The sequence below is a fragment of the Lissotriton helveticus genome, chromosome 9 (assembly GCF_964261635.1).
Source record: "Lissotriton helveticus chromosome 9, aLisHel1.1, whole genome shotgun sequence".
Lineage (NCBI taxonomy): Eukaryota > Metazoa > Chordata > Amphibia > Caudata > Salamandridae > Lissotriton > Lissotriton helveticus.
In genome coordinates, this window is record NC_136070.1 from 57,064,942 (window position 1) to 57,272,027 (window position 207,086).

Here is a 207,086-nt window from a genome sequence, read left to right on the forward strand (position 1 = left end):
ATGTAAATACGTTTGCAACATACCTGAAACATGTTTATAACAATATACATAATGTTTTCCTGGGTATCGCTTCTTTAGTTTCTGCAATAGGCAGCTGGACTGCTCACGCAGTGAGTGTTTACACGATTAACAAGCGATGCGTGCTCTGTGCTGGGGGAGGTGGATGGCCATTAAAGGAAGGGGGTGGAGAGGAGCCTGTGAGGCCTTGCAGCGGAGATCAAAGGAAGGGTGGGAGGGACATTGGCGAGCGGGGGGGGGGTGAGGGGGTGTGCTGCCTGGTGAGCTGAATGCGTGTTGCAGCAGGCAAATGTCATCTGTGCACAATGCGCGTGGTTGTGCTCACATGTACTGTACCTAATCAGCACAAAATATTGTGAAAAGAAAATTTTAGTTTTTACACATCACAAGTATTTTGACACTTATCAATTTGTACTTAGGTCGGAACGGGCTGAAAGTGACAAATATTTCGAACAGAGGTGTGGAACGTGGAAGTGACACGTTTACATTGCTTGCGATGTCTGTAATTTGAGTTGCTTTGAACTATTTACAGCGCTTAGGGCGGCATGGGTTTGTAAAAGAGTTCTACATTAAAAAAAACGTACTATGAGTACAGGAGTTTTGGTAGCAGAAACTGAATCTAAACACAAAACAAACAGTAAACGCCATGGCACAAACCAGGAAACAGCGAAGCCCAAAATTATCCTAAACAAGCCAGGACTATTGGCTTTGTCAATGGTTGTTCATTACATAAAGGTAAATAAGCAGCAACTGTGGCTTCGTTCTGACATGATGAGACTGTGAAGTTGCATCAAAGGCAGTGATGGGGCCGCTGCTGCAGAGTTAAGGTGTTTTTTTCACCATGATTGTGAGGGCAAAAAGGGAGAGCACGATAGGGAACCGTGCTCAGCACCGGCAGGACCTGGCACACTTAAAGCTGCATCCCGGGCTGAAATTAGGCTATGTGAAAAGAGAATTGTATAAACCTGCAATACAAGAAGCTGCCACCATAACATCCGCCACAAAGGAAGCCGAGGAAACTGAAACAGGAGGTAAACGACGAAGTACCCGAAGGAAAACTGCTGCTTTAATGTTCTGAAATGCAAACGGGGCTCGAGGCTACTGGCAACAAGAATATATATGGAGATTAAAAAAAAGTAAAAGGTGATAATGCGGGAATGATGGGAGGAGTAAGAGGGTGGGAGAACAAGACGTTAAGCAAGAGACCGCTAGAGAGGAAACGAGAGATGAACAATTGTGAGAGGTCGGAGAGGAGTGAGGGGGGTAGGGGCAGATGAAAGGAAAGAAAAGAAATAAGATAAAAGCTGAAAGCAGATAGTGGGGGGGCTATTGGCTTTGTCAATGGTTGTTAGTTACATAAAGGTAAATAAGCAGCAACTGTGATGAGACTGTGAAGTTGCATCAAAGGCAATGAAGGTGGTGCTGCTGCAGAGTTAAGGTGTTTTTTCACCCTGATTGTGAGGGCAAAAAGGGAGAGCCCGATAGGGAACTGTGCTCAGCACCGGCAGGACACGGCACACTTAAAGCCCTGCATCCCGGGCTGAAAATCGGCTATGTGAAAAGCGATTTGTATAAACCTGCAAAACAAGAAGCTGCCACCATAACATCCGCTACCATGACATCCGCCACAAAGGAAGCCGAGGAAACTGAAATAGGAGGTAAACAACAAAGTACCTGAAGGAAAAATGCTGCTTTAATATTCTGAAATTCTAACGGGGCTCGAGGCTACTGGCAACAAGAATATATATGGAGATAATAAAAAAAAGAGTAGAAGGTGTTAATGTGGGAACGATGGGAGGAGTAAGAGGGTGAGAGAACAAGACGTGAAGCAAGAGTCCGCTAGAGAGGAAACGAGAAATGGTCAATTGAGAGAGGTCGGAGAGGAGTGAGGGGGGGTAGGGCAGGTGAAAGGGAAGAAAAGAAACAAGCTCTGGTATTGCGCGGAGGGGGGCGGGGGAGCGCATTCCTTTGAAGTCTGATGGGGGGGCAGGGGAGCGGCTTGCTTTGAAGTCGCAGACAAATGGTGTATGGAGTACGATGTGCGATGTGGCTGGTGATGTGCACGCGCCTGGCTCACATGAACTGTGTCTAATCTGCAGCTTGGGGAGACTTTTCGGAAGCCTTACTAGAATCTCGCCGAACAATGCTTACGCATTGCTTCAGCGAGACCTAAAAAGGAGTCCTTGACTGTCTTTGGGAGAAACCAAAACTGTAGGGAAATTTTTACCATATGGGAATTGCCGAATACGGTCAACCACTAGTAATCAATACTCCTAAAACGTAATTGCACACCCTAAAAGCAAAACAGTTGCTCAAAATACACAATGGGTATATACAAACTACGCCCACACTTTTAGTTGAGTTGACTAATTTTTGTATATCTTTCTCAAAGCTAAATGCAAAATATATTTTTAAACGTTAAAGACATTACCACACACATGTATTAGAAGGTTGCTCGGGAGAAAGGGGGGAAGGGAGGCGCTCGTGCTGGAGAAGGTGGAGTGAAAATCACAGCATTTAGAGTTTGTAAATTGTTAATTGTTACTTATTCCAAGAAAAAACTGGTGTGATAGAAAATCAGTACAGTCTAGCCTGTCCACAAAATGTATTCAAAATACATTTTATACTTGTTCTGTAAGTGCATGAATGCAACATCCGATTGTGAAGAAGGATATGGTACAGGCCCTTTTGCTGGGGGGAATTGCGTAGTTTCAACCCGACTTGTGCTTAGAGGGTTGCTTGTAACCTCTGCATGCGGGTCTTCTTCAGGACAGAAGGGGAGCAACCTAGGCAAGGTGCCAATGAATAGCCTCTCAGGTTAATTCCAAAGTGCCCTGGTGCCAAGGAAATTATCCCCAAGAGGGTAGTAAGTCTGCAAGGTTGCAGTAGAGCGTACTGAAGAAACCAACTCAATTGATGTCCTCAGGGTGTATACACTCAGCTGGGATGTATAAGACACAGTTATGTCATGAATTCCATGATCCTGTGCAAGTCAAGACACTCCGCGCCTCATAGGAGCTGCTCTGTCAAGTTCTAATGTCTTTACTGTTTAAATATGTTTTGCATTTATCTTTGAGAAATATATGAAAAATTAGTCAACTCAACTAAAAGTGTGGGCGTAGTTTGTAAATATACTGTGTATTTTGAGAAACTGTTTTACTTTTAGAGTGTGCAATTACGTTTTAGGAGTTTTGCATTTATCTTTGAGAAATATATGAAAAATTAGTCAACTCAACTAAAAGTGTGGGCGTAGTTTGTAAATACACTGTGTATTTTGAGAAACTGTTTTACTTTTAGAGTGTGCAATTACGTTTTAGGAGTATTGATTACTAGTGGTTGGCCGAAATCGGCAACCCCCATATGGTAAAAATGTTCCTCCAGTTTTGGGTTCCCCCAAAGACAGTCAAGGACCACTTTTTAGGTCGACCTCAGCCAATGCGCTTTCGCATTGCAGATGTCGATCTATTGTAGCTGAAACAAAGTCTTTGAACCAAGCTCGGATTACATGCAGTTCATGTGCCCGTGCACGCGCTTCAGACCTGCCACAGCAATGCCGAGAGCTTCACACTTCAAAGGTTCCCTCCCACCCTTCAGACTTCAGGCATTCAAGCGTGAATTTTCCCCAGCACGCGCTTGGCCAGCTTTAATTACCCCAACATTCCTCCCTCGTGTTTCTTGTTTATTACTTCAATATGGTGATTTCTGTTTGACGGGAATGCTTTGCCTACTGTTTAGTTTCTCTTGTCTGAGGTTTCCTGGGCTATGACGCATTTCGCTACCCATAGTACTATGTATGGCTGCTGTTGTGAAAAGCGTTGGCCGCCTCACCGTGGCCAGCGGCGACCGAACAAGACGAACACGCTTTTTTCCAAGTTATTCTGCTGTAATATTATGCAGCGAGGGGGGATTGCTTACCCCTGCAGCCGCTGTCTAGGTCAAGGCATCGTTCTGCAGACAGTGCCATTTTACAGAAAATCATGAATGAACGAAAACAAACGTGCTCTCCCTTGCAATGAGTTTCTGAGCACAATTTTTCTTCATTGTGTGAAGATGTTTAAAAAATATATATATATCTACCGGCATTGTCTGAGAAAATATGAGTGTCGATTTTGGTTTTTAAATAATGAATCGCATGAGTGCTTATTTAATGGATTAAATACAATTGATAGGAAAGGGTCTGCCTATTTACTTTACACAGAGAAGCATACTCCTACTTCGAAGAACAGACGAGCCTTGTAGAAAACTTTACAACATCGGATACTTGTGCCTGTTACGAGAAGAGACCGATCAGTTTTGTGACCATTTGAGGGTCTGGATTTCTCTCGCCATCTTTATCAGGGAGAGAGGAGGGGAGGTCCTCCTTCTAATTCACCAGCTGTATTCTTCCTCCACACATGCGCACGCACACGTCTGCATCCCCCAGGTCAGAGCTGCTGCAGACGCTGACATCACTGCCTAGCAAACCCTTCGCATGAATGAAAACAACGTGTTCGAACCGCTTCTCACTGATGCTGTCTGCATGCTGCTTTCTCCTTTCACCGCGATTCAATACACGATTTACTGGATTTTTGGGTTCATTTTATAAAAGAAAAGTCCCATGTAGCACAAGAACTCAGCACCACAACAGCACCACTCAGCACCACCACAGCACCACTCAGCACCACCCCAGCATCACTCAGCGCAACCCCAGCACCACTCAGCACCACCACAGCACCACTCAGCGCCACCAGAGCACCACTCAGCGCCACCTCAGCATCACTCAGCGCCACCCCAGCACCACTCAGCGCCACCCCAGCATCACTCAGCACCGCCACAGCAACACTCAGCACCCCCACGGCATCACTCAGCACCACCACTGCACCACTCAGCACCACCACGGCACCACTCAGCACCACCACAGCACCACTCAGCGCCACCCCAGCATCACTCAGCGCCACCTCAGTATGACTCAGCACCACCACAGCACCACTCAGCATCACCACATCATCACTCAGCACCACCACAGCATCACTCAGCGCCACCACATTATCACTCAGCACCACCACATTATCACTCAGCACCACCTCAGCATCACTCAGCACCACCACAGCATCACTCAGCACCACCACAGCATCACTCAGCACCACTACAGCATCACTCAGCACCACTACAGCATCACTCATGACCACCACAGCACCACTCAGCGCTACCCCAGCATTACTCAGCACCACCACATTATCACTCAGCACCACCACATTATCACTCAGCACCACCACAGCACCACTCAGTATCATCACTCAGCACTACTCCAGCATCACTCAGCACCACCACATTATCACTCAGCGCCTCCCCAGCATCACTCAGTGCCACCACAGCACCACTCAGCACCACCACAGCACCACCACAGCACCACTCAGCACCACCACAGCACCACTCAGCACCACCACAGCATCACTCAGCATCACTCAGCGCCACCCCAGCACCACTCAGCATCACCACGTCATCACTCAGCGCTACCCCAGCATCCCTCAGCACCACCACAGCACCACTCAGCACCACAAGCGCACCACCACAGCATCACTCAGCATCACCACAGCACCACTCAGCACCACCACAGCATCACTCAGCACCACCACAGCATCACTCAGCACCACCACAGCACCACTCAGCACCACCACAGCATCACTCTGGAACACTACAGCATCACTCTGGAACACCACAGCATCACTATGCGCTACCACAGCATTATTATGCGCTATCACAGCATTATTATGCGCCACCACAGCATTATTATGCGCCACCACAGCATCACTCAGGGCCTCCACAGCATCACTCAGGGCCTCCACAGCATCACTCAGGGCCTTCACAACATCACTCAGCACCACCACAGCATGACTCAGCACCACCACAGCATCACTCAGCACCACTATAGCATCACTCAGCACCACCACAGCACCACTCAGCGCTACCCCAGCATTACTCAGCACCACCACATTATCACTCAGCACCACCACATTATCGCTCAGCACCACCACAGCACCACTCAGTATCACCACATCATCACTCAGCACTACTCCAGCATCACTCAGCACCACCACATTATCACTCAGCGCCTCCCCAGCGTCACTCAGTGCCACCACAGCACCACTCAGCACCACCACAGCACCACTCAGCACCACCACAGCATCACTCAGCACCACCACAGCATCACTCAGCATCACTCAGCGCCACCCCAGCACCACTCAGCATCACCACGTCATCACTCAGCGCTACCCCAGCATCCCTCAGCACCACCACAGCACCACTCAGCACCACCACAGCACCACTCAGCACCACCACAGCATCACTCAGCATCACCACAGCACCACTCAGCACCACCACAGCATCACTCAGCACCACCACAGCATCACTCAGCACCACCACAGCATCACTCAGCACCACCACAGCACCACTCAGCACCACCACAGCATCACTCAGCGCCACCCCAGCATCACTCAGCGCCACCCCAGCATCACTCAGCGCCACCCCAGCATCACTCAGCGCCACCCCAGCATCACTCAGCACCACCACAGCATACCACAGCATCACTCAGCATCACCACAGCATCACTCAGCACCACCACAGCACCACTCAGCACCACCACAGCATCACTCTGGAACACCACAGCATCATTCTGGAACACCACAGCATCATTCTGGAACACCACAGCATCACTATGCGCTACCACAGCATTATTATGCGCTACCACAGCATTATTATGCGCTACCACAGCATTATTATGCGCCACAACAGCATTATTATGCGCCACCACAGCATCACTCAGGGCCTCCACAGCATCACTCAGGGCCTCCACAGCATCACTCAGGGCCTTCACAGCATCACCCAGGGACTCCACAGCATCACTCAGGGCCTCCACAGCATCACTCAGGGCCTCCACAGCATCACTCAGAGCCTCCACAGCATCACTCACGGCCTACACAGCATCACTCACGGCCTACACAGCATCACTCACGGCCTACACAGCATCACTCACGGCCTCCTCCGCATCACTCACGGCCTCCTCAGCATCACTCACGGCCTCCTCAGCATCACTCAGGGCCTCCTCAGCATCACTCAGGGGCACCACAACATCACTATGCGCTACCACAGCATCACTATACGCCACAGCATCACTCGTCGCCACCACAACATCACTCCGCGCCATCACAGCATCAATCTGTGCAACCATTCAACAACTGGTTTAAATATGTTCTCTCAATGTTTCAAGCTTTATTACAAAGGTCACAAAAAAAGTTAATATTTCACTTCTGTTCTTGCATTTTCGTCACAATAAAATACACTGAACATAATCTTCACAAAAGTTATTTACAAAAGATTAAGCTATTGCCATTATAAATTACAATCACTTTTATTTAAGTATTAATTAATTTAAAAAATTAAAAGCCATTGTTATTTGTAATATCAATACATCTAAGTCACGTAAATACAAAACATGTTGCATTACAAATGCTATAGGTGTGACATTTACGAAAGTTATAACTATTGGCATTGTAAATGACAAAGCTATTAATTTAGCTATTTTCAAAACCAACACATAAATAAAAAAAATGTCATTTACAAGACCAATAGCTCAAACTTTCCTAATGCGAGCCCTATTGCATTGCAAATGCTTGTTTTCATATTATAATTCTTTCAATCAGGCCGGTTGCCTTTCAACACATAATCAGGCCGTTTGCAACCAGAAAAAAAAAAATGTTGACGCATCAAACCCCATTTGCGATTCGGTAACCTATTACCGAATCTCAGATAGGGTTTATGATTCAGTGATAGGAAGGGGCGTGTTTGAGGTGTCCCTTTCTAATACCGAATCGCAGCGGTATCGAAGAATGTTATGCGACCGAAATACTGTCTCAAAACATTCAGATTTTACCACCGACTTCAAGTTGGTGGTAACACTTCGCAAATGGGAAGGGACCCCTTCCTCTTTGTGAATGGTAGTATAAACATTTTTTCAGAGCAGGCAGTGGTCTCAAGGACCACTCCCAACTCTTATATACATGAAAACTTTTCTTTTCATTTTTTACTTGAAATGTATCCCCTTTTCCTTTAAGAAAAACGCGTTGCATTAAAAAAAAATGCTTTATTGTAAAGCAATCACAGACATGGTGTTCTGCTGACCCAGCAGGCCACCATACCTGTGCTGTTAGCGATTCCCAATGGGGCGCAAATTGCAACCTACCTCATGAATATGAATGAGAAGGAGTAGTTTCTGTCCTGTAACTCCAGTTCTGTAGTAGGGGTATCTCTGTTATAGTCATAATCTAGTGAATAGTCCCTCCCATGTGCGTGGACCCCGGAGCAATCAAAAATAATCTCTTACAGTGTCGAAAAAATGCAGAACTGCACAGACACTTAAGAGAGAATTTAAAGACAGATAATGCAGCCTATAAAGGCTACACTGTCCAGTACTTCAACTAGAAATTCCCCCACAAAATCCACAAAACAGCAAAGCCTGTACAGATTTCCCTTGCTTTAACAGCAAACACCCTCTGGAATGATAGAGAGGAGAACCTGGACAGACAAGCCCCATAGGCTGCCATTATGTGGCTCAGAATAGGATACTGTGCCTTTAAGAGAACCTTCCAGAACTTCACAGTATCCCAGAATGCACTGCAGGTCCCAGTTACTTTCAGTTCTTTTTGAAGGCGTAACACGCCAGACCTGTAGCATTCCTTACATGAATAACTCTCTCCACCGGGGAGGAGGGCGGGCGCTTATGACTATAACAGAGATACCCCTACTACAGAACTGGAGTTACAGGACAGAAACTACTCCTTCTGTAGTAGGGGATCTCTGTGTATAGTCATAATCTAGTGAATAGAATGGCAAGCCCATCCCCACACCAAGCGGCGGTGGAGAAAAGAGAAATAACACCACTATTGTGCGAACAGATTTCGCAGCGAAGCCTGCCCAACCTGAGCGTCTGCCCTGGCATCAGTGTCCAGGCAGTAATGCTTAGCAAAGGTATGGACCGACTTCCAAGTGGCCGCCTTGCAGATCTCTGCAATGGGAACATTACGAAGCAAAGCCGTCGTGGCAGCTTTGCCCCTGGTGGAATGAGCCTTAGGTTTGCCCCCTAAGGTCTTATTAGCTTTGTAGTAACACAATTGTATGCAGGACACAATCCACCTCGAGATGGACTGTTTAGAGGTAGCAAGACCCATCCTGACTGATCCATAATTAATAAACAATTGGTCTGACCTACGAATATCTTTGGTTTTATCCAGATAAAATTTCAACACCCTCCTAACATCCAGGGAATGTAAAGACCTTTCCGCTGGAGATGAAGGATTCCGAAAAAACATAGGCAAAGTTATAGTCTGGTTGACATGAAAATCAGAAATAACCTTGGGAAGAAATTTAGGGTGAGTACGCATAACAACCTTAGCAGCATGAAATACAGTATAAGGTTCTTGGCAACACAACGCCTGAATTTCACTCACCCTGCGGGCCGATGTAATGGCCACGAGGAAAGCCGCCTTCCAGGACAGGTGCTGAACGAAGCCTTATGAATAGGTTCAAAAGGCTCCTTCATCAATCTGGACAGCACCACATTCAATTCCCATGAAGGCGAAGGAAGCCTGACAGGAGGGAATACTTTCTTCAAGCCATCCAAAAAATCTTTGATCACAGGGATCTGGAAGAAGGAAGTCTGTGAAGGGCATTTCCTGTAGGCAGTCAAAGCAGCCAGATGAACCTTAATGGAATGGACATTAAGGCCAGACTGCACCAGATGTAGTAGATATGGAAGGATGACATCCTCCTTGCAAGTCGTAGGGTCATAGTTCTTGTACTTGCACCAGATGCAAAACCTCTTCCACTTGTAAGCATAAGAAGTCCTAGTGGAAGGTCGCTTAGCCTCCTTCAGTATGTCCATGCAATCCTCTGGGAGATTCAGATGGCCATATTGCACTATCTCAGGAGCCATGCCGCCAAACTCAAAGACGAGAGGTTGGGGTGCAACATCCGCCCCCCGAACTTCGTGAGGAAGGAGAGACCGGTGAAGCAGGTCCGTGAGCCACCACTGCCTGGGCCATTCCGGGGCAATCAGTATCATCCGCGTCCTGGACTGGGACAGCTTGATGAGAACCGTCGGAATCAGGGGAATGGGTGGAAAAGCGTACAGAAAGCTGTTCGACCAGTTGATCCATAACGCATTCCCCAGCGTCCCCGGCTGGTAGTACCTGGAGGCGAAGTCTCGGCATTTGCTGTTTTCGGCGGTGGCGAACAGATCTACGTCTGGAGTTCCCCACCTTGCGAAGACTTCTCCTAGTACTTCGTCGTTTATGACCCATTCGTGGTTCTCCTGAATCAGTCTGCTCAGTTCGTCTGCCTGAACATTCTGCACACCTGGCAGATGGGTGGCCGTTATCGTCAGTCCTCGGGCCAGAAGCCAGTGCCAGAGCGCCTGCGCCTCCTGCGACAGAGTGCGGGATCTCGAGCCCCCCTGCTTGTTGAGGTAATACATCATGGTCGTATTGTCCGTCTGTACAAGCAGAGAGTTGGTCTGGAAGGACGGGTGAAAAGCCTTCAGCGCCAAGTGAACAGCTCGGAGTTCCAGGAAATTGATGTGGTACGTGGACTCCGTCGGGGACCACGTCCCTTGAATCTGTAAGTCTCCGGAGTGCGCTCCCCATCCCTGGAGAGAAGCATCCGTCACGATAGTCTGTGTGGGAATGTCCTTGTGGAAGGGAACCCCTCTCAGGAGATTCTCCACTGAACACCACCACTTCAGAGACTGAAGAGCATGCAGAGACAGTCGTATCTCGTCGTCCCAAGATCCTCTCCTCTGGTCACACTGATCCTCCAAGCACTCCTGCAGCGGTCTCATGTGCAGTCGCGCATGTGGCGTCAGGAAGATGCAAGAGGCCATCGATCCCAGTAGAGAAGACACCTTCCACACTGTCGTAGATGGAGTGGTCATGAGAGCCTGAGCCTTCCGAAGGAGTGATAATCGTCGCTCCTCCGAAGGAGACACGCTTGCTGACAGCATATTGATGGAGGCTCCCAAGTACTGAATGCACTGGACCGGAGTCGGGACAGACTTGGACATGTTGATGTGCAACCCCAGCTTGTTCAAGAGAACGCACGTCTTCTGGAAGTGCGCTTGAGCTTCCGAGAAGGAGGAGGCCTTGATCAACCAGTCATCCAGGTACGGGTAGACAAACACCTTGTTCTTCCACAGGTGTGCCGCTACCACCGCCATGCACTTCGAGAAAGTCCTGGGCGCAGACTTCAGCCCGAACGGAAGTACCGTGTACTGATAGTGATTGGTGCCGACTTGAAATCGCAGGAACTTCCTGTGTTTGTGTGCAATGGGCACATGGAAGTATGCATCCTGTAGGTCTATGGCACACAGCCAGTCTCCCTGTTGCAACTGAGGATAAATCTGATGCAACGACAGCATGCGAAACTTTTCTCTGCGAATCCACTTGTTTGCCTGACGCAAGTCTAGAATGGGCCTGAACTCGTTCTTGTCCTTCTTGCGGACCAGAAAGAACCGGGAGTACAGACCTCTTCCTCTTTGAGACAGAGGTAAGACTTCTATCGCCCTTTTCCTTAACAGGATATCGGCCTCCGCCTGGAGCTCGCGCAGCTGATACTGCGAGCTGACCGGAGGAATAGATGGAGGAGGGCTGGTGAACCGAAGACTGTATCCATTGCAAACAATATTCAGCACCCACTTGTCCTGAGTAATTTTTCTCCACTCTGCCAGAAAAAATTGAACGCTTCCCCCCACCGGAGCGGGTAACGGATGAAGGGGAAGTAACCGCTCAGGGTCGAGACCCGGCCGGGCCTTTGTTCACGGTAGAGGACTGCTGTCCACCTCTACCCCTCTGGCGTTTTTGAAAGGGTCTCCGGAACTGCTGCTGTTGTTGTTGCTGCTGTTGTCCCGAAGATTGTCCTCGTCCTTTCCCCTGCGAACCGAACCGTCGTTGGAACGGGCGGTAGGGCTTCTTGTCTTTGGGCTTCTCCAGGCCCACGGCCGTCAGGGTCTCAGCCTCAGCCTTCATGCGGGCCATTTCATCGTCGGCATGTTTTCCGAATAGTGTTTCACCGGAAAAAGGCAGATTGGCCACCCGCTGCTGCGCCTCAGGCTTGAGTGACGTAAGTCTGAGCCAAGCGTGGCGGCGCTGGTTGACCCCGTGACAGTAACCATGTGCCGCCAACAGCGAGATATCCGCAGCGGCGCTGATGGCCTGGTTCGAAACCAGCATCCCTTCCTTAACAATTTCTTGGAAGTCCTCCCTCCTGTCGCGTGGCAGAAGGTCCGCAAACTGTTCCAGGGAATCCCACAGCGCATGGCCGTACCGCCCCAGCAATGCCGAATCGCTGGAGGCCTTCATAGTAGTGGAAGAAGTCCCACAAGCCTTCCTTCCAGCCGAATCAATCCAGCGGCTTTCTTTATCCGGCGGCACGGTGGAGGACGGGGAGGTAGAATGCAACTTCCTGGCCGCCGTCACTATCACGGAATCGGGCACTGGGTCCATTCGCAGGAAGGCCGGGTCCGAATCCGGTGCCCTGTACTTCTTCAGAAGTCGGGAGGGAGCAGCCTTCACCACCGCAGGCGTAAAGAACAGCTCCTCCGCAGGTTCGACCAGTCCTGGCACCAATGGCAGCAGAGGGCGAGACAGGTGCTTCTTGTGAAGAGTCTCGAATATCACGGACGTCGTAGGTGTAGGAGCCGTCACCGTGATACCCAACTTCGCAGCCCCCCTCAGGAGAACCTCCTGGAATGTGCTGATGTTGTCTACCGGAGACACCCTAGTCTCCGGGGAGTCCGATAAGGTAGGTGAATAGGAGCGAGTCCTAGAGGAGTCCGTACGGGACCTCGATCTTCGCCTCCTATGGCGATGCCTAGAGGACCTGTGTCTACTCCTTGATCTTCCTCTCCGTCCGGAGCGCGACCGTGATCTCCTAGGTCTGGGACGCTCTGCCGGCTACCCCGGGGCGGGCGTCTTGGGCTTGGACGGGACCTGAGGCTTAGGAGTCCCTTTGGGAGGGGTCGGAAGCCTGGGCAACGAGACCGACCTCGGTGGAACCGGGGGCGGCTTTTCTGGCACATGAGGCCACGGCACCGGTGGAAGTGGAGGCAGAGGAGGTAACGGAGGAGGGGTCGGAGCCCTTGGAGGGAGACCCCTCGGCAACGGAGGGGGGGGGTGTAACAGTCTTCTTAGGAGTATACACCTCGGAGTACACCGATCCCGGTGACCTGCCTTCCTTTCCAGATCCGGACTGTGGAGAGCCCCCCACAGCATCAGGCCTCTCACCATGATTCCTCGACGTCGAAGAATGGTGACCAGACGGCGAGCGTAGGCCCCTCGACGTCGATCGCCTCTTCGGCGTCGACCGTCTTCCATGCCTCGGCGTCGACCGCCTTCCATGCCTCGACGTCGATCTCGTCAGCCTTGACGACGACCTCTTGCGCCTCGACGGCGACCTCGACCACATCGACGGCGACATCTTCCGCCTCGACGGCGATCTCTTCCGCCTCGACGGCGGCCTCGACGATGAGGATCCCCTCGACGACGATCACTTCCTCTTCGTCGACGGCGGACGGCGAGCGCCGACGCCGGGCCCGTCGACGCCGATCACACGACGTCTACGCCGACGATGACGACGACGAAACCGTCAAAGGATTCGACGGCGGCCTGTGTAACTCCCTCGACGTGGACCGTCGACGTTTCCTCGACCCAGAGCCCTGGGGAGATGGGGAACAGGCCGTGGTCATCCCTCTCGACGTCGTGGTCAGTGCCACCGACCCAGACGGAGAATGGGGACGTTTGCTGGTCTTCCTGCCCCTGGGGAGCCCCCCAGAGGCCTCAGCATGGGCAGAAGAAGCCCCTCCAGACCCACCTTGCGCCTTCAGCCTTCTTTCCTCGAGGCCCTGAAGCCTGATCTTCTGTCTTTCCTTCAGGGTCCTGCCAGAGAAGCCTTGACAAATCCCACACTCCTCAGGGGTGTGGGAAGAGGAAAGGCAGAGGATACACACCTCATGGGAGTCTGATTTTGCCTTCTTCCTGGAGCACTCCGGGCATTTGTCAAATAATGCAGGCATATTTGACATCAAAAAGGAGCAAAAACCAAGAAGAACAGCACAAAAGTACTTTAGAAGCACTCAAATCGAAATTATAGTGAAAAAACACCAATAAACCCTTGGAAAGGGAGAGCTCAATGCTCCAGGGTCCTGCTTGCAGGAGCCGGAAAAAAGAACTGAAAGTAACTGGGACCTGCAGTGCATTCTGGGATACTGTGAAGTTCTGGAAGGTTCTCTTAAAGGCACAGTATCCTATTCTGAGCCACATAATGGCAGCCTATGGGGCTTGTCTGTCCAGGTTCTCCTCTCTATCATTCCAGAGGGTGTTTGCTGTTAAAGCAAGGGAAATCTGTACAGGCTTTGCTGTTTTGTGGATTTTGTGGTGGAATTTCTAGTTGAAGTACTGGACAGTGTAGCCTTTATAGGCTGCATTATCTGTCTTTAAATTCTCTCTTAAGTGTCTGTGCAGTTCTGCATTTTTTCGACACTGTAAGATTATTTTTGATTGCTCCGGGGTCCACGCACATGGGCGGGACTATTCACTAGATTATGACTATACACAGAGATCCCCTACTACAGAAAGGTCTATTGAGACCCCATTCGGAATCGCTATTTGTACACCACCGTTTACAATTTCCTAATTGCAAAACGCAAAACTTAGCAATTAGGAAATCGCAACAGGATTGTACGTACATCTGGCTCAGAGTCTCTCTAAAATAACTGTTTGCTACTAAGCACAAAAAGGGGACAGCAGAACGGAAGCAACTTTGGCTCTGACGGAATGAGCAAATAAACCTTCTGGACGCTGCTTTTTTGCCACTCGCTTTATGCAGAGAACAAGGAACAATGCACAATCCATCGGGAAATGATCTGCTTTTGCACTGTCTTTCTCTACTTTGTCCCAGAGAATTACACAAAGAGGTGATCTTCCATCTGCTGTCTTTTGGTGCGATCAATATAAAAACTTAGTGCTCTCTTGGAGTACGAATGATGGAGTCTCTCTTCCTCCTTAGAAGGATGTGGTGGAGCAAAGAATGTTGGAAGAGTGATAACCTGCCCGACATGAAATGCAGTGACCAGTTTTAGTAGAAAGGAAGCTCAGATGCTCATATCAGCTTATCTGGGACAAATGTTTTATAAGGTGAGTTGACAGAGAGACCCTGCAGCTCATATACATGCCTCACTGATATTATGGCGAGGAGAAACACCATTTTAATGGACAACTGTGTAGCAGCTGAAAGAGGGTGGATATAAAAAGAAAACAAGAACTAAGCTCACTTCCCACTGTGGCATCACAAAGGGTTTTTGGGGGGAAGAAGTGTTGCAAATCTTTGAACAATCTCATCATATCAGGGGGCTGATTCAGCAACTCCAACAAATAGCTCTTGATGGTTCTTAGCACAAGTCCTTGCTGGGTCAAAGACAGACCAAACAACGTTACTTAAGACAATCTGGCTTGCAACAGATTTACAATGACAGGCATACACCAGTTTTGTACAGAGATGCCTCACCACCAAGAAGGCATCAACAGTCTCAGGAAGAAGGTAAAATGCAGTTAAATGCAACACTTTGCATCTCCATGATTGGAGATTGAGCAGCAGCAATCAACTACTGCTGCTCTGTCTCCAAGTATGGCGATGCAGATTGTGCAGGCCTGGGTGCAACACCCTACCCTGCTGCTGTGGCAGAAGATCCTTCTGAAGGGGCAACTTTATTGGAGGAATGACGGTCAGGCCCAGCAGTTTCAACACTCCCCTGGCGCAATCCAGTACCACTAGCATGACTTGGGCCCAGTCCTTCCTGATGTTCTTCAGAACTTGAGGTAGTAGAGGCAGTGGTGGGAAGGCGTACAGGAGTCCTGGGCTGCATTCCAGGTAGAATCTATGCCCGAGGGAGAGCCTCTTTGTGAACTCGAACTCGCAAAAGTGCTGACATTGAGCCTTCTCATCGGTGGCAAAAGATTTAGGAGGCGAAGGAGTCAGGTGTGACTTCAGCATGTTATTAGTACATGCCAGAATTAACCGCTTCCATGCGTCGGATAGCCCCCGGCCATGTGATGTCACGGTGGGTGTGTGCGGAGGACGGCCAGGAGCCGTCCGAACCACGCACGCGTCGAATTCTTCAGCACAGCGGGAGAATCCCGGCCGCAGCGAAGCAGTTAAGTGGTTCGCCATTGTCTGGAGGTGGTTGATGGCTGCTTGGGTCAAGCCCGCCTTTAAAAGCAAGTTGTTGAGGTAGGGGGAAGAACAATAGTTACTTACCTGTAATCTGTGGTTCTCCAGTATTGGTGTCTTTCATAGATTCACATGCCTGAATCATTCCCCGTCGTCGGAGTAGGAGTCCCACGGTATATAAAAAAGCAGTAATAAGCCATTTGTACATAGCAAATAACAGTTACAATAAACCAGGAAGTGAAGTAGCCTCAGCTACCAATGAAAAAACTTCCACATTAGTGACCATCCAAGTCATTATGTTAGACCAAACTGCAGCCAATCAGGCCACAGCTCCCACCTAGGTATTCTCCCCAGAGACCCAGGCTGTCAGATTTTTGTAGCACTGGAGTGTACCAGAGTATATACAGCTATATCATAACAGTCTGGGTGAGACTCTGAGGGGAGGTGGGTGGGTGCATGTGAATCTATGAAAGACACCAATACTGGAGAACCACAGATTACAGGTAAGTAACTATTGTTCTTCTCCATTATTTGGGGTGTCTTTCATAGATTCACATGCCTGAATCCGAGTAGTTAGCAGTAATACAATATCTCGCTCTTATACGCCAAAACATAGTTATCATGCATAAACAGAAAGCAATGCAACATCATAAGAAAGCGTAAAGAGTGGAAAGGAGGTGGGAGAGAACACCAGAGGCTCACCTTACTGAAACAGATTTCGCAGGACTGCTCTCCCCACCGAGGCATCGGTGTCGCTTGAAGAATCCAGACAGTAATGCCTCGTGAATGTGTGCCTGCTGGACCATGTTGCTGCTCTGCAAATATGCGGGAGAGGCACACCAGCAAATAACGCAGTTGAAGAGGAGACTGCTCTTGTAGAATGGGCTCTAGGTAAGGTCTGTAAGGGTTTACCTGCTTGTTGATGGCATAACCCTATCGTGGATGAGACCCACCTGGCGATAGTCTGTTTTGAAACAGCACACCCTTGTCTTGGTCTGCCATATGCCACAAATAGCTGATCCGTCTTCCTGATGGCAGCTGTTCTTGAAAGATAAAATTTAAGGCATCTCTTAATGTCTAATGTGTGTAAAGTCCACTCAGCTGGTGACTGCGGATTGGGAAAAAATGTCTTAAGTATCACAGGCTCATTGAGATGAAAATCCGATGGTACTTTGGGCATGTACTTCGGGTTGGTGCGTAGTATCACAGAGTCAGGTGTGAATTGCAAGAATGGTGGCTTAATGGTGAATGCTTGCATGTCACTCACTCGTCTGGCTGATGTTAGTGCCAGCAGCAATGCAACCTTCCAAGTGATGAACTTGAGATCGACCTTATGAATAGGCTCAAAGGGATGGCGAAGAAGCTGTGCTAGGACTATATTTAAATGCCAAGATGGAGGTGGCCGGCGTACAGGTGGAAACATACGAAATAAGCCTTTAAAGAATTGTTGTATTATCCTTGAGGAGTATAGAGAAGTCTTACCGTCCTGACGGTATCGTGATATGGCGGCCAAGAACACTTTAAGTGTTGAGTGTGCCAAACCTGATTTAGCGAGCTGCAAAAAGAAGGGTAATATCGCTTCTGGCTTCGCAGTCATTGGATGCAAATTCATAGTTTGGCACCAAACACAGAAACGTTTCCACTTTAGTTTGTAAGTTTTGTTTGTGGAAGGCGCCCTAGCATTGGCCAGGACTTCCTGACAGTCTTGTGGAATGTTCAAGTGCGCAAACTCGTGGTGTTGAGGAGCCAAGCCGATAATTTCAGAGATTGAGGGTCTGGATGAAACACCTTGCCTTCTTGGATTGTTAGAAGGTGTGGAATTCTGGGCAGTTGAATTGGCTCGCATTCTGATAGAAGGAGAAGCTGCGTGAACCAATATTGTCGTGGCCACCGTGGAGCAATCAGGATAAGTCGACACGGTTGCTTTCTCATTTTCTTGATGACCTTGGGTATGAGCGGAATTGGCGGGAAGGCGTAGGCAAAGATCCGTTCCCAATTGAGTGAGAGAGCGTCCCCGCAAGAGTCCCTGTGGGGAATCCAGCTCGCAAAGTGAGTACATTTCTTGTTCTGATAAGTTGCAAACAGGTCCAGATCGGGGAGACCCCATCTCTGGAAGATCCGATCCAGCGCCGGCTGATGCAGTTCCCATTCGTGAGTGCTGTTCTTGGATCTGCTCAGCGAATCTGCCAATACATTGGCTACTCCCGGAACATGCACCGCTGACAAGTTGATGTCGTGATCCAGAGCCCAAGTCCAGATCTCTTGAGCCTGTTGAGACAACCGGGCTGATCTTGTGCCCCCCTGCTTGTTCAGGTAATGCATGCTCGTTGTGTTGTCTGTTCGAATCAACACTGTGGAGCCTTGTAGGATTGCCAGAAAGGATTTTAGGGCGAGGAAAATGGCTCGTAACTCCAGCAGATTGATGTGCCATTTCTTCTGTTGAGCGTCCCATTTGCCGCTGATCGTCATCCCTTGAAGGTGAGCGCCCCAACCTTCTAGGGAGGCATCCGTGGTCAAGATGAACCTTGGGACTTCTGCGAGGAAGGCACAGCCGATTTGTAGGTTGCGTGCCTGACTCCACCACAGGATTGTGTCCTTCATTCGAGGCGTCAGTGTAATGAGATCCTCGAAGGACCCCGATACCTGCACCCATTGGTGACTGAGTTCCTCTTGTAATGGTCTCATCCTCAGACGACAGTTTGGAGTGAGAGGGATGCACGAAGAGATCATCCCTAGGAAAGATTTGAATCTCCGAACAGAAACGTACTCTTTTCTGAGGAGTGTGGTTGCCATCGTTCTGATCTTTTGCTGCCTTTCGTTTGAAATGAAGACCTGGGCGAGCTTGGAATCCAGTGTTGCTCCTAAGAAGGACTTTCTTTGAGATGGAATTAGATCTGACTTCTCGAAGTTCACTGAAAACCCCAGGTTTTGAAAGAGGCAAAGGCATTTTTGGACATGGTCGTTTGCTGTGGCGTAGGAATTGGCCTTGATAAGGCAATCGTCCAGATAAGGGTATATTTGAATTCCCTGCAATCGTAGGTGCGCCGCTACGGGTGCTAGCATTTTCGTGAATACTCTCGGGGCTGAACGTAGTCCAAAGGGAAGCACCTTGAATTGGAAATCCCTGCCAGCCACTCTGAACCTTAGGAACTTCCTGTGTCTGGGGAAGATAGGGACGTGGAAGTAGGCATCCTGAAGGTCGAGTGTTGCCAAGTGGTCCCCTTCTGCCAAAAACTGTAGGATCTCCTGGAGTGTTAACATTCTGAACGTCAATTTTTTGATGAATTTGTTCAGGGCACGCAAATCGAGGATTGGGCGCCATTCCCCTGATTTTTTGCGTATTAAGAAAAAACGAGAGTAGAAACCTGTCCCTCTCTGGTGTCGAGGTACTCTCTCGATTGCCCCTTTTCGAATCATGGAATTGATTTGGATGAAGAGTTCCTTGAGATGTGCTGGGGGCGGCCCTTTTGGAGGAGAATTTGGAGGGGTTTTTACAAATTCTAAAATGTGTCCCTTGGATACCACATCCAGCACCCATTTGTCTGTAGTAATCTTGGACCATTTTGAGTAATGTTGGGATATTCTTCCTCCAATTTGTTTTTGGCGGGGACACTTTGGCGGCAGGAAGTGAACTTCACTTCTTGTTGGTGTTATCTCTTCCACGATATGTTGGTTTTCCTCGGGGCTGTGTGTAAGAGTTACGTCTTTGGCCATAAGGCTGTTGCTTATATGGCTGGTACCTCTGTGTGTTTTGAGAAGAGGTGTAGTTACGCTGTTGGTAATATCCTCCCCTATTGGAGAAATTTCCCCTTCCTCTTGCGCCACGAAAGGAAGATTTACGAAACTGCAGAGTGCCCAAAGATCGTGCAGTTTCAGTATCCTTTTTGATGGCCTGCAAAGCTTCATCCACGTGCGAGCCGAATAGGAACTCGCCATCATAAGGCATATTTAAGACCTTGGACTGTACTTCATGTCTAAAAGATGTAGATTTCAACCATCCCTCTCTCCGAAGGACTGCGGCTCCTGCCAATTGTCTGAAGCCTGTAGCTGCTACATCCACTGCGGCGTCAATGATCTCTGACGATGCACACTCCCCTTCTTGTAGAATTTTGATCGCCTCAGACCGGTCCGGTTCAGGCAGTTTCTTAATATAAGGCGAAATGTCAGACCACATTTGCCTATCGTATCGGCCAAGAATCGCCATAGAATTAGCAACCCTGACTGTGGTTGCTGCAATCGTGGAGACTTTTTTGCCAATGGTATCGAGTCGTCTTCCGTCTCTATCTGTAGGCGTGGAGATTTGAGATGATGGGTTTTTCGCCCTTTTTTGAGCTGCTTGTGCAATGACTGAGTCTGTCTTGGCCTGTCCAATCAGGCAAGCCGGTGAAGAAGCAGGCGCTCTGTATTTTTTATCCACTCGTGGCAAAACTGGAGGTAAAGAGTTTGGAGTGGCCATGATCTTTAGACCTTCTTTCCAAATAAACTCTATGATCGGTATCGACCAGCTCTGTCTTTGGGAGAGATTCTTGAAATCATACAGGAAACAATCATCCTGTTTTGTCTCCATGGTAATGAGAAATCGTTTGGTAGCGTTATCCATAATTCTATGGAAATTTGCAATATCCACCGGTGGTGATTCAGCCTTCGGCTGTTCATCTGGAGCAGGGGAGTCAGCCTGATAATCTTCATACTCCGACGAATCCGAGTCATCCAATTCTCCTTCTTCATGAGCCTCCTCTTCAGAGTTGTCGTCCACCGGTTGAGTAGATGGTACCGGCATGGATGGGGCATGTACCGATTCTTCCCTGTTAGGAGGGACTGAATGCGGAGTACCTCTAGGCGGGGGGGGAAGTGATGTGTGATTCGCCTGATTCCGAGGGCGGAAATCGTTGATAATAATCATCCAGCATGGACATCAAATTTCTAAATAATTCCATGGGCATTTGCGTCCCTGACGGGGGTGCAGGATCCAACCCTGTGTGTTGCGTCACCTGCTCCTCTTCCTCTTGTTCCTTAACGTGTATGAGCAAGTCAGATGGACTTGTAGCCGCCGGAAACAAGTCTCCCCCAGAGTCCTCGTCGGAATCCAAAAGCCTGTCTGGCATCGTGAGTGGTGACATACATGCAGACTGTGATGGGCGTTGTAAAATCGCCGCAGTGGTGGCTGGAGAAGGCAACGATATGGTGCTGCTCTTTGCAGACCATACTTGAAGATCTGTGCAAGTTGACAGTTTTGGCGTCATTGGATTCCCTTGGGCCACCGAGAAGTCCTGTGGCATTGACTTTGCTGTGAGGGACGAACTCGCCGTCGTCGACGACTGTGGCTGGAGAGGTCTCGTCGACGATCCATTTTTCGATGTCGACGACGTCGTCGTCGTCGTCGACGGAACAACTTTCGTCGTCGACGGAACATTTTTCTCCGTCGACGGGGCCGTCGACGGCGTTATCTTCTTCGTCGACGAGGCCGTCGTCGACGACGACTTCGTCGACGGGGCCGTCGACGGTGTCTTCTTCGTCGACGGTTGGATCGTCGACGGAGTCTTCCTCGTCGACGATGAGTCCGTCGACGGGTGCTTCGGCGACGGTGAAGCCGTCGACGGCAAGGCTTTCTTCGTCGACGGTAGTGTCGTCGTCGACGGGATGGGATTTTTCGACGCTGAGGAGGGCTTTGTCGACGGAGGCTCGTCGACGGTAGGTGAAATTTTCTTCGTCGACGAGATGGGACGAATTTGAACATGCACATAAGTAGGTGAGGACACCGAGGACACCACCAAAGAGGGTTTTGGTGAGGAGTAGGTCACAGTAGAAGTCACTGTAGTGGCAGTCTGACAGGAAACCGGCAGAGAAGGTGCTGCCTTGGTTGTAGGCCTCTGAGGTGACAATAAAGGGACAGTCTTTTTAATGACAGGCTGTTTGACAGATTTTTGACAGGCTTTCTTCACCTTAGAAGTTGAAGGTTCCTCAGCAGCGTGCTGGGCCTGTTTCGCCACCTTAGCCTTAGGGGTAGTTACTGTACCCTCAGCCATTCTCTTCCTAGATCCCATAGAAGACATAGAGGCCAAACTTCCTACCTCAGAGAGTGGCAAGTCCTTGTCCTTATTCCGTTGTATCCATAGTAGGAGGCGACCCTCTCTGTCCCTGAGGGTTTTAGTTGGAAAAGTGCGACAAATCTTGCATTCCTTAGCCTGATGGTCTGGATACAAGCAGTAAATGCAAAGAGAATGAGGGTCTTCCTTGAAGAGCCTTGCCTTGCCACAAGAGTCACAAGCCCTGAAAAGGGACTTAGATGTGGACATGTTGGAAAGAAGAAACTTTCAAAATTTCAAAGTAGAAGAAGAAAAACTGAGCAGAGCTCAGAGAGACTCCCTATCACACGACGTGCGGTAAAAAATCTGACAGCCTGGGTCTCTGGGGAGAATACCTAGGTGGGAGCTGTGGCCTGATTGGATGCAGTTTGGTCTAACATAATGACTTGGATGGTCACTAATGTGGAAGTTTTTTCATTGGTAGCTGAGGCTACTTCACTTCCTGGTTTATTGTAACTGTTATTTGCTATGTACAAATGGCTTATTACTGCTTTTTTATATACCGTGGGACTCCTACTCCGACGACGGGGAATGATTCAGGCATGTGAATCTATGAAAGACACCCCAAATACTGGAGAAGGCAGGTACCACAAACCTCTCAAAGTGTGCTGCAACCATAGCCATCACTTTTGTGAACACCAGAGGGTCATTGGTGAGGCCAAAAGAGAGCACTGCAAACTGCGAAAGGTCTTGGCCCTCTGTGCACCGAAGGTTGCACCTGTGGGCCTGCAGGCAGGGATATGAAATTATGCATCCTGAAATCCAGTCTTAGGGGTCTATGGCAGACACGTATCTGAGCAAGCGCAAGAATCTTGAATTCGTCCTTCCACACGAAGGCGTTTAAAGGGCAGAGGTCTAAATTAGGATGAAGGCCTCTGTTCTTCGGCATAAGGAAGTAGTGGGAGTGACACCCAGTTACTACTTTCAAGGCTGGAACACTTGCTATAGCCCCTTTAGACAAAAGAAACTGCACTTACTTCTGCAAATCAGACAGGTGGCCTCTGTCAACAGGTCTGATGGGGGTTGAATGTGCAGTAGGGTGGAGAGGACGGGAGGGCATAGCCTCAATGTACAGTTTGGAGGACCCACATTTCTGAAGTGATGGCTTGCCACCCTAGGAGGAAATATCAGATTCTGCCTTCAACAGGTTAGCTGTGGGTCGGCATGGATAACTAAAGTGGTTTTGTGGATGCGGGAGGGGCAGATAATGAGCTGCATGTTGTCCTGCTGTCCTGGGCATTGTCTTTGCAAACCTTGGCCTCAGCCATTAAAGGGCTGAAAAGTATGCTGGGTCGGTAGAGGTGGCTGGTGCTGGTGAACCCGAAAACCCTGACCATCGCTATGGAGGTGATGAAATTGCTGGTGGAATTGTCAGGTGGGGGCAGAAAGACCCAAGGAACATGCTGTGCCCCTGCTCTTCAAAGGCTGAATCCACTTCATCACCCAATATGTAGGCTGTACGGTTTTAGGTTTAAACCTATATTAACTGATAAAATCCCAATGAAAGAGAAATAGCCCTCACCTGTGAAAACATATAAACACTAAAAAAACACCTTCACAACCACAAACTAAATGCCATTCAAAGAAAGGAAAAAGAGAGTGACGGTCATTTTTTTTTCTTCCTGAAGGGCCCAATACAATGTAACTTTGTTATACAAGCTAGCAATAAGAACGGCTGGGTTAACATTATTCTGCTTGAGTTTTGTTGTTTAGGGATGCCCCTCAAATATTGTTTCTTCTTCCTTTTTCTTTTGTTTTGTGGTCTTTGGTCTAAAGATGCAGGGTTTAGAAGCATGTTTTAGGTCTTGTTTAATTGTTTTATAAACTGTAGAGAATCAGGAAATATCAAAAGCATATTTGATATTTTGGCTACGTTTGAATCTTTTACTGATAGGTAAAATGGCTGGTTTCATAAGAATCGTCCCTAATTTGTGTCATCACATTTACCCACAGAGAATGGGTAAAACCCTTAATACATCAGCCCCTAGTTTCTAGTGAGTCAGTATTGATAGTGGGCGAATTGGCAACACTTCAGGCTTTAAACATTCAATGCAAGGTATAGTGACAAGTTTATGTGAAAAGAGCGAAATCGCCAATCATCTGGGATAGTGGCAAAAACATGACACCAGACCTTTGGAAAACATGGAACACAGTGTCACTTGGAATGCTCTGCAAAAAAGGTTCTTTCCACGTTCAACAAAGATTGGAGTGATATTGTTTGTATTTGCAGTGATTCAGCTACGTATATAAAAAAGTTGTGAGATGACCTGTCAAAATTGACACCTGAGCTGAAGTGCTTCTCTGTAAGACATCTTTGCCACTTGTTAGATGGTATTCTGAAGGCATCTTTATAATCTTCAGGGCTAATGAAGAATGCTATTCACTTTTTATTCCATTCTGGTGCACTGTTTTCTTATGAACATGAACTCAAATGCAAATATTTCTAATTTCATGCTTTGTGTGGCATCAAAGAAAGAGTCATCCCAACGGTTTCCCTTAGCTGATGGTTCTCAGTCCAAGGGACTATGAATGCTTTATTACCCACGTGGCAACCATTTACAGAATTTTTGCACAGTGAGGATGCCAAAGGCAAGAAGTGTGAGGATCTTTGGTCGCATATTGATAGTGATGTGAAAAAAGGTACATTCTACTGCATTCTTTACAGGAAAACATAACTGCTGTAGTGGACATGATAAAAAAACTAGAGTCTGAAAACACCCTTGTCTGCCATTTGTTCAGCATAATTGGTGTAGATGTGAAACATCTCATTGAGAGTAGGATGGGAGACACCATTAGTAACTTTGGTACTGCAACATGTTCCATGTTAGAGTGATTGCCTTTTGGTAAGCAAAGCAATGTTGAAGAGCAATTCAGGAACTTTTATTTTACAATGTATGAGAAATAGCTTGCAATGATGCATAGAAATGTCCCTTCACCAACCATGGCATTTGAAGTCAATGAAACCTCACTGTGGCATTCTGTCCACGTTCTAGATCCCTTCCATAAAGGGGAACCTCCTCTGTAGTTTAAAAAGTGCTGCTTCATTTTTGTCCGCTTCAATAACTCTGAGGGCATAAGCTCCCAGCTCAATACAAATGTTGCAGAACCTGCCCTGAGAATCGCAATCTTCAAGTACACCAGTATTGGCATGGAAAGCTATGTCAGTGGCCAGAGTTAACAAACTGTGTACTGGCTGTTTTGGTGTTGCCCGTCTTAAGTGCCAATGTTGAGAGAGCCTTTTCACAGAAGTTTACATGGGAAGGAAAGAGCGAGCGCACATGACCAAAGACTCACTGAAGAAGCATTGTTTGGTGTACCCCAATAAGTTTAATTTTCAAAAATCTAATTGGACCTCATATACACTATACGTATACTGTCTATATACCATGCGCTATCAGTGAAGAAAGCAAGCAATAATAAAAGCAAAACATTCCATAAACACCGGAAAAACACTGTTCTGTTTTTAATGGCGCAAAAATGTGTAACTACGGCCAACCACTGTTTTTTTAAGATATTGAAATCACTTGAAAACATTGGGAAAAAAAACACCAGTATTGACCAAAAATAGAAACTGAAAACAGGAAAGCCTAATTATATGGCATGTCCATTAGGAATGCACAGACATCCCCCGGACTAGCCAATAGACAGCAACCAGCCATGGTGCTGAAGTGCCACATTTGTACCCATCAACAAACCTAGGTAGTCAATCATGTCCAAGCCAGAGACGATCACAATTTATGCTGCATCACGGCCCATCCTTGATAGCATGGGTTAAAGACACCTGAGGTCGCCTGGAACTGCCAGTTAAACTTGAGCCACAGTGTCCCATAGAACATGGGAGTAGGACCTTAGAGGAAAGCTGGCATTTACTGGGTGAAAAAGCAAGGCTTGTGGAGGAAAAAAATATACTTGCCAAATGTTTCTATTCCCTTTGACTCACAATCGGCTGGAGTGGTAGGGAAGGTGCCGGGATTAACTTTACTGGTAGACACCAAACCTTCTAGCGTAGAATATTGGGTAAGAAAAGCTGGGTTGCCTAGTGCTGGATCAGGGCATTGATCAACCTGCCTATAAAACGTTGGTCTTAAAAATAATTTTGCCTAAGTACCCAAGAGGCAATGGCAATAGAGGTCCGGTGGGGCATAGAAAGGCTGGAATACCTCTCAAGGAACATTAATCTTCACCTCCATAGTTAGAAGCTGTAGGTCTAATACTTCTGCCACCCTCCACACAACAAGAGCAAGGGAGGCTTTTTTGTTCAGTAGCAGGATCAGGAGGAGACACAAGGCCTCCTGGAGAAGTATCCAGGCCACTGGCATTTTGAAGTTCTTCATACCAGTTTTCCTCATCAAATTGGGGGATATAATCAACCCCTTAATCAAAATTGTCATTGCCTGAGTAAGTGCAGGAAATATAGTGCAACGTTTGGGCCCTACTGCATGATAATGGCAAAGGAAGGAGTGCCTGAGTTTCTGGAGGAAGCCGGGCATGGCCTCAGTGGCTTCTGCTTGGAATCGGGCAGCACCATAAGCTAAAAATCCTACCCTGGTGTCAGCGGTATTGAAGTAAAAGGAACAGGTGCAGAGGGTCTGAAGTCGGCACCGGAGCAGAAGCAACACACTATGGAGGTTCAAGAAGTACAGACACCACCGAGGGCAGACCTGCTGGTAGTAGTCCGACTGGAGGCCCTTGTGTCTACTTTGGCCCAAAGGCACACCAGAAGGAACCAGTAAAATGATGAAAATGTGTGTAGTGTGGCATCCCTGAAGGCCTCTTCTTGCTGCTACATTGCCAATGGATCTGGAAATTTGGGGTACATTGGGACCAGACTCGGGGTCTGCTCCGATGGAGATCGGGACAGAGATCAGGAGGCATATTGATGCTCTCACGCACTCTCTGGAGTTCAAGAGTGGCACAAAAAGGCTAGTTCCCACTTGGAATGTTCCTGCTTCTTCTTTCACTAACCTGAAAACTTCGACAAGTATCTGTAGAAGTTACAACTTAGGGAATAGGAACAGGTCGTTCCCTTTGACCACAATCTGTTGTGGAGTCTACCGATATTTGGCAACTTAGAGTTTCGCCTTGCATTGCCTTATGGCCTTTGGATTCCTCTGGGCCAAGGCATTTGCAGATCCTGGAGTCGTGCTCTGACCCAAGGAGCCATTGGCATACCTTCATGGGGGTCTCCCACAGATATTTGTTTGCAACTGCCAGGTTTGTAGTCTGTCATTTTGTGAGGAGATATGCTTTTCTTGCACTATGACAAAAAAGAGAAAATTGGAAGAAAAAAAGATCGGTCAGAGACAAGAAAGACTTGTCTCATGCATTTCCTCTGAAAATGTTTGCTCGGTCACAATGGAACTTAATACTTCTAATCACAGATTCCTGACGTTTTCAATAGATACCAAATAAGTACTATCCAACGGTGATGAGTCTGTGGAGTGGACATTACACCAGGAAGTCTCGCAGAACCAAGCGGGCTAAATGTCCTTCCCTGCAGACCTGAGAGTTGATACAGCAATGCATTGTGAAGATGTGGATGATGCCCATGTAGCTGCTTTGCAGATGTCCAACACTGGAAAGACTCTAACCAAGGTCGTAGTACAGCGTTTTTCCAGGTTTAACGGGCCCGAAGGCCATTAGGAGGCTTTTTGGGCAAAGCATAGAACAGCTTGACATACAGGGCAATCCACCTTGAAATGCTTTGTTCGCCCGAAGTGTGGCTGGGTATGCTCAGATGTGAGTCCCTTGCTCACTTGGCCAGTGGATTCAAGATAGCCTGGCTGATGAGGATTATGAATCCGAAACCGGTCCCAGGATGCTTGTTTCCGGTACAGGGAAGACATGGCTTGGCAATTCGGGCTGGACTGTTCCCATGAGGCACAGGGTCAGACTGATTTGCATATGGCCATGTCTGAACTGGGGTGGCTGAGTGAGCTAAAGAATGGTGATGGATTAAACCCAGATCAGTTGACTGGGGGCGAGTGTTTGATTTGCTCAGACGCTCCGTCCATCATCCCCTTTTGTATCGCTTTGTTCGCCCTAAGTGTGGCAGGGTATGCTCAGACGTGAGTCCCTTGCTCACTTGGCCAGTGGATTCAAGATAGCCTGGCTGATGAGGATTATGAATCCGAAACCGGTCCCAGGAAGCTTGTTTCCGGTCCAGGGAAGTCATGGCTTGGCAGTTCGGGCTGGACTGTTCCCATGAGGCACAGGGTCAGACTGATTTGCATATGGCCATGTCTGAACTGGGGTGGCTGAGTGAGCTAAAGAACGGTGATGGATTAAACCCAGATCAGTTGACTGGGGGTGAGTGTTTGATTTGCTCAGACGCTCCGTCCATCATCCCCTTTAGTATCGCTTTGCATTTAGACAGTCCTTCGAGTGCAGCGGGTGGCACTTGTACGTAGCTCCGCCATGACTTCCAGAAGCATGGAAGGCCGCCATGCAGTCCAGTAGAACTACTTTGCACGGAGAAGCAATTGCTAAAAGGTATCTAGATCTAGTCTGGCATCCGGGGGTATACAAAAGGTGAGGGGTCTGAAGTTAGAAGAATCATTCAGGCTACACAGAGGTGCCACAGACCAACATTCACCATCTTTGGTGGTAGATCAAATCTTCTCAGTTGTTCCAATCAATCTCCATGCATGGTGGTGTAGATTGTGAAGTGTTGGTGGAAAACTATGCCTAGTTGTTGATACAGCATATGCTCCCAAAGTTGACCAAGGGGAGGACAGATACTCTGTTTCAGGAGTTAGGAGTACCACACTCTATAACCCAGTGCGGGTCTTCGCTCAGTCCAACCTGTCTGTCTTCGGGACCTGATGGATCAATGCCAGGGTTGGGAAGACAGAGGCAGCTGGAATGTCATAAAAGGAGAAACGAGTTTTCTAGGGAACCTCAAGGAGAACTCTAGGGTGCAGAAGGCTATATAGGGAATAATTTCAGAGGTAGTGAGCGGATATACTCAGAGACAGCCATGAAAATTCCAAACAGGTTGCTGAGCAGGCTCCAAGGACTTCTTCTTACGATAGGCAAGAAACCCTTAAATATTTTCAGATTTTCCAGTACTCTGGGTGGAATTGGCAAGCAGGACAAAGCAGCCCCATAAACTGACCTGTAGCTCCACTCTCCTTGAAGCGCTCCAGCTCTCAATTTGCTGTCTCAACACATAGAATGTCCTTTTCGACTTCGTGTCTGGTGGAGCAGTAGAGAAAGCGTTAAGGTTGCTCTTGCTTACACAGGCCCACACAAGACAAGGGTGCTGTGTCAGAAAGGTAAGCTCACTTTTTTGGTTTTTTTTTTTTTAGTAGTAGTAAATGTTATTGTTTGATCAATTAAAACCTTAACAATATGTAAGACATGTAAAAAGTTCACTTTACATCAATTAGAAACTCATAAAATGTCATACATGGTTAATTAAAATCATTAGTCGAGATTCTTGTCCATTTGCACTGCCAGAGTTCCACCCCTGTTAACAATCTGGATTTTTTCCTTTTTTTTCAAACGTTATCACCTTTGGAGTCGCTTTTTTAAAAATCAGTCTGCCTCACTGGCAGGGCCAAGCAGGCTTTGGACCAGGTCACCTTGAGGTACTTGGTTTAAGTTTTATTAAATGGTAGCAGGAACTCTAAAGTAGATGGCCCAAGTTGTAAATTGTCTGTCAACAGATTAGCTTCAGTTTTGACTGTAGATCCAGCACTTCTATGTACCACCACCACAAAATAAGAGTTTTCTTCTGTTGGGGTCCCTAAGGAAAACTGAACTCTGTTTTCAGGCAAAGTGTCTAAGCCACTGGCACTCTGTAAATCCAGATGCAGGCCACCATCAGTGTATTGAGAGGTGAGCAAATCATCTGCCTCTTCATACTCATTTTGGTGGTTGGGGATAAACCTTGAACAGCATCGGAGTCTGAGTCCAGATGACCTTCATCCTCCTATAATACTGGCTCCGGTCCAAGGGGACAGAGAGTTATCGCAGAGTGGGTTCATGGCTTGGTTATACAGTAGAGCACAAAATCAATTGTGGAGGGAGAAGGAAGGCGTGATCCATTTAGCTTCCTTAATTTTAATCACTAATCATAGTGTGTGAGAGCCCTAATTACTCTCCAACACACGCCAACAAACGTTTTAAAACCAACTCGAATCCAGACCCAATAAAGACAAACATCTGGCTGTACGAGTATTTTTATTGACATACCCCGCACATCACTGATCACTACTGTTTTAACCAGGGGTAAACCTCCGGCTGGAGGATGCATAACTACTAACCCTATAATTATGCAAACACGTGACTAAGTAGCGGAGAACCAAGATATACCGCTCCAACGTAAGATCAGACACATGCATGAGGGTTTTTAATTTGCGACAAATCGGTTCGCGACCTGCATACCCAGGTTATGCAGGACAAGTGATCTTTCCCCACCTGATTTTGTTATACAGTAGAGCATTCACAGTGTGCTGCTACTTACCACGCAATCTTTTAGTAAAGTCTTTAAAGATTTTTCCCCATTGGTCATATGGACTTTTTTTGGTTGGCTTGAAACGCTGTAAGGCTGAAGACATCAGCAATACATTACTGACTTGTGAAGCAAATGTGACTCCACAGTAAGGACCAGGAATCCCAATTATTTATTAATGGATTCATTTTAGGATAGTAATTATTCCAGTAAATAAGCAGAATATTAAAATAAGTTCAAAAGATACAACAATACAGCTGGCAAGTTATCTCAGTAAATGTACTGTAATAAGCTGAGGTACAGAATAGTAACAGCCACAGCAATTCAGAAACAAAGTATAGTAAATAGGTGTACCATGAAGAAACTTCCCTTCCCTCTTATAAACATAGATTGACTACAGGGTCATCTAACTAGGGTGTCTAGCTAGGGAGCTTAGAAGGCGTCAGCATCATATAGACTTCTATAGAAGTCTTAGAAAAAGGGAATGTGAGGCATGTTAGCAAGGCGGGCGATATGAAATTATTGCCGCATTTGCGGCCGTTTTCGGCCGAAATGCAGCGATAATTTCATCGCCCTATTAGCAAGCTGTCGCTAACATCAGTTAGCGTCAGCTTTTAGGCGATAGCGAGCGGTTTGGGGCCCGCTTTGCATGTCAGCGATATTTATCGCTAATGACATGCAAAGTGGGCGTACCCAACCGGTTACCAAAGTAGAATACCTCCCCCCGGTGGTGGAGCTGTATAATGGCTCAAACCAGAAAGTCCTGTGGGACTCTGCATGCGAAGGGCCATCTCACTGGACCTAGCTATCCAGGTAGTAATTTTTTGTGAACATATGGAGCCTGGTACATATCCAGAATTTGCAAACCGTGCTTCAGCATAGTGGTCGCAGCCTTCACTCTGGTAGAATGAGCATGCAAGCAATTTAGAGGCTGCTTCTTGGCTAGCCTACAGTAGATCTTAATGCATAACAATTCATCTGCGTATGGTCCTCTTTTGCATGTATATAACTTTCTTAGTCTTACAGAAACTGATGAAATGTTGGTTGTCTTGTACGGGGGAAGTGGAGCACACTGCCTCTCAGAACAGCACATTCCACCCCATTGCATTCTAGAAAATGCTGTATTATTACTTCCAAGTTGTTGTCGTTTTTCACTAAAGTTGGTGCAGGCAATGCTGTTATCTCTGGACACTTGTTTCTTGGTTAAGCTGTTCATCAGTAGACAGCAGATGTAATAGAGAGCAGAGAAAAGTCACCTGGGGTTGCTGAAATACTGTTCACGTCTTTACAGGTCACAGTACCACTCCAGAGGCACATTGGTGCATCCCAGGTGAGCTCATCAGGTATTTGGCTCAAGTTAGCCTTTGAAACAACGGGGGGAGCACACTGCCTCTCATCCCAGCACAGTTCACCCCATTGCATTCTGATAAATGCAGTATCCTTACCTATAAGTTGCTCTCTTGAGCCAGCAAGTTGACAAACTTTTGGAGATGCACCTGTGCGCCAGTGAAAGGTACTGAGACCCGAGAGGACTGCGGCAGCTTTCTCAGCAACACCTGATGTAATTCGTATTTTTTTTATCTCTACTGATGACGGATAAAATCCAGAAACATGTGATTTACAGCACTATCTACACCAACTCTGGTGAACATCTACAGCTAATATTCAAGTAAGTGGAAACATTGTACTGCATTTACCATAATGCTAAGGGGCGAAGTGTGCTGTGATGTGAGCCAGTGGGCTGCCATCCCCTTCTGTCTTGTCAGTACTCCCTGATTAGCTAAGCACTCTTAGTTTTGAGGCGATGAAGCTTGCTCTCCTTCTTGGAGGGATTAAATGGAGTATAGAAAGCAGGCAAGAGGTGGATTGCCCTATGTGGAAAGGCATGACTACTTTGGGCACAAATGCCGCTTTAGCCGGAGGACCAATTTATTCGGAAAGTAGGATGTGTATGATGGAACTACTGATAACGCCTGGAGGTCACTCATGATTGGTTGATGTTATAGTGATTAGGTATTGATTGAAAAAAGAAGGGGGTCCGCTGCACTCCGGGGTACAACAAGTAATACTGGGTATACCAGGAAGGTTAAATCTCTTAGGGTGATCAGGATGCTGCCTTTACTGTCCGAGAAAGGCAGAAAGATGAATGATAAATGCGAAACCTTGTAGGCACAAGGTGGATAACCTGAGCACTCCTGTGTGCTAATAAAGCAAACTGTATCAAAAATGTAATGTGATAATTCAAAGTTTTATTCACTTTGTATCAATCATTTAGGTTGATTTGTAGTTGCGATTTTGTAGTTCAAAAAATCTCCATGTAAAGGAAATAAGTTCTCATAACATAATAGTATCCAAGGGTTCCAAAGATTCCAAAAGTGACATCATGTACATAGTTCAAATCCCCAATGCATTTCGAGCAGCATGCTCTTCGTCAGGGGGTTAGATTTGTACTGCAAACAAGTAGAAAAAAGTATATGAGTCAGGAGCCAAGTGTTTTTGAAAACAGAAAAAATAGTGAAATCCGAAGTTAAAGCCCATACTAATGATAAGAGTGTCAGACATGGGATAGTCAGTCCAGAGAATAGAAGTGATTGATGACATTAGAAATATAAAAACAAATTAGTCACTCGTGTGTAGTTAGATGGTGAAACTTAATGGTGTCAGAAGACGCCAGTGAAAGTATAACCTGGACGTGAATCGAAGTACGTAGTCCGTAAACACCAAGGAATACACCCGGAGTATTCAAATTAGTCACTCGTGTGTAGTTAGATGGTGAAACTTAATGGTGTGAGAAGACGCCAGTGAAAGTATAACCTGGACGTGAATCGAAGTACGTAGTCCGTAAACACCAAGGAATACACCCGGAGTATTCAAATTAGTCACTCGTGTGTAGTTAGATGGTGAAACTTAATGGTGTGAGAAGACGCCAGTGAAAGTATAACCTGGACGTGAATCGAAGTACGTAGTCCGTAAACACCAAGGAATACACCCGGAGTATTCCGGGTGTATTCCTTGGTGTTTACGGACTACGTACTTCGATTCACGTCCAGGTTATACTTTCACTGGCGTCTTCTCACACCATTAAGTTTCACCATCTAACTACACACGAGTGACTAATTTGTTTTTATATTTCTAATGTCATCAATCACTTCTATTCTCTGGACTGACTATCCCATGTCTGACACTCTTATCATTAGTATGGGCTTTAACTTCGGATTTCACTATTTTTTCTGTTTTCAAAAACACTCGGCTCCTGACTCATATACTTTTTTCTACTTGTTTGCAGTACAAATCTAACCCCTTGACGAAGAGCATGCTGCTCGAAATGCATTGGGGATTTGAACTATGTACATGATGTCACTTTTGGAATCTTTGGAACCCTTGGATACTATTATGTTATGAGAACTTATTTCCTTTACATGGAGATTTTTTGAACTACAAAATCGCAACTACAAATCAACCTAAATGATTGATACAAAGTGAATAAAACTTTGAATTATCACATTACATTTTTGATACAGTTTGCTTTATTAGCACACAGGAGTGCTCAGGTTATCCACCTTGTGCCTACAAGGTTTCGCATTTATCATAGTGATTAGGTATGCCATTTTGATTGTAGGCAAGCAAAGAGGACAAGTGTGCATCGGTTCGAAAGCAGTGCATATTCGATACAGGAGTACCAAATTAAGGTGCCACAGTGGTATCTCAAATGGTGTTGGAGGGAAACCTGTGGATGAGTCCATTCAGAAAACGCATCACAACAGGTAACTTGAAAAGGGATGGCTGATGGGGTAAAAGTGAGCAGGCCTAAAGGTAGCCTTTAACTGCTGCCACTGCAAAGTCTTGCTGTGCAAAAGACAGACAAAATAAGAGATCATCTGATAACTGTACATTCAGAGGTTGGATATATGTTGAAGATCACCAGACACCAGATTCCTGGGTAAACAGATTTGGTAGATGGATGCCTGGCTGCCAGGAAGACACAAATCACTTTAGGAAGAAGGTTGAAAGCCGTCAACTGTCAGCATTCTATTTCCACACAGAGAGGTGTACTTTGTGCAGGCTCGGGAGGAAGATTCAACCCTGCTGCTGTGACAGAGGTCCTCCCAAAAGGGCAGCCAAATCAGAGAGCATGTGCTCATGGCCAGAATTTCCAGGTACCACACTCTCCTCGCCCAGTACGGGCCTAAGGATTACTTCAGCCTTCCTAATCTTTTCAGCACTCTGGGCAGGAGTGGAAGGGGTACCCCGATGCTGACGGAAGGAATCTCTGAGGGATAACTGCCTTGGGAACTTCAGCACGAAAACATTTGGAAACTGCATGTTTTCTGCGGTGGTGTGGGCGTAGTTGGCAGAGTATTACTACGCGGAATTCCACTTCATGAATTCAGATTCCTCCACTTCACTTTGTTGACTCCCAATTAATAAAACAGAAACCTCATATACTTATGATAAAATTACAAGTATTTCTGTCTTTACATGCTAAAATGCATATAGTTATCTCACAAAAGTGAAAATTTAGCAAGTTGCAGTTCCACTAGTCGTTACTAGGTGTCCCTCACGAGTCAAATGCAAAAGCAATGAAAGACTTTCATGAAGCTGCATTTCCACTAGTCGTTACTAGATGTCCCTCATGAGTCAAATGCAAAAGCATTGACCTGCAGCTTGATGTAATAATTTCAATGCTTTTGCATTTGACTCGCGAGGGACACCTAGTAACGACTAGTTGAACTGCAGCTCTTTGTAGAATTATTTTGATATTGGATACTATAATATTCACTGCCCACTGCTAATCTTGTCCCATACTGATTTGCAGAGCCCTTGGTTGGGATTGTATTTGTGCCCATAGATGTGATTGGGGTGGTCCTAAGAGGATGGAACCACCTCTGAATCATTCAGCATGATATACTCTTTGTGTTCAAGGCATCTGCTTGGTCCTCTCCCCTAGGTTAGAGGGGACCCCAAAATCTTCACCTCTCTCATTGCCTGATACTTTTCATCTCCAAAGTTCACTTTTGTGAATTGGTTAAATGCATTCTAGCATGTGAAATTGCTTTATCAAAGTATTTGTGGGTGCGGTTTAGTACCTGCCACCACCACGTGGAGAAACAGTTGCCTGAATTCCGTGGTTGTAATGGAATGCATAATTTAACAAATCGAGGCAAGGTTCTCCCAATTAATGGAAAATGTCCTGTGCCACCTCCAAATGTAATTGTCATTCATGATTCACTAGGCACCGCCAGTTGAGTCTCTCCACCCTGGTGCTTAAAGATTCTGCTCCATGGTACCCACTTCCATTCCTTCTCTGTTATAAACAGCCCCAGGCTCTTTTTCACCAGCATCTGTGATCAGATCGCAAGTTACACATTTCAAAACTGTTACTTTGGGGCCAGTTACAAACAGTTCCTCAAATGCACTAATCCTTTTTTGCAATCCTCACTCCATAGAAAAAGTACGCCTTTATTTAACATTTCTCTGCAGCTGATTTGATAACAATTATAGTATTAGCATGTCTTTTTTGCTTTTGTGTATAACCCTTTATCAGAAATTACATGATCCAAGTAGCTGATTTCAGTGTTAGCAAAAATGCACTCTATGGCCTTTAAAGTTAAACCACTCTAACACAGTATTTTAAGTACAGATCTAAACTGTCGAGATGGTGATCTAAATTGATATCACATACCAGGATGCCATCCTGGGGAAAAACGGCACTCCATGGATACCATCAAATAGGTTGGACCATGATGCACTGGAATACTGATGCAGCAGAACATAAGCCAATAGCTTGCTATTGACTCAGAAGATTCCAAAAGGCATAATAACACTCACCATTTATAATATTAGGTAATGGAGACCTGGCCGCAACCTACCCTTTGTTTAACACTCTAAGCTCAATACAAAATCTTATATCCCCATTTGGTTGGTGCGCCTCCACAACTAGAGCTAACTGCTCAGCGAACACTACTGGTTCAAATATTTCTTCATGAGAAAGTCTCTCAATTTCCATCTTGACAGCACAACAAAGAGCGCACCTCACCTTATTACAGACTACAATACAATTTTTCTTTAAATTGGTGAAGTGTACATAATGCATGAAGCAGACTTTCTTCTCAGAAAAGGCCATAGGAAGTTTTTTATGAGTATGCTTTCCACATCACTGACCGTAAACTTGCACCAGAGGAGTGGCGTTGGGATTGAGGGTCACTTCCAAATAATGTTTTGATGCGGTCAACTCAATAAAAGTATCCTCACCCAAGAGAACAATAATTTTCTGTCTTATATCCTTTTGAATTCAATGACAGTATCAAAATAACCTCTTAACTCAACTTGGTTTGCACAGGTGGTTGCACAGCCTTACATCAGGTACTGTAAGCATTACCACACCTTTAAACAAATCGTGCACCCAAATCAACATTTTTACCTCTATGCTATTCAGAATAACATTTCTAATGGGATGTACACAATCACCACTGTTCACACCTTTCAGTTATTTTTAACCACATTCACAATGTAACACTTTTTCACTGTAGCAATGTATTTAGCTTTGCGCAATTCACAGTGCAAGCAAGGAAGTGCTCAAATTGCTTGGTTGTGGCAATTACTACTAAAAATTCAGATCCTGTTTGAGACAATTCTTAACCATCCCCTATCATTCATCTGCATTATCATGAATTGTTCACAAATTCTTTCCTCTTTTCTGTCACCAAACTGGTGGAAGTTAGTTTCAGAGGAGCGGTGACATACACCTTAACTGTTGAGTTGTCCTATTTGACATGCACACCAAAGTAGTACCTTTCAAGAACAGTTGAAAGTTTTGGCAGGCAATGTCTGTCCAATTTCCTAATATAAATTTCACATTCATTTAAATTTGTATTGACATAGTCGACAAACTCATATTGGAAACCCAGCTCATTTCCGAAAACAACCTATATTGCTCCTGATCCAAGAACAAGTAACCTTCTTCAACAATTGGCTTTCGAATTGTTGGCAAATACTTTTTTCCACGTAGGCCATTTTAAAAGAGGCTTCCCTCAAAAAAGGCAAGAAAAATTGGTGGAGTTATATTCTGCATAATTAACATTGAGACATAACATTTATTTTTAAACTTTAAAGTAAGCAGTAACAACTGTCCAAAATAATACAGTGGTTGTAACATCAGTATCTAAAATTGTACCCAAACACTGTTGAAAGCAAATGTAAGGTTCATTTACCAATTTGGCATGCAGTACATCAAAAAATGCCTCCAGGTGGCAAAAAGTTGAAACAAATGTGATGACAGAACGTGATGTGCTAGAACTGATAGCGATTACCAATTGTATTCTATTTGTCAGGATAAAAACATTTCTAATCGTCATAACGTAGCATCTCTGCTCATCACAGACGGATCTGCAGGGCACAGGGGGTCTACATATGGCATTCAATTTGGTAATCAACACCTGTTGACATGATAAGCAGAGTTGCTACTTTATAAAGATACATTAAGAGCCTCAGTTGTTCTCCCTTTTATGATTGTACAATTAAGAAAAATTGGCTGTGAATGAACTTTAAAGGTGCTATTTGATATCAATTTTAATGCGATATTATTTTAGAAAATAGGATTGAAGCCATATTTATTTTTCTAAACTTCTGTGGTGTTTTTGGTCTATAATATTTTGGTGGAATTTGAGTGAATGTAGAGTGGAGTTTGAGCGTGTGTGAAGTTTAATCTTAGGGGAAACCCTTTTGATTTTCCATGTAGTGGAACCCGGTCCCCTAGGGGTGAGGGGTCTCTCTCCCTTGTTTTATCTTGAAGAGAGTTCTAACCACTGCCGGAGTCGACACTTCCTCCTCCGGTGCTCATTCTTTGACTTTGCATAGTTAGGTAATCTGTCTTTCATGTTTATTGTAGAATGCTGTGGGTGGTGTTCTGAATTCGAGGACAGTTAATTGTATCTGGAGGAGATTGGTTGGAGAGATGGAGGAAAGAAGGGGCACTGCTTTCTCTCCTGTACTGGGCTGTTGGCAATGAAGGGTCTTACTTGCTGGGCTAGCTTTGTGTGGAAAGTTACTAGAAACTTTGGCAATAAGCTAGCCAAAAGCCTCTAGGACCCTTGCTTTTCAGGATGGATAAAAGGCGAAGCAAACTTTGAGAGAAGTTCACCCGCTCGAGAGGTATCGTCACTCCTTTTCTCTTCGCCTTCACAGAGTTACGGTGGAGTTAATTTAACTTCAAGAGGTACTACCAGTCAGCAAAAGTTGGGAGTGAACACACAGACTGGATTTCAACTTGGAATGTTCACAGCAGTGTTGGCAGCTGGACTTCATGCGTTTCAAGCACTAAGGACTCTGGTTATTGGTACACGTCCTATGTGGAGACGTCACTCTGTACGGTTACTGTGTGAAAAGTGGATTATTAGTTGGGGTGGCTGTGAGGCCTCATCAAGCAATAATGTTGATAATCCCGATCAAAACCAGTTCGGTTTCTTTAAATCAGACCATAGCCTAGTCCTGTGTAGCTGTGGCTAGGGCTGAACTGGACACCAAAACCAGCCCTGGGAAAGTGCTCAGGTGGCCCCCCAGGGGGTTGGGGTGCAGCCTAGCTGTTTGCCATGGCCTGTTTCGGTCGATTTCATTACAGCGGCCGACATTGCGGCTATGTTGCAAAACGGCCCTGTAACCAAATCGGCCCAAAGTTCCCAAACCCGCCCCCCCAACCGTGGCAGGCCACCTAGGAAATGCCCGGTGCCCGCTACGCCCAGTCTGGCCCTGGCTGTGGCACAGATGCAGTCAGGATTAACTCAAATGAAAACAAGTGTAAAGCATTTATCAGTACCATAATGGTTAATAAGTATGAAACACAACACAATATAATCCCACGCCATTTTGGTGTCTTTAATTAGACACCAAAATGGCATAATTAAAATCAAGAGAACTGAAGTTATGATTTTTGCAAGATTTTCATAAAAGACTGCTTTTCACTCAGTGGTAGTCTATAGACTATAAGACTCAAACACGAGGGTCCAGGACAGTTACAGTATCAGACCACTGTAATGGAAGTCTGAGTTGGAAGTGGGTGCCAGCTTGGTCCCGGTCAAGATTTTGACTTTGCACTTAGAAACTTTTCTGGTTCTTATTCTCATCGAAGGCGAGGTCCTCTGCAGCTGGGGTTCACCGTCCCGGATCAGACCAGTACAGCAGTCCAATGAAAGCCTTGGCTCTCAACGGCATCCGAGCTACTCACAAACCAGCAAGTAGCGGTAATCGATGAGCCTCAGGCTATGTGTTAAAAAACCATTACCTTTGGCTCACAAGTTGCAGTCCTGTGGCGAGAGAGTACAATCTACCACTAGCCAAGGGTCCAGGACTTGAGAAAGACCTCCCGAGGCTAGGACTCAATTTCTCAGCTACGCCAGTGGAGTCCAGGTCAGATGGACACTTTGCAGGTGCTGCACTTGTTTAGCATTTATGTCCCTGAAGCTTAAATGGAGGCTAGACAACTAGTCCTTGGAGTCTGCGCACTGGTCCTTTGCAAGAGTGGTTGGAGGTCCAACCCTTAATGGCTCTCGCCACGGGTTCAATGGAAGAAGCCCTTATCTTTCTGAAATCCTGTTGTGATGCAGTAAGTGCAGTCACTGGTGGTGCAGCCTTCTTTCTGGTGTCCACAGGTTCAGTCCTTCTGGTTTTTCCAAGAAAGCCAGTGTTCTGAGGCTGGAGGCCAGGGGTGCCACTCATGGCGGGGAGAAAACTCACTAGCCAATGGGGCAAAAATTAACATGGGGCAACGCTACCTACTTTTACATAATTTCCTGTGTGTTGGGAACATACAAACACACACTGCATCACTCTGCCCAAATCTAAGATGTTGGGACCCGTTTTCCCCAGGATAGAGCCATAGGCACAACCCGGAGGTGTGTCCATTATATTGAGGCATGCTCCTGGAACACCAGTTCTGCAATGCCCCTACCCACCCCCCTCTAGAGGAAATGCCAACCTATCTACACAAAGGAACAGGCAAGCTAAGGAGTGATTCACATTTGCCTCCAGATAGTGGTGGGTCATTTGAACCAGGGCCATCTGTGGCACGTCCCCGGAGCCATTCTGGAAGATGGTTATACTTTCAGCAGACCTTTGTTCCCCTTCCTAGGAGAGCTTTACACCTCTTAGCAGGAGGGCAGGAGGCTGTCTGGGGTGAACTGCACAGTTAATCAGAAGTAGATACTAGACCTTTGGGGCAGAAAAGGGTGACTTTCTAAAGTCACCTTTGCATTTAATGTTACATTAAACCTGGCTTAGTGTTGAAGTCGAATTTAATGTATCAAAGAAGTCACTTTGGTGGTCCCAAATAGAAGTTAGCATTTAAAGCAGGCCTAGTGAAACTCCACATTAGCCAGTAGGGCTACCGACCTTCCTATAGTAAAAACTACTATTTAGAGTTTTTACTGTCAGGACATGTGAGGTTAAAGAGGAATACATACTTCTATTTAATATTTAGTGCCCTGCCTTGTGGGTAATAAGGCTTTTCCTAGGAGTGACTTGTACATATTAACAAGCATTTGCAATGCAATAGGTCTCGCCTTAGGAAGGTTTGAGCTATTGGTATTGTAAATTAATTTTTTTTTATTTGTGTGTTGGTTTTGAAAATAGCGAAATTAATAGCTTTGTCATTTACAGTGCCAATACTTTTAACTTTCGCAAATGTGACACCCATAGCATTTGTAATGCAATATGTGTTGTATTTACATGACTTAGATGTATTGATATTACAAATACCAATTGCTTTAATTTATTTTAAAATAATTAATACTTAAAAAAAAGGTATTGTAATTTATAATGGCAATAGCTTAAACTTTTGTGAAGATTATGTTCAGTGTATTTTATTGTGACAAAAATCCAAGAACAGAAGTGAAATATTAACATCTTTTTGTGAGATTTGTAATAAAGCTTGAAACATTGAGAGAACATATTTGAACCAGTTGTTGTTGATTGGTTGCACAGATTGATGCTGTGGTAGCGACGAGTGATGCTGTGGCGTTGAGTGATGCTCTGGTAGCGCATAGTGATGTTGTGGTGCCCCTGAGTGATGCTGAGTGATGCTGTGGTGGTGCGATAGAGTGTAATTATGTGGCGTGTAACTATGTGGCACTGAGTGGCACTGTGTGGAGTGTATGTTGTATTCAGTAGAGTGTAATTGTGTGGCATGTAATTATGTGGTACTGAGTGGTATTGTTTGGAGTGTATGTTGCATTGAGTGCATTGTAATTATGTAGCATATAATTATGTGGCACGGAGTGGTGGAGTGTGTGTTGCATTCAGTAGAGAGTAATTATGTGGCGTGTAATTATGTGGCACTGAGTGGTATTTGGAGTGTATGTTGCATTGAATGCAGTGTAATTATGTGGCGTGTAACTATGTGGCACTGAGTGGTATTTGGAGAGTATGTTGCATTGAGTGCAGTGTAATTATGTGGCAATGAGCGGTATTTGGAGTGTATGTTGCATTGAATGCAGTGTAATTATGTGGCGTGTAACTATGTGGCACTGAGTGGTATTTGGAGAGTATGTTGCATTGAGTGCAGTGTAATTATGTGGCAATGAGCGGTATTTGGAGTGTATGTTGCATTGAGTGCAGTGTAATTATGTGGCGTGTAATTATGTGGCACCGAGTGGTATTTGGAGTGTATGTTGGATTGAGTGCAGTGTAATTATGTGGCACTGAGTGGTATTTGGAGTGTATGTTGCGTTGAGCGCAGTGTAAATATGTAGCATATAATTATGTGGAATTGAGTGGTATTGTCTGGGGTGTATGTTGTATTCAGTTGAGTAATTATATGGCATGTAATTATGTGGCACTGAGTTGTATTGTTTGGAGTGTATGCTACATTGAGTGCAGTGTAATTATGTAGCATATAATTATGGGGCACTGAGTGGTATTGTGTGGAGTGTGTTACATTCAGTAGAGTGTATTTATGTGGCGTCTAATTATGTGGCAATGAGTGGTATTTGGAGTGTATGTTGCATTGAATGCAGTGTAATTATGTGGCGTGTAACTATGTGGCACTGAGTGGTATTTGGAGTGTATGTTGCATTGAGCGCAGTGTAATTATGTAGCATATAATTATGTGGCACTGAGTGGTATTATGAGGAGTGTATGTTGTATTCAGTAAAGTGCAATTGTGTGGCGTGTAATTATGTGGCACTGAGTGGTATTGTTCGGAGTGTATGTTGCATTGAAATTATGTAGCATATAATTATGTGGCACTGAGTGGTATTGTGTGGACTGTGTGTTGCATTCAGTAGAGTGTAATTATGTGGTGTGTAATCATGTAGCACTGAGTGGTATTTGGAGTGTATGTTGCGTTAAGCGCAGTGTAATTATGTAGCATATAATTATGTGGCATTGTGTGGAGTGTATGTTGTATTCAGTAGAGTGTAATTGTGTGTGAGGGTGCAGTGTGTGTGTGAGGGCGCAGTATGTGAGGGCGCAGTGTGTGACTGCGCAGTGTGTGTGAGGGCGCAGTGTGTGTGAGGGCGCAGTGTGTGTGAGGGCGCAGTGTGTGTGAGGGCGCAGTGTGTGTGAGGGCGCAGTGTGTGTGAGGGCGCAGTGTGTGTGAGGGCGCAGAGTGTGTGAGGGCGCAGAGTGTGTGAGGGCGCAGAGTGTGTGAGGGCGCAGAGTGTGTGAGGGCGCAGAGTGTGTGAGGGCGCAGAGTGTGTGAGGGCGCAGAGTGTGTGTGTGAGGGCGCAGAGTGTGTGTGTGAGGGCGCAGAGTGTGTGTGTGAGGGCGCAGAGTGTGTGTGTGAGGGCGCAGAGTGTGTGTGAGGGCGCAGAGTGTGTGTGAGGGTGCAGTGTGAGGGTTCAGTGTGTGTGGTCTAAAGTAGGTTGAGGGCACAGTGTGTGTGTCCTAAAGTAGTGTGAGGGCACAGTGTCTGTGTCCTAAAGTAGTGTGAGGGCGCAGTGTGTGTGGCCTAAAGTACTGTGAGGGCGCAGTGTGTGTGGCCTAAAGTACTGTGAGGGCGCAGTGTGTGTGGCCTAAAGTAGTGTATGGGCTCAGTGTGTCGGGCCTAAAGTAGTGTGAGGGCGCAGTGTGTGTGGCCTAAAGTAGTGTGAGGGCGCAGTGTGTGTGGCCTAAAGTAGTGTGAGGGCGCAGTGTGTGTGGCCTAAAGTAGTGTGAGGGTGCAGTGTGTGTGGTGGTGCTGACGTGGTCTAAACATAGTGATATAATCCAAACACACAAAGTTTTCACTCAAATATATACAAACTCCAGCAGTACAAAATCAATATTGTAATCAAATCAAACATCCCGTAGGTAGATGCGGCGGCCGGCCAGTAATCCGGGTCACAAATAGAGAAAAGAGGGATTGTGACAAGCGGAGGATAAAACCTAATGAGTGACTTGGTGAAGGCACTGTCCCGCATGCGTATGTTGGTAGATATCAACATATGAAAATACCAGCCTCTCTAAAGGGAAAAGGAAGCCGAGTACCATTAAACATGAAAATGCGAAAAACTGGCTAAAAGTGGAGAAAATGGAGATGGCGGAACATTACCCGTATGGTAGTGAGGCAATACACTTTGTGGTTGAGGCCAAAAACGTGTCAGAATTGGCCTCCGTATCTAAAGTGAAAAGATGGTGAAAGATGAAGCAAAAGCAGTGTAAAGTCTCAGGTGAACTGAACCGGAGAACGAGTGGTACCTGCTTAGGAGTGAAATGGAGGACGTGGAGAAAACCTGTCATCCATGCAATCATGTTGGGAGGGGAAAAAGAATGCTGGCGCTGGCAGAGGCCTACCTTAATGATGCTTCCTCAGGGTCAGAAGGGGGCAGAGAGGAGCCTGTGAGAACTCGCGGCGTAGATCAAAAGAAGGGTAAGAGGGACATTGGCGAGTGAGCATATGGGGGGTGAGGGGGTGTGCAGCCTGGTTAGCTGAATGCGTGTGGCGGCGGAGCGTGCGCACAAAGTGTCTGGTGGCAAATGGAAGCTGTGCACAATGCGCGTGGTTGTGCTCACATGCACTGTAGCCGATCCGCACTTTGGGGGCACTTTTGAAAGCCCTTACTTTAATCTCACCAAAGCACCCCTATCGGGATGGCTTCAGCGAGACCTAAAAAGGAAGGGTTTCACCTGTCAAAAGCGTTTATTTTGCCATGTTGGGTTGGCAGTTGAGAAGATGCCCAACTAGGCTGCAGTGACAGACGTAGACGGATGTTATCATCTGGTCACTGTAGTGGTGGTGCAATAAGTGCTGCAGTCCACTAACTTTAACTTATTAGCCCTGGGCACATTTTGTACCATATACTAGGGACTTATAGGTAAGTTAAATATGCCAATTAAGGATCAGTCAATTGCACATGCACATTTGAGTGTCAGAGCACAGGCAATGGAGCCTGCTCAGAAGGACCGAGTGCACTTCAGAGTAAAAAAACCAGCAGCACATGACGATCCCATTTGTACTATATTTGATTACTGGGGCGTTATTATTACCATTCCTTTATTTTGGGTTGTTGTTCTATTAGACTAAAGCTTGCGTCGTATGTCACCCAATACACTTTTCCAATATGACGCCCATCTTTTTAGGAATAGGTTTTAAATTTTTACTCGTTATCTGGAGTGGTCTTTCTGTGTATACTTATTACATGGGTAACTGATATATGGTAAGGATATGCATTTGAATTGTATAATCATTCTTGTTTAAAAAGTTAGACGGTTGTTTCTCGTGGGTGGCTATCTTAGAATTGTCCACTCTTCGACATTCTAAGATGACGTGACCCAGATATGTCTGTCACGTGACTTAGGCAGGGTTTACACTTTTAGTCTATAACTCTTTGCAGGTGTCATCACTTCAGGAAAGGTGCATACTGTGCATCTTGTGGGTGCTCGGCTCATTTTGATTTTTTTTAACAGGACACCACCATATACTTTTGGAGAAAGATAGCCTGTAAATCTAAAGGTACATGCTTTTGCTCTTGTTTAGGATTTTTTAATTACCTTATTGTTAAATCACTTTTCTACTTCTTATACTAAGTCTTTTGACAACTACTGCTGCGTCATTTTGTTTAGTTTTGCGTGACTTGGATATATTTCGCTTAATTTCGACTATCTTGAATGCATGGTCTTCGCATCCATCTATATATACTCCATGATGGCGCATTCTGATTAGAAAATGCACTGCATTATACATCATTGGTTTTGATATTGAAAGTGTTGTTTAACTCAACAGGCACTCATAAGAACTGTATCTTTTTAACACCAACACATGTGTTCTTGAGAATTTTACGTTGCTAAGTCGAAGAAAAATTCATGCATTGCTCTTTTACAATCAGTGCATTGCGTTTATATAAACGATGCTTCAAAAGCGATATTGCATTATGAATGTATCTATTCATACTATTTACACTCCAAGATGGTGCCACCTGATTAGAAAATACCTTGTATTATACATTATCGGTCTTGATATTGCAAGTGTTGTGTAATTCGACAACAGGCAGCAAGAACTGTATCTTTTTATCATTAACACGTGTTTTTGAGACCTATCAAGCACCTAATGTTGCGGAGTAGAAGAAAAATGATGCATAGCTCCTTTATTATAATCTATGCATTGCTCTTTTTACAAATGATGCGCTTAAAGCATTATTGCATTATAAATCCAACGGTCAAATAATATAACACCAACTTTGCAAACTATACCCCTGTTGATGAACACATGCAAGGAGTATAGCCGAGACTGAATTATGTGTTTAAGGGTGTTACTTAAGGGATTTTTGTGTTTTTTTTTTTCACAGATTTGTCTTTTGATTGATCTTAACGCTTACATAAGATCTACATTCCACAGAACATATGATACATATGACTTGTTTATCAGGGTATGGTAGAATAATTAAATAATGCAACATTCTTCAATGTTCCGGGTTTCCTGTTGTATCCTATTACTAACTTCGGTTACTTCTGCTTCGACTTATGATATGACTCAGTTTGGATCATTTTTCTCTTTCATAGTAATAGTGATAATTTTTGCATATTGAATTTGTACTCTATAACAAATGTGTTTAGGACTAATCTCTGCTCTTTCCTCCCTTCTAGAGTTCCTAATACAATGTATTAAATTGTGCTTAATTTGTTTCGGTGGGTTGTGTACCACCTTCTTGGGACGCATGTACATCACGTCCCAGGTCCACCGCACCTTGCTCTAATCAGAACATTGTAGCCACAACACATTGTAACGACTGGGGCTGGATTTCTTAAATCTGACCTTCCTCTTTGTGTTTCTGTGCACGCCATTAGTGTCTGCCGCCTTTTTAATGATTTGATTACACATCGCAATATTAGCTGACGGAGAAGGTCTCGAAGGATAGGTGTTGACTGCCTCTACCGGGGAATCTGTTTCAAGGTGTTGCCATTGAAACTTGTGGAATTCAAGAGCTTTCTGACCCCATGTAGGTTTGTTCTTCCTCAAAAAATAATGCTTCTTCCTGTTCCTCCTGAGGTTCGGGGGTCAAGGGAGGCCAGGTATTCTACTTTTTTTCTCGAGTCGTAGAGTTTTTAGGTGGTATTTTAAACTTTGATGCTTTAGTCAAAATCTTCCTTTCTTTGTAAAATATTTGCCATCTCGGCTTCGAGCCTCATTTACTTTTCACTTTCCGAACTTCGGCCTTTGAGGTTAAAGACTCTTTTGTGAATGGTACCAACGGCGGGCCATGCCTTTCAGATTTTTACCGCTCTTGCTTAGATGTTGATGAGTCTTTTCCTTGACCGTCTTTCGACGTCTTGGATCTTTTGAGGGTCTTTCTTGCTATGCAATCCTTTTAGAAAGATGCTACCAAAAGTTTAGCTCAGGACGCGGCTGCGGTTGACGAATACTAGAATGCCGAGACTCCATTTGAGTGTTTTTTGAGACTCATCTAGTGTTTTCTAGGACGATGGCTCTTACCTCTCTAGAAGACTTCTTTTTGCTCACCACCACTTGGACGTCACTCTCGGTCTCGCATCCTGGGCCTTCTAAGACATTGTCCTCTTCTTCGCTTTAGAGGTCAGGATCTCAAAGTGATGGTGCTGCAGTTTGGCCCTGCAGGTCTGTGGGATGAACACCGAACACATGTTGCAGTACTCACTTCGGTGATCTACCGGTAGGCAGAGGTTGCAGACTGGATGTTGGTACTTCTGGGCAAACTTGTGATGGCAGTTCTGGCAGAACATAAACAGTTTTTTTTTTCCATCACAATGCACAAGAAGCCCTCTGCACTTGCATAGTTACCCGGTCGTTAATGAGGTAGTCCATTACCCGGTCGTTGATGAGGTAGTCCATTCCCCTCTCAACGCTCTCCGGTACCTTGATCCAATGTCCACTTGATTCTCCTGATATTTCTGTTTTTTTCACCAATTCTTTCCTCCAAAAGTTGGAACTTATTCCGTAATGATCCAGACCCAATAGCGGAAAAAAGAATCTGAAGATGGCGACCAAAGGTGGGAGCTTCCAGAGGAAGCGCATCGACGCCACAAGGGGACACCAAATGGAAGGTCGTCAGCGCCCACCAACAGAAAGAAAAAAAAGTAGTAGGAAAAAATACAACAATTACGGACCCAACAATTAAATGGCAGAATAATTCACAGCATGTGAATCAAGAAAAGATTCACGCTGCAAAACTGGTACCCACCCAAACGCCCTCCGATAGATAGCAACCACTCCAGTCATTTTCCTAACACAAATAGGGCACTTGTAAGGCCAAAGGGGAGCATGCTCTTTGCCAGCCTTGAACCAGAGACAGCATCTGTAAAACTGCAAGTATGTGTCCTGCAGGCCCAAGGCTACCATCCACTCACCCAGATGTGCAGCAGACAGAACTAGGGTCAATGTGAGCATTTTGAATCTGCCCATCCCGGGGAAGGTATTATGTGGGCAAAGATCTAAAATAAAAGTAAGTCCTCCATCCTTCTTAGGTACAAGGAAATCGCAGAAATAACAATCCTTTCCTATTTCAGAGTACAGAACCCTCTTCAAGGACCCTTTGGACAATAGTGCTCACCCATCTTGTTGTGAGATGGCACAGTGCCCCTCTGAGAGCATTTCTGATGTGGAAGGAAACTGTGGTGGGATGTAAATTAATAAAAGGGCATTGAACTGCTGGACGATATGGAGGGCCCATCTGTCTGATGTGAAAGATGGTCACCCTGGCAGGCAGTGTTGGATCCTGCCTACCACAGTGCAGTTGTGCACCGCTAAAGGGAAACTAAAGCAGCTTGGATGCTGTTGACGCACGGAGGGGAGACTGAAAGATTGAAGCCACAGGTGACCCACATGCTGCCGGCCTGATTCCCATCTATTGAGGAACTGGGATGACTGCAGTGGAGGCAGAGGATTTTGTTATGGCCTTACGCAAATTCTCTGGAGCAGGCCGAAATAGGCAGACACTCATGGGGAGACTGTCTGGCAGGGGTCAAGAGGCCAAAAGAACACCCCATGGCCCAACTTTTCTTTAACACATTCTAAGGCGAAATCGGTTTTTCGTTGAATATGAAAAATCCATCTAAAGGGCATCACCTGAAAAAACGAGTGGATCACATTCACATATGGCGGAGCATCCTGAATAAATGGTCTGTGCCATGGAGATTTCTAATATTTCGGGAGCGGTGGCAATCTGTCGCTGGCTTTGTCCCAGAGTGCATGCATACATCGACTTAAGAGGCAAGCCATGTTGACCAACCTCACCTTGCTGTTAGTGGCTTGGGCAACCAAACCCCGAGGAGTAAGAGATGTTGGGTAAGAAAAATCAGGGTCACTAGGCACCATTCTAAAGCATATGGCTACCTGCCTGCCCACTGTTGGGTAAGAGCAAGGCTTCGACCAAGTGCCACTCCATCTGCTGTAGTCATACACTTTTGAGTCCACGACTCCTTCGCTGAATGTGTTGTTGGCTTGATGTCATGTCTCTAAGGTATTACAAAGGCATGTTTCCGCAAAGATCTGATCGTAATGCTGCGTGTCAGGGAATATCGTCAGCCAACCGCGCTGTGCCTGCGTTCTAATGGGTTTGAGTGGATGCCAGTCGCGGCAGTGTTTGTTCTGTATCACTCGCAGTCACATCTGTATCGTGATCTGTATCTCTGTGCGAAAATCTATCAGGATGTTATCCAAGCTGGTGCCAATGGTTGCTTGTGCAGTTCTAGCGCGTCTTCCCAGTGGAGTGCGATGCTTTCTGCCTGCACCCACCATAGGACTCAATGATACCAGGCCTGTGCCACTGGGGGAAATTGGGCGATTTCCAGCAACGAGCAAGTAATCTCTCAGCTACTATAAGGCCAAGATCTATGTACCCAGATGTTGCCTTTTTTTTCTTCGATATGTGGTATAGCCCCAATATGAACACCTCCCATGTCCCAGTTAACTGCCGTTCCGTGCATTGAGCCAGTTTCCAGGTGACCTCCCACCAATATGTTTGAATGGTTGTGCATGATCCAGATTTCCCGAGGTTTATGCCCCATGTCGTTACTTCAAATCTTTGCAGATCCAAGTTAGGACTGTTTTAACATTTATCCACGGATTACTGGTGGACCGTGTGTATGCCAAAACAATATTTTGTTTTTAAAGATTGCACTTCCTACAAGGCTTTTGGTGACGTTGATGTATTGTAGTGACCGTTGGTCATAAACAAGCTCGAAAAGGACACAATATCTGGTCCAGATACACTTACCCGAAGGTAGTGATGATCTGGAGTACTTGTGGTTATTATTGATTGCATATGCCCAAGACACAGACTGTTTTTACAACTGGGACCTTAATTGATTTTCCTGAAGAAGGTGTTGGCCAAAAAAATGCCCACCGAAACGATGCCTTATGGAGAAAACTACGTAAAATTTGTGGGGACAACTGCTATGGATAGGAATATTTGAAAGATTACTTACAGTTGATTGATTCCTGTGGTTTTCTTCAGTAAAAAGGAAATTATTTTTCCTTTCTATTTTGTTCCCAACATTTAGATCCAATAATTAATTATTTTGTGTGCGTTTTTTAATGATAATCAGTTTGTCTGCATGCTTTTTTAATTACATTGAGTAATCTAGGTCTAGGATGGTTTATGAATTTTATTGTGATGCATACGACTATTTTTATTTATGAATACATTTTTATATATATATTTTAGATTTGCCTGATTTGATCACATCCTCTAAGTCCACTGTCATCCTATTGATGTAAGGCTGTTTGTGTGTAAATGGTATGGTAAGTCTGAATTACCTCAAAGGGGGCTTTTTGTCTGACTCATGTCCACAACATATCCAGGAGGTCAGCTCCTCGTTCGCTACATCTGGCACATTTCACATCTGTACGAGTAAAGTACTTATTTATTTCTACCGGCGTGAGGTATGCTCTGTGTATTATGTAGAATTAAATGAACCAGAACCACATGTTGCGGGGAATCCGTGTGTGGCCTTCAAGTATGTGGCCCCATTCACGGTCTGAGGTAGGTCTCCGGAGATCCGCGTCCCAGTGGGCGCGCAACGAGAGCAGTGCCGGCACCGTATGGATTCCAAGCGACTCCGCTAACCATTTGGTGAGATGTCGACCAGCGCCCAACTCATGGAAGCATTGTATAGTTAGGTGTGTGGTGGGCTCCTGCACCACGTCGCCTCACTGTGCGCCAAGCGTGCGAGTCACAGCGGCGTGAAGGAACTGGCCCCGTATTTACAACAAGGGGTGGTGAGGGGCAGAGTCTCTGAATTAAGCAGAATACTCTCACCCAGTCAAGAGATCTGGGCTAGATCCAACACCGTTTTTTAGCTCATTGCACCATCCCAGTTTCAGAACCTGGCTGTATGCAAATTAGTCTGTCCCTGGCCCAGTGCATCATGGGAACAGGGCAGACCAGACTACAAAAGCCAATTCTTACACTGGGAAGGAAACAAGCTTCCGGGGACCGGTTTCTGGCATTACAGCCGTCTTCGACCCGGCTTGCTTGAATCCTGATGGTGCAATGAGCAAGGGACTCATGTCTGAGTATACCCTTCCACGCTTAGGGTGGACAAAAATATTTACAACAAGGGGTGGTGAGGGACAGAGTCTCTGAATTAAGCAGAATACTCTCACCCAGTCAAGAGATCAGGGCTAGATCCAACACCGTTTTTTAGCTCATTGCACCATCCCAGTTTCAGAACCTGGCTGTATGCAAATTAGTCTGTCCCTGGCCCAGTGCATCATGGGAACAGGGCAGACCAGACTACAAAAGCCAATTCTTACACTGGGAAGGAAACAAGCTTCCGGGGACCGGTTACTGGCATTACAGCCGTCTTCGGCCCGGCTTGCTTGAATCCTGATGGTGCAATGAGCACCAACTGGCCCCGTGGCAAACCAGAGCTCGCTGCGAGATCCACGAAGGGGACGAGCCGCCCATCCGTGTATAGATCCCCCAATGTTAGGGTGCCCACATCGTCCGACTGCATGAGCTCCGCGCTAGCCACTGCCCGTCTTCGGAAGGTGCCCAATATTAGTAAAGATGGTGCTTACGGTATGAGCTGATGGGTGAGGCGAAGGCAGCGGTGATAACATTGATAGGCCACTCTAAGAAGTAACTGCGTGGGTGGGCTTCCTGACCTGTTTGGGTGAAAAAGTGCCACTGAGTCTGTGTGTACCCAGGTTCCCACGTCGCCGTATCTCCGAGGTTCCGCGCACTGAGCCAGTGTGCCGCCCACTGGAGCTGCGCCGCCAGATAATGTTCCAAATTAGGTAGCGACAGGCCACCATGGGCGGCCGAGGGGTATATTTTAACTATTGCCACTCTGCTACGTGATGCATGCCAGATGAACTACTGTATGCGACTCCAAGTCTCTAAACAGTGGAGGTCTAATGTGCAGTGTAAATTTGTGAAGTGGTAAAGTAAGCGTGGCAAGACCACCATTTTTATTAACGCAATCCTGCTCATGACAGTTAATGGCAGGGTTTTCCTGAAGGAGCTATGGATCATCTTCATATGCATAAGGACTCACTCTTCGTATGCCTTGGAGTCATGCCCACAGCACAAACACCAAAGGGACAGTTCATGCAGGTCGATTACCAACATCTGTTTTCTACAGTATAGGCATAGCTTGAACCCTGTAGTTTGGAGATAGGCATCATTCCCTTGCAAACTGGATTTAGATTTGAAAATAGTCAAACAGTCGCCAAAAGAGGGCACAGAGCACCAGTTCAGAGTTCAAATGAGCCGAAAGGAACTGACATCAGTGCACAGCGGTGGCACATATGCAGCTCCGCTCCATCACTTCCAGGTGACTGAAGCCAACGCAAAGACGTGTTGCAGCACGCAGGATCACTGCTATGAAAAGTTTCCAGATTCAGTCGGAACCGGGAGAATATTTCAAAGAAGAGGAATCTGCAGTTAGAAGTATCCATCAGAAAATTCCCATTTGCAACCAGATTTTGGAACCTATAACATGAGTCCCTGAGTAACCTCAAAAGAAAAAGTCGTTCACAAACCAGGCTCCAGGCCTTCATACCATTTAACACCGTTTAACCACACCCAAGGCATATGCCACATACCTACACAGATTCAAAAGAAATGCACAAAATAACAGATGAGTGTGTGGGTTTAGTTATGAGTAAATGGGATTTGGTGTGGAGGAGTGCTGGGGGAGGTGTGTACCAATTTCCTGTCAACACATTTGTTAGTTAAAATTGCTCAGATCACATCTAGCTTCTTTTGGGAAAGACTACACGGAGACTCTACGGATCTGTAGAAGCAGTACATACTAGAATACCTTAAAAGGGGGCTGGTTTTGCTAGAACTGGACAGAGAGGAGTTTATTAAAGGGAAGACGGGCGCTCCTCAGCTACGATCTTGTCCTCAATTAGGTTGGACTTCATAACACAAGGAATAATGGCGGGGGGGGGGGGAAGGGGGTGACATTGGGAGGCTTGGTGCCAATTAGCACACTATCAAAATCAGGAGGGTTGAGTGGGTAAATATTATAGAACTGAATTAAATCACCAGCTAATGGCATAGTAGATCCCATTTTAGAATTTCATGTGTGGCACACTTGCATGTCAGAACCAGTTTGGAAGGAGGATGCCTTCCATCCTTGATTGACTCCCTGCTTGCTCGCCAGACCAATTAGGGAAGGATGCTGCTACCGCTGCCTGAATCTTTGCTATATAGGGTCAGAATTCAAAAACAGCGGTTTAGGATAATATGGTCCACAAGTCTGTATGAAACAATCCTGTTGAGGGCAGCTGCCTTAAAAAACGGGGAAACAAGTTAAAGGACAAACTAAAGTCCAGATAATTGGTGTCTTGTTGGGCGAAGACGGCACTAGTTGTGGTAAGGGCCTTGCAAGTTAATTTCAAGAAGTCTGGAAACTGTGATGCCAGTCCAGTTGCAGCGATCATGAAATAATCTTCAAGAACTAAATTTAGCTTTAAAACTTCATTTTGCAGACCACTTACCTAATTTGCAGGATAAAAGAAGCATTTTATTTAACAAAAATTACAAACAGACCTGCTTTAAGCAGTATCATCTGGCTGGCCAAGGCACCAGCTCAGATGGCTGCATCATCACATCCCACTTGGAGCTTTTCATTTCCCGTAAAAATGGATCACTGGAGTCACATGAAGATTATCTTGGAGCCTACTCTGACGACACCTTGGACTTTGACCCACTATATATTTTTAGTAACTATGTCTAGAATGAACATCTTCATTCTACCCAATACATCTAATCCACCAAATGCTTAACAAAGGCTTTCAAATTGAGCTTATCTTTCTACAGAGACTTTGTACACGAAGATCAGCATGTTCAATGGGCTCCCATCTGGCACATGAATCCAACGTGGAACCCCTACATGGATCCGACCTCCAGGTTGGCCTTGCTTGACTTTCTTAAACCATCAGATTAGATATATTGATGATTAAAGCAAAGAGAAAAAGTCTCTCCAATCCCAACCCCCAACTGCAACAAGCTCTCTGCACCCTTTACTTATCCACTTGAAATGTGTGGGTCTCACCTAGACCCCTGGAGGGTACTGGCATTTAACATGGACACTTTTCTGCATATTTGGGTTCTATTAAATGGACGGAGGAGGTCAATCAATTTGGTACCTGTGTTAACTGGTTCACAAGCAGTTGCAAGGTACTTACTGTTGTCAGGACATACTCCTGCCATCTCTAAATTAAGTAGCAAGAAATGTATGGTTTTGGTCAGTAAGGCTGAGTTGGTAGGCCTGAGAGCAGTTTGTGTTTAAAGAGCAAAAGTTATTGGGAGTTGCTAAGTCTAGTTCTTCTTTCCCAAACAGGCATGAGCCTTTTTGTAGAGTATGTTCTTGGTCTGAACCTCCACATTAAAGGTAGCGTCTAACCCACTCTGGCAACTTTTGAACTAATAATCACATTAATGTGCTTGATGGCTGTATAAGCAAACGAGGCCAAGCAGCTAACCTTATAAGAGGTTTTCTCGTCTTCTGCAACTAAAGGGAAAGGCCCTTGAGGCTTGTCCTCAGAAAACCTACTAGTGTAGTTATTTCCCCCAGTCCCCAAGAAGGTAACAGACAAACATTGGACTGCCACTACGAATCCTCATCTACTTCCAACGGGCATGGCATCAAAGGGGGTCATAATAACGAAGATGGCTCCAATCAGCTGCCTGACAGGATAGATGTTAGGGGCACGTACAAAGTTGGAATGGTCAGCACCCTGGCACCATCTAAAGACAGGCAAACCTTTTTTTGAGTAAAACACACCATATGAGGAATTTGTTGGCTGACCCAGCAATTCTTTGTCACTTTTTGGTTGAAAGACCCTCCTTAGCCAATGGCACTTAAGTTAAGCATAGTGGATGAATTCTTATAGGACATCTTAAATGTTTTTTTTGGGGGGGGGGGTTTGGGGAGAGGGGTTTCTTATAGTCACCGGTGTAGCACCAAAGAATGTAAGGAACGAGTGGTTTGCTGTGGGATTTCACTGCTCCAAGAGATGCAAGTAATTGGTGTTTGGCCAAATCTCACATTTACTCTAATAAATTATGCAGTGAAAAACGAAGACTGCTCTGGGGAATGGGGCCACACATCTCCACCTTCCCAAATGTATTTTCTTCTCAGTGCACACCGAGTGTTTGACAAATAAGGCTAATGACCTACAGTGTTATCGCTCTGTCCAGCAAGACAGTTTGGCAAAGATTACCCCATCCACACTGCTCCTTCAATTACCCCTACCTTGAGTCTTCCTCTCCTAGTCCTGGTCCATTGTTTTCAACTCTACCACCTCCCTCTGTGAGCGGAGGTCATCCTAAGGCATCATTAAGTAAATGTCATAAGAAACTGGACCAAAAAAAAAAATAGGGCAAAGACATCCTAGAAAGTCAGTCGCACCGGCTGATAGCTGCCAATAAATGTTCATTGCAGAGCAGCACATTGCATGCTAATACAAGATTCCTTTTTTTTGTTGTTTTTTTTTTTATTAAATTCCGAAATTATGTGGCAAATACTTGACAGAACAGGAGCTCTTATCCACACACTCTGCAACATGAAACAAATATATTAACATTTCACTAAAGGGGAGGATCTAACAAACCCACACCACTTGACAGAGCGGCAAGCAGATAGGATGCAGTGTATTGCATTAATTAGTGAAAAAACATGCCATTCTATAAAAAAGAATCTGGTTCTGTAGAAACACAACTGAGCCCAAAGTAACCAAAAAAGGAACATCATTAATGTTACCACCTGCCGTGAAAGACTTCTGAACACTGAACACACACTGCAAATTGGGGAAGGAGGAATAGGGCATGGGTGTTGGAGGTGGGTGGAGGGTGGGGGGGTCAGAAACTGAAAAGGCTCTAGTACAATAAGAACACTTACATCACGGCTGAAGACTCTGGTAAAGAAAAACAAATCAAATGGATCAATGAAATGTAAATCTATCCTACGGCAAGGTAAACCTCCCCCTTCTCAGAAGAGAGTCCATGAAGAAACACTGCCCTCCCAATCCATAGGGCAGAGGAAATGATAACCGGGGAGTCAGACGCTCGTTAACCGCGCAGACAATTGACTCTGGTGTAGAGGCTTACCTGTAACGGGCCCGGCCCATTGGTATGGCCCAACGAGAGGGATTCTCCGTTATAGGCTTAAAGGAACAAGGACACAAAAACGTAGCGATCCACTGGGCAAAAAGTGGTGAAGGCTTAGCTGGGAGTAGTACATTTGCACATTGTCTTGATAGCTTAAAATATGGATAATCAGGAGAGACAACAAGATTTCTAGCACTAAAAGTCACATTTAGGTGTGGTATAACAGTTATCAATGAGGTGAAAAACCAAAGTATGAAAATATGCGGATACTTTATTTTTTTTTGGTTTACATGACGGATTTAATTTGAAATGCTGACCGCTCTTCAGATTGTCACAATTTATAGCCAAGTAAACTGTGATGCTACTGTGATATTCCTCATGATAAACCAATCATACACCCACATTCTAACACTTGCAAAACTCGTATGTAAAAATAATAAAATTTAACAATTAAAGCACACAGACCAAAATAACTGATCCATACATGCAAATAAAGATACCTCACTAACAAAGGGCTACATTTCTCAGCTGAATATGCCAAAGTGTTTAAACATCAGTCCATCTCAGAATAAAAGTTCGTAGCTGCCCATTAGCTTGACTGTGCAGGCAGTCAGCCCTCTTATTCAATCACCATCAACCCTTTTATTCAATCACCATCAACCCTCATAATTCAATCACCATCCAGCCTCTTATTCAATCACCACATTTCCCGCAATGCTATTGCAATCAAAGTTTTTCACCTGTAGCAAGACTGATTCTTGCTAGAAATCACTAGTGAATAAATACGTAATATTTACACAGAAAAAGAAACCATCAAATCATTAACAAGCATGCAATCTAAAAATCATAAGACGATTCAAGAGTTTAAGACATCATCCAACAGCCATGTACAAACTGTAAACATCTGCCCTGTGAGAGTAATTCTTTTCGTTTTACATTCGGTTTCAGTTTCAATGGTCCCATTGCAAATAAATTTAGAAAAAATATATATATAAAAACGCAGTTCCCACTTTAAGACAAATATTGCAAAACAAAAAAAAAAAACTACTTCATGAACAAAAGGAGCCACACTGATGTACATAACAGATTGACCCTTGTGAAAAGCTGAAAATTCCTTTCACATACGCAGCATGACATCAACCAAGAACAACATTTATTGTTCAGAACAAAAAAGTGTTGGCACACACGCGCACTACTGCCTCAATTAGCATCTCCATGTAACCGCACAATTGATTACTTCAAATAGGAAGCAATACCCGCTGAGGTACAAATCAACCACACAGTCTCGCAGCAGCGAGTGACGGTCAATCATGGTGGTCGAAAGCCAAGTGATTGCATAATCTTGCCAGGTTCACAAGAGTCTAGTAGCTCAGCCTGACAGGTATTCAGCTTTTCATTTGGCACAACAATTAGTAACCCACAAAGGGATGGGCAGCTCATGAATCCAGATGACCATCCAACCTCAAAGCAGTTCGCATGACATGCCAAGAACTGGGGAGTATCGCGAAATCTTATTTCACCAGAAATCAAACTGCACACACGCCAGTCAAACGTATAATATAATCTTGCACCTGGTAACCATTTCACAAAGGATTGAAACAAGTAGTTCACGCTACAAATCCATCCTTTGTGATAAATAACGTGCATTACTACCTTGCTCAACAGGTACTTAAATGTTTTATACAGTATATATAGACATCAGAAGCCTTCTTACAACATTTGAAGTAGGTAGTCACCTAAAGTATGAAACCCAAGTTACCTTGCCCACTATGCACAAATGTGGGTGAATTAAATGCAAGGGGAGGTAGAGGTACAGTAACCGCGTCATTAGGTTCGACAAGAACACCAACCCACAGATTCATGAGCGGGGTTCACAATCAATAAATTAAATATTCAAGTCTAGTTGCTCATTTAGGTTGACACTTGATTTAGAATAGCAAGTTATTTCTACTTTTGTACCGTTTATTTTTTGGAATATTCGGATTTAAAAAAAATAAAATATTTAAAAGTAAAACAGTTTTTGCAGAGTGATCCTATTTTATATGTACATACTGCACAGTAAAAAGATTGGAGGGCCTAAAAAAGAAACCAGTTCGCAAATGTGCAGTTGCTCACAACTCCAGAGGCCTTGAAGTAGGAAGCAATTGGGCCTTGATGATTGGATTCTTTGGGGAGCCTTTGTACCGGCCCTTCTCCTTCCCAGAAAGTTTACGAGCCAGACCAGTATCTGGAGCTGGTGCAGCAGCTTTGCATGCCCTTGGTTTCTTGTCCAATGTATCTCTTCCAGCTGCTTTTGCAGTATCCTGATTTGTTAAATCTTCCAACACAGACTTGGATTGGGTGACAAGCCCGACCTTAGGCTTGCAAACGCGATGAGTTCTCAACAAAGTATCGGCTCCTGGCTTGGAGGTCGCTTTGGAATCAGATGTCGGAGAGATGGCACTTGTACTTCTTTGCACAAGACAAGCAGGTGCTGGCCGTACTCTTGCAGCTACAGGGCATGGCTTGGATGGAGCAGAATTCATTGCTAATTCAGCCACACGGGAAAAGAAATTATGGTCACAACTGGACGATTTATGCAAAGTTGCACCAAGGGTGCTAGATTTTACCAATATGCTTGAAGACTCCTGTTTTTTAATCTCAGAAAGTGAGTTAATTCGGCGAACAGACTGACGGACAGGTGTGCGCTGGAACTGGAGCGGGGATTTCACCTTTTTAGATTGGTTATCATCCAACGAGAGCTTGTTGAACCGTTGTATGTGATCTGAAACCCTCACACTTTTAGATACTACTAAAGACTTGGAAACCGCTTCACTGGAAGCCACTGTTACCTGGCATAGTTTGGCAAGGTGTGTATCCTCTGACTCGTGTACACTAGGTGGAGAGTTCAGGGGTATTGCAACCACAGCAACATCAGATACCATAACATTTTTGTCCAATGTACACCATGACGAACGTACACCATTATTCGCATCATCATGAACGTCAGGCTGCAGGAAAGCAGTTGCTTCGATTATTCTTTCACTCGCTTGATCTTCTGATGACGGACCCTGGCAAGGAGTCGTCACTGGTGATGGTTCATTGCTACTCTTTAACGAAGGACTCTTTAGCGTCTCTTCTGCGACACATTTTTCCATTTCAGGATCTGACTTTACAGAAACACCATTTTCCTTCACAACACTCGAGTTGTTTTCCTGACCTGGATTGTCAGGACGGGAGGTGTTATGGTCAACATGTCCAGTTACACCTGTAATGTGCAGGATGGTTTGCAATACAGTGGTACCCGCTCCAACGCCAGCCTCAGCAAGAGTCTCAGTTGCCCTTTCTTCCTTGTCCAATGAAGATCGAGAATTCATGATGAGGCCATGAAGATCACTCCCAGATTCTGAAAAGGCCTTCTTGATCATTACCAATGTTTTTTCTGCAATGTGCTTCTCCTCCCCACCGAGCGGGGACTCCATCAGCATTTGGTCAGATTTACAACTTACAGGTCCAAGTCTAGACTCACATGGGAAAGCAGGAGGCTTTCCTATAACCAACAAGGGCTCCGAATAAAAATTAGCAGGGTTGAGAATTCCCATACCAGGAGTCCCTTCGTTATCACTGAGAGGGGGTTTAGACTGACCAGGTCCAGTCCACGACATCCGGTAATTCGTGCTATCTGAACATTTTGGAGTCAGTAGGTTTTCTTCTGATTTGCAGATCATTTTTGCACCTTAAAGACAGTAAAAACTAGATTAGTCATTTGGTACCATCATCATTTTAGACATTTCAACACAGCTTGGGTCCTGATATTTATATACAAAAATTAATTGGCAAAATAGAGCTAAAGAGGCCCTAATGAAAACAAGGTGTCAATAGTGGCTTCATCACACAACTTGGAGACATGAAATTCACAACTTAAGGCCCTACCCAACCATACAGTGAAGCCATGCCATAATACCGAAGAATCTTTGGAACAACTTCTTTGGAACAACTTTTTATTTTAACAGTGTAGGATGCTGGCTCTATATCGTGTACTAAAACAAAGTACACTGTGTAGAGTCCAGGGCTACCCGGATTGCTACAGAGGCAAAAGTAGATAATACTAACGCTCTATTTGTGGTAGTATGGGCCTTATCAGAGGATAGTGCTAAGCATTTCTTGTACCCCGAGGCAATAAACAGTAAACCTGAGACCAATTTACAAATTTATATAACTTTTCAAACCAAGAACTTCTCTCTACAATTAGTACTTTTAAAGATATGAATTTTCTAGTTCGCAAAATAAATCATTTTTGTGTGCAATTATGCCTCATTGTAGTCAATGGAAGAAAATCGAAAAATGCATATAAAAATCAAACAGTTGGATTTCAAGGTTCACCTTCAGGATTTAAGTAATCCAATGCTCCACCAGCGGATTGTCGGGAGCGTCCTGGATTTGGCCAGCAGCAGGGTTCTGAGGTCGTTGGTAACTGGTTCACTACGAAGAGGGGGGCCACTTTCAAACACACTGCACAAAGGGACTTAAAGGTAAGCACAAGGGGTCCCACTCGAGGGAGCATGTTGCAAGGGCCTCAGTATCACAGGAGTACAGCTGGATCGTAATTACCAAAGCCGGTCGGGCACAGCGCAGATAGGTCACCAGAGGGCAGATGTATGACATTACAACGCATGCTTTTACATCGCATGCTTTTACAACGCGGTTTTTACAACGCGGTTTTTACAACGCATACCATTACAACGCATAGTGCTTTTAGGCGCTGGATAGTGAATAGTTTAATTAACTATTCCAACTCCAGTCCCCGTGGATAGTAGAGAAGGTGTTGGATAGTACATTAAACATTAACTATCCTAAAGCGACCCCCAGCGCAATGCGTTGTAATGGTTTGCGTTGTAAAAGTTGCGTTGTAAAGGCACTGCGTGGTAAAAGTTGCGTGTAAAGGTTGTTTACCCCCGAGGGCGCATGTCAAGATATCCTTGAGGTCAGGTGCAAAGTGGATCTCGGGGGTCTCCACAGGTGCTTGCTTCCTGGGCAGCTGGACACATTTGATCCTCCAGAGCGGGTGTACCACTTAGTTTTGGTGCTGTGTCTGAGTCACCAGGGAGCAGCAATTCAGTAAAACCGGATTCTGCGGTTCGTTGCCAGCAGCTGCAGGGAAGGGGAGGGGTAACCCCACTCCAAGGGAATTCTTTGGAGATTTGTTGAAAGCTGGAGGGGCTCCAGGGTTCATGGAGGCTTCCTAGTTGCAGTACAAGACAACACACCACAATTGTAGAGTCCTTAAGGCAAGAGGCAGGGTTGGCGCCAAAATTCTGCCGCAGGGTTCCAGTTCTTGGGTCAGCAGTCCGTATCGACTTTGTGTCAGTAAAATCTAAGTTCAGGGATGCCACCTAAATACTAGGAGTGTTAAAGGGGGTGACAGGTAGTAGCCAATGGGCCACCTAGTACAGCCTCAAAGTAACCACCTCCTGTGGGAAAGCCCCGCCTCCCCAGGTAGAAGGGAACGGTGTTGGGGATGGGCGGCAGGACTAACCCGGGGCCCCTGAGAGAGAGCAGCCTCCCCGGCACGTAGCAGCACGTCAGAGCGAGGCCTGTCCCCCGGGGAGCTAGCAGACCGAGAGAGAAGCCGAGCCCACGAGTTAGAGCTAGCTAAGCTAAAATTTGAAGGGGAGTTAAAATTAGCAGAAAGGAAGTTAGCTATAGAAGAATTGAGGTTGCAAGGGGAGTTGGAAGAAAAAAAGTTGCAGCTCGAGCATGAGGGCAGGAAACTCCAGTTAGAGCACGAACTGAGCTCGAGCTAAAGGCTAGGAGTGAGGAAACCGGGCCCCCGGGGAACAGAGGAGCCCCTCCCCCTGTAGAAGCCAAGGTACACATATCCAAAGACATAGTCAAGGAATATTATGGTAATGCTGACATTCAACAGTGGTTTAAAGCCTATGAGGTACCGATGAACTCCCACTGGGTCCTGAAAAGGATTGGGGGGCCGGGCTGTGGGGGCGATTCCTGAGCGAGGGGAGGGATACCTTGCTAGAACTACCCTCCACGGTACTGAATTCCTACAGCCACATGAAGGAGGCCCTGTTAGCTAGGTATGGGCTCACCCCAGAGATGTACAGGCAGCGATTCAGGGATTGCAAAAAGCTCCCTGGTACCACCTGGGTAGAATATGTCAACTTTTACATTAGAGCCTTGGAAGGTTGGATCAAGGGCAGCAAGGTCACCCCTTTCGAAGAGTTATTTGATCTGATAGCCTGGGAGCACCTCCTGGACAGCAAGCTTACTAACCCCAGAAGGCTTGCTGTGGAGGCAGACCGCTGGGTGAGTTTCCGGGTACCCAGGGGCCCCGTGGGTGACTATGCCAAAAATCAGAAGGGTCCCCGACAGCAAGGGGGGAGGTAAGGTAAGCCGCAGGAGTTCCCGCCAGGGCCCCAACGTAGCCCCCAAGGGAACCAGCAGCCCGGATCACAGTCTCCCCCCGTAACGAGTCCTGGGGCGCCCCCAGGCAGACCAGGGCTAAGGAACACCATATCTTGTTACAAATGCAAAAAAAACCAGGCCACTATGCCAGTGAAGGAGTAGTTTCTGTCCTGTAACTCCAGTTCTGTAGTAGGGGTATCTCTGTTATAGTCATAATCTAGTGAATAGTCCCGCCCATGTGCGTGGACCCCGGAGCAATCAAAAATAATCTCTTACAGTGTCGAAAAATGCAGAAATGCACAGACACTTAATAGAGAATTTAAAGACAGATAATGCAGCCTAGAAGGCTACACTGTCCAGTACTTCAACTAGAAATTCCACCATAAAAATCCACAAAACAGCAAAGCCTGTACAGATTTCCCTTGCTTTCACAGCAAAATCCCTCAGGAATGATAGAGAGAAGAGCCTGGACAGACAAGCCCCATAGGCTGCCATTATGTGGCTCAGAATAGGATACTGTGCCTTTAAGAGAACTTTCCAGAACTTCACAGTATCCCAGAATGCCTTGCAGGTCCCAGTTACTTTCAGTTCTTTTTGAAGGCGTAACACGCCAGACCTGTAGCATTCCTTACACGAAAAACTCTCTCCACCGGGGAGGAGGGCGGGCGCTTACGACTATAACAGAGATACCCCTACTATAGAACTGGAGTTACAGGACAGAAACTACTCCTTCTGTAGTAGGGGATCTCTGTGTATAGTCATAATCTAGTGAATAGAATGGCAAGCCCATCCCCACACCAAGCGGCGGTGGAGAAAGAAGAAATAACGCCACTATTGTGCGAACAAATTCCGCAGCGAAGCCTGCCCAACCTGAGCGTCTGCCCTGGCATCAGCGTCCAGGCAGTAATGCTTAGCAAAGGTATGGACCGACTTCCAAGTGGCCGCCTTGCAGATCTCTGCAATGGGAACATTACGAAGCATAGCGGTCGTGGCAGCTTTGCCCCTGGTGGAACGAGCCTTAGGTTTGCCCCCTAAGGTCTTATTAGCTTTGTAGTAACACAATTGTATGCAGGACACAATCCACCTCGAGATGGACTGTTTAGAGGTAGCAAGACCTGTCCCGACCGATCCATAATTGATGAACAATTGGTCTGACCTACGAATATCTTTGGTTTTATCCAGATAAAATTTCAGCACCCTCCTAACGTCCAGGGAATGCAAAGACCTTTCCGCTGGAGATGAAGGATTCTGAAAGAACGTAGGCAAAGTTATAGTCTGGTTGATATGAAAATCAGAAACAACCTTGGGAAGAAACTTAGGGTGAGTACGCATAACAACCTTAGCAGCATGAAATACAGTATAAGGTTCTTGGCAACACAATGCCTGAATTTCACTCACCCTGCGGGCCGATGTAATGGCCACAAGGAACGCCGCCTTCCAGGACAGGTGCTGCAATGAAGCCTTATGAATCGGTTCAAAAGGTTCCTTCATCAATCTGGACAGCACCACATTCAAGTCCCAAGAAGGCGAAGGAAGCCTGACAGGAGGGAACACTTTCTTCAAGCCTTCCAAAAAATCATTGATCACAGGGATCTGGAAAAAGGAAGTCTGTGAAGGGCATTTCCTGTAGGCAGTCAAAGCAGCCAGATGAACCTTAATGGAATGGACATTAAGGCCAGACTGCGCCAGATGTAGCAGATATGGAAGGATGACATCCTCCTTGCATGTCGTAGGATCATAGTTCTTAGACTTGCACCAGATACAAAACCTCTTCCACTTGTAAGCATAAGAAGTCCTAGAGGAAGGTCGCTTAGCCTCCTTCAGTATGTCCATACAATCCTCTGGGAGATTCAGATGGCCATATTGCACTATCTCAGGAGCCATGCCGCCAAACTCAAAGACGAGAGGTTGGGGTGCACCATCCGCCCCCCCCCCCGAACTTCGTGAGAAGGTCCGGCCTGCACAGCAGCTTCATGTGAGGAAGGAGGGACCGGTGAAGCAGGTCCGTGAACCACCACTGTCTGGGCCATTCCGGGGCAATCAGAATCATCCTCGCCCTGGATTGGGACAGCTTGATGAGAACCGTAGGAATCAGGGGAATGGGTGGAAAAGCGTACAGAAAGCTGTTCGACCAGTTGATCCATAACGCGTTCCCCAGCGTCCCCGGCTGGTAGTACCTGGAGGCGAAGCCTCGGTATTTGCTGTTTTCGGCGGTGGCGAACAGATCTACGTCTGGAGTTCCCCATCTTGCGAAGACTTCTCCTAGTACTTAGTCGTTTATGACCCATTCGTGGTTTTCCTGAATCAGTCTGCTCAGTTCGTCTGCCTGAACATTCTGCACACCTGGCAGTGCCAGATCTCCTGCGAGAGAGTGCGGGATCTCGAGCCCCCCTGCTTGTTGAGGTAATACATCGTGGTCGTATTGTCCGTCTGTACAAGCAGAGAGTTGGTCTGAAAGGACGGATGAAAAGCCTTCAGTGCCAAGTGAACAGCTCTGAGTTCCAGGAAATTGATGTGGTACGTGGACTCCGTCGGGGACCACGTCCCTTGAATCTGTAGGTCTCCGGAGTGCGCTCCCCAGCCCTGGAGAGAAGCATCCGTCACGATAGTCTGTGTGGGAATGTCCTTGTGGAAGGGAACCCCTCTGAGGAGATTCTCCGCTGAACACCACCACTTCAGAGACTGAAGAGCATGTAGAGACAGTCGTATTTTGTCGTCCCAAGACCCTCTCCTCTGGTCCCACTGATCCTCCAAGCACTCCTGCAGCGGTCTCATGTGCAGCCGCGCATGTGGCGTCAGGAAGATGCAAGAGGCCATCGAACCCAGCAGCGAAGACACCGTCCTCACTGTCGTAGATGGAGTGGACATGAGAGCCTGAGCCTTCCGAAGGAGTGATAAACGTCGCTCTTCCGAAGGAGACACGCTTGCTGACAGCGTATTGATGGAGGCTCCCAAGTACTGGATGCACTGGACCGGAGTCGGGACAGACTTGGACATGTTGATGTGCAACCCCAGCTTGTTCAAGAGAACGCACGTCTTCTGGAAGTGTGCTTGAGCTTCCGAGAAGGAGGCCTTGATCAACCAATCGTCCAGGTACGGGTAGACAAACACCTTGTTCTTCCTCAGGTGTGCCGCTACCACTGCCATGCACTTCGAGAATGTCCTGGGCGCAGACTTCAGCCCAAATGGAAGCACCGTGTACTGATAGTGATTGGTGCCGACTTGAAATCGCAGAAACTTCCTGTGTTTGCATGCAATGGGCACATGGAAGTATGCATCCTGTAGGTCTATGGCACACATCCAATCTCCCCGTTGCAACTGAGGGTAGATCTGATGCAACGACAGCATGCAAAACTTTTCTCTGCGAATCCACTGGTTTGCCTGATGCAAGTCCAGAATGGGCCTGAACTCGTTCTCGTCTAACCCCGTGACGGTTTCTTCGTCGTTGTCTTCGACGTCGAGTGATCGGCGTCGACGGGTCCGGCGTCGGCGCTCGCCGTCGAGGCGACACCGCGGATCGCCGTCGAGGGGCAGAACATCGTCGTCGAGACCGCCGTCGAAGCGGAAGAGATCGCCGGCGAGACAGAAGCGTTCGCCGTAGGGGAAGAGGTCGCCGTCGAGGAAGAGGTCGCCGTCGAGGCGGAAGAGGTCGCCGTCGAAGCGGTCGAGGTCGACGTCGAGACATACGAAGTCCAACCAGCCCTGAAGATGATGCCCGTGGCCCTACCGGCGAGCAGATTGCAGAGCTGGGGGACCTCCCTGGATTGGCCCAGTGGTGACAAGAGGGTGGACCTTCCCAGGAAGAGTTCCGCCAGGAACAGACCACCTGCCCCACCCTCCTAGGCGTGCGGCAGCAGGCCGCCGCACAGGCGGATGGCGACCAGTCCGAGTCCCACTGGATCTACTGGGAGAATGGTCTCCTTACAGCGAACCGAAGTCAGCTGAGCTAGGGTAGGTCTGGGTGCTGGTGGTATCCCTATGCTTCAGAGACTTCCTACTGGGCCTGGCTCATGACGTGCCTCTAGCTGGACACTTGGGACAAGATAAAACCTACCACCGGCTGGTCACCCATTTCTATTGGCTCAGGATGCGCCAAAACGTAGCGACCCACTGCCAGTCCTGCCAGGCCAGTGGGAAGAGTGGGGTAAGGCGCAAGGCCCCCCCTCCAGCCCTTTCCGGTGGTCCGTACCCCCTTTGAGCGGGTGGGAATCGATATTGTGGGACCTCTGGACCCCCGGACCGCCATGGGCCACAGATTCATCCTGGTGGACCATGCCACCAGGTACCCCAAGGCCACCCCCCTCCGAACAGTGACGGCCCCCGTGGTGGGGCGGGCCCTCATGGGAATTCAATAATAAATTAATTAAATAAATAAATAAATAAATAAATTAATTCTCCCGGGTGGGATTCTCCCGGGAGGTGGTGATCGACAGGGGGACCAACTTCATTTCCAAATACATGAAGTCCCTGTGGAAGGATTGTGGGGTGACTTACAAATCACCACCCCGTACCACCCCCAAGGCAATAGTCTGGTTGAGAGGTTCAACCGGACCCTCAAGGAAATGATCATGGGCCTCGAGGAGCCCCTGAGGCTTACTTACGTGAGACATCCTCCTACCCTGCCTCTTGTTCGCGTACCGGGAAGTCCCCCATAAGTCCCTGGGGTTCAGCCCTTTTGAACTACTCTATGGTCACCCCGTCCGAGGACCGCTCAGCCTAGTCAAAGAGTGCTGGGAGTAAGCCCCCCAAAACCCTCCCCAGGATGTATTCCGATACATCCTGGCCCTAAGGAATTAGACTCGGAAATTCAGGGAACTCGCGGAGGCCAACCTTGAGGCTAGCAAGGAAGCAATGAAACGCTGGTATGACCAGAATGCCACTCTGGTAGAGTTTCAGCCTGGTCAGCAGGTGTGGGCGATGGCCCCGGTGAAACCTTGCGCCCTCCAGGACAAATGGACCGGTCCCTTCAAGGTAGTGGAGCGCAAGAGCCAGGTCACCTACCTGGTAGATGTCCAGTCCCCAAGGTACCCTTTAAGGGTCCTCCACGTGAACCGCCTCAAACCCCACTTCGAGCGGTCTGAGGTGAGCATGCTCCTAGCCACCGATGATGGAGCGGAAGAGGTGACCAAGCTCCTACCCGATCTCCTGTGTGCTAAGGACAAGGATGGCTCCATGGAGGGAGTGATTCTCTCCCCCTCCCTGACCCCTGAACAGCACAAAGACTGTCGCCAGCTATTGAGACAGTTCTCGGACCCATTTTCCCTGGTCCGCAGTGTCACCGATTGCTGTCTCCACGATGTAGACACTGGGGACAGCACCCCTGTGCAGCACAAAGCCTACCGTGTCCCAGACAGAGTCCTGTCCTGCATTAAGGAGGAAGTCTCCAAAATGCTTGCCCTGGGGGTAGTGGAGTCCTCTGACAGTCCGTGTGCCAGCCCAGTAGTCCTGGTCCCAAAAAGCGACCGCCCCAGGTACCACTCCAGAACTAAGGTTCTGCGTGGATTACTGTTGACTCAATGAAGTCACGCAAACGAAACAAAAGGGGGTGGTCACGCGAACGGATGCACACCCCATTCCCCGGGCAGACAAACTCATTGACCGTCTGTGGGCGGCATATTACCTCAGCACTTTCGACCTGACCTCAGGATACTGGCAGATTGCCCTCCCCGAAGGAGCAAAATAGATACGCCTTCTCCACCCCCGATGGGCACTACCAATTCCGGGTGATGCCCTTCGGGATGAAGAACGCCCCGGCCACCTTCCAGAGATTGGTCAACCTGGTACTGGCAGGGCTGGAAGAATTCAGCGTCTCGTACCTGGATGACATTGCAGTGTTCAGCACCGACTGGGGAGAACACTTGCGACACCTCTGGGAGGTGTTGTTGGCCCTGCGCCGGGCCAGGCTCACCATCAAGACCAGTAAGTGCCAGATTGGGCAAGGGTCAGTGGTCTACCTCGGGCACCAGGTAGGGAGCGGCCAGGTGGCGCCCCTCCAACCCAAGATAGACGCCATCCTGGCTTGGGAACCCCCCACGACCCAGTCCGTAGTGAGGGCCTTCCCCGGCCTCACCGGTTACTACCGGAGATTCATCAAGGGGTATGGCAGCATGGTGGGGCCCCTGACATAATTGACCTCTAAGAAACAGACTAAGAAGGTGCACTGGACCTCCACCTGTCAGAAGGCTTTTGATGCCTTGAAGACAGCCATGTGCACCGCCCCAGTACTCCCGGCCCCTGACTACTCCCAGTAGTTTGTTGTCCAGACCGACGCCTCCGAGCATGGCATAGGGGCAGTTCAATCCCAGCTAAATGAGGAGGGCCAAGACCAGCCAGTCGCCTTCATTAGTAGGAGATTACTACCAAGGGAGCAAAGGTGGAGCACCATTTATTTATTTATTTATTTTTGAGATTTGTAAAGCGCGAACGAATGCCCATGGGCGTCCTGGCGCTGAAAACTCGACTCATGACTCTTCTGATGTAATTCCTGAGGGGTTTACTGGGTAAACAGCCAGGTCTTTAAACCTTTGCGAAAGGAGTAAAGAGAGTGGCTTAATCTAATTGAAAGCGGAAGTGAATTCCAGAGTCTGGCTGCCGTGACTGAGAGGCGCTGTCACCCCAGGAAACAGTCTTAGTGCGGGGAACAATTAATTGGTGCAAGGTCACAGATCTCAATTGCCTTGACGGAAGATATGGTATAAACTGGTTTCTAAGAAACTGCGGGCCTAAATTATGCAATGCTTTGAAAACCAGGCAGAGTGTTTTGAATTTTATTCGATTTTTAATTGGTAACCAGTGATAATTCCGGATGGTTTGGGCAATAGGCTTGAATTTGGGAGTTTTGGATAGTAATCTTGCCGCAGCGTTTTGTACTGATTGCATTTTGTTGACGACCCAGACTGGAGCATTGGCAAAAAGGCCATTGCAGTAGTCGAGTGATGAAAGTACGAGTGTGCTGACCAGAGTTTTGCCTCCACTCTCAGGTAAAAACAGCATGATTTTTTTTAATGAGTTTTAGCTTATGAAAAGCTGTTGCCGCTGTCTGATTAGCATGCGCGGAAAAGTTGAGATGTTCATCAAACACAACTCCCAAATTCCTAACCTTCGAGACAGGATTGGGTAGGGTTCCAAACGATGAACGCCACTAAACGGATGACCAGCGTGGGGAGTGTTTCCCAAAGATGACCACCTCGGTCTTCTCTGAGTTAAGTTTAAGGCAGCTGGAGGACACCCAGTCTCCAATTGCTTGCATACCATCCTGGAAGCGCTTCGCCACCTCTTCTCCGTCGTTGTAAATGGCGAGGACTAGTTGGGTGTCATCCGCATAGGAGGTAAGGCCCATCCCATATTGTTTGATGACTCTAGCTAGGTCCATCGAGAGGAAGGCCTTTATGGTGGTTTGGGCCCTGAAGAAACGGAGGCCCTACCTGTTCGGAACTCACTTCCGGGTCCAAACCGACCACCGGCCCCTCAGGTGGTTAATGCAGATGACGGGAGAGAATCCCAAGCTGTTGCGGTGGTCCATTTCCCTCCAGGGGATGGACTTCACCGTCGAACACCGCCCGGGTACTGACCACGCCAATGCGGATGGTCTATCCAGGTTTTTCCACCTCAGTGAGGAGAACTCCCAAGGGGATGGAGTAGTTTCTGTCCTGTAACTCTAGTTCTGTAGTAGGGGTATCTCTGTTATAGTCATAATCTAGTGAATAGTCCCGCCCATGTGCGAGGACCCCGGCAATCAAAAATAATCTCTTAAATTGTCAGAAAATTGCAGAACTGCAAAGACACTTAAGAGAGAATTTAAAGACAAATAATGCAGCCTATATCCACAGGCTACACTGTCCAGTACTTCAACTAGAAATTCCACCAAAAATCCACAAACAGCAAAGCCTGTCCAGATTTCCCTTGCTTTAACCCGTTGCATGCTGATGACGGAACCGCTCCGTCATCAGCTGCGGGTGCGCTGTGCTGATGACGGAGCGGTTCCGTCATGGCCCGACCGGCACGCCTGCGCGGCGCGAATTCCGCGCCTGCGCTGAGCGTTCTATTGAGCGGGGCGGGCCATGACGGAACCGCTCCGTCACAAGCACAGCGCAACCGACGCTGGTGACTGAGCAGTTCAGTCACCAGCATGCACCCGCCGTATTTCCGCCCCGCACCCTTAGCACTGCGGCGGAATAGCCGCCGCAGTGAAGGGGTTAACAGTAAAAAAAAAACTCTGGAATGATAGAGAGGAAGGCATGGACAGACAAGCCCCATAGGCTGCCATTATGTGGCTTAAATAGGATACTGTGCCTTTAAGAGAACTTTCCAGAACTTCTCCCAGTATCCCAGAATGCACAGCAGGTCCCTCTTACTTTCAGTTCTTTTTGAAGGCGTAACACCCCAGACCTGTAGCATTCCTTTCATAACCATCTCTCTCCACCGGGGAGGCGGGAGGGCGCTTATGACTATAACAGAGATACCCCTACTATAGAACTGGAGTTACAGGACAGAAACTACTCCTTCTGTAGTAGGGGATCTCTGTGTATAGTCATAATCTAGTGAATAGAATGGAAAGCCCATCCCCACACCAAAGCGGCGGTGGAGAAAAGAGAAATAACACCACTACTGTGCGAACAGATTTCGCAGCGAAGCCTGCCCAACCCGAGCCTCTGCCCTGGCATCAGTGTCCAGGCAGTAATGCTTAGCAAAGGTATGGACCGACTTCCAAGTGGCCGCCTTGCGGATTTCTGCAATTGGAACATTACGGAGCAGAGCGGTCGTGGAAGCTTTGCCCCTGGTGGAATGAGCCTTAGGTTTACATCCTAAGGTCTTATTAGCTTTTTGGTAACACAATTGTATGCAGGACACAATCCACCTAGAGATAGACTGCTTAGAGGTCGCAAGACCCGTCCTGACCGATCCATAATTGATCAACAATTGGTCTGACCTACGAATATCCTTGGTTTTATCCAGATAAAATTTCAACACCCTACTAACATCCAGGGAATGCAACGACCTTTCCGCTGGAGATGTAGGATTCTGAAAAAACATAGGCAAAGTTATGGTCTGGTTGACATGAAAATCAGAAATAACCTTGGGAAGAAATTTAGGGTGAGTACGCATAACAACCTTAGCAGCATGAAATACAGTATAAGGTTCTTGGCAACACAACGCCTGAATTTCACTCACCCTGCGAGCCGGTGTAATGGCCACGAGGAACGCCGCCTTCCAGGACAGGTGCTGCAACGAAGCCTTATGAATAGGTTCAAAAGGCTCCTTCATCAATCTGGACAGCACCACATTCAATTCCCATGAAGGCGAAGGAAGCCTGACAGGAGGGAACACTTTCTTCAAGCCTTCCAGAAAATCTTTAATCACAGGGATCTGGAAAAAGGAAAGAGGGCATTTCCTGTAGGCAGTCAATGCAGCGAGATGAACCTTAATGGAATGGACATTGAGGCCAGACTGCGCCAACTGTAGAAGACATCTTCCTTACATGTCGTCGGATCATAGTTCTTGGACTTGCACCAGATACAAAATCTCTTCCACTTGTATGCATAAGAAGTCCTAGTGGAAGGTCTCTTAGACTCCTCAGTATGTCGTATATCTGCAGGGAGATTCAAATGGCCATATTGCACTCTCTCAGGAGCCATGCCGCCAAACTCAAACACGAGAGGTTGGGGTGCAACATCTGCCCCCCGATGTTCGTGAGAAGGTCCGGCCTGCACGGCAGCCGCATGTGATGAAGGAGAGACCGGTGAAGCAGGTCCGTGAACCACCACTGTCTGGGCCATTCCGGGGCAATTAGTATCATCCGCGCCCTGGACTGGGACAGATTGATGAGAACCGTCGGAATAAGGGGAATGGGTGGAAAAGCGTACATAAAGCTGTTCGACCAGTTGATCCGTAACGCATTCCCCAGCGTCCCCGGCTGGTAGTACCTGGAGGCGAAGTCTCGGCATTTGCTGTTTTCGGCAGTGGCGAACAGATCTACGTCTGGAGTCCCCATCTTGCGAAGACTTCTCCTAGTACTTCGTCGTTTATGACCCATTCGTGGTTATCCTGAATCAGTCTGCTCAGTGCGTCTGCCTGAACATTCTGCACACCAGGTAGATGGGTAGCTGTTATCGTTAGTCCTCTGGCCAGAAGCCAGTGCCAGATCGCCTGTGATTCCTGCGACATTGTGTGCGATCGAGCCTCCCTGCTTGTTGAGGTAATACATCGTGGTCGTATTGTCTGTCTGTACAAGTAGGAAGTTGGTCTGGAAGGACGGAAGAAAGTCCTTCAGCGCCAAGTGAACAGCTCTGAGTTCCAGGAAATTGATGTGGTACGTGGACTCCGTCTGTGACCACGTCCCCTGAATCTGTAAGTCTCCGGAGTGCGCCCCCCCCCAACCGTGGAGAGACGCATCCGTCACAATAGTCTGAGTGGGAATCTCCTTGTGGAATGGAACCCCTCTCAGGAGATTCTCCACCGAACACCACCACTTCAGAGACTGAAGAGCCTGCAGAGACAGTCGTATCCTGTCGTCCCAAGATCCTTTCCTCTGATCCCACTGGTCCTCCAAGCACTCTTGCAACGGTCTCATGTGCAGTCGTGCATGAGGCGTTCGGAAGATACATGAGGCCATCGATCCCAGTAGAGAAGACACCGTCCTCACTGTTGTAGATGGAGTGGTCATAAGAGCCTGAGCCTTCCGAAGCAGTGATAATCGTCGCTCCTCCGAAGGAGACACGCTTGCTGACAGCGTATTGATGGAGGCTCCCAAGTACTGTATGCACTGGACTGGAGTCGGGACCGACTTGGACATGTTGATGTGCAACCCCAGCTTGTTCAGTAGAACGCACGTCTTCTGGAAGTGAGCTTGCGCTTCCAAGAAGGAGGAGGCCTTGATCAACCAATCGTCCAGGTACGGGTAGACAAACACCTTGTTCTTTCTCAGGTGCGCTGCTACCACCTCCATGCACTTTGAGAATGTTCTCTGCGCAGACTTCAGTCCGAATGGCAGTACTGTGTATTGATAATGATTGGCGCCGACTTGGAATCGCAGGAACTTCCTGTGTTTGCGTGCAATGGGCACATGGAAGTATGCATCCTGGAGGTCTATGGCACACAGCCAGTGTCCCCGTTGCAGCTGAGGATAAATCTGATGCAACGACAGCATGCGAAACTTTTCTCTGCGAATCCACTTGTTTGCTGGTCGCAAATCCAGAATGGGCCTGAACTCGTTCTTGTCCTTTTTTCGAACCAGAAAGAACCGGGAGTACAGACCTCTTCCTCTTTGAGACCAAGGTACGTCTTCTATCGCCCTTTTCCTTAACAGGATATCTGCCTCCGCCTGGAGCTCGTGCAGCTGAAACTGCGAGCTGACCGGCGGGATTGATGGAGGCGGGCTGGTGAACCGAAGACTGTATCCATTGCAAACAATATTCAGCATCCACTTGTCCTGAGTAATTTTTCCCCACTCTGCCAGAAAAGATTGAATGCTTCCCCTCACCGGAGTGGGTAACAGTTGCAGGGGAAGTAAGCGCTCAGGGCCTAGACCCGGCCTGGCCTTTAGTCGCTGTTACAGACTGGTGGCCGCCTCTACCTCTCTGGCGCTTCTGCAACGGTCTTCTGAACTGCTGCTGTTGTCTTGAAGACTGGCCACGCCCCCTGCCTTGGCCACCGAACCGCCGTTGGAACGGGCGGTACGACTTCTTGGTCTCCTTGGGTTTTTCCAAACCCACCGCCGTGAGTGTTTCGGCCTCCGCCTTCATGCGGGCCATTTCATCATCCGCGTGTTTTCCGAATAGGGTTTCGCCAGAGAATGGTAGATTGGCAACCCTTTGTTGTGCGTCCGGTTTTAGTGACGTGTGGCGGAGCCAGGCGTGTCTTTGCTGGTTAATCCCATGGCAGAAACCACGCGCCGCCAGCAGGGAAGTGTCGGCTGCAGCACTGATGACCTGATTTGCCACCAACATCCCCTCATTCAACACCTCTTGGAAGTCTTCTCGCTTGTCACGCGGCAGATGTTCCACAAACTGTTGTAGGGATTCCCAGAGGGCTCGGTCATACCGTCCCAACAAGGCCGTGGCACTAGCGGCCTTCATGGAAGTCGCTGACGTCCCACAAACGTTTCTCCCAGACGAATCCAGCCACCTAGATTCCTTATCTGGCGGAACTGTGGAGGATGGAGTGGTGTCATGCTGTTTACGAGCTACCGTCACAATCACCGAATCTGGAGGGGGCTCCACCCTTAGAAAGGCCGGATCCGAGTCCGGGGCCCGGTATTTTTTCTGCAGTCTCGAGGGTACAGCCGGGGTGAGAAAAAGGTCCATGGCCGGTTCTTCCAGGCCCGGTACCAGTGGTAGTAACGGCCGAGACAAATGTTTCTGGTGCAGCGTCTCGAAGATCACCGATGTCTTGGGCGTGGGCACCGTCAAAGCAATGCCCAACTTCGCTGCACCTCGTAAAAGTATGTCCTGGAAAGACACCAGATCATCAATTGGTGAAACCCTCGTTTCTGGCGAATCCGATAAGGTCGGAGAACAGTCCCTGGTCCCTGAAGACCTTGTCCGGGAACGAGACCTGTGCCTCCTGTGGCGCCGTCTCGACCGTGTGGATGACCTGTTGCGCGATCGTTCCCTCCTCCTGGAACGGGAGCGCGATCTCCCAGTACGTGGGCGCACCACCGGTTTCCGTGGAGGCGTCTTCCGTGGCCTATCCTGGGGTTTAGGTTTTGGAGTCCCCTTAGGCGGTGTAGTAAGCGGAGGCAGTGACACCGATCTCGGTGGTGGGACAGGAGGTACCTCCGGCCGAGGAGTGGGCCCATGAGGTGGGACCGGTGGCGGAGGTGGTTGCCCCGCAGGAGGAAGTGGAGGTAGCGGCGGATTGGTGGGAGGAGCCTCCTTAGGTAGAGGAGAAGGAGTGTTAGGACGAGGTGGTGTATAGACCACCGAGTACACCGAGCCCGGTGACTTCTTCGGGAGAGGAGACTGCGACCCAGACCCTCCAGTATGTGAGCGACGCCTCCGGCGTCCTTCACCAGATCCAGCGTGACTTTTTGCGCCAGAATCCCTTCTGCGCCGCTTAGGGGAGGGGGAAATCCTCGGGCCGCCGATCTCTTTCTGCTCAACGTCGAGCGCCGTTTTCAGGCGTCGAACGTCGACCCCTCGACTCTGGCGTCGAACGCAGTCTCCTCGACGTCGAGTGCTTCCTCGATGTCGACCGTCGCCACCTCGACTACGAACGGTCAGTCCTCGACGACGAGCGTCTACTTTTCCTCCACGTCGACCATTTTCTCGACGGCGACGTCGCTTCGACGGCGAGAGCCGGTTGCCTGTCGGTCCTTCTTCGACGTCGATGGCTCGACGCCGACGTTGACGAAGATGCCGTCGGCGGTGACTTAGACGGCGGCCTACCCAGGCCTCTCGACGTCGACCGTCTACGCTGTCTCGACCTGGAGCCCCGGGGAGAAGGGGAACACACCGTCGTCATCCCTCTCGACGTCGCCGATGCGATAGACGTCGACGGAGACCAGGATCTTTTGCTGGGCTTCCTGCCTCTGGGGAGCCCCCCAGAGGCATCAGCAGGGGCAGAGGGAGCCTTCCCAGCCTGCCCAGACCCACCTGCAGTCGCCTCTCTTCCAGGCCTTGAAGCCTAATCTTCAGCCTTTCCCTCAGGGTCCTTGTAGAAAAGCTCTGGCAGATGTCACAATCTTCAGGGACATGTGCTTCAGGGAGGCAGAGTATGCAGACGTCGTGTGGATCAGTCTTGGCCTTCTTCCTTCCACATGCTGGGCACTTGTCGAAGAGAGCAGGCATTTTAGAGCCCTAAAACGCCTGAACAAATACACAGAAGTGAAGGGAAACACCAAGTACACAATTGAAAACACTTTTAAAGCTAAAAGTGCACAAAAATCCAATAAACCCTTGAAAAAGGGAGAGCTCAATGCACCAGGGTCCTGTAAACAGGAGCCGGAAAAAAGAACTGAAAGTAAGAGGGACCTGCTGTTCATTCTGGGATACTGGGAAAAGTTCTGTTAAAGGCACAGTATCCTATTTAAGCCACATAATGGCAGCCTAAGGGGCTTGTCTGTCCATGCCTTCCTCTCTATCATTCCAGAGGGTTTTTTTGCTGTTAAAGCAAGGGAAATCTGGACAGGATTTGCTGTTTGTGGATTTTTGGTGGAATTTCTAGTTGAAGTACTGGACAGTGTAGCCTGTGGATATAGGCTGCATTATTGGTCTTTAAATTCTCTCTTGAGTGTCTTTGCAGTTCTGCAATTTTCTGACAATTTAAGAGATTATTTTTGATTGCCGGGGTCCTCGCACATGGGCGGGACTATTCACTAGATTATGACTATACACAGAGATCCCCTACTACAGAAGAGTAGTTCTCCATGCCTTTCAGCTGGGGGGGGGGGGAGGGGAGGGGGCGTGTGCTAGACCTGGCCTCCTTGGTGTGGGCCTTCTTACATCCAGGGCCCCACCCGTCACCACCCTGTCAGTAGAATGGGGCAGAGGAGTTTAGATCGCACCTCCTGCGCCTGGAATGGCCCCGCTCTCTGCCGGGCGGCTGAAAAGCCCCACCTCAAGACTTCAAAGGATTCGAGTGCCAGAAGGCCGGAAGCGCCGACAATGAGCCCAAGGCCCCAAGAAGCCGCCTGGGAGGGCTCAAACTTGAAAGGAAAAATAGAGATATAACTGGAACCGCCTCGGGAGAGGAGTTTGTTGAATCCTGGGAGAAGAGGGCCCTGCTGACGTGGTCGCGGCCTATCCTGCTGGAAGAAGAACGTCGCAACCTGACCAAAACTCGCTGAGCCCTGCTGACTAGATCGCGGCTCTCCTGACCCTAAGGGACGCTTCGCTTTCCCCATTCTTGAGCCTGCTGACGTGGTCGCGGCTCTCTTACCCTGTGCGGACGCTTTGCTCACCCCGACTCGAGCCCTGCTGACTTAGTCGTGGCTCGAGCCTTGCACCGCTCCTGGATAATACGCCCCGTACTTGGGAGCGCTCGAAGACCAGCCGCGCCCAAGAGTACGCCACGCACCTGGAGGGTACGCACCGTGCTTGGGAGCGCTCGAGGACCAGCCGCGCTGAAGAGTACGCCTCGCACCTGGAGGGTACACACCGGGCTTGGGAGCGCTCGAGGACCAGCCGCGCTCAAAGGTACGCACCGCACCTGGGGCAGTATGCACCGTACTTGTGGGACGAGGGCGAGCCCGCCGCACTAGAAGTACGAGCCGCACCGTGCGTCCGCCGTCCCTGTGGTGCACCCCGAACTAACGGTGCTCAAAAGTGTAAGCCGTGCCCAGAACTCGTTGTGAGTAAGACCAAAGGGGACAAACTGTGCGCGGAGGTACGAGCTGTCTGCGAACCCACCACGCCGGAACCCCTGTGTATCCCGCGACTCGAGGATTGTGAGTCGTACGCCTGATACACCCACATCGCAGCCCTTCGGTAACCCGCGGCTCGTGGATTGAGAGCCGTACGCCGAATACGCTGCAGCCAAGACCCATGCCAAGAGTGCTAACCCCCCACGGCTCCCCAGAGCCCGCCTGGACTAGAGACTATTCCCTCCGGGGAGGCTGTGAGTATCTCGAACATTCCCCCGAAGTCCCCGGATCGGCCCCCCCTGTTTTATAGCTACCCCCCACCTTAGCGTAGCCTTGGTCCCGAACAGGATTGTGTATCGTAATATTGACCTGGCGAGAATTGCTTTATAAAGAACGTGTTCTGCAACTGATAAACTAGTATGGTGTCAATTTGTAATGTGGCAGAGTCTCAAGGTACACGACCATAATGCTTAATCCTCCCGCGGGGAGGGCCTGACTCCAGTGCTCGGTAACACTCCTGGAGGAGGTGGGTCCCGGGGTGGCCAAAAGTAACTACCTCTGTCCCCCTCGCGACCTTCCCCCTCTAACAATTGATGATGCACTTCAACTACTTGATCGTAACGAAGCATGTCTCCTCATCCTATTAGATCTCTCCTCAGCGTTCGACACGGTCAAACACGAACACTTGATAGATCTGTTGAAACACAGAATGGGTCTTTCAGGACCCGTACTAGACTGGTTCACCTCCTTTCTGCAAAACCAGACTCAAAAATTCAAGATTAACACCATACTGTCCAAACCAGTTCCTGTTACGCTAGGAGTCCCACAAGGTTCCTCATTATCCTCTACACTCTTCAACCTCTTCATGGAACCACTCACCGATCTTTTACAAACATCCAACGTGCAATTCCACATGTATGCAGACGATACCAAACTCTACCTCAAGATCAATACCTTGGACAATATTACTTTGCTCAACAATACTCTTAAGACCACCCAAACATGGCTGGCAGTGAATCACCTCAAACTGAATGCCTTAAAAACTGAATTCCTCCTCATTGCTCCTCCCGCCAAAGTCCCCACTATGCACAATTTGATAAAACACCTTACAGCACTCCATGTTCAGCCAACCATTGTGTAACTCGGCGAAATCACTGGGTATAACCTTGGACTGTAACCTCAATATGCAGAAGCACATCAGTAATGCAACAAAGGGAGCAAACTTTCAGATCAATACACTAAGGAAGCTTAAGCCCTTCCTACCTCCAAACGACTTCAATACCGACCGGTCTTGCACCTTATCTGACTTGCCCTTCTATCTGTGATTGTCTATGCTGCCAATCTCTATGGTCCTGTTTATCCTTAATGTTTGTTCTGCCCTTTGATCATTTATCAAGTTTTTTTTATTTTATTCTTACGGTCCTGCTTATTTTTATTGTTTTGATATGCCTATACACATTTATTGTAAAGCGCTCTGATACCCTTAAGGGTCTTGTTCGTGCTATATAAACCTTTCAAAAAAATTAATAAATATGTCTCCTGCAGCCAGCAGCCCCCAAGCACCCACAGGACCAGCCCTGCCTTCCCAAACCAGGCTTTGTCTCCTGTGAGTACCGGATTGGCTCAACCAGACTCTGGCTCCAGCCAAATCCACGCGTCTGCACCACTCTGCACCCAATGCACAAAGCCTAAGTTCGAGCAGCCCAACACCATGATTAGTACTCCCCGGCGATCCTGACCTGGGATCTGGTGATCCCTGACCTACCTAAAGTCTCCAACTGACGCCTGCAGCCCCTTTCTGGAGGATCTTCAATCCCCCCCACTCCCTCCAACCAGAGCCGGTAAGAAGAGCTAGACTCCAAAAGACACCCCTGCACCCAACATCCTGTGGCCTTGGGTGGCCCAAAAGAAGGTGTGCTGGTATCCGAAGACATCCCAACTTAACTCTCCAACCGGTGGTTGCCTCCAGAAGAACTTCGTCCCCGAGCCTTCAGTGTTGGTTGCAACCGGAGAATCCCCATTCAAACAGGGCACCTTACACCAAACCAGCACCCTGCACCCAGCCGCGCCTATCCCGCTGTGGGTGGACCTTGTATGCTAAATCGGATCCCCCTTCGCGAAGACCCCCAGCGCTCCATAGTCAGAGTCCACTGTGGGTTGACCTCTTCAGGACTCCCCGACATCGCCTGCAGCCTCTGCTCGGACCCCCCTTTGCCCGGAGCCTAACACAAGGACCTTTGCTCCCACATCCTTGCGGCCTGCTCATGAGCAGCCACAAACCGGAGGCCCCCTATCCCCCCCATTGGATAACATTAGGCATCAGCACTATGCACCTGGTCGCCCAAGTGCCGCTGAGGGTGCTTTGAGAGTGCATCCTGGACTCTGGGGGAACCCTCGTTCTAATCCCAGAAAACCAACTTTCAAACCTAAGTACTTACTGGTAACCGATAACCTGGTTTTCTCCCAAAGGACTGCATTGATTGCTTTCTTGTGAAAATGGTTTTAAGTGTGGAGTTGGAAACGAAATATGTACAAAAACTGATTTACTTACCTTTTATCTAGGAAATATCCCAGTGTGATATCTAGACCTATCACACAGAGTAGAAAAAATTAAAAAGTAATCTCAATAGTAACTGAAAACTAATTCCAAGTATGAACAAATAACTTACTTGTAACCAAGCCAATTGCATTCAAACTGTATTTACCTGCATTATTCTTGCAAAGCACTATTACACTCACCTGCACCAGGCCTGGCTTGGTTCTAGAAAATATTTTCCAACTAAATATTTTTTGTACAGACAAAATGGTCAGAGTTCAGTCTTTGAATGCGTGACATAATTTCCTGCCTGAGTGTGTACAATAAATGCTGAACACTACCCTCTGATAAAGCCTTACTGCTCACCCACACTACCACAAATAGAGAGTAAGGTATTATCTACCTTGATCTCTGCCTATCTTTGGGGGTTCCACTGGACTCTGTGCACACTATACCTTACTTTGGTATAGTATATACAGAGCCAGCGTCCTACACTGAGACCCTGGTTAGCAGGGACCCAGTACACCGCATTCAAAGTTGCATCACAAACCAGGCAAAAAGAGGGATGGGGTGGGGGGTACAACAACAAGAACCCATATTCCCACAAACAGTATGAACATGCACAAAAACACACCAATGTAAGCAGGACATCAACCTCATGTTTTGAGTTAGGACTCGAATGTGTGGTCAAGGTGGAAATGTGCCATCTCTGAAATCCAAACCTCTTTAATGTTATGTCTCCATTTGTAACAAGTACGCATGCTATACCATGCACCTCATTAAAGAAGGTGGTAGGAATATATGTGAATCTGCTAAACTCCACCAAACTGTATTTGGTGTTAACTTTATAATTGGATCTTTCATAGATTCAAATTCTTCACTAACACTTAGCATTATATAAAGAGTAAAGCCAGGAAATTACCCACCATATTAAAACAGGTTACAAAGAGCTGCTTGTCCCCAAACCAGTTTAGTTCTTTCTTTGAAAATCCACACAATACTGTGTGGCTCCAAAAGTGGCACGTTCTCTATAATGATGCTCTACCAAATGTCCCAGCTTTCTTTCCGGTTCAGGAACAGCAATTGCTGATGCCAATCTTTAGAATAAGATGCTTACCTTCGGCTAGTGCTCTTTTTGCTGCAGATTAATCAATCATAGACATTTATAGAGCGCACTACTTACCCGGAGGGTCTCAAGGCGCTTGGGGGGGGTGCTGCTACTGCTCGAACAGCCAGGTCTTGAGCTTCTTCCTGAAGGAGAGGTGGTCTTGGGTCAGGCGCAGGTCGGGAGGGAGGGAGTTCCAGGTCTTGGCGGCCAAGTAGGAGAAGGACCTTCCTCCTGTTGTCGTTCTTCGGATGCGGGGGACGGCGGCGAGGGCGTGACTGGTTGATCGGAGATGGCGTTTGGGAGCGTAGGAGTTGATGCGGTTGTTGAGGTAGCTCGGGCCTTGATCGTGTAGGGCTTTGTGTGCGTGGGTGAGGAGACGGAAGGTGATTCTCTTGTTGATGGGGAGCCAATGCAGGTCTCTCAGATGTCCGGAGATGTGGCTGTGTCGTGGGATGTCGAGGATGAGTCTGGCTGAGGTGTTCTGGATCCGCTGGAGTCTCTTCTGGAGCTTGGCGGTGGTTCCGGCGTAGAGGGCGTTGCCGTAGTCCAGTAGGCTGGTGACGAGGGCCTGGGTGACCGTCTTCCTGGTCTTGGTGGGGATCCACCGGAAGATCTTCTGTAGCATGCGCAGGATGTTGAAGCACGACGAGGAGACGGCGTTGACTTGTCTGGTCATGGAGAGGGAGGAGTCCAGGATGAAGCCCAGGTTGCGTGCGTGGTCTGTTGGTTTGGGAGCGGTGCCCAGGGCGGGGGGCCACCAGGAGTCGTCCCAGGCGGAGGGCGAGGAGCCCAGGATGAGGACTTCCGTCTTGTCCGAGTTCAGTTTCAGGCGGCTGGTCGTCATCCACTCGGCTACGTCTTTCATCCCTTCGTGAAGGTTGGCTCTGGCGGCGGCGGGGTCGTTGGTCAGGGAGAGGATCAGCTGGGTGTCGTCAGCGTAGGAGATGATGTTGAGGTTGTGTTGGTGTGCAATGGCCGCGAGGGGGCTCATGTAGACGTTGAAGATGGTGGGCCTCAGCGAGGATCCTTGAGGGACGCCGCAGATGACTTCGGTGGCCTCTGACTTGTACGGTGGTAGGCAGACTCTCTGTGTTCTTCCGTCGAGGAAGGAGATGATCCATTCCAGTGCCTTCTCCTGGATTCCGACATTGCTGAGGCGCTGCACAAGGGTGCGGTGGCAGACAGTGTCGAATGCCGCGGAGAGGTCTAGGAGGATGAGGGCCGCTGTTTCTCCGTTGTCCATCAGGGCTCGGATGTCATCGGTGGCAGCGATGAGGGCGGTCTCGGTGCTGTGGTTGGCTCGGAAACCAGACTGTGAGGGGTCGAGGGATCCATTCGTCTCGAGGAAGGCGGCCAGCTGTTTGTTGACGGTCTTCTCGATGACTTTGGCTGGAAAAGGGAGGAGCGAGATGGGGCGGTAATACTTGAGTTCGGTGGGGTCCGCTGTTGGTTTCTTTAGTAGAGCGCTGAGTTCGGCGTGCTTCCAGCTCTCCGGGAAGGTGGCGGTGTCGAAGGAGGTGTTGATGATGTCCCGCAGGTGGGGTGCGATGACAGCGTCGGCCTTGTTGAAGACGTGGTGAGGGCAGGGGTCGGTCGGAGATCCGGAGTGGATGGAGTTCATCGTGCGGACGGTGTCTTCGGTGCTGATCGGAGTCCAGGCGCGGAGGGTGGTGGTGGGGGGCGGTGGTTCGGTCGTGGCGTGCGTCGGTTGAGTGCTGAAGCTGTTGTGTATGTCCGCGATCTTGTTGTGGAAGTAGGAGGCGAGGGAGTTGCAGAGGTCTTGCGATGGGGTGATGTCGTTGCTTCCGGCGTTGGGGTTGGAGAGCTCTTTCATGATGTTGAAGAGTTCCTTGCAGTTGTGTGCGTTGTTGTCCAGCCGGTCCTTGAATGCAGTTTTCTTGGTGGCGCGGATCAGTTGGTGGTGTTTCCGGGTGGCGAGCTTGAGGGTGGTCATGTTGTCCGGTGTTGGCTCCCTTCTCCAGGCTTTCTCGAGGGTTCGGCAGTTCTTCTTGGAGCTCGTGAGTTCGTCGGTGAACCATGGGGCCTTCTTGCTGCCGGGTCTGCTGGGCGGGGTCCTCAGTGGGGCGAGTTCGTCCGCGCAGTTGCTGATCCACTTCGTGAGGTTGTCGGCGGCCCGGCTGGGGTTCGCTGAGCTGGTGGGAGGGTGCTGGCTCAGGGAAGCGGCGAGCTGGTCGGCTGTGATCTTGTTCCAGCTTCTTCGAGCAACCTGTTGCTGGTGGTGGTGGATCGTCGTTCTTCTGAAGGTGAAGTGGACGCAGCTGTGGTCCGTCCAGTGGAGTCCAGTGGCGTGGCTGAAGGCGATGTCTTTGCTGGATGAGAAGACTGCGTCGAGTGTGTGTCCGGCGAGGTGGGTGGGGGTGGACACCAGCTGCTTGAGTCCGAGGTTGTTTTTTACCTATAACCAGGGTTTCTGGAATTATGCAATGCTGTGGCCATAGTGTTTTCCGCACAATTATTAATTTACAGCATCATCTGCAGATTTTAAGATCAAAAATTGGTTTTTAGCTCAAACAGATCAAAAGTTACTAATTTGTCTTTTCATGCTGCATAATGTAGTGATCCCTACAGTAAATTTGGTCCTCCACTGCCACATAATTCCAGAAGCCTTTCCCGTAACTACAGAACTCCAGTGCTGTGTTTTTTAGATTCATGTGCAAACAGTCTTTCTTTTTAATAAAGTCTGTATGGTATATCTTGCACACCAGAAAGTCTGAGTAATAGTGGTCTCTGAGGGGAGGGTGTGGTTTAAGCCAAAAACAATAAGGTATATGGGCTACTTTTACAACCTATTACATGTATGCATGTTAGTACTGCTGTTGCAACAAATGTTGCAGGGATTCCCACCCAACAGTGAGGAATGATGCAAGCCTGCGACTCGATGGGAGATTCAATGCTCGTGAACACATTTATTGGCAAATGTTTGCACTACACCATAAAAAGTAGAATAAAGAATAATTTCCATCTGCATACTTAGGGCTATATAAAATGTAAAATCTTTCCCACATGCTTGCGTAGGAAAAAAGAAAAACAGATGGGTCGAAGTAGTTACGTTTTCATAGTTCTTTAGGAGTTAGTCATTAATCAGTGATCTGGAAGTCAGCACAAACACTCAAATCTGAAAACTCTTAGCCAAAACCCCTAATGCCAAAAAAGTCAAAGAGGAATTACTAACATCGTCATTCAAGTTACCAGTATCAGAACAAGGCACTTGGCCTGGGGCCTGGACATGAAGGGCAAGTGTTTCAGCCTCAAGAATTTTCACCTTTTAAACACTTCTTTGATAAAACAGTTTATAGAGTGATAGAGGAAACTTCACTTCGGCAAGCACAGTATTTTGCAAAGCCAGTGTTGTAAATGACAGAAGAGTTAAATACCTTCGGTAACGATATATCTGGTAGAGACACAGTCTAGCCGCAGATTCCTTAACGCCCGCCCATCCTCCCCACTCTGCGAAGACCTTTTCATATGGTGTCTTTTCACCTAGCCTCCCTCTTTCTGGTGGCTTTGGTGTTCCGGTGGTGTGCTCTCGCACCTCATTCTGGGGTAGGGTGTGTGGTTCTACGTGGGGCCCTTAGACTACCCTCCGTCCTAGTGTTTGGTTGGTGGCGCACTCTCGCACCTTCCTTTGGCAGCTGTCGAGCCCTTTGGCTCTCAACTCCGACCACGTTTTTAGGTGGTTAAAGTCTACTTTTCACTGCCCTCTCATTTTGTGCCACCTGTGTTCATGTGTGCAGTTATTCTGTTTTTATTCCCTCCCACCGAAAATAACTCTTCTATCTGATAGACATCTAGCTGCAGATTCCTCAACATAGAATAGATATCAAAACCATACCCCACAGGAGGAGGGTCTGCGAAACAACCACCAAATTCCATCAGAACATAGTCGTCAAGAGGCTGACGAAAAAACGGTGGAAACCGCAATGTCAGGACAACGGGCATCAGACCCATGACCCACCTTAAGGAGCATGAACAAGGGATGGTAAAGACACCAAATCCGCAGAGGGGTGGTGTGAGACCTCTCTAGCCCAGACACAGACGAAAGGAAAACAGAACTAGAAAGTTCCATGCCAACGTAAGAAACAATGCAGCAAGACCTTCAAAGAAGGATCCAGGCATCAGTCCCTATAACCCAAGAGGAACGAAGTACCAAGGGTCAAAACGACATGACAACGGTAGAGCATACCGCCTGAACACACACACCACAGTGGAAGTCACAGCAAGCAGGGGACAGTCGGAAGACTGTTCGCCCAAGAACCGGCGCGGCAGCATGAGGTCCGTGGGTGGAAGAAAAAACACCTTAATGTGTACAGCCTAGGACATGGAACAACAGTGGCAGGGGAGAGCCCAGAGCCTAGTGGAGACAGTGGAGCCACCATTTGAGCAAAAGCTCAGGAGTTAAGCATCCAGCCAAACAAATTAAAAGGCACCACTGTGAGTGGATAACCTTAAAGGCTATGAACACACAGAGAACACTATCCCAAAGGAAAGAGTAAGCATGAATGCCTGACACTAAGGCAAAAAAGACTTTGTATGCAAGCACCTCAGTGGCGTGTAGAATCCACAATATACACAAAAGAGACCGGAATGTCGACACACATACGTGGAGTGATAAATCCTAAATAGGGGAGTAATGCAAGCGGCACCACGGCACCAGTGTGCTGCATAAGTTAAGAACCCAGAAAAAATAACAGGTCCCCAAGGGGGAGAATCCTGGTCTCCTGTGAGACAGCAGAAACAGACCACAAGACTGCCCATAAAGGATAGTAAGAAGGCACAGACAGAAGCCTGGCGCCAAAAGCCAACACCGCCAAAGACCAACACTTTCTACCAAAATGGAGAACGTTGAGAAGAATACACACAGAGTAATGCCACCTAGAGAAGCACCTGTGCCATAATGGGAGCAAGTACTCACACCCAGAAAAACATCAGGGGTGGAGCACAGATCCAGAGGCAGAAAGGAATAGACTAGAGCCACTCCTTGAGAACTATGAATATGCACAGGACAGGAAGGGGCAAACCGGACCCAGTGTCCTGCAATAAGCAAGGAACCGGAGATGTTGCCCGAGAAGGATGTCAACAAGGACTACGCAAAATATAACAAAGGTGCCATGTTCCCTGCGCCCTGGTGGAGAATATCCAGCAAGGCTCCGAAGGACAGGAGAGTAAGGGCGGCTCCATCCTTAAAATGTCTGCAGCCCTGCAAACAGCTTGACGAATGTCCACTAGCCTCCATGGACCCGCAAAGCGGTTGTAAGCAAGTCATCAGTAGGTGATGGACGCAAACTAAACTGGCCACTACTGAAGGCTCAGCAGCAGGATGAAGGCCAATTCTCTACTGGTGCCTGCTCTGGAGAGCAGTGAAATGACTCAGGAGGTGGTGAACCTACCGGGATCACATCCTCCACCACTAAGGCTGGAGACAGTACCGGCGTTAATCGGAGTCGTCGAACCGGCATCGGATACCCCTAAAAAGGCCCCGACTGGCGGAGTGGAGCAGCATCGGTGACCTCCGAAAAGGCCTCAACCGCCCGAGTCGAGTCAGCAACCTCCGTAAAAGCTCTCGACCCCTCGAGTGGAGCAGGAGACATCCCAAAAGGCCTTGACTCCTCGGAGTCCCCCTCTGGAGTCAAGCCGGCGACCTCCGAAGAGGCCTTGACCCTTCGAGTCGATTCGACGTTGGCAACCTCCGAAAAGGCCTAGAGTTGAGCCGACAAATTCGAAGGCCTCGTCTCCTCGAGCCGGCGTTGATGACCTCCGAAAAGGTCCAGACTGCTCGGAGTCGGACCGGCGTAGACTCAACATTCCCCAAGGTTGAAACCTGCGGAAGAATACGCAGAAGAAGTGACGTGCAGTGCGCAACCACCCCCAGCAATGCCGCAGGGAGCCCCGGAAGGCTGTGCGACAGCACTATGGAAAGGCTAAACGTCGTGGGATGCCCCTCCGGCCCGTGTCCCGACGTAGCGGTGACTCTGGTGCGAGAGTCGGGGCACTCTGTTGGGTCAGAGGGTAAACCCGCCGGCGGCGTCCCAACCTTAGTCCCTACCCCCCCCCCCCTATGGGGCCCAGAGGCGCGCCGGGGAGGGTCAAATGCTTACTTGCGGCGACTCGAGTGTCAGAATCAGGGCACTTGTTGGAGCCAAGGGTAAACCCCGCCAGCTGTGTCCCAACCAAAGTCCCTACCCCCCCTGTGGGGCTCGGAGGCACGCCAGGGAGGGGGGTGGTAATGCTTACCTGATTGATGGATTGATTGTGGGTTTCTAAAGCGCTAGAATCGACTCCCGAAGGAGTATGTCTGCGCTGTAGACCGCTGGGGAACCCGTCCTGGCTTCCCTGTGAGATGGTCCCTACTGGGTATCTCCAAGGTGAAACCAGGCATCCCCGGCGTATGTGGGGGGCCGTTGTGGAGATGAGGCAAGCTAATGCCCAGAGTTGCCGAGTGTGATCTTTAGTTAGAGTAGGCACCGAGGCGAGAATTATCGAGTCCGTTGACCCTGGTCCAAGATCCTGCCGCGTCGGGAATTGAACCCTGGTCCCGGGCCGTCCTCGGCTCCCGTGTCTGCCGCCTCTAACCAGTGAGCCACACCACTCCACTACCTGAGGTAGGCGAATGACGTCGATGTAGCCGGGACCAGCCACGCCGCGTGAATGACCCGCTGGAGAAAGACCTGCATCACGAAGGGTCCATTCGGGACATCCGGGCAGACAGCAGCTCAATGCGACAAACATCACACTCAACGGAGGTATGGTGCTCTCCCAAACACCATCTACAGAGTTCGCGAGGGTCTGTCGCTGACATCTGGCGCGAGCAGGCCCTGCACGGTTTGAAGCCCACAAGGGCATCGAACCTGGACGTGAAAGGGCATAGAAAAGGCCTATAATAAACAATAACAGGCCCAAGGTATTACTTTCCCGGATCCGTGTTAGGACGCGGAAAAGAGAAAACTGACGTCAGCACGCCTGGAGTGGCTTATATGGCTCCATTGACGTCACTTCCGTGGACGTTAGGACGGAGCCAGGCTGCGCCACCTCCCGGCATGCAGAGGTATTGCTGGGGAAAAAAGATTATCCAGATCCAGTCTGATGCCTGGGGAGATACTCTAAGTTAAGGAATCTGCGGCTAGAGGTCTATCAGATTGAAATGTGACGAGATTGAAAATTCTGAAGTCTCTATGATGTTCAAATAACGCAGTACTGTCCTTCTGTATAAGAATGTCCTCCAAAAAAGCCTTCAACATATGCATTATTAATTTAAATGAATGCCAATAGAATAATAATCGAAAATGACAAGACCATAGAAAAGTGAAAAACAAAACCTTTAGGTTACTAAGTTCTAAATCATTAATTAAGTTTCATTTTGGTTGTACATCACTTACTCCTCTTAGTAGCCTTCACCGGGGAGAAAGATGCATTTGTCTTGGGCAATTCAACTTTTTGTTCAGATTCCTGTTGTGTTGCAAGACGCCAACCGATGCTTTCAGATCCATTGGTTGGTGGGTGACTGTTTACAAGATTCTTCAGCAGGTGGAAAAATAGGGAAAAATACAGTTAAGTACACCACGTGGGAGAAAAGTCCAAGTTCCAAGAAAGATGGAGTCTAGATAGTACAGGAATAATGAAATCAAGCCTGTGTGCATGCATGTTCTGTAGTAACTTTTGCATTTATCCCCCACAGAGACAAGGCATAAGAAATCCATCACGGAAGCCATGTAATTTAAGGGAGAGGTGTGGCGCCGCGGCCAGGGCGACTGACGCTGGAATCTGGGGACCACGGTTCGATCCCCGGCTCCGGCGGCAGGTTAGCCCAGCACCATGTGACTCTGGGCAATAGCTCGCTTAATCTTCCCGACGGCCCCAGCGCCTAGAGACCCTTACGGGTGATTGTGCGCTTTACAAATGTGGGACTTTACTAATTTTGGATTCTAGCAATAGTGCACACATGAGAAGCTGAAGCACGACCAGTCGTAGTCAACGGTCTTGCCCGGTGCAGATGACTGGGCTGTTTGCCCATCAGGGATGTAAAATCCTTCGTAAGACAATTGAAGGTAGAAGTCAAATCCAGATTGTTTCCTCTGAATCTACCTACCATAACACGTTTTATGATCGTCACATTCTCTTTGCACACTCATTGCACTGTCTGAACTGCTAGAGTCCAGTGTTTGTGTCGACCAAAGGAAAGAAGAGAACTAGCGCTTTTGAAAGGTGTAGGAAAGATGGGTGTTTTGCTTAACAGACAAATTAAGCAATGCATATATTCCATGGCAACCATTCATATGCCCATGTATCCATTCTATTAGCTGCTGGATCTGCAGCAAAGTGTGGAGGTGAATTTCCAAAGGCACAATTCTTACATCTCTGTGCTCTGGGCATGGTCTACTCGCAGGTCTACTCAACAAATTCTTGAAGTTTGGAGTACTCTCCAAACTTCACACACAACTCAAAACTCTTCCCACAAAAGCCACACTAAAATCTACTCTTTCAACCATGCACAAGGCAAGTACAATTTTACTAGCACTGTTGTCTTACAGGGCATTTGAGGCAATACAAATACAGTAAATTGGCAGTTCCCTTGCCACATTTTCAACATTAACAAAGGTGGATAGGAAATCTGTGAAGATTTCAAAGCAGAAATCATGGATATTACCTTCTAAAAAGGTTAACGGTTCTCAATCACGTTTTTAACACTCCAGTTTTACAAACTGTGAGTAAAAGCTCTACACAGTCTAAAAGGACAAATCCATAAGGTAATGAGGGCAACCCCACACATTGGGGGGAGAAATATGGGAGATCGATCCCCACAAATTAAGCCCTACTGTGTTCCTACTCACAACCTGTGCGCATGTCACCACATTCGCCTCAGGCCTTGTGGGGCAAGGTGGTGATAGCGCCCTAACTAATCAATGTTTACATAAATATCTAAGCTACCCACAGTAACCACTAGCCTTGTCTAGCATTAGAAGCTATGTTTGTCCCTAAACTACAATACACCAAACACATGCGGTACTCCTGTCCACTCACATTGTCAAGGGGATAGGGGTTTGAGGTAATTTAGCGGGGCCTCGTAGAATTCGTATGACATAGGTTCCAACAGGAGACTGATTTCGGCATTATGAACGGCCAATGAGGGCAGCTGGAGACATCTGAGAGTATGTGGTGGTTGGGGAAATGGTGTTGGAAGGGCATCCTTCCTCCTTCACTAACCATTTTCACTTACTTGTGGGTACTGCTGCTCTTGCCCCACAATGAGCTAAGTGTGGAAACTCATGTCGGATGGAGACTAAACTAAGAACCACTAAGGGGTTATCTGGCTCTTCCAATCAGCATGCAATGGGCTCCAAATGTAAGGCAACATATTCACAGGGTAGGCACTCTCACATGTACAGGCAATAAGACTGCCCCCTCAGTAACAGTGCATGCAATGCTAGAAGTAGAGGTGGGGGAAGAAGACCAGCCAATCAACAGAAGCAGCTACATCTGTGCCTCCTTTCTTAGGGGACCTAGATTACAGACCGCAGAGAAGAGTGCAACCAAAAAGATACAGCAGCAGAATGCTTATGAAGAGATTCACACAAGTGCATGAACAAGACCGGAGTAAATTAACATTCATTACTAGCTTTGATAAATTCAAAATAGTTATTTTATTTATACCTCTCTGCTACTTTTTCCCAGGCTGAACTTTAGACGCAGTGAACGGCGAACCATCTCTTTTCGACTAATTTTAGGAGAGAAGCATCCTGTCTTTCCGGATTCAACTCTGGAAAACAAACACAACTTATCAACTTCGATTCTAGTCCAACGGCCACAGAGTAAAAGAATCAGTAAAACGTAACAAAGCAGAGCATGCCAAGCAGTTTTCCACAGCTGCTTGATATTTCAGGAATTTACCCCATGTTAGTATAACAGCAAGAAGCTTACTTACCTGAATGGCGCCTGTGCAGTGTGGGTAGAAAAAGCTGCAAAAATGAAGTGATGGAAGGAATGCTTGAATGAATCTCAGCCACTTGCAATCGCTCTGCACAACGTTCCAGACACTGTTTTTCACCCATGATGCCAATGTAGACAGGGACACGTTCTACAAATCAGCCTTGGTCCTGCCTGTAGCAGGAACAAGGCTGATTGGCATATGGTTGGATCTAATCTGAAGTGGCATGGTGGGCAAAATAAAACAATAGACTGGGATGTGGCCCTGAGAATTACCAATGGCTAAGATTAATTCAAATAAAACCAGGAAGTACGCTGTTCCTATGGGAGAAGGGGGGACTGTGACAGGCCAAGAATGTTGTTTCAGTTACAGACAGGCGCAAGATAAGACAATTCCGGATTGTACAGGGATAGCTCTAATAAGGAGCAAGGGCCCTCACACACCCAGAGGGGGGTCATGCTTCATCATAGGGCAGCTCCTAGTTGGGCCGGCGCTGCAATGCCCAACAGGCCCCGCAGGGGGGCTATTGGCTGGAGGTCTTCTCGGTTTGACGTTGTGAAGCTTAAAGATGTTAGTCAGTGTTTTTACTCATGGCCCAGGTACTCGGCGAATAAATTATGATTGGAGAATCCAGCACCCATTTTTAAACTACACATACACCATCCCCACTTCTACTCACCACACAAAGGCTTCCTCCACAACATCATTTAGCTTCACAACGGCAAACTGAGAAGACCTCCGGCAAAGAGCCCCCTGTAGCTGACACAGCATTCTTAGTCTGACGCACTCCTCCTTCCCCCATAGGAACAGCGTACTTTCTTGTTTCATCATAATCCCATGGGGCCTGTATGCTGGACCTACTAAATCCCTGTCACTCCTTGTGAGATTAAGATTAATTCACGCATTACATTCACAACTTTATTGTACTTTTCGGTTCGAAGAAGAAAAAAAAAAAAAAGGAAAAAACTCATTGATGGCAGGGAAGCATTCTGAACATTTGCCAACATGCCTTGCAGTACAGAATAGAGGTTAACTGGTTCATGATTAAATATAAGGCACACAATACAACAAAAGTATTGTTTTAGAGACGTTTGCACTCAAAACAATTGTTAACCAAAGACCGTGAACAGAAACACTTTCAGCAGTGCCACAGGTTAGCCATGGCTTTGCAAATGTGATTCTGAAATATCTGATAGCGAGCAGGTGTGGTGTGCTTCCTCGGTCATGGATATGCAAGTAGAGACACCATTAGTGCATTATGAATGTTTTGGTATTGTCAGTTTCTCTAGAACGCACAAGCTAGGTGCTGCAGTTGGTGTCCCCAGGTTTTGAACCCATTGATGTTTTTCCTGGAAGTGAAGAGATCTTGCAGGGTGCAAACTGGGGGAAGGATGTACCATTTGGTTCATGTACTGCAGTACACAGTTGGTCATGTGGCTTTTTCTTTGCAGCATTGGAACATTTACAGTCATGGTAAGACAGAAAAGATGGCCGCCGGGTAGGAGCTCTTGGTAAGAGCTCCAAGTGCTTGGGATCCCATTTTTGGATTTTATCCCTGCTAGCACCCAGCAGCATCTCCACCGTTGTGAGCAACGCAACTCACAAGTACCTGGATTTGAACAAGTAACTGGATTTGAACAAGTAACTGGATTTGAACAATATCTTCCTTACCTGTTTGGCGGTGGACGAAACCTTCAGAGGATCCCCGACCTGTCCGGAGGCTGTGAGCTCCCCAGGAGAAGACCGAGTCACCCCCACCTTCTTCTTCGGACCCTGAGCTGTCCCTGGCCATATGCGGAGCCCGGCACGGATGCTTGTTGCCTGGAGCCCGCTGTGGACGACTGGTACACGCTGTAGTTGCCTGCGAGTCGAGCTGCGGCGGTCCACCGGAGGTGTCCGACTCGCCTGAAATTCATCACCACCACTAGCGCCGGACTTCGTGGAAGTGGACCCGGACCTGGACCCCTGCTGCCGTCACCCGAGGGACCAACCTCAAGAGGCGCCGGACGGACGACTGGAACCCTCTGCGGAGTCGTCCTGCCCGCCTGTAATAACCGCCGTGATCACCCCGGTGTACCGCTCAAGTTGGGAGCTGCCGGGGTGAGCTCGGCGCCCCGCGAGCCAATCCTATCTAGCACCGCAACCATCGCAGCCATCTGCGTACCTGCAACCGCCGTGGAGACCGGCACCGCTGGGCACGTTCTGAGCTCAGCAGGAGTGCGGTGCTGCCCACGGGAGAGATCTCTGGGAGCCTCTCGCCAATGCCCGGTCGGTCGGATCGGCTGGAGCAGGCTCCTCATCGGAAGGTAACCACGCCTGCACCGGCCTGCACCGGACCATCGACAGATTCCTGAGCTGGTCGCTGGGTTTGCTGCAGATCCTGCAGCCTCTGAGGAGACTGGCTCCGCTGGGCGCGTTTGTTGCTCGCGGTGCCCTCGGGAAGTCTCTCTCGTCATCTCGGGATCGATCTTGGAGAGGGGACGCTCACCGGGAGCACCGCGCCTACCCCCCAGATGAGCAGATCAGCTGGAGCTGGATCAAGCTGCGCGGCCCGCAGCGACAACAGCCACCCCCCACGACCCCCTCTGCTGCCACCGGGATCTACCGTGAGCGGAGCTGCAGCCTGTGCAGGGGTGCTACGAACGGCCGCCTGACTCTTTACAAGGTGTGTGCACACAAGTTTACTTTCCTGAACACTTTTGCCGGTTTTCTCTCCCTCTGCCCGTTTTCCTAAAGGGATATTTTCTTTCAAATAAAACTATTTTCGTCGACTGGGCAGTGTCGCAATTGTCTAAAATGGCGGGGGCCATAACTGGAGCAATAAATCGCCCCACTGCCCCCAGTTGACCATGAGGCTGCATACCAACTAGGTCAGGGGTCACCTAAACGGAGATAAGTCTCTCTCCTCCCCACCAAGCAGCAACATAGAAGCAGGACTAACTCGACCTGCCCTCAGTAGAAAGGGAAACTGATCTCTCCAAATCCCAACAACAACAGACAAAGGACTAATACTCTTCCCTTCTATACTCTATTTTGGCGGCCATCTTGACCAGCCCTCCACTTTGGTGGCCATCTTAGACTAGTCATCCTCATTAACTCACACCTAAGGCTATACTCCTCTATTTTTCTTTTCTTTTCATGCTCACCGCCCTATTACCTCACCCACCCACGCACACCCCCCCCCCTCCCCCCTCTTCTACCTAGACCGCTTCCATCATGGAAAGCATGGGCAAGCACACATACAAAATTAACTACCCACCCGAGCTCACCAAAAAAACGCTAAACGCTTCAAACACAACTTCCTGAAGGCCCACCCTGAAACCCCGTTTGTGGACACCTACTTTTCACTAATTAATGGGGCCACGAGCACGGATATCATCTTCTACACTCTACGTAGAGCACAGTGGAGGAAAATGTTCCTCTCCACTCTCACTATCTCCACCACTAGAAAATCTGCTCATGGGCTAACACTCTCCATTACACCATCCCAACTTTTCCCTGGCAAAGCCACTATCTCCATCTACAACAATGGGATCATCCTATTCCAATCCACAGACAGGAACCTTGAACTACTCGACAACCTGTTCCCCACCTTCATAGATCTTATCTCCAACAGGCGGACCTCCACTCCTAACACCTCGGACTACACAACACCCTAGTCTTCCAATCGTCAACCTAACATGCCTATCCTATCACAGAATCTGAACGTCACACACCTCTCCCCTCCCCTCAGCGCTGTATTCAGTCACCCTCCCGATCCCACTTCTCCACACCCCTCATGCACTGGCGAAGATCACTCCCCTTCATACACCCCCCATACCCCCACCCTCTCTTCCCCCCACCATACACCTCACACGAGCCTCGCAGAACCCATCACCGCCCTGAACATATCTCCCACACCCCGCGGCAGGACCATCTCTCACCCTATCTCCCCCCCACCCTCACCCCCCACTACCCCACTCTCCCAGTTAGACTCACGGAACACACCACCTCCCTTACCCTAACCCCTCATCCTCTCTCCCCCCCCATTCTCAGCCCCCACTATCTTACTTGCACCCCCACCATCTCCAGCCCACATTCATCCCTCAACTCACCTGCGCCACCTCCCATCAGCGCCATCACCTATTCTACCAACCGCCCCCCTACCTCATCCACACCCCTTACCCACAATCTCTCTCACCCATCGAATGCCACCCCACCTACTACCCTCCGCTTCAGCTCCCACTACAGTGCCCCACTCAACCACCCGCCCAAGGCTCTCATACCCAATACCATCCCCAATCCAACCCTGGACTTGATTATATCAACCCTCGTACAAGTCAAAGAAGAGCTCCACACCATCAAAGAACTTCTTTTCACACACTCCAGACACCCCCTACCTACCACTTCCGCATACAAAAAATCCCCCTCCCTACCCACAGACCCTGTCATTCATTACCCCCCGCGTTGGCCCTCTATCCCCGCTCGCAATATCACCTGCCGCCACACACCCCAGACACCCCCTACCTACCACTTCCGCATACAACAAATCCCCCTCCCTACCCACAGACCCTGTCATTCATTACCCCCGCGTTGGCCCTCTATCCCCGCTCGCAATATCACCTGCCGCCCCCGTCGCTCCCCCAACTCCCTCTCTGACCGCGACCTATACACTCTCCTCCGCTCATATGACCCAGGTCCCACAAAACACACAACCACCACACACCTTCCCATACCCTCAATTCTCACAAATCCCCTTAGGCCCCCCACACTGAGCAACAGAAGCTCCGTCCCCAATAATCTCAGAAAATCCCCCTCTCTCTAGAACATTCGACCACCCTTCTCACCCCCAGACTCAAATGTCTCCTTCTCAACTGCAGATCGGCCCCGAGACACTCCTCCAGCATCGCGGATCTCATCTTAACAAAGGACCTCGACCTAGCCATTCTGACTGAAACGTGGCTAACTGAAGCCTCTTCACCTATAATGGACATACTGGTCCCCCCCAACTATCACATCATTAGACTCGACAGAACAGGCCAGACGGGCGGGGGTATCGCATGCATTTTTAGGAGCAATCTCGCTGTTACTAAAGCCACCTCCCCCTCCCTTACCTCCTGTGAACTCATATGCTTCGATATTACTAGCGAGGGCAAACCTGTCTGCTCCCTGCATGTCATCTACCACCCACCCGGGGACAACCTCACCTTCTCCCAACAACTCATGGACACGATAACATCCAACGCCGGGCGACTGATCACTCAAATCTACTTGGGTGACTTCAACCTCCACTGGAACGACCGGAAAGACGCGGTGGTGAATAGTCTCAAAACTTTCCTCAACGCGCTTGACCTCACCCAAATCTGCAACAGTCCTACACATGACAAAGGCTCTATTCTCGACCTGATCATCGCCAAAGGGGACTCTACTAATCTGGAGGCAATCCAACCCTGTGACTGGTCAGACCACCACATTATCACATTTTTCATCAACGAAAGGGTCAAACCTAACCCGGCTCAACCCACCAAAACCAAGATCTTGGAAAAGGGACATGAAGAATCTTAACCCCAACTCCTTGCCTTCCCACACCCGCAGTCTTCTCCTTCCCCCTACGGGCGTCTCGGATGTTCATTCTCTGACCGACCACTATCTCGACTCTATGACCTCAATAATCAATGAAGCCGCCCCCCTGCAACTGAAGAGAGTCTCCACCAAGAACTCGAACCCATGGTATGATGGTAGACTCAATGAAGACAGGCGCGCTATGCGAATGGCAGAGCGAACCTGGAGATCTGACCCCTCAGCACTGCACCTTAAAATGCTTAAGAATAAGAGAAATGCCTACTTTAAGAAAATCAAGCGGTCAAAATCAGACTTCTTTAGCCAACAGCTGGACCAAGCAAAACACCGACCAAGAAAACTGTCCGAGCTAGTCAAAACGCAAACGAAGATGCAACCTCTACAATCAAACAGCACAACAAGTGATATTCCAAGCTCTGAAGACTTTTCTGCCTTCTTCAAGCTAAAGACCGACAATATAAGAATTGATCTCCTCAATGATGTAAGCCGATACTCCAGCCCCATCAGCATAACTAACACTCAACCTAAAAACAACGCGGCATGGTCGTCCTTTGACACCTACTCCGAAGAATCAATTCACAAACTGCTCGGCTCCTTGAAGCCCTCTAATCACCTCACAGACCCCCTACCTGCTAATGCTGTAAAAGACTTCACCCCCCTGCTCCTCCCACTCTGGACTAAAATCATTAACGGCTCCCTTCAACAAGGACTCATCCCAGACTCCCTCAAGGTAGGGCAAGTCATGCCTATACTCAAGAAACCTACAGCTGACCCGGCCGACCTAAACAATTACCGCCCTATCACCAATATCCCCACCTTGGCCAAACTGCTAGAAAAATGCGTACAACTCCAACTGACAAAACACATCGATCAGTTTGACCTCCTCAACACTCATCAATCAGGATTCCGAGCAAAACACAGCACGGAAACGGCTATGACACACATAATTGATGACGCCCTCCAAATCCTTGATCGCAATGATTCCTGCCTCCTCATCCTTCTTGATCTCTCCTCAGCATTTGATACGGTCAAACATGAGAACCTACTGGAGTTGTTAAATGCAAGAATGGGTTTATCCGGTACTGTCCTCAAATGGTTCACCTCCTTCCTACATAACCGGTCTCAAAAGTTCAAGATCAACAACGTGTTGTCCTCATCTGTGCCCGTAACACTAGGCGTCCCTCAAGGATCTTCACTATCCCCCACATTGTTCAACCTCGTCATGGAACCACTCGCCACCTTGCTTCAAGCATCGAATGTACACTTCCATATGTACGCCGAAGACACTCAACTTTACCTCAAGCTACAATCCCCGGAGGACATCAAACTTCTGAACTCCACATTAAGAGACACCCAATCATGGCTGGCCGATAATCACCTCAAACTAAATGCTCTGAAAACTGAGTTCCTTCTGATCTCACCTCCTGCGAAAAACACCATCACCCAAACCTGGCTCAATCATCTAACTGCACTCAATGTCCAGCCCACCATCGTGGACTCCGCGAAATCCCTAGGCATCACACTTGACTCCAATCTCAACATGCAGCAGCACATTAGCAAAGCAACTAAAGGAACTAATTTCCAAATCAACACTCTGAGGAAACTCAAACCCTTCCTCCCACCCAAGGACTTCCAAACTGCGGTACAAGCCCTAGTCATCCCCCGCATAGACTACGGAATTGTGGCTCTCAGCGGGCTCCCCCTATCAACAACGGCACCCCGAAGAGCCTCCTTGAACGCTGCCGCGAGACTCATCACTGGCTCAAGAAAACACTCGCATATATCCCCTGACTTAAAATCCCTGAACTGGCTGCCTTTTGAAGCCAGAGTACAGCTGAAAATTGCCTGTATGACACACTCGGCCATACACCACAAGTCACCCAACGAACAAGTTACTTACCTTCGGTAACGCTTTTTCTGGTAGATACTATATCTGCCTGTGGATTCCTCACCTTGTGAATATCCCCTTGCATCAGCAACATTCGGAAATTCTTTTGTAGCTTCGCGCCGACGTGGATCCGGACGTCACAGAGGCACGGCATCGCACGCGACTCCGCTGACGTCACCGACGCCTATAATAGGCCCACGCCGGCGTGATGACATCAGTTCCGCCCTTTTTTCCGTGCCTTCGAGGCACACGGACGGACCGATGACAGACATATACACAGTATACGCAGTATAGAAATCAAGGTAACACACACAGTGTGAAGCAAATGCAATAAAACATTTGAAATAGACAAATCCTTGACCATAAAATAATACATCATATAAACCACTGGCATAGAAGAGTGGACAACGGTGAGGCGGGTGGGTCAGTGAGGAATCCACAGGCAGATATAGTATCTACCAGAAAAAGCGTTACCGAAGGTAAGTAACTTGTTCTTCTGATAGATACATCTGCCGTGTGGATTCCTCACCTTGTGAATAGAGTCCCACAGCAGTCCCCACTCCCGGAGGAGGGTGTCCACTCTTCTAAACCAGGAAATCCTGAAGGACAGAGCGCGCAAAGTGACCCTCCCTCCTCACTTCGGAATCCAAGCAGTAATGCTTCGCGAAAGTGTGGAGGGAAGACCAAGTTGCCGCTCTACAAATATCCTCAACAGGCACACCTCTAGCCAATGCTGAGGTCGAAGACTTAGCTCTAGTTGAATGAGCCCTTATACCCTCAGGTGGGTCCTTACCGGCCAAAGAGTAGCAGATCTTAATGCAGAGGACGATCCATCTCGACAAAGTCCTCTTATGGACCGCTCTTCCTTTCTTGCAGCCAGCAAAGCCAACGAAGAGCTGGTCGTCCACTCGACAGTCTTTAGTCCTGTCCAAGTAAAAAGACACCGCCCTCTTGGGGTCAAGACGGTGTAATCTCTCCTCCTCCTTGGAAGGGTGAGGGGGAGGATAAAAAGTAGGAAGGGTAATGGATTGACCAAGGTGGAAAGGAGTCACCACCTTTGGCAGAAAAGCAGCCCTGGTCCTAAGAACCATTCGTTCAGCATGAATGGTCAGGAATGGGGGCTTGGAACTAAGAGCTTGAAGCTCACTTACCCTCCTTGCCGAGGAGATTGCAACGAGAAAAACCGTTTTGAAAGTCAGAAGCCTCATGTGACATTTGTGAAGAGGCTCAAAAGGAGCACCCATTAAAAATGTCAAAACTAGATTCAAATCCCACTGAGGCCCAATAAAAGGTGTAGGAGGGAACCTATTAGTGAGGCCCTTCAAAAACCTTAAAACAATGGGAGACTTAAAAAGAGAAGGCTGGTCAGGCAAACAGATAAAAGCCGACAGCGCAGAAAGATAACCCTTCACCGTGGCAACAGCAAGCCCCTGCTGAGCCAGAGAAAGGGCAAACTGGAGCACATCAGATAAATGGGACCTCAAAGGGTCTATAGATTTCTCCCTGCACCAAGCAACACATTTAGACCACCTATAAGAATAGATGGACTTAGTGGAGTCACGCCTGGCTGACAAAATGACATCCACCACATCGTGAGGGAGAGAAAAAGAAATCAGGTTGCCCCGCTCAATCTCCAGGCATGAAGGTGGAAGGTCTGGAGGTGGGGGTGTAGAACCTGCCCCTCCATCTGAGAGAGGAGATCTGCCCTGTGAGGGAGATGGAGCGGCGGGTGAGAGGAGAGGTGGAGAAGGTCTGAATACCACACCCTTCTTGGCCAATCCGGGGCGATCAATATGACTTGGGCCCAGTCTTGGCGAATCTTCCTCAGAACCCGAGGAATCAAGGGTATGGGAGGAAACGCGTAAAGGAGTTGATTTCCACAACTCAACTGAAACGCGTCCCCCAAGGCTCCTTGCAACGGATACTGGAGACTGCAGAATGACAGGCAGTGAGCATTCTCGCGAGTGGCGAGCAGGTCCACCCGAGGAGTCCCCCACATCCGAAAGATGTCGTGAACTACCTCTGGGTGAAGCCTCCACTCGTGATCGGCAGACAACTGCCGACTGAGACTGTCTGCACGAACGTTCAGAACCCCGGCCAGATGACTTGCCATCAGACAAATCCGATGGTCCTGAACCCAGGACCAGAGGCGCAGAGCCTCCTTGCAGAGACACTGCGACCCTACTCCTCCCTGCTTGTTGACGTACTACATCGCGGTCATGTTGTCCGTCAGGACCTGGACTGACTGACCGCGAAGGGAAGGGAGGAAGGCCTTGAGCGCCAAACGTATCGTCCGCAATTCTAGAAGGTTGATGTGAAGCAACCTTTCCTCTGGAGACCAAAGACCTTTGACCTCCAGATCCCCCAGATGAGCACCCCACCCTAGGGTGGATGCATCCGATATCACTGTGGCCACCGATGGAGGCAGTTGGAAAGGCTTCCCTTGAGACAGATTGCCTTCCACGCTCCACCAAGATAGATTTGCCGCAGTTTCTCTGGAGATCTTCACTGACTCCCTGAGATCTCCATTGTGTTGATACCACTGCCTGCGGAGGCACCACTGGAGTGCCCTCATGTGCCAGCGTGCATGGTTGACCAACAGAATGCATGAAGCCATCAGACCGAGCAGGCGAAGAACCTTCAGGACTGGAACGACCGCTCCACTGAAAAATAAAGGAACCATCTCCTGTATGTCGCGAATCCTTTGAGGAGGAGGGAATGCGCGACACACAGTAGTGTCCAGTACCGCACCTATGAACAGGTTGCGCTGTGAGGGCACCAGGTAAGACTTGGGTACATTTATCGAAAAACCCAACATGTGCAACAACAGAGTTGTCTCTTGCAGATGATGGAGCGGCGACTCCGCTTTGATCAGCCAGTCGTCTAGATACGGAAACACATGAATCCCCGATCTCCTGAGATGAGCTGCCACCACTGCCATCACCTTGGTGAAGACTCGAGGTGCAGTAGTAAGACCAAACGGAAGGACCACAAACTGGTAGTGCTGTGACCCAACTGTGAAACGGAGATACTTTCTGTGCGACTTCAAGATGGGAATATGAAAATACGCATCCTGCAAGTCGATCGACACCATCCAGTCTTCTTCCAGCAGCGCTTGAAGAACCTGTGCAAGAGTGAGCATTTTGAACTTTTCCTGCCTCAGGTAAAGGTTCAAAATCCTGAGGTCCAGGATTGGCCGAAGCCTGCCATCTTTCTTGGGGATCAGGAAATACCGGGAGTAGCACCCCTGACCCCTTTCCGGCTCTGGAACCACCTCTATCGCACCTTTTCGGAACAGTGCCAGGACTTCTTCCTGCAGGAGAAGCAGGTGGTCTTCCGAACAATAACCCTGGCAAGGAGGGTAATTGGGAGGGAATTCCTGGAAAGGAAGTGCATACCCATTCTCTACAAGATTGAGAACCCAAAGATCCGATGTTATTAATTCCCAATCTTGTAGAAAATGTGTAAGCCGACCCCCCACTGGGCCCACATGATCCGGAATGGCGGATCTAGGGCTGCTTTGCTACGTTGGCAGGGGGTTGGGAAGGAGAGGAGGAGGAGGAGGAGGAAGCTTGACGACCTCTAGGGCGGGATCTTTGTCTGCCCCTGTACGACTTGTACAGTGTATTCTGCTGCTGCTGCTGGGATGATCTGTAAGACCGAAAGGAAGAACGACCAAATCCCCTGAAACGTCTTCCGGTAGTACCCCTGGACTGAAGACCCAAAGATTTTGCAGTGGCCCTACTGTCCTCAAAACGCTCCAAGGCAGTATCAGCCTTCTTACCAAACAACCCTGCTGCATCAAAAGGCAAGTCCATCAAGGCAGATTGGACGTCTGCAGAGAATTCTGAAGATTTGAGCCAGGCAGCCCTCCTAGTGGCCACGGAGGAACCCATGACCCTTGCCACTGAATCAGCAGTGTCCAGACCACTCTGAATGACCTGTCTCGCAGCTGCTTGAGTGTCCAATACCACTTCCTGAAAATCCTTCCTGTCATCCTCAGGGACTTTCGGAATCAACTGCTTGACAGAATCCATCAAAGCATGGATATACCTTCCCATCAGACACGTAGCATTGGTTGACTTTAATGCCATACTGGCTGATGAGAAAACCTTCTTGGCACTTTGGTCTTGCTTCCTGGATTCCTTATCTCCAGGAACTTGTGGAAAAGCACCAGCAGATTTCTTTGAGCAAGCAGCCTGTATCACCAAACTCTCAGGAAGAGGATGTGAAGATAAAAATGCAGGGTCCTCTGGTGCAGCTCTATATCTCCTGGCCACTATTCTAGAAACTGCAGGAGCAGACAAGGGTTTCTTCCAGACCTCATAAATAGGCTCAGACAAGGCCTCGTTGAAGGGCAACATAGGTTCAATGATAGATGAGGGTGAATGAAGCACCTCAGTCAAAATATTAGGCTTATAATCAGCAGTGGGCAGAGTAATATTCAATAGACTCGCTGCTTTCTTAATGACAGTGTGATAAGGTATCACATCCTTTGATGGAACATTTGACACAGAAGCCAATTCCCATTCAGGTGATAGTTCAAGCCCACTGGCTTCACACAAATCCTCAAACGGATCCTCAGAATCCTGCAACTCTCCTTCTTCAGTATCTGAATACCCATATTTTTCTTCTTCCAGAAGTCTCTGGGCCTTTCTCCGAGATCTTTCCTTCACCACTGAAGCCAATGGATCCGGAATCGACTCCGACGGGGTCGGTGCCGGCGTCGAACCCGAAGTCGGACGGGGTCTATCCATACGAGGTCGGGCAGAATCCTGCCTCGGAGTCGCAGGTATCGGCGTCGATGGGATCGGCGTCGATGGCACCGGCGTCGTGCGCTTCGGCGCCGACGACACCGGCGGTGTCGGAAAATGCCAATGCGGTGGTAGAGCCGGCATAAAAGGCATGAAGGGTGCAGGGGCGTAAGCCTGAGGAACACCTAAGTTAAAGGTCATAGGACCCGTGGGACCAACAGGTGCACCAGACGGGAACATTGCCCTGGAATAGACACCAAACATGGCGTTCAGGAACTGAGAAGGATCCTGACCTGGAGTCGGAAACTCAGGATATGGACCTCGTGGCTGTTCCTGAGGAGGCGGAGTCGATACAACGTCGACCTCTTCATCGGGTGCCGGAACCGGAGTCGACGAACCCTCAGGTACTGGAACTTCGGCTCCACCAGCCCCCTGCTCCTCACCTTCATCCTCCTGACCAGAAGGATTGGATGGACACGGAGAATGGACCTGTTTCTGAGATTCGCGTGAACCCGGATGCGAATCCTCATCATGTTCCGATTCTGAAATCTCCACTTCTTTACTCAGAAGCTTGACCTGGGACTTCGGTCTTGAACTAGAGTCCTTCCCAGAATGATGACGCGACTCATGGCTCTTCTTCTTGTGTTTCTTCCTCGAAGACTTCGAAGCGTGAGCCGAAGACGACTCAGAGTGCGACCTCGAACGAGACCTCGATCTCGACCTCGACCGACGAGATCGAGACTTCAAAGATTTCTTAACCTTCTTACTTTTAAGCTTTGCCACGAGGAGTTTCGCCTCTCTCTCTCTCAAAGCTTTCGGCGTCATCTTCTTGCAGCAAAGACAGTCCTCGACATCATGGTCGGAGCTTAAACACCAGACACAGCATTCGTGAGGATCGGTGATAGACATAGTCTTGCCACACTCGCCACAAGCTTTAAACCCAGTCTTCTTCGACGACATCTCGAAAAGTATGAAGATACACAATACAATGAAAATAGTAACAAAGTTACTGTAAGCTACAGTACGATCCCTGAAAACCGTTAGCGTCGACGACGCGGAAAAAAGGGAACCGATGTCATCACGCCGGCGTGGGCCTATTATAGGCGTCGGTGACGTCAGCGGAGTCGCGTGCGATGCCGTGCCTCTGTGACGTCCGGATCCACGTCGGCGCGAAGCTACAAAAGAATTTCCGAATGTTGCTGACGCAAGGGGATATTCACAAGGTGAGGAATCCACACGGCAGATGTATCTTTCAGAATACCTCACTCAAAAGCTGACTATATCAGGAGGCTCGAGATCCAATAGAAGCACAAAAAAACTCCTCCTGAAACCTAGAAGATTCCGGAAGGAAAAAACATACAAACGCTCCTTCTCAGGAATGGAACCCAGGATATGGAATTCACTCCCGCCTGAAACCAGGCTTATCCCCTCCACTGCATTCTTTAAGAAAGAGGTAAAAGCCATCCTTATGGCTAAGTTCACCTGAACACTATTGTTACTGGATCAAAGACATTGTACGGCTCTGTATTTTTGATTGCCTATTGTTTATTGTTGTTATACTCTTACTTGATTGCTTTCTTACCTTGCAACTCACTTACTACCGACTATTATATTGTTTTTAAGAGTGTGTATAATCACCCCCCCCCCTTGTTGCCCCTAACCTCTGTTACTGTAAAGCGCTCTGATATCTGCAAAGATCTTGTTTGCGCTATATAAAACTTTGAATAAATAAATAAATAAATGGTGAATTTTGGACCCTTGACGGACTTCCTGTATGCCTTTTGGAGGTAGACTGAATGACGAACAAGAACCCTGTGAATAAGAAGTTTGAGAAAGCCATGATGGTCTGATTACCCTCCAGTTGGGCGCAATGTGAGAATGTGGTACTTTTGGTAATTATCTTGGGGCAGGAAGATTGAGGCAATTCATTTAGCTATGTCCCTTATCATGATTTCATTCTAGTGCTTTGACAATACAATAAGTACTCCTCCAACCCCTGCCTGCACGGCTAGAACCCTGGGAACACCATTTGATTCCAATCTTACCTTTCTAGCCCAAATTCCACATGTCTCTGCAGTGTTTTGGGAAACTTAAATCTCCTTTAAAAAACCTGGTCCCTAAAGATACACAAAAATCTATTATATACACTTGTAACTTCCAGATTGGATCATGCTAACAGTCTATATCCGAGTCTTCCGGCCTTTTTGATTCATTAATTGTGCTGAATGCTACAGCAAGACTGATTTTGAACATTCCACATCGACAATCAATCTCACCTATTTTGAAGCGCCTCCATTGGCTGTCAGTAGCTAAACGTATCCAATTTAATGCATGTGCTCTCCAAGGGCCTCCTTATTTAAGGAAAAGCTTAAACCCTACCATCAATTCAGGTCTTTAAGATCTAACACTCAAGCTCTTTCACGGTCCAAAACTTTGAGGCCAGAAAAGGCGGTAGATTCTTCGCTTTTCTTACGGCTAAACTTTGGACCTCACTTCCTATTAACTTACGTTTGGTACCCTTCAACTTCAAAAAGAAGCTGAAAGTTTTCCTGTTTATTGAAGTTTAGTGCCCATCGCTCTCAACTTGCCCCTGGTGCAGATTCAGTTTTTTCGCTAGCGCTGGGAGGTTCCTTCGGAAGCAGCTGTGCGCCGTAATTGATGGATTGCATTGTTGAAAAGCGGATAAGAAAATCAAGTAGCATGGAGAACAAGCTTGTGGTTTGTTCATTTCACAGTATGTCACCAGGTTATCTAGGAAGCTCAAGTGTAGGAACTGAGAATGCTGGTGAAGGACTTGCTCTAGATGAGCCTATTAAGCTTCCCGTCATCTTAGTCTCATTAGCGTACACAAGCTCCATACCTCATGAAGTAGCAGCACAAAAGGGCATGCCAAGCATTTTCACCTGGACTCCCAGTTAAAAACGCATACCAGTCACATACACATTTCTTTTAGGAAACATTTCCTAGTGAGGACCAGGAAGTAATGTTAGCATGTGATTGTATCTGCATCCCCCTTTGAAAAGGATTGCTATCTTAAATCGTCTGATAGTTTCATGAGAACAAGGTTCCACAAACCTCTATCACGCTACCTATTGTTTCGTTTCCAAAGATGTAGGGTAATACAAATGTTTTAGTTCCTTTCAGTAACTAAAAATAGTCTTGCTGTAGGCATGTCAGTGGGTTAGCTTGCTCCAAAGCTAAAAATCATGCAGGCAAAAGGTTTTGACTCTGTAGCATATCTGGGTGTAGGGTGCAGATGAAACTTTTCAGTCTGCTGCAGACATTAAACTCCCAAGGGGATTTGTAATACGTGAGTGAAACAATTGTGGCTCAGGCACAGCACCCTGAACACCCTTTTATTCAGTAAGAGCAGGTCTATGGCCTTCATAGAAACGATGATATTTTGCAATTCAAGGTTTCTAAGGAAACCTTGTACTCTGTTATGACTGAAAGATACAAATGACAGTGAGTCCTAGGATTTAAATTCATATTACACTCTACAGTCTCATCAAAGACTGAAGCTTGGGTAAGTCTGTGGTGCGGGCTCATAATCGGGTAAACGTTACAGGAGGCTGCAATTGGGGGTAATCTACCAATTGAGAAGGAGGGGACGAACTTGTGGTAGGGGCAGTTGACTGCTTAAATCACAATCATGCTTACCTTCCTTCTGGGGGTGAGATGGCTCCACCGACTAGACCCTAGAAGAGCTCATAGCTTTTACATCAAGAACATGATTGAGCACTGGGTGGATGACCAGCTTTTAACAAGCTTTATTGGTGTGGATAATCGAAAGACCAGTCCAGAAGCACACATGGTCTAGGTGGAATGGCCTGTGAAAAAAGGATACTCCAGAGGGCTTATAGGCATATTACACCAGAGCCATAATGGCATTATACCAAAAGGTTACAAATGGGGTGGGGTCGCACACTAATCACACACCGGCGGTATCGCCCCTAAGGACTATGGTTAATGTAGTCACGTGTTCCGCAATGCATCTTCTTTCGATTCTCTGCTGTCTACGCCATCCCTGGACATGTGTTTCGGGGTATCACCCCTCGTCAGCAGGGATAGGCGTTGTTCTGGGGTTGCCGGTGGCTGCCAAATATCTGCCAGGTTTAGTATCACGCAGACGCGCAGGTGCGGGGTTCAAGGCTCGTCAGCCAACTGCTCAAGGGAGCAGTAACATTACAAATGGGGGTGGGGTCGCACACTACTCACGATCCCGCTGGTGTGTGAGTGGTGTGCGACCCCACCCCCATTTGTATTATTCCAAAAGGTGTTCCAATGCTCGATATATTCCAGGTGGCTACATGGGTGTCTATTAATACCTTCACCAGGCATAAATAAATAAATTACTGCCTTGACTTTCTGGTCCACATGGAGGGTCATTTTGCCCACTCTGGCCTGCAGGATTTCTTCATGCAAGTCCACTCCTCAGACTCCTTCTTTCCTCCCTCTCTGCTCTACCTTTTTTTGGAAGTAGTGCTTTAGTATCTATTCAGAAGAGGAGTAGTTTATGGTTCTAAGTATCCTTCTGAAGAACCGGTTACTTACCTAGTGATACCCTTTCAAGTGGATACTCCAACCTAACATTCTTCACCTCCATCCTCCCTGTTCTGTGAAGTTTACCTATAGGGTTCTAAAGAGGTTCCAAGCAAAGTTTTGCATACATTCTTCCAATTTGTCAGAGGTGTTCTGCTTCTAAGTTTGTGGGAAAAAAATTAAAAGGTGAACTGATTTTATCATACTGGAGTTGCACCTATATACGGTTCCTAACCATCACATCAAGAGATGGATCAAGTTCACGGGGTCAGATGACGGCACCTATTAGCACGCGGGAGAGCTGCTATGACAAAGTTTCGGATCCATTATGGAGCCTGAATGAATTCTAAAGGTAAATAATCTGAGGATAACAGTCATCAGAAATGTAACCTACTGCAAAGTAGTGTTGATGTAAAACGGAAAATTAGGCATAAAAGCTGAATAGCAGGTGCTTTGGTGCTCAAACAATACACCTCTCCTTATAGGGCTGGCTGATAAAAGGCCAAAAAACGAACGCAAAAAGCAGATAGTTATTTGTAACTGAAAAGTCTACCATGATGTACCTTAATCAAGATTTTACTCCTGTGCCCAGCTGTATGCGATTAATAATAGTAGGAGAAAGCAGGAGGAGATTGCTACATTACAAACTAGTTTCAGACAAATATGTGGAATAGTACGCTTGGCCATTGTAGTACACAAACTAGAAGCAATAATGTAGGCACCTAGAAAGGAGTGAGGGGTTACACAAGTGGCTGTCTTAAATATTCCTAGAGTAAGATGGGGTCTCTGAAAGATCATGACAGGCAGGTGTGCAATGTGATCTTTAATGGTGCAGTTCTGTACAATAAGTTACTGATGTGTGCAGCAAATGGATCACACAAAGAAAGTTCAGCCACAATACTAGCCATAAATGTGCATAGAGAGCCCGAGGAATCCGCACGGTCAGAGCAGCAGTAGTAAACACGCATTTGCAATGCAATTGGTCTCGCATTTGCGAGAGTTTAAGCTATTGACATTGTAAATGACAATGCCTTTTATTTGTCGGTTTTAAAAACCAACACAAATGAAAGTCAATGTCATTTGTAATGCCAATACCGCATCTCTGAAGTTTCTAAGCGCTGCAGGCATGCAGATTTCTAAAGAAGAAGCATTCATTTCGTCTAACAGAAACAGTGAGATAACACTCCCTGTGATTCCATTATCTAAACAAACCGTCGTGTTAAACGTGTGCTGTTTTAACGCACTCAAAATTGCTCGACAATCACAGACATTTCTCGCTGGTGTTTATGACCAGTCAGTGTAGTGCGGTGGCCGTGCTTCAAGGATAGATGTGGTGTTGCTGGCTCCTGGTTTCTAATAAAGAAATATGAGACCAGAACCTGCAGCTGGTTCCTACAAACATCTCCAGAGCAGCTGGAAGCGCCACTGCGCCCGGGGAGTTTTGGCACGAAGTTGTTAATGTCTTGTCATCTCTTCTGCTTGCAAGTCATATGTTTTCATCTGCAGAATGCCAGATGCTGCCCAGTGCTTTAAAACCACTTCTCCTCCTGGCTGGCATCGATTCCCTCGGCGCTCCTCACTCAGGCCGCCTTACAGATACAGCGTTTACACCCTTCCATGTTGCCTGCCCGGAGTAAACAAGCCTCTATTACAGAACCACAGATGGCCCTTATAAAGATAAGGAATTGCTTCACAACAGCCGTGAAGCAGGCGAGCTGGTCCTGGTGGGCCGGACTAAAAGGCCAAAGGGCTGCAACCAAAAAGCCTCACTTTCAATCGGCGGCCACCGTTTTACATAAACAGTGACGCCGGCCAATGCAATTGAGGGGTGGGGCTTCAAGTCCCCTTCTCAAATCTTCTTGCTCACAAGAGGTCTCGCAGAGCGTTGCGCTGCAACGCTACGCGAGATCTAAAAAGGACAGCAAAAATTAATAAATAATATAGAAAAATAGAACGAAGAAGAAGAAAAAAAAAAAATCTGTGTCCTCGCTCAGTTTGGGGGATGTTTGGCCAAGACGTGCACACTGAAGGGCATAATATTACATAAAAACGGATTCACTACATAGAGTCTGGCACTTTACAATTATTCTTCCTGCACCTAGACTTGAGCCTCAACACAGTGATACAGAGTTACAACTTGCATTTTTGTTTACACTTCCTGCTTTTGGGGTTATAGATTTGGTGAGGATTAGGAAGCTGGCTCTGTATATGGTATACCACTATGGGGTTATACCTTGCACAGATTCCCCAGAACTGTACAGGGCTCAATGCCAACCCCAAGTGCTCTATCAGTGGTAGTGTGGGCGAGCAGACTTCAGCCTAACACAGAAGTGTAAGACATTTATTGCACACACATGGACCAATAAGGGACACAACTAAAACAGGAGAGTCGCACTAATTTTAGAAAAATAAGCTGTGTTTTAGTTTTATTTTAAGATCATGGTCTTTGCAAAAAAGTAAGTACGTTTTTCAGGGAAAATACTTTAGTTAAAAGTTAACAGTGCAATTTTTAAACACTTAAATGTCAACCCATGGAGGAAAACAACAATGCAGTTTCATAGATAAGTACCCAACTTACAGTTCCAATCTTTAGGGGTTATGGTCAGCAGAGGGCGGGGTGCAGGTAAGCACAACGTCTGCACCATCAGCGGCACAAAGGGCAACCAGGTGCAGAGGTCAAATTCGCCGATAGATTCAATCCGTTTCAATGGAGACTAGAGGTGCTTGAGCCACAATGCTTGCAGGTAGGTAAATCGGAAGTAGAGGCCAAGCTTTGGGGATTAAGGCAAGCTCAGAGAGAGCCACAAAGCAGAACCAAACATACACCACCAGCAAACAGGCGGCTGGGTGCAAATACAGAGTTGGGCGCCGAATGCTCTTCAATGGAGAAACTCTGTTGGACAAACAGGATACAGGCGTCGCACCGGAGGCTTCAGGAGGGAGACCAGTGACAGCAGAGGTTAGTGGAGGTGTTGAGGGTCGTAGGGGCACCGTCTGCTCAGCTCAACAAGGTCCAGGGGGCTTCAGGTGCAGGGGTGTCCTTTGATGTCGGATTCTTCTTACCAGAGCCGGTCATGGTCGGGTGGGGTGGGGTGGGGTGGGCGTGCATTCAGGCTGCAGGCGTAGTTGTGGAGTCCAGGAGGGGTCAGCCAACGCTGGACTTGGTCAGAATCGCTGGGGAACATGTTCTGGATCGGTGGGCCACCTGGACATGGGCCGGAGACGCCAGATGCAGGGTGGGCAGGTCACGGATCCGGAGGGCACGGGAGTCCTTTGTGAAGGTTTCATGGGGACAGATCCACTGTCTTTGTGAGTCTCTGGTCTTTGTCGAAGGGCCGGCAGTCTTCCTCGGGTTCTGAAAGTCACTGGCTACAGGACCGGCATAGTCTTCTTTTGCAGCTGGAAACCGGCCGCTAGTGCTGGGGCCAAGCCAGTAGGAGTCTTCAGGCTTAGCGACACAGCATCTTCTTCGTCGTCGTCCTTTTTTTAGGTCGGCAGGAACTAGATTCAGGGTCTGGGGAAGCCACCTAAATACTTAATTTAGGGGTGTTTTAATGGACTGTCAGGTAGGGCCAATGGGCACCTTACTTGGGGTGACTGCATCCTCAATTATGCTACCCTCCTGTGGGAGGGGGACATAGTTCTAGCCCTGATTGGAGGAGTCTCCCCATCTTCAAGAGGTGGGCACACCAATTCTTCCTAGGTTTTCCCTGCCGGTTTTCCCACCCAGAGGCTGGGGGTTGCATTACATTGGTGGCAAGCCTTTGAAGCTTCACTCTCGAGCACTGTGCCCATTCTGTGGGAGGTGTGAGACCTCTGCCCAGGATGTGCATTGTTTCTGGTCCCAGAGAGCAGCAGCTCTCGACCCAGGGGTCCAGAAACATGTCTGGTTGTGGCAGGCTGCCCAGAGCCAGTCTGTGACCACACTAAGGTTAGTAGGTTTTTAGGGGGCAACTCTGAGTACATGGTGCAATAAATCTCACATTGGCATCAGTGTGTGTTTATTGAGAGGAGTAGTTTGGTACCAAACACTACTAGTTTCAGAGAACGCATCATGGTTCTGGGGAACTCAAGTTGCTGAGTTTCCGGCCCATGTATTCTCTTTGGCTTCCCTGGCACTTACAATATCTAAGACTGGACTTAAATACTGTAGGGGCATATCTGCAGATGCAGATATGCCAACACCTGTGGTATAGTGAACCCTGCCTTAGGGCTGGAAGGCCTTCTAGAGGGGTGACTTTTGAATTTGTCATTCCGAGTGGGAGGGGTATGCCGAGACGTGGGACCCATGCTCTCCATGCCACTGGAGTCAAGCTATCCTGGCTGATGAGGGCTAAAAGACCTAAATCAGTCCTATAACGCTTGTTTCCAGTCCAGGGAGGAGATCTCCTGCCAGTTTGGGCTGGTCTGTTCTCATTAGGCACAGGGTCAAGACTGATTTGCATATAGCTGGGTCCAAACTGGAATGGCATGGTGAGCAAAAAAACAATGGATTTAGGCCCAGATCTCTGCACTGGGGCTAATGTATGACATTGTTCTGCATTCTGTCCATCAATTGCTCTTTTTTGCAATTACCTTTATCTTAGGCAGTGCAAGTTGGCATGGCCCACAGGTAGTGCGCCATGTTGACTGTCATTTTGCCTGCACCAGGTCGTGCATGCTGCAGTGGCAGTCTGCAGGACCTAGGTGAGGGGCCCTAGGGGGGGACCCACTTCAGTACCAATGCCCTAGGTACCCAGGTACCATTTACTAGGGACTTACAGGGGGCCCGAAGGGACAATTGTGGAATCGTTTCAGGGAAGAGGCACTGATACAGGGGGCCTGGTTGGCAGGTACCATGTGCACTACAGTTGAAACCACATCAAATACCAGGCACAAAGTAAGGGACTCTCTCACATGAGGCTATTTCTAAATATGTGTTGCTGGACTGTGGCCGAGCCTCTTACAAAATACTTCCCGGGTTAGATTTGGATACTTGAGGTTCTTGATTGCTTATGGATGTTAAAGATGAAAGGGTGTTGAACTTGGAGTTTTCTGGAATATTTGATCTGGTGTAATTCGTATATTTTTTTTTTATGAAATCACTGAGGAACACCTTTCGGTTTGGGATCATTTGAAGTGATGGAGTAACAGTTTTGAAGGGCAATTACCCCTAGTTTCCTGAGCCCAGGCCAAACAATCTCATAAATCCACACCTTTTCTACCTTCCAGCAGTTTTTGTTCCTGCACCACGTTTCTTTCCTCACATATGCTCACTCCTCATGTACAGGCTGTGGGATAAGGTTAATCTAGGTCCCTTCTCTGCAGAAAGTACATTAGTGTCAAACGGATGTGTCAGAAGGAGTAGTTTCTGTCCTGTAACTCCAGTTCTGTAGTAGGGGTATCTCTGTTATAGTCATAATCTAGTGAATAGTCCCGCCCATGTGCGTGGACCCCGGAGCAATCAAAAATAATCTCTTACAGTGTCAAAAAATGCAGAAAATGCATAGACACTTAAGAGAGAATTTAAAGACAGATAATGCAGCCAAAAGGCTACACTGTCCAGTACTTCAACTAGAAATTTCCACCATAAAATCCACAAAACAGCAAAGCCTGTACAGATTTCCCTTGCTTAACAGCAAAATCCCTCAGGAATGATAGAGAGAAGAACCTGGACAGACAAGCCCCATAGGCTGCCATTATGTGGCTTAATTAGGATACTGTGCCTTTAAGAGAACCTTCCAGAACCTTCTCTCAGTATCCCAGAATGCATAGCAGGTCCAACTTAGCCTCAGTTCTTTTCGAGGGCGTAGGAAACGCCAGACCTGTAGCATTATGATCATGAACAACACTCCACCGGGGAGGCGGGAGGGCGCTTATGACTATAACAGAGATACCCCTACTACAGAACTGGAGTTACAGGACAGAAACTACTCCTTCTGTAGTAGGGGATCTCTGTGTATAGTCATAATCTAGTGAATAGAATGGCAAGCCCATCCCCACACCAAGCGGCGGTGGAGAGTAAAATAACGCCACTACTGTGCGAACAGATACCGCAGCGAAGCCTGCCCAACCTGAGCGTCTGCCCTGGCATCAGTGTCCAGGCAGTAATGCTTAGCAAAGGTATGGACCGACTTCCAAGTGGCCGCCTTGCAGATCTCTGCAATGGGAACATTACGGAGCATAGCTGTCGTAGCAGCTTTGCCCCTGGTGGAATGAGCCTTAGGCTTACCTCCTAAGGTCTTATTAGCTTTGTAGTAACACAACTGTATGCAGGACACAATCCACCTCGAGATGGACTGTTTAGAGGTAGCAAGACCTGTCCTGACTGAGCCATAATTGACGAACAATTGGTCTGACCTACGAATATCTTTAGTCTTATCAAGATAAAACTTCAGCACCCTCCGCACATCCAGGGAATGTAAAGACCTTTCCGCCGGAGATGAAGGATTCTGAAAGAACGTAGGCAAAGTGATAGTCTGATTGATATGAAAATCAGAAACAACCTTGGGAAGAAACTTAGGGTGAGTACGCATAACAACTTTAGCATTATGAAATACAGTATAAGGTTCTTGGCAACACAATGCCTGAATCTCACTCACCCTGCGGGCCGATGTAATGGCCACGAGGAACGCCGCCTTCCAGGACAGGTGCTGCAACGAAGCCTTATGAATGGGTTCAAAAGGCTCCTTCATCAATCTGGACAGCACCACATTCAAGTCCCATGAAGGCGAAGGAAGCCTGACAGGAGGGAACACTTTCTTCAAGCCTTCCAAAAAATCTTTGATCACAGGGATCTGGAAAAAGGAAGTCTGTGAAGGGCCTTTCCTGTAGGCAGTCAAAGCAGCCAGATGAACCTTAATGGAATGGACATTAAGGCCCGACTGCGCCAGATGAAGCAGATATGGAAGGATGACATCTTCCTTGCATGACGTAGGGTCATAGTTCTTAGACTTGCACCAGATGCAAAACCTCTTCCACTTGTAAGCATAGGAAGTCCTAGTGGAAGGTCGCTTAGCCTCCTTCAGTATGCCCATACAATCCTCTGGGAGATTCAGATGGCCATATTGCACTATTTCAGGAGCCATGCCGCCAAACTCAAAGACGAGAGGTTGGGGTGCACCATCCGCCCCCCGAACTTCGTGAGAAGGTCCGGCCTGCACGGCAGCTTCATGTGAGGAAGGAGAGATCGGTGAAGCAGGTCCGTGAACCACCACTGTCTGGGCCATTCCGGGGCAATCAGAATCATTCTCGCCCTGGATTGAGACAGCTTGATGAGAACCGCCGGAATCAGGGGAATTGGTGGAAAAGCGTACAGAAAGCTGTTCGACCAGTTGATCCATAACGCGTTCCCCAGCGTCCCTGGCTGGTAGTACCTGGAGGCGAAGCCTCGGCATTTGCTGTTTTCGGCGGTGGCAAACAGATCTACGTCTGGAGTTCCCCACCTTGCGAAGACTTCTCCTAGTACTTCGTCGTTTATGACCCATTCGTGGTTTTCCTGCACGATTCTGCTCAGCTCGTCTGCCTGAACATTCTGCACACCTGGCAGATGGGTGGCCGTTATCGACAGTCCTCGAGCCAGAAGCCAGTGCCAGATCGCCTGCGCCTCCTGCGACAGAGTGCGCGATCTCGAGCCCCCCTGCTTGTTGAGGTAATACATCGTAGTCGTGTTGTCCGTCTGAACAAGCAGAGAGTTGGTCTGAAAGGACGGATGAAAGGCCTTCAGTGCCAAGTGAACAGCTCTCAGTTCCAGGAAATTGATGTGGTACGTGGACTCCGTCGGGGACCACGTCCCTTGAATTTGCAGATCTCCGGAATGCGCCCCCCAACCTAGGAGAGACGCATCCGTCACGATGGTCTGTGTGGGAATGTCCTTGTGGAAGGGAACGCCTCTGAGGAGATTCTCCTTCGAGCACCACCACTTCAGAGACTGAAGAGCATGTAGAGACAGTCGTATCCTGTCGTCCCAAGAACCTCTCCTCTGGTCCCACTGATCCTCCAAGCACTCCTGCAGAGGACGCATCTGTAGCCGTGCGTGAGGAGTGAGAAAAATGCAAGAGGCCATCGATCCCAGTAGAGAAGACACGGTCCTCACCGTCGTAGACGGAGTATTCATGAGAGCCTGAGCCTTCCGAACGAGTGATAAACGTCGCTCTTCCGAAGGAGACACGCTTGCTGACAGCGTATTGATGGAGGCCCCCAAGTACTGGATGCACTGCACCGGAATCGGGACCGACTTGGACATGTTGATGTGCAACCCCAGCCTGTTCAAGAGAACGCACGTCTTCTGGAAGTGTGCTCGAGCTTCCGAGAAGGAGGAGGCTTTGATCAACCAATCGTCCAGGTACGGGTAGACAAACACCTTGTTCTTCCTCAGGTGTGCCGCTACCACTGCCATACATTTTGAGAATGTCCTGGGTGCAGACTTCAGTCCGAAGGGTAGCACCGTGTACTGATAGTGATTGGTGCCGACTTGAAAGCGCAGAAATTTTCTGTGTTTGCATGCAATGGGCACGTGGAAGTATGCGTCCTGTAGATCTATGGCACACATCCAGTCTCCCCGTTGCAGCTGAGGGTAGATCTGATGCAACGACAGCATGCGAAACTTTTCTCTGCGAATCCACTTGTTTGCCTGCCTCAAATCCAGAATGGGCCTGAACTCGTTTTTGTCCTTCTTGCGGACAAGAAAGAACCGAGAGTACAGACCTCTTCCTCTTTGAGACAGAGGTACGTCTTCGATCGCCCTTTTCCTTAGCAGAACGTCCGCCTCCGTCTGAAGCTCGCGCAGTTGATACTGCGAGCTGACGGGAGGAATCGATGGAGGAGGGCTGGTGAAACGTAGACTGTATCCATTGCAAACAATATTCAGCACCCACTTGTCCTGAGTAATTTTTCTCCACTCTGCCAGAAAAAATTGAACGCTTCCCCCCACCGGAGCGGGTAACGGACGAGGGGGAAGTAACAGCTCAGGGACGGGACCCGGCCGGGCCCTTGGTCGCGGTAGAGGACTGTTGACGACCTCTACCACCCTGTCGCTTCTGGAAGGGCTGCCTGTACTGCTGCTGCTGCTGCCGCTGTTGATGTTGACCAGCAGACTGCCCCCTTCCACGACCCTGCGCCCCAAACCGACGCTGGTACTGTCGGAAGGGTTTCTTTTCCTTGGGCTTTTCCAGGCCCACTGCCGTCAGGGTCTCCGCTTCGGCCTTCATCCTGGCCATCTCATCATCCGCGTGCTTCCCGAAGAGGGTATCTCCGGAAAACGGGAGATTCGCCACGCGTTGCTGTGCCTCCGGTTTCAACGATGTCAACCTGAGCCAAGCATGGCGTCTCTGGTGAATCCCGTGGCAATATCCGTGCGCGGACAGCAACGATATGTCTGCCGCAGCGCCGATGGCCTGATTAGAGACCAACATCCCCTCCTTGACGATCTCCACAAAGTCCTCCTTGCGGTCTCGAGGGACGAGGTCTGCGAACTGCTCCATCGAGTCCCAAAGGGACCGGTCGTAACGTCCCAGCAAAGCCGAGTCACTGGCTGCCTTCATGGACGAGGCGGATGTCCCACACGCCTTGCGACCAGCAGAATCGATCCACCGGCTCTCCTTGTCCGGAGGCACCGTGGACGCAGGGGAGGTGGAATGAAGCTTCCGAGCAGCAGTCACGATGACTGAATCCGGTACCGGGTCTTTCCTCAAGAAGGCTGGGTCTGAGTCCGGAGCCCTGTACTTTTTCAGTATCCTGGAAGGGACAGATCTCACCGTCGCCGGCGTCAGGAATAGCTGTTCGGCGGGCTCAAGGAGCCCCGGCACCAGAGGTAACAGGGGGCGAGACAAGTGCCTCTTGTGTAGAGTCTCAAAGATTACCGAGGTAGAAGCCGTAGGCGCTTCAACCTCAATGCCCAACTTCGCCGCACCACGCAGGAGAACCTCCTGAAATGTGCTAATATCGTCTATCGGAGACACCCTAGTCTCCGGCGAATCGGACAGCGTGGGCGAGTAGGAACGGGTCCCAGAAGGAGAACGTGACCTGGACCGACGTCTCTTGTGATGATGCCTGGATCGTGATGAAGATCCGCGGCCACTCCTCGATCTGTCCCGTCTCCCCGAGCGAGACCTCGACCTCTTGGGCCTCGGACGCTCCTTCGGCCTCCCAGGGTCAGGAGCTCCAGGCTTCTTAGGAGTCTTCTTCGGAGGCGTCGGGAACTTAGGCATCGACACCTCCCTCGGTGGGATCGGGGGTGGAGGGGCAACCGGACGCGGGTCCCGCGGAGCCGGCTTCGGAGGCGGGGTAGGGGCCTTCGGAGGAGGACCCTTCGGCACAGCAGGCCGCGGAGGAGGCGTAGACGGCTTCATCGGAGTATCCACCCCGGAATGCGCCGGTCCCGGCGAGCCATCACCTCTACCAGAGAGTGGGGAGCCCCCCACAGTCCTGGGCCTGTCCTTAGGACCTACAGACGCTGAAGACCGGTGTCCAGACGACGACCGATGTCCCCTCGACGTCGAACGGGCCTTCGGCGTCGACCGAATCACACTCCTCGACGTCGAACCGTGTCTTCGTCTCGACGTCGACCCCGACCAGATCGACGAGCCACGAAACCTCGACGACGGGCGATGGTGCCTCGACGGCGACCTCGACCTCTTCGCCGGTCTCGACGTCGACTTCCTGGATCGCTTCGACGGCGACCCTTTGGATCTCCTCGACGTCGACCTCTCCGACCTTCTCGACGTCGATCTTCTCGACCGTCTCGACGTCGGCCTTTTTGAACGCTTCGACGTCGACCTCTTCGGCGCCGGAGACGCCTTTTGTCTCGACGGCGACCTTGACGACGAGGATCCCCTCGACGACGATGTCCTCGACGGCGAACGGCGGTGTCGCCTCGACGGCGAGCGCCGACGCCGGGCCCTCCGATGTCGATCACTCGACGCCGACAGCGACGACGAGGATATCGACACCGGCTTCGACGGCGGCCGGAACACGTTCCTCGACGTCGACGGGCGACGTTTTCTCGACCCAGAGCCCTGGGGAGACCTGGAACTGGCCGTTGACCGTCCCCTCGACGTCGTGGTCAGCGCAACTGACCCAGACGGAGACCTTGGGCGCGGGCTGGTCTTCCTGCCCCTGGGGAGCCCCCCAGAGGCCTCAGCATGGGTAGAAGGAGCCCCTCCTGACCCACCTCGTGCCTTCAGCTTCCTCTCCTCAAGCCCCTGAAGCCTGATCTTCTTCCTCTCCTTCAGGGTCCTTCCAGAGAAGCTTCTGCAGATCCTACACTCCTCAGGGATGTGGGAAGAGGGAAGGCAGAGAATACAGACCTCATGGGAGTCTGTCTTGGCCTTCTTTCTTGAGCACTCAGGGCACTTGTCGAATAATGCAGGCATTATTGGACAAAAAAGAGTGCAGAAACACAGAAAGAAAGTCACCAGAGTACTTTAAAAGTACCAAAAATCGAAATCAGTGTAAAACACCAACAAAAACCCTTGAAAGGGAGAGCTCAATGCTCCAGGGTCCTGCTTGCAGGAGCCGGAAAAAAGAACTGAGGCTAAGTTGGACCTGCTATGCATTCTGGGATACTGAGAGAAGGTTCTGGAAGGTTCTCTTAAAGGCACAGTATCCTAATTAAGCCACATAATGGCAGCCTATGGGGCTTGTCTGTCCAGGTTCTTCTCTCTATCATTCCTGAGGGATTTTGCTGTTAAGCAAGGGAAATCTGTACAGGCTTTGCTGTTTTGTGGATTTTATGGTGGAAATTTCTAGTTGAAGTACTGGACAGTGTAGCCTTTTGGCTGCATTATCTGTCTTTAAATTCTCTCTTAAGTGTCTATGCATTTTCTGCATTTTTTGACACTGTAAGAGATTATTTTTGATTGCTCCGGGGTCCACGCACATGGGCGGGACTATTCACTAGATTATGACTATACACAGAGATCCCCTACTACAGAAGGGAGTCTAGTGTAGGATTATCATATCGACAGGGAAAAAAAAAAATTAAGCTGAAGTTAAAGAATACATGGGATATGTGGAGAACTTTGTTTTGAAGATCTCTGCCTGTTCTCCACAGCTTTGCAACATGAACGTTTTTATATAAAAATGCACAAAGCACAGCTTTACTCACCAGTAATAATGGGAAGTGAACTGAAAACAACATTTATTGAGAGGAGAGTAAAAGTTATGAGCGTAGTTGTACGAGTGATGGAAAAATGGTGAGCATAGTGGAGGAAACATACATGTTAAAGTACTGATGCATAGAAGAGTAACTTACATTTATTTCAGATAGTGAAGCCCTAGTTCAAAGGACCAGCAGAGTAGGTGGGAGAGAATTTTTCACACATTTGAAATATCACCCAAACCAGGACTGGAAAGTCACTGAGAATACGTCTTTGGCACAGTTCTGAATAGATCACTATATAGACTTACAATTTTAAAGCACTAGAAAAAGTAGGCGTGTTGGGTATGAATTTACCTGTGTATCTTCTTGTTTTCATATCTTTTGCTCCTCAGATTTCCTGAGCCGGAGAGGTGCTTTGCACTGATAATGAAGGGGGAGAGGGAGTTCTGGGAGGTCTCAAAAGAAACACTAGGACTTGCATCAGACTGAGCTGCAAAATAGAAGGAACACACATCAAAGAAATGGTTAAAAGTCCAAGCAAGGCAAATACAAGTGTACAAGGAGTCACAAAGTAAGTAGCACAACTAATATGACTTGATCCAACTTGGGCTCCGGGTAACTGCAATGTATTTATTTATTTGGTGTTTTATATAGCGCGAACATGACCCTAAACAGGGTATCAGAGCGCTTCCCATTTACACAGCCTTAAACTTAGAACAGCATGTGTGATGTGCAATTAAGTTACAATGACAATCGTACACCAATTTGCTAGAGACCGTTGTGCTACAAGATCCTATGTAAATATACAATGATTGAGAGAGAAACATTTGTGCTTTCATACTCATATATACAAGTCCAAACGACTGCTAGGGGTTGAATTGTACTAACAAGGTGTGTGACAAGAAAGTAATCTAACAATGTCTAGTCTGCTGAAATTATGGAAGGAATTGGCTCATAAATAAGGAATTGGCTTCTTTTTTGAAGGCAGAAATGGACAATATTCTTCTAATGTTCGAGGGAGAGCGCTCCAAATTCCTGGTGCTGCACCAGTGAAAGCTCGGTTCTTTTTCTTTCTGAATAGGGCAGGTTTCAGTAAGGACTCCGAGATACTCTGGATCCTGCCAATAGTGTGATTTTCTGGGCTAGGCACATTGGTGTTTTGTAGTGTATCGCTTTGTGAATGATACATGCCATCTGTAGTTGGATTCTTGCTTCGTAGGGTAACCAGTTGAGTGCTTTCAGATGATGGGTGATGTGGTCGAATTTTTGGGAGCTTGTTACAAGTCTTGTGGCCGCACTGAGACAAGCTTTTAGTGGGGCTGTTGAAATCTTGGGTAGACCGGCTACAGTTGTGCATCCGTACTTGATCCGCATAGTGCCTGGACTGCTGTTTTAAGGTCCGAGTTAATTATGAAAGGTTTTGGTTTTCTGAGGTAGCTTAAATGGAAACGGGCGTTTTTTGCCATTGTGTAAATGTGTGAGAGCATGATCAGGTTTTAATCTAGCAATATTCCAAGGGATTTGGTTGAGTCTACACGCCTCGGAGTACAGTTTAGCGCTGTGATCAGCTTGGTCCATTCCATGATATTCGTAACGCTTTTCTTGGGGGAAATCAGACAGAATTACATTTTATGCAGGTTAAGCGTGAGATGAATACTAGTTAGCCAATGGACAGTCCTCTTTAATGCCTCGTTCAGGGACCGATCTCTTCCCTCGATGTAATCTTGATATAAAGCTGTGTGTCATAGGCGGCGTCGGGAGATGCGGCAACAAGACAGACCTCGGCGGAAGTGGTGGTGGTGGAGGAGGAGGAGGAAGAAGAGGCAGTGGAAGAGGCGTCTGTTTACGCGGAGGAGGGTCCTTGGGTAACGGAGGAGGTGTAGGTGACCTCGGCATGGAGGGCGAATAGACTTGCGAGTGCTCCGAACCCGGAGACTCTTCCACTCTCCTTTTCTTCGTCTGACCTGAAGGGGGAGACCTCGAGGCCGTACCCCTGGTAGCCGAGCGACGGCGCCGCCGCGACCGTGGACTCGTGGAAACAGAGGACTCAGTCCTGGCTTTGGAACGCCTCCTGGGCGACGATGCTTTCCTCCTAGACGCTGAGCGTCTTCGACGTCGAACGTCCTCTTCGACGTCGAGTCGGCAGCGAACGGCGGTGTCGCCTCGATGGCAAGCGCCGGCACCTTCTTGAACCCTCGACGTCGATGATGGCTCGACGACGAAGCAGTCCGACGTCGACCTCGTCGGAGGCCTCGACGTCAATCCCCTCGATGTCGAACGTAGACGTTGCTTCGACCCAGAGCCCTGGGGAGACTGGGAGCAGACCGTGGTCATGCCTCTCGACGCCGACGTCAAGCCTATCGACGCCGACGGAGACCGGTGGAGTTTTCTGGCCTTCGCCTTACTGGGGAGCCCCCCAGAGGCCGAAGCACGGGCAGAGGAAGAGGTCCCGTCGTACCCAGACCCACCTGGACCTTGCTGCTTTCTTTGCTCCAGTCCTTGGAGCCTATTCTTCTGTCTGTCCTTCAGGGTCCTGCTGGAGAACTGCTGGCAGATCTCACAAGTCTCAGGGACATAAGAAGGGAGACGCAGGATACACACCCTGTGTGGATCGGATTCTTCTTTCTTCCTGGCACACTCAGGACATCTATCAAATAAGGCAGGCATATTTGACAAAAGAGCGGCCAAAATCACCAGAAAACTCCAGCCAAGGGAAGAAGCAAAAATACGTCGAGTGAACACACTCTAACACTTTAAAATTGCCAAAAATTACACAAAACACCCAAAAAGGGAAAGCTCAATGCTCCAGGGTCCTGCTAGCAAGGAGCCGGAAAAAAGAACTGAAAGTAAAAGGAGTGGGCTGTGCATGCTGGGATACCGAGGGTCTCTAGAGATTTCCTTAAAGGCATGGTATCCCTTTTCCAGAAACATAATGGCAGCCTATGGAGGCTTGTCTGTCCATCCCTTCCTCTATCATTTCAAGGACTTGGTGAGGGGAGGAAAGTTTCTCTAGGAGGGAAACTTGACAGATTATGTTAAATGTGTTAGTAATATCCTTGGCATTTCTAGTTGAAGTACTGGACAGTGTAGCCTTGTAGGTACAGACTGCATTATTGTCTTTAATTTTCTCTTAAGTGTCTATGCAGGACTGCAATGAAGACCGCTTAAGAGATTATTTTTGATTGCTCCGGGGTCCACGCACATGGGCGGGACTATTCCCTAGATTAGGACTATACACAGAGATCCCCTACTACAGAACAATTGGTCATGCTCCTTACTCAAGTACCAGACACAAACAGCACAAGAATCAGTAAAAGACATTAGTCTTCTAAAACTGCTGTACGGCTTGAAGCTAGGACTTAAGAGACATGATGTGAAAACATTTCTAAATTGGGTTTAAACAAACTGAAATGGCTTACACACCCATTGAGTAAACAACGGGTCCAGATCCAGTGTCCACGGGAGCCACAGAAACAAACAATATCAGCGTTGCATATGGCGCCTTCTATAGGACCAACACGTTCTTATATCAAGGTCTATTTCCAGTAGAGCTGCAAAATGCTGCGGTCACGTTGCAGATGCTGGAAGATTCATAAAGCAAAAGTTTCTGGATCTGGTCTGACACTGTGGTTCAAGCAAAGAGTCTGCTGAAGTTAATACATTCAAAATAATTGTTTATTAGACCAAGTAAATGCTTTTGCAGAATAAATTCAAGTTAATATATAATTGAAAAGCTAGAACATTCCAGGAATATGATTGTGACTACCAGGACATTATGGTGTTGCCTGTGCTCTTGAAAAGAAGTCCCGGGTAAAGAGCATAAAAGGGCGCAGAAGTGGCGATTTGAAGCTGAAGTGTTGATTAATGGGATTCATCACCCACCCCAATTACGCATTTAAGTAAGATTAGAATATATTACACACACACACTGTGCTACTGTTCCGTTCAAACCAACATAAAATACATTGTTTACCACCCACAAGAAGATCTAAAATACAAACTGCCTACTAAAACATTCAAGTACCCTGACGAGGTAAGCATTTGTGGGTGGGAATAAGATAACCACTGATCTCCTACACATTTAGGGGTCCATTAGGATGGCGGGCGTACTTAGTCCGCCCGCCATGCTGTCGGTCTTTGGGACCGCCCGCCATAAGGGCGGGGGTCCCGTGGGGGGTATTAGGATGCGCCCGCCACCGTGGTGGGCGCATCCCACATTTTTAGCATTGTGGTGGGCGGTGCTCTCAGCACCGCCCGCCACAATGCTAAAAATGCATGTATGCATTTGCATACACAAAGCGGGAGGCACCGCACGCTGCCTGCTGCATTGTGTATGCAAATGCTGGGGGGTACCACAGTGCTGGGGGGTACCACAGTGCTGGGGGGTACCACAGTGCTGGGGGGTACCACAGGTACCCCCCATGTGCACCCCTCACCTTCACTTCGGGGGCCCGCAGGGCGCCCCCGAAGTGAAGACCGCATGCCTTTCTTTTAAGCCTATCCGAATATGGCTGGCGGTGTCTGATAGACACCACCACCATGTAAACCCTTTTCCGCCCCGGCCGGGGCGGAAAAGCGGCAGACGGTGTTCCCGTCCGCCGCGGTCCACCCCGCCATAGTAATATGGCAGGGGGAAAAAGGGTGGTGGCGGGCATGGATGTCGGGCAGATCGCCACCGCCACCATGGCAGTGTCGATCCGCCCGACATCGTAATGGGCCCCTTAGTTTCATGTTCAGCTTTTTTTTTTTTTTATATAAAAGTTTTATATAGCGCGAACAAGACCCGAAGAAAGCGGGTATCAGAGCACTTTAGATGAGCACCAGTTTCATTACACACAGACACATTCATTTTTGTTAGGCACGGGGAGATTAAGTGATTTTCCAGAATCACAGGATGTTGAGTGGCATTGCAGAGACTCAAACCCCGTTTCCCAGCTTCGAGGTTGACCGCTCTAGCCGTAAGGCTACATCCTCTCCGTAGTTAAGATCAGGTGATCATTCTCCACTCCAACTATAATTGTCCTCTGATCCTCCATTCTCAAAGCAGAGGGCCCATGAAGGATCATAAGCGAATAAGGTTATTAGGGGCATGACCTTTGTAATTATTCACCATGTGATGGATGCACGACAGCAATTTGGTTTGTCCCAAGAAATTACAAAAGTATGCAATGTTGCATCATGACCACGTGTGCATGTCCTCAATATTGATTGATCACGGTGATGAATCAAGTTTTATAATTTCCTCATCCAACAGTGCCTCTATCTGCCAAGAGGATTCCACTAGACGACATTAGTCTTTAAAGATCTACGGATCAAGTATTTATCAACTATTAGAACATTGGAATGTTGAGAGCTCCATTGAAGACAGTGGAGTAGCTCTGTGCTTATAAATGGCTGGTATAAGCCTTCTGCTCTAACATTCCAATGTTGATTTTTCGGTTTCTTATTTGAGAACATTCCAACCTTTGTGGGTGGAACGTTCTAATAGCCTTATAGCCCTTCTCCCTTGGGCTATACGGAGGAGCTCGGGTCTTCAGCTCAGGTCTAGAACTTGGGTTCAGGGCCTTTAACAACCAGTATAGCCCTCTGCAGTACACTATATTATAGTCCATTGAGGGAACATTAATACAGAGCAACTGCTTCCATGTCATGCTCGTGAAGAAAGCCCACCTGCACATGAATGAAGGGACTACATGGTGGGCTGAAACATGTTGACCTATCAAAGAGTTTAACTACTCTCCTAATTTTTTTAATCATACCCAGCAGGGAACAGAAATAATAGATGAAAATTGCACCCGAGAGGTATTTTTTATAGCTTACTTGCATCTCGGGATACACTAACAAGAGAGACCATTCTTACCCCTTACAGCCTCCCCCAAACGACCCTTATCATAGAACTCCTAAGTGAAGACTCCAACAGCAGGGTTGTAATGCGCACCCACAGGAGTGAGGAGTCTGATGATGAAGCATGCCACTTGGCCAATGGGTGAGGGCTTTCGGTCTATAAAAGAGAATTCATGTTGGAGACCAATGATTCACTTTTTCCCCACTCAATTCCTTACCTTGGCAGGGTACTCTTGTATTTTTAGGTCGAGGACTCCGTCGCACTGCGTAAGCAGTGGGCGGAGCTCCGAAGATTTAATGTTTCTTAGAGGGTGCTTGGAACCCGCCCCTCTTCTCCATTGGATGGCTTCCTAAACGGAGGCCAGCCATTGGAGAAGAGGGGCGTCACTCGGTTCAAGCCCCGTCTTTTTCGGATTAGGGGGCGTTTTTTTAAGCTTCTTTCTATTTACTTTCTCTCCTCTTCCCATTGGCTGGAATTTTAACTTCCAGCCAATGGGAAGAGGAGAGAACGAAAACCACGCCCCCGAATCGGAAAAAGATGATGCTTTCTCCGAGGCATTTCTGCATTGCCTCGGAGAAACATGGTGGTGTTCAGGGACACCCTCCCTCTCGCCGAGGTCCCAGTCTATTCCTCATGAAGTGTACCTTTTGCTACCTCGTATTTTGTTTGCTCACAATGGTCACTTTTGCCTCCTGTAACTTAACATTTGCTTCTGTATCATTTTCCCCCAAATCTGACAAAAATATCGGCATAGCCCGTAAAGAACAACGGTTCGGGTGCCCACTGTGCTGCGGAGTCTCCCGGTCGAACAAGGGATACGTTTCGGTATCTCTGCCCCGAGATAGACGGCAATGATTTTGGACCGTCACTACGCGACTACCGCTGCTGCTGCGGGGCCTGCGACCACAGGGATGCGACAAGCGCCAGCAGATGGGGGGCAAAGATGAGGGTGCACCACGGGAGCAGGGCTCTGCTACCGGCTGGGGGGGGGGGGGGCCTCTGAGGGCGAGGAGTCCTGGGCACAGCGCCGGGCATCCCTCAGAGCAGGACGGGCTCTCTGACAAGGGCTGCTTTCAAGAGCTCATAGTACTTCTGCGCCTCTCGGGAGCTGTGCAGCCCCTCTGTCCCAGGGCGAGCTCTGTCAGGACGTCACTCCGAAGTTCAGAAGGACTCGCGCCACCGCCATCAGCCCTGCCCGCCTCCTGGAAAGCGCAGCGTTTCCATTGCAAATCCGTTGCCTCCTGTAACAAAACGCTCCAGTGACACAGATTCTTCAAGGCCACCCCGAAGAGACTGTTCCGGGCTTAGCTAAAACAAACATCAAGGACAACAAAGAGGTGCGCACTGCAGGGTTAATGTCTTTGAGCTCAAGTCAGAGGCCGCGCTACACGCAGGGTAGGTACTGTTATCAAGTTTCTTTAACTCTTTAAACAATAACTAAGCGTGCCTGAGTTAGCACTCACACACGCAGTGGAACGCGTACATTCCTGAATCCTAAACTGCAGTCTGCACAAGGCCCTGTAACCCCGCCCTGTCTTCTCCCCATTGTTTAAAACATGACACCTCTCTGGAGTTGTAAACGGGTCGGCCAGCCTGTGTTTTCAAGTCTCGCCTACACGCTGCCGGGATATGTAGTGAGCTTTACTCTGTCCATGTAAACCTCTTCTCCCTTTTGAACACTGTGAAACAATAAAAAAAAAAAAAAAACACACGAAAACAACCAATATGAAGCGATTAAAAGTGCTTGGTCTCCTATGCTTCTTTTGCCAGCACTTGAAATGTTTGGCAGCTTCTTTCTCAGTGGAAAACTATTAGAAACTCAATGTCCCAGAATCCCTAGCAGCTGTTCTTTTCGCATCACTTCCAGATTTGCTCAGAGTAACTGTTGCCAGACGAGCACTTCAGAAACTTTCAATGCTTTGTAAATACAGGGCAGATATTAGGTAGCAACCCGCCTCTTATAGAGGCACTGCGGATACTTTGTTTATGTATCGTTTAAAGGAAGAATCCACCAGCAAAATGGAGGTGAAGCCAGCTGCCCGGTCAAATACGGGGAACATCCCCGCAGAGGGAGCCTAGGAGAGCAGGGCTCGTTCTGTCCCAACTCCGGCTGCGATGGCTGACTCGTGCTTGAGCGATGTGGTGCTTCGGGTGCTCGTGGAGTCGTTGCAGGTGGCTCCCGGGTTGATGGCAGCCGCCGTTGTCCTGAGAATGGTGCTTGGAGTCGTCGCGGGGGCCCTGCTCTGCTTCTTCGTGTTCCTGCCCCGCTTGAAAAAGAAGGTAGCGTGCTCCCCAGCCGGGACTGACTTTACAGCTTATTAATCTCCGCATTCTTACCCCTCTCAGAATCGCTTGCATTTGACAGATTGTATTCCAGTGGAAACCACATTATAGATGGTGTCATTAATGTTTATGCGCTCTAGTATCTTATTTTATTCCTCTCTTTGTTAGTAGGAGCCACTCTTCTTGATTGCTTTATTAAAGTGCATATTTATAGGTTTGCTAATCTGTGCACATAATTGTAGTTGATTTTAATTTAGCAATACAAAGATTGACAAAACATTTAGGGGAAACAAATCAAACTTTGTCAACAGATGAAAATTCGGGAGTGCAGGACAGCGCTCCTTGAATTGCAGCATTTCATAGACTTTGAAACAACTTAGTAGGAATAACAGTAAAATAGCTCCCACCTTGAACCATATCTTAACTAGAACCAAGGAACACAGCCCATACTCCCTAGAACAGTTTCCTATACCCTTTCGTCGTCCTTCCTTTCACGTATCCATCTACACATCCATCCATCGGTTCTCACGTTCATCCTTTATTCATCCACATTTGCATGCTTCCTTCATTGTCCATCCACTCGTCGGTATATGCATGCATTTATCTTTTTAGCCATTGATCCAGTCACTAGCCCACCACCTATCCTTCCACCAATCCTCAATTCACTCTCCTAATCATCGTTCCATTGCTCCATCCATCACTCCAATTGGTTCATTCTAAAGTCCATCCATCTTTCCACACTTCACCATGTCTTCCTTCTTTGCTTCGAAGGTTCCTTCCTTCTTTCACTCTTCCTTTCCCCTTCCATTCTTGTCTTTCTTTCTGCCCATCTTACTTTTTCCTCCTGTGTAAATAGCTTTTTTTGTAGGTGGCTCTATGTGTGGGTGGCTCTGTCTGTGTGAGGGTGGCTCTGTGTAGGTGGCTGTGTGTGTGTGGGTAGCTCTATGTGAAGGACTGTGTGGGTGGCTCTGTGTGTGTGTGTGTGTGTGTGTGTGTGTGTGTGTGTGGCTCTATGTGGGTGTAAATGCAATAGGTCATGCATATGCGAGCGATTAAGCTAATGGCATTGTAAATGACAATGCCATTTATGATTTTTTTTTAAAATGGTCATAAGCAATGCCAATAGCTCTACCTTTAATAATGCGGAGACCATTGCATTGTAAATGCTTGTTTCAATTGTATTTCGGGTTTTACCCTTGTGCATTTCCCTAAAGCCCGACCTTTGTGTTATTTGTTACTAAAATCACTCACCTGATGATGGAGAAAAGCCACCACTGAAAAGGCTACTGGGCAGAAGATCAAAGCCCAGGGTATGTTTCAACGACCTCCTTTTCTTGTTGGAAAAGCCTGTACCAGAATCCACTGGGAGTTTGCGCTTTGTACTTGGAGTAAGGATCACAGGAGTCACCATAGAAGAAAAAACTAAACAGAAAAGATAACAGTATGAAGCACATTTGGAAACTGCATTCGCCCTTGGGCACAGATGATTGTAGACAAGAAAGCAAAATGGCGACAAGCAACGCACTGGATGAAATTAATCCTCTTTCTATGAAACCATATATTCCTCACCTTCAGAATAGCCTCGGGCAGTAGACTAGATGCAAATTGTTTTGGTCTGATGCGCCTGCCTAGACCCACTATCTTTGGAGTACCTGTTGTGGTATTGCTTATAAAGGGGAGGTTAGAACAGGGGAGTAGGAAACTAGGTTTTTGTTGCAGTTGTCCCCACATGTTTTGCTGCTAGAAGCGGATTTTTGACTGACAGTGCACTTAGGCCTGCTAACCCGACCTCAGCGCCAGGACTCCTTCCTTAGAACAAAGTGATGTCTGATTGTTTCACAATTTGTACAGGACTTTACCACCCCCTGTAGGTAGGTTCATACTAAATGATACCCCTGGTACTTAGCGCCTGGGTGCTACAGAGGGTCCCTAAGGGCTGCAACATATTTTATGTCAGCCAAAGGGACCCACAAGAATTCCACAAAGACTGCCTTTGCAGAATGCGTGACATGGTGCAAACCATGTTTCAAAACCTTACATGGCGCACTCCTGTGTGCCATGCCAAAGACACTACATGAGCTATATGCAAGTCACCACTCCAGCAGGCCATGGAGCCCTAAGGCAGGGTGCATCAGAGCACGTTAGGACATATCGGCATGAGCAGATATGCCATGTAATTTAGATAGCAGGGAAGCCATCTAAAGGTATGTACTGGGCACTGGTCAAAACTAGTTTCTCAGCTACATAATGGCTTCACTGAACCTATGGTGTTCAATATCAAAAACATACTAATAAGCCCACACTGATTCCAGAAATTGGTTTATTAATACATGCACTCAGAGGTTATCTTAAGAGGTACTCCCTGAACCCTACCAGTCCTCCAGTGTCCTGGCTTGCTGACTGATCCTTCCAGCCTGCCATCACAGACAGGTTTCAGACCCCCTAGGAGGTGAGGCCGGCTCTGAGGGCAGACACAATGCCTGCTCTGGCAGATGTTTACACCTCCTCCAGCAGGATGGCTAGTAAATTAGAATGTCAAGGCAGGGAGCTTCTAAGAGCACACTGCCTTTGATGTGAGAGCCTGCCTTCACCCAGACCTGAAGGGGTCCCCGCGCTTAGACCCTTTTAGCACCAGGACAGGCAGTAAATTAGATATGCAGGAGGCGTGTTGCACTGTCAGGCTGGACACCCCCTGCAGGGTGAGCAGCCTGAAGTGAACATGAAAGTTAGGATTCCACCATCTTGTGTGTGGTGGAATTAGGCACTCTAGGACAGAGGGATGCCCACTCCGCACAGAAAGTGGTCATCTGGGGGGAGGGGGACTCTCGGGAATGTGGCGACATGAGGATCGGATAGAGATATTGGATATTTACGGTTACAGCGTATGATGGTTGGACCATACTGATCATGGAACAAGGAATATTTTGTTGGTCGTTTCCTCAAGAGCACTATTATAAGCCTTGATAGGATGTAAATGTGGTGACTCGCATGCAACAATAGAAGGAGAGGTTGGCAGAGTATGAGGTTAGAGCCCGTATTGCAGCAGGGACGTGAATAGGGATCCACGTACAAGGTGGAATCAAAGGGGAATTCGAACTTTCTAATGTGGAGCTGCTCAAATGGCACAGCACTACACCTTGTAAAATAACTTATAAAAGCCTGGATGGGAATAATTTTTAACGGCCATATTATTGCTTACACCCAGCTCTGAAACCGATTGGATTTCCTTGACCAAAAGGACGAACATCAGGATTATGCCCATGGGTCTGTGTGGGACACTTTGAGCTGAATTGTGTATATAAATACTGGGACTGAGGATTTCCGTATGCATACCACAACGCAAAAATAATTGCGGTGGATTTTCGATATTGGTTTCTGGACTCCGTGTATGCCTTGAAAAGTCAAGACTAAACAGGTGTCGGCTAATCGTGTGCTGGGAATTTTAATACTTTTATAACATGAATAAAGACAGCTAAACAGCATTAATAAATTAACTTTATGGATTTCGGTTTCTGTTCAATACTGTTGTGCCTGCTCGGTTTATAATTTAGGGTTATACATACCTAAGGGTCTGATGAACCCAACCAGTACTAAATAAGGACAAATGGCGTGCTGTAAGAGCCTCAGTTTTTACGTTTACATCTAGGGGGGTATAGTGACCCCAGGAGTAAGTAGCAAATTGGCTAAGACCCTTCACTCCACTTAACGTCCCTAGATTGAACATTTAGGTGGCCCCTGAGACGAAGAAATCAAATTCGACCACTGGGAACTGAGGAGGTAAGAAGGACCGAAGACAGCGAGAACTGAAGACCTGCACCCAAGACTGGCGCAAAACCCTGCCAGGTTGCTGGCACTTGGGCCATCGCTGGAACAAACTTCACAGAGTGCTGGACACTCTTCCTAAAATCCTTGGAGGACTTCCTGGCACTTCAACAACCACAAAAGGATCGGCTTCCCTGCAACACAAAGCATCCACCACTCCAAGGTGTTGCTAGCAATCGGGCTCACTAAACAAGCAGCTCAACAGGAGAAGGTTTTCGCGCTCCAGGGGCGGTCAGATCGGTCTCCTAGTCAAGTTTGCAGACGCCAGGTCTTCCAGGATCCACCCAGCTCCAAAACCGGAGCAGTTGCCGTAACTAAGGCTTTTTGGTGGTCCAGTGAGGACTCCAACAGCATGAAGCAAGACCTACCGCTGAAGGTCGTCAGGATCCACCAGACCAGCATCAAGTGTGGCCCTGCTTCCCCTCTTCACTAGGTCACAAAGACTTGAGTAAGTCTCGGAGCGACCGCAGCCCAAAGCCCTCTTGCACCCTCACCCCACAGCATGGGGTCCCAGAGGGAAGCAACTGTGCAAACATGGTCTTGAGGCCATCTAAAACAGAGCCCACACTTGGGTTTAGCCAGACAGCCCCACCCCCCCATCACCGTCTGTAAGCTCTTTCTGCAGGACCTTTTTCTTTTCTCTGCTGCTTTCTTTCTTTTTACTTCCCTCCATTCCTGCTTCATTCTTCCTTTAAGTTTTAATGCTCACTGGAGCATAACTGGGAAGACTTGAGTCATGGTGTTTAATTGGTGCACCAGTTCGGAATCCTTATGTTGGGCAATTGAACAGGAAATTTTTTAAATGATCAAAATAGGTCTCACTATAGAAAAGGTTGGAGACCCCTGGGTAAGAATGATCCATCAGAAAAACAAGTTACTTACCTCTGGAAATGCTCTTTCTGGTGGATACTCTACCCACAGATTACTCACTGCCCTTCAACCTCCCCATTCTGTTAAGTGAACTCCTGAACATCTAAAGGTACCAAGTTAGCTTTTGGCACAGTCTTACTTGCTTTTATTTTTTTTAGTGATCTACTTCGAGGACACAGTATGAGAAAGATTTAGAACCGGACAAGGCATGGTGTTTACCTGCAGCTTTGCTCCATCACTTCTGTGGTAGTATCCAATCACCACAGATCCACACATCCAAAACAATCGGCATGTTGGAGCATTGCTGTTAAATTCTCTGGATCGAGTCTGCTGTCTGGGGATATTTTAAAGCTGAGGAATCAGCAGTAAGAAGTATCCAACAGAAGTACAAGGTTCCATGATCAATTACACAGAGTGTTCTATGGATAGTCATACTTTCCATTAGAAACTGTGATGTTGACATGAGATCAGGGGCTCTCCAGAAAATGTTTTAGAACACCAGCATCCAGATGAAAAAAAACCAACATGTACCGCATAGATTCAGTGGTGTTACACAAAGAATGCTCAGGCTTGGGAAGTTCCACCTTCTATATTTTCTATGGATACCAACAATTATCAAAATAATTGAAGTACCTGTGCAGGTTTCAGAAAATGAGCTTTCTTCACCTAGAAGTAGTAGCACATTTAAAAAGGAACTAATACCTTTGAGTCTCCATTTTGTTCAATTTTCAGTACAGTGATGCTTTACCTTAAAGGTGACAGACTATTGGAGACAGCTCCAGGAATTTAAGATGAAACACTGACTGCTCAAACAAAGACAGGCCACATTAACTGTGAAACCTGTTTATAGCAATACAAGGTCTTATCGTCTCACCTTTCTCAAATTAAGTGACGTCCCGTTTTGACGGATACCAAAAGAAATGCAACATATAAACCCTTTTATGGAAGTAAAGGGTATACCTGAAGACCAATCAAGAGATAAAGGGGAAATGTGTGTATCCTAGTTTAAATCATTTGATGACAGTGCAATTCAGAGAACACATTTCAGTGACCATTGTGTAAAAAACGCAGCCAGCCATCTTGAAATAAGAATCTTTAAGAAACAGGTCTGTATTATCAAAAAAAGAATCCTAACATCTGTATTATCAAAAAAAGAATCCTAACAGACTGGTTGACATGGGTTTCTGAAAATTATGCTCTGAATACAGCTCTTAGAAATGGTACGCTTGAATCTACTGCAAAACAATCACAATGTACACATTCATCCAAAAGAACATTAACAAATATAACTACGAGGCGCAAGACTGAAGCAGGAACGTTAATTTTAGCCATTCAATGCAGAAAGAAGGCATTAACTAAAGAAATTTTGTTAGGTGATGTTTGTCCAAGCCAAAGCACTTCTTTAGTAATGAACAATAGAGGACATGGGGAGCAATAGTAGGGAAAAATACTACTTCAAAAGCCAGGAAAGGGTATTATCTGTAAACTACAAGCAGCAGTGCCAAAGTCAACCATGAAGAAGCAAAGTGCACAAAAAGCAATTACCATAGCTGCTTCTGAATCAAGTCCAATATCCCTCCGAAATGTTACTCAGTAAGTACCAGCAAGAGGAATTTGTTCAAAATGGCTGGCACATTAGTGGATAATTTAAAAAAGAAAGCAATATTTAAAAAAAAGCATAATTATAAGCTGTTATAAAACACTTCATTAGGGATGTTGGAGCTGGTCTACCACATGCAGCATTACATGTACCTACCGTTTCGGTCGGTCTGGGGAGTAGTGGTGGGTGTGCGATTAGTTTTAAGTTTGTTCAACGCTCCACTAACAATATCTGAAATGTAAGATACACAAAGCTAATGCAACTTAAAAATCAGATCATCTTGCTGTTCTAAAACCAAGAGTACACTTACTTATGGTGTGGTTGTACTAGAGGACAAGTTGAGTCCTGGACATAAAGAATGGCAGTGAAAGGAATACACATTGTGCAGTGCTCAGATTGCCTATTGAAGCAAGATTTTTTTTTCATGCGCACTATTTGGAGATCGTAGTTGAAGGTCAAATTTGCAAAGAGGGAACTGGGCCACAGATGAGGCAACTACTGCCAAAGTGCACACTGAAGATGACTATCAGGTCATCAGGGTTTTTCCTGAGTGGAAGGTGCTGTGGGAACATGTTTACACATAGAAAATACTACAACTTGTAAAATACTGCGTGCAGCAGGGGCTTGTATCAGAATTTTCCAGCACACGCACCAGTAAGGTTTAATTTTGCATAGAGGTTATGGAAAAACCTCAAAAATACCGTATCCGGATACGCATTATTCTTGACATACATGCATGAACATCCTCCTCACCTCCCACACTGCGCCGTCTCCTCTTCTTACGCTCACCAGGAGACTCCCATTCACCATCCTCGTAGTTCTCCAAGAAGGGCATGGGACAGCCAGTATCAACTCCAAGCATAGCAGGGATCTTCTCCAGAATGGAATCAGGAATACGCCCTGCGTCACCAAGAGAACGAGTATTTCAGAAACTGTAGATTTAGACAGAACATTGAAACAAGGAAAGTGATGGGAACTTTTGACCAACTAGGTCTGTTAAACAGGGGGTGGCAAATCTAGTTGACAATCGTACCGACATGCGCAACCTATATATCTTGGAAAGTGAGCAGGAGGATAATCTTTGGAAATGGACAATGAATTATTTGAAACTGAACTTCTCAGCTTCTCAACTCTTCTCGACAACAACGCCCACAACAGCAAGGAAGTTTTCAACATCGTCAAAGAGTTTACCAACCCCATTGCCGGCACCAACGACATCACCCCCTCTCAAGACCTCTGCGACTCTTGCCTCATTCTTCCACAACAAAATCGCTGACATACACAACAGTTTTGGAAATCAGTCCACAGCCCCCCCTTTCGAAATAAAACGCTCTTCCAACAACCTCTTCGCCTGGAACCCAATCACCACTAAGACACCATCCGCCTCATGAACTCCATCCACTCAGGTTCTCCTACCGACCCATGCCCCCAACACATCTTCAACAAAGCAGACTCCACCATCGCACCCCATCTCAGAGATATCATCAACTGCTCCCTTGACTCCGCTACCTTCCCGGAAAGCTGGAAACATGCCGAACTCAGCGCCCTTCTGAAGAAACCCACAGCAGACCCCTCTGAACTGAAGAACTATCGCCCCATCTCGCTCCTCCCATTCTCTGCCAAAGTCATTGAGAAAGCAGTCAACACTCAGCTCGCCGCCTTCCTTGAATCCAACAAATCCCTCGACCCTTCACAATCCGGCTTCCGAGCCAAACAGCACCGAGACCGCCCTCATCGCAGGAACAGACGACATTCGAACTCTACTAGACAACGGAGAAACAGCCGCCCTCATACTATTTGACCTTTCTGCAGCCTTCGACACAGTATGTCATAGCACCCTAATACAACGCCTCAGCAACATCGGAATACAAGGAAAAGCCTTGGACTGGATCACCTCGTTCCTCACCGGAAGAACCCAGAGAGTCCCCCCTTTTAGATCAGAGGCCACCCCAGTCATCTGCGGCGTACCACAAGGATCATCTCTCAGCCCCACCCTCTTCAACATATACATGAGTCCCCTCGCATCCATCGCGTGCCAACATAACCTCAACATCATCTCCTACGCAGACGACACCCAAATGATCCTCTCCCTCACCAAAGACCCAAACACCGCCAAAACCAACTTACACGAAGGAATGAAAGAAGTAGCTGAGTGGATGAAGATCAGCAGTCTAAAACTGAACTCAGACAAAACGGAAGTCCTCATCTTAGGTTCATCCCCCTCCGCCTGAGACAACTCATGGTGGCCTCCGGCCTTGGGAACAGCACCCACACCCACCCACGAACCACGCACGGAACCTGGGTTTCATCCTGGACTCCTCCCTCTCGATGACCAGACAAGCCAACGCCGTCACATCCTGCTTCAACATCCTACGTATGCTCAAAAAAATCTTCCGCTGGATCCCCACCGATACTAGAAAGACGGTCACCCACGCACTGGTCACTAGCAGATTGGACTATGGAAACACCCTTTACGCCGGAACCACAGCCAAACTACAGAAAAAACTCCAACGCATCCAAAACGCCTCAGCCAGACTCATAATAGACATCCCCCGCCAAACTCACATTTCCGGTCACCTGAAAGACCTCCACTGGCTCCCCGTCAACAAGAGAATAACGTTCCGTCTCCTCACCCACGCCCACAAAGCCCTCTACAACTTAGGACCAGAATGCCTCAACACACGCCTGTCCTTCTACACCCACCCACCCCCCACCCCCCGCCAACTACAATCGTCCAACCAAGCCCTCGCCACAATCCCACGCATCCATAGATCCGCCATGGGAGGAAGATCCTTCTCATATTTAGCGGCCAAAACCTGGAACTCTCTCCCCACCCACCTCTCCTTCAGAAAGCAACTAAAAACCTGGATATTCGATAAGTAAAGTACCCGCCTCCCTCAAGCGCCTTGAGACCCTCTGGGTGAGTAGTGCGCTATACAAATTTTGAACTTCTAGATTTAGGAACTCATGTGCTAGATCAAGAACACTGTAGAAGCATTGAATAAGCAAGGGTGCCGAAACAAGTGCTGACTGCACAAAGCGAAACCCAAAGGATGTACTATATTTCTATATAAATTCTTCTGTAATTATGGACTCAATATTTGAAAGACTACTTTAGCATATGTTTTATAGGATTTGCTAAAATAGGCTTCATAAATGTATCCCCAAAAGCTCTACGTTGTGATACTTATCAGGACAACCCAACATGATATCTACATACAGATTCATCTGTAATTATTTAATCATGAATCTGAAAGATTGTACTATAGCTTTTTTTAAATGATTTAATAAAGGTAATGTTATGTTTTGATTTATATTACTATTATAATTTAGATTGTCTTCTCCCTGAAAATAATTATTTTATACATTAGAACTTTAAACCAGTGGGATTTCTTGTTTATTATTCAGGTGTAGGACTGCAGTGCCCTTTTTACCGACTTAAAATCCCAGGATACATGGTTTCATTTAAAATATTGCTGACTTCAAGGTTCAAAGACAAACTACATGTTCAGTGAGTTTAGCTGCCAATGGAAACAAAGAAATAAACAATTAGAGGAAATTACAGGGTTGGTGCCTGTTATTTTTCAACAATAGGACAATCCAAACAGCTTTCCAGCTGTCTGTAGTTCTGGAATACAAGGAGGAATTGCATAGTGTCATAGAAAGAGGCACAACTACCTGAACCACTACTTTTAAATGACGGACAGCCTTTGCCGTCCCAAGAAGAATTCAAAGTACCCACTGGTATCAAATCATTTTTAAAACAACTTTCATGAACAGCAGGTGTCACAGCCACTGTCTGGTTTAGTGCGCACTCAGTCCCTGTGGAGTTTCTTGATTTTTTTTCTTTTCCCCTATCTTCATGGCAACATGTGTCTGCAAGTCAAAGAATCTGCGACTTTCTCCTGAGCTGCAACACATTACTTGCCACGTTCACTGATTTCAACAGCAAAGACCCCGACACAAGAACATTAGCATGTGCTTCTATGCCTACCTAGTATCAAAATTGGGAGTAGACTAGCCCAAAACCTTGCCATTAACTCCCTGGGGGAGTCGGCTGGGAGATTACTAAGTAGGGGAAAAACACACAGACACAATATTAAATGCAATCATGAATTAACAAGTTTCATGACTGCCACCCACAAACCACAAACAGTCAAGAGGGCCAGTTTTAGACATGATCACAAAAATACTCTTGCACCTTCAATTCCCCCCCCCCCATATCTCCCGACGTTTTTTTACGCCAATCCTCTCTTCTCAATTCTGTCTCAATCCTCTCTAGACGCTCAAGCCTATCTCCCCATTCCTCCCCAATCCTCCTAATTCCCAATCCCGAAACTTATCCCAGTCCTTGCAAGCCCCCTTACTTAACCTAATACTCCTCAACGATCTCTTCCCACTAAACCCCAAATCCTGCACCCCATGCAATCCTCATCCAGTGCTTCCCCAGGTCATTTCCATCTTCTCCCAAGTCCTCCCTCCCCCTATTTGCTTCCCCAGTCCTTGCAAGCCCCCTTACTTAACCTAATACTCCTCAACGATCTCTTCCCACTAAACCCCAAATCCTGCACCCCATGCAATCCTCATCCAGTGCTTCCCCAGGTCATTTCCAGCTTCTCCCAAGTCCTCCCTCCCCCTATTTGCTTCCCCAAGTGTGACCTGTGCTCCAATTCTGATCCCAAGTCCTACTCATCTTCCAAGTCCTCGACCAAAACACCCAAGCACCTTAAATAACCATGAAAGTACATTTTAGCTATCACCTTGTTGCATCTGCTGCAATAATTCTCTGAATATTACTCCCCATCACATCAATAGGGCAGAATACTTTCCATAGTGAACACAAGTTTATGGCCACTGCACTATATTAACCACAATATATTAAATAGTGGGAGTTATGGATCACAACAAGAAAAGGGAAAAATAAAGTTAACTGAAGAAAAGGTTGTTTATAACCTGTGTCATTGAGATAGTAAACCATGCATTTTAGCTCTCCAACATAATAGAATCTTTACATCCAGAATATGCAAGCAATCCCTTTTTTCCAGGCTCATTGTATTTTTCACCTTTCGGAATTAAACTTTGCCTAGCTTTAGTACAGGTAAGTTTCCATTCTATTAAGGACACGGAGGCGAGGATTATGCCTTCTTCCTTCGCTTCATTTTAACAGCAGCCATTTTAAAACACAAAACTACTTTTTCCATGAACACCAGGCAATAGTCCAAGTCCAAAAGTCCTTCCTCTCAGCCTGTAGCATGGTCCCAACGTGGTCCTTACTTTCACTCCTCTTTCTTTGCTGCAAGTTAAGTTGCTTTTTTCTCTTCTGCTGCATAATATGGTGTTTAATGTTGTTGAGGGCGTACAGTAGTAGGTTTCTTTTATGTGATAATCTGAATCCTTTCTAGATTGCGTGCCAGTCGCGGGAGACTTGTGTGCTTTACGCAGTTTTGCCCACTATTTACTGCGGTGAGGTCCTCCCATCGCTTGGGGGCGCAGTGGCACCTCTCTCGGCAGCACGAGTTTCCCTTCAAACTTACTGCCAAATGCACGCGGTCCTGAGATGCCAAACCTTGTCTCTTGCTACCCGAGTGACGCTTGCTGGGTCTGTATTCCCCAAGTGTATTTACACCATACGAGGGCTGCTCCCGACACCCTGCAGGGTCTGAATGTGCAGTTGAGAGCGCAGTGTGGGACACTGTCTCCGATGGCACTAGCCCACATTAGCCAAGTGAGGGTCCCAAGGGATCAGCTCGCGAATTGTGTGCCTCTGGTCCACCCATTTCATTCTGGGACCCTTCCCAACCAAAATTGTGCTCCCAGCACTCGCAGAAATTGCCTGTTGTGTCACGCGTGTGCTTTACACATTGAGTCACTATAGCCAGACTTGCCATGCAGTCAGACCAAGATCAGTACCAGGAGATGGGCTCCTTGTCCTTCCTCCAATAGGACGATGAGTTTTATCAGGCAATGGATGATTCCATACAGAGGGCAGTAAACCAGGCCATGGAGCCTTTGAAGCAGGGCATGTCAGCGCAGATTGCCAAATGGGCTGAACCAGCGCCAGATCCACCAAAGGCCCCCCAAACACCCCAGGAGGGAGGGGCGCCCTCTCCCCCGAAGCAAAAGTGTGACTCTAGGGTGGACATAGATGCGTTTGCACACCTAAAGCAGGCCTTTTTTAGGTTTCTGAACTAAGTTGTCTGATGTGCTAGGGAAGCATGTGAAGAATAATATATATATATATATATATATATATATATATATATATATATATATATATATATATATATATATATATATATATATATATATATATATATATCAGCAACCAACAATTCCCGCTTTTCTTCGACAAAAACCTCGGACACGGACCTTCAGATAAGTGCACATTTATTTAGTTCCTTGCAGATTTAGTCGCATACCGGTTCGGCTCCGTGGAGCCTTGATCACATGACAACGTGTATAATCACAGTGCTCATATTTAAAGTGACAGTGTTTAATTGATTGAGACCTCGTGACTTGCTGCAGCATAAACATGGAAGAAAGATTTGCAAGATCGGTTGCCTGTGTCAAATACTCCCGGCTTTTTAAATTCATACAAAATAACTGTACACATTGTGCAAACATTGCAAGTAAATCAATGCTCATGTTAATAATGAACAAATATTACTTCGGCAGTGCCAACCTAGTATACTCGTGCTAAAATAACACATTGTCCTAGTCATTTACCACTGAGCATATTATATCACCACAGGTCGCAGCCATTTATTTCATGTGAAATTGCTTAAAGTAGCTTCGGCATATTAATACATGTAGTTTACTGACAACCTACTGTAGTTCTGCATCCATATATGTATATTACTGTTAGCTGCAATCACGGCATAAATGCTCTAATAATTGGCTTCTATTGGTATCCTGTAAAGTGCAAGTGTGTTGACAGTCCAAATTGGCAATGTAAACATGTTATAGACTAAAATATCTGGGTGCCCTGCTGCATCCCAGTTGCACTCAGCTACAGTATATGGAATGCTCAAACAATGCTACAGTGTAAAAACATAATGTAAACGTAATACACATAGGCTATTGTGGTTGCCCATAAAGTGCAAATGTGGTCTCAGTGCAAATTAGCAATGTAAACATCCTCTTGGATTTAAAATATCTGGGTGCCTCACTGCATCCCTATTGCACTCAGCCCTAGTATATAATAAGCTAAAACAATGCTGTAGTATGAAAACGAATGTATACCTAATACACAAAAACTTATGAGGCTGTCCAACCCCATAAATGATGCAGTTCCTGCGGTTCGCGGGTTAAATACCCATGGATGATAGCTGCTCTAATTAAGGCCTTCTATACAGTACTTTAGTGAAGTGCAAAGATGCGTCAATGTGGAAATATGCAATACAAGCTTAATGTCAATTCCCACGCATTTCTTAATATCTATAGGCATACAACTTCCTCCTAATACTTATATAATGCTTCAAGGTCTGTAAATATATATATATATATATATATATATATATATATATATACACACACACACACATATACATATATACACAATCCTCAGGCCAAGAGCATAGACAGGCACTTGAAGTACTTAGAAATGTATTATTGTATGAAATGCATCCTCTGCTACATGTTTCCACCCTACGGCCTTGTTCATGCCGTATATATATCAATGAACAAAAGAAAACATTCACTATTAAGATCGATTTATGAAACTTAATTTTAAGAGGACAAAAGGAAATTTTATTCTAAGAAAACAAGTTATACTGTGATGCACAATTCAAAAGAATCTTTACTCCAAAGGATTGTCGTGCCGACGCTTTAGATACACAGCCAAGTGCAATACTCAATACACACACAAACCCAGCAATCACAAAACCGATTCCTGCAAAGGACAGGTAATCTCCTGGCGCTCACAACACAAGACATGTCATAACTTGTACACACTGTTTGCCTCTCCTAGGGTGATTTCGATTCATGCAGGGATATAGAATCATCAAATAAGCAAAATCAAAATCTCAACACCCATACACTTTGAGGTGCTCACCGATATCTTGAGCATGATCAATCAGCGTGCGCACAACAGCAGCTTGCAAACGTAGCTTCTTTTCGGTGCTTGCTGACATTTTTTCACTTCCGTCGCTCGACTGTAGAAGGTTGGGGGCAAAGATCACAGCCAAGTTGCTGCTGTCCATCTTGTTCTCACTGGACCTTAAAATTAGAAGAAAGAACATGCCCAGCTTACTTTAAATATTTTACAATAAATGCCTAGGAAAATTGGAAAGTCTTGAATTATGTAAATTCGGAAAAAATATCTGCTACCTCCACAGATTTTTTGTACACCCCACAGGGGGAGTGTACAAAAAAAAGTGGTGGGTAGAATATTTCAATGATCTCAGCCATTGGTAATTACTCCGGGTTGCATTGCTGTTCGTCGTTTTTTGACCATCATGCCATCTCAGACAGGAACCAGTTGTGCAACTCAGCCTTGGCCCTGCTCCCAATGGAACCCAAACTGCCAGGCCAGGTTCTCTTTGAACTAAAACACATGCAATGCCAAAAAGGGGTCGGCCCATTTCGGTCAGTCTGGGGTTGCTCCAGTCCCCTTTCAGAGGGAAACTCAAGCAATCGAAACTACCTGCAATGTAAGTAGACAACGCACTACTATTTCCAGCTCAGTGAGACCATACATGACAACGTTCTTATCCAATGCAATATCTTACTTTATTAGCAACACAAGTCTCTGACTCAAGTCGTGAGGACAAGAAAATGGGACTTGACACCACTCATACCTGTAGAGCAGTGGTTAAGTTGTAGAATAAATATAGATCATGTTTACATAGAAGTCTGTGGCGCAGCAACACTAAAAACTACACTGCAAAATGACACAAATACAAAGATCTTACCGTTGTAGTGTAGTTCCTATATTCCCAATACGCTCTGCGCATTGGAATAATATAAACAGTAGTGTAGACGTAGGACTGAGGTCGACTAGGTCTCTACTGACTATATTAGACTTAATTAGTTTTGACAGCTAGCTCAGAGGTCACTAGAAACTTTCTCGAATGTTCAGGAAAGAGTTAACTCTCCGGATTTAGACAAGAAGGGATTAGCTTCTGACAACCGCATAAACATGACAACTTTGCTCCCTCAGAATAAAGAGTGTATCTCTAGAGTCGTGTGAAAACAATAGACAACTATTTCACTCAGTCAATCGTGCACACTTAGTTTCACCAGATTGCAGAGAAATAGAGAGACGGGCGTTTTCAATAAAAGGTGTTATTTATTGAGCAGTCTTCTTTCTCATGCAAAAGAAATTCATTGCCACAATTGCAATGCTTATCATGAAGTAAAGTGCGTACAGTAAAAGGAGTATTATGAAATAATACTGTAGAAGCATTGATATGGTTTCTTAGCCATATGATACTTTCAAATGGATAATATATATATATATATATACACACACACACACACATAAAAATATTGACTAACGTACTCAACTGGTGCTTCTAATCTACGCCTACCCCGGTGTACCGGACCTAAGCCTAATATGTGGGAAGGAGTAAGTTGCAGTTTAAGTTAAGTTGGGTTTTTGCCAAGGATCTGAATCAAGAATTCTCTTAAGGGTTTAGTCAGCCCCGTACCTTGGTTCTTAGAATGAAGGAGGTCTTGTATCTCTCTCTCTCAGGACTCTATATCCCAGCAACCCGCAAGGGAGCTCGATTTTCTCGGCTTGAGAAAAAGACAGCGCATCAAAAGGGAGGGGCGGCTTCCTTCGGCTCTCGTATCAGCTGGGCAAGTAGATGGCCGCTCTGCTCCAAACCACTGTGTGTTTGCTTAAGGCAACGTTGGTATATTTATACCTGAAAGGTGCAGGGTTTGACGCAAGGTTGGACATAAGACGTCACTAAGAACTCCAGGAGTTCTTGTGCAAATCAAAACAAAAGCAGGGGGAATTCCCGGGCTGCTGGAGGCTTGGTTTGTTTAAAGAACGCGTTGTACTTTCTAGGAGTCTAGGGGAGTAGCCTTGCCGTATTTGGACTGCATGGGCTATTACTAAATATGGATATGATTCTTATGCCTCTATAAGGGCATTATTTATTATAGCCATATAAGGGCATAAATCGGGAATATCGAATTAGGGTCCTAGATAGAAACACAACACCCACTCCACAAATTAATGTCCATCATTACTAAAAACTAAGCAATATTAAACATAACGATGCATGTGTGTTTTCCAACCCACCCCAAAATACAAATTTCGCATTTGAAATGGTATATGGTAAATACACAAAAATTAGTATTGGTACTGTACGCTTTTCGAGCAGTGTTATCATTCAGTTAAATATATATATATATATATATATATATATATATATATATATATATATATATATATATATATATATATATATATCAGCTGAATAAATTGCGAAAATTACACATGAAATGACTGAATACAGAAAAGAAGGTAGAGACCATTCCATCACATATTTATATAACTGCTGTACATGTGCTAGAGGCTGAGGTAAAATATTGTCTCTAGAGTTCCTAAAATAGAAGCTCTGTTCTCTAAGAATAGTTCTACTTTAAGCAGAGTACTTTGTGCCAGAAAAAAGGGTAAATATTTTGGAAGTGAAAAAAATAATTTCGCTCTCAGGGGAAAAAATAGTTCCAATGTTTTCAGTAGCTGTGTTTATCAAAAACTGAAGGCCGAATTCAGAGTTCAGGGAACGCTGTGTGCTCGTTGTTTTAAAAAGTTATTCTTTTTGTTCAGGGGGAGAACATCATTTCAGACAGGCTAGCAAAAAATTGGTCTACAACATCAGGTGAAAGTTCGACCAAGTTCAAAAATGCTGCAATTGTGCATATGTGAGAATGAATGCTATCATCGATGTCAGGATCAGCAATGCTCACTGAAGATTGTACCTGTTTGGTGCTGCTTTCCTCTCGTACTTCACCGCCACCTACTCGTAGTGGTGAAGTCTCAAGGAGTTCTTGTGCAAATCAAAACAAAAGCAGGGGGAATTCCCGGGCTGCTGGAGGCTTGGTTTGTTTAAAGAACGGATTGTACTTTCTAGGAGTCTAGGGGAGTAGTCTTGCCGTATTTGGACTGCATGGGCTAATACTAAATATGGATATGATTCTTATGCCTCTATAAGGGTATTATTTATGATAGCCATATAAGGGCATAAATCGGGAATATCGAATTAGGGTCCTAGATAGAAACACAACACCTTCTCTAGGAGATAAGCAGCCTCCAGTTAGCATACCTCGCCTTCACTGGAGGTGTGTAATGAAGGTTAAGGACCACTATTGAGGGAAAGAACCTACTCATCAGGTATGAACTCAAGAGGACCCGGTGGTCAGCCAAGAGCTGGCCGCCAGCTCTCCTTTAAGATTCAGGATGTCAATACCTGCACCTCCAGCCACCACCCAAGGAATAAGACTCCAGAAAGACTTGTGGTCTTCAGCATCCGTACCAGACACATTGGACAGGGGACCCACTCATGCCACCTCAAGGCAGCAACCACCCTGCAACGATTCTGGTTTTGAGCTTCGAACCATGTTATTGTTATAGTTATTGCTATATTGGATTTGTATCGCGCCAATCACCTACAGGTCTCTAGGCGCTCGGAAATCGATGGAATTCATACAATAACTATGTGTCCCACAAGAAGGTAGTACAGTAGCCAGCCTATATTGCGACCAGAGCCCTCCCAAACAGTAATGTCTTTAGACACTTTCTGAACCGCAGGAGATTCACCTCTCTGCGCAGTTCCTCGGGCAGCTTATTCCATAGTTGAGGGACCAACACAGAGAATGTTCTCCCTCCCTTGGTTACCAGCTTGAACCGAGGGCAGGTCAGCAGCTGAGAATCAGAGGATCTAAGTTTTCTTTTTGGACTATACACTTCCAACCGGTCTCAGATATATACAGGAGCATGGCCATAAATTGCCTTATGGGCCGTGCATAGACTCTTAAACTCTACCCTCTCTTTTATAGGGAGCCAATGTAGGCTCCGTAATAGGGGAGAGGCTTTAGTCCTTCTGGGGAGTCTAAAGATCCGTCGTGCCGCGTCGTTCATCACGACCTGTAATCTGTTCATCAGGGTTTTAGGGAGACCTAAATAAAGGACATTGCCATAGTCTATTCTTGACATGATAGTTGCTGCTACAACTGTTCGCAACATAGCCTGAGTGTGCCATGTTAACATGGCACACTGAAGTCAGTCTCTCAAGTGTTGGCCTGCTGCACAACTCTTTCGCTAAGCCAGCATTCATATCCAATGAAGTTCCTTAGAAAATGCAAATTTAGTCGATAAATAGTAAATAGCTCAAAATAGCTCATTCTTAGTTTAGAGCGGAATAGATCCCAGTGAGTTGTCCAAGGGTCCGGTAAACCTGCAGTTATTGTTTTATCACAAGTCATGGCTTATTAGGAGGTGTATTGTACTAAAGGTGAAATGGAAGGTCGCACAGCTCAATGAGATTTGAAAAGTTCAAATGAAAGCGCGCTTTTTTAAGTTTGTGAGGTTTGCAGCCTGGGAGGCGTCTCCTGTCAAAGACGTCAAAAAGTACTGTACAAAGAAGTGCCTGCAATGGTCATTGCAAGCATCCCCTGGCGCTCTGCTCTGAAATCATCTTTAACGATTTTTGAAGAAAAATTCATACAATGTTTTTGTTCAAAATGAAAATCTTATTGTATTTCCATAAGTTCAAAATTCAAAACATCTCATGTTCAATTATTAAGTTCATTGATTGTTGTAATGAGTAGAAATAACACAATTAATGTCCAATGCATTTCGGGCTGTCCGCCCTTCATCCGGGACAATAGCTAGAAGCAAGACCAAAAAAATCCTCATTCAAATAATTGTATACTGCATATGCAAAAATACATAGCTAAGCATATAGATACTCGTGATTGCCCCACCAACATTGTGTAATTTGCCTTGGTGTGAGTGCATGCAAAACTCAAGAGAAAACTCAAAAGGAAAAAAGTGCATTAAAATTCTCTCACGTGTTATTCTTCTGTCGTCGGTTTGAATTTGAAACTAGAACATAAATGAACGTGCAAGTGAATACGTGTATTCTGGCCAACAATTACGCCTAAGGTAAACAGGTTACCGGGGATGTTAAAACTTACTTGATCGGCGCGTGAAGCGCATCTTCTGTGCATCAAAGCCGGGTTCTTGCTCGCGTGTGACGCGGGATATCGTCTAAGAAATGTGACCATTCACGTAGTCCGTTAAAAAGCACGTGAATGTTAGGATTAGTGTGAGGCATAGCCAGATAGGCTGGACTCGCGGTCACATGGTTTGTTGTTAACCAATCGGTGCCATGTATAATGGTGTCATGGCAATGGAATTTGTGTACTAGTTTAAAATAGAACTCGCTTGAATGTAAATATCAACAAATGTAAATCTATTTCCCTGGAACAAATACGTGTGAACATATGTTGACTGATGCAAAATAATAAATGAAGGTGAAAACGGATACAGATCGACCGAACATTAACATTCCAATAAAAGGCAATCTCATAAATTCATACAGATACATATGATTATATATAGCATAGAAATTAAATTCGGTCATTAAGACCATTAGGCTTACTGGAGTTCAGCAAATAAATCCAATAGTTCTCTCTTTGTAAGAGAAATCGATTATTGTCTCTGCCTTCAATTCTTTCAACAGTCTCCTGTACCACATACTGGAGTTGGGAAATGTTGTGATTTGCTTCCATGAAATGTGTTGCTATCGAAGATCTTACATTTTTTGTGCGTATATTTGACTTGTGTTCATTTAGTCTGACTTTAATTTTGCGTTCTGTCTTGCCGACGTACACTGCCACAGAACCAGATTTCAAACAGTCTTTTGAAAACCCTCCCCTTTTTGCATTCACCAGAAATAGAAATTTCGGAGAAATGTTGAAACATACTTCAAGTGATTCAAAACAGTATCGTGGAACTCGCCCTTGCTTACAATGTGGCAACTGCAACAACATTTTAAGAGGCAATCAAATAGCGCATCCAATGAAAGGCCACAAAATCAGATTTAAAGTAAACGCAACCTGCGAGAGTTCAAACTTAATCTATATGCTAAAGTGCCCCTGTGCCACATTTCATGGAAGCAAATCACAACATTTCCCAACTCCAGTATGTGGTACTGGAGACTGTTGAAAGAATTGAAGGCAGAGACAATAATCGATTTCTCTTACAAAGAGAGAACTATTGGATTTATTTGCTGAACTCCAGTAAACCTAATGGTCTTAATGACCGAATTGAATTTCTATGCTATATATAATCATATGTATCTGTATGAATTTATGAGATTGCCTTTTATTGGAATGTTAATGTTCGGTCGATCTGTATCCGTTTTCACCTTCATTTATTATTTTGCATCAGTCAACATATGTTCACACGTATTTGTTCCAGGGAAATAGATTTACATTTGTTGATATTTACATTCAAGCGAGTTCTATTTTAAACTAGTACACAAATTCCATTGCCATGACACCATTATACATGGCACCGATTGGTTAACAACAAACCATGTGACCGCGAGTCCAGCCTATCTGGCTATGCCTCACACTAATCCTAACATTCACGTGCTTTTTAACGGACTACGTGAATGGTCACATTTCTTAGACGATTACCCGCGTCACACGCGAGCAAGAACCCGGCTTTGATACACAGAAGACGCGCTTCACGCGCCGATCAAGTAAGTTTTAACATCCCCGGTAACCTGTTTACCTTAGGCGTAATTGTTGGCCAGAATACACGTATTCACTTGCACGTTCATTTATGTTCTAGTTTCAAATCAAACCGACGAAAGAAGAATAACACGTGAGAGAATTTTAATGAACTTTTTTCCTTTTGAGTTTTGCATGCACTCACACCAAGGCAAATCACACAATGTTGGTGGGGCAATCACGAGTATCTATATGCTTAGCTATGTATTTTTGCATATGCAGTATACAATTATTTGAATGAGGTTTTTTTTGGTCTTGCTTCTAGCTATTGTCCCGGATGAAGGGCGGACAGCCCGAAATGCATTGGACATTAATTGTGTTATTTCTACTCATTACAACAATCAATGAACTTTATAATTGAACATGAGATGTTTTGAATTTTGAACTTATGGAAATACAATAAGATTTTCATTTTGAACAAAAACATTGTATGAATTTTTCTTCAAAAATCGTTAAAGATGATTTCAGAGCAGAGCGCCAGGGGATGCTTGCAATGACCATTGCAGGCACTTCTTTATTAGGAGGTGTGCCACAGAGCTTGGCTTATGGACCAGTAGAGACTTCTAGAGATGATCTTGCCGACACCAAGTTAAATGACATCTTTGCAACTAAGCACCTGAATCACAGTCTGTCCAACATTTGCAAGTCCTTCTCATAGATTTATTTGGCTGGCAATAGAAAAAGGTTTGTTTCTTATTTTTAGAAAAGTTGCACTGTGCTTAAAAAATGACACCTTTCTACTTCTTACCAGCAAATCATGGAGATTAAGATGGCGGGTAGTGCCCTGAAGAACAAGTTACTTACCTTCGGTAACGCTTTTTCTGGTAGATACAATATCTGCCTGTGGATTCCTCACCTTGTGAATATCCCCCTGCGTCAGCAACGTTCGGACATTTTCTTCGTAGCACGCCGACGTGGACGACGTCATAGGAACGCGGCATCGCGCGCGACTCAGTCTGATGTCACCGACTCCTTATCAGGCCCACGCCGGCGTGATGACGTCAGTTTCGCCCTTTTTTCCGTGCCTTCGAGGCACACGGACGGACCAACGACAGCAAATACGCAAATATACAGTGTGCACAGTACATACAAATCAAAAACGCGCACAAAGTGTGCAGTAGAAATAGCACAATAGCAGCAAATATATATACATAAAGACCAGGTATAACAGAGTGGACAACGGGGAGGCGGGTGGGCATGTGAGGAATCCACAGGCAGATATTGTATCTACCAGAAAAAGCGTTACCGAAGGTAAGTAACTTGTTCTTCTGATAGATACATCTGCCGTGTGGATTCCTCACCTTGTGAATGGAGTCCCACAGCAGTCCCCACTCCCGGAGGAGGGTGCCCACTCTGCTATACCAGGAAATCTTGGAGGACAGAGTGCGCGAAGTGGCCGTCCCTCCTCACCTCGGTATCCCAGCAGTAGTGCTTGGCGAAAGTGTGGAGGGAGGCCCAAGTCGCGGCTCTGCAAATGTCCTCAACAGGTACACCCCTAGACAAAGCAGATGTTGCAGACTTTGCTCTAGTTGAATGTGCTCTAATACCCTCAGGAGGGTCCTTACCCGCCAAAGAGTAGCAAATCTTGATGCACAGGATTATCCACCTGGAAAGTGTGCGCTTGTGCACCGCTCTGCCCTTCCGACATCCAGCAAAACCAACAAACAGCTGGTCGTCCATCCGGAAGTCTTTAGTCCTGTCCAGATAGAAAGACACCGCCCTCTTAGGGTCCAGACGGTGTAGTCTCTCCTCCTCCTTGGAAGGGTGAGGGGGAGGATAGAAGGTAGGAAGGGTAATGGATTGTCCTAGATGGAAGGGAGTTACCACCTTAGACTGGTTCTTAGGACCAGGGCTGCTTTTCTGCCTTTCAGCATGAATGGTCAGGAACGGGGTTTGGAACTAAGAGCCTGAAGCTCACTCACCCTCCTTGCCGAGGTGATTGCTACTAAGAAGACCGTCTTGAAAGACAAAAGCCTCAAGGGACACTTGTGTAAGGGTTCGAAGGGAGAACCCATCAAAAAGGTCAACACAAGATTCAAATCCCAATGAGGAACAACAAAAGGAGTAGGAGGGAATCTATTAGTGAGTCCCTTCAAAAACCTCAAAACCACTGGAGACTTAAAAAGAGAGGGTTGATCCGGCAAACAGAGGAATGCCGATAAGGCTGAAAGATACCCCTTGACCGTGGCAACCGCAAATCCTTGCTGCGCCAGAAAAAGAGCAAACTGCAAAATGTCAGACAAATGAGCCTTCAAAGGGTCAACATCCCTCTCCCTGCACCAAGAGACAAATTTAGACCACCTATACGAATAAATGGACTTAGTGGAGTCACGCCTGGCAGAAAGAATGACATCCACCACATCATGAGGGAGAGAAAAAGAACTCAAGTTGCCCCGCTCAATCTCCAGGCATGAAGGTGTAATGTCTGGAGGTGGGGGTGTAGAACTCGCCCCTCCATCTGAGAGAGGAGGTCTACCCTGTGAGGGAGACGGAGCGGCGGGTGAGAGGAGAGGTGGAGAAGGTCCGTGTACCACACCCTTCTTGGCCAATCCGGGGCGATCAATATGACTTGGGCCCGGTCTTGGCGAATCTTCCTCAGAACCCGAGGAATCAACGGTATGGGAGGAAACGCGTAAAGGAGTTGTGAGCCCCAACTCAACTGAAACGCGTCCCCCAAAGCTCCTTGCATCGGATACTGGAGACTGCAGAATGACAGACAATGAGCGTTCTCGTGAGTGGCAAATAAGTCCACCCGAGGAGTCCCCCACATCTGAAGGATGTCGTGAACAACCTCCGGGTGAAGCCTCCACTCGTGATCGGCAGAGAACTGCCGACTGAGAACGTCTGCACGAACGTTCAGAACTCCGGCCAGATGATTTGCCATCAGACAAATCTGATGGTCCTGAACCCAGGACCAGAGACACAGAGCCTCTCTGCAGAGACACTGCGACCCTACACCTCCCTGTTTGTTGATGTACCACATCGCGGTCGTGTTGTCCGTCAGGACTTGAACTGACTGACCGCGAAGGGAAGGGAGGAAGGCCTTGAGCGCCAAACGAATCGCCCGCAATTCTAGAAGGTTGATGTGAAGCAACCTTTCCTCTGGAGACCAAAGACCCTTGATCTCCAGATCCCCCAGATGAGCACCCCACCCTAGAGTGGAGGCATCCGTGATCACTGAGGCAACCGATGGAGGCAGTTGGAAAGGCTTTCCTTGAGACAGATTGCCTTCCACGCCCCACCAAGACAGATCCGCTGGAGCTTCTCTGGAGATCCTCACTGACTCCCTGAGATCTCCATTGTGCTGATACCACTGCCTGCGGAGGTACCACTGGAGTGCCCTCATGTGCCAGCGCGCATGGTTGACCAGTAGAATGCAAGAAGCCATCAGACCGAGCAGACGAAGGACCTTCAGGACTGGCACAACCGCTCCATTGTAGAATAAAGGAATCATTTCCTGTATGTCGCGAATCCTTTGAGGAGGAGGGAATGCACGACACACAGTAGTGTCCAGTACCGCACCTATGAACAGGTTGCGCTGGGAGGGCACCAGGTGAGATTTGGGCACATTTATTGAAAAACCCAACCTGTGTAACAACTGAGTTGTCTCCTGCAGATGGTGGAGCACAATCTCCGGTGACTCTGCTTTGATCAGCCAGTCGTCCAGGTAGGGGAAAACAGGAATACCCGACCTTCTGAGACGTGCAGCCCCCACCGCCATCACCTTGGTGAAAACTCGAGGTGCAGTAGTAAGTCCAAAAGGAAGGACCGCAAACTGGTAATGCTGCGATCCCACCGTAAAAAGGAGATACTTCCTGTGCGACTTCAGGATTGGGATGTGAAAGTACGCATCCTGCAAGTCGATCGACACCATCCAGTCTTCTTCCATCAGCGCTTGAAGGACCTGAGCAAGGGTGAGCATTTTGAACTTCTCCTGTTTGAGATAGAGGTTCAAAACCCTGAGATCCAGGATTGGACGAAGTCTGCCATCCTTCTTGGGTATCAGAAAATACCGGGAGTAGCATCCCTGACCCCTCTCCTGCTCTGGAACCACCTCTATTGCACCCTTTCGGAACAGAGTCAGAACTTCCTCCTGCAGGAGAAGCAGGTGGTCCTCCGAACAATAACCTTGGCAAGGAGGGTAATTGGGAGGGAACCCCTGAAAAGGAAGTGCATACCCATTTTCCACGAGATTGAGAACCCAAAGATCTGATGTAACCGATTCCCAATCTCGTAGAAAATGAGTAAGCCGACCCCCTACTGGCCCTACATGATCCAGAATGGTGGATCTAGGGCTGCTTTGCTGATGCGAGTGGGGGTTGGGTATTATTGGAGGAAGTGGCGGAAGAGGAGACTTGACGTCCACGTCCACGACCTTTCTGTCTACCTCTTTAGGATTTGTACAGAGGGTTCTGTTGCTGTTGCTGCTGCTGTTGCTGTTGTCCCTGTCTGAAGGGACGAAAAGAGGATCTACCGAAGCCTCTAAACTTTCTAGTTGTGGACCCTCTCATCTGGAGACCCAAAGATCTTGCAGTAGCTCGACTATCTTTAAATCTTTCCAAGGCCACATCCGCCTTTTTTCCAAAAAGACCAGTTCCATCAAAAGGTAAGTCCAGCAACGTAGATTGTACATCCGCAGAGAAATTAGAGGATTTCAACCAAGCAGCTCTCCTGGTTGCAACCGTAGAGCCCATAATCCTGGCAACAGAATCAACAGTGTCCATGCCACTTTGAATAACCATACGTGCCGCAGCCTGAGTATCAGAGACCACTTCGTTAAAATTTTTCCTATCCTCCTCTGGAAGCTTAGATGATAATTGCTTCACAGAGTCCATCAATGCATGGACATACCTTCCCAAAAGGCAAGTAGCATTAGTGGATTTTAGAGCCATGCTACCCGAAGAGAAAATCTTCTTTGCAGACTGATCCAACTTTTTTGCGTCCTTGTCGGACGGTATCTGAGGAAAAGAACCCGCAGATTTGTTAGAGCATGCAGCCTGCACCACTAGACTCTCCGGAGAAGGATGTGTAGAGAGAAACTCCGGGTGCTCAGGAGCCACCCTGTAGCGTCTTGCAACAGACCTAGAAACCGCAGGAGCAGTCAACGGTCTCTTCCAAACCTCCTTTATAGGATCAGTTAAGGCATCAGTGAACGGCAGAGTGGGTTCAATAATAGAAGATGGAGAGTGTAGAACTTGTCAAGATGTTGGGCTTCTATTCTACAGTAGGCAAGGTTAAATTGAGAAGATCTGCAGCCTTCCGTATAACCACATGGTAGGGTGTCACGCCCTTAGATGGCGCATCAGAAACTGAAGGCAAGCCCCACTCAGGAGAGAGCTCTAGACCACTAGCATCATGTAGGTCTTCAAAATAATCATCATGATCAAGAAGCTCACCCTCTTTCACATCAGAGTCTTCACCCCTCTTTTCTTCCAAGAGACGCTGAGCCCTGCGTCTCGACCACTCCATACGAACCGAAGTCGATGGATCCGGTAACGACTCCGACGGAGCCGGTTCCGACGTCGATCGAGGAGTCGGGGCAACAGGAAGACGAGACTCACGGACAGGCGCGGCACCTCGATCCAGACTACGAGGTCGATCCGGAGTCGGCGAAGCCGCATGCGGAGTCGAAGACCTCGGTGGAGCCGTACCGAGCCAAGGTGTAATAGGCGCCGGCATAAATGGGGCTGGGGCGTAAGTCTGAGGAATGCCCAAGCTGTAAGACAACGGACCCATGGGACCAACAGGTGCTCCAGTGGGGTACATTGCTCTAGAGTAAACTCCAAACATCGCATTTAGAAAATGCGAGGGGTCCTGTCCAGGACCGGGAAAAGGAGGGTAAGAACCTACCGGATGCTTCGACGGAGGTCGTTCCGACATAGGCTCATTTTGATCTTCCTGACCTAAAGGAGTTTCCATCGGAGTCGGATTTTGAGGAACAACCTCTTCCTCTTCCTCATGCTCCGAAGAATGCGGAGACACCGGATTCGGTTCTTGTTCCGGAGTCAGGGAACGTTTGGGAGACTGAGCAGGAGAAGGTGAAATGAAGACTTTAAGATGTTTACGAGACTTCTTCTTCGAATCCGAGGAGTCCTTTCCTGAATGATGCCTAGAGCTGCGTTTTCTCCTCTTGTGCTTCCTCTTCGAGGAACTCGAAGCGTGACCCGAAGCCGACTTGGATCCAGATCTCGATCTTTCCCTGGATCTCGACCTCGCTCTGGATCTCGACCTCGAAGCCGACCTCGAGCGAGATTTTTGTCTCGACTTCGAGCGTCGGTAATTGACATCATACGAGCGCAAGATCCACATTGCTTGAAGCCTGTCTTCCTCGACGACATCTTCGATGAAGAAGGAAGAATAAAAGGAAAAACAGTAACACTGATAATTGAAGAAAGATACTAAGTATCGCAGAAGATCCCAAAAACCGTTAGCGTCGAAGACGCGGAAAAAGGGAACTGACGTCATCACGCCGGCGTGGGCCTGATAAGGAGTCGGTGACGTCAGACGGAGTCGCGCACGATGCCGCGTTCCTAGGACGTTGTCGGCGTGCTACGAAGAAAATTTCCGAACGTTGCTGACGCAGGGGGATATTCACAAGGTGAGGAATCCACACGGCAGATGTATCTATCAGAAGCAGCTTGCAGCAAGCACATGGAGCTTAAGAAACAGATGATCAATAAATGCTAACCATCATGCAAGAATACAGAGTTCTACCGTCTTGCACATACTCTCGACATGCACCACAAATTATTATTATTATTATTATATGAAATTTATAATGCGCTCAGTTACCCAGGGGCATCCCGGCGCAGTACAGAACAAGAAGAAGCGCCAATTTATCACTACACTGGATACAGATGGGTCTTCAGAAGTTTCCTAAAGAGTAGGATCTTAGGCTCTGAACGGATCTTAAAGGGAAGGGAGTTCCACAGTGCCGCCACTTGCACTGAGAAACGCCTCCCCCCAGAGCGAGCTCTCTTTACTCTAGTTGACTGCAAGAGATGTCTTTGGTCCGAACGCAGTAAGCGTGTGGGCTTATAGGGGCGTACCATAGGGGCAAGGATCGGTGGGCCCTTACCATGCAAAATTTTATGGGCCGTACACAACGCTTTAAATTTCACCCGTTCCCTGACGGGGAGCCAATGAAGCATTTTCAGGGCCGAGGCAGCTGAATGTCTTCTGGGAACATCCATCAACACTCTAGCAGCTGCATTTTGTACCTGTTGGAGGGTCTTCAAAGTCGCTTCGGGGGCGCCAAGAAACACCACGTTCCCATAATCAAGCCTCGACAAGATTAAGCCACGAATCAGGAGCTTCCTAGCTGGATCAGGGAGCAGTGGTAAAACCTTGCGAGCTGACCGAAGCAAACCGAAGCACACCCCTGCGGTCTTCCTGGCGTGGGTCCTAAGGGACAGATCTTCCTCCAGCCATACTCCCAAGGTCTTGATCTCCTTCTTGGGAGATGGAGGATCACCCAGAGACCAAGGCCAGCAGCTAGCAATAATAGAGGGACTGGATTTTCCCAGGAGCATCAGCTCAGTTTTCTCCCCATTCAGCTTGAGGGCAGAGTGGGACATCCAACGATGGACATTGGCGAGGCAGTCATGAAGGACTTCAGGTTGTTCCACCAACTGGGTGAGCCCTACCACCAGCTGTGTATCATCAGCATAGCTGATGATCTTGACTCCTGAAGGGGCGACCACTCTTTCAAGCGGAGTCATATAAGTATTAAATAAGGTAGGGCTCAAAGATGAGCCCTGCGGGACTCCACATTGAAGAGGGAACAAGGCCGACTGCTCTACCCCTTCCCATACTTGATAACAACGATTAGAGAGGAAGGATTCGAGCCATTTCAAAGCCAGCCCTGTCACACCAACCTCTGACAGTCGCTGGAGGAGCACCTGATGACTTACGGTGTCAAAGGCAGCACTCAAGTCCAGGAGGATCACTGCCACTGACCCTCCTGAATCAAGAATGCTCCTAGCTTCCTCCACTACAGCCAGTAAAGCTGTGTCCGTTCCCTGACCAGGGCGGAAGCCCGTCTGGGAGTCTCCCAGCAGATGCTGGGACTCAAGATGGTAGGAAAGCTGCCGATTGACCAACTTTTCAGCGACTTTAGAAAAGCCGGGCAGAAGTGAAATCGGCCTAAAGTTGGCCAAGATAGTAGAATCTAAACCTGGTTTCTTCAGTAATGCTTTTACCACCGCCTCTTTCATGGCTGACTTTATGTACGCCGAGCGCCTGGAAGCTATCGCGCTAACCGCGCCGCCGGCAGTGTCCCCCCTCCCAAGATGGCCACCACAACGAGGCAATGGGCAGGGACCCGCGAAAAAACGCGGTGATCAGCAGTTTAAAGTGGGGGTAAGGTGGCAGCCGTGCAAGTAAGCGAGTGGCCTTGTTTAAAAACAGGGGGAAAAAGCAATAATAAAATAAACGCAAATGACAAAAACGGGGCTTTTAAAATAAAATTAAATGGTGCAGCTTGCTGCGAGGAGGCTGTAGAGCGCAGGGTTTCTTAGCGTTCTGGTTAGATGGTAGGGGTGCTCACCTGCAGGACGCCTGCCTTTATGCACGCCGAGCGCCTGGAAGCTATCGCGCTAACCGCGCCGCCGGCAGTGTCCCCCCTCCCAAGATGGCCACCACAACGAGGCAATGGGCAGGGACCCGCGAAAAAACGCGGTGATCAGCAGTTTAAAGTGGGGGTAAGGTGGCAGCCGTGCAAGTAAGCGAGTGGCCTTGTTTAAAAACAGGGGAAAAAAGCAATAATAAAATAAACGCAAATGACAAAAACGGGGCTTTTAAAATAAAATTAAATGGTGCAGCTTGCTGCGAGGAGGCTGTAGAGCGCAGGGTTTCTTAGCGTTCTGGTTAGATGGTGCAAAGAGCCTAACTAAATGTGATCAACATCGTGTCAAAATTGGCCTACTCATTAACTCAGTCATATGCTATGCCTGCCCAAGGCCTGCTTCAGTTCACTGCAACATTGCCAGAATTAGGAGGAGAAATAAACGTTTAATTAAGGTGCAGGACAGGCACACGGACATATACATTTTCGTACCAAGCAGGACCTTGTGGTGGAAGACAAGAATACTGTCTAAGACACCAAGTGAAATTCCAGGCAGGGGAAAATGTATACAAAGGAATCACATTCCCAGTACAAATTATAAAATTTGCACTATTTCAAGTGGAATTTTACATTTGCAAGTTGCTCTTCAAAACACTGCACATTCAAGGAACTTCACAGGAGCTTCAAAACAGACTGACATTTTTACTTACTTCAGGGACACCCTTTGGAGGAACCCAAAGAAGTACCGCAAAGTATCAATGGTTCGGTCTGACAGCAGACAGGAAAGGAGCAGTGTCGCAGCAGTCCTCTCCTCCTCACTGCCCAGCTGCTGGGCTTTGAAGAAGGAATCCTGTAAATCGGGTCTCAAAATGGGCTCAGGTAGCTCCCGAAAAAACTGCTTGAGGAGTCCGGCAACATCACAAGGTGGAGCGGCGGCCAAACAGCCATCGCCAACATCCAACTGGTTCTGCAGAAATGGGTTTTAAAATTAATGTATCTTTCCGCAGCGAAGAGGAAGGAATACAGACATTATTATTTCAATACCATTTCACCAAACAATATTAGCATAGCAAAGAATCGAACATACTGTATTGAAAGCTCAGAGTAACCTCAGGTGTGAGCAAACTTTACACCTGTTCCTTGGTGTAAGCCCGAGCCGGCCCAGAGCCACAGCTACCCAGGGTTGCGCTAAGGTTTCACAAACGATAACCCTCCTGGTCCTTAAGGGGTTGGCAGCGTATTACACAGTGAGGAGACAAAAACCACACCATTTAATGCAACTCATTTCTTAACAGATATACCCATATTTGCGTCAATAATTCTTTTAATCTCTGTGTTTTTTGGAAACTTAGTCCTCAATGTTCTTATGTTTTGTCGCCATGGATAGTACTCCAACAACTGTCAGACACGGCCCACAGTATATAAAACAGTAAATAAAAAAAAATATTTTAAAAAATGGACAAAGTGCAATAAAAGCTTGTGGATCACCTGGGAGAAACTGGTGGGAGATGCTTCCTATGGAAGAAGCTTCCTATGAAAGAAGCATCAATTTGACATGACTGTCTCCTACATTAGAAATCAAAAATTTGCAGCAGCCGTTTAGTAGTAGATTAACAACACTTTCTTTCATTACATATGCTTCATAAAATCCTAAAACGTTCATGACAACTGAAGGATTGAAAACAGATTTAAATATATATATATAAGTGAAATAAACTTAAAATGTTAAAATAAAGTCAACTGTAGACAAAGGAAAAAGGACGCAGCAGGCACAAAGCTCCATTGTGCATGTCTTAACCGTGTTAGGTAGCTTGGAATAGCTCATTTTCATGAGCAGACACAGGATGATAAAGGCAGCTTATGGCCACTACAAAAGCAGTCTGAAAAAATGCTGACCTGAAAAATGGTTAGCTCCAGCAAGAGGTTAAACGAGCAAACCCAATTTAAAATAAATTATGTTCGCTTTCATAATCCAACATTGATTTATTTAGTTTTTTTTTTAAACATATGCATTTCCTCAAATAAAAATGCAGCTACATCATAATTCACGTAATTAACATTTGCAATGTCAACAAGGAGTATTCCATTTAAAAAATTTTTTTTTTTTTTACAAATGTGCCAGACTGGCTTCACAATGGAGTACCCCATTTGCTCAAGGCAAGTATAGAGCCCATACGAGCGGAAAATCCTGGACGCAGGTTGACGAAACCCATATAAGCCAATGAATTTACCTCTGCTCTATAAACTACTTCCACGTAATATTGCTAATAACCCCACCTATCTACATACCTTCAATGCCTTCAGCCGAACAACAGAACCAGATTTTCTAAAAAGTCCCTCTGTGCTGGCATGCAGTTCCAAATGTTTGCAGGCAGCAACAACGAAGCTAAGGAAAAGAACATAATGGTTACATTTGTCAGGACACTGCATGTTCAGGGTAGTTGTTAGATCATACATAATCCGCACACCCATTGTAAGGAACAGCGCTTTCTACAGATGGCCGAAGATTAATTAAAGACACAAGAAACAGACTTATGCACAAAATCAGACTAGGCAACAGAAGCAATGGCTACTACCACACACAGACAGTAGAAACAGCAAAAGGAGAGAGTAGATGACAGAGTGCTCAGAACAACAGAACCACTAGCAGTGATGTCAGAGTTGGAGCTCATGGTCTTGTAAGAGCTCCTTTAGCATCAAGAGTTGTACTTTGAGTTTTGAAGCAGCTCAGAAATGTGAGGAACCTCTACTGAGATCTGAGCTAGTGTCATAGTTTAAGGCAATTCATAATAATATTTCTCCTGGTCTCAGCTGCAGGACTGTATGGCGTACATTATCCGGACACGGTCACCTGTGAGTAAGAAGTCAAATGTTACTCTTCTTGCAGAAATGCAATTCATGATGGAAAATTCTTGCAATTTTTTTTTGTCATATTATGGTAAAACGTATGCTGCACTGAAACCCATCCATGGTCACAAGCGCTTTTTAAGTCTACAAACACCACTCACTGATGGCGGATTGAGAGAGGAGACGGTCCTCAAAGGTTTCCCTACAGATAAAAGCCAAATTTGATTTTGTAGTTTTAAAGCACATGGATGCGGACGGCGTTGGACACTCCCTTCTACTTACTGCTGTGTCTGAAGGATATGGGGGTGGGGAAGGCATGGAGAGGGCTGAAAGATCAACTGATTTGGAATATACACTGAAGTCAACGAAACTAAACGCCTACACCAACCACCGGGGCGGTTATGCACAAGGTATGGATAACCTTTTTCCTACCAGTCGTCTCATATGTGCATAATTCAAGCAGTATTAAAGAGAGTTCCTGTTCTATAGCTTTGCAACAGGGGACACCATAAGCTATATCTACTGTAAGCATTTCAAAACAGTCATCAGAAGGAAGAAAGGCTGATTGGCTCCAAATAGATTATATCTGATGATCTGGAAGATGATGAGAGCTGCTGAACTTTGCACATGAATACTGGGAAACACATTTGTTGAAATTCCATGCGGCTAAGACTGCACAGCTGAGATTTTTACTACATACGTTTATTTATCAAGGAGACAAACATTTGGTTTCTAGAGCTGACAGCCAACGAACGCAAGCTATTTTTGAAGCTCCAGTGGTGCAGCCTTAGTAAATAAGCGGTGCTTTCATATATAGAATTTTTAACTAGGATGCAAATCAGTAAGTTCAAACTCTAAACGTCATTGTGAGATTTAGTAAGTTTGTTTTTTAAAATCAGCACGAAGAATGTGTATTGCAATAACAAAGTATTGCATATCAATCAAAAAGACATGGTTCAGATGCAATAAACTGGGCGTGCATGGGGTCCAGAGGAAAATATACCTACATGTGCTCAGCTCCCCCAATGCAGCCGCTGCCGCCAGGACTTCATCACATTAGTCTGTGCTCATCCAAGGCACTTAAAAGAAAAAACCCACTCTCCCCCTTCCAGGACAACTTCCATCTGATTCTCCTGTTACTTTCACATTAACATCTATACCCTTTAAGCCGCACTTGCACCTTGCTTAGCCCCTCTTGCTCCCTTGGCAGGCTTCCCCATAAGGCTCAACGCACGTTACCTTCCTTCTTACTTTATCCCGACGTGTTAATCCTTTAAATTAAACCTGCCAATCCCTCCTATGACCCATTGTGCCCGCAGGCTGTTATCTTAATCTAAGTGGTCTCTAACCCTAGGTATAAACTTGAAATGCACCAATACACACAGTACATACAACCACTCCTGTAATGAAGGAGGGGGAAAAACTAAAATAAAACACACAGGCGATCCTCTCTCTTTCAAGCACCACCCGGTCTCAACTGCCGTTTTCTCTAAAGTCCTAGAGTGGGTAGTCTTTAGCAGACAATCTCCACTCTAGTCCTCTACAGTTTGGTTTCCCAATCTTCACACAAACGAAACTGTTCCTTCAGCCTTTTGGTGCTCACCCCTAGCCACATTTAACTCTCATCTGCAGGAGATTCACCAATACTTAGTCCTAGGTCATCTGGTCTACTGCCTAGAAATTACACCCAACGACTGCAATTAAACACTGGATGGCACTGGCAGTGCTTGCAAACCCATTTAACCTTTGTGCCTTACATGCTGGTGTACTATTTGACCAAAAATAAAATGACTGGTTCCTTCCATTCTCCAAGAAATGCCAACCTTCACCTCCTCTCTGAAGAACTCTCTTCCGTGCTCACTCACTAACCTTCTATCTTCGTACTTCCATCCAACACCCTGCTTCTCTACCCTAGTATCGTTTCCATGCCTTCTGCCTTGAACACTGTAAAGGCCCACCTTCCTCAATTAGGAATTACTTGCATCCCTTACACATTTCCAAGTCTTCCCCAACCTCCAACGTCCTCTTACTTTATAATATAAATGCACCCTGAAAATTGAATACATGTGATTTTATTCAGTCTGCACTCAAACTAAATACCTGCTACAGAGATCTTTGTCTGCCCGTAAATCTTCAGAAATGATGAAAATGGTAAGATAACGGAGGGATAACATGTTTGTTTGCGTTTTGTCTACTTCGAGTTTTGAATCAAAGTAGCATAGAGGATTAATAGGTCTTCTGAAAAGCACATCATGTAACAAAGATGACAGATTTTTATTTTATGTAGTTGGGTAAATGGGTTACTGTCTTTAACATAGATCCTTCTGTTACTTGCAGTCCATAAATTTTAATCCTTCCAATATAGCAGAGTGAGCTATGAAGGACATGCAAATCAAACCTTGTGACTCACTGCCTAAATAAAAAGTACTTCCCTGAATGTGAGCAGTGGAAGGATACAAGCCATCACACATACAATGGGGTAAAGCTACGCTGGTTGGTGAAAACAGGAAGAGAAAAGAAAGACTTAGAATAAGCAGACGAGACAATAGGAGCGACAAGAAAGCCAAATCTATGGTAAGCAATGGGTTTGCTCAGAGCCCTCTGCAAGGTTTTGGTACGGGTACACAAATGCTCTTTCGACAGACAGCTAAAAGCAGTCTGCATTAGACCTAATGTAGCTACTCATTGTATAGTATCCGTGTTTTCTATAAAATTCTTACTGAATAGAAAAGGGTCAACCCAGAAACACATTTTTTGTGTTTTTAAAATGCCCAGTAAAATGAGGCCTGAAGTAATATTTTTCGGCATCCACATGAAACACCTGCTTAATATACGAAGGTTTGTACTTGACCAGATTAGGTCCTTTCCATATTACGCAAGGATGAATATCTGCTGATGGCTCATTCAGAAGATGGCAAATATAGCACAACATGCGGGAGCCTGCAACCCCTGTATAAAAGCCAGTCTTTTAATTCCTTATTACAGTGGAGTTATGTCACCTGTAATAAAGAAATGATGTAGCTGCAGTCGAGTTGTGATATAATGCCTACTGGCAAACCCAGCACCTAAGGTGAAAGGCATATCACAGACCATAATTACAGCTGCAGTTCATACAACGAAAAAACTGAGATCAATAAAATGAACATAGCTGCTGCAAGAAGTCTATTTTTGCCACCCGTAGGTCATGTTCATTACACATTACTAGCAAAAGCATTTTAAAAAATATGACTTGCATTAAGCTTATTCTAATATACCTTGGCAACAAAATACTAACTGCTTTTTGTAGAATTTAATTTTGTACTAAAGATTCTAGTTTTTCCTCTACCTGTCTGCAAACACACTAACTGTTTTGCATCAAAGAACAACACACTAAGGCCGCAAGTGGTCTGCGAGAAGGGGATGTGGTAACTATGTCATATAAGGAACAAAATGCCCTCTGATGAATGTTAGAAGGATTTTGCAAGTCAGCTCTGCCCTAGTTCCTCTATATGGTCACAGAACTACTCAGGGACTTACAATATCCTTATAATATATAGCAGGGGTACTTTGTCCCATATACAGCCTGTTGCTGCGAGCTATGTTGTATACAAAAGGTCCCGAATCAGAGTAATAAGTCTAAGCCACAAGGAAAATCTAACAAGGGAGAAGGCTTTTAACAACTGTATAGACCGGACGCAGAAGGGCTATACTGATATTAGAACACTCCATCCACTGAGAGTCGAATGTTCTAAATTAAAAGGAGAGACAGACAAACAACGGTTAGAATGCTAGAGCAGGAGCAAGGCTAATGTGATTACTATGCTGAATGTTTCTGAAACTTCAATAAAATCGGTTTAAAAAAAGCATGCTGTAGCAGGAGGACCATACTCGCCACTGTTGGCTCACAACTACTACATAATCTTCAATAGAGCTCTCCACATTCCAACTTTCTAATACAGCTTCACAACGAGATTGGAACAAGTCTGGAGGAGATCCTCTCCACGATAGTCAAAAGTAAGTGAGTTGCGCCCAATTTTCAGACTGTTCATAACGGTCTACTCAACAGAAGACTAGCAGTTGAGCTTGCAAATATAATCTCATGATCGATGAGCAACGGTCTTGGAGCTGCATCATTCCTTTCCAATGATCATGGATTTTGCCCTCAGAGCGGTTAATACCATCCCTGGTCAAAAACACTTGTCCTACTTCTGAAAAGGGTGCAATTTGAAACAGCTTTGCGTTTACTAACTTTTAGCAGTTGCCAACTTCTTGCTAGTGTCAAACAAATTGTAGTAAAAAGAGGAACCCATCATCTGCAATCATACATGGACCAACAACGCCTGGATGCACTTCAAATTAAAATGCATCCCAAATATGGCAAACAGGCTGATTAGCTGCATCTGGACAAGTTGATGGAAAAACCCTGTCCACCATTGCCAGAGCCATAAGCTTGACATGTCAAGCAGCACAGCAATTTCAATCAGAAAAATAAACTGTCAGATGAAAGGGCATTCTGCGATTAACTTCAGACAGCTGTAAGTTCTGACTCGCTGGTATGCTGTTGAATTAATAAAAATAGTCTTACTCACAGGATGTGTAGCAGAATAGGTCAACAAAGCATTTCCAGGCGTAGTTGACAATGCTCTATTTCCTGTATGGCTATGAAATCAATTCTCATAGCATGGAGTGCAACTTTCTTCGCAGCCCTAGAGCAAATGGTATGCTTCCTTCTCTGGTGCAGAATTCATCCTTGCAGCATGGGTCAAGTGTTTTGCTCAAGAGGGTCACTTGCAATATATACAAACTGTAGTGGGTGGACACTTCTCTGGAAGTAGAGGCAGACAACAACCAAAAGCATCTACCATTGTCTGACAGCTGGACCAATTCAAAGCTTAATTTAGCTCCCTTTACTAATCCCTTGTTCAACCCACAAAGAAAGAACAGATTGCTGATAATTGACTGAAGTTGGAGAGAACACAGTTGAGACTGCCGTCAACTAAGTGTTGCTCCCTCACTGTACCATTGTTGAAAGTTGGACTGAGACCGTCAACATTATCGGCGCCCTCTTGCTCTCCTTAACCTTTTTGTGCGCGTAAAACAGCCGCCATTTTGAACACCATGGCTTCCCTGCTCCCGCCGAGAGCCAGCGCGCCTCTCTCCCACTCCTAGCTTCGCCGGCATCCCCCCGCATACTGACAACCCCCCTGCCTGCACCTGCCGCGAATCATAAAACCCCTCTTCAGCGCTGCTCTGCCCCAGGCCCTCGTCCTGTTCCCAGCGCGACACCTCCCTTCTTCCCATTTATGATCCCCGGCCCTTTGATGCAAACCCCTTTTCCCCGTGTGCCCGTTCGTCTTCCTCGTTCCCAGGCCGACACCCAGCTCTGCCGATACTGTTCCTTGCCCCTCCCCGTACAATAGAAAGTTCCCCCCCAGCAAGGGATCCCCGGGTTGATCAAAGCCCCCCCGCCCTACGAGACCCGATCAAACCCCACACACTCCGTGAATCGGCGGAATATCCAGCTGCGCGATGATCATCACCTGTTGTGAACGGGGCGGGGACTTCCACTGTAACCTTGCGTGGGAACGGGCTGGGAAAGGGGGGGATTCTGAGGATGTCTTTCCGTACATCAAAGTATCGACGAGAATGTGTTACATGCAATAAACAGATAAACATGTGTATAAGAGGCCAGGCCTCAGGGATGCAGTTAGAGCACCTCAGAACGATACCTTCTGTCCGTTTCGTTGTGTTCTCCTCCGGAGAAAATAAAAACCTTGTTTCCTGCCTTCCAGTCTCCAGCGCCTGCCTCTTCAATAGTTTAACTTCTTTGTGGGTTCAAGAGGCGACACCGCCGGGCAATACTTAAGGATCTTATATTCTGGTTGGTAGTGCCCCCCAATTATTTTCACAATTGGCGTCCCAAGCGTGGGGCCCATCAGCGACCCATGGATCCAGTGGGAGAGGTCCTGACGACAAAGTGAACGACTGCAACGATCGGGAACGCGTCTGTCCGATAGACCCTCGTCTGACAGCCGATCATCCGAACTTCACTGGTTCCGAACAGACCTCTCTCGAGGGATCTACGGTCCTGACTGGGAACCATCAGGAGTGCCGCGAGGATAACGAAGAAGAGAGGACGATCGGGCGCTGGATTCGGAAGACAGGAAACTGTCCATGCGGTCCGGGTAAGGTCGTGTAACCACGACAAGTCGCGAAATAATTGCTTGATTGCTTGTTTGTTTAAAAATACTAGTATTGCTCTTTTTATTTATTTGGAGATTCACTGTCTGCAAACGGAGAAACAACGGGCTCTCTCTTTGCAAGCAGTGGAGGATAGGTAGGGCAGCAGCCGTGCTTATTTTTCTCCCCCACTCAATAATCACTTGAAACTGAACTGTTGTTCGCAAAACTATTGTTTCCTGGAGATTCCCTGTCTGCAAACAGGGAAGAGACCACCCTTTTTGCAGATAGTGAAAAGGGTAGGTAACGCAGATCTTTGCGGACCTGCTCATTCTCCCCATTGTTATTTATTGGTCTTTTGTTATTTTTGATCCATGAGGTATTCACTGCCTGCAAACAACGTAGAATAGAAATATTCTGTCCAGTCTTTGCACCTAGTGATAAGATAGGCAGTGCTGACTTTTTAGTCCCTCGTTACGAGCCGTCATGTCTGTCTTCTCCCCACTGATTAGTAGCCTGTTTAGCCCGGACCGCCTATTAGAGATGGACCATCCAGCCCCACTGGAAGGCACCCCTAATAAGGACATGTTCATGAAGCATGGATTGACCGCTATAGCCTATAGTAAACTATGGCATAAATATACAAAAAAGGGTCAAGAAAGTCAATGGCCCCTGATAGGATCCTTCGATGATGATAAAATAAAAACGCTAGAAACTGCCCTGGGTAAAAACAAGACAACACCTACTATGCTTGACAGCTTCGGCATGTGGCGAAAAGAAACTGAACAACGTAAAAAGAAAACTGAGAGTAGGTTGGAAAAAGAGCTGCGAAAAGCAGCCCACCTAGCTGCTCAGAAACTAGAAAAAGAGATAAAGGAAAGAGAGAAAGCTAAACAGAAACTAGAAATGGAAACGCCAAGCCAGTGTCCGGTTAGAACCCCCTCCATGCTCTACCCTGATTTACCCTCGAAACGACAAGCCAATGAGGACCTGCTGTTAGGTCCTCCTATCATCTACATGCCCCCTCCATATGCCCCTTCTCAACCCGTGGCGCAGCACGCGCCACCCGCAGGTACAAACGAAGGTACCGCCACAGCGTCGGCCCCAATGGCCTCTGTGCCAGCCGAACCCCTTGTATTAAAACCCGCATCAACAACAACGTTAGACGACCATGAGACTCGAGGGGCTGGCCCTGCAAGAACAAACAGACTAGACAAAGATGAGCGAGCGGGGATCGACAAAATAGCAAGGACACTGGTAGAAAGGAAGGATGATGAAGAGTACATCACAGATATGTTCAGCTCGTATACAGGGAGTCACAGACGACATTTTACCGTACGACTGTGTTATCATGTCTTGAATGCATACGAGGACCGATATCGAGACAAAGGTCCCGAGAGCCTAAGGACTCTGTACCGGAAGGTCGATATCGGGGATGAGGGCGAGTGTGATGTGTCGGACCTCCTTACGCGTACGCTTGAGGTTTTCCGCCACCTCACTGAACGAAAGCCGGGAGCTAAATCCGCAGCCCCCGTAGTGACCGAACCACCAACCGAGCAATCTAACACCATGATGCCGATACGTGAGGCTGCCCCTTACTGGGTTCCTCCTCGGGGTACAGGGACTCACGATGATGCAAACAACCAAGATGCGAAGGGAAGGGTAGTATACAACTGGGTCTACCAGCCATGGGACCGGCAAGAGATACTGACATTCCGGAAATCTCTACCCGACCTACGTAAAAACCCCACTGCCTTCTATACTGAATTGGGTACAGCCCTGGGTTCAACGATCATGACCCTGGCTGACATCGACTTGTTCTTCGGGTTATGTCTACCAGCTGATGTGTGGAAGCAAATCCGGAAAGTCGACCACCTTGAGCTGTTTGGACATACCTGGTCACAACTCGATGACCTGGACAAACAACGGGGACCAGGACAAAAGCCGTTGAAATCCATTCTAGACCTCCCAGATAAAATCTTAGAGAAATTAAAAACCCTAATCCCAGAAAAGAAAGTGGACTGGTCGATAGTAACAGCCTGTCGCCAAAAACCCCAGGAGGATGTATCGGAATACTTCTCCCGGTTTGAAATGGTGTTCTCCGATTACAGCGGCCAGGACATGACCACTGCAACCGGACACCATCTGTTTGTCCAGAATTATGTTAAGGGCCTATCATCGGAAATCTCCCAGAAACTACAGGCCAGCGAGAGTAGTTGGGCAGCCTCCAAACCTACAGCGATTCTCCAAATGGCCCAATATTATGAGCATCAGAAAAATGAAAACGATAGGGCGACAGAGAAAAAGAAGAAGGACTTAAAAGAGAGGGTGATGATTGCCAAACTGCAAGGGGTGACTATAGGACGAGACCAATACCGGGGAAACTACCAGACAAACGTCCCTAAGACTACATTTCCCCAGGACCGCACTCTGACTTCCTACAGTGGACGCACAGACCTTAGAGAAGACCAGTGCGCTTTCTGCAAAGGGACTGGCCATTGGAAATCCCAGTGCCCAGTTCTTCTGGAAATGATCAGAAACAAAGACCCCAGGGATGTAGCAAACGGACCGAGACCTAAGGGACAACAACGAGGGCCCCCAAATGACGCAACTAATGACAGATCAAACAGACCAAATACGTTCGACCGACCCAGGCAGAACCAATATCAACAATCTGACTATGACGACACTCACACCTTCGCATAGGACAGCCAAGGGCGAGGGAGGGATCCAGTCGAGCTCTATGTTGACCAGCAGGGCCCTTATGTCACTGCTAAGGTCCTGGGTACCAAGTCTCCATTTCTGGTAGACACTGGCGCAACACGTAGTGCGTTATCTAAACGACTGATTCCAAGGGCACCCTTGTCTGGCTCACTCATAACATCGACAGGTTTCGATGGAACGCCCTCCACCAACCCTTTGTCTGCCCAGATTCTCTTTGACGTAGAAAACACCACCGACACCACGTTCTTGCTTTCCTCCAATAGCCCTGACGCCATTATGGGACTTGACTTACTGAAACACTTCCGAGCGACGATTAGGTGTTCTCAAGATGGAGTTCGAGTGTTTCTTTACGACAACCCCGTTCTGCTTAGACATTGTTCCCCCCGACACATGTTTTCCATCACCGACGTTGACGCGTCCCTGCTTGACACTCTACCTCCGTATCTGTGGGCCAAAGCGGATTCGGACGTAGGGCGTATGTTAATTGACCCAGTGCACATTACTGTCCGACCAGACGCAACACTCCCAAAACTCCCACAATATCGGATATCGCCAGAGGGCGAGAAGGCATTGGTAATGATTATCCAGTCACTGATAGACGCAGGAGTGGTAGAGGAAGTGGTTAGCAACGTTTGCAACAGCCCTATCTTGCCAATTATCAAGAAGCAGGGAGAGGGAGATGAGAGAGCATACCGTTTCATCATCGACCTCCGAGAGATCAACAAAGTGGTGGTACCCCAGTACCCTGTGGTCTCAGACATCACCACCATCCTGACCTTGATTCCATCCACTGCCACCACCTTTTCCGTCATCGACCTCAAGAACGCATTCTTCTCCATCCCCATCCACCCAGGCAGCCGATATCTCTTCGGCTTTACCCTAAAAGCCCGCTCATATAGGTTTTGCCGAGCGCCTCAAGGCTACACGGAAAGCCCTAGCATCTACAGCCAGGCCCTCAAAAGACAACTAGACCAAGTCCAGTTACCCGACGGGGTGGTGTTGGTACAATATGTCGATGACATCCTTTTGGCAGCCGACACCACCCCTCTAGCGGTTACCGCCACCATTCAACTCTTGCACTTCCTTGCGGAAAATGGCCACAAGGTCTCCAAGAAGAAGTTGCAATTCTGCCTACCCCAGGTCACTTACCTAGGCCACCTTTTGTCCAAAGATGGAAGAAAACTCACCCCTGATCGAATCCAAACCATTCTAGATACCCCTGTCCCTAAAACCCAGAAGCAGGTTCGCTCCCTATTAGGCCTCACCTCCTTCTGCCGACAATGGTTACCAAACTTCAGCCTCGTTGTAAAACCACTGCTTTCTCTGCTAAACAAAGACGTCCCTTTCCCACTCCCTTGGACTCCTGAGTGTCAAACTTCCTTCACAGAACTGCGAGATGCCCTTTGCTCAGCCCCTGTCCTGGGTACCCCTGATTACAGAAAGCCCTTCTCCCTTTACACTCACGAAAGGGAGGGGTGCGCTTTATCTGTCCTGACCCAGGCCATCGGCCCTAAGCAACGACCGTGCGCTTACTTCTCTGCCACTCTTGACCCTGTCGCCAGAGCCTTGCCTGCCTGCCTTCGAGCTGTAGCTGCTGCTGCAGTCTCTATCCGACAGAGTGAGGGGATTGTACTCTCGAATTCCCTCACGGTACTGGTACCCCATGCAGTCGACACCCTCCTGAACCAAACCAAGACACAACATCTGACGAGTGCACGACTGACTGGATACGAACTGACCTTGCTTGCCCCCCATATCACCCTGAAAAGATGCACCACACTGAACCCAGCAACTCTGTTACCCTTGCCAGAGAACGATCCCAATGTGCACCCCGTACATGACTGCGTGACTCTTACGGACGAACAGACCAGGAGTAGGGTCGATCTCAGAGACACAGCTTTCCCTGACCCCGACGGGGAGTTGTGGGTGGACGGTTCTTGCATCAAACTCTCCGATGGTACCACTTCCGCTGCCTATGCAGTCACCACGGCTCGAACTGTAGTAGAAACAGCCCGCATCACCCAGCGATCTGCCCAGGCAGCGGAACTGATTGCTTTGACGCGAGCCTGCATCCTGGCAACAGGAACCACAGCGAACATTTACACTGACAGCCAGTATGCCTTCGGGGTGGTTCACCATTTTGGGCTCCTCTGGAGGGAGAGAGGATACTTGACCTCACACGGCACACCCATTTTGCACGGGGATTTAGTCTCCGCCTTAATCGAAGCTGTCCTCCTCCCCAACAAACTTGCCGTTATCAAATGCCAGGCACACAAGAAAGTGACAGACATTATTGGACAGGGAAATGCACTAGCCGACATCACCGCCCGAACGACAGCTGAAAATAGAACGACAACACATATGTACGTGACCAGGTCACAAGCAGAAAACTGGACTGACGCCAAGGACACAATTAGAGACATACAAACGGCTAGCACACAACACGAATTGACTGAATGGACACGGGTGGGATTGAAAGACGATGAAGGCTGCTGGCGGACAAAAGACACGAACAGATGGTTGCTACCTGATTCGTACTTGATTCCCATATTAACCATGGCACACTCCCCTGCCCACATAGGATCAGCCCCCATGATCGAACTTGTCTCCAGGGTTTGGCACAATGACAAGATCCCAGATTCCGCCAAACGCCTGGTCCAACAATGCTTAATATGCCTGCAACACAACCCCGGGAAAGGAACTGTAGTACCACGGGGGGGATTTGGGGTCCCAAACCACCCATTTGAAGTCCTGCAGATGGACTACATCCAGCTAGACAGATGCCAAGGCCTGAAATATGTACTCGTCGTGGTGTGCGCATTTAGCAAGTGGGTGGAAGCATATCCAACCCGTGACAACACCGCTATGGCCACTGCAAAGGTTCTGTTAAAGGAGTTTTTCCCCCGTTATGGCCTCTGTCGTGTTTTATGGAGTGATAATGGCCCCCACTTTGTAGCCAAAGTTATCCAGCTCATCCTAAATGGGCTGGGTATTAAACAGAAATTCCACGCAGTCTTCCACCCTCAATCTGCTGGGCTTGTCGAACGACACAATGCCACACTAAAGCTTAAACTGGCCAAAATAGTGGCTACGACGGGCCTGAAATGGCCAGACGCCCTCCCATTGGCATTGCTATCGATGCGCTCTACCCCCACCCGACATCACTTAACCCCTTATGAAGTTGTCTTCGGTCGACCCATGAGCGTCTGGTCTGCCCCGAAACCAACTTCCATTCATGACGTTCCGGATGTCCTAATGTCTGATTATCTGTACAAATTGACTGAAACTTTGTCTGTCCTTCATCAGCAGGTGCAGCATGCCATCCCCGATGCTTCCAGGGGTCCGGGTCACGCCATCCAGCCGGGGGACTTCGTGCTTATCCGAAATTTTCAGCGATCAAAGAGTTTGGAACCCCGGTGGACGGGCCCCTGGCAAGTGCTGATCACCACTCGGACCGCACTTCGAGTGGAGGGGAAGAAACACTGGCTGCACGCTCATCACTGCAAAAAGGTCTCTCCAGCCCTGGCCACGACAGACACCGTCAACACCCAAGAAGAGCTCCTGAACCAGGACCGACCATCGTTGAACTGCTACCCTGATACTGAGACACTTGAACTTTCAAAACATCCTGACCCCACTGTGCCATCTCGAGAAGGGTATTTCCTGCGTCGAAAAGGAGGGAGCTTCGGCTAAGTAGGCCACGGACTAGGTTAAAGGATCTCAGAACGGTGACCCAAACTACCAAGGGTTACCCGGAGAGAAGCTAAAACTAAGTCTGTGGTCCTGCCCACTACCGAGCACCTTGAAGACGAAGATGATGGAAGCGCCAGATAAGAAGATGATGGAAGCGCCAAATAAGAAGCCGACGGAGACAGCAGGAAATACCCACTACAGAAATCCGAGAGTAGACAGACTCCATAGCTCAAAGACAATTGCACTCTTCATCGTAATCCTCCTCTGTTTTCTCCTCATGACTACGCTCTGGATTATGGAAGAACACGCACCTGCTCACGAAACATTCCTAACCACTGCTCAGCCTACCACCATGAAGGAACATTATCTAATTTCGCTCTCTCCTCAACTAAGAGAGAGGCGAAAGGAGTTTTGGAACAACTCTTTCGTGCAGCTACTTCACCAGCACAATCTTGCCACCAATACCACCAACTGCTGGATCTGTGGGTTGCTACCCCATGCCACTGGACATTCAATACCATTCATCCCTTCACCCTTCTCTGTCCACGGCTCCTGCCTTGCCTGGCTGATCCTCCTGCAAGAGAGCTATACGGGCAATGCCACCTCCAGCAGAACTGCAGCACATTCTTCTCATGGGGCCGGGCGAAACAAGACAAAGACACACTTCTGCCCGCTGACCCCCAGCGACTCGAACCAAATGGACATCCCGGCTAAAGAACGAATCGAAATGCAGGTGTTCAACAATCCAACCAGACCCACCTTCTCCTATCTGCGGAAACGAACGGCTGCCACTCTGACTGTGGCCCTGACGGTCATCAACGTCACAGGCCACATGTGTGTAGAAGGACTTGGGACACAGCTGGTGGGTCGCAGCGCTTGCCGCTTTACCAGAACTCTGGATTCCACGGATCCACCTTCCTTTGTGTCATCCCCAAACATGTATTTCATCTGCGGCACGAAGGCCTACACCTGGCTCCCCAAAGGCTGGGGGGGCACTTGCTACATCTCCTTCGTCCTTCCTCCAACTTATGTGGCCCCAGCGAATCACCACAGGCAAAAACGAGCCAAAGACGTTGAGCAAGCCGACTCAACAGGGGCGCAGTTCCTCGATGCTATGAAAGGACTCGTCCCCCTCTGGGGCCCGATGGCAAACAGCCGTGCCATCCGACATTTGACTCAGGCAGTCGAGACAACCATGAACATCACAGCGGGCATCTTTGCCAACAACACTGCCGAGCTCCAAGCGGTCCGTCTGGTGGCTCTTCAGAACCGCCTCGTTCTAGATGTGGTTCTGGCGGACCGTGGAGGAGCATGCCGCATTATTGGGTCCAGCTGTTGTACATACATACCGGACAACTCACCCTCAGTGTACAAAGCCATCGAACATCTTCACAGACTCTCTTCGGAAGTTCACCAAGAGCAAGAAGAATGGTCGCTTGGTGGTTGGTTCTGGGACACCGTCAAAAGCTGGGGCTGGAGACTGCTCACCATTATCCTGATTCCCGTAGTCATAATATGTGGCCTATGCTTAGGAATTCAATGTTTGCCACCTATGTGTTCTTTATGTGCGAGTTGTATTTTTCCCAAAACTGTGGACATTGGAAGCGAACATATGAGAGCATTGTATGATACCGAAGTTAGGAATTTGATGAAAATTGACATTGAGTAAAGCAAGGTGGCTAGATATGTTGAAAAGGGGGGACTGTTGAAAGTTGGACTGAGACCGTCAACATTATCGGCGCCCTCTTGCTCTCCTTAACCTTTTTGTGCGCGTAAAACAGCCGCCATTTTGAACACCATGGCTTCCCTGCTCCCGCCGAGAGCCAGCGCGCCTCTCTCCCACTCCTAGCTTCGCCGGCATCCCCCCGCATACTGACAACCCCCCTGCCTGCACCTGCCGCGAATCATAAAACCCCTCTTCAGCGCTGCTCTGCCCCAGGCCCTCGTCCTGTTCCCAGCGCGACACCTCCCTTCTTCCCATTTATGATCCCCGGCCCTTTGATGCAAACCCCTTTTCCCCGTGTGCCCGTTCGTCTTCCTCGTTCCCAGGCCGACACCCAGCTCTGCCGATACTGTTCCTTGCCCCTCCCCGTACAATAGAAAGTTCCCCCCCAGCAAGGGATCCCCGGGTTGATCAAAGCCCCCCCGCCCTACGAGACCCGATCAAACCCCACACACTCTGTGAATCGGCGGAATATCCAGCTGCGCGATGATCATCACCTGTTGTGAACGGGGCGGGGACTTCCACTGTAACCTTGCGTGGGAACGGGCTGGGAAAGGGGGGGATTCTGAGGATGTCTTTCCGTACATCAAAGTATCGACGAGAATGTGTTACATGCAATAAACAGATAAACATGTGTATAAGAGGCCAGGCCTCAGGGATGCAGTTAGAGCACCTCAGAACGATACCTTCTGTCCGTTTCGTTGTGTTCTCCTCCGGAGAAAATAAAAACCTTGTTTCCTGCCTTCCAGTCTCCAGCGCCTGCCTCTTCAATAGTTTAACTTCTTTGTGGGTTCAAGAGGCGACACCGCCGGGCAATACTTAAGGATCTTATATTCTGGTTGGTAGTGCCCCCCAATTATTTTCACACCATCTTAGCATAATACATGGAGAGGATGTGGATATCAAAGAGCAACATAAAAGGTTCTCTCACGGACACCTCATTTCTCAACGAGGCATAAAGTACTAGCTAGCTTTGAGGCCAGTCCAGAGATTTATTGAACGGTGGGTGAAAATGAGTAGAGGTTGTGAGCAGTGCTAACAAGGAAACAAGACTGGTTAAGAGACTCTATGGTATGTTGGTGGGCTTACAAAAGATTTAGCACTTGAGTGTGGGTTGTTCTTAAATTAACTAAACTGGATTACAAGTAATTTGTGCATTTATTGACAAAAAGTTTCGGCGCCCATTACAATTGGCAAATTTGTATAATTCAACGTATGTGTTCCTGAAAAGAAAAATACTGCACAAAACAGTTTTTCATGATTGCCTGTGAAGGAGTAAGATGCAGGTTGGGTAACTGTTGTGGAGAAGCATCTCGGTTATTGCTCTGCATGGTGGAGATGTGTTTACAATGGGTAAATTTGAACAGTTCAGGAAAACAAAAATAAAATAAAATCAGAACAATGAATGCATAGGAGTAGATGCTGATCACAGGTCAGAGATGATGAGATGTAGAAAAACAGTTTTCTGAAGTGTGTGGATGAACTGTAAGGTGGAGAATGGTGTGTGTAAAGTTTCAAGACAGGTGACCGTGAAGTCACGTAGTGGGAAACCTGAGGTATTAGTCCATAAAAGATACCAGATGTAATTTAAGGTCCAGACAGTTCTTGGTAGCCCTCAGCAATGGCCAAATAAAGAAGGTGGTCAAAGACTTCTATAGTGAGGCATGAGTGACAAGCCTTTGAAATCTATGGTACTTTGTTTACAACTTCTAGCCGGCCCAATTAAAAGTTTAGAAAAACACGGACATAATGGGGTCTTTTAAAACGGAGTAGAGCAAATGAGTTAGTCTTCAATTCAAGATACTGATTTTTTAAATAATAGTTTAGGAATGAAGAAATTGTAAAAGTGGTTATAATTTCAGACGAGAGGTTTAAAAGAGGGAATACCAAACGATTTCAGATAATGGCATGCAGCTTTGCTCGGGCCATCATTCATAATAATGTACATATCCATTCTATCCTTAAACCAGCGGGTTTGTGGACAGTATGAATCAGGTTTTCAAGGAATGTATCCAGTTGCCTATGGACCACAGGCTGGCCATGTTAACTGCGACTGCAGAGATGGCATGATTGTATATGTGGAGCTGGAGGACATTGTATTACTTAACTCTGGAAATGTGGTCAAAGTCCAGTTTATACTGGTAGTCTTACTGAGTCGGCCTGAGGGGTGGGGGGTATGAGGAGAGGGGGATATGGTAAACATCCACCAATGCCCCATCTTGGCATGTGTTCAATTAAATCACCATACATCAAAAACCTTCTTGCATTCACACAGCATGAACAAGACGGCACTGAAGAGCCCAAAAGCAGGTACAGAGCTAAGTCTTCTCGTTGGACCCCCATCATCCAGAACAGTCTTCTGGCCCCAAGCTCAGATAGACACCACCTGCAAAGATCTTCCAAGAGGTGCTTCTGTGTATTGTGTTTCTGAAACCACTGACCTCTTTAAAGCGGCCTTCAGGACTAGCCATGAAATCTACAGAATAATCAAATCAAAAAATAAAACTAAGTTGAATAATCACAAATGTTGTTGTCTGTTTAAGAAGATAGTGCCTCGACTGCAGAAAAAGGATTGAAACTGTACCTCGCAATAAACGCAAATGAGCATGAAGTGCAACATACATACACGCAAGCACAAACAGCCGTTCCAGGTTATAAATCATGTTTCAGGACCCATTGCCAAAAATAGCTTTTGCATTGGGCCATCATCACAGCCTGTAAACTTGTATGCAGCATTAAATCATTTGACACACTTGTGAGCTTTCACCCTATTGCCACTGAATTCAGCATGCCAACAGCTTAACCAGGTCATCATGAGAAAATGGCACCTTGTTTTCCTGTGCTGCAAAAAGTATACATAAATAGATGTTCTCCAGAACATACAAAATGGCTGCAGTCTTTTCAAGCTCCCCTTGGAAAAGACAAATTGTCCTGCTTGCACAAAGTGCTTTTGTCAACAGAGGCTCACCTCACTACATGCACATGAAAAGAAACACATGGCAAGTGCTATAATACACTTTCACTATGTGTAACCAGCAACTGGTTCACTCCAAACCCTACCTCACATAACTCCTTGAAGTGCGGAGCACTGGCTGCGTCTTACTCAATGGAAACAAAAGGGTGCCTTTCTTGCAGTAAATCGGAATCGCGTTTTACTTGAAACCAAACACTACCAGCTTCAAGAAAATATTCTTTCGTCTAACAAGGGGAAAATGGCCATAAAAATATGTCAGTCGACAATGTTGTGACACTGATGAAGTAGAACATTACAGGAATCAGAATAGAAAGTAAGGACTACACCCGAATAGATAAAAGAACAGAAAAGTTCAGTACAACAAACTGAAGAGTCATTTAGAATCACTTGGGCAACGAACAATCAACCCTATTATGAGATAGTTTTTAGGTTCCACTTCTAGGATAACTCTCCTTTCTATTTGTGGTCCTGTCTGTCCAGGTTTCATCTGCACCCATCACAATCTGCACCCATCACAATCTCCTCATGAAATACCACAAAGTAAAGCTTTTAAGTCGTGCAGTTTTGGAACAAATGGCCATCGATTAACCAGTTTGGCAACAGCTTTAGAGTGATGTTTCTTGAGACTGCGTTGTGGGAGCATAGAGAGGCGAGCCTGAGCGGCACAGTTCAATATAGGGCTCCCAGGAAACACTCAAAGCAAAGCTTGTAAATCTAACTCACCTGAACATCCTTGAAGGCTGCGTCATAACGTGTCAAAACACAACTCCAGAAATTAGGCCTACCAAAGCACTCTGTTTATTCACGTCTTAAGGCCATAGCATCATAAAAGGTGTGTGTGTGTGGGGGGGGGGGGGGGCAGACTATCTCTGAACCACTCCCACCCTGGAGCCTGAATATGAAGAATTAGCAAATCTCTGGCAACGTCTGATGCAAAGACATAGGACAGATGGTTAAAAAGAAAAAGCATCTTAGGGTTTGCGAGGTGTGTGTTGCCCTGCTTTCTGCACTGCTGGGGCATAGTATTGTTACAGAATGGGACACAGACGCTTACGCTGCCACCTCTGGAATACAGAACTAATAGGCGCTACACGTGTGCTGGGGCAATTTCAAGAAGGAGTTTTCTTATTTGCATGGTAGCACGGCCCCACGGAAATGAGTAAACACTTTGCCTTTGTGATATTACAGATTTGAGAGTTTTATATAGCGCCAGCTAGACCCGAAGGAATTCGAGCGCTTTACAACAGCAAATGTTCACAAAGATAACAAGTCTGCAGAGAGAGGTAATACAGATGTTAAGAGGGAATATGGCTATAGGCAGCATTTAGGTGATGCATGTCGAATGTGCTGCTCAACATCACCCATTAGAAGGCCATCGCCTTTCCAATGTAGTTGGGTTGCCCCTGCTCAGAGAAACCAGCATATATTCCTCCACTAATGCACTGCCCCAGGACAGGCCCAATTTCGAGGCTGTAATGGGGACAGAGCATTTACTGTAATAGGGCGCATTGCCCCGGGTGCGCTGTGGCACAGAGTTTGACATTGTGCCCTATACAGAATACAGCCAGTAGGCTTAACCTAAGAGATCAGAAACATCATCAAAACTCTCAGCTACCCAACAGCTACCACAACATCATCGTATGGGAGGGTATCTGTTGCTTCATCTCGAAACTCCAGTCTCCCAATAAAGAGAAGCCCTTTTTAAAGGCTCTCCATCATTCACAGAGCTCTTCACTAGCATAGGGATGCCCCATCACAGCATGTGGAGACAGACACTACTTTTTTTTTTAATTAAGAAAGCATAACATTCTGGGAAGTGAAATCTGTTTCACAAATCAATACAGCCAACATATTTGAAAACGAAGAAGTGTACTATGGTGTAAACTTGAAAAATGATGTCCTCCCAATTCAGAGTGATACAACAGCTCTGCACAAGAAGACCAGAAAGTGTCAGTCAGCTTACAAACTTTGTTTAGACATGGTGTGGTGAGAGTAGTTGCAACATACATGTCTGCCTGCATTCCACCATGGACAGTTTTGCACCACGATTCCAGACTAGTGGCAGTTGTTTAAGGCACAAATTCTACCAAACAGTTCGGATTACACCTCAGCGCCAGCTATCTTTTTATTTCACCAATAATATTTCAACTGATCCTGCTCAGATCGTCAAAGTATCTTCAGTCGGACACTCGAGTTGGAGGTTCCGCTCCATGGAACAAGTTCCACTAATATCTGTAGGACATCCAAGAACTGCTCCCCTCATGTAGACATACATGGAAACTTTACTTCAGTCCTGTTACACTTGTAACTACATTGATTGACCTTTAGGTTTATGCAACGGGTGTCTTACAAATGCTAAAAAGTAAATGCAATAAGGGCTGGAGTGAGACTGAAAAACTTCAGAGGTGCAAAAACAATGCAAGAGACTAGTAACTTGCAATAAGGTTACATGGTGTGAACTGAATTCAAGTATAGTCACAAAAATCCAACAGTACTTGTCACACCAATATACACATCTAACACCCTGCTGGACAGTGGCTACGCCTTCAACCACAGCCACTTAATCTGTTTATTCAGTGCCAACCCAGGCATTGCACACCTTCCTGAAGCAACATGGAAGTATTCGGCTGGCTTCCTGTCTCTTGAATTCCAGTCTTCCTTGTGATCAGCCCAATCCCCTCAAGAAGTGATGTCCAACTATCAGACCATACTTAAATCCATGCTGCTCACTTAACTCTTGGTGGCCCCACAGCTCTAGTAACAGACTATCATTGTCGCTGAACCAGGTCAGTGAGAAAGCCTTCCATGGCAGCCACAGATGAAACGAGCATAGACAACGAAAATGTGTACGCCTTTGAGTAGCAAGAAGGGTTTTTGAGATTTACAAGACAGAGGTACAATGGGACTAGCAGTAAGGCAAGCTTACCTCACAGAACAAGTACAACATGAAGTCTTGACAACTACCAACGACAGTGCAAGCAACAGAAGTGCAGGAGCCCTACCTCTGCCCAAAACACACACTTATAGGAAAGGCAGAAATAAGTGTCAATACACAGTATATGCTACCCTTACATGCTAGAAGGATCGCATAGGCTGTAGCATTGCCAAGTAGCCTATTAAGCCTGTACTGTTGTAGTACAGCCTCAAAATAACTGAGAAGATCTGCTCGGTACAAAAATGGACTAAAATTTAAGTGCCTACAAAGGTTCAGTATATGGAGACAAACTTGGAATACTGATATTTATCATCAGTGGAGTAAGGGACATGTAACAGGAGAGAGGATATGGCCTAACAGCTAGACCAGTCTACGTCGGAGCTGGGGAACAAGGTTCAAGTCTCTGCAAGGACGCTCAGCATCCTGTGATTCTGGGCAAATCACAATCTCCCCGTGCCTAACAAAAATGAATGTGTCCCTCTGTGCTCATGTAAAGCGCTCCGAAACATCCGGGTCTAGTTTGCCCTATATAAAACTACAGAAGACAAAAAAAAAGCAAATAAGATAGAATTACCCATGTTTTTATTTTTATACATTGTCGACTAAGAGGAGCGGTATAAAGCCCTTGCAATACAGAGCGGCAAGTTCACAAGAAATGAACATTTCAACCAACTTGGATTGATAGAATGGTCATTGTTTTTGCAGTTTCATCATAATTAACAAGTGTATGAAATGTAATCTGAAACGAGCATAAAATAGTGGACTTGTACATTGTTTTGCATACTTAGTCGTGAGAATGAAACCATGCTGCCCTTTGGGATAACCTAGATAATCTCCATCTCGACCCAACATAGCTGGGAACACCCTAGTCCTTGTGATCACCAAACCTTCTCCTAGTCCAATCGTCCCATGATCAGCCCTTCCATGTTCACAGGCAGCAGTTCAACCAGTCACGAAGTTAAAGGACCAGTGGTGCCCATCGGCTGCACCCGTAGATGGAAAACATCAGATATTAAATTCTGGGAAGCCATCACCACAGCACAAACCCCTGCAGCATTTGAGGAAAACCCTGAAGTGCTCCTTACAAATAACACAATGCAACTTCACTGAAACAGTTAGCTACAAAAAGAGTATGCTACAGGCCCCAGAGGTTTCCTGAGATAAGGAGAAACGGCCAGGATGGTAAGCAAGCTGGGTTAATTGCCTCCTTGATGAAAAATGAGATTATTGCAGCAGCTGATGAGGAAGATGGGAGATATGTTGTGTGAGAGAGTGGGAAAAGAGGAGATGCAAAGTAGTGATATGAGAGTAGAAAAGCAAATTCTTGCGAATGAAGGAGGTCATGAAGCAAGACTGAGGAAGGGATTATGGTAGAGCACTGTAGCAGCATGATGGTTATGGGTGCGAACATTTAGAAAGCTTGTCTGGCATAGTAGACTTGAGCCAGCAGATATCTGGGGTAATCCAAAACTGGGGCAACCTAAAGCGAAGGCAAGAGGTGGAGGGGTGTCAAGATGTTCCCTGGATGCGTGTCAAGTGTTGATCGAAAGACAGTTGAAGAAATCCAAGAAATTAGAAAGAAGAGTGTGGTGAATTCGGTTTAGATTGAGAGTAAACTGTTGGGTGAGGTCTTTACTTTATGTGACTGGTGAAAGGTTTTAAGGCACGGGGAGACAGCAGAAGGGATACTGCATCATATTCAGAGCCACTGGGATGAGATTGTGCGGGCACGGCATTTTTAGCATAATGATGGATAATTTAGCAAATGCAGTAAATCCATAATCTGCAGATTGTCACAAAATAGGTCTCTAGCTTAAACAGTTCAAAAGTTACTAAAACACACAGCAACACATGTTGCTGCACAGTGGTAGGACCTTCGCGAAGGTTTACTTGTCACTTTTTTGTTGCCCATTGCTAACTTTGAGTATTAAACTGCTACGAATGAGGTGCAACCTATGCCCAGTGTAAAAAAAGACAAAATAATTAAATACTATTACAAATGTCTCATTACGCCGCATAATTTGCTTTTTTTCATGTTGCAAAATGTTGTCAACCCTGTCACCTAATTTTGCCCTCCCTGGTCTCATAGTTCCAGTGGCCTTGACCATATCCTGGTCTCAGTGAGAAGGGTTAATGCTGAAAGGAAAGCATGATGGTAAAGAGGAGGATTGAGTTCAGTATCTTGCTTAAAGTGAATTTGGTATGTCCGTGCCCAGCTCCTTGAAATAAAGATTTTAGTCGGCCAGAAGATAGATATAAATTAACTAAGTGAAGCGTGCAAGTAGAATAGGCTGGTTGTAGACAATCTCAAGGGTGTGGAGCTTGGATGAATTGGGGTTATGGGCGTTTAGAAAGCAGCCGACTCCACTCCATGGCAGAAAGACCTCTGAGCACATGAGAAGGCGGCATTTTGGGCTACAAGGGCAGCAGGTAAAGGGTATTAAATCATACTGGCAGGTGATTGAGGTGTTCACTCTATGTAGCTCTACAACTGAAGAGATGAGGTTTGTGAAAGGTTGCGCTCTAGAATATCACATTTTGTAAATTGCTGCTGTTTCAATCTTATAAAGAAACATTTCAAGATGGCTACTTAATTCACAGTTCTAAACCAGATCATCATAATAGACAATTTCAATATGGTAGAGGACAATCCATTAGTCCATGCTCTGACCAATAAGCATTCAAAACAGTGATGGGTAAAATGCTTGAATTCATCTGAGCTACTTTGCACATCATATCACCTCAGCTTGGACCCAGTCATATGCAAATCACTCGTGCCTGCTACAATCAGAAAAGTACAATAAGCATAGCAATATGCATGGCAGTGGCATGGGACTGCATATTGATGCAGGAGTTTATCAAGTTTTTTCACTTTCTCCTTTACTTAATACCATTGCAGGATTGTTGCCAATAATGCGATGAACTACCAAGACATAAATAAAAGTGCATTTCATTTGAAGTGGTTTCGCAAAGCGCACAACTAAAAAAAATGAAGTGTGCGAGGCTAGTGGTGTACACTTATAGCCCTAGGAGAAGTAATTTCCAAAGCTATCGTCAGAAAACCGAGAACAGAGCACCTGCATTCGCAAGTAACCCACAAGCGGTGTCCTTTACACACAACTGGGACAGAGGTGGAAAATTGCCAAACATTAAGTTAGACAAACCAGATTCACAAGTAAAATGTCAAATTAGATAGGCGTAAGCTTTACAATCAGTGAACCTGCCCCAAAGGAATTTTGAACACACAGAACTGCAAACAGACCACACCCATTTCTTGAGGCAAACTCTGCTGACAGATAGATTCTGTGTTTCCTGCCCAATCGAGTGCAACGTAGATACAGTTCTGGAGATCAGACAGGAGAAAATGTGTGGACTCTAAACAACTAGCAGGCAGACAGGGCATGCTATACCGCATCTTCAACACTCCCCACAGGACTGCTCTACATTCTGAACTAGGTCAGTTTGCTTTTCTTTTCCACACAAGGCATTTTAGTTCATTTGCATTGAGCCTTCCTTTTCTATAGCAGTTGTTGGAAACAACTGAAAACGTGCTACACTGAACTGCACAGACTTCAAGGAGCCGGTTCTACCACGGGTTGTGAATTCTAAGCTTTCATTTGGCTGTATACAGATCAAATATCGGTCTTCGCATTCAAATCAGCTATAGGTGTATCAATGTGCTATTCTAGTAGAACTAGGCCTTTGGGGTGCGATACAACACCATTGCGTGCAAGACTAAAAAGGCAAGATTCCGCTGTAACAAAGGAAACTGCAGATAAAAAAAAAAATCAAACAAAAGACACTATTCATCATAAAGTTTTACAAGTACACTGCTGTAGGACAATGTACAATTATTGGCAATTTGCCTAACCTGTATTCATTTCTGAACGTCTCTCCATCAGCCTTCATGAAGGTGTGGGTAGAACCCAACATGATCATCATCAAAACCCTCCATGGAGTGTACCTTCTTCTCAATCGCATCAGAAAGCATCTCTCAAGCTTCACATCTATTAGCAACCCCAACATTATCTACACAGGGTTTATTCTCCTGCAATTTCATAGCAGAGATTTCCCTGCAGGCCCAATCTTAAATAGACGCACACTCCACCACACAGCAGTTACCAGCAGAACATTAAGCGCATGACTCGAACATTCAGTTCATTCCACCAGATACCTCAACTATACTGTCACCACATGTGCAACACCGTTCCACCCACATTTCACAATGTATGCAGTCCCACCCACAAGATACTGTGCATTCACAATATGCAGGGACATGAGATGGTCAAAAAGAAAGCAAGTCAGCTTCTATTACTTTCTCCTGAGTGAAATTACCAGTTGGCCTTCCTTACCACCCACCTCACAGAGATTCCATTCACTAGGGGATGGTGGGACAGACCTCGTCAAGAATGTTGTACTGCCTAGAGGAGTATGTCCTTCAGCAATCATCTTCCTCTGCATGAAGGATCAAACACCAAATGACAAATTCGATCTGAGTTAGCGATATGAAATTGTGTTTTCAATTCGGAGCATGGTGATCTAAAAAGGTTTTTATGAAAAATAGCCCGGTGTTTCTGCACACATAAAATACTCCAAAAACTACAACCGTACTGCTCCTTCCAGCACATCAAGACAGCAGTCACGCAAGTGCACATGCACGCCTCTTTTTATCACTGCATTTCACTCTACAATTGCATCTGTGGCATACCCCCAGCCCTAGTTATACAGAACTTTCTAATAAAACTAAAACATTTAGATCAGGCACTGGGGTCACATCTCAGCTGTGTAGTATCTGATCATCACCCAACGAGATCACTTTCAAATTAAAAGCATCAGCATTCCAAAAAACACTGTGCACCAATTTTAAAATAATGATCTGGCTAGCAAGTCACTTCTGAGCAATCAGACGAAAGCCACAGCCTTTGTACGGGAGACCTCAATAGGCAAGTACATACATTCAGGTGGCATAACTGATGCACATCTCACTGATGTCACCCATTCGAACCCCTGAACGCTGCCAGTAAGGTTGTCACATCACTTTTGGTTGAAAGACCACAGTTAGCAGTGTATGCTTTTCCATTAAAAATCAATGTTAACAGGTGGGTAAGGAAGCAAACCAAGACTACAAATACCTGTGGGCTATTGGCTATCAAATGACAGACCAGCACAAACAAATGGTGGCCTGATGACAAAGAGCTATATGGGTGCCTGCATTTAGGAACGTGAGAAAAGCCATTCTTTAAACAAACTCCGATTCACAGAGTTCTAGACAAATGTAACACACTCCATCCAATGCTACAACACACCACGCACAGCGTATTCTGGCTCCACGTCACCTCCAGTTAAGAGATCTGGGTTAAATTCATCATTCTTTTCCTGGACTATTTCCATGTGGAGCAGGGTCAGGACTGATTTGCAAATGGCTGGGTCAAGACAAACACATCCCCTACATTCTACATGAGGCAAAGCTATCACATTAGCCCTATGCACACTTAAACAAGCGATAAGGGCACTAAGGGGATAAGGCACAGTCCCAAATACAGTTCATGGTTTAATAGACTATGTGAAGTCCTAGCTATGAAGAAACTCATCTGATTTGGAGGGAAGGGAACGCCATATTGAGAGCACATGAGAATCGTGCATAGCTTTCCTATCCCAGGAATACAGAGAATTCACATGCCCCAAATACTCAGCGGTGCTCAGTCACACATTGTCTCAATCTATGGACCAGACAGCTACTATCACTTCTTAGTAGTACATACTGAGAAGGCAGTACATACTGTGAAAGGGTCTATAGCAAAGACTCCCAACCATGACTAAGAGTGCAAAACGAATTACTTCTTTAAAGATAACAGCGGGAATGGAGAGGGAGGGTCAGATAGCTTGGGTTATGGTTAATTGTATAACTAAATGTTAGGTCAATTATGCTCCCCCACCGACCAGTGGTTGTAGATAGGCAGGCCAGTGATCTGTGAAAGGGAGCCATGTCCTGAAGCCTGGATGGAAGGGCTCAGATTCTACTTTCGTTAAAAGGTGTATTTTCATGTCACTATCAACCAATATTGCTTACAAGAAGGAAACCCTTGCAGGACTCTTTAGGCAAGTCAAGGATATATGTGATACATCCAGCTAATTTAAAAAAAGAAGTCCATTTCTTTCAAAATACATTCCAATACAATTTCTGTAGTACAGTTAAAACATAATAAAGCAGAGCATTTACAGCCTTACAATGATAGACTCCAAGATCGTAGGCCGTACAAAAGGTAGTTGGCACCTAAGATACTAACTTGTACCCTCTGTGGGCTCGAACTTTAAAAATCCTCACTAATATTTGCTGTCTTGCTCCTCTAGAGGACACACTAAACCAAGCGGACTTCAGAATGAATTCAATGTACCCCCAAAGGCAAGAGAAGCCTGCAGGCATTTGTATTCACAAGTCCTGAAGAATCTACCCCGAACAAGAGGACATTCTAATAACCAGTTGAGGAAAAAAACCTTACTAAGAGCAACACAAACCATCACCTGTTGATATGTAGGCAGTTTGCCATGCAAAAAATATGGGGTATTTGAACTAATCAATATCAGTTTGAGTCTATAATCTATCCCGCAGTCAGGATCCTGACAACAAAACACTCAAACTTAAATGAAAATGTTGGCAGATGTTCTCTGTACGCACAAAATGTTCTTCGTTTTAGAGCAACACAGACCTACTGGGCTTTTCAAGTACCGCAAAAACAGAGAATAGAACCACCAACTCAACGGTACTCATTCCATCACCATGCAAAGGTTAAGGGCTGAGATGGCTGGAAACAGTAATACAAACTTGCAATTTCTAAAGCAGACAAATTAGCACGAAAAAGTAGCTTGCCAGCTATTGCAAAAGACAGGCGTGTTCAGAGATTGTTTCAACAGCCCCAAGGAACAGGCAATGAGTTACTGAAGCAGGGATCGTATGCTTCAGGAAAGACCTTAAATCAATTCATACACATTATGAAGATAGCGAACAGTGAAGCTTGCTTACCTGGGAATGTTCCCATAATCCTGCACAAAGGCGTGAGGCAGATCATGGAGGGGCGTGCCAAAGGTTTTACCCTAAAATTTAAAAAGATTTAATTAATGCTGTGCAGTCACTTTGGTTACTTTTAAAGTACACAGTCCTTCAAGAAATTCAAAAAACGTGATTTGCTCGTTCATGTCCATAGCAACGATAACATTTAACAATGTGCGCAAGATCGTGGGGATCTGTATCATGAAGGAAGCCTGGTGTCCTTTGCCTCACATGTGGATAATTCTGGGGTAGCACCGGGGCAATTCCTCATACACCGAACAATCATAGCTGCACTACACAAGCACTGGGGAGATGTGTCAAGGGAACCCAAACACAATTAACCACCAATGTTTACATGTCATGGCCCAGGGAAGGCATCTTAACAAGTGGTTAACTGCCTTCCTCGGGTATCACACAGGGGCACTTATGTTCTCTTAGCGGGCGCGGTGGGAGGGGGACTTGCAGCGCCCTTTTAAGGATGCTGAATGGAGCAGGGAACTGGAAGGTCCAGTTAATATCCCACGAAACATGCGATTCCGCCTCTTACAAAATGTTATCACCCCGAGGGCATACCTTACTCCAGCAAAAATTAACAAATTCTATGATGGTGTGGAAGCTATCTGGCCACACTGTCACCCCACTGATGCAGACCTATTGAATATGGTATTGAGTTGCCCGCAATTAGGAGAATATTGTGAGATGGTGGCGTCTTCGCTGAGCCGGTGCACAGATCGAATAATACCTCTGAACTGGGAGACCTGGATTCTGCATCTCTACGCAAACACCAAAAGCCTGAGTCTCACCTCGGTTCATTGTGCTAGGGATGTCACAAAGAGACTGATCACTGCAAAATGGCGCTCGCCTGAGCCCCGGCCACGCTTGCTTGGGAGCGCTCTTTGCAGGTGTGGGCCAAGGCAGAAAGCTACACAGGGAAGATGCATTGGGCCTACGGAAAATCCCAATCACAGAATGCTGTGATACAATACTGCAAGAGCTCCTGGGAAGTGAAGGGACTCCGGAGCTAGACACAGAACTAACAGCAAACAGACTTTTATATGGGCCCCCCCACATATACCCTGAAACGGCGCCTCACATGCACGATATTCAAACGATGCATTGGTATAGTAAACTGCTAAGTATGCATCAAGTAGAGCATGCATGCCATACTAAGAACACACGCCAGCACCAGTTAACATAATCCAGGGACCATCCCTTTGGTTACTTGGAGGTGCCCTGCTAACTCAGACGCCATCCCAGTTAATCTTAGTTGCCCCCGGTTTTTACCCCTCACTCCCACTGTGACTGCCTTTGAAAAGCAATGCATGTACAGCTCATCAATAGGTGTACCTCCCTTCGGTGATCAGCAGCACCTTATAGTTCGCTCTCCACCGAAGATGCAATGCATTGTAATATGTATGCTGTATTTGCTTGTTTAGCATTTTAAAATTTGATATACATTCATTCATTTAAGCTTTATTCGACAATTAAGTCATAAAAGCACAAACATTAAAAGGAAGAAAACATTGTAAATCTATATACAACTCAATATAAAAACATCCATATTTGATCATTTTCTATAAATAATTAAAACATGATTAAATTCCTATGATGGCTGTCGAATACATTGTTAAACATTAAAAATAAAATTAGTTTTACTTTAAAATTCCTTACTACCAGACTTCAATAATATTTTGTATAAATTTGTTGGCACTGCTATATCAGGGTATAAAATGTAGACAAGATGGGCTCATACAACCTTATTGAATACAATGGGCGTAGGACTACTACCACAGGTAAGAAACCTTAGTATTAAAGCATCATCCATGGGGCTAACTACTAACTAACCGAAAGCAGCACCTTTGATCGAATAGACCATGCCCAACTCAAGTATTTGGCCATGGCTATGGCTATAAGTGGAGAGGGATCAGTACATAAAATTTGCAAAGCCTCAACATGTCTTCTAATGCCCATTGAGTTGCAGATGGGCTTTATCCACATGCGTGCGACGTGGTGCAGCATATAATGGGCAAAAGAACAGTAAGTGAGTTACAGATTCCTGCTGATCCAAACACCTAGGGCATTTGTCATTAGTTGCTCCGGCCCATTTAGCAGTAAATAGCCTTGTTGGGAGAGTGCCCACCCTAAGCTGGAAATACAGCTTTCGATCATAGGGCGTCTCAATAAGATCCCAATACTTCTCTAAAATGGGCCAAGGCTTGTATTCTAGAAAACGTCCAGTAAGATGCGTAGAGAGTCCAATACAACATGCTGATGAGAAAACCATTTCCCAATATCTTTCCTTCAAGGTCTTTTTTGAAGGAAAGTCAGCATTAGAAGGATCATCCCATAATGCAATCATACCCAATCTCACTAGCAGAGATCTAATCTCCTTCAACCATTTGATTTTATGGAAGGAGTCTGCTTCGATTATATCCCTAAGGCCCTGGGCATAATGTGATAATTCCTCAGTGCACCATATTCTACGCCAGAATAATAAGGGGCGAAGCTTAGCCATATCTTCCACTGCTTTCCTGCCTAGATCCAAAAGAAGTGGCCTCAGAGGAGTACTTTGTGGAACACCAGTAATTTTGTGAAAGAATGTATTCTCCGCTAAAGTTAGATGCTTTACATTTTCGAACCCCCACAGTTCGGCTCCATATAGGGCCGAGCTCAATACCTTCATACCATAAATGACTAATACAGGGCTAATGGGTTTGGTAAGTGAAGTTTTAAATTTAGATACAAGAATCCCTGATTGCTGGTGAAGTTTTAAAACGGCCAAGTCAAGTTGGCTTTTCCAACGCATATCCTTCTGCAAGGTGACACCTAGATAAGTAAAAGCATTAACCTGTTCCAAGGGGAGTACGTTCATGTACACACTACCTCTGAAAGATTTATGATCATTGAAGGACATGAATTTGGTCTTGGCGGTATTAATTTCTAAACCGCGGAGAAGGCAAAATTCTTCGAACCGTTGAAAGGCCCTCTGGAGGCCGCTCGGTGTTTTGGAGATAATCAAAGTATCGTCCGCAAACATGAGGATAGGAATGCGAATACCTGCCAGCACCGGCGCGTCCGTGGGGTTCAAGGAAAGATAGTCTGCTACTCCATTGATAAAGAGCGAAAACAGGGTGGGCGCCAAAACGCATCCCTGTCGTACTCCTCTATCAACGGGAAAGATTTCAGTTACTTGGCCCTGGGACCCCCATCAGACCCGGGCAAAGTTGTCCTCATGTAGGCAGACGATCAATGACAGCAGCTCCGGGGCCATCCCCATCTCCCCAAGACTTGCCATAATTTGCTAGGCGGTACGAAGTCAAAAGCTGACTTTAAGTCAACAAACACGGCATACAATGCCCCTTTTCCTAAAACCGCTGTCCTCCAATAGATTGTAATAAAGCAAAATACTTGGTCTATCGTACTTGTTAAGGGACAGAAACCGGCCTGCAGTGGAGACAAAGTATTATGTTCCTCCATCCAAATCTGCACCTTGCTCAAAACTAATCTACCCATGACCTTCTGCATTGAATCAATTAGGCTAATGGGCCAAAATTGCCTGCAACAGATTTATCTCCTTTCTTATACACCGGGATGATCTCTGCCCCTTTCCAGGAGGGAGAGGCAGCAGCTCCATATGCAATTGCATTAGCCAAATGAACAATGTATTGGCGCCAGATTAACTTATCGTGTAAAAAGACATCGGCTGGAATACAATCTATACCTGGAGCTCTTCCCTCTGTAACTGCTTCTAACGCCCTGTCAACCTCCTCTGATGTAAAAACCACACCTAAATAAAATGTATGTGGAAATGTGCCTTTGTTCCCTTCATCTGTGCAACAGGCATATTGTGGCTTAAAATAATCAATCCACAGGTGCTGGGCTACATTGTTCTGAAGAGGGTCTGGATGTCCCCCCCTGTCCCATTTGTAAGTATCCCGAAATAATTTCGGGTTTTTGGCCTCACATGCTGGTTTTAATTCCGGTCATCTGCATTGGTCCCATAATATTTTTGCCTCCATCTGGGTATTCCTATAGCAGTTCCGAGCCACTCCTACATTACCAGGGTCCCTAACTTTTAATGCTGAGCCCAACTTAGCCCGAGCTTGTCGATAGGCCTCATTATACCACCCACCAGGTTTCTTGTTCTTTATGCTCTTGCCTGTGCCAGATTTACAAAAATATGTTTTCAACCGAGCAAAGAGTTTAACATGGGTATCAATCATGAAGGAGTGAAAGTCTGAGTTGTTGGTACTGGCACCTAGGTCTACTAATGCATTATTAACATTGTTGTTTATGGCGACCAGAGTTTCAAAATGTTCAATGATTTTGCTCCATTTGAGATGGCGCATATCATTGGTTAGAATTAGATCTGCTGTTATTACGCCTTGGGTTGCTGGTACCTCGTCCCCCACATATATGTTAAGTATTGAACTGAGGGGATTATGGTCACTTTCTAGACGTCCCGTTACAACCATATCCTTTAGACAGTGCCACAGTTTTATATTGACTCGCAAATAATCTATGCGACTAGGCCTATAGCCATTATCATATGTGCTGGCGCCTTGCCTGTCAGATGGTGTTCGGCCGTTAGCAGCCCTCAGTCGTTTCCCCATACACAGCCCCTTCAATTGTATGGCCACCTCAGTCCATTTTTTTAATAGGCGTTATCTCGATTTTGGGGATACTCCATCTAATGTCTTCTTCCTCAGTAAGATTCTGGTCTTCTTGCCCTAATGTCTCAAATGTTGTGTTGAAATCCCCCGCTACAAGCGGCAATATGTTGCTAGGCATAGCATCCAACAGATCATCTAGGGCTGTAATTACCTCTGATTTTGGGCCCCCGGATGACCTCTTGCATATATAGTATAAATACCTATGCAACAACCTGAGGATAGACTTAATCTCACTGCAAGAATGTCATTATTCGATACAGCAAGTTGTTGAACCTTACAGCTTAAAGCCTGCCGAACCCAGAACACTAATCCCCCTAACGGGCGACCTTTATCTTTCTTTATCGCAGGGACCTGGAAATTAAGATAGCCCATACGGAAGATAGGGTCCACCGACCATGTCTCTTGATAGAGACAGATGTTGTGTTTTTAGATAAAATTAGACCAATCGGGCGATGATAACTTAGATCCCAATCCTGCTATGTTCCAAGATAATATTGATGTGTAACAATTATTAAAAGGTCGAGCCATCAGGACTATCAATCCTACCAGGTAGATATTGCTGCCTAATTTCATTATTTGGCCCTGGAACTGACGTTAATTTTGTTTCTCCCACCGGTTGAATTGATATTAACTCAGAACCCGGTGAATCCAGATCCATTTTCTGTATACTTGTTTGAATTCTATTAAACTGGGGGTCTAGTGGCCCGTTCTGAATATTAGCTTTGCCAGCGGTTAGATTCCTACTCCAAGCTAACTTGCCTTCATGTAACAATACAGTGTTTGCCCTTTGCTTAGGATTGGATAGGCGTCAATCACAATCTTCCAAACCAGACAACACATCATATCTGTTGGTCAACCTAATTCCCCCTACATCACTCCTGACCTGTCTCCCCCCTTCCAAGGACATATTTGTCGGAACGTGACACCTACGTTAAAATGGCTTGGATGGGGGAGGTCTGTTATAAAAGAACTCTAAGGTAAGAGGGATTATTGTGGAGTTCCTTAATTGGGGAGGGACAAGGTTAAGCAATATATTTGGAAATACTCTTGGATTGGAAAACTTAATGAGGATACAGTCACCTTCAAACAATTTCTTCTGAATTCCCACCCTCCTAGCCATAATGATTTCATTGGCTAATTGCTGTCTCCCCTTTTCAGAGATGTTTATGTTATTGGTCAACCAATGCAAACATGTATCCATTAGATGACTGGTATATTCTATTTGATCAACACTTAGGTGGGGTACATTTGCTAAAACCATAGACAGTGGGGTGGCAGCAGGAACAGGATGGAATGGCGATGGGTGAAACTGAGCTCTGTTTCTTGTAGAAGATGATCTTACTCCCCCAATCGTAGAACTAGCATTTTGAGTCTTGTCTGGCAAGACCAAAGTACATGAAGGGCCTCCTTTTGCTACGTTCCTGGGGCAATTGTTTGTTGTGTTGGAGTTGGAGGAATGGTTGTTTGGGCCTAGTTCAGGAAGAGGAGATGCTGTGACCTCAGCCAGGTGAAGGACTATGTCCCCCTCCTTACCAGTCGTTGGAGGGAATATGCTTGGCACTATAATAGAGTCAGAAAGGACAAGCTCGCTGGCACGTTGATCATCCTTAGTTTGAGCGTTAATGATAGCGAACCTATGGCAGTGCTGGGTTTCCAGTTCAGGAATCCGATTTTCCATGAGCGCCAGCCTTGTTAGCAATGGTGACAGTAGAATGTCTATCTTTGAGACTATATTTCCCCAAAAAAGAGCGTTAGACTGAACAGAGATAGTTGAAATAACTGAGGGAATCATAGGATCCTTAGACTTTTTGGGGGCGGAAGATTGTTTTTTTGATTTTGCTTTAGCTTAGTTGCCAGATTAGATATCGTCTGCTTTTCATCGTTAAAAGGAGCCGCGCCTCCTGTGCTGGTGCATTTTAGCTGGGGTGAGCAAGAGGAGAAATGTTCAGATAATGAAGGTTCCGACGGGAGCATCATTGAATAATCAGCTTGGGACATGCCAATGGTTGGAGCAGATGGAGGAAGGGTGACTTCACCTTGAATGAAGACCCTAGGAATACCTGGCGGTATTTCTTGGGGTAATAATGAGGGAGCTTCAGAGAATTCAAGGGCTACTCCTGGGATTGTACTCCCAATGTCCAAGGATAATCGCATTTCTGTACGCTATATTTCCTTCGTGATTACACTCGCTGCTCTAGTCAAATACGAGTCCAGGGTAGCCCTACCCCTCCATTGACTTTGTCCCTTAATCCCCTTTGTTTGGCCATTACTAGAGAGAATATAACAGTCACTATACCTTATCTTGGTCGTGATCGTGACGTTGAAGGATATGCCCAGCCCGGCCTCTATCTGGCCCTGACTGGCAAGGACGGCCACGCCCTTGGCCCAGGCTTCGCCCGGCACGCGTTCCGTGCAGCGGACAACGCGCTTAGATTTCAAGCAGCCGTGGTGGGAGGGGCTGATGAAAGGCAGCTGCGCGACACCGTGGGCTCCTGGGCCTCCGTGTCCCGGTCAGCAGCAGCAGAACGATGCCCCCCGTTACTCCCAATACGAAGCGTCACCCGCGGAGCGGGTGAAGCGAGGAGTCTTTGCGCAGCCGGTGGTGGGAGGGGCTGATGACAGAGAGCTGCGCGGCCCCGTGGGCTCCTGGGCCTCCGAGTCCCGGTCAGCAGCAGCAGAACGATGCCCCACGTTACTCCCAATACGAAGCGTCACATATACAATAAAAACGGATTAAAACAAAAGAACTATGCGTGCAAGATAAGGTCTAGCACCCAGAAAGATTTAAATAAAAGGAGTGCATTAATGCGCAAGCTATGTCACCTTGACATCACATTTGATGACGTGCACACAAATTGCACAGTTTCCAAGACCTTATCTTGGACACAAGAGAATGATCTACGTAATTCGCACTTGGATACATGCGGTAACTGCGATGATTTATATCAGGGTTTCTCAAGCCTTTATATTGAGACACAATGCTCAGTCAGCAGCTCAGTAAAACCGTGCTAATATGAAACTAATTACATAGCTCATAATCAGCACCCACAGAGAGCTCTAAGTGAGAACTGAATCGTCTCAAGAAATGGACAGATTTTAACAATCAGCTGTGGTATTCGCGCTTCATCAACTGTAAAAGGATTAGAGAGGAGAACCACAGGGTATTAATGTGATAGATTATATTAAAGATACAGATGAAATGTAAAGCTTCTACAGCCAGTTACGAACTACAGCAAATTGCAATCAACCGAGACTGCAAGATATTCCTACTTTTAGAAGACTTGTAAGCTATTGACCCATGCAGACAATGTAGGTAGTACATGAAGGAATCTATAAGGCCACATTAATCGAATACTTGTACACAATCTTAAATGTGATATTTGAAAACCTGCATAACACCAGGGAAAAATGTGACTCCGGGGACCTTTCATGACCCACACACAACTCACAGTTGATGCTTGGAACACACAAATAAAGAGCATGCCCAAAGCAATCCTGGAGCAATCTGACCTGCTTCCCTAAGTACGTACCAGTGACACAGCAACGTCCCATCAAAGAAACATTTTCAGATTGAATTTCAGTCCAGCTATGATGCTCTTTAACAATGATGGACACCAGAAAAGCTGCTAGCCAGTTATGCACTTCACAAATCACTGTGTTTGTTACAGAAATATGGCCAGGGTGTACAACTAGACTTCTGTAAAGTTAATTTTGCAAAAGTGAATCCATCGGTGGTGTGATACAGGTGACACATGTATTGTATGCCCTTCTTATAAAACAATTTATTAAAATAGGACCATGCATTACTATGCTCTCTTTGCGTGCTAATGGGGTTATCAATGGATGAAGTACAGCAAAGACTGCATTTAAGGAGGACTTCAGTGGGACAGGAAACGATGGTTAAACAGCAAGACATCTGCATTCCTGCCCAGCCAGCCACCTTAAGCCTGTTGGAAATAGTGGGTGGTTAGGAGACATTTTCTTTTTTTAATGTGCTTGCATAATTTAGTAATTTAATAAATAAGTCAGTTTGTGCTCAGGATTTGAGGACTAAACGGTCTTATGTAAGGTGTACATGATTTATACAATTACCGAAGATTGTTTATTGAGCGGGTGAAGATCTTTTTCTGCGCCGTGATGCTCTGTGGGCTGTCGACTGCTTGAGGATCTCACAGGAGGGGAATTTGTCAGACTTCAAGAACCCTTTGGAAGCCAATGCTCTTAACACAACAAGTGACTTCTGATTTTTGTTCAGATCCAGGCTTGAATCGGTAGCAAAAAGGAGAAAAATGCTTGATGGCGTCCTACTCAAAATTAAAAGCGCATCAATTTTAAAAATTGTAAAGTTGAGAGGTGAAAGGAGGTAAGAGTGTGTGGTTGGACAGAGATAGTCCGAAGCATGCCAAACAGCCAAAATAAGTGACTGGTTGTGCTCCACCTTTACTTGCCCCTCAGACGGACTGCTCTAGTATGAAATGCCTGTTGCAAAGCTTGGTTCTGTAATTGTGCATTTACGTTGTGAAAGCATTGGAAAGCTAAAGTGTCTAAAGCATTCCTTTCATCGTGCTCAACTAGGCAGTGAAAAGCGCTACACAAACTTAAGAAAACGAAACTTGCCAAAATAGAGTAAAGAAACAAATGGTCACATTTAAGGACATGTTACCAATGATTTATTGTCCCTAAGCCACTTGTTTTTTGCATAAAGTGCAACTCCCAATTCTTCTCATGACTTTACACATGGTGACAGGCTGGTTTGAAATTCAACAGCGCGTGAATGCGAGACCGCAAGGGAGCGGCTATGCAGCAAGTGTCAGCGAAGGAGCCAGCTTGTGTATGGGAACTAATGGATGTGGGCAATCAGCTGATCAATGGCTGGGATGAAAGTCCCGAGAGCAAGCAGAACTGGTCAGAAAGTTACAGACTTTAAAATTCAGAGCAGACCGCAAGTACATGCAATAACTTAAAACACGAAATGGGTTCTGTTCTGAATTGAATAAAATGAGTTTAGTTTTACTTATGCATTTATTTTACATTTCTACCCAACTTATAAGGACGGTACCAAAAAATATAGATTCATGCATAGAATGCCTGGATTGTGAAGTTAGTCTAAAGACTGCTATTGCCTCAGCCACCGACTTGTAAAGGACACGACCCTGTTCCTAAGAGGAAGTCTAATGTGTAAAAGTTCTAAACGGATTACAAGTTACCCGTTTATGCAGATTTAGGCTGTATCCTCTTTCAGATCCTGCAGCACATCCACGAGGCAGTTTCACATCCTACAATGAGGAGCGTGTGAGCAGCGTTCCAAAAAATTGCTTTAGGCAAGTTTTAGCGATCATTAACAATCCAATACCTTGGCATGATGGGTTTTACAGTTAAAGACCTGCATAAAATACCGTATAAAACAAAGGTTGGAGAAGCTTCGCATGCGTGGACACCAAGTGTGCTTCATGCAGTGCTTTTTCCAATGCATCATCCCAGAGGTGCCAAAACTAAGCAAGACAAGGAGCTGCACTGTCAGTGCAGATGCCCCATGAATGCTAAAACCACCCCTTGATTATGTCTGCCGGTAGAGGGAGAGTGCGCCGCAACTACATTCCCCTTAACCAATATTTAAAGAAATCCCCAGCACTGACCCTCTCCTACGTGCAAAACACGGGTGCCTTCACTCCTTACAAAGGACCAGTTAGTGTCCGGGATATGACTCATGTAGGAAACGGCTGCAGGACACAGTTTCATTCAAAGGCTCTGCAGATGAAAGGGCCGGGTTCAGAATAGCATTTCCTCAGGGCCCGTTTTTGTGCTGTTGGCGCCCCGTCCCCCAGGTCAGCGCCCGGTGCGGCCGCACCAGTCTCACTGCTCTAAAGCCGGCCCTGCTGCTACGGTCAGCAATTACTTTAAAAGTAGTACATCACCATTCTTACCAAGTACGCGAATCTGAACGCTAAATTCACCTCATGCAAAAAGGAGTTTTTGGCACTTTGTACTGCAAGGGCCTGCAAGCTTCTAACAGATAGCTGCACTATTTCGAATGGTTTACTTTAAAACTTAATTATCAGTCATATGCAATGTTGAGCAAAACTGAATGAGCCTGGTAACCACAAAATCAAACAGGGGACTGTGGAGATGGAATTTTGAACATTATAGAGGGAAGATGCATGTACAAATTTTAGCAGATGTCTGATGCAACTCACTGGGCTAAAAAAGGTAAATATGTAAACACTTGCTATTTTTAAATAAGAGATCACTTTCATATGAACAAATACAGATTGCAACCATGTTTAACTGGCGTGCAATAATTTAAAAGTATGACACCCGCATTACGCAGTCAGTTCAAAACGTAACCACTTATTGCAAATCTATCCCTCACCAGAGCCAACAATTCCATGGTAGGAACACCATTCCGTCTTTTAGTTGTTAAATTCGAAAATGAACTGTCCTACATCCAAAAACACAGCAACCTAACAGATATAACGCTACCTTGACTATTTACCAATCCCATTTGAGATACTGAGATGGAGTCTGTACCAGAAGGACCCAGACTCCTCCGGGACTTTGCCCCAGAACTCGCTCATATCTATCTATCACACCCACCCTCCCCGAGTCATGGGCAGTCAACGTGTTCTTTCAGTTATCCACAAGCTCTAGGTTACAACTTTAAGAAGCATTGCATCACTGCGTGGTTGGATGTTCTATACTTGTACAGAACTATGTTGAAGTTTCTGGATGCTTCACTTGAGATCTGGATGGACTGAATGTCTCCACTGCTGGCTTGTGTCCATGAATAAACTTCTTAACATCTTCACTGCCTGACCTTATCTTCCACTAAGGCCTATCACACTACTCGGCATGCGCATGAACGGTACACGGTATATCCCTAGATGTGCCACAAACTTCGCCTAGGCAAAGCAGCGAGTGGCCAGCAACTGGCTTAGTTGTAATGGGAAGGTGAAACTCCACTAATAGGGTATGATGCACAAATGTAAATGCTCTAGTAGCTATTCAGTACCTACTCACCATTGGGGATGATAAACAAAAAACCTCATCCATACAGTGTACCTGGGAGTCCTCTTCCATGGTACTCATTTCCAAGACCAGAGCAAAGTCACAGGACTTTCTAACAGCGCAAAAAGTTTTCCACCCAAATCAACATTTTCTCCTCTTCTACTACCAAATGACATCACCTCAAAAACCAATCAAATCTGTTATCAACAAACGGGATTGCTTGAAATTTTCGTTTCTAGGAAATGTGGATGAGAACCTACAAAACATGGTCATACCTGTTGGAGCAGGACTCGAAATCGTGGGATGCACGTCTGAAATACTGCAGCATATCTGCTAATTCCCATGAACTCCCGGAAGGTGGACAAGAATTCTTGCACACCAGACAAGTTCACAAATGGACCAGGATTGAAGTGATCGTCAACCATTCAAAGTACAAACGCAAAAGAGTTCCACAAAGATAGTTGAAAGCATCTTAGTAAAAAACAAATCTGTGCTAGAAGAAAAGCCTCAAGACTTCAAACCCAGCGTCCTACAGATTAGGTCATTAATCTTTCTGTATGAATTTGGGTGGGGACAGTGTTATGTATATAAGCATGCCATAATACCTAAATAGATTTTTATATAGATACAGATATTTTTGAAAAATAATATATTGCAGCCAAAGTCAGACAACATACCATATGCTTCAAAACAAATTGTATCAAAAAATGCAAATTATGGCAAGCGAAACGCCTTTGAAGTACAGCACTGTGATCTATAGGTGCATTACACAAGGTTTTCACCGGATCTTTAAATAAACCAAGATTTTGTAATAAAATTCTACACTATGTAATTTTGACATGTGCTGTAAAACATGAGCTTCTACCTGAACACTTTGTACACTCTGACAAAGATAGATCTTCTCTTATAAGAAGAATTTAAAAATGTACTTCAGTCAATGTCAGAGAAGCAGGGTTGGTTCAGTGCTGGGTATCTTGCCTGCCACGTGGGATATTTAGGTTGGAACCACGTTTATGTATCAACAAGGTTTAGGCTTTAATCCTGCTGCTGAGGTGCTTTTCCAAATAATTAATTCTCCCAGGGACCGAGCTACCTTCTTACAACATAACATGTTGCGTTCTCTTCCAAAACTCAATTGGCAAATTGTTTGAAAGTACAAAGCCTTTTTTCCAGAGTACTACTTAAAGGACATTAACAAGAACCAACCAATTTACCACTGCACCTCACACGTATACACTTCACTCACTTTGATGGAAACAACACACAGCCAAAGGTGAAGAGTGCTGAGCACATTGTCGAGCTGCTTACAGCATGAAGTTATATTCTCTATTTCAGCTGAGGAAGCCAACAAGTGAGCCATTTGAGATCATATAAGTATACAGCACAAATACAATTAAAAAAAAGAAATAATCAAGTACAATCTATAAAAATGTTTTTGTCTAAAAACACAACATTTATACAATGATCTATCATTAGGTGCTTTCAGTGCAGTTCATTTACAGTACATATCAGTTTTTGATAGAGCCTGGACCCATCAAATCATGAAGAAAGGGGCCTTCTTTGCAGCTGGGCATGCAGGCCTGAGGAGCTGGTATGCTATAAAGACGGACAAGAAAGCTCTTAAGAAATTAATCTTAGCTCTATTCTATCTGCAACAAAGGTATTACACAACAGCCACGGAGCATTTCATATGACAGACCGCTGTGATGTCACAATTACCTTACAATTAGTACATTTACAGTAGTCTCTGGGTAGCCCAATTACTCAGCCAGAAGGATGTCTACCGAGTTGAACGCTCACTGTTGAAATGGGGAATAACCTACATGCCAAGGGTGTGAATCCTGGTAAGGCCAAGTCAGCCTGTCATCTTTCTGAAGATCAGTATATTAAGGACCAAACATTTGTTAAGATTAACACTTCTTATAAAGAGAGCCTAGAAACGGCACAAGTGTGACAGATATTTATATAATAATGTATGTCTCATATTAATACCTTCACGTGCATCTGACCAATGTTTGTACTTACTTTGTCAGGGGTCCCCACAAATCTCACTTCTTCGTGAGTCAGCCGCTGCTTGCTGTTCCAGCGCTTTACTTTAATGCCATAGCCCCGCAGTTGCTGCACCACTGCGAGACGCAAAAGACTCTTGTGATCCGTCAGAGGTTTCATACTTAATTACTTAAATGGGAAACCTGGTCGCCTCTTTTAAAGGACAATGGGTTGCAATCGATTGGCTTTGAAGTACTCCAAAGGTCATATACAATGTAAAAGTTGTACAAGCCTTGGGTTCTGTGCAGACACTATTGCAATCGAACCCGAAGTGGCACAAGCACTGAGACCCCAATTCACACTGTGCGCTACTTCAATCAGCGGGAGTTTTCTAAAACTTCAGTTTGTTTAGTAATGTTTATCCATCCAGACTATGCATTATAAACCCAAGCAGTCCCTGATAAACTCACTCACAGCCTGCCATCCTACAGATCATCCCGAATACTTCCTGGATCCCCTTACTGACATACTACACCCTTCGGTTGCCCACTTACTAACAGTTGCAAACGTACTTATAAAAACCTGCTTCTTTCACTACTACTCACTTTCTACGACTCTCCATCAGCTACGTAAACACCTTCTCACCTAGCACTACTCATTACAGCCACTCCGACCCACTCACTGAATCCCCCACTGACTTCCTGCCAACCACCCTTCACCTACTCAGCCCAGCTCCCCCTGAGGTACTTTGTTCCACTTGTGTCACTTCCTGCCAGCCCTTGACTTACTTGGCCCACTCGAGTTGCTCCTGTTCAACATCCAGGCACCAACATCCCTCCTGGGTAACTCGTCACTCTCCTCCCATTGTGCTGCCTGGTCTGTCTGCTGCTCCCAGTTACACTACAAGCCCACGAGCCATCCACAACAACAATCCTCACCCTTCCTCCAATCCACTTTCAAATGTTGCCCTCAGCCCAGCAGCGCAAAGCCCCCGTCACCCCATTAGCAACCTCCGGCCAGTCCCTAACTCTACCGGCATCCCTGCCCCTGCGCCCCCCTTCTCTCTCCAACCTCTTGTTCCCCTGACCCCTCTCAGCTCCTTCTCGTCAGACTCAGAGCAGCTTCAAGCACCTCGCGCCGCTACCCGTCCTCTGCTCCCATTGGCTAGCAGCGGTTCAAATCGCAGGACCCCGCAGTCACCACGGCGACAGAGGTGCCCGCGCCGCGCCTGTCAGACAGAGAGCCGGGCGCTGATTGGCCAGTTAGGAGCTGGCAAGCGACGTCATGTTTTTATTTTCAACAAGTGAAGTTTTATTGAAAACGCGAGAGACAAACATCAGCTGCTCACGACACCCATCATGTGACGTTGAAAAAATAAACAGAGGGACGGATAACGAGGCTCTCTATGCAAATGCGATTGACCTCGTGATTCCGTCTTTTTAAAAAGGTAAAATACACGTGAACAATAATACCAGCAGTGCAAGTAAATCATAACAGTGGAACTCCCAGTAGCGATTGCTTCCTAAATAAATGGCATGATTTTATTTATTTATTTATTTATTTATTTAATGCGATTTTCTATAGCGCGAACATTACCCGGTGTCAGAGCACTTTACAAAAGAACCAGTTGCGTTACATAAGGACTTTGGATTACATGAGTTACATAAGAGATACAAACAGAAAACAATTCAAAATTTGCAAACATTCGTGACAAGAATTTTCAATTCTATTAAGGACTAGGAGGCGAGGATTATGCTAGTCTCATTTCTTTATTGAAATGCCCAGCAGCCAAGTAAAAACCACATTACCCAGAAACACTTGGGTGATAACCATGGAGTCTTGCACTATAAATAGACATGTAGACAATCCCACTTCCTCTTTCTTTGGTGAGGAGTAAATCCAGGAAAAACAACAAACAGTTCAAGAAAGTCAATGTAACAGCAAACCCCAGTCCAGGGAAAAAGACGGAAAAGTCCAGAACCGCAACAGCTGTAGGCAGAAAACAGGATCCATCTTCAAAGAAGAAAACAGGAGCTTCTGATGAAGCAAAGCTTCGCATATTTTGCGGCTTGCCGAAGTCAAGAACCTCATTTATGTGTAATAAGGTAACAAATGTATGTTCTACTAACATTTATTTTTTGTTTAGGCAAAGTTTACGAAGCTTGCCTATGTATATTTCTAATACATTTAATCCGTGTACTTTAATATGGCCGCCGCTTGTATTTTAGTTACTGCGCATGCGTCAGCCACACTCACGTGTCCTGACGCGTCTGCAGAAGTGGAGGGAAATTTATGCGCATGCGTAATGCATAGCTGTGCCCATCATGTGGTACTGCTCGTGCCACTGCTCTTGTGCCTGTATCCATGTAGCTAACATTTAAACTGCATAAGTATATTTTATGATGATAAGTAGAAAGTACAAACTCTGTGATGTGTTTTCATGATGACATTATTATGTATTAATTTGTTTTCGCTTACTTTTCATGTACCGCGGGGAATGGGGGTCTGAGTGAAAGGAGAGCCATATTGGAGGTCCCTTCTGCGCCTGCGCAACTTTCTGCGCCCCGGTAGACCTTGACTGATGGAACATAGCCAGTTGGCAGCAATGGGCGAGATGCTCCTGAGAAAGTCACCTCTGCCCTGCGAGAACAGCGAATGTGGCTCCTTATATGTTACAATGTAATATTGTGCTGCTGCTTGCCGTGTAGCTTCTCATGGGAACCCCAATCTTCTAGGCGGTGCCCAAACATGCAAATACAGGCTTGAAATATTGAATTGTGATTGGTGTGTTACCCAAATCCTACCTTAGGACCAATCGAAATTGAGGGATTCTGACACTTTGCAACATTGGGGGGTGGTACACTGTCCCCAAACTGTATATCTACCCTGGGTTCACCTAGGGAACCGTCCGACTTGTCTGGTTTAGCTGACCTGTCACTGACCCATCGTACTCAATAGGTGACTGAAGATACAGAGCGCTGCGGAGCACTCTGTCCGAATTTGACCATAGACTAAGGTTCTACTGAACCTTAAAGTGCTGGCGAAGCACTTTGCTGGGAGTTCGCTGACCCAATCGGGGTCTTGATCGATAGCTGCAGAGCGGGTGGAGCGCAGGCGTTGCTTCCGAACTGTGGGTTCCGGTCCTGTCCTGAGGGTTTGCTGTCCTGTCCTGAGGTCCTGTCCTGATTCCTAATCCGAGGGTATCCTGTCCTGTCTGGGGTGTCCATTCTGCACCTGCTGTCCTTTGAGGGGTATCCTTCCTTGAGGGTTTCCTGTCCTTAACTGACCCGTGGCCAGGGTTTGGTTTCCACACCTTTCTAGGTAAATATTGCTCAGAACCTCTTAAATCTTGCACCTTCTGAATTTCTAACTTTTGCTTCAATAAAGCTTACCATTGCATATGTTATTTTTCCATGTCTTTCCGCAACTATTGAAAGTCATTTGCATTTTTCCATAAGTTTGTTCCTATGTCTTCTCACTTGTTAGAAATTATATTTTGCATTGCAGTCTGTCATTTTCTGATATGGTCTAGAACTTCATTGCCTAGATTGTTTAAAGGCCCGTTCACCTTAAGTGAAGCGTGTTACTCTTTATAGGCCCTCCTGTAGTTATACCCACATAGTCTGCCCATGCTTAAATACTTCTGAATAGCCTAGTATCTTCTCGTTACAATTTATATCAGTATTTTAATGATTACTCTGTCGTTATTTCTCTACAGTTACATCATTTACATTATCTTGGTTATTGATTGCTTTATTCTGATGTACCTTATACATGAAGAAAATGAACTTTAGATAAACATTTTAAAACTTCCCGTTGTCCGTGGTCATTTCAAACAGTATTTTGAATGTTATTGGTTGGGTTTGTATTTTGCTGCTTTTCCTTTTACAGCTAGCTCCCTGATTCATTGTGGTCATTAGGTACCCGCATCGGTGGATGGTAAGTCGGGTGCACTGAGAAATAATAGTAGGGAACACACACACAAATTGGTAGAGCTCGTGAAGTCACCTGGTCAATGTATGTGGTGATTTGAAAGTATATGGGCCCTGAAGCCGGAAACGGCGAAAATTATTGGTCGGGTGGCCTCTCGCGCTCTATCAGTTTTACTGGTAGCAGAGGTATGGTTAGGGACTAGTTAAAGGTTAGGCAGGATTAGTTAGACTAGTTAAGTCGGAAGCTGCTAGTATATTGATGCTGCTAGAAGAGCGGCTGTTCTAAAGAGACCTGATCAATCTCTTATGAATACGCACGAATAATATCTTGTAAAAACAATTCATGAATTGCTGTATTGTTATTATTCTTGTTTTTATATTGTTATATGTATTAATCCATGCGTTCGTAAACCGTTTAATTTTGTGTTGTCCGAACTCCCCGGGGAATTGAAAGGGCAAGTGGTGAATAGAATCCATTGTCCTGAGGTCACAGGCTCGGGGAAAGTTAGGTGCAGGTTAAGATAACCGGGAAGCACTAACTAGGGTTTTCTGAATACATGTGTGAATAAATGTCAGTAACGGGGTTCATTGGCAAAATTCCCATAGTGGCGTAACCTAGTAAGGGTCACATCGGAAGAGTAGCAGGTTCCTCGGAGCTTGGGTGAAAGCAAAGGGGTCCGCTGAGAAACCTTAGACTCAGATATATCCCG

At 46.8% G+C, this 207,086-nt stretch overlaps 1 protein-coding gene across 3 annotated transcripts; it reads right to left on the reverse strand.

Annotated features, from left to right (window-relative positions):
* Window positions 1-57,078: 57,078 nt before the first annotated feature.
* ARHGAP11A (Rho GTPase activating protein 11A) lies at window positions 57,079-203,606 on the reverse strand. Of its 3 annotated transcripts, XM_078659446.1 has the most exons (12): window positions 202,481-203,606; window positions 188,751-188,821; window positions 160,964-161,060; window positions 159,385-159,641; window positions 143,405-143,568; window positions 136,105-136,251; window positions 135,508-135,582; window positions 130,311-130,481; window positions 121,286-121,421; window positions 91,836-91,941; window positions 89,564-89,702; window positions 57,079-60,540 (listed from the first exon to the last, which is right to left on the reverse strand). In XM_078659446.1, exons 1-12 carry the CDS (start codon window positions 202,622-202,624, stop codon window positions 58,937-58,939), a joined length of 3,111 nt encoding a protein of 1,036 aa, XP_078515572.1. In that variant the 5' UTR covers window positions 202,625-203,606; the 3' UTR covers window positions 57,079-58,936. The 3 variants fall into 3 exon arrangements, with proteins under 3 accessions (XP_078515572.1, XP_078515573.1, XP_078515574.1); XM_078659447.1 differs by lacking the exon at window positions 135,508-135,582; XM_078659448.1 differs by lacking the exons at window positions 130,311-130,481; window positions 135,508-135,582.
* Between the last annotated feature and the right edge of the window lie 3,480 nt (window positions 203,607-207,086).

Excerpts from the sequence above, each read along its gene's own strand:
- ARHGAP11A (XM_078659446.1), bottom strand. The coding sequence starts at position 202,624 with ATGAAACCTCTGACGGATCACAAGAGTCTTTTGCGTCTCGCAGTGGTG. Across the intron at positions 143,569-159,384 it reads CTCCAAAGGGTGTCCCTGAA|GTCCAGTGAGAACAAGATGG; the intron begins GTAAGTAAAAAT and ends TCTAATTTTAAG. Across the intron at positions 89,703-91,835 it reads TGGGAAAAAGTAGCAGAGAG|AATCTTGTAAACAGTCACCC; the intron begins GTATAAATAAAA and ends CACCTGCTGAAG.